At 42.1% G+C, this 288,358-nt stretch overlaps 1 protein-coding gene across 1 annotated transcript; it reads left to right on the top strand.

Annotated features, from left to right (window-relative positions):
- The first annotated feature begins 130,289 nt into the window (after positions 1-130,289).
- Positions 130,290-287,803, top strand: RORB (RAR related orphan receptor B). Its single transcript, XM_083577018.1, has 10 exons — positions 130,290-130,459; positions 228,697-228,782; positions 233,528-233,669; positions 241,745-242,146; positions 261,202-261,323; positions 263,088-263,220; positions 264,308-264,415; positions 266,850-266,960; positions 270,221-270,333; positions 272,496-287,803. Exons 1-10 carry the CDS (start codon positions 130,453-130,455, stop codon positions 272,649-272,651), a joined length of 1,380 nt encoding a protein of 459 aa, XP_083433144.1. The 5' UTR covers positions 130,290-130,452; the 3' UTR covers positions 272,652-287,803.
- Positions 287,804-288,358: the final 555 nt, after the last annotated feature.

Genomic DNA, 288,358 nt, shown 5'->3' with positions numbered 1-288,358 from the left:
AGTAGAATTTCCTTCCTTCTTGTCTTTTTTTCTTCCTGTCTTCTTTCCTTCTTTGCCTTGAAGTTGATTGCTATTCAATTTATTCAAGTACAGTGGTACCTCGGATTACAGACGCTTCAGGTTACAGACTCCTAACCCAGAAATAGTACCTCGGGTTAAGAACTTTGCTTCAGGATGAGAACAGAAATTGTGCTCTGGTGGCGCGGCGGCAGCAGGAGGCCCCATTAGCTAAAGTGGTGCTTCAGGTTAAGAACGGACCTCCAGAATGAACAGTTTCAGGTTAAGAATGGACCTCCAGAATGAATTAAGTTCTTAACCCGAGGTACCACTGTATGTATATAAAGGAATAAACATACATAGCTAGAAGCCCCTGCACATATATGAGCTCCATTCTACTCTAGCTAATATGCAAATACTTTGGAGAATATGGCTGCCCTTCCTTGAATCTCAAACACAAGGAAAGAAAGACAAGTGGGTAGGAAGAAACAGTGCTATTTCTGGGGGGACGCAGGGGGATGCATACCCCTAAACACTTTGTGAATGTAAGTTTGGCATCATTGACTGGCAGCATTTCAGTATGAGCAGGAAAATGAGAGTACCCCTAAACATTTTTTTAGAAACAAAAACACTGGGAAGAAGTAGCAGGCCCTTGTGTGTTCCTGTTAAGAACAATAATAGCAAAAACTTCATGCAGGCAGGTAAAGAAGTTTGGTGTCTCTTCTACTGTAACCATCAAATATCTGGGTTTCTTTCTTTCTCTCTCTCTTTATAATCTGCATCCTGCAAGGTTGTTAAAGCTTGACGTCTGACTACACTTAAAGCTCTGCAATCTTGTTAACCGACTGGTGACAGGCATGAAGCTGCTGCATTCACAAGGTGTACTGCAAGCAGCTATCAACTAGGAAGCCTTGAATTAAATCTCTGCCCCTAGATTCCCACTGATCTCTCAGCCCTCTTGCTCAAGCAGTTTTGCCTACCTTATTCCACACTCGTCCCTTTTGGCACATGTCTTATGAGAGGCGAGGGAGAAATGATTCTCCCCTCCTCCACTCGCTGCCAGGTACTTTATCTCTCTTCAGCTATTGTTTTAATAAGCTCCTTGCCGTTATGTCATAGAGCCTTCATAAATATCAGAATTACAGTCATTTATTTGCAGTCAAATAGCTGACGAGGTGCTTCTCTGTGTTTTGCATGACACCTGGACCATCTTGAATATGATGAATGATAACAAAAGGAAGGTTTGCCTCGGTTTCTGCTGCTCAAAGGCACACCAAAGAATAGTGCCAGGAATACAGGTGGATCACAGTGGTGTGCATTATATTTTCCTTCCTGGGGGTTGCAGCTTTAAAACACTAGTCAAAGGAAATGTTAAATTTACTTACTTTGCAAAGCATTCATTAGATTTTCTATCTGCTTCTTATAATCACATTTTTATTAATTTGTCTTAAATAAAAAATAGCACTGTAAGCAGATTCCTAGCCCTTTTTATTTTATTTATTTTATTTATACCAGGGGTTGTCAACCTGGTCCCTATCACCTGCTAGTGGGCGTTTCAGGATTCTAGGTGGGCGGTAGGGGGTTCTACGGCACAAGCTGAATCCTCCTTCCATCAAGCACTTTACCTTCAAGAAAGAGGCATTAGTGGGTGGTAGGTATAAAAAGATTGACTGCCTCTGATTTAAACAAGCAACACTGAGAATGCCTTTCAGCCTTCAATATATGCTTTTGGGTTCAGCTTAGCATGTCATGTAACATGTTAAGCAACTGTTATGGTTTAATTTGGACAATAGCTGCTAGATAGGTGGCTTTCTCTAATTTGAATGCATTTTTCCCATTTCATGAAATGATATATTCACAGAGATGCACCTTTTCAAGGCTGTTGATTGACACTTTTCTAACACAGACACACACACACACAGAGAGAGAGAGAGAGAGAGAGAGAGAGAGAGAGAGAGCGCACTACAAAATTGTTCTATTTCTAAGAGTTTGCGAACATGCTAAATGACAGCTTGGTCATGCCATTGAACAGATGTGAATCTTGCAAGCCAGGGGTATTGTTGTATTGAGAAAGCAGCCTGAGTGAAGATTTCCCACTTGGGGAGGCTAACGGCTCTTATTGTGTACTTGTTTTATGTGAGGCACATTCATTTTGTTACCAAGGGTCTATGTGGGTCATGACCATGAGTTCAGATTCCACCTTTTCAAGGAATGAAGCCAGGGATTTGGAGTGGGAGAAGGAATTGCATTCAGGGCCAGCCCAAGGTTACAAACTGAAAGGGAGGAACTGGTACAAGAGGAAGATATTGTGTCACTTCCTAAGAACCCAAGAACTCTGGTGAAAGGTGGAATTAGCTACTGAGAGAGAGTTGCAATTCCTATTTAAGGCTCAGTCTGTGGACATATGAAATATCATATGAACTCTGCTCTTCTGGAGACTTGGGCCAGGGCTCAGCATGGAGTTGTCCAGGGTGTTGTGCCCTGCCCTGCCCTGCAGTCCTGCACCTCTGAGGTTGACATTCCAAACAGATCAATGTGATTTAGTAGCTAGCATAATGTGGTGAGGGAAAATACTTGTTGGGAATCCTTGTTCAGTCCTTGATTGATGGATTGATTGATTGCGGCTATAGCCTACCTTCTGCCTGTCTTTCCTCCAAGGAGCTCAGCTTGATACAGGATAGCAACTGATCCAAGAAGTTTTCATTACTGAATGGGGATGTGAACCTGGGTTTCCCCTGCCCTAGTCAGCCACTCACCACAGGACACTCTGACCACACTGTCTTACCAGGGTGGATTGCTATCTTTTAAGAATCACCTTGATTCTTCTTCTTCTTCTTTGGCAGTCAGTCGCAGCTGAGTAAGATTATCTTCCATGAACACTGTCCTAACAGTGAGTCTATAAGTGACAATGGAGGCCAATTCTGGATCCACACGTCCTTCCACAGTGGGGACATAGGTTTCCGGTTGGGAGTCGATCACGGTGAGGGTTTGCCAAACATGTCTTCCTCTTAGCACATTTCTCCCTTTCATCCTGAGTACGAGCATCTTTGAAGTCTATGACACCTTTGGTAAATGCGGTTCTCCAACTGGAGCGCTCACAGGCCAGTGTTTCCCAGTTGTCAATGTTTAGATTTGCCTTGAGAGACTTTTTAAACCTCTTTTGTTGACCACCAGCATTACGCTTTCCATTTTTAAGTTTGGAATAAAGTAGTTGCTTTGGAAGATGGTAATCAGGCATCCGAACAACATGACCAGTTCAATGAAGTTGATGTTGAAGAATCATTGCTTTGACACTGGTGATCTTTGCTTCTTCCAGTATATTGGAATTAGCTCACCTGTCTTCCTAAGTTATGTGTGAACTTTTCGGAGCCTGGCTTCAGCTGGCGAGGGTGGGATATAAATAAAATTTTATTATTATTATTATTATTTCAGCATCAATGTCGGCCCTTGTTGAAAGATGAAGTGATTGACACTTTCCAATGTTACACCATTGAGTTAGATTTGTGGCGCTGTGGAGGGGTTGTTTTGTGCTTGTTGGTGCAGCAATTTGGGTTTCTGGATGTTGAACGACAGGCCAAGCTTTTTGTTAAGCTTCTGCGAAGCTTCTGCAAAGATATTTAGGATGGTTTGGAGGTCATTCTGAGAGGACTTCCACAAATAGGCTTTGACTTTACAAACTCTATTGCCCTCTTTGGTAGCATGCGAGAATATACTGGTAATTTCTTATATTCCTTAGAGCTGGAAGCAGAATGAAGATATACGGTGGGAAAGCATCTTATTCAACCTCCATTTATTATAGGTGGAAGATGTTTAGCTTCTGGGTCCTTAATGAGGCATATTTTGGAAGGAAAGTTGCCAGCTTGACAGCACATCACCTGGCCTCATGAGGAACAGTGGAAACTCTGAAGTCCAGGAGTACATTTTGGCAGAATGCTCAAGACCCTCCTCCCCTAAATGACAGAGGCAGGCATCGTCAGGGGACAACAGCAACTGCACTGCAAGCATTCATAAGATTAAAATCTGTACACAAAATTAGTTAATATGACAGAACACACACACACAATACATTTAAAACAAACATTTTCTGCAATTGTTAGCTGGTGATCTGTTTTAATTTCATGGATATAATTATTGTAAACTGATTTGATTTCTTTATGAAATTGCAATATGCAAGCAGTTTTATAAATAAAAATAAATAAGAATAAAACATACATACCAAAGCAAAGAATGTTACCTATATTGGTTGAAGAACAATAGACCCATATTATCACTTACAGTTCTTTCTTGAAATACACTGTGAGATAGAGTTCTTACATTTCAAAGGACTTATCTTTTATGCTGAAGGATTGTTTATGACCCAGAGATAAGATGTAAGATGAAAATAATATGTTATTTCATGTTAAACACCAGATGGATGTTACTAGTATAGCTGACATGTTAGATTCGAAAGATTTTCTGTCAGATAAACCCAAGAGATGTTCATTAATCTTAAATTGAGCCTTCAAGCTCCTCAAAATTGTACAGAAATTTTGAAGAAGGAAAAAATGAAGGGGGGGACAAGCAAACCTTTTGGGAAGCATATTTTCAGTCACAAGTCTGAAAATAGTCTGAAGTAGTTGGAAGGGAATATCCTGAAATATAAAGCAAAGTCGCCCTCCCACTCTGCCCCTTTCCTCCCAGTATAAACCAAACCACTGAAAAGATGCACTCAGTAGCTGAACACTTTTTTTCATGAAGTGCAATCTGCTGTCAGACATCAATGAATGTGTAGTATGATTCATCACTGTGCTTGAAAGTCTTATTGTGATGCCCTTTCATAACTTTTGGTTTTGATATATCTGGCTTCCATTTTTGATTTATTATTATTATTAATAATAATACCCCGCCCATCTGGCTGGGTTTCCCCAGCCACTCTGGGCGGCTCCCAATCAAATGTTAAAAACACAATATACAACAGAAATACTCATGGACATTGGTAATATGCCTACAAGAAGCTGAATCAGGCCCTTTCAGAAAACAGGCCTCTGCTCAATGGAATCTTCAGGGCATTAAAATTGGATCAACCAATAGTCATAATGGAAGAGAAAGACGTATGAAACAGACCTGTTTGCCTTTTCATTGTACCTGTTTCATTGGCCCTGTGTCATTCTGTATCATTCTATTATAGCCAAGACTTAACTCAAGATCCAGTCCCCCACCCCAGTTCTCCTCCACCACTTCTGTGTATGCCGTTTCCACATGTAGACTTCCCTCTCCCCTGCCAGCCTCTCTCCTCCTCCATGTGAGACTGGACACATGGGACATGAACTGAACCACTGGTGTCTTCCAGTGACTGGGCATTTAAACAAAAAAAAAATCATAGGGCATTTAGTTCCTTGTCACCTAATTTAGACCTGTGCAAGGATCAGTGTAAATGTGTTTAGGCTAGAATCCTGAATGCTTAAATTTAGGTGCTTAAATTTCATAAGTGCTGGGACAGGGCATTGCCAATATGATTGCATTACCTAAAGATGGATGACAAACTACAGTCCTCCAAGCATTTTCACCCACCCCAAATTTTGCAGTGCCAGAAAAAAAATATGAACACAATACAGTATACTAGGGTGGGCAAAGAGGATGGTGCTTAACATCTTTACCCTGTCCTGGTCATCAGATGGATCATTTGATGATCAGGTAGGGGTGATGACGCCTCTCCTCAGCTGATGTGCATGTATGTATTTGTTGTGTGTGTGCATGAGAGGGGGGCACCCCACTTCTGGCACATCTGCTGGCATGGAGCCCCTGAATATGTCTCTTGGTCCAAAGAAGGTTAGTAACCCAATGCCACTGACTGAAATTAATTTTAATAATAAGATAGTAAAACAACAACAACAACAACTTATTATTTATACCCTGCCCATCTGGCTGGGTTTGCCCAGCTACTTTGGGTGGCTACCAACCGAATATTGAAAACACAATACAGCATTAAACATTAAAAACTTCCCAAAACAGGGCTGCCTTCAGATGTCTTTTAAAAGTAAGGCTGATATGCCAACAATTCAAGCTAATAATTGAAAATAAGGTATATTTCCAGTCATCACATATAACTTTCTGCATATACAAGAGATGCAGAGTCAATGTTTGAGCTGGTACCATTAATCTTTTCTCACCCTTATATTTCTTCTATATTCCGCAGAGGTAGCCAAAGGTTGGACTGCAAGGTGGAGATTGGATTCAATGGGGCTTCTCAGAAATCCACATATGACCCACCTGCAACTAGCAACCTCTTCTCATGGAGAACATGTAAAGGGGTCTCCAGGAGGCACCTCAGGGACATCAGAAGCTGCCTTATACCAAGTCAAACTATTGGTCCACCTAGCTCAGTATTGTCCACACTGACTGGGAGCAGCTCTCCAGACAGGGGACATTCCAAGCCCTCCCTGGAGATGCCACGATTGAAGATGGAACCTTCTCCATGCAAGGCATGTGCTCTGCCACAGAGGCCACAATAAGGACACAGTTGGCCAGTTCCCCACACCTGCTCTTCCCATCATCAGAAAAACCCTTCGAGAGGCTTGGTTTTTAAAATTTTGTTTTTCACTGAAGCTCTATATAATTTTTTTAAAATTGACATGTGCAATGGTGCTGGGGGCTGCCCCAGTAGAATGACGCTCCCCCGTCTCCTCTAGCCTGGTGCCCTTTTCATGTGGATAATGAATGAAGGGGGCTCACCTCTCTCTCCCTTTCTTGTATCACTCCTCTCTGGCTGCTTCCGTGAATGTTGATATATTTTATGCTTGTGTGATGAGGTGTCACAGGAGCACTGGGTTCTGCCCAACGTTGGGGCACAGTGGGAGGAGGCCTGACGGGGCCTAGTCACAGCCGCAGGAGGGTCTGACAGGAGACTGCCAACTGTGGAATATTGAGGGGGCCTGGCCCCCTTCGTGAAAATTGAGGGGGGGGGCTTGGCCGCATAGATGGCGCACCTGAGGTGTCACAAGCAGAAGAGCTCTATTTCATTAAGCAGCAATAATGCCATAAAAACTTCCTACATTGAAATATATACACATGGGAAAGGAACTTAAGAATCACAGTGCCATCCTTAAAAACAAAGGTGGGAGGGAGGGAGGGAGGGAGCAAGAGAGAGAGGGAGAGAGAGAGAGAGAGAGAGAGAGAGAGAGAGAGAGAGAGAGAGAGAGCCACTTTATTATATAAGCAATATTTCTGTTTTGTGGAAACAATATTAGCATTAAATTACACATACTCTTAAAAGTTCAAGTTAGTTCAAGTTATGTGTTACTTATCTGTTATACTAGTGATGATATATTACAGAACATTTCAGGAAAATAATTTTGGCAGATGGCAGTTGATGCTAACAGTAGTTCTCTAGCTATAGTCTTGCTCTAAGAGAATCCAGTTCTGTTGCAACCTTTACCTTCTCTTATGCAGAGAAACAAGCAGCAGATGGTGTGTGGCTATTTTTAAAGTTCATACTTGGGTGTTTCCTGCTGACAATTGTGCAAATGTTGCAAGAGGGCTTTGTTGTGCATTGAAACATTTGGGGATGCCTCTGGTGGTTTTGTTTTGTTTTTAAACCCTGAGTTAAATTTTAAAAATTACACAAGCACACACAAGGACATACAGAGAAAAATGGAGAGAGAAACAGAGAGATTCAGTAATGCATCCATTCTCCTTTATTGAAAGTATATGATGCTGAAGTAATATTGCAGAGTTTTGCTATCAGTTTTCTGTGAACAGGACTACCTCCATTGTTTGAGAATATAGTGATCAGTTACCTATCAGTCACTGACAGAAAATAAAAAGTCTCTGAATGACGTGCCTTTATATTCTTCACACAGGGTATCATTTATCTTAAGGAAAGAAATTATTTCCTTTTTTAAAAATATTGGAATAGCAACGTTTTTTGTTTCTTAATGCTTAATCAGATTTTCCCTGTAACATGTAGGTAACTGCCCTCAGTCCTTTTTTTGGATAATTCTCTACTTTTCAAATATGAATTCAGGGATTATATATTCACACGAGAATGGGTGTATGATTGTGATTCGATCCAGATTCCTTTATGCCACATGCATAATTGCATTTTTGTGGAATTTTACCTCTGCATTATGAGCTTTGATAAAGTAGACTGTGAGGAACTGAAAGTTGCAGCAAACTGCACACACACTGATGCTCAATACAAAATGCTTAAGGTAAAGTACAAAAGAGTGCTCACTTTTTAAAAATTCTTCTTAACTTTCTTTTTCATATTCTAAAAAGCAATGTAACAAACAACCCTCATATACCCACAAAAACATTCAAGTGACATTTTCTACATATCAGTTTCATTTGCTGAGACATTAGTGTTACATTAGGAAGAAAAGGGGGAAAGAGCTGGAGGAGGGTTTGGTGAGGGGGGTCGGGGTCGGGTGGCAATGTTTCTATTCTACTTAATGTATGTGTCGGGTTTTGTGTCAGCGTCGCTTGTGCATGAAAGCTGGGGATCCAGGGCTCATCACTGAATTCTTTCCGTCATGCCTGCCTATTGCCTGAATCAGGACCCCAGACAATTTGGATCATGCCTGGACTCTGTAATTGTTGAAACAGGTCTGGCTGGGAACCAGATTGACATCAGCTATTGTCACTTGCAAGGTAATATCAGTTTCCACCTGCTCTCTAAATTTGTATCCTAATTGTAACATGGCCCTTGCAAAGCCTATGTAGCCCCTACAAATTGCAGCCACACCATTAAACACATGGCAACCATTGTTTTCTTTCAAAGGCAGGGTGTTTAAGGAATAATGTACCATTTCTAGAACCTTACATCAAGCTTACATTTCTTCACATTTCCCTTCAGTGCTTCCTGTCAACTGCTTTGAGAGGTCTCTTAGAGTGCTGTCCTGAAGATGTATTCTTTTTTATTAAAAAAAAGAAGAAGAAGACAAATGAAGGCGGGATATACCCAGTACTGAAGGTGAAAGGCTATGGTTTAATTTGGCAAAGAGGCTTTAAATTAGGCCGAAGAATAGGTTGGCTCCCCATTATTTTGTGCCATTAGCTTGGGCGTTGAGAACACTTTCAAACACCTCCACATCTCCCAGAGCCAGCTGATTGTCTCCTTACCAGAGAAATGAGGAACGCAAAATGTCAAGAAGATCAAGTATTATCTTAACCTTGTACTGCTCTGATCAGAACTCTGGGCCAAGTCACCGATTGCAAAACCCATTCAGAATAGCCTGAGACTGACTCAGTCTCCCCAAATACTAATCTTCTGATGAAGCAGTGCAGGGAGAATTGATAGGATTGAAGCCACATACAGTCATTAAAGGCTGACCACAAATCCATTCACATGAGCAACCATGCACGTTTAATTACTTGCTTTATAAATAATTTTAATGTCTAAAATTCAGAAACATTGTTGTCTCCCTTCTTTCCTCTTGCTGTTTAGCTAGGCTGCCCCCCCCCCAAGTTCCATTTACTGTAATGGAACTCACAATGGAACCGTATTTGATAGCAACAGGAGCAGATTGGCTACATAGGTTCGGATTAGTCATCTGATATCTTTCCTTTTTATTTTAACAATAAAATGATAAAATCATCTAAAATCTATCTTATCACTTCCAACATGTGTAAAGAATTACTATTATTTTAATTAAGAAACCACTTTAAAATTATATATATATATATATATATATATATATATATATATATATATATGCAAACCATCCACAGAATCTTATCCATAGAGGTTTCATTTTACATCAGATAGTCCCATGTAAAATTCTGGGGTTTTTTTAAAAATTATTTTCATTTTTGAGTTTTACAATCACACTCTTCCCTGCCCCCATTCTTATACAATAGTTCTGTTGGACTTCCTACCCAGCTTTTCATGACAGTTCTTTTTACATCTTGCTTAGCTGCATATACATTAATTTCTTCACCCAATTTTCCGCACTCATATCTTTCATATTAACAACTGTTGGTCACAAAGTACCCCCTACTTGGAATTTATATTTGAGGTCCAATTTTTGTAGATATTCCCCTAGGTGCTCCCACTCCTTGTCACTTTATCGTCTTGATTTCTTATTTTAGATGTCATACTGGCAAGGTCTGCATATTCAATTAGTTTGCATTGCCATTGTTCTTTCCCTGGGATTCCTCTTTGTTTCCAATATCTTGCATATACTATCCTTGCTGCTGTTGTTATGTATAAAAATAGGTTGTGGGCTTTCTTTGGTAATTCATTCCCAAGTACACCTAGAAGAAATAGTTCCTGTTTCTTGGGGAAGGTGAATTTAAAGATTTTCTTTAACTCACTGTACACCATCTCCCAAAATTCTTTGACCATTTATATTTCCACCATAAATGAATAAAGGAACCCTATGTTTCCAGACATTTCCAACACATTTTTAAAAATTTCTTTTGTACATTTTAGCCAATTCAACCAGTGTCAAATGCCATCTATACTACATTTTATGCATATTTTTCTCTTTAGTCTCCCACTCTAGCAGTAGTTTATATATGAGTTTTTTTATTAGGCCGCAAAATCACTCTTTCAAATTCTGATCCTCCTTGGACAAATCCTCTTTCTTTGTCTTTTTTAAACTTCTCCTTTATTTGGAAGTACTGAAACCAGTCGGGTATTGAATTAGACCGTCCCATGTAAAATTTTGTATCTCTCTCTCCTCAACTGTGAGGTCAGTGTGCTCCATGGGCAAGTGGGCATTTTTACCCTGGTCTCCCAAGTCCTAGTCTGACACTCTCACCACTACACTATGCTGGTTACATAAGCAATTGTTACATTGTAAGTGACCTTTGAGTACATACATTAAATGCATTTAAATAAGCAACATAGCCAAGTTAGGCATGCTTCGATGAGGGGCAGGTGCATCAACTACAGGGGGCCAAAAGATCTTTGGCCCCCTCAATATTTGGGGGCAACGGGCCAGGCCCCCTGAATGTTGAGGGGGCAGAGGAGGGCAAGCTTGTAGCTGGGCTCTGCACTCGGCCTCCTCCCAACACATGCTGCGATCATCATCCGGGTCACGCCAGAGGGCTAGATCCTCGCCAGTCTGGAACAAGACTCTGAGGAGCCCAGCATGCCAGTGCTGCAGTATGGCATCATGTGCGTGTGACGTCATGCATGTGTGATGTAATGTGATGCCTGACGGGCCCCCTCGATGTTGGGGGCGACTTGGTGCCTCTGATGGGGGGGGTGTATACCTAAGACCTGATGCATACAAAGCAGCTGCTCTGCCATTCAGTCACAATTTCTGTAGGATGGTAAATCTCCTTTGGTCACAGAATGTGGGTTTTCAAAATCCCCAAGAAAAAGGAGCTCAGCATCAGCGAAAAGCCAAACAAACAGAGCAAGAGGGTGGGAAAGCACATCCTGCTCCATATTAAGGAAGTTTTAATTTGAGTTCTCAGTTTTGACAACAAAAAGGAAAACTAAAAGAGGATTCTGCTCTTTGGTATGCACCTATTTATCATATATATATATATATATATATATATATATATATATATATGCATGCAATCAAAACAAGCATGTGTTGTACAGAATACACAAAGGGAACAGAGACACTGTGGTGGCATCGAGTACACAGGACACAATCTCTCTCTCTCTCTCTCTCTCTCTATAATTAAGCAACAAGAGCATGAATTATTAATACGCACTAAAGAATAAAGTCTGACACATAAAATTCACAAAGTCCTGAGTGGCTATAGAGTACTCTAGAAACTAAAATCTCAAGCAAGTTTGAATTTCAAAACAAATCACAAAACTTTTCCCAACAAGTTTTCAGGGGAATTCTTCTGTCAGCACAACAGGTTTCCGATTTGGTTTAATAAATTTTCCTGTGAAGGATCCAGCAAACCTGGCACCTCCTCATATGCTTAACTCCTCTCCCCACAGGGACTGATCAAAAGCAGTCGATGGGACACTCTGAGCACACCCTACATTGGCTGTTTATACCCTATAATTTAAAGCACATTCCAATCCCTCCTCAGAGAATCCTGGGAACTGGCTTGTTAAGGGTGTTGCAAACAGCTCCCTTGATTCTTTGGGGGAGGGAAATTTTGCAATAATGAATCCCCCCCCCATATGCATTGTTCACAGAGCTGGAAAGTCATTATAATTGGGCTGCAAAAGAAACCAAATTCTCCTTCCTTTCATAACAGTTATTTCTAAATATTACAAATCAAAACAATGAATTCACATATCTTTGATTTGTATAAACATGTTTGGTTGATGTGTTTCTTTCATCTTTTCTTTTAAACGTGATAATTGATTCTTTGCAGAATGGCTACAGGAAGTGAAAAGATAGGAAAGGATTGGGTCCATGAGGAGCACCATGTGGCTGTTATAGAAGGACGAAAGTACCTGGATGTTTTAATACTCTTTCTCCTATCAGTTTCCTAGAAACTTCTCTGGATTTAAAATGAACACAGAGTTCCTTAGGAATCAAAATTCTGTGCCAAAAATGAAACATGGGTTTTTGTTTTTGTTTTGTTTGGTTTTTTGCTATTCTATGAGAGCACAACAATGAAAGCCCAAGGCATCCCTGTTCATGAATGTGTATGACTTTAGCATACACTACTACAAAGCAGTTGCAATAGATAAGGTAGGGAATATGTTTTTGTTCCTTAGTATAAGAATAAAATATGATTATATACACAACACCTCCAACCACTAGGTTGTAGTGCTCAGTTTCATTAGGGCTCAGCTAAAGTGTTGCATCTTTTCTTGTTTTGGTTTGGTGAAGTTGGAGGTCTCTGCTTTGGATTTTGCAAATCCGTTGTGTTCCTTTTTGTGTGTATCCCATAAATAGAGTTAGGAAATGACAAAAGAACTGGCAGGTGTCATACAGGAAATTTTTAGTATACAATTGACACTTGTTTTAAATCTGTGGTAGTTTCCACAAGTCATTATTCTGAAACCTCTGAATTCTGCCTCTGCAGCTCTGTATGTGTTTGTGTTGGAGTGCTGTATATCAACTTTCCCTTTGACTGAATTATTAGTTAAATGTGTAATTGTAACAGCTACTATTGAAGTAAAGTGTTGGCATTATTACCTTCATCAATTAACATTGTGGTAGGCATCTGGGCAAGCATCCAACAAATCCATGCATGTGTTAATACATTAGCCCTATACATTAGATCTCCGTTTTGTCCTTTAACTGTCTTTGGGAAATGTGCTGTCAGATGAAGACGTGATTGCAAGTTTCGCATCTCTGGCTGTGCATTTATAAATATTTCAGAAGGAGACAGGAACAAGACAGGCACATCCCACTGCCTGATGGTTTGGCAAACTTTGGCATTTCTCCATCTCCAGAAACATTAAATGTGTTGCTTTTATTCTTTTCATAGTCCACACATCGTCCCTTGAGATTCCAATCTGTCATGGGGACGTCATATTTCTTCAGCACTTAAAACCATAATATTTTATTTAAGGATTCTTCCAAATTTCCCTTCCTCCAAATCTGCATTGCATCCTAAATGGGAGAAGAACTTGTGAGGAGGGAAGTGTCATAACTGGAGACCAACATTACAAGTCGCTGAGATCCGGATGCCAAACCAGAAATTGTACAGCTTAACAGCATCAGCTTTCACACATATGTTCATTACTACTACAACAGGTTGAAATCTGGGGAAGTTTGTGGTAAGATGCAAAAGTGAGTGATATTCAAAGGAGAAAAGTCTAAAGGGAAATGAGGCATTGGTGATGCATTTTGGATCCCCACAAGCCTCTGTTCACTAGCCTTGATTGAATATTGCTTATGACATCACTAATGGTGAAAACTCACCGTTTTGAGGCCTTTGATAAAAGTCTCTCTTTCACTTCTGAAGTGGCCGCACCAAGGTCTTAATACAGTGGTACCTCAGGTTAAGTACTTAATTCGTTCCGGAGGTCTGTACTTAACCTGAAACTGTTCTGAACCTGAAGCACCACTTTAGCTAATGGGGCCTCCTGCTGCTGCTGCCGTGCCACCATCATATGATTTCTGTTCTCATCCTGAAGCAAAGTTCTTAACCAGAGGTACTATTTCTGGGATAGCGGAGTCTGTAACCTGAAGCGTATGTAACCTGAGGTACCACTGTGCCTGGCATTAGAAATGAATGTGCAATTTCAGATCAAAGCACTGCATCAGGAACTATAAGAGCAATTGTTGGTCAGTTTATGTTTGTAACTTAGATACCCAAGAAGTACATTAAAAGAATGGATTCTGGATCATAATTCCAAGGCTGAAACTTTAAATGTCCAAACTAATTTCTTACAATAGCAGCAGTCCCAAGGGTTGAACTAATGTATGTTGCATTAATGTGATATATATGAAAAGACAGGAGGTCATACATTTATGATGAATGAAGGGAAATTAAGGCACACCAGGCATGCAACTGGTTACTCTTTCTACAATTTTTGTTGGGGTTGAAGCTCAGAATTCACAAAAGGGTCCCTTCTTTCAGTGTATTAGGAGAAAGATGGTATGATGTTGAGAGAACTAAATGATTTTCAGACAATAACAGTTGTTTAAAGTAGTAGGCATTTTCCACTAGAATTACTGGAGTTGGCATTCTATATCTAAATAGGAAACTCTGTCCTGTGCATATGCTTAGCTTTCCCTACATCTCTAGATGATACATAGATAGATAATCTACCTACCCACCTACCTATCTCCAGTGCTTTTGTGCTTCCCAGAATGGGTGCAAACTGCAAGTCAATGCAGGAGTTAATAAGCACTGAGTCTTTTTACAGTACAATTCATACAACATTTATTTAATGCTCTTTATCCAACAAATATCCCAAAGGATTTGAGATGGCATCAGGAAAGCAGAAGCTAGCTTAGGAAATGCTAAATGAAATTAATGTCTGTTGAGCTTCTAACTCTAAACCATTGTCTCTCACTCCATGGATTCTAACATAAATGCCTTGGGGAAGGAACAGAACAAAAAGCCCCAGAGAAGCAAAATATTAAATTCAGCAATATACCGTAGGATGACAACATCTGGCCTCCTTATTAAAGGCTAGCAAAATACAGAGGGAAAAGGTTAATGAGATCTTTTTTGCAGGCATCAAATTACATCACAGTTAGATGTACTATTCTTTCATGATTATAGTACTACAAACACTTCCCCTTTGGCATACATTTTTAATACAGTGAGCCATAACTGTTTCTTCTGGAAACAGGAGTGGATGTAGGTGTAGTTTTAAGTATCTGTGTGATGTGTACTAAATATATGTAGTATAGAAAATAATACAATACTATTAATACTTTAAGTTTCCTATTTCGCCATTATTCAACACTGCTGCCCTCAGATAGCAGATCTTAGGATCATAGCAAAACAATAGCTGTTTCTCTGTCTCTTGGTGTAGATTGTGAGCCCTTGGGCAATGTCAGTCCTTTTAACAACTATGTTTATCAGTGAGAGCGCATTTATTTTGGAACGGAGGGTTGGGGGCAGAGTGAGGGGGGAGGAAAGGAGGGAAGGTTCTGTATTATTAGCAGAAGTTGTTCTGCTCACAAATGTTGGATACAACCCAATGTGTTGTTGTTGCTGTTAACTAAGAAGTGCTAATATCCACCCATCTCTCTGGAATCACTTGGCACTGCCATGTCAAGGATCCCCCCCCCCTGTCTTTCTGAAGTACATTGTAGCACAGGGCTAAGCTGAATTTACACATGCACAGCCCCAAAAAATATTGCCACAGACAGCATGTCTCATGCCACTACAGTGGTACCTCTGGTTAAGAACTTAATTCGTTCTGGAGGTCCGTTCTTAACCTGAAACTGTTCTTAGCCTGAGGTACCACTTTAGCTAATGGGGCCTCCTGCTGCCCCCGCACTGCCATTGTGTGATTTCTGTTCTAATCCTGAAGCAAAGTTCTTAACCCGAGGTACTATTTCTGGGTTAGCAGAGACTGTAACCTGAAGCGTATGTAACCCGAAGTGTCTGTAACCTGAAGTGTCTGTAACCCGAGGTAACACTGTATCTGCAGGTGGGAATCAATCTCCACACTGCTTGCTAGTGGTGACTTTCCTCCTTTCCCCTTATCTTAACTACGCCAGAAGCATTGCCCTCACTCTGTTCTGACTTCATAAAATCTTAATAAGAACAGCCAGCTGCATCAGGCCCCTGGCCCATCTAGTCCAGCATTCCACTCTCTCACAGTGGCCAGCAAGATGCCCCAATAGGAAGCCCAGAGCACTCCTCCTTCCTGTGAGATCCAGCAGCTGCTATTCAGCATGTTCCCTCTGATCATGACAGGGTCATAGCCATGGTGGCTAGTAGCTCCTGAAGGCCTTTACTTCCACAAATGTGTCTAATCCTCTTTCTAAAGCTACCCTGGTTGGTGGCCATCACTGCCATCTGTGGGAACCAATTCCATAGTGCTGTGGGAAGAAGGGCCTGCTGGATCAGGCCAATAACCCATCTTGTGCATAGGAACACAGAAAGCTCCCTTATACTGAATCAGACCATTGGTCCATCTAGCTCAGCACTTTCTCTATTGACTGATCAACAGCAGCCTTCCAGGGTTTCAGACAAGGATCTCTCCCAGTCCCGCCTGGAGATGCCAGGGACTGAACCTAGGACTTTCTGCATGCAGAGCAGATGCTGTATCACTGAGCTACAGCCCTTCCCCCAAACTGACTTTGTTTAGCTTGCATTTGAATTATTACATCAGAAAAATCCACAACAGGTCAAGAAAGCCTGTCCTTGATACACAGGGAGGGTCATCAGTGTAGAATGTGAGAGCAAATCTATTTAAATGCAAGGAAAGATGCAATTACACATCTGGTAATCAGTGTTTGTGCAGGTGTTGCTGGAATAAGATTCGAGCAGATTAATTATTTACACAGATTATGTTGACGATTTGCAATGGATTTAGGGGAGGTTTCCTGGCAAGGATTGGGAGGTGGGATTGTTTGTGATTAACTTAAAAGCAAGGATAAAGCAATGCCATTATTAAGTAAATACTACCGTCTACAGCAGCTTGGTCAGGTCCTGGGCAGTGACTGGCTTTGTCTGGAAAATGAAAGAGCAGTGCTTGATGCGTGGGCTAGAATGCCACGTTCCTATTTCCACATGTCCTTCTCTCGCTGGCTTAGTGCGCTGGAGAAAGAGTGGAAATGAATTAGAATTTTCTAAATATTGAGATTCAGTTGCCATAATGTGCTTATGGGCATTATAGTGGAAATGAGTATCTGGAGGCCGATTGAGGGACTTGACCTAATGCCCTTATCTCTCAGCCTTCCAACTCCACACTAATGAACATATACTCATAATTATTTCTCAAATAGTTTCTATCTAATTTTAAAGTGGGTAATTTATAGCACTTGTACAAAAATGCCGCAAGTTTCATTAAAATATTCAGCACAAGGAGAACTTTGAGCAGAATATATTTCTTTACTGTTCCACAAAGTCATACATATTTATAATAAACCCTCTTCAGTTGCTTTAATAATAGCATTCTCTTCCACAGATCTGAATGCTAATGTTAATATTTCTGCCTTAGTAGGATGGTTACTAAAGACCATAGACTGAATGACTTACTGTTGGGTGGGTGCATGTAGGCTCCTGCTGTTCATTAATGTTTCCTTTAATTAGGATTTGTTTTGAGACAGGGTGTACATTGTACACAAGGGGGAAATGCTGAGGAAGAGAAATAGTGTCTCATGCTCCTTAAGGTGGCAAATCAGCTTTGTAGGGTGGACATGAGTCTTGCTTAAGATTTGATTCAGTGACCCAGAGGTGGATTTAGGGGAGTGTGACTGAACACTGGCTATCAGGAACTGGCTGGATGAGGAAGAATGGTGGAAGCCACCTGCCCAAGAGCCCCCAGGGATGGCACAGAAGAAGATGACTTGAATCCTGGATCCTGGTAGTGGGACACTGAAGAGCAGTCAGCAAAAGAGCTTGGAGCTGCTAGAAGCATGGAGTTTGAGCAATCAAGGGGGGTCAGGAGAAGGAGGGTCTTGCAGGACAGGGTTAGAGGCTGAGAGTCACAGTGTGAGTGCAGACACTGGCGGAGGAAGAGGAGTGCGGGGGGAGAACACCGCCCCTGGCAGCGCGATCTTGGTGGGGTGCCATCACGCCTACCTCCCCGCTCACGCTGGGTGCCACGCCCCCTCAGGCAATGCGCCACACCCCTGGGATGCATGCCAGCCCTGTCCCCGCCCGCTCTCTGCCCCCCGGTGCCGGAGCATGAAGCTCTGCCACTGAGTGCAGACTCGGATAGAGAGGAACCAGAGGTTGGCCCTGCTACACAGCAGCAGCACAGTCCCAGTTCTGCTGGCTTGCCTCCCCCTCTGACACCGCGAATGCATGTTGCTGAGCAATGGGCCGGACAGGCCCAGAGGAGGAGCTTGTCCCTTGACACAGCCTTCATCTGCTTGGGAGGGAGGATGAATCCCACTAACAGGTGGGAGGATGAATGCCACCTCCGATAAGTGGGGTAAAAACTTTGCCACATTTTCATCCTTCATACTGATGAAAAGGTTGTTCCACATTACAGCCTGGGAATGGGTTGGTGAAACGGCATTTTGACTCAGATCTAGTTTAATTTAGTTACCTACTCACACCATTATTAGCATTATTTTTTTCACCAGCCTTTGTTGTATGAGAATATAATGTAAAGAAAGGTATACTGATGCCTTCAACATAATGTATTTTGTTTTTATAGTTGTTTGGTTCTTTCTTTTCTAAAGAAAATGAATGAGTGAAAAATGTGCGATTTGCTCCCAATAGAAGCCCTGGCACTGACTCCAGTATCAGTTTCCTGAAAGTGGGTGCTCTCCAAGCAGGGGTGGTAATATGTCACCCTCTGCCGGGCCATTTGAAGCTTGCTCTCCGCCCAGCCCTCAGGACACCAGGCTTTGGGAAGGAGGCAGGAGCGCTCGCTCTGGCAGGGTCCTAGAGCCCTCCTATCTCCTTCCCAAAGCCCAGCAGTGCAACTACGGCAGCCCAAATGGTATATGCTCGGAAATGGGAGGAAGGCACAGCTCCCACAAAGGAGGAATGGCAGGCGAAATTGGAGAGTGCAGTTAATTAAAACATTAGCAGGATTAGAGTAAATTCAGCAGTATAAAGTAAACTGAGATGATGATGATGATGATGATGATGATGATGATGATAATAATAATAATAATAATAATAATAATAATAATAATAATAAATGATTTGTACCCTGCCCATCTGACTGGGCTGCCCCAGCCACTTTGGGAGGCTTCCAACATATATATAAACATAGTAAAACATCAAACCTTAAAAAGCTTCCCTATACAGGACTGCCTTCAGTGGTTTCCTAAATTACTCATTTCCTTAACATCTGATAGGAGGGTATTTCACAGGGTGGGGCCACTACCGAGAAAAAGACAGAAAACTGAAAAAGACAGAACATGGAATATTTAGAATATGCAGCAGTAAAGGGTTAATAAATTGAACCATGAAAGGGGGAAAGGGAAACTGATGTTGAATGTATTGTTTGTATTTGGGTGAATGTGAATGTGGAAAATTTGTATAATTGAAAATCATAAATAATAATTTTTTTAAGTGCTTGCCCAGCTTTGGGAAGGAGGGCTCAAGGCCGGGCAAGTGCTTACTGGGCTTTGAGAAGGTGCCCTCCTCAGCTGTGCACCTGGTGCAACTGCACCACTCACACTGCTCCAAGGAGTCAACTCCCTTCTGCCATCTCTTCCACAGACGTGCTCTGTGCTTGGAGAAAAAAGAGACAGAAAGATACCAATGAGCGCTGCAGCCATTCCAGGACTAAATGGAACCTAAATAGGAATGCATGGATTGTTTCATTCATGTAAAGGGTAAAGGGACCCCTGACCATTAGGTCCAGTTGTGACCGACTCTGGGGTTGCGGCGCTCATCTCGCTCTATGGGCCGAGGGAGCCAGCGTTTGTCCGCAGACAGCTTCCAGGTCATGTGGCCAGAGGAGTAAGCCACTTCTGGCGAACCAGAGCAGCGCACAGAAAGGCCGTTTACCTTCCCACCAGAGTGGTACCTATTTATCTACTTGCACTTTGACGGGCTTTCGAACTGCTAGGGTGGCAGGAGGTTTCATTCATGTAGCAGTCACTAAACCTATCTCACTTGTTCAAATAATGTCAGATGTCCAAAGAAGTGATTTATTTAGTTTTATTTGTTTATTTGTGAAAGTTTTAGAATAAATAAACAACAGGTACTAGACACTGCATCTTCCATGCATACAAGTTAGGTAAGTCACACCAGAATGAGATCCGGGAAGACAAAGGTTGCAACACCTCATATTAGCAAATCTTAGAAACAGAAACCATATCTCAGTGAACTTATCCTTTCAGTTTTCTCTTCGCCCTTCTGCACTCCTGTATTCATTTTCAGCTAGAGAGAACTGTCACACTGGTGTATCAGCTACATATGGACAACTTTTATTCACAAACCTAATGTCAGTGAACGGACTTCTGTGTAGCCATATGTAATGATTCAAATGTATCCACAACAACATGAGAAACAATGGGAAAGCAAATCACTATTCTAGCACAGGTCTTCTGAAGATCTGTTTCTGAGGTCAAATCACAATTTGATTTGTCATCCTAGGACTGGGAATGATCTAAACAAGATTAAGCAATATTGTTTAATTGAGTTGAATAGGAAAAAAGTAAACAGGTGTCTTCATTCCCCCATTTGACTCAAGTCAAAATGTCTTAAGTTAATGTATGTTAGCAATTATTAGTTTTACCCAATTTTGTACCTAATTTGACATACAAGAAACCACATTCAGATACCCAAGAACGGTAGGTCTTTCTTTGTTTATAAAGAGATATCCTCTTTCTATATACCGGTACTTATTATCTTGTGATTGTCTACAAATTATCCAAATATATTTTTTCTTCTGAAGAAGTCAAAACTAACTGTGAAATGAATTTGTAAATATTTTGATATGTGTGCAAGATGAGTTTTTAAAGTATCTGAAAATAAGGGACTAATTAAGGATTGCATGACTCTGAAGGCAAAGAAATGCATTGTCACCAAGAAAGTGGCTGAGATAATAATTTACCGAGAGAGAGAGAAAGAAGATAATGGACTGATGAAAATAATGGGATTAGTGTATATCTTGTTCAGATGGAATTTCTTCATGCAAGGGGTTGCTTAATAATGGAACAAATTGTCAAAGGCACTGATAGGAGCAAGTGTGAATTATTCTGACAGATTTCTGGAGGAGAGAATTGGAGGGGATAGTTGCTAGCTAGATTTCCAGGATGATAACTGATGATGTACGAACTGATTTAATTTCAGCCTGTGGAAGTGTTGATAGGAATTGTGGACTAGAGTAGTCGGTGAAATATACAGCATTAAGAATAGTAAGGTTAGTCTGGAAGGTCTTAATGGATCTCTATGTTCTGATGTGAATGAAATTTCAAGTAATTGCAGGACAAACACTATTGCAGGCCATGACTTGTTCACAAATGATTAAAAGTTATCACCATTCAAACATTGTTTTAATTTGATAATTTAAGGCAAAGGAAGGATCCATTTTTCAAAAATAATGAAACCAAACCTCATAAATTCTGTTTCCACAATGCCATACGTCACATATTCAGCACAGCGAATCTTTTATGTTCTTATAGTTGGCTTTACAAGAGAATTTGACAAATTCATTGAAGAGAGGGCTGTTGAAGGCTCTGCTCTGCCTCCACAGTTGGCGGCAGTAGTGCTTCTGAAAACTAGTTGCTAGAAACCACAGGCGGGAGAGTGCTCCTGTGCTCTGGTTGGCCACTATGTGCACAGGATGCTGAGTAGATTGGCCATTGGCCTGCTCTTTATATGTTCTTAATTTTTAATCATTTGTTTCTATGCTATTTTCTGACCAATTTTTTAAAAATTGTTCCAGTTACAGATAGGTAGCCGTGTTGGTCTGCCATAGTCAAAACAAAAAAAAATTTTTTCTTTCCAGTAGCACCTTAAAGACCAACTAAGTTAGTTCTTGGTATGAGCTTTCGTGTGCATGCACACTTCGTCAGATACACTGTATCTGACGAAGTGTGCATGCACTTGTGTATCTGACGAAGTGTGCATGCACACGAAAGCTCATACCAAGAACTAACTTAGTTGGTCTTTAAGGTGCTACTGGAAAGAAAAAAATTTTTTTTGTTTTAAAAATTGTGTTCTTTTGGTAAGGTTTATAGTTGTCACACTGCCTATCAAAATTAGGTAGTTATTGCTCAGGGGACTGAGGGAACTGTCTCTCATTTACATACACTTTCTGGGATCACCGGTTGTCCAAAATGATGTTGCAGATGCTTCACATGGTGATTCAGATTGAGGGGAAACCTCTGCAGAGATGGCTCAGTGGGACTCCAGGTTCCCAGAGATCTCAAGCTGACTTGCCCTGTGGTCCAGTCTATGGGACAGCCAACTCTAGGCTAGCCAGAGGCAGAGGGGTTACTACTTGAGGTTCTTCTGAGGTTTGGAGTTCAGACTTTTTTGAAAAAGTAAAATTAGACCCTACCACTCCATCACATTTCCACTCCCCCAAGACTCCTCACTTCTCTGTAAAATCCCTGAGGCCATTCAGAGGTGTTGGCATACGAGGTTCCAACCCAGGCACTTCCTTTTGGAGTTCTTGCAAACTTAAAACTAGAGGCAGAGCTTGAATCCTGTACTACTACTTTGCTATTTGGGTGTTCAGTTAAGCTAAAATCCATGACACAAAAACTTCCATTGTTCCCAAGGGTTTGCACTGGGAAGTGTCCCAAGTTCATGTCTGGCTAATTTAGCTGCAGGTACTGGAAACCTACTATCTGCTAATCTTCCGGGTTTTTAATCCTGGTAGCATTGTCATCCATTTTATTCTCTCTCTATAGTATTTCTTTGAGCTTGTGCACATCACAGACCCTCCAATTGTTCCTCTTTTCTAGGGACAGTCCCAGGTTTGCAAAAGCCATCCTGGTTTCTGATTTCATCCCAGAATGTCCCGCTTTTCCTTGGGACGTCCCTATTTTCATTGGGTGGGGGGTGGAGTTATGCAACTCCTGAGTTATCTTAAGAAGACATCTGACGGCAGCCCTGTATAGGGAAGTTTTTAAATGCCCCAGAGTGGCTGGGGCAACCCAGTTAGATGGGCAGGATATAAATAATAAAAATTCAGTTCAGTTGGATTAATTGTGTTTAGCAAGCAGTCATTACACAGAAAATAATTGGAGAAATATTGGAGGGTATGACATCATGGTGAACAGAAGCAGACAGTGAGTGGTTCAGTCTGTACCTGAGTGACAATTTCCTTGGACTGAGGAGATAGGCCAGAATCAGCAGATTTATAAGGCCAAATGGGTCCCTATTGGTATCAATTGATGCATAGTGGTCTGATAGCAACAATACCACCCTCTGGCTATCTGCAGAACTTCAGAGATTAAGCCAGCAAGTCCCTTGGACAGGGAATAAGGTGCCTGAGACCCTCTACCAAATTTTAGATGTTAAGATGGACCCACCCACCTGTCAGAGTTGGCCCATGGGTCATGGGAAATTTAAGAATTTGGCCCACCATCTGCATTCAATTCCCACAAACCCAGGCCACTACCATGGTCTTAAAAATTCTACATTGGATTCCTGGAGTCAACCAGTCTTTTGAACAGATCAGTACAAAGGTTCCTTTTAGACATCAATTCCACTTTTCTCACATTTGAGGCATATATATAAATTTATGTGTGTGTTTAGAACAATTTTCTAAATATCTGATTTTGATTTCAACAGCTATAGCCTTTCTTTTCCTTCCTTCCTTCCTTCCACTTAAATTAAATTAAAGGTTCTCCCACCTTTGAGGTTGATTGAGTTGAAAGTGACTGCCCCAAGGTCATCCAGTGAACTGAACAGGGATCTGAACCCTTGTTTCTTAAGTCCTAATCCAGTAGTGACTCTCATTCCAGGGAACATTATGAAGAAATCATACTTATTTCTAGAACTCCAGTTTTCTATAGAATCCGTCATCCATCAATGCATCATTGTTTGCACAAGGAAAAGAAAACTTCAGTAAAACTTGGCACTATTCCCCCCTCCCTCGGCAAAGCCCCCTCATACAGGTCTTCACGTTGTGGAATTTATTTCCATATCCCATTGAAACCCATTATCTAGTCATTATTTATCATATCAAACATCCCTTTTTAATTTCTACTTCAATGGAATTTTTTGTTCTTGCTCCCCACCCTCCTCCTCTCCCCTCTCTGCTTTTATAAAGTTGCACAACCTTTGGGGAAAAGGGAACGTTGTTTACAATGTGTAATTATGATACTAAAAAAGAAATCAAATCACAAATTCATTGTGGAGTGTTTGATCCAGAATATTGTTAGAAACATAATTAATAACTGAAAATATTTGAAACAACACTTTTTAACTGAGGGCATATTTAAAAAGCCAGGGAAAAAACACCTACCTTTTGAAGGAACAACACTTTGAATAAGTTGATGTTTGCTTTCCTTTTCCTAATACGAATAGGTATTTTTGCAAGTATTCATCCATCATTATTCCATTGCTCTGCATGTGTATTTGGAACACATTTGTTTATAACTGTATAATTTATCACAAATAAAAGTGCAAAATGTAACACTCTTAGAGGCACATTACTAATTGGCCTGTATTCTTCAGCTTGACCCTATAATTGGCCTTCCCAAAAAAATTCAAATGGGACTAAGTTCGTATGGCTTCACGTGCCTTGCTATCAAGGCACATTTTATTCATAAAACTTGCACAGTATGAACCACATAATGAATGGTTGTAAGCAAAATGAGAACATCTGCACCAACATTGCTGATTTGATCTTTAAAAAAACCATCTAGCCAATGTCAAGATTGGAATTCCCACCCAATTGTTATGGTTAAAAAAAGGAGCGCAATGTATTTTAATGCTGGACTCTGGCGGGTTCATAGAACACCAGCCCAGTAAGTAACATATGTACAACAATGCAGGAGGGGTTTTTTTTTAAAAAAAAAAATTAGCATCAATAAGAAGACTACCCTTTTATTTTAATTGAGGAAAGATTTCAACCTTCTTTTGCCAACATTTTTTCTCCTAGCATTTTTCTGTAGCCCTCCCAACAGATGATCTCCTCATCAACACGTCCAAAGAGCTGCACTATTAAATTTGATTTAATTAAATGTCACTTCTAATAAAGAGATAATAGGGCAAGTAGGGGTTTATGTGATATTAAAGGGGGGGGACAGAATCTTATCTTTGTGTTTCAGAATAAAAGTTCCTGATAGATATAATTTGATCACTCAGATATCTGGCTCTTTTAAGAATTCTGTTCAAAGCTAAGTCAGAACAGAAGAAAATGCATTCTTGGCTAGTGGTCAAGACTAGAAGGAAAACCTTTTTGCATGCAGTTTGAAATGCTGAAATTTAAGGACCGAGAACAAAGTGCTGCTTTTCTAACTCTGCTGCCATCTTGCCCTTGTGGTAATTGAGACTTATTGAAGTCCAGGCTTCTCCAGTGGATTTTGAAGTAGACGAGAGGACTGGAGAAGGTGCAATCATATCTACTAGTTCAGTCATCTTATCAGTGATTATGGGCCAAATATTTTGAACATGTGAGCTGAAAAAAAATAAAAAAACCCTACCAAATAGGGATGAAATTGCTTCCAGTACTCTGCACCTCGCTTGTACATCTTTTTCAATGTATAAGGTGTTAATCTACCAAATAACGAAACAAGTGCACATTACAGTAAATTGAGGCTGGAGATGTGAAGTCTTCTTTGAACATGAAAACTCAGGCTGCAGCTCATGAATCAATCCCAGGCAGTTCAAGACAGAGAGTACCTCCTAGGCCACATGAGTACAAGAGGAGCGGCGGAACCTAGGATTTCCCTTTGCTTCAACCTGTCAGATCTAGCTCCTGCCAACTCAAGGAAGTAAGGTACCATATGTTTCCATGTATAAGACTAGGTTTCCCCCCTAAAAATAATGTCAAAAATTAGGGGGCGTCTTATACTCTGGGCCATCTCCCCCCATTTTCTTAAATCTGAGTCCCCCAAAATAGGGGGCGTCTTATACATAGATGGAAAATTATAGATGGAAAAATATGGTAGGTCCTGGAAATGAGACAAAGTTGACTGTAGTGAGATGATGGCAACACAGGAACAAATGATACCCAGGCAGGAGTGTAACAAGGCAAAGCCTTGACCTGGAAGTATTTATAACTGAGGGGGTTGATTACATGCCCCAGCCAACAGCTGTACAAGAGGCAGGAAATCAGTGGCCCCTCAGATGTTGTTGGGGACTCCAACACCCAGCAGTTCCAGCCAGCCTGGCCAATGGTCAGGGGTGATAGAAGGCCACAAGTTTTCCATCCCTCGCAGAAGTTAAATCTCTGGTTGGTAAAACGGTATCAAATATATGAGAATTATGTAAGTATGATAACTTTTGTTCACCTGCCAACTGTCCCAATTCAGCTGGGACAGCCATCATTTTTATAACTCTGTCCCAAGGAAAATCCCTCCCTCCAACCATTCAGATAACCAAGAAGAATGCATAGTGTTCTTTCTCACAGTACAGATGCCTCTGGTAGCTAATGCTGATATCAAGGAAGCAGATATGGCAAAGCCTCTAGGTCTCTTAGGGCATTCTTCTTCAGTTTAATACAAGGGGAAGGCATGAGGCTGAGCATGCTAGCTATCCCCCCCCCAGCTCCCTCAGCCACTGTTTCCATTACCCTTCACAAGTTGGAGGGCAAGCATCTGAAGCCAGAAGCCTTCTGAAACACAGGGGGCTCTCTACATACACATTCAGTGACTTCCCTCCTTCCCCTTCCATGGTTCATTCAGTTTATTCACCATTTCTGCATATTTTGCTATAACTATCTAATTCTGTTCCCCTGTCTTACATCACTCCAATAATTATTACACTGTTGAATTTAACTTAATACTGCCAGTGTTTTCTTTTTCTTTTTTCTTTTTTTTAGTACCCTAACTTTCCAGTGTTCTAAAATGTGAGAAACTGAGGGAATCCACTCATTCTGACTCATAACAACTACACAATACCAACTCTGTAAATTGTATACTAAAGAATAATAATTGTAAGGTGTAATAGGAAAAAATAACTTGGCTCCATAAATGGGAAAGAAAGCACAAGGTTTTGGAGCAGACATCACTCAAACTTTTATGAATTCACATGTCCTGCACTTGGTTCACATATTGCATTGGTAATACCTGAAGTTCCATATCTCATAAATTCTCCCTGTGCCAATGAGACTATTGGTGAGATAAATACCATGCAATTTGGGTAACTGTGAAATTCCAGACATCGTCAAAGGGGAGTCCACCATTGAGAGCCTCCACCACATCTCTTTAATGTTTGAAGCAGACCTCAGAGAGGACAATTAATGGGAGCAGAAATGTCTTCCAGATATTAGATGTGTGAAAATTTGCATATATGGCTCTTTGTCTTAGGTTTTTAAACAGATTAATTATTCATTTGCATAGGTGCACACATATTTGTTAACTGCAAGAAGTAGTTGTTTCATATTCCAGCATCACTGAGTGATCAGGCATGAAGTGACAACTGCTATGTTTCCCTGCAAAGAAGAGTATTTTGAGTAAACAACAAAACCTAAAGGTGATACTGGAAGGATATTACAAAACATGAATTTGGGAGCATGTATAATAAGATAAATACACTTACCAAACTCCACTATGGAGTGGCGCTGAATGACAAAGAGGAAGCAGTGCATTCTATGTCTCTCATTTTGATTTCAAAAACCAATTTGACTTTGTAATCAATAACTCAAGGCAAATGCTTAGTACAAGGCTTCGACAACAGACATCACCTTGTTAATTAAAGCCTTTGTGCTTGAAGTATCATCTTATTTAAGCAGCAAGGAATGCAACACCTGATTTAGAAATGGCAATTTCCATCTACAAATGAGGAGCCAAGACACAAGTTCTGCAACAAAAATGGCCCATGGCTTTCATAACAATGGGATATTTGAATGCTCTACTTACAAATATCTAACTCCTATATCACCACTGTGGGTAAAATACCTCTTGGGGTGATTTGATTCATCCTAGCAGGAATCCCAGTCTAGATCTGAGTCTGAAGCCATTTTAAGTAAAATACAGCTCACACAATTGAAATCCCAGGTGCAGGATTCCCACAGCCAGGTGAAGAGCCAACCAGAAACAGGACAAAGGACGTTGGTATTGGGTTGAAATAAGCCATAATTTTATTGATTACAGATGTAAGCAGGTTTTGGCCAAGGCACTGGATATGTATCTGGTATCAAGCAACCTGCCTGATGGTTGATAGTAAGGTGGGGTTTGACTCTAACTGAGAGTCGCCCCCAACAAGCACCAAATGTTACCATCCTGCCAGGCTGCCACTGGGAAGGGTGTTATGGCCCACTGGCCCCCATGTGGACACCCAGAAAGAAACACCCATTCCTGGACCCCTCATTTTTCCAATCATAAGTTTAGTTCTCCACACATTTTTGTAGGCAGTTTTTGCCTAATATACATATTTTTGAAAAGCAATTTCCACTAATATAATGCATTTTTGTACATTGTTTTTCATGAAAGTATGCTTTTTACCTAATATATGCATTTTTGGACACACTACATGACTGGAGAACTGAATTGCAACATTCAATGGAGTGAGGATTTTAAAGTATGACTTAGTTTCAGTTCGCAAAATAGTTTCAGGAAGGGTGAATGTATGTGAATTGAATCAAATTCCTCCCCCATCCCTAAGCAGAACATGCTTTAATCTTTTCTAGCCTATAATGCTCCCTACTGCAGAAGTTATCCCTCTCTCATGGAGCATGATGGGAACAGTGACAAGGAGGCAAAGTTAGTATGCTCATCTTTGCTCTCCTCCTTATGTGTTTAGAAGTAGAACGCTTTTAATAGGGTTTCAGTGGAAATTTGTGGAAATCTGTGCAAGGGCCTCCCCAGATTTGGCTGAGAAAATAATTGTTGTGTCCTGCTTCGTTCATGATGGCAAGAAGCCCCAGAGTAATGGAGTCTGGTGATGTACAAATAATTTCTGTATTCACTTTTCCTTCTGCAAAATTATAGAAGTTTGTGTCTCAGTAATCATTACCACAACAAATTAAGGTACACTAATGCTACAATTCTAACCCACTGAACTGAGAGTAAACTGCATTGAATTCAATAGGGTTTACTTCTGAGTAGACACAATTAGGCTAGTGCTGCAATTTTGTGGTTCCTGAGAGAATGTCCCAGGGCCCATAGGCATCAGAGACAGGGCTGTGACATTGGACCAGGAGAGTCAGTGCCAGAGCCTCAGTTGCTGGAGGTTCTCCCAAAGTACTGGCCTAACTGACATTGGACCCCTGGCATAGGACAAGTCCAAAGAAAGGTTATTCTAGGAGTGTGCCAGGAAGAAGCTGGGACACTAAGGATCCTGAGCCCTCCCATCAATGGGAGGCCCCTCAAATGTGAGAGAATTTAGACATGTTCTGGGGCATGTCTAAACCTTTTCCACCCATTGCTTCTAATGGGAGGCAATATGTGGGGAGAAATTATAAAAATCTATACCTTCAGGTCTACCAAGCTGATGAGAGCCTGGTGGGGAGTGGGATCATGCAGTAGAACACATTCCAGTTTTCCACTGGATTGAAGTGAAATAGTATTATTATCCCATTGAACATGTAGGTACCGGTGCAGTACAGAATAATCTTACCTCAGGGCAACCAATGAGTTTGTGGTGGAGATTCAAACAGAGGAACCTTCAGTCAAAACTTTTAACTGGAGTTGGCTAATGGTAACATCACTTGGTGCAAATGATACAGTCTTCAGGGACCTTTGCCCTCCATCTCAACAGATGAATACTTCTGCCCATTGTGTACCCCTCTAAAATTACTAAAAGTGGGGGCTTTTTATGCTGCCCAAATGCTTGCAATCAGTTCACCCTTTAGGCTCAGTCTTCACTTTTCTTTTCTTTTTTTAAATAATTTTTATTAACTGGCCAATCACATCAAATTAAATCACATCACATAAATTCCAAATTACAAAGCCAAATTTTTAAATTTTGTTGGGGGAACCCATACTTCAAGATCCAAAGGGGGATTCAAATCATCTTCTTATTACTGCGTTAGTGTCCAAATCAGTCCCAATCAGTCCAGACAAAGTTCATAATTCTATCCAGTCTTATCTTGGTGTTTCCACATCATATCTTGTTCATAAAATTTCTCTTTTTCTTTTACGATCTCTTCTGTTAGTCTCCTTAAGCCGATAAGCAAATATAATAATCCTGTGTGAATTTCCCGTTCTTCCAATCTAAGTCCAGATGGTTTCCATATATCTCCTTCGTAGATAACATCACTCTTTCCATCATAAATCAGGCATTTTTTTCGCTCTTAAATCCCACAGAGGAGTTTATCCACGATATGTAAACAGCACTATTTCTCTCTTTCTCCTCCCAGACCCAAGAGCTCCAACAATGCCTCCCAAGATGGCGACGGCATTTTTAACTGCGTCATTCCAAAACTCTTAACTTTCCAGCTTCGTCTTGAAACATTGCTTTGGTTCGAAAGTTTATCTCCACACAGCCTTAAATCATAGCTTAAGTCCTTAAAGTTCTGACTTATTAGGGGAGGGGATTCTTGTTAAGTCACGTAAAAAGGAATGGAAGGTTTTTTCCCCCTCCCCCCTCAGTCATTTGCAATACCGTATCTTGTCGTATCTTCTCATATTTTATTCTTGCCTTGTTATCAGAGATCTCTTCTGTCAGCAGTCTTTACTCCCCCTTTTTCCTTGAAGTATGTGCAATTTATCTCGTCCAAATTGTTTCTTTTGAAGATTCTTGCAAACTAGAGGCGCGGATCAGAGACGGCGTCAAGGAGTGCCGGAATCCCACAGGAGGGCTTTGTGCCTAGTGCCCCCACCCCCACAAATTCGGGGGTGGTATAGGGCACAGCAGGCAAGGGCCGTCCCCCCCATAATCCTGGGGGGGTTAAGGAGGCTAATTACCCCCATCATAGCCTCCAAATTACCTCGTGTGGGTCGGAGAGATGTTATTGTCAGCCATCTTCCGATGCGCCACCTAGTGGCCCCCCAGTCTTCACTTTTCAGTGCAAATGTCTTTTCAACTTTTATCTCAAGCCTAGGAGACATATTAGGCTGAGGGAGTCCACAAGTCTGCAAAGCATCCTTAGGCAACCTGTGAGCTTCTTGGCTGTTAAGAGAGTTAACCCGCCCCCCCCCCCACATCTTCCTCCATATCCAAACAATAGTGTCTGTTGTCCCAGACTAAACCTCTGGCCTTCATATGCTTTTAGAAAACCTTACGGGTGACAGAATCACCAGGAAAACCAAACTTGTCATTACAGCTTGATGGGTTTTGTGTTACATATTCAAATGAATTTATGCCTGGTTGACTTAGAAGTTCACTAGAGCACCATCAAATATCTGGTCTTTTTATTTTATTTATTTTTAGTAAGAAAGAAAACATGTCACTAAAATATATAGTGTATATATTTTTGTTCACAATTTTGGTGAGGATGGAACATTGTTTCAATTACAGCCAGTAAAAAAAAAAAATTCCTCTGTGAAATAGCACAGGAAGCCCTTATTCGACATTTTGCTTTGGCTCTTTCCATTGCTTTGAGTAAATCTGATGCTATAAGCATAACTGACTCTCTGAGGACCTCTTAAATAATTTAAAGATGCTGAGCTTCATATTCTGCAGCCGAAAGATGCTGACATTATTTTAAATTAGGTTTTTAGACTTAAAATGTATTGAAGTGCATTTTGGGGAGATGAAGTTTTGCTACCTGTGCTTTTTTTTCCTCGAGAGTTCCAGTGTACAGTAGTAGTTAGAGAAGCGGCATGAGAATAAAAAAGAAAAGCCACCTTTTTTACTTAAGGACATTATATTTTCTGTCAAAGACTAACCTGAAATATCCATTTCATATCCTAGAAATGTGTCAAACTTTCTCTTTTTGTTAGCCATCATTTTGTGCCTAAAAGTCAGAAGTGTTCACCTTTGTAGTTTTTTTGGTGACTGATTTTTGATGTTTTGACAAAAAAGATGTTCACTGTGTGTCCCCCCCCCCCCCCTCATAAAGTGGAAGCAGAATTCCTGCTCACAAACAGAATTAAAACAGTGCAGATGGTCTCCAGAATTTTTTCTTCTGAGATATAACTTGGCTAGCTGGCTTATCTCCTCTAGAGCGGTTTTATCTGCAGTCAGTGCCCTTTTCGGATCAGTCTACTAGGCTATTGACTTGAGCCGATGGCTGAATTTGAGGCAAGGAGTTTGTTTGCTGCATTTATACATTGCCTTTCTGCCAAGGCAGTTTACAATTTTGACATACTAAGAGAAAGATGTGATATAAAATGCAAAGCTGGGCCTGGGGTGGGGACAGGGAACCATCCACCTGGAGCAGGCTGTGATGCTGTCTTTTCCTGCCTGCCCCAGTCTCTTTTTACTTCCCACAGGGCAGATGGTTGCCCTGGAACATATTGACTAGATAAACTTCATCAAAATTAATGCAAGTGTGATGTTCCTGGGGTTCCCTACAAGGACCTGTCCCTGGCTGGTCACGAGGATCTGCCCCTCAGTCACTCCACTGAATCCAGACACACCTGCTGCCACCACCTACTGACTTATGGGTAGAAGAAGTAAGACGCTCCCTTTGTATTGTTAGCCATGCACATCTGCACCAGACTTCTGAGATGTATTCATTGGTGGCCAGTGAGGCACCATGATACATATTCAACTGTTCATTGCTATAATGGTGGCTCCCAGTGAGTAATGAAGATAGTGAAAATTTCATAGTGGCAGCCATTTTGAATTATCAAAAATTCAAAAAACATCTACAACATTGCTTTCTGGGGAAAACAAAATAATAAGTTTTTCGAAACTATGCAAACTTACCACTCAGTGTTATGGCAAACTGAGGTTGGCAGATAGTGGAGTTTGTCCTCCTGCAGTATAAAGAATACATTTGCTCCTCTAACCTTCATTTTTCCAAGGAGAACCATGAGAACAAAAGCAGGGTGTTTTTTAAAACACACGCACACACTTAAAAATGGTGAAATCCCCTGTTCAAGAGTATGAATTGCTGCTGTAAATGAAATCAGACCTTCTCTTTTTCCTTAAAAAAACATTTTCCTTTAAGCAGCTTCACCATAATCTTGAGCATTTTTGTCATGGTGGTTTCAGATGGCATAATTGCTGCCCTTGTGCCTTTTCAAGCCTTTCATTTTATAAAAGAGAAACTTCAATCGGGAGGTTACATTCCCTTGTTTTGATTTCAGAAGAAAAAGTTTGAAATGCTGCAATCTGAAGCAGAGCTGAGTTTTGAAGGCGCAATGGTGTTGACACTGGATCTTCAGATTCTATCTTTAAAGATTCAAGGAAATGAAATGCATTAAGAAGTGAAATCTTCCTCCTTTTTCCTTTTCTTCTCCATGGTTTTCTTTTTCTTTTTTTCAAGTTTGTGCTTTTGTTTTAAGGATTTAGTTTTCATTAATTGAATGTTTCGTGCACTGATACCCTCTTTATGTTCTCTAACAGGAGAGAATTTAAATGACTGATACACCACAATCATGCAAATTTCCTGCTTTTCATATTCATAAACCCTACACCTAACATAGCCAACTTCACAGCCTCAATAACACACCTCAAGGGTGTACAGCTTAAAAAGAGGCAGAGTCAGCAACTACTTTACATGACTTTTAAAAGAAACAGAAGAAGAAGAATACTTGGAGAAGTTTCAAAAAATGTAAGAGTGCAAATTATTTCTGCTAAGGGCAGAAACAAAGTTTATAGAAATCTTCACCGTCACTGACAGATACAAACTCTGAGTACTTATTTTTCTCTTGCAAAGGGCGGGAAGAATGATTCGGTCTATCCTTTGAAATTGATGTCTGCTCTACAGAAGTAGCAGAATTTACTAACAGAATATACAGGCTTACCTTGGAGATACTGTGGGTTCTGCAATGAAGGGAATATTGCAATTAAGCGAGTCCCACAAACATTTTGGTTTCCCTGTGCTCCAAGCCTACCTGCCCCATCCTCTTCCTTACCACTAGCCCAGGAGGCAGCCCTGGCTGGCTGCTTCCTCCTCCCTAGTCTGATTGGTGGGAGACTCAGGACTAAGAAAAGGAAGGACTTCTTCACACTAACCATAGTTACATTATGGAATTTGCTACCACAAGGGATGTAGGGAATGACAAGCAATCAGGATGGCTTTAAAAGTAATTAGAAGGCATAATGAATGTGGAGCCCTTTCTTTAACTATGTTAATGACCAAAATAAAGACCTTGTTACACCACCCACTGAATATTCTCTTACTTAATGTGGAGATGGTACATTAAGTAATATATCTGAATGTGTAAGTTTGTGTCTAGAGTCAATGGATAAAACAAACTCCATTAGATGTACTGCTGGATAAGTGTTTAATGGTTTTTGTATTTGTATTATATTGTATTGTATTTTGTATTACCTTTTTAAAAAACAATTTTGTATTTGTTTTTAAACAAATACAAAATTGTTTTTTAAAAAGGTAATAAGAAAAAATGGAGGATAAGACTGTCAGTGACCACCAGCTTCTAGTCATGCCACTGTCAAAGCCTCTGAATATAAGTTGCTGGAAACATGAACAGAATAATGTTGTTGCCTCAGGTCCTTCTTGCTGACATGGGTATCTGGGCAGGCACTGTGACAACAGGATGCTGAACTTGATAAGCCTTTGGTTTTAAGAGCATCAGAGCCCTGCTGCAGCAGACCAAAGCCCTTTCTAGTCCAGCATCCTGTTCTTAAATGCCACCTTGTTGTCTGAGATTTGGTGGGTGACAAAACACAGAAACAGAGAGACAGAGTGTGTGCTCTGAATTTTGGTGCCCAGATTGTGGAGCAGCTTGTCTAGGGAGGTGTGCTTGGCCCCGTCAATGTTTTTGCTGCTGCTTTTATTATTTTGTTTCTGGGTTTTATTTATAATTTTGAGTTTATAAACAGTAATAATATTGTGAGCCACCTTGAGTATCCTTCAGTGTAGAAAAAAATGGAAGACATGAAATTGTTATTTAAAGGTAATTTTCTGCTGGTTATATATTTTAATGCGTGGATGATAATCTATAATATTGTATTTAAGTATTTATTTATTTATTTATTTATTTATTTATTTATTTATTTACACACACAGGTATTGTAGTTGTTAAATTCAGCTAAAACAAGCATTCATAGTATATTTATAAGGTATATGGTTGTACATTATCCTATATTTTCTGATTCCAAAACATAAGGAATACCATCCTATACAAACTTTCCTGGAAGTATGCAATTGGACACAGAGGAATTCACCTAAATATAAATAGGAGCAAAAGAGGCAGGAGGAATTTTTCTTTATCAAATATTTGCATTTTTCTTGATTAAAGATTAAAGATAAAGGTAATTTCCACTAAGACTAATTTTGTAACAGAGAATGCCTTTTTCTTGTGCATTTTATGATAAAAAATAAACCGGAACATGAACACTATGAACAATATAATCTGTGAAATATTTCATTTCATTTTTTCTGCCATGATTGTGGTGTTCTCTTTCTCTTGGCATAATACATACTTTGCACAGATATATAACATTAAGTGATGAGACTCTAATTTTTAATAAATCCATTAACTTCACACCAGAGCAGAACAGTGTCTTCAAAGACATCCAGGGTACGTGTGTTTTTAATCAAAGGTATAGAGTGAGAAATTTGTTGGAGATCAAATGCATTCAGCTGCATAAAAAGGATTGTGGTAGGAATGTATTAAGGAATTACATTAAGTTAAGAACTACACATGCACACACACAAATCAGAAAAAATAGACACTGGTGCCGTTTTAACTGTCCAGTGGCAGAAAAAAATGTCATGCAGCATGTGATAACACATTGCCCTAAGAGAGAAAATCAATGTACAGCAATGGTGGGGAACTTGTTGTCATCCTGATACTGGTATACTACAACTCCCAACATCCTTGACCATTGACCAAGTTGGCTACAACTGATGGAATACAACAGCATCTGAGTAAGCATACATAGGATTGCATTGTTGGAGAATTACAGCTATCCATTTGCAATATTGGGACGCAGGTGGTGCTGTGGGTTAAACCACAGAGCCTAGGACTTGCCGATCAGAAGGTCGGTGGTTCGAATCCCCATGACGGGCTGAGCTCCCATTGCTCGGTCCCTGCTCCTGCCAACCTAGCAGTTCGTAAGCACGTCAAAGTGCAAGTAGATAAATAGGTACCACTCCGGCGGGAAGGTAAACGGCGTTTCCGTGTGCTGCTCTGGTTCTCCAGAAGTGGCTTAGTCATGCTGGCCACATGACCCGGAAGCTGTACGCTGGCTCCCTCGGCCAATAAAGCGAGATGAGCGCTGCAACCCCAGAGTCGGTCAGGATTGGACCTAATGGTCAGGGGTCCCTTTACCTTTACCTTATTTGCAATATAGAAATGTTTATAATTCTAGAGGTGGCTATCATTGATAGACTTGAAGTTTTATCTGTGTAAATGCCAGCTGGTGAACGGTGCTTGATTGCAGCTACAAAATGAAATAAGAAGTCAAGTAACAAGGTTGGGTTAACAACAGATCTTCAGTGGGGACAATGGTGCAGGATACTAGAAACATAGGAGGTTGCCTTATACTGAGGCAGATCATTGGTCCATTCTTCTCAGTATTGTCTCCTCTAATTATCAGGGGCTCTCCGGGGTTTCAGGCAGGCATCTCTCCAGCCCTACCTAGAGACACCACAGACTTAACCAGGTCCTTCTGCATGCAAAGCAGATTTTCTACCACTGAGCTACGGCCCTTCTCCATCTGAAGATAACAAACTGTGGGTGAGTCAACCCTGCTAAGGGCGAGGGGTAGCATTTCACCAACCCCTTCCCTTAAACCCCATCTTTTAGGCGAGTCGGGAGGCCTTTCTTAGGGCCCCACTGAGATGTTGCAGGTCGGCCTCAAATGCCCTCCTAATAATTGAAAAAGAAGTGAAAGAGGAGAAAATACTTAAAATAAAGGAATGGATGGAGAAAATGAGAAGCAAAGAACAAATAAGAGAAGCTCTAATAGGAAGTAAAATAACTTGATTTAACTGTATACAACTGGAGCAATGGACAAAGGGAGAACAAGAACTGCAAAGAATATACAAAATTTGAAAAAAAGATTATAAAAACAGAAGATAAAGAAGAAAATATAGTGATAAAGGGGGAAACCTGTGAAATTTATAAAATATTAGTAGAAATGGAGGATCAACAAAATCAATTAAAGAAGTAGGAAAGGGAGACAACAGGGCAGATAAATAGTCAAAGCTGGGGGAAAATGTGGGAGAAACACACTTTGAAAATGTTGTCTATAAGGATAAAAGTAAATTATTATAAGTTAGTTTGGAGAAGGTATTTAACACCAGTCAGATTAAATCAAATAAACAAGGAGTATTCGGTGTTATGTTGGAGGGGATGCCAGGAAACCAGGACTTATGTTCACATGTGGTGGGAGTGTAAATATGTACAATTTTGTGTGTGTGTATATATATATATATATATATGTGTGTGTGTGTGTGTGTGTGAATTTTCAAATACAAAACAAAATTATACACTCCATACATCTTAGTTACATCTTAATTCTCTTTTTTCGACTTCCCTCAACTTGTCTGTAAATCCTTCATACTTTAACTTTAAACACCTTTCTTTTTTGTTGTTTATATTATTACTGTAAAACTTCCTCCCCTTTTAATAAATTTCCCATCACAATGCTTCATTAAAACTTACAAACGTAATCTGATTATCACTTAGTTTTTGCAAATATTCAATAAATTTTTCCCAATCTTCTGTAAATCTTTGATCTTGTCGGTTTCGGACAATTTTGGGGGCAAAGGGTGTTTAAGGAGATAACAGAAATCACTGGGTTAAAGCTGACCGAAATCAATTTACAATGGAGTGGAAGTTTCACAGGCTATGAAAGACTTGCTCACAAATTTATTGATAGCTGCACCAGTTACAGTATTATAGCTAGGAAGTAGAAAGGGCAAGGTGAATATAAAATGGAAGAATAGTGTAAAGAGGTGTGGGATATAGCTATTAATGTTAAGTTAGCATGTGCTACTAGGGTAAGACGGGGAATATGCAGGAGAAATGATTTTGAGGAGATATGGAAGGTGTTTGTAGAATTTGTACTGTTAAAATGGAAAGAAGTCAAATCATTGCAAGAGGTGCTGAAATTTTGGGAGGTTGGATAGTTACAATGGAATGGTCTCGGGGGAGGGGTGCACATTTTTTCTTATTTGTTTATTATTATTACTTTGTCAAAATAACATAAAATAAAATAAAATAATCTTTTTAAAAAAGGCACTACTAATCATGCCTGCAAGTCCCACAGCCCCAAAGGTAAGTCTTAGGACTACACGGTTCATCCTGAAAGATGCAGAAGGCTGCTGCTCACCATTTCTTAACTAAATGATAACTTCCCTGAGCTTCCCCCCATGAGCGCTGACAAGCGTCAAGGAGCTCATGCTGCAGATCTGACAAAAAGAAATTGTTGCCCAACAATCTGAAAGATGCACACCATCAACCTAAAAAGTTCACCCCAAGTGTGATGAATTTGAAGATGGGGAATGAATGCTGCTGGGAAATTGATAGTCCTATCAGGTCCCTGGATGAGCCCAAAGGGGGAGGGGGACCAAAGTCACAATTCAACCAAACAGATAAAAACAAGTGGCTCTTCACAACCTAAACAGCAGAAGTGATGAAGCTTGTTGAAGTTCAGCTGGTAATGTGTTTCAGAGATGTTGAGCCAATGAGGAAAAGTCTTGTAACAGCAGGTTTCCTGCATTGGCAGAGTTTGTAGTAGGAACCTGTGGCTCTCTGTCTTTGGATTCCACTTCAACAGGTCCAGATGGAACGGTCAATGGTCAGGGAGGATAGGAGTTGTAGTCCAGCAATATACCTTCTAATAAACCAATAAACATTCCAACTGCATGACACTTGTTATTGTTGTTCCTTGCCATGTAGGCATTATCAATTAAATACTTGGCTCATGGCCCTTTAAGAGTCACACCTATGACCCAGGAGGCCAGCTTCTGGACAGCTGACTTAGAGGTGTGGCCTGGCGGTAAGAGCTAGTTACCACTCTGCCAACAATCAGGCCTCATCAAGAGCAAAGTTTGATTTCCCTGTACCTCAGCTTCTAGCAGGTTCCTACATAGCAACAGAAGACAAGACACTCCTCTTCTTATTAAATGGTACATTTCTTCATCAATCTCATCAGGTTTCTTCTGTAACCAAATTTTCATCTTTCCGTCATCATGTCTGGCTAGCATTCAGTGCTGCAAAATATAAAAGTATATTTTAAAAAAGTATATTAAAAAAACCCCTCAAATGAAAACAAACCCTCCCACATCAATATTCAGCTATTAACCAATCTGAATAAAAAGGAAGTGACAGAGCATTTTACCTGGAGTAAGCCAACAGGGTCATTATTCAATTGCCATTGCTCAGTAGACAGTTGTCAATAAAATGACTGGTAAATCATGAATCTAAGCCCATGGGGCAGCATAAACATGCAGTGTAATTGAAGTCTGACCATTTACTGACATTTCTATCAAATCAAAGTGCCTCAACTGGATGTGCTTTAGAGATATATGCATTTGCTTTTAGTTTAGAATAGTGCTTTAATGTATGAACTTCCTAGTCACCTGCCTTGGGAGACCCAGATTTTTTTTCTTATTGAAAATTTCTAAAATGGGGATAGCAACAGGAACCAAAGCTGTGGTCCTGCTAATAAAATGGCTAACACTGAGGATATTTCCTCTTCTGAATCTGATATCTAATAAAACTATGCATTGCTGCTAAGCTAAAGTTAATCAGATCTCATCATCTTTATTCCAAAACTCCAGAAGCTTCAGCCACATACAGTGCTGCTTAATTGAGATGTTAAATTGGGTAGTGGTTATCTGTGTTGGCAAATTAATCCATTATGAACTGCACTTCTCTCCCCCACCCCTTTCTTCCATTGTTGTAATGGATTTTATTAACCCAGTCTTTGCTATGCATGAGACTGGGGTGCAGAGGGAAGATTTATTTTTTGTGGGAGGGAGAGGAAAATCAATGGACATTGTAAAACATTAAGCTGCATAGAACCTGATGTGCTCAGAAGAACCTTTGCTTCTCAAAGGAAATGCACTAAACATTTTCAGAGGTCTTTATCTTAGCAAAACTGGCCTCTAGTATTCTGATCGAGGCAGGGGTCTTGCCCTTTGCAATCATCACCAGAACATTAATGAGCAAAGCATTAATCTTCTTAAAGAAATTTAGGGGCACTTTTTGAAGCAACTAATAATGTGATTCCAAAATTGCCTTCTATCATTTCACTTGGGTTATTAAATGACAGTTGAGCAACCAAGTTTTTGGGATAACTGTAACAAAAAAAATTGAATATAGGGGATATAACCAGGTTGGAATCTACATAGGAAACATATCATCAGAGAATGCTATACCATAGCAGAACACCACAATGCAATGGATTCAGCCATGCTTCACCTTTTTAAACTTTCCATTGAGTACAGTCTGCAATTACTGTAATAAGGTAACAGAAGGTGCTTAAAAGCTCAGAAGAAAAAGTTGTACATTCCCCTCCTAGCAGTGGCGTAGCGTGGGTTGTCAGCACCCGGGGCAAGGCAAGTAATTTGCGCCCCCTAACCCGTGGATTTGCGCCCCCTAACCCATGGATTTGCGCCCCCTAGCCCATGGATTTGCCCTAACCCCCGATGTTGCGCCCGGTGCGGCCGGCCCCCCCTGCACCCCCCACGCTACGCCACTGCCTCCTAGAGCCCCTTTTTGAAAGGGATGTAGCGCAGGTTCATTCCGGGTGTCTCCTTTAATCGAGTACAGCAGAGTTTGGCTAGTACTGGCAGTAGGGTTGCCATACATCCGGAATTTCCTGGACATATCCGGAATACTGCAGTTGGAAGAAGAGTCTGGGCAGAAATCGCCAAAATGGCCGGGAAAATCCAGAAGTTTGGTAACCCATGTCAGCAGTGTCATTTTTGCCATTTTTCCTTAAAAACAGCTCAAAAACATCAGTTGCTTAAAGGGCAACAACTTCAGGCAAAACTTCCACAACTGGATTTTCACTGTTTGAAATCCTCTAACTGAAATCCTCTAACTGGTAGCAGCAGGACATGGGGGGGGGGCAGAGCAGAAGCCGGGACTTCTCACTGCTCGCCAAGGCATGGATTGGTCAGGGTGAGGTTACAGGAAGCTAGTGGTTAGCAGAGGCCAATCCACAGCGCCCCTGGCCTAACCACTACCTCACCCTGACCTATCCCACGCCCAGTGAGTGGTGGTACCGCTGTTGAGAGGGCACTGCCCCCATACTACCTATGTACCACAGGAGGCTAGTTGTTGCAAGAAGTGAGTGGTATTCAACTATGCTTTACTTAGTAGCTGCTGCGATGCACACCTTGCAAACCCCCACATCATCTCTACAGTTGTTTTTCTTTAGATTGTGAGTCCGTGGGTTGGAATCTCTGTATTCATGTTGTAGATGTTGAACAAATGATTAAATGTCTTTTGTCAGTTGTTTTTTTCTAAATTTGTGGATGTGAATAGGTTTTGGGGTTTTTTTAATGAAAGGCTCATGCAGCAGTACTGTAAACCTATACAGTAGTACCAAATCTTTAGTAAAACATTGGAAGCCATATCTTACCATAAACATATTTAAGGGGAGTGGATTATTTTTTGAATGTTTACCACTATCCTGTTGTGCATTTCCTTTAACCCAACTGCTGTTATAACAAGATTCTCAGCAGCAGAATGGCACATTGCTTCAGTTTACCAAGGCTGTTCATGTGAGTAGGGATCAAATTCTTAAATAGCATTTATAATAGTGGTTTGGAAACACTTATCTCAGTTTAGCAGGTACAGAAATAACTTTGCTAGCATGTTCTCTACTCTCTTGTACTTCTGTATTTATGCTAAATGAAATATAGCCACTGCGACAAACTGGGAGTCAGATTTTACAACTGGAGTGTATGTTTGCCAAAAATGCTGCACTGTATTGCATAAAAGATGGTGGCAGATGGCAGTTTGCTGAGTCGGGATGGAGGCGTCACATTATAATGTAAGGGGAAGGCTTATTATTCATCATGGCTTTATTTAACATATATATCAATGAGCTAGAAGAAGAGATTAATAGTAGGGGTGTGTAGAGACTCCAAGATTCACCTTGTATCTGTGCATTTCAAAAAGTTCCAATCTGTTTCTGAGTCGCTCTGTACACTCTCCACTTTGATTTGTAATTCAACTCCTGAGTTCTGTATGAATCAAAATTCTTTTTTCCTCCATTCAATATAACAGGGAATCTAAAAACAGCTACAGGCAGCTCCCTGTCTGCATGGAGCCCCCAATGTTCAAAATAATGTTGCATCAGATCTGATGAGCCAGTGCAGCTTTAGGGACCAGCTCCTCCTCCTCCTCCCCTAGAGGGGAACGAGGTGGGAGTCAGCCCCTGGCCAGTGGCAAAGACAGGAGGAGGAGGAGCCGCTGGCCATTGAAGCCACACTGCCGCCACATTCCTGGCTCCTTCAACCTGATGTTATCTCAAGACACCATGCACGTGATGTCACCCCCCCCCCAATCTCCCTCACAAGTTGGTGCCCCTGGCACAGGTATTGTGTTTCAGGTCATTGTATATGTCAGTAATCACATGTAAGTCTGTTCTTCCCCTGCCCTGCCCCACCTGCCCCCTTCAGGGCCAAAAGCCACTTTAAAAGGTAAAGGGAGCCCTGACCATTAGGTCCAGTTGCGGACGACTCTGGGGTTGCGGCACTCATCTTGCTTTACTGGCTGAGGGAGCCGGCGTACAGCTTCCGGGTCATGTGACCAGCATGACTAAGACGCTTCTGGCAAACCAGAGCAGCACACGGAAACGCCGTTTACCTTCCCGCCAGAGTGGTACCTATTTATCTACTTGCACTTTGACATGCTTTCAAACTGTCCAATTGTGACCATTTTAGATGTGTTCAATTGATGCATAGTCACAAACATGCAGGTGATTTTGGACACGGAAGAGGGCAGAACAGTGTGGAACAGGGGCAGGGCAGAACGAGCTTATGCATGCTCCACTGACGCACGTGAGGGCTGGGAATGAAACCCCAGCACAAAATGCTCACTGCCTGTATAGCTTTTCCCCTTCTGGACAAAGTAGATTAAATTTATAGTCACGAGAGCCCCCCCAGAATGGATTAAGCCTGCCAAATCTCAGACAAGTGGGCCATGGCTGGTTTGTTTTTGTGGGGGAAGTAAAATGGATTTGCTTTTCTCAATCCATTTTCAGGGGTGGGAAATAGGGGGCACTGTCTCTTGCTTCCCCCCCCCTTCTGGAAAAAGTGGGTTAAATTTATGGTCATGCGAGCCCCTCCACAGTGGATTAGGCCTGCCAAATTTCAGACAAATAGGCCTAGGAGCTTTCTGTGGGAAAATTAAGAATTAGGTTTTCCCCATAATTCCGTATTGCAGGCCAAGATTTAATTTTTCCTTATCTTAAAATAATTAAGGGTGGTGTGTATTTTAATTTGTACATTAAAAAAATATATTGCAGCTTCACACAAGCCTTTATTTTCGGTGGTCCTTTGAATCCCCCGATAGGCTTCACAGACGTCCTGATGGGGCTTTACAGGTTTCCAATAGGCCTGGTTCTGCTGAAGCTTGATTCCAAGGCAAGGAAAGCAACATGAACCTTTTCACATTTGTGGGCTCAAACTGAAACCCCTGCAAACCTAACTGGATCTTCACAGTGATTTGGAGACCACCAAAAATTAAACTTGTGGAACTCATGGTGCATGTACAGTAATGCTGTTGTGGCAGCAGTCTGAGATGAGCTTGGAACAAGATGCAATGGAATAAACCAGTTAGTCAGAACCAACAAGGAGGCAGCATCAAGGAGCAAGCCAGAACGTAGATTAAGCCCCAAAGACAAACCACAGAGGCAGGAAGGAGATTCAAACCAGAAGTTGGAACAGAAGGGCAACCAAAGGACAGAGGAATGTACCAGAGCTCAAGAAGAATTTGCTGCTTACACAAGGAACAGGAAGCTGGACTTCCTGCTGCGGGAAATGGCTGCTTCCCACATGAACAGACCCCAGCTGTGCCAGTAATTCAGGGTTGATATGGGGGTAATTATCCCTGGCAGACTCCCCAGGGTGGGGGAGGACTGTCTCACAGACCCGCAGATCATCCGTGATCTGTCGGCTTGCATCAAGGTGCGGCAGGGACACTGGGTCTAAGAGCACGGTGTGGCTGGCACTCTCCAGAGCCACTCCTATATGCAGGAGATACCTGTTTTACAAAATAATAAGATCTGGGGGGCGGGGACAACAGGCATGTTCCAGATGGAGGAGATAAAGGGGGGGGGACTGCCAAGCTGTACAGTCGTTGGATGCTGAATTTTGGACTTCAAACGGACTCTCATCTTGAATGTGGATTAAGGAGGTGAGCGACCGCTATCTTTCCGTACTTGTTATATTACATCACGATTTGGCAAAAAAATTAATTTAGAAAGAATTTAATTATTTAAATGAAACACAAGAGGTGAAAAATTTAATTGAATGTATGATGCACAGCCCTTAACGGACTCTAATTGGAATCAGAGCTGGCAAAATAAGACCAGATATGGCAGCTCAGGCTGAAGATGGAAACAAAATGGTGATCATTATTGCGCAGCTACAAAAAAAGGAATTCTTATGGGAAAGAGCTCCTTTGGACTTGGGGTGTACTTCGTTCTAAAATACATCTGCTTGGATGGATTATTTTTATGCATGATTGTGGACAGAAATTGTGGAAATTGTGGACAGAAAGACGGAGAGTCCTGAATCTCTGCCAGCTTTTTCGGGACCTGGAGTAGCTGGGGGGGGGGTTCCTTTTGCTCTTGGGGGAATTTAAATAATTTCCACATAATATACAGCCGGGAAGCAGCATTATATACAGACGTATACGGACATCAGGTCATTAAGAGACATCAGAGAGAACTTGTTGACTTGCCATTTATAAACTCTGTTTTTGGAACAATGACTGGTGCCTTTAATGAGAACTTGACGAACAAAGGAGAGATAAGAGGACTGAGCACAAAAATAACGACAGAGAATCAGATGGGGACAAAAAACGCCTTCTGTGTGTTAACAATATTAAAACTTTGCTACAGAAGATGTGAGCCACAGAAACGACTGATCAGACTGAGAATAAGGATGAATAATATTAGTTTTATATTTGAAAAATAGCCAAAAATGCAAAGAAATGAATGAGGATGATTATCTCTAGACATCTGGAACATGGGAAGTCCCAAAGTTTTTTATTATTTTTATAATTGGAATATATAATTGGTGGTATTATTATTATAATTTGGATTGATTTGATTTCATTTGTCATTAATTGGAAGATTGTTATTGAAAATGAATTTTAAAAAAAACCCCAAAATGGAACAGGAAGTCCTTCTATACTCCTTTCTGTCCAGGAGAAGTCAATGATCAACCTAAGTGGATGGGTTCAGTCCAGGACCTGGGGACACTAAGCAGCCTAGGCAGATGCTACAACACAGCCCAGTGGCTCATCAGCCGCAAACAGATCCAAAAGGTCCTTAGTTTCAGTCATGGCAGCACCTTACAGCTATTGAACTATGTCTTTGTAGAACCAAACTGGTTCTTTCTCCAATACCCATCTAATTTACTGTAGTATTTCAATTGCTGCAACACCACATGCAACACATGCAACACCAACATCTGAGTGAGGGCAAGTGAACTAAGCTCCTCCACCCTCTATTGTCATCTCCATTGCCCTCCATGAGTGGGTGGGTGAACTTCTGAACAGGCTTTGCTGCTTCTGAGGGCTCCCTGCACACTTTACAACTGGAAAGATAACAGTCCCCAAAATGTAGGGTGCCTCCTTCAAGTCCAGCTTTCGGCTTGTGGAGAATGATGGGAATGGTGACCCGGGTGGGGCTTAGCGTGCTCATTCCCACTCTCCTCATTCATGTGTTGCTTTTACAGCAGTGTAATTTCTGAAGACGGCATGATTGAATCTTGCCTGATTTACAATTCAGTTTTATTCGTAGCTGTGTGCATGTATGTATGTTGTTGTTGTTGTTGTTGTGTGTGTTACACACAAAAGTTAAGGAGATTTTAAATATCATTTTTGTTTGCTATTAATACACCCGGCTTTGCTTCTACAATATTTACTGGATCCATATTGATCCTCACTGCGTCAGACTGCAACCCTTACTTATGCTCATATATAGGCTTCAATTTTTGTACCTGCCATTTCATTTGCCTCTCTCTCTGACAAATGCAGGATGCACTAGCTGGCCACTTAATTGCCATAATCAATATGAGACCAGCATAGTGACTGTAATTAAAACTGTGTGGTCAATAAACAATGTGAGTCTGAAACACTACAGCTTGCATAATGGAGAGAAGATATGTAATTAAAATGAGCTATGTAGTCTTCATGGGAAATAGGCTAGCCTAATTATAATGAATGGCTGTTTAACTTTAGAAATAGATAAGAAATCTGTAATGAATATTTCCCCCACCCATTGATAAGATATATATTCTCCTCATAACACCTCTGGGTGAAGGGCAGGAAGGGGAGTTCACACTATTCAAAGGCGGAAGAAGCACGGCAAACAACCCACCAGATGGAAGAGAAGACTATGTCGGTGCTTTTCACAGGGCAATTTCTCTTCCAAGAACACTTATCATCCTCCATATTTTGGGTTAGTCATACTCAGATTAGACCCACTGGAATAAATGAGCCAAAGTTGCTGGTCCATTAATTGCAACAGGTCTGCTCTCAGTAAGACTTAATTAGATCTCACCAGTTAATAGCAATCTGGGCGCCTATCCTTACACAGCCAAAACAGTCCCAGCCCTGTACAAGAGGGAGAAGGGTACAATGCAGTGCTTTAAGAATCAGTCTTATATGATCCCATCTTGTTACCCCAAGTAACAAGCTAGCAGCAGCATTCTGCACCAGATGCAGTTTCTGGACTGTCTTTAAGCACTGAAGTATTCAGTGCAGCACAGTGAGTGCTAGATAACCTGGCTGCTATTTTCTGAACCAGTTTCAGTTTTCAAACACTCTTCAGAGGCAGCCCTAGGCAAAATGCATTGCAGTAATCCAGTCTGGAGCTTACCAAAGAATGAATGACTATGGCAAGATAATCATTTTTCAGGAGGTGACACAGCTGATACAGGAATAAGTGTTATTAGCCGCAGGATTAACTTGGGCTTTCATTTAGTGATCTCACTTCTGAACTACTCAATCAGCCCAGAAACAGTGCTAGCAGAGAACCAACAAACACCATCTCTATGGCCAATACGAATCATATGCTAACATCTGCATTTCCATTTTGCATGGAATAAATTTCAGTTTACCAGCTCTCATTCAGCCCATTGCTGGCTCTAGGAACCTTTCCACAATAATTACTGCTGTAGCTGAATTAAAGAAGGAGAAGAAATAGGACTACCTATCAGCAGCAACCTGATGGTGTTTCTCTAAAGTTATTCTGGAATGTCCACACCTACAGGTTTCAAATATATGCTTAAAAGAATGGAGGACATGGTGTAAATGCTGCGGAGCGCTACAGAAGTTCCCCTGAATTCTATCATATTTTATCTGCAGTTTACTGGTAGAAATGTATCCAGCAGAGTATAGTGCCTCCAGTTCTTCAGGAGATCTAGAAGGTTATCAAAGCTGGAGATAACAGAAAGGTGCAGAGGATTCAGGAAAATAAGCAGGGGCCACCCTCCCCCAGTCTATCATGCAGCGTTACTTATCTACCAAGGCAACCAAGGCAGTTTCTGTCCCCAAATTAAGCAAAAAGCCAGACTGAAATAGGTCCAGATAATTAGTTTCATTTAGGAATGACTGGAGATCAAGCACATGTACAAGGATAGATTTTGCAATGCAGTCAGATCAAGCATCAGCACCTGGCCTACTGAGGCACCTTTTGGGGCCCAGGCATCTCAGCAGCCATGACTGCTTAAAGTTAAATGTATAGCGCAGATGGAGCCTTAATTGTTTTAAGGTAAGAAAGACCAAGAGACAAACCTCTGTTCCTCTCAGAGGAACAGCCTCCCTTCCAACCCTCATAATGGATTGTGAAAAGTGAATCCCTTTTACATAACCCTGCAAAAGGCCCTGGTGGGCATAATCCACTCCAGAAGAGCTCTTGTGCCTGTAAATTCCACCCACTTTAGCCAAAAAACAGGTTTTTAGAATCCCCATTACAATGAATGGGGAAACAGAGCTTTGTTTTATACAGAGCAGTTCAGAACCTGAGATGCAGGTCCAAGAAGAGCAGGCAAAGAGCAGTTGAGGTGCATGGGATCAATATTAACCCCTAGTTCTGAGAGGGCTGTTCAGGGTCATCACGATTAGCCGCCTCATTAGGCCTAAATTGAGTTTCTATCATATGTCAGAGTAGTCTTGACTGAAATAATTCCTGAGTTTATCAGGCCCAAAGGGTGGTAGCTCTGTGGCAGAGTACATGGTTTGCTTCTGGGAGCTCTATGTGTTGTTGTTGTTGTTGTTGTTTAGTCGTGTCCGACTCTTCGTGACCCCCTGGACCAGAGTGCGCCAGGCCCTCCTGTCTTCGGAGCTCTGTGTAGGTCTGGGAATAACTAAAGCCTGGAATCCTAGAGAGCTGCTGCCAGATAGTACTCAGCCAGATGGACCAGTGGTCTGATTCCGTATAAGGCAGCTGCCTATGTTCCTATTAAGCGTTGCCAGAATGCTGAAAAGATTTCTCCATGATGCTTCCTCTTCAGAAATAAAAAACCTCTCAAACAGTATGGATAGCTGTATAAACCTCTCTGTGTGTACATTTTTCTAAGCTTTTTGCTCAGTATTTTCCAGTGTTTCCTAGGAAATGTTGCAAAAGGGAGATAATGTTTGACCAGATTTTTTCACCTGTCTACAACTTCACAATTCTGAATGCATCAAGCAGCATATAAGAGTCAAAATAAGGTTGCATTCCTTGTGCATCCTCCTCAACTTTGTCACTTTTCTTTGACTTCAGGACTTCAGGACTCTGTTTATTAGTAAATGGACGTTTATCAGTTGCAGCTGAGATTCTTCTGCAATTCAGTAGTGTTCTTTTGGGTGCAATGTAACCAAGGAATGGATGCTTTGGACTGGAGGGAAGGAGTATGTAGACTGGTTACAGTTTGTTTGAATTTATCTACTTAATGTCTAATTCTGCTAGTTTGGGCAATAGGTTGCTGGCGCTGAAAAGGCTGTGGTACACAGGATCTACAGAACTTCATTCAAGCTGTGTCTTGATGAGATGAATTCTAATGACTGCCTCCCCAGTTCACTGAAGCTTAATCCCTATTCAAAGAGGATTAGTATTCAAATTTATCATCAAATCAAGAGTGATTAGTGGCCTAACACATACAGTATGTCACTGAAGAGTCTTTGAAATCCCAAATGGTCAACTCTTGTTTATAAGTGTAGGTTGGGCTCTTGTTATTTTTAAATTTCATAATATATTTGATCACTTAGTCATCTGACCTTTTGAGAATTCTTCTTCTTTTCTTCATAAGAAATGATATTACTGCAATTTTTATTTTTTGTGTGTAGAGGGAGACCAAAGTCTGACTGCATGTCGTCTGCACCACATAGCAGCTGTATGCTAATGACCTGGAAAAGTTCTACATATCCTTGAGAGCATGTGAGGCTTCAGTCCCGGATGTCTAAAGAAGTTGCTAATGGGACACTTCATAGAAAGGACTGGTTTTGAGGAAGGCCTGTGATCACATCATTTCACAGAAGGGGATCGGCTAGTAATTTATCTCTAGGATGAATCTGTCTTAAGAGATGCCCCGTATTGAACAGATTGAATGAGCTTTCCTTCAGAGAAGAAAGGAAGCGATGGCAGAACTGTAGAATTTGACATGCTCCTCAGGTTTGAAATGGGGCTAAAAAAATGTCTGACTTCTTTAAATACAGCAATATTTGAAAATTTACATGATATGAGCACTACTCATTTCCAATCTTTCCAAAGGCAAATGCTGAAAATGCCTTGAAAATGTCTTGGACGCCATCAAATTGTGAAAAATAACCTGAACAAAGGATTAGGAAAATATTGAAAGTTACCTCCTAAAGCCATTACTTGGGAGCACAGGAATCTACATATGCTCCTGTATTCTTATGGAGCAAAACCCCCAACACATTTATTTAAAAGTAACCAAACTCAGACATCACACTTCATGTAATTACCATTGTGCACATCCCGGTGTATTATTTTCTAATCATGGATATAGGTCTGAGATGAGGGTGGTGAGGCCATATTAACATCAACAAACAGCACACACCAGCAATGACATGGGGGTGGGTGTCTCAAAATAACATTCAAGGTCCAGGCCAACCCAAAGGGTCTTGAGAGAAGGAGGTGGGAGGGTGGAATTTCAGGTGAGGGATATTACTTGTGAAGCTGTGTTCTGTACAACAAGCATGAATTTGTACATTTTAAAAATAGTTGCAACATGCATCTCAGTGAAAACTAAGGTTCCTTGAAGCACCACCACATAGTTCCTAGGGCCAGCCTATGTTGAATTTTGATGTTTCCTTGAACATGCAACAGTATGTTGGGCAGTGTATCAGTGAGAGTTAATTTGTTCAGTAATAACAACAATGGTGTAATAGAAGTCGGAGGTTAACCGACACTGAGGGATGAATGTTGATGGAGGGAGAGAGCGTGTCATTTCCGAAAAGTCAGGGGTCATCAACCCTGGGTTCCCAGGTCTTGTTGGACTACCACTTCCATGATCATGGGCCATTGGCAAAGCTGCATGGGGCTGATGGATGCTGAGAGTCCAGCAACTTTTGTGCACTGAAAATAGAAGAAAACTGGGTTAGAGTGAGGACAGAGGGACAGTGAGGCAAAGCATGCATTCATGTCATAGACAGCTTCCCTCAAATAATCCTGTAGTTTCCAGTATCAGTAGGTACTGGAAACTGTAACTTTGTGTGGGATACATTATTGGTCCCAATATTCTCAGATGTCATATGCCTTTGTAGGCGGTGGCAGAGAATACCTCCAGGGGAAGTAAACACTCAGTGGAGTAGCTAATGGCAACATGGGGACAAACCCTTCTGGGAAGACTAGAAATAGGTTTACCCATCTAGGTCACACACATAGGAGACCCATTGTAATCAATTGACTTAAGTATATTGATTTCACTGAGCCTACTCTGACTTAGTTGTATACATCCCAAAAGTTTAAGGGAAAAAAGTTCTATATTACATTGGAAGAAAAGAGAGAGTGGGGGAACACAACTCAGACGTACGCCACAAGTCGATCTCTGTCCTCAATCCAGCTTTAAGGTGTCAGTGCAGTAGCTATTTGGAGAGAATAGGTCATTTTCCATAGGAAAGAGAGTACACCCAGTTAGAAATTAGCAAAAGTCAAAATCCCTAATCCTCATCCAATCAATTTGGGAAGCTTTCCCCCCTTCCTTAATACTGTTTTCTAATTACAGCTCTGTCTTATGTTCTCAGCAAGTGTCTGCCTGTTTTAAACAGGATGCCAGCCCCTTGTTTAAGTAGTGCAGGCTTACCTTGCAGATGCCTCACATTTAGTCTGCATACATTACTTAAGCCTTGGTTATATTACCGCACCTTGGCTCCACAGCTGGCTGTGCTATTGCAAGCGGTTGTTATGGATTATACTGCTGCTGTCTCCTGACCAGGTATTAATAGAGTTCTCCTCAGCAGCCCAGTAGTGATTAATGAGATGAGAAGATAAAATACTCCACCTGCTGCAGCAGCCATGAAAACTGAATTAATGAGTGCAAACAAAAAAAAAAACAAAAAAATTGGGGGAGAAAAGAAAGCAATCTCAAGGCCTTAGTGCATAGTACAAGGCATATCAGCTGCTTATTTACCGCAGCGCCTAATGATGCTATTTACGAATGAGTTAGTGCTTTCTAGATTAGTGTGGTAGGAGGCAGCCAATCCAGGGGAAAATTATACATTACTATAATAATTACTGTGTTCCATAAAAATGCTTATCTATCGTCAAGACTGTAATCTTAGGAGAAACACCTTCTTCTCATTACTCCATTATGGATCTTTTGTAAGTGCAGTAATTTGGCTATGGAAATACACACTGGAGTAAAGGCAGTGATGGGAGCTTTGCACACACCGAGCATAACGAGAGCACACAAATTTTCAGCTTTACTTTGCAACACAGAAAGGGAGAAGAATAGCTTTGCCAAGTGGAGGCTGCTTGCAGCAATGGCATAAGTCAAGGGTCTCAGCAAGGATGACCATTCACTATATGAAAGCCGCTTTTAAAAACCAATACCTTTGGGAGGTTTTCTGTGCTGTTTAGACTTGCTTTGCACTGCCCTTTCTTGCTCTCCCTCTCCTGCAGTTGGCTTTGTTTGCCCTCATTGTGGTCCTCACCTGACTGGCTGTTTAGTGAAGCAATGTCTTGTTTACATCATGTTCTCTGATTGGCTATAAACACCCAGGTGACTGAGAACTGGGTGTAAAGAAAGACCTGGTTTCAAGAACAGAACTGATAGATGAGTTGGGAGGCATATCAATACCATTTTAATATTAATATACTACTGCAACTACTATAATAATTTATTTTTCTCATTCTTCTGCTAAAAGTACCCAGAGTGTTATACAACATAATCAGGAAAGGAATTGCAAGAATAACTAAAACAAAATTCTGAAAGCAATAATGAAAAACACTTAAAAACAAATCAAAAGTGTAGAAGCAACAAATGTAAAATATGCTACATTTTAATACAGAGAACAGTCAACTGGGTGTTACACATTAAAAGTCTGTTGAAATAAGAAGTGCCTACAATTTCTGGCAAAAGAGGAAGAAAGGAGGAGTTTGGTGGATCCTGGGGCGGAGAGAGCTTTGAATTCTACCGTCAAAGCACCACCACTGGAAAGGTCCTGCTTTTCGTTCTCATACACTGAACATCCCAAGATGGCGTTGAGAGCAAAGCCTCGGATACTGATCTTCAGTTGCAAATTGCTGCAGCCAATCTTAATTTCAAATCTTAAATTGCTTTTTGGATCTATCATATTAAAAAGGGAGATATGAGTCATTTCATTAATTCTGTAGATGTTTACCAACCAGTAAGGGACTGAACATTTCAGAAAGCATAAGTGCTGACAATATTATAACTACACAAAGTTTATTTCTGCTGCCTTCCTATGCATCCCAGAATCTCAATAGTCTATTGTTTAATAAGCAGTAAAAAAACCCACTTATTCTAAATGTAACCATTATTTAAATGCAGTTTAAAATGCTAAATTCAGCTAATGTAAAGGAAATTCTCAACATGATTTTAGTCCATGATGGATAATAAATTCTATATGCCAAATAGTCAGCTATCTAATTTATTAGTAAATAAAAATCTCAAATAATTTATTCATTAAAAAGGCCAATGCTGAAAGGATAAATTATTCATAATGAACAACCCAGCCATCCAAACTCTGTATAGAAAATGCACTTGCTATTTGGCACTCATTTATAATATTTCTTTAAAACTTCCATCCCAGTGGCTTCAGGCAGTTTTCAGCAGTTCAAGTGCACTAGAATCTGGAATAAAATCTGCAATGGCAATGAACTACCCACTCAAAATAACTTAGACTAATTGTCAATCTAGTTTGCCACAAGGGGCTGCATTGAAGAAGTGTCGTTTGTGTGCTTGGACATTGCATGAGCTAGACCTCCTCCAACTGTCCTCCTGGATGCAGGCAATAGAACCCTAGTTCTGTGAAGGTGAAGCAGATGCATATCATCTAAGAGACAGTGAAAGGAAAGGGCAAGAAACAGCCCTGCTTTGTGTCAAATGAGGTGGCTGTGCTTAGCAACTGAGCAAGCATAAGGAGCTCTGATAGGATGTTGCTACACCTCCAGGCTTGCAGTGCATCTTCACTTCTTCTCCATAAGATGCTCTGTGACTGCTTTCCTGTTAAATGCAGGTGCAATTTCCCTCCCACATAACAGTCCTGCTGGTTTAGACCAAAGGCCGATCTGGTCCAGCATCCTGTTTCCCATAGTGGCCAAGCAGAGGCTCATGGAAAGCCCACAGATAGGACATGAATGCAGTAGCCCTCTCTCTTGCTGTTGTTTCCCAGGGGATGATATTCAGAGGTCTGCTGCCTCCATTCCTGCAATGGAGCCTTCAGAACGAGGATTAGAACAAAAAACTGCCAGGCAGCTTTTGCAAAAAGATCAGACTACCAGTAAGAAATCTAAACTGTGGAATCATAGTTACGGAACCTGGATGGGAGTCATTAGTGGTACTTTTCCTTGATCTGGTGATTAGGAAAGCAAATTATAAGAACTAGAATTCTTTATTTAGTGGCCATCACCAAATTCCTTAGAGTCCCGATAACATTTTCCCCCATATCCTGTCTCATCTTGTAGGTATGAAATAGGTTTTCTGGCTTGTTCTGTACAGTCCCATTAAATGAATAATTCTCTCTCTGGGGAAAAAATAAATAAGCTACAGGTCTTGATCAGACTCTGCCACACTTGACCAGCTTCCAGATTCTTACTCTGAACTGTGATCAGGAATTTAATGTCAAACTCTTCAGTCCAATCAATGCATTAATTGCTCCAAAAATACTGCAGGCATTGGCAAAATTATGTAAAAAGGAAGTAAATATTTTCATGATGTGCAATAGCCCAAATTCATTAGTGGTCTTTCATAAATCTAAACCAGGAGGTTGCTTGGATCTGGATAGAGACACAATGAACACCCTGCCATGATCTATGATGTTGTAAATCAGGGGTGGGAAACCATGGTCCTCCAGATGTTAAACTACTACTCCCATAATCCCTGACAATTGTCCATGCTGGCTGGAATTGATGGGATATGAGGTCCACAAAATCTAGAGGGCCAGTGGTTCACCACCACTGTTGTATATGAACCACAACAAAGAAATACCATCACCTGGTCAAGGATCATGGCATTGCCCACAGCTATTCTTTTGCATAGAAACAGAAGGGGATGGTTCATGACAGGAAGAAAACATCAAACCATTGCTCTCTACACTACTTTAAAGGCTTTTAATCCATTAAGGATCAATTGTGCTGCACAAAGTGAAGCATTTAATTGGGAATAATAGCAAACCATAGTACCTGTCTCACAGTTGAGACTGAAAGGAGATTCAGACCTTGCATAACTCAGCAGAAGAGACTGTACAAGCAGGCATCTGAGGCCCAAACAGGAGGAGGCACCATTCCTGCGTTAGCAAAGGTCTTTTAAAAAGTAAATAGCAGGCATGGGCCTGTGTTCTAGAATGGAACCCTAGTGTGGGGGGCATGGACACTTCAATGCTTTGCCCTTCTGCTGAGATCCTACTCTGAGTCCCTTCTTTGAAGTTAACTCATAGGATGAGGAGAAGGGAAAAATCCATTGCAGTTGATGCTTCCTGTCTGTGGAATACTTTCTCCAATGAGGTTCACCTTGCACCTTCCCGGGCATCTTTTCAGTGCCAGGTAAAAGCTTACCTTCCACCACCAACACCCGGCTTCGGATGTACTATGATAATGATGTTTTGCTGTCAGGATGCTGCCAAAGCTCCCTGGGGCTGCTATGAGGCAGGAGATGGATGGATGGATGGATGATAGATAATGGTATATGTTTTGTATGCATCTATTAATACTATAATATATCTATATTTTAAATAGGTTGCAAGTCACTTTGCATGCCAAGCTGCTATGAACTCTTATTGTTAATAATAGTAATATCTAAGTCTGGATCAGGGCTTTGCACCTGCTATTTCCATTAAAAGAAAAACTTCCCATTTCACAGCAATTACTTCAAATGCAGAATCTTCTACATGCTTACCTGGGAATAAGTTTCATTGATATCAATGGGGCTTACTTCAGAGTAGGCCTGTATGGGATTGCATTGCACTTTTTAATAAGAGAGTGTGGCATCCTCAAGATCCGCTTGCATAAAAAACAGCCTGAGGTTTTACTTCTACATGAAAGCAAAGGCAAGAACAAAAGTGCATAAATACCTCTTTCCCCCTCCCCCCAAACCCATCTATTTTCACTCAATGCCAGTGATCGTTTCTCTAATTAGCAAGATCCCTCGTCTACTTTTTACCTTTATGGAGGCGTTAGCATTTCAATGGTAGCTTTACGGTTTTTATAAAATTTTATCAAGTAAGGAGCCGAACCATTTGCTCCGTTTCCCAGAAAAAGTATGCACAAATGCATAATTCCCCCTGTCAGATTGCCTTTTGATGTAAGTTTGTAAGTTTATTGTGGTAGCATTCAAAGGCTGCGCCTGAGAAGTTCTTTAACATATGCCATATATTTAACATGGCTTGTGAATTAAAAATAACAGCCTGCCATCTGCCTTTGTGAGCAGATTTTATCAAAGTCTAAATGAAAAAAAGGCTCAAAGATGTGAATATTGTCAATTAAAATATGAAATACTACAGTGTAAAAGAGGTCAGACTCACCTCACTTGAACTTGAGTCACTAACTAGCTAGCTAAGGTGTTCTGATTTGAATAGACCTTTTTATGCAGGAATACATTGTCGAGCAGATTAACTTTCAAGAATGTCCTTTGTTTTGTCAAATTTCCAACTTCAGACCTTCGCCTGCGTTTGCCATGAAGAACAGAGGGCTGCAGTGCAGCAAGGTGGTAAAAGGAATTAAGAGGGAAATCCTTCTGACTTCCATGGAAATCAATGTGAACACTTCATCAGGAACAGAATCTAATGCTAATGGCCAATCTTCAAAGTACTCCACCCGTAATGAACCTGGACTTTGCACCCTGCCACTGGCCTTTGGGGGGGCAATGAATGGGCTCAAATGGAGACGACTGTTTATGCTGTGCTGTAAACAGTGGCCCTTGGAGGAGTCAAGGCAAAGACCCTTAACTCCAGCAGCAGTCTGCAGAAACCTGAGGATTTGTTTACCAATACAGTGGTACCTTGGTTTACGAACTTAATCCATTCAGGAAGTCCGTTCTTAAACCAAAGCATTCTTAAACCAAGGCATGCTTTCCCATAGCAGCGGGGGACTCAATTTACAAATGGAACACACTCAACAGGAAGTGAAACATGTTCTTATTCCAAGGACAAACCAAAACACCTACTTCTGGGTTTGCAGTGTTCTTTATCCAAGTTCTTTATCTGAGAGCCAGTGTGGTGTAGTGGTTAAGAGCAGTAGACTCGTAATCTGGTGAACTGGGTTCACGTCTCCGCTCCTCCACATGCAGCTGCTGGGTGACCTTGGGCTAGTCACACTTCTTTGAAGTCTCTTAGCCTCACTTACCTCACACAGTGTTTGTTGTGGGGGGGGGGAAGGGAAAGGAGAATGTGAGCCACTTTGAGACTCCTTCGGGTAGTGATAAAGCGGGATATCAAATCCAAACCCTTCTTCTTCTTCAAGTTGTTCATAAACTAAGCTGTTCTTAAACCTAGGTACCACTGTACTTGGTTCTAAATGTAAGGTGAGCAGCCTCCTCCCTTCTCCAAAGCCAGGTTAAAAAACTATTCTCAGGCATCTTCTGCTTTCACCATGAGGCCAGAAAAAAAAGATTTATTCATATGTATGGGTCAAAAAATCATTGACTGAGAATAAAGGCTCAGTATTTCTCCATATACAGTAATAACCACTTCAGTAGCCACACATAACACATTTTACATGTGTGCGTGAAATGGGGCCATGACAACTGGTCCCACCCCAACATCCATGCACAGACCATTTCTCCTTAGTGCACATGCAGTTTTGACTGATATGCACATTTTTGCAATGCAATGCATTTTTAAATTTTCATAGCTATATGCATTTTTAAGCACACCTTACCTCAGAATATGTGGTTCGAATCCCCGTGGTGGGGTGAGCTCCCGTCTTTCGGTCCCAGCTCCTGCCCACCTAGCAGTTCGAAAGCACCCTTAAGTGCAAGTAGATAAATAGGTACCGCTTTATAGCGGGAAGGTAAACGGCGTTCCGTGTGCTGCGCTGGTGCTGGCTCGCCAGCTGCAGCTTCGTCACGCTGGCCATGTGACCCGGAAGTGTCTGCGGGCTTTACCTTTACCTTTTTACCTCAGAATATGGGACGTGGGTGGCGCTGTGGGTTAAACCACAGAGCCTAGGGCTTGCCGATCAGAAGGTCGGCGGTTCAAATCCCCGCAACGGGGTGAACTCCCATTGCTCAGTCCCGGTATCCATAATCAGGTCAGGGATGAGGAAGATTGGAAGTGAATGAATCTGCCTCTTCCCTCCTTCAGATTAGGATTCTTATGCTATGTTTCAATTTACAGATACACAGATAGAACAGATTGTTGATCTTTATACAATATCCCCATTTAATTGGCCACAGATCCAGGGCTCTTTCAGAATTCCCATCCCATTCATTTGAATGGAATTGAGTTTGGAAGCAAGCAATACTGATGCTCATTTGGCTTGCCCCACCATTTTTAACAGGAAAACCTGCTGTTTACAGCTGAATTACAGTGTATCCATCTACTAAGTGATTTTTATGTTCTAGAATAAATTTATTATTAACTCCTTTCTCTAGTGGAAATAAAAGGCAGGTAAGCAATGGTTCATTCGGAATACAAGGTTGTTACAGAAGGACTCACTGAGTAGGCCAGCGTTGTAACAGCCTGCAGTCATTCTGAAATGAGTAGCTCGTGATGAAGAGGTCAGTTGTTACCAACATTAGCAGATGTTGTTGCCGTTTGTCTGACAAAAGTAAACACTGTCTGCAAAACAAAGTCTCCATTAAAAGAAAAATCCAAGTCTATATTCCCCAGAGGATTAGACCACCATTTAATTTTTATTCTGGCATGTTGCCATTGTATCCTGGGATGCTGTAAGAATGTGCTAGGCAAACAAACAAACAAACAAACCTTCTTGTGCAGCAAATGAAAAATGTTTGAGTTTGTCTCTCATATGGGGGGAGGGCGGATTACCCAGCAAATCTTCTCAACACTGAATGCCTTTGGGTTGGCCAGGTTGTATTGCATTGCTATTTGATGTGTAAATGTCTCACTTGAAAGTTTCTGGTTGCAATATAGAATTGGCACTTGCAAATGGGAACCTTAAAACATCGCTATACAGTGGTACCTCTGGTTATAAACTTAATTTGTTCCAGAGGTCCGTTCTTAAGCTGAAACCGTTCTTTTTTTTTTTTTGAAATAATTTTTATTAATTTATATCAAAAACAATAAATACATTAATTCACATCAGTTGTTTCACATCTTACTCTTTTTCTAGACTTCCTTCAGTTGTTCCGTAAATCATTCGTGGCTATCAAATAAGTACGCATTTCTTAGATTTATATTGACATTCTTTATATCTTTCTATTTGTTCCCTTTAGCCAATATCCCTTAATTTTTCACAGTGCTTCTTTAAATCCCCTTAGCGTTATCTGTCCATTACATATACATTCCAGATATTCCACGAATTTCCCCCAGTCCTCGATGAAGTTTTGGTCTCTTAAGTATCTAATCTTTCCAGTCAATTTATCCAGCTCAGCATAATCTAACAATTTTGTTCTCCATTCTTCTACAGTCGGTAATTCCTGTTGTTTCCACTTCTGAGCCATTAAGACTCTTGCCGCCGTCACCGCATATTGAAAAAACTTATGGTCTTTTCTTTTTATCTCATTTCCTAGTATTCCTAATAAGAAGACTTCTGGTTTCTTTTTAAATGTGTATTTTAAAATCTTCTTAAGTTCGTTATATATTTTTTCCCAGAAGTCTTTCACTTTTTTACATTCCCACCACATGTGGTAGAAAGAACCCTCTTTATCTTTGCACTTCCAACACTTATTGCTTATCTTATACATTTTAGCTAATTTTGTAGGTGTCATATACCATCTAAAAAACATTTTCATTACGTTTTCTTTCAATTGCATACATGCGGTGAAGTTAAGCCCCTCTTTCCATAGCTTTTCCCAATCCTCAAATTGTATATTGTGTCCGATATCTCTTGCCCAGTGTATCATTACCGACTTTACCTCTTCGTCTTTTAAGTTCCACTCTAGTAACAACTTATATATTTTGGATAAGGTTTTTCCGTCATTATCTATGATTTCCCTCTGAAATTTAGAGTCCTTGTCCGCATACCCATATTCTTTACACTCTTTTCTAAACATTTCGTTAATCTGAAAATAATGTAGCCAGTCGTGTACATATTCTTTAACCTGCTCATATGGTTTTACTTTCCATTTTCCTCCTTCTATAGATAATAATTGGCTGTATGTTATCCATCTACCTCTCATATTTAATTTCTTTACCGCCATAGCTTCTAGGGGAGATAACCAGTGTGGGGTTCTAGGTTCTAGTAGATTTTTATACTTCTCCCATATTTGTATTAGGGGGCCTCGAAAGGTGTGGTTCTCAAAACCCTTATGCACTTTCCTTTTTTCATACCATAGATAGGCATGCCATCCGAATCTATTGTCGAATCCCTCCAAGTCAAGAAGTTCTTTATTTTCTAATTTAATCCACTCTTTCACCCAGCTAAGGCATGCTGCCTCGTAATACAATTTCAGATCCGGCAGGGCAAAACCTCCCCTTTCTCTTATATCTGTCAATAGTTTAAATTGAATTCTGGGTTTTTTGCCCTGCCAAATATATCTTGATATAGCTCTTTGCCAATCTTTAAAAGTCTTATTTCCCTTAATTATGGGGATGGTCTGGAATAAAAATAACAATTTCGGTAGCACGCTCATCTTAATTGTAGAGATCCTTCCCCAGAATGACAATCTCATTCTTCCCCACACTTCTAGATCCTTTCTTATTTCTTTCCATACTGGCTCATAGTTATTCTTATACAATTCTATATTTTTAGATGTTAACCATATTCCTAGGTATTTAACCTTTTTAACCACCTCTATTTGTGTCTTTTGCTGTAATAATTCTATTACGCTTTGGTCCATATTTTTCGCAATCATTTTTGTTTTTTTCCTATTTAATTTGAACCCTGCCACATCTCCGAATTGTTCCATTTCTTCCATTACCTCTTCTACTGTATTTATTGGCTCTTCCATCATAATTACCAGATCATCTGCGAATGCTTTAATCTTATATTCTGTTTTGCCGATTGTCACTCCTTTTATTTTCTCACTTTGTCTAATAGAGTTCAGAAGAATTTCTAACACTATTATGAATAATAGTGGGGAAAGCGGGCATCCTTGCCTCGTTCCTTTCTGTATTTTTATCTCTTCCGTCACTACATTATTTATAATCAATTTGGCTTTTTGTTCTGTGTAGATTGCCCTTATTCCGTTAAAAAATTCTTTACCAACTTCCATATGTTCCAGATTTTTCAACATAAAGTCCCATGCTATATTGTCGAACGCCTTCTCCGCATCGACAAACATCAATATGGCTTGCTTATCGATCCTGGCAGACAGATATTCCATGATGTTAATTATATTTCTTATATTGTCTCTCATCTGCCTGCCTGGGAGGAAGCCTGCCTGATCTTTATGGATAATTTCTAATAATATGTTCTTCATCCTCTTTGCCAAAATTCCTGCGAATATTTTATAATCCGTATTTAGCAGTGAGATCGGCCTATAGTTTTTAACTTGGGTTAAGTCTGCATCCTGTTTGGGGATAAATGTAATATATGCCTCCTTCCATGTTTCCGGGATTTCTCCTTCTCTTAATATGTTGTTCATAACTTCTTTTAGTGGTGTCATTAAGGTAAGTTTTAATTCTTTATAATAACACGCGGTGAATCCGTCCGGCCCTGGAGCCTTTCCCCTTTTTAGATCTTTTATTGCTTCTTTTATTTCTTCTATTTCAATTGGGGTATTCAGTTGTTCTCTTTTATCTGTCGGGATCTTCTGCACTTTTTTATCTTTCAGAAATCTTTCTATTTTCCTACAGTTGTTTCTTTCTTTATTTTTATATAGTCTTCTGTAATAGTCTAAGAACCCCTTTCTAATCTCCTTCGGGTTGGTTATCTCTTCTCCATCTAATGTTATTTTGTTTACTGTACTTTGTTCCTTTCTTTTCTTAATTTGCCATGCAAGCCACTTTCCTGATTTGTTTGAAAATTCGAAATTCCTTTGTCTCAGGGTCTTAATATTCCATTCCACTTCTCTGTTTAGTATAACTGCAAATTGTGTTTGTAAAACTTTTATATTTTCTTTTATTCTCAAATTATTTGGTTTTTTAATTAATTTTTGTTCATTGTCCATTATTTGTTTCAGAATTTCTTCTTTTCCTTTTTCTCTATTTTTATTTTTGATCGTATTTTGCTGTATGAAAAACCCCCTCATTACTGCCTTGCTTGCATCCCAAACCACTTTTATCTTTGTACCTTTATTACAATTATCAACAAAATATTCTGTTAGCTTCCTCTGCGCTTTTTCCACTATTTTCTGATCATCCATGAGATAGTCTTTTAGTCTCCATCTAAAAGTTCTTTCCTCAAAACCTTTCAATTGGAATTCTATTGGGTTGTGATCGGAGATTACTTTCGGTTGTATTTCTATTTGTTGGGTTCTTGGGATCAATTCGTTCGAAATCCAGATCTGATCTATCCTAGACATTGACTGATTCGGTTCGGAGTAAAAAGTAAATTGTTTGTCTAACGGGTGTCTAAGTCGCCAAATGTCTATCAGATTACAATTTTTTATCATTGAAAAAAAAGATTTGGGTAGTTTCCCTTCTTTACTTGTTCCTTCTCTAAGTCTATCCATTTCCAATGAGACTACTCCGTTCATATCACCCATTAGTATAATTTTCTGGTCCATGTATTCAAATAATTTTTCTTCTAGAGTTTTGTAAAATTCCGTCTTATTTCCATTTGGCGCATAGATCCCGACTATAATCATATTTTCTCCTTGCCATTTAATTCGAACCGCGATTATCCTTCCCTCTTCGTCTTTAAAAATTTGTTGGGCCTCGATTTTATTTTTGATATATATTATCACTCCTCTTTTTTTCTCTTTATCCGAAGATACAAATTCCTTCCCCAGTCTTTTATTAATTAATACCCTTTTATGTCTTCTTGCCACATGTGTCTCTTGCAAACAAATGATGTCTAAATTTTTCTTTTTTAGGAACTGTTCAATTTTATTCCTTTTCTTTTTTTCATTCATCCCATTAATATTCCAATTCCAAATTTTTAACGCCATAATTTCACAATTTTAAATAAGTTTAGTTTATATTTTTATAATTTAGCTAGTTCTTCTTCTTCCTCTTCCTCCTCCTCTTCTGAGTACCTTCCATTTTCTCCCTCCTCCCCCTCCAATCCCTGTCTTGCTGGTGATCCTCCCTCTGCTCCTCTAATCTCTTCTGCTTTTGGTCTTAATTCTTTATACTTTCTCAAAAATTTCCCAGTTTCCTCTGAGTTTGTCAATCTATGTCTCTTGCTTCTATACATAAATGAGATTCCTTCTGGGAATTCCCATCTAAATTCAATGTTGTTTCTCTTCAATGTCTGTACCAGTGCTTTATAAGAGTCTCTTCGTTTAAGTAATCTAATTGGTATATCTTTAAAGATAATTATGAAATTCCCATCTATATTCAATCTTTTTTCTCTATTCTTCTGTAAAATCATGTTTCTCATTTCTCTATCTTTAAATGTAATCAAGCAATCTCCTGTAAATCTTTTTGCTTTTGTTGTTTTTACTCTCATTCTAAATGCATTTTGAACTGTTTTTGCCATATCTTCTGTTGGTAATTCCAACCATTGCGCTAGTTCTATTATTAATTTCTCCTTAATATTTTCTCCTTGCGACTCTGGTACAGCTCTAAGTCTTAAATTGACTTCCCTCTGTCGAAGTTCATTCATAGCTATTACATCCTTCATCTCCTCTTGCGCTTTATTTAATTCCATCATCTCTACTTTTATCTTTTCCTCATCCCTCCTAATATCTTTCATTTCCAATTTTGTCTTCTTCAGTCCCTCCTCTACCGATTGTGTTCTTCTAAACACTTCTTTAATTTGACCTTTCAGTTCATTAACTGTTTCATCAAATTTTTTATCCATTTTCCCAATTTTATTGTCTACCTGCTCTAGCTTGGACTCTAAATTCTTTTCACTTTGTCTAATTTCTGCAAACATTCTTAATATATCAGCCTTAAAGTCTATTTCTTGTCTAGACCCTTTCCTCTCCGCGGGTGTCCCCCCATCAGCCCCTTTCTTCGATGGATTTGACATTTTGTTCTATTTGGTCCCACCAACCTCTTGCTGACCCTTCAATGTTTATCAATTTAACCCTTTTCCAATTACTCAATTTCAGGTTTACACTTCTAGTTATTTACAATTTGAAGTCCACCACAGCCGTCTTCTTGCCTACACTCAGGCTATTCCACTTTGTGGTAGTATTTTCTCAGTGGGATCCAGTTGCGAGGGGAGAGAAGTGCAGTTCTTCTAATTCGATGAGGAAAAGATAACAAAGCAATTCAAAATCTAATTTCTACCATGGTAGAAGGTATTATAGTTCTTATTCAAAGTACTTTAAATGCCCAGTTTATATCCAGAGCCCCCTATTATAGCCAATCTTCAATTATCAAGTCTTTCAGTAATACACAAAGAAGAGAAAGGATCACAAAAATATTGTCTTCATTCAACCACTAGGGGTCTCACAGCCTCGTTGATATTTCGTTGTTCTAACAGCAAAGGGTGAGGGGGGAGGAAGGAAATCACAATCTACATATATTTCTCCAGCAGTTCAGCCTCTTCTGTTCCAGAAATTAATTAAGAAGAACGGAACAAATCCAAAATAGAAATAAAAGTACTTTACAATAACCAAAAGTTGTTCCCAAGTGTACTTGTTTTTTAATCTTTTTCCTATTTGCTGAGCTTATAAGTTCTTAATGGCGTCGGAACCTTCTCTTCCGTTTCTGTACCTTTTGTTCCTGTAGGCAGAAATGGAGAAGCGTTTCCTCCCTCTGTTTTAACCCTCTTTTCCACCGGGGACTTCAAATTTATACAAGTTCCTCTTCTGCTCTCCCTTATTTTGTTCCAAATATCATATAACCTCTTAAAGAGTTACTTTTTAACCAGTTTTATATGGGAGAGAAGTAGTATCCGCTAGGGCAACTCACTTTCACTTTCCAGCTCTGCCGGTTGCGCTGCGTCGAAGTTGATTTCGGCTTTCGCTGAACTCCGCAGGCTCCTCTTTTTCTCTCCAGGGCTTCCTTGTTGTTAAAGTTCCAAATTTACCCAAATTTATTATTAACTTAGCCTCGGATTCCTTTAATTTGAGAGCGTAGCGCTTCCTCTGCAAGCTCGGGGCTTCGCTATTTGGAGGTAGATAATGGCTTCCCTCGACCCGCAGTCCGCTCCGCCGTTCTCTTCGCTCCTTTCGAAGCTACCTGACGGCCGGGCTTACAGCTTCTGGTCCTGCCGGGAACCTGCCCTTCTGGACACCCACCAGAGGTAATTTTGGGGGCCACCGCGCCCTGTAGCACCCCTAAACCTCGCAAATAGCTTGAGATTTCCCCTCTTGGAAAAATCCCCGCTTGCGACGAGATCGCGCTGCACCGGAAGTCCCTTAAGCTGAAACCGTTCTTATCCTGAGGCAGACTTTTGCTAATGGGGCCTCCTGCTGCGCGTGCCCCTCTAGCGCGCAATTTTCTTTTTTTTCTTTTTTCTTTTAAAAAATATTTATTTATACAACAAGAAAAAAACACACAAAAAAACACAAATACCAAATTACACACAAATTACAAAAATAACCATAGACACATAATTTTCTTGGCAAACAATAAAACATCTATTGGTCTTAACACTAAAGACCCAACTTCCCGTCTATTCCATATTTCAAATTCATATTACTTATTGCCAATACACATTTTTTTTCATAATTAAACTTATTCTCAATAAATCTAATTTCTTCTATCTACCTAGCAACTATTACTGAAGTTCCTCGAATGCTACAACAGAATTTAAACTACTATATTTATTTTTCAGATATTCTTTGAAAACCTCCCATTTAGAAACAAATTCCTGTTTTGATTTATTCCTTTTTTTCTGATAAACCATCTAATTCGGCATATTCTGTCAGCTTTTGGATCCAATCTTGTATAGAGGGGATTTCATTACTCTTCCATTTTGCTGCGATCAAAACTCTTGCTGCCGCCATCGCATATAAAAAGATACCCTTCCTCTTTTGTGGAATATCCAAATCTGTTATTCCCAGGAGGTAGGCCTCTGGTTTTTTATTGAAAGAGATCTTTAGCATTTTTTGCAGTTCTGCATGTATACTCTCCCAGAATACCTGTATTTTCCTACATGTCCACCACATATGGTAGAATGTTCCTGAGTCTCCGCATCTCCAACAATTACTTGACACATTTTTATACATTTTTGAAAGTTTCCATGGTGTTAGATACCATCGATGGTGCATTTTTTGAAAGTTCTCTCTAATCGTGTAACAGTTTGTGAATTTCCAATTGATCTTCCATAAATTTTCCCATTGGGCCATGGTTTTTGAATGTCCAAAATCCTGGGACCACCTCACCATTGCCATTGTTACCTCCTCCTCCTTGACTGTCCAGTCAAGGAGGAGTCGGTAAGTTTTAGAAAGAGTTTTTCTTTTAGAATTTACAAGATCAGATTCGAATCAGGAAATTTCTACTGAGAACCCCTTTTGTTTGTCAGATTTAAATTTTTCAAATAACTGATGGTATTGGAACCAGTCTGAAATGTGTTCTCTTATTTCCTCAATTTTTTTAAAATTTTATTTGGTTATCTTCATTTTTTAGAAGTATTTTATATGTTGGCCAGCTTTCCTGAGTATTTTTCCGTTTTACTGCTATGGCTTCTACTGGAGAAGTCCACCACGGGACTTTAGGCTCCATCAGGTCTTTATATTTTTCCCATACAGCAAAGAGTGACTTTCTTATTATATGGTTGGTAAAATGTTTATGAATTTTCGCTTTTCCGCATATTAGGTAGGCGTGCCATCCCCCACGGTTGTCAAAACCTTCCAGGTCCTGCAACGTGCACCAATCTTTTAGCCAGGTGAAACAGGCTGCCTCGTAGTAAAGTTTTAGGTCGGGTAGGGAAAAGCCTCCTCTCTCTTTTATGTCTGTTAAGATCAGGTGTTTAATCCTAGGTTTCTTCCCTTCCCACAGAAATTTGGAAATTTCTCTTTGCCATATCTTGAGACAACCTGCTTCACCCAGTATCGGAATCATTTGAAATAAAAAGATTAATTTTGGAAGCATATTCATCTTTATAATGGAAATCCTACCCAGAAATGTTAATTTTAGTTTACTCCAGGTGTCAGGGAATCAGGAGCAGGAGCACTGGGGAGAGAGGAATTGGAGAGCGAAGGGGAAGAATCCGAGGGCAGCGTAGGGGAGTATGACAGTGGCCCGAGAGATTCTATGAGCTTCTCCAGCGAATCAGAAGATTCCCAGAAGGGGGCTCCGATGGTCAGGGCAAGGGGGGTCCGAGGGGGGACGCACCAGAAACAAGGAGCCAGAGGGGAACCCCAAAGCAGCAGTGGAGGATCGGGACCAGTTTCCCCACCAGAGCGTAGTGGAGGGGAAGAGTCACATGTGTCAGGGCCAGCGTCTCCTCCGGAGGGGAGGGAGAGTAAGTCAGGGCTGACCACGCCTCCATCGGAGAGTGGGGGAATGGAGGGGAGGTCAGTTGCAGCTAGCCCACCCGAAAGGGGAAGCAGTGACAGCAGCAGTGAAAGGGTTAGGAGGAAAACTGCTGGCTGGGCGCGCGCGCCAAGTTCAAATGTGCAGGCGCGCGGGACAGCAGGAGACCCGGATGGGGAACCAGCTCCTAAAGCCCGCCGGAGGGAGGGAGAAGGCTCAGGGGAATCAGCGTCAGAAGAGGCTAGAAAGGGCGAGACCCCGGCGGGCAGGTGGACCCAGAGGAGGAAGGAGCAGCGGAAAAGGTGGAGCAAGGCGAGGGTCTTAAATTGGTGTACAGGGGGAGGAGATTCAGAAGGGTCATCAGCGGTCTGACAGTTGAGACGTAGAGCTGCGCGCTGCGGCTCTGGAAGTGAAACTGAACTTCAATAAAGACTTTTGTATTTAACAACAAAGCAGCGTTGGTCCTTTGTGAGCTGGGACCTTGGGCAACTCTGACACCAGGTTACCAAGTTTTTTCTAATCTCTAACCAAGTTTTGGTGTAATTATCCTGAAATAAGTTTATGTTCTTGGGGGTGATCCAAATACCCAAGTATTTTGCTTTTGAAGAGATTTTCAGGCCCAATATTTTTTCTAAGTCATCCTTTTCTTCTGTGGTTACATTTTTAATGTAATTTTAAAGCATTTTTGTTTTTGTTATATTCAGCTTAAAGCCTGCCACTTCTCCAAATTCTTTAATCAGTTCCAGCACTCTTTTCAGACTTTCTTTAGGGTTTTCAGTCATAACAAGTAGATCGTCCGCGAAAGCTTTAATTTTATATGTTTTGATTCCCAGAGTGATACCTTTAACAAGCTGATCCCTTCTTATCTGATTGTTAAAGACTTCCATCACCAAGATAAATATCAGTGGAGACAGTGGGCAGCCCTGTCTGGTTCCCTTGTTTATTTTGCACTCCTCAGTAATTCTTCCGTTGATGATCAATTGTGCATATTGTTCCAAATAGATGGCATTTATTCCTTTACAAATATTTTCTCCCAGTCCGATTTCTTCCATTAATTTTTTCATAAACTTCCAGGACACGTTATCAAAAGCTTTTTCAGCATCTACCAACATAATAGCTGCTGGTTTATCAATTTTAATATCCAAATATTCTAATACATTAATCACACATCTAATATTGGATTGCATAAATCGTCCAGGAAGAAATCTGGTTTGATCTTTATGAATTATCTCTTTCAGCACCATTTTTAATCTATTTGCAAGAATGTCTGCGAATATCTTGTAATCGTTATTTAGCAGTGCAATGGGTCTGTAATTGGCCATGTTTGAGGCATCTGTTCCCTGTTTATGGATAAGAGTAATAAAGCTGTCCTTCCAGGTTTTCCATTTGCCAGAATATTATTCATTAGGTCTTTCATGGGAAGAAATAATGCTTGTTCTAACTTTTTATACTAATTAGCTGGAAGACCATCTGGGCCCGGTGTCTTTCCTAATTTTGAACTCTGTATAGCTTGTTGCACCTCCATAGCTGTTATTGGTGAGTTCAAGATTTCAGTTTTTTCTTTAGGTATTATTGGTAGTTTATTTTTGCCCAAATAATCAATTATTTTTTCTAGAGTCTCTGGACCTTCTTTATATAGTTTTCCGAAAAAACTAGTTTTTACTAATTTCCTTCGGTTCTTGAATCCATTTGTCTTCAATTTTAATTTTATTGATAATTCTATCTTCCTTTTTCTTCTTTAATTGCCAGGCCAGAAGTTTACCAGGTTTATTTGCAAACTCAAAATTTCTATGTCTCAACCATTTTATCTTCCATTCTATCTCTTCATTTATTATCATGGAGAATTGCGTCTGTAAAATTTTTATACTTTGCTTAATTAGTTCATCAGCTGGTTTTTGGAAAAGGATCCTTTCTTTTTTTATAATTTCCTCCCAGGTCTCCATTTTCTTTTTCTCCTTTATTTTCCTTTGGAATGCGTTTTGCTGTATAAAGAAGCCTCTTATGACGGCTTTACCTGCGTCCCAAACCGTCTCTAGATCTACTCCTTGATTTAAATTAAACTTAAAATATTCTTCTAAGATTTGCTTGGCCTTCTGTACAATTTTTTCATTGTTTAGCATACTCTCATTAAGTTGCCACCTTTTAACCTTTTCTTCTTTTCTTTTAAAGTTAACCCAGACCGCACTGTGATCAGAAATTGTCCTTGGATGGATTTCTGCTTTGGTAATATTATTTAATAAATCCTTTGTTGTCCAGATCGCGTCAATTTGTCCCACCAATTTATGTGGCTCTGAGTAATGTGTAAATTCTTTCTCTGTTGGATTCTTAAACCTCCAAGCGTCCAACAAATTCAGGAGTTCTATTAATTGGAAAAATGTTGTTGGGAGTTTGTTCTGCCTCTTTTCTTTCTTCTTTATTGTCCTGTCCATGTTTGGATTGACTACTCCATTAAAATCTCCTAATAATATAATTTCACCCCCCCTAAATATTCTATGACTTTTTCTTCCAGGAATTGATAGAATTCGAATTTTCTTTCATTTGGTGCATAAATTCCAATAACTATCACTTTTTCATTATTGATCTTAACCTCTATAATCACTGTTCGACCTTTTTCATCATTGTAAAGCAGTTTTGGCTCCAGCTGAGGTTTTACATAAATTACCACCCCTCTCTTTTTTTCTTTACTTGATGCAATAAACTCAAGCCCCAATCTCTTATTTATTAATACTCTTTTATGTTTTTCCGCTACATGAGTTTCTTGCAGACAGATTAGATCATATTTTTGCTTATCCAGAATATGTTCCACCTTGTTCCTTTTTGATTTTTCATTTAAACCATTTACGTTCCAAGTAATAAATTTATAATCCATACTTTATTTCTTATGATACGTCAACGGGTTAAAAAAAATAAACAATAAAAAATAGCGTGCGATTTTCATTTGCATCCTGGGGCAAAGTTTGCAACCAGGAGCAGCTACTTCCAGGTTAGCGGAGCTCGTAACATGAAGCATTCGTAACCAGAGGTAGCACTGTAGTTGCAGTTCAAGATAAAATATAAGACTGAATTGGTTTATCATTTCTTTTTTTTTTTAAATATTTTTATTTTTCCATATAAACACAATACAACAAACATAAACATACAAAAACAAAAACAAGACAAAAAACATGTATCATTTCATATCCTAATTTCATATCCTATCTTCCCCGACTTCCTCATGCCTCCCCTTTCTGTATTCCAAATTCTTATCGATTGTTCAGCAAATCTTCCCTTATTTTAATTTAAATTTAGACTATTCTTCCTTATTTTCCTTGTCTTAACCATTGCTAATAGTAACCATTTACTTTCCAGTCCAACATCATTCTAACTTTCATTAACTTTGTGATATTTATTTAAATAGTCCTTGAATTTTTTCCATTCTTCTTGCGCTGCTTCTCTTCCCTGGTTTCGGATTCTGCTCGTCATTTCTGCCAAGCCCATATAGTCTATCACCTTCATCTGCCATTCTTCCAGTGTGGGTAGTTCTTGCGTCTTCCAGTACTTCGCAATGAGTATTCTAGCTGCTGTTGTAGCATACATAAAGAAAGTTATATCCGTCTTTAACACCCCTTGGCCGACAATACCCAAGAGAAAGGCCTCTGGTTTCTTGGGGAAAGTATATTTAAATACCTTTTTAAGTTCATTATAGATCATTTCCCAGAATGCCTTAATCTTCGGGCAGGTCCACCAAAGATGAAAAAATGTACCTTCAGTTTCTTTACATTTCCAACATTTGTTGTCAGGCACATGGTAAATCTTTGCAAGCTTGACTGGGGTTATGTACCACCTATATATCATTTTCATAATGTTTTCTCTTAAGGCATTACATGCCGTAAATTTTATCCCGGTGGTCCACAACTTTTCCCAATCAGCAAACAAAATATTATGACCAATGTCCTGAGCCCATTTAATCATGACCGATTTAACCGTTTCATCTTGTGTATTCCATTTCAGCAGCAAATTGTACATTTTGGACAAATTCTTAGTACTGGGTTCTAACAGTTCTGTCTCCAATTTTGATTTTTCCACCTGGAAGCCAATTTTACTGTCCAGTTTAAACGCTTCATTTATTTGATGGTAGTGGAACCAGTCTCTCACCTTCCCTTTTAATTTCTCAAAACTCTGCAATCTCAATTTGTCCCCTTCCTTTTCCAAAATTTCCCAGTATCTTGGCCACTTGGACTCCATATTTAACTTTTTAACTGCCTTAGCTTCCATTGGCGACAGCCACCTTGGAGTTTTATTTTCCAGCAAATCTTTATATCTGTCCCAGACATTTAGTAGTGCTTTTCTGACAATATGATTTTTAAAACTTTTATGTGCTTTAACCTTGTCATACCACAAATATGCATGCCACCCAAAAATGTTATTAAAACCTTCCAAATCCAAAATGTCTGTGTTTTCAAGAAGTAGCCATTCTTTCAGCCAGCAGAAAGCTGCCGCTTCGTAGTAAAGTTTAAAGTCTGGCAGGGCAAACCCCCCTCTTTCCTTTGAATCCGTTAGTATCTTAAATTTAATTCTGGGCTTTTTGCCCTGCCAGACAAATTTAGATATGTCTTTTTGCCACCTCTTGAAACAATCCATTTTATCAATTATTTGCAATGCTTGGAACAAAAACAACATTCTTGGCAATACATTCATCTTTATAGCTGCAATACGGCCTAACAAGGAAAGCTTCAAGTTGGACCAAATCTCCAAATCTTTTTTCACTTCTCTCCAAGTTTTTTCATAATTATCTTTAAACAAATTCACATTTTTAGCTGTCATATTTATACCCAAATATTTCACTTTTTTAATCACAGTCAACCCTGTCTCATTCTGAAACCTTTCCTTTTCTATCTGTGTCAAATTTTTCTCCAAAACCTTTGTCTTAGACTTATTCAATTTAAATCCTGCCATTTGACCAAACTCTTGAATTATTTCCAAAACTCTTTTCGTGCTAGCTTCTGGCTCTTGCAATGTAAGTACTAAGTCATCTGCAAATGCTCTCAGTTTATATTGTTTAGCTCCGACCTGAATCCCTTTAACCAACTGGTCCCTCCTAATCATATTAAGCAAAACCTCCAGGACCGATATAAAAAGTAATGGGGAGATAGGGCACCCCTGGCGTGTCCCTTTTTCAATCTTGAACTCTTCTGTAACCACATTATTTACAATTAGTTTGGCTTTCTGTTCAGAGTATATTGCACCTATACCATTTTCAAACCCTTGGCCTACCCCCATCCCCCGGAGGTTCTTCAACATAAAACTCCAAGAAATGTTATCAAAGGCTTTCTCGGCATCCACAAATATCAAAACAGCTTTAGTGTTTATGTTCACTTCCAGCTTTTCCAAAATGTCAATTATATTCCTTACATTGTTCGACAAGTTCATTTCTCAGTCTAAAGAAAGAGTTACAGTGCAGCCCCGGGGGGGGGGAGGTTGGGGGCTTTGAAGTGGCAGATTGACCATCACATTCAAAAGCCTGCTGGCTCATGCTGGCTAGAGTGGAAGGGGGGTGTTGTCCCCTCCCCCACCCTGCAATGATCTTCTTTTTCTTTAATTATTTTCCATTGGTCTCAATTGGAAGGGGATTAGACATGCAAGCACAGGTTGGCACAAATGGACACCTGATTTTGGGGATTGGTGGATATGTGGAAGGAACTTGGTTCCAGGAGCAGGAAGGAAGCATAAATATCCAGGAAAGAAAGTGGAAATGTTGCCCCTCAGCAAAGTCCCTTTTAGTCCAAAGGTTGTTGATAAGTGTGGATTTCTGAATAGCACCCCATTACTATGGGAAATAATAAAAAAAAATGTTTACAGACAATTCAAAAACAGTACAAATAAATAATCAATGCAGAGACCCAGTTTTTATTTCATTTGTTCATTCGTTCATCCAATTGGAAAAGCATGTCAAAAGAAAAACGTTTTCAATTATTTCAGGAAAGTACAACTAGTGAGCACCTGTCATATCTCAATGAGGATGCAGTTCCACAAAACAGGGGCAGCCACCCTGAAAGCCCTAAGTTACTGTGGAGAAGGCTTTGATATTTTAGGAACTTCAGCCAGAGATTCTCCTACAGAACACAGTGATCTACTGGGTACATAAGGTGGTCTCTTGGGTAATTTGGTCCTTGTTAATCTGACTAGAACCATCCCTGAATCATCCCATTTCACTCTGTAATTTGAGGTACACACTCCTAGTAAAGATGCCTTATGAACAGGTTCAGATCGCTTGTATTTGTATTTGTATTTGTATTTGTATCATGATGCATTAGTGTAGGCATTTTAATATATTTATATCTATACTTTTGAGCTGATATTTAGTATTATTACTAGTAGTAGTAGTAGTAGATCATCTGAAGATCTCAGGGTGGTTCACAGCATAAAATACATAATAAAGCAACAAAGTACATAATAAAAACAAGAACAAACCAAACCAATACCCTCCCCCAAAAAAGTATTCTAGCTGCCTCTAGTAGGAATGCTATGCCATAGAACAGGGGCAGCCACACTAAAAGCCCTGCTCCAAGTAACTGTGATGACGAAGATCAAAATATTCCTGTACCACTTTTGTGGCAAGTTCTATGTTTGCAATAACAAAAATACAATTAAAACCAGTGCTATGATAATATAGAAACAGGCAAAGAAAACAATAAGGAAAGCAAAAAGGAAAAAAAAATGGCCTTACTCCAGAATTTAACTGTACAACATCAGCTGATATTAATAGTTTGAGTTTTTTGGTCTGCTCTGATAAGTTATTGTATTATTTCATTTGTATTGAACATTACCCAAATGACTTAGGTAATAGGAAACAAATTTAAATAATCAACAAACAAACAAATGCAGTGTGCATGAGAGTTGGAATTTGCCTTTGTGTGTGTGTGTGTTTTGGTATGTATGAAAGAGAGATCAATACACTAATTCATTTTTACAAGTATTGGTGTGACTCGTTGCTTTTGTCTATTTAAATCTACAAATCATATATGTCTTTTAGGGGCAGTTCTCCTCTAACTTGGGTTTCCAAACAAAAATATTTGTTGTTGTTAAGATTGGGAGTGGAATATGGAAAATACAAGAAATCCTTTTAAAATAGCCTTTGTTTTCCCTCTTTTTTCTTTTTCTTTTTGCCTTTACAATCCTATACATGTCTACTCAAAAGTAAGGCCCATTGAATTCAATAGGTCTTATTCCCCAAGAAGCCAGGTGTAAGATTGGCATCTTCGTTTTCTCTATATCCAAGAGCAGGTCTTTGAAATGTGCTGTGAATGTGAATCTCCCAGCCCTCTCTTGAATTCCAGAACTAGACTGATTCCACACAATACGCCAACAAGACAGCTCTCACTGATAGCCGTTTGACTTGGGGAAGATGATTCTGCTCCCCATTTCACGCCTGCTCCCATCTCCTTATGGCTAAGTGTTTCAATTCACCCTTCTCGTGCAACCTGATTATGCCAAGGCATCCAAATAGATTATAACCAATTTATATGGTGTGAGAGGAAATGGGATAGACTCATTAAGATCCCCATACTTTGGCAAGGATTTCGAGTACATTTATTATCTCAATATTAAAGGAACATCATGAAACAGATTCAGCATGAAATGGAAAATTGCTTGCTGGAGCTAAATATTTTCTCTAAGTTGAGAAAAGACTTTCTATCCAAACCCAATTCCTCAGGGCCATACTCAGGATCCCCCCCTCTGTGGCAGGCGTGATCATGAGATTGGAAACCGGTTGTCAAGCCTTTAGGTATGTGGCCCTGAAAGCGAAGTTATGGCTATGGCTCAAGCTCTGTTTCAGACCGGTGGGTTTGGCCCCCTTGATTCTGAGGGATAACTTTAAATCTCCATGGGAAGGGGAGATAGTGGAGGAAGTGCAGAAGTGTGGGTTGTCCTCCCTTTATATAGAGGCCATGACGTATAGCCACGCAAAGGCGGTGATCGCTCAAAGATTAAGGGATATTGCCAGACAGGAGGACATAGCCCGTGTGAAACCTGGGTTGTTTCTGGGGGAGCAGTTGTATCGGGCTGCTCCAGCTCGCTACCTGGCGGATATCCACTACGTGGAATACCGCAGACTGTTTACTGCGGCTAGGCTGAATGTTCTTGACTCAGCGGCTCTGAAGGGAAGATATGGAGGAGTCCCATATGACCAGAGATTATGCCACTGTGCATTGGGTGAGGTAGAATCCACAGAGCACATCTTACTGAGCTGTCCCTTCTACAATGATTTAAGACAGTACCTTATAACTCCATACTTACCCCAGCTCAGTTCCCGACAAAGAGGAAAGCAGACAGCATATCTGCTAAATAAGTCTTCAGGGAAAATAATTTTGTCAGTGGCTAAATTCCTTTTCCTGGCACTCAAGTGTCGGAAACGTATAACTGAATGCTTTGATGTGGGTTATCTGTGAGAGGTCTAGTACCCTAACCCTACCTTATTTATGTACCCCTATGATGTTATAGTATATAATTATTGTGTAATGTTTTATTTCTGTCTATCGGTCGAATAAAGGAAATTGATTGATTGATAGACTCATTAAGATCCCCATACTTTGGCAAGGATTTCGAGTACATTTATTATCTCAATATTAAAGGAACATCATGAAACAGATTCAGCATGAAATGGAAAATTGCTTGCTGGAGCTAAATATTTTCTCTAAGTTGAGAAAAGATTTTCTACTCAAACTAATGAGAACTATTCCCATTGTGAGAAATCTAAGGCCAAATGTTAGGACACTCACAGTGAAGTTCTATACACACATGGGATATAAGAAGTAATAATAAGAATTATTTATTTATCTATTTATTTATTTATTTATTTATCTATCTATTTATTTATTTATCTATTTATTTATATTTCTTTTCTTTCTTTCTTTTGTCCAGACTGAAATGTTTTTTATTAGGTAATTCAACAAAACATATTATCTTAAAACATATAATCCTTAATATTTTTCCTCATTTCCGCCCCCCCCCCGACTTCCCTCAGTTCCAATCTCTGGTTTCTCTATAAATGCTATTCTCTGCATGTTACATGTATAAGTCCTTAATTTATCTAACTAATTATTATCAATAAAAGATTTGTGAGTGTTTATTCAAAGCCTGCCAAGGATTCCAATTCACTTTGTTGCGTCTTTAGGTCCTTTGTAAAAGGTTCCCATTCCTCTTTAAAGTCACAGTTATCCTTGTCCCGTAGTTTATGTGTCAATTTTTCCAGTTCTGCATAGTCCATCAGTTTCTCTTGCCATAATTCTTTAGTTGGGATTTCCTCAGTCTTCCATCCTTGTGCTGTTAAGACTCTCGCCGCTGTTGTCACATACATGAAGATGTTTTTCAGCTTCTTTGGCAGGTCTTTTCCTACAATTCCTAACAAAAATGCTTCAGGTTTTTTAACAAATGTTAGATGGAACATTTTCTTCAATTCATTGTATATCATTTCCCAAAATTTCTTAATTTCATTACAATCCCACCACATATGGTAAAATGTCCCCTCCTTTTTCTTACACTTCCAACATAAATTTGAACTGGTTTTGTACATTTTTCCTAACTGCACTGGTGTCATATACCATCTATACATCATCTTCATATAATTTTCTTTCAACAAAGAACAATCTGTAAATTTTAAATCAACTTTCCATAACCTTTCCCAATCTTCCATCATAATGTTATGACCTATATCTTGTGCCCATTTGATCATGACTGATTTTACCTCTTCATCTTTCATCTCCCATTCTAGCAGTATGCTGTATGCGGCCTTGAATAGTTTCACTTTCCCTTCGATCACTTCTGTTTGAAACCTAGATCTTGTATAGCCGAACCCTTTCTTGCTGTCTTCCTTATATGTTTCATATAGTTGTCGATAGTGCAACAAACTCTGAAAGTGATCTTTGATCTCATCATAATCTCTTAATTTCCATTTTCCATCATGGTCCTTTAATAAATCAATATATGTAAGCCATTTTCTTTCTTTCCAAGTGGTTTGAGCAGTAATGCTTCATGTGGTGAAAGCCACCAAGGAGACTTTTGTTCCAATAGATCTTTATATTTCTCCCATACTCTCATTAAAGATTTCCTAATTATATGGTTATAAAATCTTCTGTGAACCTTTCCTTTCCCATACCATAGATATTTATTTATTTATATTTCTATACCACCCATCTGACTGGGTTGCCCTAGCCACTCTGGGTGCCTTCCAGCAAATAAAACAATCAAACTGTGCTGGTCCAGGGGGGAGGTTACCATGGGGCGAGATCCAGGACCTGAGTCGAGGGTCGGCAGACAGTCCTCCATGGGCGAAGCGGGGTCCACAGCGAGGAGTCGGGCAAAGACAGGAACTCTGGGGGAACCAGACTGGGTGCTGGCCGAAACAGCTCTTCAACGACGTTGCTCCCGTCTGCTCTCCTAACTGGCCTTTATCTTTTCTGAGGCCAGGGGCGGTCCCGGCCCCCAGGAGACCTGCCTCTCCTGGCCTTAAGGCGAGCATTCCTCCTGGGAGAAACCAGCTCCCTCCGCCTCTCTGCCCTGAGCCTCTGCAGCTCAGGAGAGGCTGGAGGGTTACTGGACCCAGGGGGAGACTCACCTGTAGGCACTGAGTCCTCAACCACCTCCGGAGCCAGAGTGGATTCACCTGGTGTCTGCTCCTGAGGATCCGGCACAGGTGCAGGCGCTTCAGAATCAAGGCCCTGCCCCAGTTCAGCTGGCCCTGGAGGCGGGGACTCCTGTGCAGGCTGGGATTCCTCCAGTTCAGCCTCTGAATTGGATTCCCAGGCCATCACACCATCCCCCCTCCCAGGCCCCTCCTCAATCGAGGGTCTGGACCCAACTTGCTGGGGTACGCCGCATGGAAATCTCGGACGCAGGCAGGCGCATGGACATTGGCTGCTGGTTCCCAGGAACGGTCCTCAGGTCCATACCCCTTCCAGTCTATGAGATACTGCAGCTTTCCCCTGCGGTATCAGGAGTCCAGAATGCATTCCACCTTGTACTCAGGCTCCCCCTGAACCAAAACTGGCTGCGGTCGTGAACGGTTCGGGTGGAACTTGTCGGGCGGGGCCACCGGACTCAGAAGGGACCTGTGGAATACCGGGTGAACCTTCAGGGTTGCGGGCAACCGGAGACAGAATGCCACAGGCGAGACCTGGTCCACGATGGGAAACGGGCCAGTGAAACAGGCGTCCAGCTTCCGCGAAGGTCGAGAGGGGTGGAGGTGGCGAGTGGAGAGCCATACCAGGTCACCGACGTGGAGTTCCGGCCCCACCTGGCGGTGGCGGTCGACCTGGGCCTTGTACGCCTCCTTGGCCTGGCGCAGTTGCTCCATCAATAGCTGTTGCTGGGACTGGAGCTCTTGAGGCCACCCCGTCACCGCAGGGACCGCGGATGCCGGTAGCACATCCGGGAACAGCCGCGGATGATAACCGTAACTGGCCTGGAATGGGGTCTGCTGGGTGGATGCGTTCACCGCGTTGTTGTAGGCGAACTCCGCCAATGATAGGTGGTCGACCCAGTCATCCTGCTGGTAACTGCAGTAACACTGGAGGTACTGCTCCAGCACCGCGTTCGCCCGTTCCGTCCGGCCATCAGTCTGTGGGTGGTAGGCGGATGATAGACAGACCTCTGTCCCGAGGGTCTGGTGCAATGCTTGCCAGAAACGGGATGTGAACTGGACGCCCCGGTCGGACACCACACGCTCAGGTAGGCCATGCAGGCGGAAAACATGCTGAAGGTATAGGTGAGCGGTTTCCTTAGCTGAGGGTACGGATGGGCAGGGGGCACAGTGCACCATCTTAGTGAAATGGTCGGAGAAAAATAGGAGGCAGGTACAGCCACGAGACGGGGGTAAGTCCACTACAAAGTCCAGCGAAACCGTGTGCCAAGGACGTGGTGGGACTGGCAACGGCTGAAATAGGCCGGGGGGTTGCCCGTAGGGCCCTTGGCCCGCCAGCAGACATCACAACCAGCGACGTAGCGAGCCACGTCAGCCTTCAGGCGGGGCCACCAAAACTCGCGGCTTACCAAATGGGTGGTCCGATACCACCCAAAGTGTCCCGCTGCTGGGGCATCATGGGTCATCCGGAGAATCTCAGCCCGCAGTGGCCCTGGCGGAATGTACAGGTGACCGTGGTGCAGCAGAAGGCCCTGATGCAAGACCAGCCCCGGATACTCGCGGGCATGACTCTTTGGCCAGTTCCTGAAGTCGTTCCTGGGCCCAAGCGTCGACCCGCTGCTGTTCCCGCACCCGAGCCTGCAGTGGCTCAGCCTCCTGAGTGGCCAGGAACACAGCCAGTGGTAGGATCGTGGTTGGTGCTGCTTGCTGTACCGTGTCTGCGCTGTCTTCAGGTTTCTGGGACAGGGCATCCGCCTTCTGGTTTTGGGAGCTAGGGATGTAGCGGATCTGGAACTGGAACCGGGAAAAGAACAATGCCCACCGGATCTGCCTTTGGTTCAGCTTGCGGGTGGTCTGGAGGTATTCCAGGTTCCGGTGGTCGGTTCTCACCTCCACCGGGTGTCGTGCCCCCTCAAGATGGTGGCGCCAGACCTCAAAGGCCACTTGGAGGGCCAGTAGTTCCCGCTCCCACACGGTATAGTTACACTCCGCCGGAAGGAGCTGGTGGGAATAGAAGGCGCAGGGTAACAGTGGCGCATCAGGTCCGCGCTGCTGGGACAAGACGGCACCAAGAGCCGTCCTGGAGGTGTCAGTCTCTACCACAAAAGGTTGAGAGGGATCAGGATGTTGCAAGATCGGCGCTCTCTGGAAACAGGCTTTCAACCCCTGAAACGCCTCCTCTGCCTCCTTGTCCCAGGAAAATGGCGTCTTGGGGCGCAGTAGCCGGGTCAACGGGGTGGTACGATGAGCATAATCTGCAATGAAGGTCCGGTAATAGTTGGTGACCCCCAGGAATCGCTGTAGGTCCTTGCGGTTCCGAGGTGCCGCCCACTCCCGAACCGCTGCCACCTTCCCAGGATCCATCTGCACCCCATCTGGAGAGAGTTGGTGACCCAGGAAGTCCACTGACCGCTGATGGAACTCACACTTGCTGAGCTTCGCATACAGGTGGTGCTCCCGCAAACGCTGCAGCACGGTCCGGACATGACCCTTGTGGCAAGCCGGGTCATGAGAGAAAACCAGAATGTCATCCAAGTACACCACCACGTACTTGTCTAGCAAGTCCTGGAACACATGGTTGATGTACCGTTGGAACACCGCGGGCGCTTTGCACAATCCGAAGGGCATAACCAGGTATTCGAACTGCCCATACCGGGTCCCGAATGCAGTCTTCCACTCATCCCCGGCTTGGATCCAAATTAAATTGTAGGCCCCCCGGAGGTCTAGCTTGGTGAACACCTGCGCCCCTTGCAGCCGCTCCAGCAACTCCGAAATAAGGGGCAAGGGTATGGGATGGTTATTTTGTTCAGGGCCCGGTAATCATGGCAAAGGCGAAGCTCCCCACATTTCTTCTTAACGAAGAGCACTGGCGCAGCGGTAGGCGAGGTAGAAGGCCGAATGAACCCACGCTCCAGGTTCTTGCGCAGGAAGTCCTGCAACGCTTCGTGCTCTGGCTCCGTAAGAGAGTATAAGCGACTCACCAGCAGGGGCGCTCCGGGCTGGAGGTCTATTCCGCAGTCAAAAGACCGATGTGGCGGCCGCTGGTCTGCCCCCTGTTCCTCGAACACGTCTTGGTAGTCCCGGTACTCAGTGGGGAGCGTTGATGCAGCCTCCTCAGTGGGCGCGGCTGCTAGCATCTCGGACCGAGCACGGGGACATGGGTCTGGGAAATGCACAGTCCGATTGACCCAGTCAGTCTGAACATTGTGAGCCTCCAGCCAGTCCATCCCGAGCACCAGGGGGAACCGGGGCATGGAGGCAATGTCCAAAGTTCGCTGCTGGAGACACAAGACCAAGGGCTGGGTCTCCCAAGTGACGGCACCCGAACGCAAGAGCCGTCCATCAATTGCCTCCACCTGTACCGGTTCTAGCTTGTTCTGAAGTGGCACCTGATGATGAGCAGCAAAGGCAGCGTCCATATAGGAGCAGGTTGCCCCCGAATCTACCAGAGCGTGGGTAAGAATCCAGGGCCCACCTGGAGGGTAAAGACGCATTGGAACCATGAGATGTCGCAATTCCACTGGTGTGGGCCCCTCTTGCATGGTTTGGGACCCCAGGTTGCCAGGCCTTTCGGCTACCGAGGTTGGCGGCTTCCCTGCGGCCGGCATCTTCTCGGGACAGGACCGGGCGTAATGTCCACTCCCACCGCAGTACAGACACAGGTTCCCCTCCCGATGCCGCGTCTTCTCCGAGGGGGAGAGGCGAGGTCGCACAGCCCCAAGCTGCGTTAGCTCGTTCGGCAACTTGGCTGTGGCCATGGCCCTGCTGGGAATGACTGGAGCCAGGAGCCGGGAGTGCTGGCGGTCCCGGGCCTGGCGACTGTCCTCCAACCGATCGTCTATCTGCAGGCTCCGCTGAATGAGGGCGTCCAGCATGGTGGGATGATCCATTGTGGCCAACTGATCCAGTATCTCATCCGACAGTCCCTCAAGATACTGGTCCCGAAGTGCAGCGTCATTCCAAGACAAGTCCTGCGCCAACAGCCGAAATTCTGTGGTGTAGGTGGTGGCTGTGGACTTGTCCTGTCTCAACTGACGAATCGCCCGATTGGCATGGCTCTCCTTCAGAGGGTTGCCGAATGCAGTCTCTAAGTGGTTACAAAACCCCACATAGTCTGTTAGCAAAGGAGAGTCTTGCCGAAGCAGTGGCAAAGCCCACTTGGCCGCCTGGTCCTTTAACAAACTGATCAAGAAGTGCACCTTGGTGCGGTCGTCAGGGAAGTTCCAGGCTCACCCCTGAATATACAACTTGGCCTGGGCGAGGAACATGGGAAAGCTGGCCAGGTCCCCATCGAATTTCTCTGGCAAGGCCACTGGGTACTTGCCTGGAGCTGGGGCGTCGGCCCCAGGAGCTGGTAGGGCGTCCAACCGCTGCTGAAGCACCGTAACCACATCGCTTAGCTGCTGAACGGTGTGGGTCAAGGCCTGGTTCTCCTGGGCTAATGCCACCAGCGCAGCTGCCTGGTCAGCCATGGCCTCTGGCTCTTCCCGCACACACCCCAACGAAGGGGGAGTGCGGGTGAGGCGGGAGCAAACTGTGCTGGTCCAGGGGGGAGGTTACCATGGGGCGAGATCCAGGACCTGAGTCGAGGGTCGGCAGACAGTCCTCCATGGGCGAAGCGGGGTCCACAGCGAGGAGCCGGGCAAGGACAGGAACTCTAGGGGAACCAGACTGGGTGCTGGCCGAAACAGCTCTTCAATGACGTTGCTCCCACAACCTGGGACCGGGCTCACTGGCCTTTATCTTCTCTGAGGCCAGGGGCGGTCCCGGCCCCCAGGAGACCCGCCTCTCCTGGCCTTAAGGCGAGCACTCCTCCTGGGAGAAACCAGCTCCCTCCGCCTCTCTGCCCTGAGCCTCTGCAGTTCAGGAGAGGCTGAAGGGTTACTGGACCCAGGGGGAGACTCACCTGTAGGCACTGAGTCCTCAACCACCTCCGGAGCCAGAGTGGATTCATCTGGTGCCTGCTCCTGAGGATCCGGCACAGGTGCAGGCGCTTCAGAATCAAGGCCCTGCCCCAGTTCAGCCAGCCCTGGAGGCGGGGACTCCTGTGCAGGCTGGGATTCCTCCGGTTCAGCCTCTGAATCAGATTCCCAGGCCATCACACAAACATAGTAAAATATCAAGCAATCAAAAACTCGCCTATACAGGGCTGCCTTCAGATAGTTATTTATTTCCTTGACATCTGATGGGAAAGTGTACCACAGGGTGCCACTACCAAGAAAGCCATCTGCCATCAGAGCTGGATCTCAGTGTCCAGGCTGAATGATGGGGGTGGAGATGCTCCTTCAGTTATACAGGGAAGAAGGCATCATTTTATGTTTTGTCCTGCGTTTGTCACATGCAGCACTGTTTCTATTCTGCTGCAATTCATCTGCTAAAAATTATGTTACTCATCTCCCTATTCATGGTGGGAATATTATGTAACTTAGCAATTTAGGTAATTAATTTCATATAATATGTAAGTTCCATTGTCATTACATTATTCCACCCCATTAATTTCAATGCAAAGGAAATGTATTTGTATATACAGTGGTACCTCGGGTTACATACGCTTCAGGTTACAAACACTTCAGGTTACAGACTCCGCTAACCCAGAAATAGTACCGCAGGTTAAGTACTTTGCTTCTGTCAGGTTAAGAATGGACCTCCAGAATGAATTAAGTTCTTAACCCGAGGTGCCACTGTATTTTACAATTTTATATATGGATGTTTTATTAGGGATTTGTCATCCCTAATAAAGTTTTGGTGAAGTAAGTAAAAAGTAAGTAAGCAAAGGAAATGCAATGCAAATGGGAAATTTGTGTATCATTTCTGGACTGAAAGCAACAACAACAGCAAATACAAATCATATTCACTGGACTGACTTCCATTCTTGACAAATGAGCCAACATGGGTAATGTTGACTCCCATTTCTGCCTTTGGCAGAATTCTCCAACATCCCTTCTCAGAAGTACCATATTTTTCTGTCTATAAGACAGGGGGCTTCTATTTTGGGGGCTTCAAAATTTAGAAAATAGGGGGGATTGAGCTTTTGGAGAGGATTATTTGGGGGGAATGCTGAAAATTGCTCACCCGCCGTAACGCAGCACACAACCGCTTGCGTCGCGGCTGCCTGATCACTGCCATTAGCTCTTGTGTTTGCCGCTGCGGGAGCCAATAGACAGCTGCCCTTGTTGCAGCAAGTGGGAGCATGTTGGTGGCCGCTGGCAGTGATCAGGGAGCTGATAGGTGGTTTCTGAACGTGGTGCAAGCCCAAGTTTTTAAGTGTCAGTTGGCCGCTTGATTGTTGGAGGGGGGGAGAGAGAAGCCGAAAATTGTTCACCCATTGGAACAAAGTGCGAGCCCGAGATTGTAAGCAGCAATTGTAAGTGACGCAAGCAGTTGTGGACTGCGTTCTGGCAGGTGAGCGATTTTTGGCATCCCTCCCCCCAACAATCAAGCAGCCAATCACCGCTTACCATCTTGGGCTCGGGCCAAAAAAACCATTTGTGAGTCCTCCCTCAGCACCACACATGTATAAGACGAGCCTAAATTTTGAACCTCATTTTTAGGTCAAAAAAGCTCGTCTTATACACAGAAAAATATGGTAAGTTGCACGGTGTTCAGTGAGCTTACTGTGAAGTCAGTGTGTACAGAATAAGCGCTCACCTCCCCTTTTGCGAAGGTGAGCGCCATTTGCAGCCCCGGCATCAGCACCTCCCATCCTCTGCAAGACTTTTTGGATGTGCCAATGGCACCACCTTAATGATAGCACCTTCGTCACAAGATGGTCCTTGTCCTGTCCAGGACACACACAGGCTTCTGTAGGTCCAACCTGGAAAGCACAGCCCACTCCTAATCCATGCATATGGTCGCACTTTATCTCAGCGCCAGTTCACAACGGTGTTACGTAAAGGCATTGCGGGGGGCCAACCCGGCACAATTCTCTGGACACTCCTTTCACATCGGCATGGCAACGACTGCCACAGCTTGGGGTCTTGTCCCTGAGCACATCAAGGCAATGGGCTGATGGCCAGGCATCCACTAGTCCCTTGGTGAACATCTTGGACTCCACCCAAAGGCCCACATTGTGTGGAAAGACCAGCGTGGAATGCATTGGGATGCACTATTGCCAAGCTTGCACCGGGAATCAGCATTGCATGGCCCTCTGGACGCAATATTGATCCATCTGAAAGAGAATGACCTGGTCACAAATAAGAGCATCACGCTGGTCAAATCCATGATAGCAGACATGAATCAACTCAATGCAATGCACCCTGATGTCACCATCCTGTGGTCTGAACTCCTTCTGCGTTTTCAATGGCATGGTGCCATTAAACCTTCCAGACCAAATTACATGGTGGTAAAGATCAATCAGGCCATCCGCTCCGCAATTACACATTTTGGCAGCCAAGTGATACAACATATGGACATTAAGCCCATCAGGGCTGAGCTATTTAGACCTGACAGGGTGCACCTGACTACATTAGGGAATGAACACTGGTTGGACGACGTCAGGCTTGGCCTGCAGGACCACTTGTCAGATTGCTAACTGTGTTTTTTCAGTTGTAGGTAGTCTTGGCGGCAATACCGCAACTTCGCGGTCTCGGGTGGCGGTTTTAGGCCCTGGGTGGAATCCTTTAGTCTATCATTCTTACAGGGGGGCGTGAAGTGGTAACCCACCCACCCCTCCTTGCAGCGGCGTTTTCAGGGTTCCCTGTTTGTGAAAGGAGTCACTGGCCATATGCTGAAAGGTTGTCAGTGAACGTCCCAAAGCTGCGCGGGGGGGAGGGGCTTGCTATGTTTTGCAGTGCCACCTCTGTTCCAATTAAGCCTGTTGTGCCTCAGTCCCCCAGCTGGGGGGCTGAGAGGGATACACGCCCAATGCCTAAGCCAAGGTTTCCTACATCTGAAATTGTTAATAAAAGGTGTGGCCATTTTTAAATCCCAGTACACGTTGTCAGTGTGACTCATTGGTCTCATTCAGTCACCAGGAGGGATGGGGTCTCCACCTGGGCCTGCAACTGCAACCTTAGCTCAGTTGGAATGAAAGGTAGATCAGCCTTTCCTAACTTTGGGTACCCAGATGATGTTGGACTACAACTCCCACCATCCCTACCCAGCAAGGCCAATGATAAGGGGCGATGGGAGTTGTATTCCAACAGCAACTGGAGACCCAACATTGGGAAAGCCTGTGGAAGAGGATTGTGGGAGTACAGGGCAAAGCAGATTCTGTATTCCTGTGGCTTTTAGTCCTCACAAATCTTCATGTTGTATGAAATAATAAACTGCTGGAATAGAATGAGATTGGAAAGGGGCCTGGTATGAAAGGGACGCGGGTGGCGCTGTGGGTAAAACCTCAGCGCCTAGGACTTGCCGATCGTATGGTCGGCGGTTCAAATCCCCACGGCGGGGTGAGCTCCCGTTGTTCGGTCCCAGCTCCTGCCCACCTAGCAGTTCGAAAGCACTCTTAAGTGCAAGTAGATAAATAGGTACTGCTTTATAGCGGGAAGGTAAACGGCGTTTCTGTGTGCTGCGCTGGTGCAGGCTCGCCAGAGCAGCTTCGTCACGCTGGCCACGTGACCCGGAAGTGTCTCCGGACAGCGCTGGCCCCCGGCCTCTTAAGCGAGATGGGCGTCAACCCTAGAGTCGGACACAACTGGCCCGTACGGGCAGGGGTACCTTTACCTTTTTATGCTCCTATACTGATTGTGTGCATATCCGAATTTGGATTGCCCGCATCTCAATAAACATAATTCTTTTGGCTTTCTGCTCTTACCATTCCAAGATCATATCCCTTCTGTGCTCCTCTCTTATGGAAGAAAAGAAGCAGCTGTGCATAGGTCTGTCTAGTGACAGCACCTCTTGAGAAGCTCCCAGGTTGATTTCCTTTGATCCCCCCTTCACCTGACGGAAAGAGCTAAAGGACATGGCAGAGATTAAAATAGCCCCTCCCTGAAAACTTGGAGAGCCACTGCATGCTAGATTAATCAGTTTCATTCTAGAATGAATCAGTGGTCTGATTTAAGATGAGGAAAGTCCTTATATACTAAAATGAGATAACTTCAGCCTGCTTGGAACTCATGTCCTGAATTCTTATTATATATATCAATGTGCCCTTCAAGGACTTCCTTTGAAAATAGTCTGGAAAGTGCAGCTAGTGCAGAATGCAAGTGTCAGAGCACTGTCTGGTGCTTCTGTGCAATTTCATATAATTCCTATTTTGCAGCATCTATTCTGGCCACCTATATGTTACCAGGCCAGTTTAAGGGGTTGTAAAAACTTGGAACCTCAAAATTGTGGTGCTTAACCCCATACCCACCTTAGGTTGCAGGAGTCAGGGTCTCATCGTCCCACCAGTAGAGGTAGCTTTTTGTGTGGTGATATAGCATAGGGCCTTCTCTCTAATGGCACTCCAACTGTGGAATTCCCTCCTGGAGGAAAAGATGGCCACAACATTGCCAGAATACTGTTGCTTGGTTGAGACACATTTGTCACCACGCTCCAGGCTACAGCAGGTTTTTATTAGGTTGCCCTGGTTTTTAGGCTTCTTTTGTTTTGTGGAGTCGCTTGTTCATATTACAATTTGAAGCAGGGTGTGGGTGATTGCTTTTCTGAATGTTATGCACTCCACTGCCCACTATGCTTCTCTGCTGTGTGGATGCAGGATCAAGGCTTGCTGGTGGAGAATGGCTAGGAGACAAGCCTGGAGTCAGAGAATACATGTCCTTTCTCCTCCTTGCAGTGGAGCCTAATAAAACAGATAAGGAGACCTGGGGAGAGGCAAAGCTGTTGACAGTAAGACCACAACATGTTCTTCGTAACTGAGGGGGAAGGGAAGGGGTGGTGCAGTGAGTGCTTGACTGAGGTTCTAGTTAGACTGAAGCTCAGGGTGAAGGTGCTAGATGGAACTTACGGAGCTGGCAGGTTACAGAGTGGTGGATGAGGCCTCAAACTATACCCAACTGGTGCCCTACTGGGGAACTGCTAGAATGTATTGGGGGGGTGATAGCATGTGATATAACTCCAAACAATCCAGTGCTTGGGGCTATTTGTGCACCAAACCTTTTGTTGTACGCATGTCTGTGTAAGCCCTGTACAAATAAATAAATGAAATATCACTTACACCCCACCTTTCCATGCTAGAAGATGATTAACAACAATAAGCCCACAAAATTACCAATAAAACAAAAAAGTGAATATAAAAGCAGCAGCCAGCTCACACTAATAAGACCAGACTGCAACAGGGGAAAGCAACAATTGTCTCAATAGTCCAAAGTCCATTTGAAACAGGAATGTCTTCACATAGCAGTGAAACGTCATCAAAAAAAGAGGCCAGGAATTGGGTCTGAATGGTGTACCGTGACTTTTAAATATTTTGCCTCTAGTGGAGTGCAGTCAGACTACACTTCAGACAACAACATGTCTTGGTCCAGCATGGCCACCCCCTGTAATGTTTCTGCATGATTCAGTTTTCCTGTCTTGTTGGGAACAGTCACAAAGTTCTGACTCACACAGAGATGCAACTAGCAGTGTAGTTCTGTGTGCATCGGGAGCAACTGAATGACCCTCTCATACCCAGCCAAGAAATGTGCCAAAATCACCTCACCGAAAGGGTTGCAGGCAATAGATCATGCAGAAATACAACCAGAAGCCTTCTCCATGGGGGAAGGTACTTTGTGCTCATTGGAGGCTTTCATGATTTAATCTGTTCATTTCCCACGTGGCACAGTTTGAGCATTTCTCACTTTAGTGCAAGCCAGGCAGAGATGTGGGTGCAGGTCTCTTGTTGCATTGCCAACCAAATGGAACAGTCCTCTCCCAGAGTGGGGGATGCTGGTTAGGAAGGCAGCAGAGTTATTCAAACAATCATATGGCTGCCCAAAATGTGAAAGTCTGAGAAACAGCAAGCATCTCTTTAGCATTCAGCATCAGCTACTCTTGTGCTTCATCTGTGCTGAAAGCTCTAGATCAATGGAGTGTTGTTAGGGAAAACAAATGTCAGGGGTTTTGTTGATGCAGGTTCAAAGCAGCAGTTGCATAACCCCCTGCACTCTCCCCGATGCTTGACTTCAAGTGCCAAAAGAGATGCATAATTGACAAGACAGTTAAATGTAGCAGATTTTAGTCAAATCACAATGAAGAGCTTGATTATCTGAAGAGCAGGGAAGCAATTCCAACAGTACAATGAAACCTGCTCGGCACTTTTATGTATGCTGTTAACATCTGGCAAATAAATGGTCTTGCTGGCATGATGACAGCAGCACTCAAGCGCCTCGCATGGCTGTGGAAGACTCTGGCCTGAAAACAGTGACTTTTGCATTCATGGGCTGCTTGAGGATAGGCAAGAAATGGGAATGGCATCTTTGATAAGTGGGCACATTGATCCAGCTGTGGCGCTTTCTGCATATCTCATTGCCAACCACTTTACAGAAGCCATTTAGAAGCTGCAAGACCTATCGTCTTCTAATCTTCTATTAAATGCTGGGAAATACAGACCTGGAGCAGTTCCACATGATACTGCTAAGAATCTGTCTATGTTATTTCTGGCAATAATTCTTTGGGATTTGGAAGGAGGGGCAAGGCGTCCGTGTGGCTCTTAGATCATTTGAGCAGGGCTCTGGGCATGTTCCCCCTGGCCATCTGCTATTGCTATGACAGGCAAGAGTGAGCCCATGGATAGTCCTGTTCTGTGGAGATATTATGGGCAGCTCCCAACAAAAAATAGGAAAAACAACAACACAATATCATACACTAAAAACTTCCCTGAACAGGGCTGCCTTCAGATGATTGCTTGGTTTTTTCAATTTTTTGTTGGGAGCTGCCCAGAATGGGTGACATATAAACAATAAATTATTCCGACTACTACTACTACGACTACTACTACTTCTACTACTACTACTGTTGTTGATTTTAAAAGGCATGGCTCCTAAATATTAGGGTTGTTCCCCATTGTTCACGTAATTCACAAGGATAGTATTCTCCAAAAACAAATAACTATACTGTTGTCTAGCCAAAGTACTTGCCTGCATCCTCTTGAGTAGACAGGTGAAAACTCTTGTGGTTTTTTTAATTTCTAAAACAGAAAGTGACAGCCAGTAAACTAGTACCTGCATATAATTGGCTATGTCTTTGTTTAGAATCCTCCAAACTCATTAATCCTTGTCTCACTTTCTAAAGTCTAGCAATCTTTAACTGCTGCTGTGGAATATGAAATGCATCCTTTAATTACAGGAAGCCACACATAATGGAAATGTAGACTTGCAAAATGTAGACTTGCTACACTTACCAGTTATAGTGGTGGAGTGGCAGTTTTTAAGGATTTTGTGGCATGCTACTATACAATGTTGTCAATATTCAACTAGTATTCTGGAATACAGTACCTCCCCCCCCCCCCCCCGCTGTTCTTATACTGCAAAAAAATGCAACTTTTGTGAAAGATCCAGAATGCATCCTCTGTATTTTCATTTGTGTGGCATGTGCACACATATCAACCCAGTGGGCATGATTTGGGAGATATCTGTTTCGTGCCTCTTCCCACTGATTGGTGGGAGCAGTCAGCTTGCGAGCTCAGTTCAGAGGAGATGGCAGATAGTGAGGTTGGTACTGAGTCAAAGTCCTGCCCATGAGAGCAGTCATTCACTGCGGGTGACAATAGCCATCACAATAGCCAGGTTCACCAAATCAGGCAGCCATGTAATTTCTCTTCCAGTCTCCTATACATCCACAATATTAGAATGCCAAATTCCTAAACTTTAAATACATCCTCAAAATCCACAAAGACTATATCCACAGGCAAGCTCCTAACGCTGACATTTCCTAATGGTGGAGCTTGAGGGTGTATCTGTGTCTACAGCCACAGAACTTTTCCCAATTCAGGCACAACCAGTGGCGTAGCGTGGGGGGTGCCAGGGGTGCCGGCCGCACCGGGCGCAACATCTGGGGGGGGCGCGAGTCCAGAGGGAAGGGACAAGTTCCTTCCTCCGCCGGGCTCCCCGCCGCCGCCGCCAGCCTTGCGCCCTTGCGCGCGCCCCCCCCCCGCCGCCGCCGCTGCGGCTGCGCTCCACTCACTGCTCGCAGGAGGAGCAGCCGCTGCAGCAGCGCCGACGCCGCCACCGACGCCTGGCCGGGCACCGGCAGCCTCCGCACCCCGATGCCGACGCCGGCGCCATCCCCTCGGCCCAGCCACAGGCGGCGGCTGCTTCTGCCGACTGGGAGGGAGGAGAGCTCCGAGGGGCCTCGACGCGCCCTGCCCTCCCCAAAACCCTCCGAGAGGAAGCCGGCGGGCGGGCGAGGGTCTCCCGTCGGAAGGGGGCGCCGCTGGTTCCGGCTCTCAGCGCAAGTCTCAGCCGCGGGGGAGGGGGGGCGAGGACGGAGCTCGGCTGGAAGCCCCCGGACCCGGCCGGGAGGAGGAGAGGCGCTCGCCAAGCCCGGATCTGGAGCGCCTCGGAGCGCGGGCTCCACCTACAGCCCAAGGAGAGGAGGGGGCGGGGAGGCGCCCGAGGGGAGGGGGCTTCGGCTGCCTCGGCCCGCGGGGGCTCCGCAAATAATAAATTTAATAAATTCCTGCTGAGCCTTTGGGGGGGTCTTTGGCTCCTTCGCTCGCCCCCAGCCCCAGTGGCGTAGCGTGGGGGGTGCAGGGGGGCCGGCCGCACCGGCGGCAACATCTGGGGGGGCGCGCTCGCACTCGAGTGCTAAAATCCACGGGTTAAGGGGCGCAAATTACTTGCCTTGCCCCGGGTGCTGACAACCCACGCTACGCCACTGGGCACAACCCACCATTTGTGACTAAAGGGTCAGTCAGCTCCACCCTCTCAGCCAAGCCAGAGACCACCAGACCTACTTCATATCCATTCCCAAATTAGTTTGGTGAGAATGTTTAATTAGGGTTAGAAAACCCTAATGAAACACAAAGCCGAGCGGGGGAGGGGATTCATTTATGCAGGGTGCTCCTTCACAAGCAGCAGCTTTGCAGGGCAGCCACTTGCAAGCAAATTCTGTGCCTCATGTAGGATTGATACCTTAGTTTGACGGCTGTTGTGCAATCATGATCCTTGCAGGGTGCAAGTGGTGTTCTTGCAAAAAAGCCACTTGCAAAGCAGCACCCTTCAGGACCAATGCCTCTGCTCAACAGAAAGGTCCTAAAAATGTTCCTGCTCAATAATGGAATTTCATGGTGGGTAATAACCAGAAGTAATAACAAATTAAAGAGGAGATATAGGTTTCAGGGGCTAAAACTGAGATCCCTGAAAGTTCAGCTGCATGCACCGTGGTTAAGATTTTGTCTAGAGCTAGGCATACTTATCTGGAGGTAAATCACATTGAACATTGTGGGGCTTCACGCATAAGATATTACTATAGGTTGTATAAATGAGGAATGGACAGAGGGAGATCAGGCTGAGTTGCAGTAAATCAGTAAGGATTTCTGACTCCTAAATTGCTTAACAATTACAAGAACTAAAAAAGTTCCAAACCACTACATTAAGCTGCTGAAATCTAAATGCTTGAGGGAAATTAGGAGAGGGATATTGCATGAAAGGACTCTAAGTTCAGTTCTGGTACTGAAGACAAATTCTTGGGCTAAATGTTCCTTAATTCTGAATGCATATCTGCCTTCCCTCCAATCAACTATTTTGCTCGTGGCTGTAATTAGTGAACTTCAGGATTATAGTAGAAAACATTGTAGATCCCACCAGCCTGAAGTTTTCCCACCCTGGCCTAAATTTTCCCAAAGGACTTAAAAAATAGAGTGTTCTAATTAGTCTCAGTCAAAATATTAAAACAAGAATACATGAAAAAAAGAAACTTTAATTGCACATGGATAAATCCAAACAACAATGACAAGTGAGTGGCAGATTCTGCATGTTGAGAGAGGAACAACAACAACAACAACCCTTTTCTGGAATACTTTCAGCACAATCATACAATTGCACCATGTATTCTTCAGTTCTTCTGGGGCTGCTTTTATGGACTTTTCAACTTATAGTTTCCTGTAAATGCTGTAAAGTATAAGAACATCCCCAGAAGAACTGAGGATCATAAACAGAAGCGACCAACCTCTTTTGACAACCTAAGTCAAAACTTGTCAAATAAAACCTGAGAAGAAATGGTCCAGGAACATAAGATGATGGGCTGATTCAGCAAAACACTTGGTGATACCAGAGAATATCCACACTAAATGTGCATCCACTGGCATCTTTTGGTTTTTCAATTTGCAAGGTGGCAAAGTGGTTCTTGGAGCTGCAGCCCTCAAAAATCAAAGCAGCAGTCTACGATTAATGTCTTTTAAGCAGGATGCATTTAAAATCAAGTCCATGCCTGAGCACTTTGAAGAACACAAAGCAAAAAACTAACTTCCTGTATCTACATAAATATCCTTGTAGATGGCAAAGAAAGAGGTTAACACTGTTCTGGATTGGAACCAGGCTATCACTTTTATTAAACATTCAGAATAAGCCAGATTAACATCTTGAGTTGAGAATATGGGGTGGAGGCACTGGAGAATGATCCATCAGGCTGAATGGGGCACTGCCCACCCAACCTCAGTCACTCCTCAACCATCCCCCATCAGGCTGCCTTGTTATTTACATCGACTGACAGTGTCACCTTCCTTAGTCTCTATGTTGCCCTTGTGCAACTCACCAGGGAGGGGGAGGAAGGCAAGTACTGCTGTGATCATGACTTGGCCAAAATGGCCTTGCAGGCCAAATGGTGATGCCCACGGGTTGCAGATTCCCCACCACTGATCTAAACAATGTCTGTTTTTTTGAGGTTGTCAGCTAGTTTGGAGATTTATGCAAGGGAATTGTTATATTGAGAATTGTTTCGTTAGTCTCAAAATAATGACCAGTGAGCTGGAAAATCCAAGCCTGGAGATTTCAAATGGTAAATGGTTTTGTTCCACCTAACCTCTTCTGTCTTTCGCCACAGAGTTCAGTGTCAGCTTGCTTTATTTTATTCATATCCAGGAGGAGTCCTGAACTGCTTCCCACCGTAGTGTAATGTTGTTCTGGGAGTCCGTTATAAGAGAGCTCTGCTGGATCAGGCCACAAGCCCATATTGTCCAGCACCCTCTTCTCACAGTGGCCAAGTCGCTGCCTCTGGGAAGCTCTTGTGTACTTTCACTTAGTATGCATGCTAATTGTATGTATGGCCTACTTATGTATGCATGTGCAGATTTTATGGATGAACCACTTTTGAAAATGCAATCGGCTATAAGTGACAGCATGACTGTGTACCAGAATTATGCAAGCCAAAAACAGTCATGAAAAGCATAGCCCACTTATGGTTGGGTTGTTGTTTTCTAAAGGAAACGAATGGTCAAGTGTAGTTCCTGACTTAAGGATTGATATATGAGATAACATGGGCATAATTTACATTTGCACTAGGTTCAAGGCTGGTGGGGCCCTAAGGACTAGAAAATAATGAATAAAATATCATCAACATTGATGAGTTATTCATGATGCTGTTTCTTGCCACAAACCTAAAGCGTGCATTTTGCTTTAAAGATCTGAGATGCTGGAAGTGGATACTTAGTTCCCTTTCTTTTTTCTGCAGCTTTTATTTAAAAATCTATGCAGTTAACTTCCTATCATCCTAAAATATTCATTAAAATAAAAAATGTATCTTACACAACTTCAGGGGAAGGTGCAGAGTTCATCTAGGACACAACATGTGTGGCAGGAAAAAGTCGCTAGCTATAGGATGCTATGATGCTGTAAAATTGTCACTAAACAAACTGGGTAGGCCAGTAAGTTGTCTGTATATATTCATTCATTCATTCATTCATTTAAATTATGTCCCACCTTTTCTCCAAGAAGATCAAGGTGGCATGCATAGTTCTCCCAACCCCATATAATCCCCACAACAACCCTGTGAGGTAGATTAGGCTGAGAGGCAGTCACTGGCCCAAGGTCACCCAGTGAGCATGGTCAAGGAGGTAGTTAAACTCTGGTCTCCCAGGTCCTGGTCCAGTGCTCTAACCACTACACCACACTAGCTCTCATATTCTCAGTGCTTCAAATTTTCTTTTACAGCACTACATTCATTTCTCCAGGTCCCCCCCCCCCCACACATATTCAAACAGTTCTTTAAAGAACAGAGTGTTCAGAACAGGATGAATGCTCACCTAAATTGTCTGTTCTGTGAATGGAGGCAACTGTAACAGAAATGATATGCCTTCCACCATAAGCAGACACCCTCGATCTCTTCCTCCTCTCTCCTTCAGTAACATCGGACAAAACAAGATTTTGTTGGCTGCGGTACAAATGGCAGCCAATGAAATGGCACAAGGGATGAAAAAAGTCACAGTGAGATGACGCCGCATCAGATGTCTTGCATTACTAATTGTTACAGGGGAGATGCAGAAGGGCCTCTCATTTGGAGACACAGCTAGTCATGACACATAGCTACAGCCTCTATTTTTTTAAAAAAAGCATGCTTGCTCTACATTGATAAAGATAATCTTACACGGGTTGTTAGAAAATTGGCAGTTGTAAATGTTTCTCACAACTATTTGTTTACTCCTGCAGGGCACAGGGCAGTAGTACTTCAGCCATTTCAGGTTTCTTGTATAACACTGTGATTTGAATATAAGAAGAGCCCTACCAGATAAGACCAAAAATCCATCTAGGCCGGCGTCCTTTTTAAAAAACACACACAAACCAATGATAGCTGATTAGTTAAATCTGGGAAGCCCACACGAGAGCAGTTGTCCTCACCAGCCACTTGGTCCCCAGTAACTGGTATTCAGCGCTTTCCTTCCTTTGAAAATTCCATTCAGCAAACATGAGAAGTAGCCATGAATTCAATGCCTGAAAGTCAGTAATCCCCACCACATCTTACAGAAGAATGCCATAAGTTAATTATGTATTATATGAACTACTTTCTTTTGTCTGTGCAGTTATAAGAAGGCAATGAGTGCAACATGTGATGGAGGACAAGCACACAAACTCTACCTTCCGTCTCCATCTCTGTTGCTGCTCTGTGAGCTGAAGGCTGCCTGTCTGAAGGGTGAAACGTGCTTTAACTTAAGGAGGCTGGTTTATCCAGGACTTTGCATTGCCTGGAGAGCCTCCATGAAGACTGGAAGCAGTGCATGAGGTGGGGAACTGCTGCTGCCCCCACTCTTCTCTCTGCGGTGGGTGTGTAAGGATTGGGCTGGGCAAATAAGGACTGGAATGAGACAAATACACAAACAAGGAGCTTCCAACTAAGATCACCAGAGACAAAACTAGCCAAACGTTCAGAGGCACTAAAGAGTAAAGTCTTGGTGGCCCATTTCATCTCAAGGTGAGGAGTGAGGACATAGGCTAAACCTGACAGGGCAGCTTACTCCATGGTTTAAGCCCTTCATGCATTAATTAGGTTCAAACATCCCAGAGCTTTGATGCTGGAACCCTACATGCTTTCCATGCAAAAAGTCCCAGATTCAATCCAGGAAAAACTCTTGCCTGAAACCTTGCCAGTGAGTGCTGACAGTACTAAGTTAGATAGACCAACAGGCTGACTGTATCAGGCAGATTCCTATGTTCCTATGCTTTTAGCAGATATGTATCTTCAGTGGGATTTTCTTTCTTTAATGCATGTATCAACAGAGCACCATAAAGTTCTCCACTTCAGCTAAGAGGACTTCAGACACATCCTGTTGCTTTTTCTTCTATTTGCTGCTTCAAGTTATTGGTTTGGGGAAAGTGGTATATAAATGTTGTTCATAAATAAATGTGTTTGATAATGTCCCATCATAATAATGATAGTAACGGACTGTTTCATTGGCACTGAGGGGGGGCTGAGGGGCCGGCGCCCCCAATATTTCCATTGAAAGGACCAGGCACCCCCAAAGTTCCACGGCAGCTACACACACACACCACAGGGCATGCTTGTGTCATGTGTGCAAGTCATGGGATGTCCACGCGAAACATCAGCATGTCCCAGGGCATGTGTGAGTGACATAAGCACACTGTGAGCAAGCCATGAGGTGCGCTAACATTGCACAACTCCAGAGCCCCTCAATCGTGGGGACAAGGCAGCAGCCCTGGACTGTTTGGGTTTTATTTCTATTCCACATTTCCCAAGCTGCCAATTCCTTGCCCCAGAAGCCTTTTAAAGAGCTTAAATTTCAGTCACAATTTTCTCTTCATTGAATAGGTTTTGTGCTTTCCTATTCTGACCACTACATTCTCTCTGTAACACATGTATCCTCACAAGTAGGGATAAAGTGCATTATTTTATTTTATTTTAAGTTACCCACATGAACAATGTAAGAGAGCATCTCAGTCTTAATTGACTTAGGTGTGATATCATTAACCAAGCAGCTGAAAAAGAGTTCAGCAAAAAAAGGGAAATTATTATTTAAAAAGAAATGGAGATAATAGTAACCTCTCACTTAAACAGAAGATCTGTGCTGCTGTTGTACGGGCATATTATTTTTTTCTCAATTTCTCCCCATAATAGTGAATCCTGGCATTAATTTATATAAGGGTAACTTCTAAGTTGTTGTTCATTTCGGTCTATAGAAGCAAATACAACTACAGGATAACTCTCTCTCCCTCCCTCCCTCTCTCTCTCTCTCTCTCTCTCTCTCTCTCTGTGTGTGTGTGTGTGTGTAGGCAATTGCCCATCTAGTCCAGAATGCTGTTCTCACAGTGGTGAACCAGATGCCTGTGAGCAGGACCCAAGCACATGAGCACTCTGTGGTTTCCAGCATGTGGGATGCAGAAGCACTACTGCCTTGGACCACAGAGGCCGAGCACAGCTCTCAAGACAACACTGGATGTAAAACAGTGCAGGCGATTCACCCACACAGGGCACCAAGCCAAGGGGATGCCAAATAATCATCCCCATTATCATCATCATCCTATGTTAATATGGGTAAATACATTTTTAAACTGTACCAAAATGAATTATTGTGAAAATAAGAAGAGGGCAAACCCCGGCAGCGTGATCCCCAGGATGCCATCGCGGATGGCCCCCCCCCGCCCCTCTGGGCACCCTCCCCCTGTAAGCGGCATGCCCTGCCCCCAGGACGGCACACCCTGCCCCCGCCTGCTCTCCGCCCCCGGTGCCGTGGCATGAAGCTCCGCCCCTGCTCCCCTGCTCATGACTTATATCTGGCCATCTAGGCTGCTGGGCCTCCCTGCCTCCAGTGGAAGTAAGTTCCATTGTTCAACCAAGTGCTGCATGAAGAACTGCTTCCTTTTATCTGTCCTCAATCATCCAACATTTAGCTTCATTCAATACCCATTTCTTCTGGTGTTATGAGAGAGGAGAAAACTTTTCTCGGCCCAGTTTCTCAGAAGACCTTTTACAGGGGAAGGGGGCTTAAATTCTTCTTTTTCACATCCCCCTAAAAAGGAAGGCCACTCTGAAAATGTTCTACAAATAGTCTCTGTGCTAGGGCTGAAGCATTGTGAAGGACGCAAAATGGTGACCAGGCCACCAACTCAGCAGCAGAAGAAGAATAAAAGCTTTTTAAAAAGAGCAAGAAGCTGTCCTATGGCAATCCCCAATGCCCCTCCATGAGAAACTGCTGAAGAATTTCACCTCCCCTAGAGGCATCTAATGAAATAATTTTCTCCCCACCTTCCAACTTCTCTTACCACCAATATGGTGAAGAATTTTGAGTGCCCACATGCACACAACTCTAGTGTTGGTACATTTCATATTGCAGGGCAGAAAAGAAAACAAATATTGGAAGAGCACAACAGCAGCCTCACGTTCTTGCAGGGCTGCCAGACTGACCTGTGGAAACTACATCTGTAACTTTATGCATGCCATAGCAAGGGGAAAGTCTCAGCTTCAGAAACAATGATAGTAGCCCACAGGCCCCACATCACCAATCACACAAGCAAGTCAAGGACCCAATCCTAATCTAAAAATTAAATGTGAACGATAAACACAAAATTAAACATACCCACAATGTATTATTATTTGGCAGGGGTGCGTTTGCTGCATTGTTTTTGGCACCTGCTTAAAAAAATAATTGTTTCATCAAGCCTACTAAGGTATGTGAAATTTTAACATGTAATTTGATTGTGTATCCTTTTTTTATAAATTGCTGGTTTCATTTATATTTTAATGTTTGGTTTTTTGTAATGAATATTTTCAATTGTTCTTTGTAAACTATTAGAGATCTTTTGTCAAGTAAGTGGTCTGTAAATTTTGTTAAATATATACATGAATAAGAATGTATTACTCATGTATAGAGGATAAACATGTGGAAAGTGGGCTTGGGGCTTCATCTTTGGCCCCACACACGTCCGAGTCCCACTCTGCCTCCTGTCTCCATCATGGTTGTTGTCATTTCCAGGCTAATGTCTGTCTGGAGGAGACTTCTCCATGTACAGAGGCTTCCTTCACAGTTTAGATCCCTGGGTGATCAGGTTTCTAAATGCGAGACAAAAGGAAAGGGAGAGTGTACAAATTATAAATTAGCACAGCCTATGATCTAAGAAAAATTATCACAGTAGTTGCTGAAGGAATCGGTTTGTGTCCATGATGCTAAAAAACTCTGCTCCACCAAGTTAATAAAATCCCTCCTGTACTCACACTGTTGTCCTAGTATTGCAACTCAGAAATTTGCTTGCAGAGAAAAAAATCTCATCTTCAATAAAGCAAATACTATATTTGCCTTTCCCTTTTTGTCTCCCATTTCCACCTGCCCCCTTTTGCAGAGGTCAGGCCAGAGTGTCATGAGATTACAATAAACTCAGAAAGAGCAGAATTAACTCCTCCTCTCTGCCACAAATTGCTGTAATCATTGCTGCCGTAACTTATAGATGCCCTTCTTTAGCTTACAACAAGCACTTAGCTTAACCTTGGTTGCCCTTACATTCATAGGAGTTAAGAGGTGGCTCTTCAGATGCTGATACTAATATACAATCAGAAAAGCATGAGTATGGGCAATCTTATCATAAAAGGCTGCGTGCATTAAAAATTCCTGTTGCTTTCTTTCCAGGCTACTCCAATTGTGACCTGCTGAAATATGGAAGCAGCAAGTATTTGTTCCATGAGATACTATGCTTGCCAGAGCATAATTTTTGTAATTGACACCCAAGATCTATTTTATAAACTTCAGTGGACCTATGGTGTGTTTATAATAAAGGAGGTGTGAAAGTAAACAGTGATCTTCCAGAATGAAATAATTTATACGGTATTTAACAGGCTATAGAGGATTGGTACTGAAAAATCTGATATCTGATATCCAATGGGGAAAATTGTTACTTGCTGAGTGAAAACAAAACTAGAAAAAAAGGGTCATATATTGAGATTCTCTTGTTTAGATCTGTTTTATCTCAATATTTCTCCAGTTCTGAATTCACATTTTCTTCCTGAAAATATATTTCTGATCTGGTATATGGATCCTGAAACAAAAGACTTGGGACTCATTTTGAAGAATTTAGGAGTCCTGATATAAACTGGGGGAAAGAGAAGAGGTTATATTTACAAATATGGTTAACCTCAGACCCATAAATAAAAATGACATTACAAATGAATTTTGGTTTTATATCAGGTGTTTGTTTGTTTGTTTTTTGTTTGTTTTTACATCAGTTTAACTTTCATGACTTTGTTGACATCAGCACACAGTCCCCTCAAGCAGAGCCCACTGCTATTCCAATGCCTGCCTCAGGACGCCTGCATTGGTCAAATGGGTTGAGGAATCCACCATTCTAATACCCCCTTTGGAGTATTGTGGGAAATTCAGATGGTGTCTGCAAGTTGCGCCACACGGATCACAGCACTGCACTTGGGGCCCACCATTGCCACTAGGGATGGGGGCGCAATGGATTTGAATTTGGTTTGCATTTTAAAACTACTCAATCCACACTTCTCAAAACAACATGTGAACCAAAACATAACTATCCTTTGAACTTTGCTCTGAATCTTACAATATTTTTCCAACCACAAAAATGTGATTATTAGAGGAATGAGTACATTAAAATGCATTTATTAATTTTTACAACAGCCCATAAAAATGAATTATAGGCAATGGAAACTGCTTGCAAAAATGTGTATATTCAGCAAAACTGTGTTTCTCCTGATGTACAAAAATGTGTGTATCAAGAGAAATGCACTCAAGAATGCTGACAAATTTTCATGAGAATTTATTTTGAAAAATTCATAAACTGATGCAGAAATTTAGAGTACTGAACTCAAAAAACTGGGATGAAGCAAAATTGCCAGATTTGTCCATTTGTAAATGCCACCAGCACAAAGTACCAAAGTATTAAGGGGACACACGAGAAAGTATTTTGCCAAGGCCTTTACTCAGTGCTGCCTCAAGGAATCCTGGTAAATGCAGTTTGGGAAAGGAGTGGTAGTACTTTCAGAGAGCCCTGCAGTACCCAGGATTCCCTGGGAAGATGTTAAACCTGTTTAATGTGCAAGGTAGATGTGCCCTGAGAGAGAATTAAATATCTCAATAGCTGCTACAGACTCTCGATTGTCTCCTCAGATTTCATGTGTGCTGTTCAGCAAGAGGGGCAAATTTAGTTTGACAATCTCATCTGAAATGCTTCAGTTCTCACCTCTTTTTATATACCCAGAGCCTTATAACCCCCCCACCAAAAAAAGTCTTTTCATCTCCTACGTTATGAAGTTTGAAAAATGTAAATAGCTGGCCATATGCTTGCATGGTTTTCATGCCCCAAAGTATATACCAATATACTTCAAACCCTGACAACCTTTTTTTTTCCTTTTTCTTTTTTTGCATAATCACAACCCTCCTACTTTCCATGGTTGATATATTTTCACACCAAAAAATCAGCCAGCATACAAGCTTTACAAAAGAACAGAATCTTTTAAAAGGATTCTGTTCTTTAAAGACAGAAAGGAGGAGCCCAACCAAACCAAATTTCTGCATATAATACCCTGGGAGAAATACAGTAATAATAACCAAACACCTCAAAATTAAAGTGGAGAAAGAAACGCTTATGTGGACAAGACAAGAGTGTAGCCAAAGGACCTGCTGCTATTATAAATGATCTGCAACTTTGCAAAAGAAATTTGTGCTGAAGCATCAATAGCAAGTATATCTAGAAACTCTCAAACTTTTGACAGGCAAGCCTCTCCACAAAAGGAAGTGCAACCGGTTTCATGATCCTCACTATCATTACCTAAGGACCTCATATATAGCAGAGAGAGAGATGCAAAGCAGAACTATTGAGTGGGCTCTGCTAAGAGATCGGCTTCTCCTTCCCTCAACAGTCACTGGGCCTGGAGCGGAAAAGTGTTTAGGGGGGCCATGACCCCTTTGTGGTGATGACACGGAAGAAGAGCTGTTTATCATCAGGATACACAAACATAAGATTGGGAGGGGGCACCTGGCTTGCCAGTAGTGCATGTGAGACGGATCTAGGGGTCTTAGTAGACCACAAGCTTAACATGAGTCACCAGTGTGATGCAGCAGCAAAAATAAATAAAGACTAATGCCATTCTAGGCTGCCTAAATAGAAGTCTAGTGTCCAGATCAAAGTAATAGTACCACTCTACAGTGGTACCTTGGGTTACATACGCTTCAGGTTACATACGCTTCAGGTTACAGACTCTGCTAACCCAGAAATAGTGCTTCGGGTTAAGAACTTTGCTTCAGGATGAGAACAGAAATCATGCTCCGGTGGCACGGCAGCAGCAGGAGGCCCCATTAGCTAAAGTGGTGCTTCAGGTTAAGAACAGTTTCAGGTTAAGAACGGACCTTCGGAACGAATTAAGTACTTAACCTGAGGTACTACTGTATTCTACTTTGGTCAGACCACAACTGGAATACTGTGTCCAATTCTGGGCACTACAATTTAAGGATGTTGACAAGCTGGAAGGTGTGCAGAGAAGGGCAACTAGGATGATCCATGGGTGACACCTGGCTTGAGAGCAGTACATGTGAAAAGGATCTAGGAGTCTTGGTTGACCACAAACTTGACATGAGCCAACAGTGTGACGCGGCAGCTAAAAAAGCCAATGCAATTCTGGGCTGCATCAATAGGAGTATAGCATCTAGATCAAGGGAAGTAATAGTGCCACTGTATTCTGCTCTGGTCAGACCTCACCTGGAGTACTGTGTCCAGTTCTGGGCACCACAGTTCAAGAAGGACACTGACAAACTGGAACGTGTCCAGAGGAGGGCAACCAAAATGGTCAAAGGCCTGGAAACGATGCCTTATGAGGAACGGCTAAGGGAGCTGGGCATGTTTAGCCTGGAGAAGAGGAGGTTAAGGGGTGATATGATAGCCATGTTCAAATATATAAAAGGATGTCACATAGAGGAGGGAGAAAGGTTGTTTTCTGCTGCTCCAGAGAAGCGGACACGGAGCAATGGTTCCAAACTACAAGAAAGAAGATTCCACCTAAACATTAGGAAGAACTTCCTGACAGTAAGAGCTGTTTGACAGTGGAATTTGCTGCCAAGGAGTGTGGTGGAGTCTCCTTCTTTGGAGGTCTTTAAGCAGAGGCTTGACAACCATATGTCAGGAGTGCTCTGATGGTGTTTCCTGCTTGGCAGGGGGTTGGACTCGATGGCCCTTGTGGTCTCTTCCAACTCTATGATTCTATGATTCTATGTTTGGAAACCAAGCCTTGCGAGGAACAACTGAGGGAGCTGGGTATGCTTAGCCTGCAAAAGAGGAGACTGAGAGGAGATATCTATCTTCAAATTTCTCAAGGGCTGTCACTATAAGATGGAGCAAACTTGTTTTCTCCAGCCCTAGAGGCTAGGACCCAAACCAATAGCTTCAAGTTACAAGAAAGGAGGCTCTGGCTAAAAATCAAGAAGAACTTTCTGACAGTAAGAGCCGTTTGAGAGTGGAACAGTCTTGCTTGGGAGTTGGTGGACTCTCCTTCCTTGGAGGTTTTTAGGCAGAGGTTGGATAGCCGTCTGTTATCTATGATCTAGTTGAGTTTCTTGCACTGCAGGGGGTTGGACTAGATGACCCTTAGGGTCCCTTCCAACTCTACAATTCTATGATGCTATGATTCTACACTCACCCTGTATGGTTCTATGAAAAAGCCCTCGCGGGACTATGAGGTGTTTGACAACCCCTGCCCGGGTGGCCTAGTGCTTTGCTCTTGTCTGCTTGTCACCACTCACTACTCCTGACATGCAGACACAGAGAGAATAATTTGATAATTAATAAGGCACACTGGGGCAAAGAAATTAAGAACATAATTTTTAAAATCACAGAGACAGAATATAGACTTGCACTACTAAAACAAGCAGAGGGAAAGAGAGAGAGAGATGAAATTAATAAAATATAATCACTTGAGACAGCCTAAAGAAGGCTACACACGGAACAGCCCCGTATCTATTGGGGGGGGGCTATTTATATCAAAATATCACAAACTGGAGCACTGTGGCTCAGTGATGTTTTATCACAGAAATTATTATTATTTATTGAATTTATATACCGCCGTATACCTGGAGGTCTCAGGGCGGTTCACAGAACAAAATCAAAATATAAAACTACAAAATATATAATCAAAATAAAAACAACAACCCAGTAACACCCCCCCCCAAAGCCCCACATTTTAAAAGGGCATAGGATGTCAATCAAATCAACCAAAGGCCTGGTTAAAAGGAATATTTTTGCCTGACGCCTAAAGATGTGTAATGATGCCAGGCGAACTTTCCTGGGAAGAGCAATTTCACAGACAGGGAGCCACTGCTGAGAAAGCCCATTCTCGTGTTGCCCCCCTCCAGACCTCTCAAGGAAGAGGCACATGAAAAAGGGCCTCAGAAGATGACCTCAGAGTCCAGGAAGGTTCATATGAAAAGAGGTGGTCCTAACAAACTTTTACAAAACCCAAAGGTGTTTCAACTGTGGTCTTCCTCCATGGTCTCTGTGCTTGGCAGAAATGTAATGATAGCTCAATATGCAATAAGCCAAATGGAAATGTAGCACCACCTGCAAATGCAAAATACAATAATTAAAAGTGGTATTATTCATTTGAAAAATAAGGTTGACATTTTTGTGCTTCTTGATGTTTCATGAGCTACGTTTGTTCAGTTGGGGTTTTTGTCAATATATACTGTTTGTATTCCTTTGCTTTAGGTAGAAATAAATATTTATTTCTACCTAAAGCAAATAAATAATTGAATTCATTACATTATGTTTTATATATCATATGCATTTATATTAGTTTGTAACTGTTTTGGCTCCAGTCTTTTTATTATGCTTTCAGTTTGTTGGTGTTTAATTGTTTCTTTCTTTTACCACTCAAACAACAATGTAACCATAGCAAGATTAAATCCAAAGGGATTTTTTTTTAAAGGATTGTAATGATTTGGAAGGAAATGGGTTGATTATACATAGGAACCAGGTGGTTAGCAAAAGCTTTCAGCAGAACTCTTATATGTTGCTGGTCCTTTGGCTTGTGATTTGTCCAAAGTCACCTCACAGCCTCCTAGTCACAACCTACCACTTGATGATCAATAGTATACAATATGAGATGTGCAGCCATAGAAGAACACACAGCATCTTGTACTTGGCTTGCATCTGTCTAGGAATTGTAAAGCCCTTCAACACACTGATAATAAAGAGAAGCCGCCTTTTGTTCAAAAGAAATCAACATCACATATGAACTGTACTTGAGTCAACTTAGCGTGTTAAACATTTTATTCCCAAGTACAAAATATGGGTACAAAATTCATGTACATAGTGTAGTTCATAAATGGGTGTGCGAGTTTCAAATTTGTCTAAAATATTTGAGAATAGCAAGCAGAAAGATGTGGCTTCTTCTCTGTAGTGATTTTTCTAAACAAAGACTGCATCAATAAATTGCATTTTACGCATGGGTTTTGTGCTTGGATGTCACTTATCAAGTGCAAAATATTTCATCAAACAACACTTAATTTTCCATGTGTGTTTAGCTTTCTCTTCTCTCTTTTTATCTGTGTGTGCGTGTATAGGAGAAATGACTGTGGTGCTTCTTGAAAGTCTCCCACTTGCCTGCGCACAACAGTGCTGTCAGTTAAAATATCTTCTACTCTCCCTCCCTCCCCACCCTGCAGTTGGCCCCCCGAGAATTCACACAGAGATGGTTTTCTCCTGAAAGCAAGTACTTGCCTTCTTTAGTGGAAAAACTGGACGTTAGTTGCTGAGCTGTTTTTCTCTAAAAAAGACCAAATCTCCAACAGCATAACTCGCTGGTTGCTTATAACATTTTACTCACTGAGATGAGAGCTACTCATCTCTTCTATGAGCTGAATTAAGCTTTTCATGGGTAAACAAACAGTTCATGAAAATCGTCTAGCTAGGGACAAGCAGACAGATCCAAACTGAGCTGTCACCTTATATTAGTTATACCCATGAACCCTTCTGTATAGCAGTGCCTTGATCCCAGGATCGCAGAAAACTTGAGGGTTTCTTTTCTTTTTGTAGAATAATTTGTTTTGAGATTAATTGTTTGTATATGCACATATGACCAATTGATTGCATAAGTACAAAAATATCCAAGATTAAACTTGCCACAATTTTATCATAGTCATTTGGATAGGAATTCATTGTTATACAATTGAATCTACAGACTAAACAGTTACATTGTTTACCTATTTGCTTCTTTGCCCAGATGTAGCATCTCCCAGACATTCACACATACAGTCCTATATTTCCTATTTCATTCTTGAAATGAGAAAGCAAGAACATTTCAGTTTGCCATTTTGCCTTGCTTTTGTCTAAAATGCAGCTTTCATTCTCTTCGGTTCCTCTCAGAGCATTTTGCGAAATCATTAGGCAGCCATGCTCCTCCAGATACGAGAAGAGACCTTCCCCATGTCCCACCCCCATTCATCTATTCCATTTTGTTTCATCACAAACAATGGGGCAAGAAATAATACAGGTATACAGAGGATTGTGTTTTCATAACACCCTACACTCTCTAGCATATTGAGTAACAAATATGAGGGATAGTTGTTTCTGAGGTCACAAGTTGTGTTTTTCCTCCCCATCGGCTCACAGCCATGTGTGCACACAGACACACACACACATCCTTTACTAGCCAAACCAGTGAGTTTAGATTTCACATTTGCTTTGACAGCCTGACAACTGATATTACATGACCATAGCTAGGAGTGCTGCATTACTTTTTAGTGGGAGCTATTTCATTCTGTCTCGGAGCCCTAAGGGTGGGGTGAAGATTTAACTGAAAATTAAATTCCAGCAGGGAATCTTTTAATATAAGGTGGAGGGGGGGTGGTCAGAAAGAGAGGGGAGAAATGAGAGGGTTTAGGGGGCGGGGAGAGAAAAGGCCACTAGGGAAGTTCCATTTAAAATGAACATGATTATTTTAAAATGCATTGGTCGTGCTTGACAAGAAATATATGGGCAGAGTTAAAAGGCAAGAGGAAATCAGAAAAGTACAAACCACAGCAGAGCAGAGGTGGCAATTTGAATGAATTATACAGCCCGAGACTTTAACAGGAGTGCTATTCAAGTCAAGACAAAAAGAAAGTTTTACTAATACCCAAACTTCTGATATTTTTATTTTATTTTAAGCAGAAAAAAAATCACATTAGTTTGAAGATTTTAAAACCGTATTTTTACTTTATAGATTTAATTCATGAACACCTAACAGTTTTGTAAATTGTAATGGGGAAAAATTAGGAAATTACAATATAGATATAGTTTTTAGATAGACAGACAAACAAACAAAAGGGGGCTATAGAGTATAATGATTTATAAGACCCATACACCCGGAAGGTAAACTGAACTAAGTGTTGACTTCTACTTATATTTCATTTATGAGAACTGTGTCCATACTTATACTATGTTTTTTATATTTAATCTGTTTTATCATTGAACTAGAAGCCAGAAAAATGCCTCCTTAGCTATTGCAGGGGGGGGGGTGTTCACGCACATATAGCATTATGCAGGCATTGATATAACATGCAATTATAATTCTCATTTCTATAATATTTTAAACCCCCACCGTTACTCCAGATGTAACTGCAAAGGCGCTCCTTTGCTTTGTATGATCTGTGCCTTGCTACATTATAGATTTAAGGATTTCTTCATAGGAACTTATCTTGCTCAAGATTTGTTACTTTATTGCTAAGTCAGAAATTAAGAAGAATCTCCATCCCCCTCTTCACTCAAAAAGAGAAGGTACAATGTGTCGCAGGAAAATCCTTCTTTGGCAAAGCAGCCTGAATAGTGGGAAAAGCGAATAATATATGAAATCTCGAAGAAGATATTATATATATATATATATATATATATATATATATATATATATATATGTCTCTTTTGCTGGCCCAAAACACTGGAGTCTGAAAAAATATTCCACTTTTTTTACGGGGGAGGAGGAGAAAATTTCTATCATAAGTTAAAATATCTACGGCCATTTAGATCAAAGAGTTCCTTCTTATGGTGATACACTGAATAAAAATCACAACTATATCTGGTCACTTGCATCCATAACTATTGGACAATAATATGAGTTCATTGAAAATGAGGTGGGGTGTTCTGATCTTCACTGGGTGCAAATCAACTTAGCTCACATAATCTCCATAGAATTATGATGACTTCTACTAGCTGAACTGCTAACATCAGCATCCTTCTATGTAATGAAAAATGTGCACTTTCTATTGTAGGAAAATGTTGCTATTGTTGTTTAATTGCAATGGTTTTACAAAAATGGTGTAACTAATGTAAAATTAGTAGCCTCCTGTGCATACAAACAGAATAAAACATTGCCCTAAGTGCCTACTAAATACCTAGCTCTACATTTTGCAATTTTGCAAGGGGGAGTTGAGGGAGAATTTGATTTCATCTGTCAAACAAGTTAACAGACATTTTACTAAATTTTGCAAAATGAATATCTTCCTTGTTGCTAGTCTCTGAAAATGCATGTTTTGAATGGAAATATTAGCTGAAACTTTATGAATGCACAACTATAAATTTCATATGGGTCATTTTAAAGTGGGGAGGATACATTTTCTATCATGTTAAAATATCTCTTAAGGCCATTTAGATAAAAACCTTTCTTCGCATGGTTGGAATGCTCAGCTGGTATTAACCACAATTGCACCCTACACTTTCCACAAAAAAATTAGCAGTGGTGCATGTTCACATTACATTGTATTGTCATTTCAACAATCCAGTGTAGGGTAAACTCATGGACAACAGAACATGGTCATTCTTTCTGATCCCATTGCTGACATCATGCACCAGCCCCACTCTCTGACATCCATGAGTTGAGCAAGGGTGTTTGCAAAGAAGAGTTTTATGCACCTGCTGCCTAACTGGAACCCTGTGTAGTTGAGGTTCCTGGTTGTGTGAAGGTGGTGTGTGTACAACTCTATGCATTTTGCATGGAATCTAACCCACCGACCACAGACCGCATCCAACTTTGCAATACGTTGGGGGGGGGCAATAAAAACTTTGTACTTTGAACAGAACTGAGTGGGAAAGGAGTTTTCTTAACAGGGAACTCTGGAAAAGGCTGACCACTGGAAATCAAGAAAACTCTGGTGCTCTGCTGGAAGATTCTGCTGCAGCTGTGCATACTCTGCTGGTCACACTGGTTGATGGATGGTGTCATGCCAGCAACAGATGGTGGACCCAAGTTGAACAGGCTATGTACCAGCTGACTTCTACAAGTCTAATGGTCTATGTGAGTACTGATGAACAAGCCAGGATCTTTAGCATGGAGGAGCTAAGTACATCATTACATTAATTCAGTAGAACCTCAGAAGGTACTTCATATCTAGGTGTGGACAAAAACAAGGTTTTAGAACATTTGAATTTGCCTTTTTTATTGTTCCTTGGCAGGTCATTTTTATCAGTATATATACTGTGGTTAAAAGCAGGATAATGCTTAATTAATGCTGTAAAGGTACATGCTGGTTAGGAACATTCCCTGGAGTTCTGGAGACTATTATCAGAATCTCATTGTAATATATTACTGGTCTTCTTTTATTTTTGGTAAAATTATTCTATCGGTTGCTCGCCAAATTGCACAGAAGATTGGAGACCAATAAATTCAATAATCACCTCATCAACTAGTAATCAGGTATCTCTTTTGGGTGAGACTGCTTTAAAAAATATCTCATAGCAAGTTCCTTCACTGAGGAAACAGCAAACCTAGATACACATGTACATTGGATATAATTCAAGTATTTAATTGAAATGCAACAGTGGGTAGATTGTTTCATCAATTCCCAACTGGCACTGCAAATGTGTAAAAAGCATGGGCAAAGAACAACCAAGTTTTCAGGGTAAATGGGGACTTTTCCCCACAAGATTGGTGATTTTCTGCAGTATATTATAATATATGCACCACTGAGCAGAATGTGTCTGGAAAGGGGGTTTGTATATTGCAAGGACCAGTGCAGTGAATATATCTCTGCAGTTGCAGGCCTCTGTCCATAAGGGCCAGTGTAGGATGCAGTGGGCTGGGTTTAGGATTTGCCCCTTGGCTTGTCCACAGTTCCATTTGCCCTGCTGCTTTCCCAGGAAAATCTACTTTTTAGCGCTAAACGAATCCGAGCGAACATCAATCCATGAAAACCCGATTGACATTTGACTCAGCAATAAAGATCAGGCTTTCCCAGGGGAAAGTGTCAGGGCAGTTGGGAGTCTGGATGAGCCCATCTACAGAAACATATTTGGCCCCCTGGCCTGAGCTTTCCACCTCTCCTTCCTCTCCCAATCCATTGTCCTGTGCCGCAGCTTTTCTCAGCCAGGTGCCCTCCAGATGCTTTGGTCTTCCATCAGCCTGAGCTGGCATGGCTGGGGATGATGGGACTTCTAGTCCCAAACTTCTGGAGGGCACCTGGTTGGGGAAGACTGCCTATGCTGGCTTGAAAGGCTCTTCATTCTCCAGATGCTTCCCCTCCCGCCCAGTGCCATAAATTCCCAGGATTGCCGTTTACACCATATGAAGAAAAATCAATTGCTCAACTATGTATTTTTAATGACACACTCCACAAAGCATGATGAACGTTTGAAGCTATAGCGAGGCTATAAATGTGAGGCTCTCCTCATAATGTATCACATTATGCCTATAAAATGTTATTTAAACAGATTGCTTTGGAAGGAAACCACCTTCATTATGACACTAGTTCACTGTAGATTTGCAAAGTGTGGTGACTAACCATGACAGAGGAAAATACTACTTTACTGAAAATAATGTAAAGCTAAACAAGCAGAAATAATAAACATTTTCTTTTTTAAAAAAAGAACACCACCACACTGCAACAAAAATGTTTGTTTTTAATGTATTAATTGTCCGTGGCTTAACCTATATGGTGGCAATGCTTATATCATCTATGTCTACATTCAAATCTGATGTAAATATCTCCAGTCTAAATCAATGTACTTGTAAAACACAACTATAGACAACACTACTGTACATATTTAATAATGATAATGATAAACCTGAGGCATTTCCAGATGATAAAAAGCCTTAGAATTTGCTTTTAGGGCCATGACACTGGGGGTGTGGATCTTACAACAGCACAGCCATATTCATGTGTACCACTTCTTTTAAAACAACAACAATAAGGCAATATTTATTCCTTTATATGGTATTTGTTTAACACATTTGAATGCAATCCTTTTCCCAAGAAGCTCAGGACAGCCTGTGTTGGTCCTTTTATCCTGATAACCATGAGAAGCAGATTAGGCTGTGAGATAGTGATGTTGAAGGCCCAGAAAAGCACAGAAGAAGCTACACAGACTTCATAAAAAATGATTCTGAGGAAGACATACCCTTTCTGGTATTCACCATTTTTTTTGTTGTTAAATGGTTTAGATAGGCAGTCTTTTGGGGGGGGGGGGTTGTAAAAGGAAATATTCAGCTATTAAACACCATCCTCCTCATTATCAGCTTAAGGGACAAGAGGAGGACTCATGCCTATCTCCACCAGTGATATCACTGGAACTGCCAGATATGTGTTCATCACATTTCACAAAATCACGTTCCACACAATGCTCAGCACTGCAATTGGTAGAAATCATTGAGATGTGGGGTATAGCCCTGTTTCCAGTGACAAAATGCTATGTTTAAAAAGCTGGAGAATATCGCAACTCACAACAGAAGCACATGTAGATATCCAATGGGATCCAATTCCAAGGAAATAAGGCTAAGCATTTAAAGGATGTTTAAGTGTGGAGCCAGCTGCTTGCTCTTTGCCTTTCTGCACATTACATTTGCCAGTCCTTTGAGCTGAGCCACTGACAGATAATATCCAAGTGAGGTTACTCCTCAAGTTATATCTGGACAAAAGAGTGAGTCACAGACCCATTTGTTGAGAATATTTATATATACCTTTTGCATAGTACAAGTTGGCTTGTGACCATGTTTTGTAAAAGGCCTCTACATGTAGGTCTTTCACCCAAAGCCCAAAGGACAGACTTCCCCTCCCCTTGTGCTGATTTGGGCTCAGGTTCCGTCTGTCTCAATCTCGGCAATAGACAAAGAGTAAGTGCTTCTGAGAAGCAATCTCTGGGAGCATAGGAGCCAACACCTAGCGGCTGAGGTCTCTTCGGGGCCCCATATAATATTTGAGGGGGCCCCAAAGTTGACGGGCATTGATATTCAGGTGGTGTGGGTGTGCTCTGTCCTGTGATTGATTACATGGTGCAGGGCTTACTGCTCCCCCCCCTTTTTATTCAAGTTGGCACCCCTGTCTGGGAGCAAAATCTGGGAGGGAGCAGGTGGCAAAATCCAGGTCTGGAGGTTGTGCCTGCTCCTGCCCAACAGCTCTTCCATAAGATTTGGTGGCATTTAAAATCCTCAAAGGCTGGGGCTTCGTGGAGTTGCCCTCCTCCCTCTCCGGGTCCGTTGCGCAGTGACTAACCATTTGTGTGACAAAAACCATCCCACATCAAGCACCACATACGGAGCTTTCATCTCAGCTCAAGCACAATATGTTTAAATAGAAATTGCTCTCACGGATTGCTGCAAGTTATCAAGTGCTGAAACTCCATGAGAAGCGACAAGACGTGGAGTAATGAGCATGCATATGTAAATTAAACTTTAGGAAGAATTATACTTGGAAATAGTCAAAAATGAATCCACTGTGGTTTGTATCCAATACTATCCTTCTGCTGATGGAAAGGTCACTGATGCAGCAGATCCTCCATTCAGCAGAAGGAGGCATTTTTCACCTGTTTCACCTATTCACAGGCAGCACCTGAGCTTTGTAATTCCCTGCCTATAATGCTTTAGACACCTGGCAGCTTCTTTCTACAATACCTTTATTTGTTTTAGAAGTTGTATTGATTTTATCAATGTTTTTCATTGGTTTGTGGATTTTTGCTGTGTTCTACTTTTTATCCGTACACTTTTTGATCAAGAGGTTTATAAGTTTTCTAAATCACTAAATATTATGGTCTGCACCCACCTACCCACGTAGGAGCTCCCTGGGCTACCACGTAGGAGCTCCATCATATGGAGCTGATTTACTGCCAGAAGCCTACACAGAATCAAAGAAGGGTGTTCTGTCATTGGAGGCACAGGCGTTGGAGGCAGCTCTATAGTTCTCTTTGCCAGGGGCGTCTTGTCCATAGAGGCAAGTGGCGCAGGGCGCCAGGGCGCCAAGTTCTGGAGGGTGCCAGGGAAGAGGCGGGGGCTGGGCGCAGCACCTCCTGGCATCAGCTCACTGCCCCCGCCTTGCTGAAGCAGCTCCGCCTCTTCCCTGCTAGAGGAACCGCCCTCCAGCTGCTGCCCGCCTCCTCCAGCCCCGCAAAGCTGCAGACAATGCCGTAAAAAGTTCAGCAACTCTGGGAAACTGGGAGGGGGGCAGAGGGATCTTTGCACCACGGCACCAGATATACTTAAGAAGGCTCTGCTCTTTGCCCTACCTTGTTATGTTATTGGAAATACTACACAGTTTCTGTCTAAAAGTGAGGAGAAAGGGAATAGTTGGGTCTCCCTGCCCATTCTCCCACATTCTTTCTTTTCAAAAATTAATCCCACTTTTCCACATTCTACAACATTTCAGAATGAAAAATCATATTGCTTTCTGTATTAAGCCACCAATTCTTACACTAAGGAAATACATTTTCCCTCAGTAATATATTATTACGCATACCAGGCATTATAGGTACATATTAAACACTAATGGTTTCTCGGGTGTTTATGTTAAGGCCCTCAAAATAAAGTGAAAAGTTTCCTGATGTTTGTGCAGGATTGCTAAAAATATCCTAGCAACATAGAAGCAAAGCTGTCAAGAGAGCAAAATTAAGAATCACTGGTTTAAAAAAAAGTCTGAGTAGGTTTGCTAAGAAACATTGACATTCATCGTGAATCTCATTTAGGAAAAAAGAAAAAAGAGAGCGGGAAAGAGGAGTGCTGAGATGACATGGCTTATGTATTTCAAATGAAAAGGGTGAATGAATGTTGCCATTTATGGGTCAGTCCTCCTTTGCCATGCATTCACTGAATGCATTTATGCAGTTGGGATAAATGTTTAACCCATTCAACATTCATCTGAAAATAAGTGCAAGATTGTAGACAGTCAGATTCATACAGGACACATAGAAGGATGAGCAGACTTACTGACATCATTATGTTCCTTTAATTTATTTTCTTTCATAAGATTAATATACCATTTTATTGGAAAAAGCCACTTATTGCTGATTTGCATAAAATGATATGAAATATTTATTTTAAAATACCAATAAAATCAAATGTTAAAAACAAGTTGTCCTAAAAGAAATAAAATGTAAGTAAAATCAGCCTTTTAACGATTAGGTCTCAAAGCAGTTTCCGTAATAAGTACTATATAGATCTTTTTATATAGATTATATATATTACATTAAAGGTAAAGGGTAAAGGGACCCCTGACCATTAGGTCCAGTTGTGGCCGGGGTTGCGGCGCTCATCTCGCTTTACTAGCCGAGGGAGCCAGCGTACAGCTTCCGGGTCATGTGGCCAGGATGACTAAGCTGGTGAACCAGAGCAGCACACAGAAACACTGTTTACCTTCGCGCCGGAGCGGTACCTATTTATCTACTTGCACTTTGACGTACTTTCGAACTGCTAGGAGGGCAGGAGCAGGGACCAAGCAACGGGAGCTCACTCCGTCGTGGGGATTCGAACCACCGACCTTCTGATCGGCAAGTCCTAGGCTCTGTGGTTTAACCCACAGCGCCACCCGCGTCCCGTATTACATTAAGAAACATCTCAAATTATTTATGTAATAACAAATGTGTAAAGAATATCCATTATCAGTGTAATAAAATAAGAGAGTACGACAAGACATTGTGTAAAATTCAAACAAGCACTCACACAACCACTGCAATCATCCACTCCCTCAAACAGTCTCTCTGATACTTAAACCACCCACGATGAACAATATTACAAACCACATACAAAGGAGCACTGCCAAGCAGGCACATATAAGATACTCTCCCCATCTCTGGGTATGATTTAATGCCAATTTCTTAAATTGGGCCCAGAAGTGTAATAGGTATCTAGTTCCTACAAGTGTTTTAGCAGCTGTATTCTGCACAAAGTGCAGTTTCTAGACTATCTTTAAGGGCAGCTCCACCTATAGCACATTAGCATAATTTCTCCTGGATGTGACCAAAGCACAATATCACTGAAGCAAAGTGTTGTTTCTCTAAACCAGCTGTAAAAAGCTGTAAAAAAAACCTCTCTGATGCTACCTGCACCTCCATATATAATGCCTAGCCCTAGACCAAGAGTACTCCCAAACTACATTCCTGACTCTTTAGAGAGTGCAACTCTATCCAGAATCGTTTGCACACCTCAGCCCAATTTCCAACCCACAATACCTCCATCTTGGCTCTATGCACAACATACACAGAAAGTGCATTGCTTCCCCAAAGAATAATGGGCACTGTAGTTCATCCCTCAGAGAGCAACAGTTCCCAGCACCCTGAACAGACTGCTGTTCCCAGGATTCTTTGGTGGAAGCCATGTTCTTTAAATGTATTGTCTGTACACAGCCCCTCTCTGGTTTCAGATTGCCTTCATCCAGCCCCAAACCACCTCCATACACCTGTTCAGGATTTCAACTGCCTTCTTGGAACAGGGAATGGAAAACAGAGGTAAAACTGTGGGTCATCCACATATTGACAATGTCTTAGCCTAAACCTCTGGATGACTAAGCCCAAGAGCTTCATGCGGATCACAAAAAGTCGGGGGGGGATTAAACCTGGAGATGGATGGAGTAACTTAATTCTGCTTTGCTGTTGTTCAATCATAGATTGTTGCTGCCTCTTTTTGTGCAGGTATTTGAAATAATATGCAAAAAGACCACATTTAAATTGTACACATTTTGTATGCCCCCCTTTTTTACATAAAATAAACATATTTGGTGCACATCATAAAATATGGAGAAGTGCATTATCCAACCAGGAGTTTTATTCTGATTCCAAGACCATTTAGAAATTGCAGGGTTGGGTCAATCCACTATGAAAAGTGGACCCAACTAATTCTTCCTCCATCACTAGTGGAAACTTGAAGCCCCACAAAGCCATTGGCCTAGAGGTGGAACAGAAGTCACCCAGCTCTCCCTGCTGCAGGCAACCTGCCAAACAGAACCAGAGCACTACAATGCCTTGTAGTGTTTTTCCAAACTGTACATTTTAGAAAATAGAAAGCACCCCGCAAAAATGTTAAGTGAAAAACATGAATATTTCTTTTATCATACAGGATTTTTTTATTTTTAAAAATGTCTGCAGTAATGAACTGCTAGATTGTACCAAAAGTGGGGGGAAATGAAAGGTGGAAAATATCTTCAATGAAGAGTACTTTCCACTGGGGACTCCACTGGCATTCAGCTGTCTCATTTAATTATCAGTTTCCTAATTCAACCATTATTCATGAACTTTGCCTTGTTCATAAAGAGCTCTGAGCTTTGCTTGCCAATGTTATGGCATATTATGAAGTGTAGCTGTGTGGTGGGGGAGGTGAATGGGGTTGGGGAGAATAATGCATCACTTTCCATTGCTGCCAAGCATTTTCTTTGAACTCACTGCCCTCTTGAAGGTAGCAGAGGGGGAAAACCTTTTTTGACAAGCCAGATAACCCAAACTCTGTGTGGGTGTCAAATTCAGCATTGTGCAGCACTAGGTTGGCATCAAACCCTCTTCCATTATTTAAGTCAAATACAAGCAGACAAATTTGTGCAGCAAATCAGCAGTAAAAATAATTTGCATGGGGATCTACAGTGGTTTCCATTTGACTGCATTCCTCTCTGAAACCAGGTTGAAATAATTGTGCAAAAAATAAAAATGAAGTTCCTATCAGATGTGGGCAAGAAATGTTGGCGTAGATTCTGCTTAATTTTAATTGGCAATTGGTAATCCATACATAAGGCAGAAACATGTATATCACTTCTCCAGTTTCTCTCTCTCTTTAAATAAAGGGCCAGGAGTTTGAACTGAAACATTCCAAGGACCAATTGACTCCAGATCTTTTTGTTGTTGCTTAATTACTGACAATGAAATTCACTTGTTGACTACTCATGAGCAAAAAACTACTTTTGTTAGCCATAATCAGATGTCATCTAGTCCCATAAATGACTTTAGTGGTGTGGTTCAAAAGCGGAGATGTGAAAAAACGGTACCTCAAAAGAGGGGGTCACTCATTCGCTGTTTTGCCCTGTATATATGTGTGTGTGTGTGTGTGTGTGTGTGTGTGTGTGAGAGAGAGAGAGAGAGAGAGAGAGAGAGAAATCTCACAACACATACCTCTCTCTCTCTCTCTCTCTCTCTCTCTCTCTCTCTCTCTCTCTCTCTCTTTGTGTGTGTGTGCCCTACTGATTACCCACCCTGAACCACTAAGCTCTACTTGCTTGCCAAACACTGCTAGTCTCTGTTGCTGGCTTTCCCCATTTCTAAAAAAATAAAAATAACAGACTGGCAATCTTCAACTGATCCTGTTTGGTTCTCATGCTGACCCATCTGACTGGGTTGCTGCTTGCACACGGGGGCTCCACATTTGCAGGACACCAACACAAGTGGGTGTCCTGGTCATGTGGTACAAGCTGTTGCTTCTGAGCTGTTGCTTGTGCAAAGGGTTCTTTTTCAGACATCCATCCTGAATGTGCAAACATCAGGAGAAGGCTAGCCTGAAGACCTGGCATCTGGGGTCAGACTGGTAGTTCAGCTGCCGTCCACCTTCAGCTCATGCAAACAATTTACTGCAAACTTACTGCAAACAAATTACTGGAGAACAAGGCCATGATCAGTCTTTGAATTGTGTTTAACCACACTCAGAATGGTAGAGCCCAGCAGAGTCTATCAAAAGTAGCTAGCAGAGATCAGAAGAGTGAGCCTGCAACCCCTGTATCAGGGCCTATGAGGACGCAGGAAGTTGTCAGGAACAGGGGGCATGTTCTACCTTGCAACAAGCTATGCAGAACTGGGGCTATGTTCACATTAGGTGTCATGAGAGTTAGAAATGACATATAAAACTCAATCCCCCCCCCATAGTGTCTGCAACACACTGACCTATCTGTTTGGCACAATGGGCTATGTCTGGTCACTCTGTATGGCATATGAAAATGTTGTTTAGCTTTCAGGTTTGTTTGTTTGTTTGTTTGTTTGTTTGTTTGTTTGCTTGCTTGCTTGTTTGTTTTGCTAGCTCTGATCAGAGATAGTCAGAGACAAGTAATGCTTCTGAATACCTCTTGCTAGAAGCCGTAGGAGGGAGAATGCTCTGGTGCTCAGATCCTTCTTGTGGGTTTCCACTGTGAGAACAGTGCTAGACTAGATGGGTCATTTGCCTAAGCCAGCAGGCTCATCTTATGTTTCTAATTCATAATCATTTGTTTCTGTGCTCTTTTCTGTCCAATGGTGTTTTCATTGTGTTCTTTTGGTAGAGTGAGATTTACTTTGTATATAATTGTCACAGTACCAAACTCATTTAGGAAGTTGTTGCTCAGGGGGGCCATGATATGTTGTTCTTTCAAATGGGGGTGAGCCAGCCTTGCTGTATTTAGGGGTGTCTTTCTCATTCTGCTGAGTGGGACTCTGGATGTCTGCCCCAAAGTCCCATCTTGATGGCATTGCTGCTGGCTATAAACATCTTACATGGAGAGCCAACTTCATATCTGTCCTTCTCATACATTAAACAAGCTACAAAACACTTACCGGTAGTCTCCCTGCTGTTCTCACTATACATCTCAGTGAAGAAATTGGGACTCCACACTGTTCTTAGCTATTGTGGTATGCCAGCATTGGAAACCACCTGCCCATGGGCCTAATTAGGTTCAGCAGAGGTCCTGATTTGGCCATTGCCCCCTAAGATACAAAGGTACAAAGATACAATTGGGACCCTTCAAATGTGGCCTTGTATTTGACACCTTTTCAGTTTGGTGCCAAATGTTAACCCCATTGGGATTAGTTCCACTCAGGAGGTACTGATCAAATCCCAGATGTATGCAGGACCTGACATCAGTGCTAATCAACAGTGGCTCCTAGGATTGGCTGCTCTCTGACATTCCCCAAAAACATTCCTTTGCAGTGAGGTATATGTTCAATCCAGACTGCAAAGAAAAAATGTGTCACCCAACAGTGTGGTGACATCAGGTGATTTGGAAATGGGCAATCCCAACCACCTGTCAAAGTGACCCACAGGAGGGAGGCTGTGGGTGCAGACCACTGGCTGAATTCTGTACCTCACCTTGTTGTATGCCATGGTTCTACCAGAAAGCGACGAATAGTTTAATTTCATGTGTTGGTGTCTGCCTCTTTCTTCTGTCCCTCAGCTAGAATCAGCATTGTCTCCACATTCTTCATGGGTATCAAGCATACTGATTCAGTGCAAAACAAAACAAACAAAATCTTCATCTGGAAGTACCCCTAGAGAAAACTCCAAGCATGTCACAGCTAATTTTCCTTTAAAAAAATGCAAATTATCTTCAAGTCATTGAATTTCATGTATTAACAGCAATAATCCTGAAGAAATTGGCCATTAATGAAGTTAACAACCAGTTTGCTAGAGTGCAAGTTGCTATTGGCATCACCCCAGGTCATTAAGTCAAAAACCATCACTTGTTAATAATGACTGGTTTTTTTAAAAAAAATCATTGCTTAAACACTAAATTGGCATTTGATAGGCATTTAAATAAGCTGGAGAACACATTTAAGATTAAATTTCTTCTTTTATCAGTGCAGGCATCTTACAAAAGCTTGTTAGACATTTCCCATAAAAAAATACATGTAGGAATTTACTCAGTGCTTTGACATATATTCTCTTCCTATCATCTGTTTTATATTATTATATTAATTAAACTGAGCAGCCCTGTGTTTGTACTACTCTGTGCCCTCCTCAGCCCAAAGCTTTCTGATAAAACTGCCTACCTATTATAATAAATCTTAGTAGCTTGCAAAAATAATAGGGCCTATGAAAGTAAATTCAGCCATTTTAAAGCCTAATGTGATTGTGTTGAACAAGACCATACTGAACAACCCTGCCCAGGAGAGATTGAAATTGTAATTCAGTGAAATTATTTGGCATCTTTATATGACTCTTACACAACACATTCTGGTACTCTGTGCTTACAAAGCATTGAATTATTAAGGTGCATCCAGATGTGGGGAGATTGCATTGGTTTTCCTGATTATAATGCTATCACTTCTGTCTTGCTTTCTAACATTGCTTCTCCTCCAGTCCTTCTACACATGCTTCCCCATGATTCTCCCATGAAAACAGCAGGAAAAAACAGTATGGAGGTGTGCCGCCACAAATTTCATCACTTTACTCCTGCGGTTTTCCAGATTAAGGGGCAGTTATTCTGGAATCGAATAACTTGGAAATGAACTCAAACATAATGTGGAAATTAGCAGTTGGGAAATGCAGAAGGAATAAAAAACCTGCCATGTGAATGCAGCCTTAATGTTTTGAACATTTATGCAAAGAGTAGCCTCTCTTTGAAACAGAAGAGCAGGAGAAAGTGGGGGAAGGAGAGACCTGCTAAAATACAGGCTAGCAACTACAGCATGCAGAAAAGTTGCTAAGGCTTCCTTCATTACTTGAGTTGGCCCACTACAACGTACCGTATTTTTTGCACCATAACACTCACTTTTTTCCTCCTAGAAAGTAAGGGGAAATGTCTGTGCATATTATGGAGCGAATGCCTGCGGGTGGCGGGGGGGGATCTGCTGCAGTCGTGAGCAGAGGATCCATGGTTCCCCTTCCTTCCCTCCTCCATGGTTACAAAGCATGGATCCACATGGATCCTCAGGATTTTTGCATTGGGCTACTCCAAACTCACTGTCAGATCACATGTCTGTGGCCACAGCATGAACCACAAAAATAATATATCCACTATTTCATTTAGAATATTTTTTTTTCTTGTTTTCCTCCTCTAAAAACTACGTGCGTGTTATGGTCTGGTGCGTGTTATAGAGCGAAAAATACGGTACCTCCCTCTTTCTGAACAAATGTTTGCAGTTCTTCATACCCTGTGCCAGCCTGGAAAATTAACAGCACAAGCATTTACCAGGAATCTTGAGCAAGGATGTGGAACCTCAGAGGCTGGATATGTTTGATGCATCATAGAAAATGTGATATTCAAACCTATGTTTGTTTGTTTTAATGAAATTCCAAAGAAAATTTTAACAGTACAATATGCAGGTTCACAAAAAGCTGAACATTGTCTTAGAACTTAAAACTCAAATCTAAAATTCAGATTCTGACCTTTCTTTTAATATCTGCATGCACATAATCTCCTTTAAGAAGGGAAAATAAAGGAAAATAGAAAGTGTGATGTTTGGTTCTCCATTTTTCATTGTCTGTTAAAACCAGGGTTTGTTTGTTTTTTCAGCAGAAAGTCACCGGAACTCAGTTCTGGCACCTCTCAGGTGGGCACCATTGCCATTCTAAGAGGATGAGGGAGGTGTTCATGGTGAGTTCCGGCACCTCTTTTTCTAGAAAAATAGCATATGTTAAAACAAGCAGATATAGACACATTCCCCATTCACACATTCTCTAAAGGGTGTGTTCTGGTAGTGAAAATGAAACAGGTGTGGGAAGAGATGTGTATTCTGCAATACTGATGCTGAATTTAGACCAAATGTCAGACCATGGTTCAGAAGTTCAAACTGTGGTTTAGAGCTGCGTGACTTCTTTCCATTCCATAAAATATTCCCATCTGTAAGAGAAGTAGCCTCCAGAGGTTGTAACTGGTTGTAACTATAGTTTTTTACCTATAGTTTTTCAATTCTGGCAGGGACGCGGGTGGCACTGTGGGTAAAACCTCAGCGCCTAGGCCTTGCCGATCGTATGGTCGGCGAATTCCCATGGCGGGGTGAGCTCCCGTCGTTCGGTCCCAGCTCCTGCCCACCTAGCAGTTTGAAAGCACCCCTAAGTGCAAGTAGATAAATAGGTACCGCTTTATAGCGGGAAGGTAAACGGCGTTTCCGTGTGCTGCGCTGGTGCTGGCTCACCAGAGCAGCTTCGTCACGCTGGCCACGTGACCCGTCATGCTGGCCACGTGTCTCCGGACAGCGCTGGCCCCCGGCCTCTTAAGCGAGATGGACGCGCAACCCCAGAGTCGGTCACGACTGGCCCGTACGGGCAGGGGTACCTTTACCTTTACCTATCGTTTTTCAATTCTGACTTCAAGACACTTCAGAGCATGAAACTTAGAAACCCACTTCAGAGCATGGATTTTGAATCTGTCTTCCTGCCTACTCACACACAATAACTTTTTCAATTTGGACACAATACCATGGCATAAGCCATAACCATGATTCAGGATGAAACCAGAATTCATTCTGAAATATCATTAATATTTTCTGCCTCTGGGCCAAAACTAACAAAATGATTTTCAATAAGGACAAATTCAAGGTTCTACACTTAGGCAGGAAGAACCAGGTGTACATGGGAGATATCTAGATTGCCAGTAGTACATGTGGAAAGGATCTGGGGGATCTTAGTAGACCACAAGCTTAACATGTGATGCAGCAGAAAGAAAGAAAGAAAGAAAGAAAGAAAGAAAGAAAGAAAGAAAAGCTAATGCTATTCTAGGTTGCATCAACAGAACCATAGTGTTCTAATCAAGGGGGCAATACTGCCACTCTATTCTGCCTTAGTCAAACCACACCTGGAATACTGTGTCTAGTTATGGGCACTACAACTTAAGGAGGATATTGACAAGTTGGAACATGTGCAGAGAGCAACTGATCAAGGAGAAACCAAGAGCAGATTGAGAGGTGATACGATAGCCATCTTCAAATATCTCAAGGGCTGTCATGTGAAAGATTGAGCAAGCTTGTTTCCTTCTGATCTGGAGGCTAGGACCCAAACCAATGGCTTCAAGTTACAAAAAAAGGAGGTTCTAACTAAAATCAGGAACTTTATGACAGGAAAGAGCTATGTGAAAGTGGAACGGTCACCCTCAGGAGGTGGTAGACTCTCCTTCCTTGGAAGATTTTAAGCAGAGGTTGGATGGCCATCTGTTATGTATGATCCAGTTGAGATTCTTGCATTGCAGGGGGTTAGACTAGATGACCCTTAGGGTCTCTTCCAAATCTACAGTTCTGTGATTCTAAGCTTTATTTTGTTCTGGTTTTTAAAAAATCAAACCATAGTTCATGAAAATTGTAGTATATAGATCATCATTCATAAATTACAATTTATAGCTAACTTTGAACATAACTGTACATTTGAAAAAAATTATAAATATATTTTAATCAATAAATAGTATTTTAAAGTACATTTCTTCATGTGCAGGAAAAATTAAGGTTAGAAGTTGCATCTCAGTATTGTAAAATATTGTGAACATTCTAGAGGTACAGTATGATCTTTAGAAAAATTAACACTCTTCATGTTGATTCAATTAGAAGCATAGATAGAATATTAGGACTGGGTTTTTTACTGTGCTGAGTGAACTATTGAATCTAATAATGCATAAAGACATAACGTTAATAATATTCTTGTGAAATATTTTAAATTATGTAACTGATTATGTAAAGTATTGCTAATTTAACAAGTTTTTCTTGGTGTTTTTAAAACACACCTTGGTCAAGGTTTTGAAAATGGTATAGGTGCAATATATTCAGAACAAAAGGCTAAACTAATTGTTAACAATGTGGTGACAGAGGAATTTAAGATAGAGAAAGGGACACGACAAGGTTGCCCAATTTTCCCATTGCTTTTTATTTCGGTCCTGGAGGTTTTGCTAAATATGATCAGAAGGGACCAACAGGTTAAAGGTATACAAGTCGGAGCCAAACAGTACAAATTGAAAGCTTTTGCAGATGACTTAGTACTGACATTACAGGAGCCAGAATCTAGTACTAAAAGAGTATTGGAACTGATTCAAGAATTTGGTCAAGTGGCAGGATTTAAGTTGAAGAAGTTAAAAACTAAGGTTCTCGAGAAAAATCTAACACCGATTGAGAAAGAGAGGTTTCAGAAGGAGACAGGCTTAACATTGGTTAAGAAAGTAAAATACCTGACCACTAAGAACTTAAATTTATTTAAAGATAATTATGAAAAATGTTGGTCAGAAGTGAAAAAGGATCTAGAAATATGGTCAAATTTGAAGCTTTCCTTGCTAGGCCATATTGCTGCTATAAAGATGAATGTATTGCCAAGAATGTTGTTTTTGTTTCAATCATTGAAAATTTTGGACAAAATGGACTGCTTCAAGAAGTGGCAGAGAGATATTTCTAGATTTGTCTGGCAGGGCAAGAAGCCCAGAATAAAATTTAAAATATTAACCGATGCAAAGGAAAGAGGTGGATTTGCCCTGCCAGACTTTAAACTTTATTATGAATCATTAGCATTTTGCTGGCTGAAAGAATGGCTGCTTTTTGAGAACACAGACATTTTGGATTTAGAAGGTTTCAATAACGTTTTTGGGTGGCATGCATATCTGTGGTATGACAAGGTTAAAGCACATAAAGCATTTAAAAACCATATTGTCAGGAAAGCATTGTTTAATGTCTGGATAAGATATAAAGACTTACTTGAAAATAAAACCCCAAGGTGGTTATCACCGATGGAAGCGAAGGCTCAGAAAAAGCTCAATATGGAGGCCAAATGGCCGAAATATTGGGAGATTTTGGAACAAGAAGGAGACAAATTGAAATTGCAGAGTTTTGAGAAACTAAAAGATAAAGTGCGAGATTGGCTTCATTATTATCAAATAAGGGAGGCTTACAATCTGGACAAGAAAATTGGCTTCCAGGTGGAAAAATCAAAATTGGAAACAGAACTGTTAGATCCCAAAACTAAGATACTATCAAGAATGTATAACTTGCTGTTGAAATGGAATACTCAGGATGAAACGGTAAAATCTGCTATGATAAAATGGGCACAAGATGTCGGACATAACATTATGTTTGCTGACTGGGAACAGTTGTGGACCACAGTTATGAAATTTACAGCATGTAATGCCTTAAGAGAGAATATTATGAAAATGATATACAGGTGGTACATGACACCAGTCAAGCTTGCAAAAATCTATCATTTGCCCGATAACAAATGCTGGAAATGTAAAGAAAATGAAGGTACATTCTTTCACCTTTGGTGGACGTGCCCAAGGATTAAGGCTTTCTGGGAGATGATTTATAATGAAATGAAAAAGGTATTTAAATATACCTTCCTGAAGAAACCAGAGGCCTTTCTCCTGGGCATGGTCAGCCAATTGGTGTTAAAGAAGGATAGAACTTTCTTTATGTATGCAACAACGGCAGCAAGAATACTCATTGCAAAGTATTGGAAGACACAAGATCTACCCACCCTGGAAGAATGGCAGATGAAGGTGATAGACTATATGGAATTGGCGGAAATGACTGGCAGAATCCGAGACCAGGGAGAAGAGTCGTTGGAAGAAGATTGGAAGAAATTTAAAGACTATTTACAGAAACACTGTAAAATTAATGAATGTTAAAATGATGTCGGAATGAAATTAAGTGGTTTTAGCAGCAATGTTATAAAGGAGTATGTAAAAATGGATTGTTAACAGGTGAAAATGTAAAGCTATAATATATTAAGATAAAGAATTAAGATAAAAACAAAGAGGGAAAGGATTTGCTGAATTAACCATTTGAACTGGAATACAAAAAAGGAAGGTGTGAGGAGGTCAAGGAAATAAGTAAATGAAAGGCAAGACATGGAAAGATGGATTTATTTTTAATTGCTTCTATTTTTTCTGTATTTTGTATTTTCTGCTTCTTTTTTCTATTTCTTCTTTTTTCTATTTCTTTTTTACTTTTGTAACTCTTTCTGAAATTCTAATAAATATCATTTTTTAAAAAAAATTAAAAGAAAAATAAAACACACCTTGCTATACAAATCAGAAGAAAATGACATGCCCTTCAAGAAAAGGGAAGTATATTAATGCAACCTGACATAAAATGAATGATAAGCTATGCAGGAGTTTGACTAGACATAATGTTTCTCTGTGCATGCCTTATGTATCATTTTAAAGCAGAGAGTAGCAACAAAGAAGCAGGGAAGAGTTACATAATGCAGAAAGTGAGCTCTAGCGATAGTTTCTCAGAGAGAGATGCCTGTGTTCTTGAAGCAGCAGAGACAATTTTCTGCTTCCATGTTTGTAATGCAAATGCTTAAAAGAAAGTTTCCAAGTACTGTATTCAGTGACTTCTGAAAGGTAAGGAATGCCTGGCATTCAAGTTATATTTGCTTCGGGCAGATGCAATTCAAATATTGCACAGTGCCCTATCCTGCTTTTTAATGAAGCACAGAAACAAATAGTGATTCTGGGTCACATAATTCTTTCTTTCCCTAAAACAGAAAGAGGGGTTATTTGAAGGGGGTGCAGAAGCCATTCAGTAGGTGCAGAAGGCTTAATGACTATGTTTTCTCTCCAGTAATTTTTAATGAAGTAAGTAAATTAGGCATAATGTGGTACGATGTTAATGCAGCTCTGATTGTCGTCGCTTAGTTGTTTAAGAGTAATGAAGTGCTGCGCCCTTTAAGCATAGCCTTAAAATATGTCGCACACACAGCTGCAGAAAGGTGCTACTGCTGCTGACTATTCCGAATGCAACTTTTCTTTGTTCTACCTGAAATCCACACATATGAATGATGTACTAGTGCCCTTTGATAATTCTTTATTTGTTTTCAGCTTGTTAACTAACATATTTGAAACTAAGCGGAGGAATTAGACTCAGTTTTTTACCAAATAAAATCCAACCCCTGATCCAGCAATTTACATTGGCATCTGATAGCAACCTAGTGCAAGGAATGGATATTTTAAGTGTACAGATTTGTAAAGAATCCCGTTCTGTGGTGAGAAAAAGAGATGATCCAGAAGTCTCCCTTCTACATGTGCAAGTAAGCACACCACTTGATGTCAGGAAGCTAGATGAAATATGCAGATCCAAGGTTGTAAATGTGCCTGCAGATGCACATCATCCTTGGGAATCCCCACAGAGCCAGCACAAGGGAGGCAAAAATGCAATGCACATGGGAATGTGACTCTTCTTATGTGTTCTTGTGGTCCCCTCCCCTCCACTCATTACTAGGCATGCATTACTACTTAGCTAACTCTTATTCAGAGTCATTCAGCATAATAAGGAAAAAAAATTAGCATGCCTAAGTTGCAATGAATTAGCTCAACAAGAATGGTCGTGTGAATATTTCTAAACTGTAGCGCATACTATTGCTGATACTGCATAGATTAGCACTAAACAGGAAGTGCAGGAAACGCTTCTCACCACATTTGAGGAAGAGGAGGAAGAGCAGATTGAATATGGTTGTTCCATTCATTTTGCATCTTGCTTCAAAAATTCTGATGGTCATTCTGAATTCTATGAGACTGAAAGCAATATTCACAAAACTTCAAAAACATTGTTCATTGTCTCAGACCAAAATCCTAGTTTGCAACTTGAATGTGAAATTACCTGAATTTTGCAACTGAGATCTCAACCCAAAAATGCATGCAAAAAGGTGCCTCTTAGGAGGAAGTGTGCACAAGATGCATTTATATGTGCAAAATGCTTTGTATTAGGGGAATTTATTGTAAACATGTGTATATCAGTCAAACCACCATACAAAAATGAGTATATGAGAAATGTGCATGCGATGAATAACAATTTTTGGTGCTGATTTATTTATTTTTAAGTTTGCAAACTGACATGGCAATGGGACAAACTGAATTTAAACCTAAAAAAGATGAGGAACTGGTAGAAATAAGTATTAACAGACTCGTCTATCCCTCTCTGATGAGCTCAGACATTCTTCCCTACATTCAGTGAACATGGGGAGGAAAGGACTAGAATCCAATCTGATGCATCCACCTCTGAAATCTGCTAACCAGCTAGCCCCAACCTTGACCTCTACACACACATATGCAGTACAAGGTGCTTCTATATACACTATGATTGAGAACTCTGATCATGCAACGTTCCTCACACAAGCCTCCTCACACAAAATTGCCTTTCCTGCCTCATGTGCAGGTAGAGTCAACATGCTCAATCCTGCATGGAGGGAACCTATGAAGAGGCCTATTATTGAAGCAGTATCACTGTACAAATGGAAGACTTCAGCAGCTGAACTGGCAGCTGGATTTTCAGTGTATACATTTGGGCAACAGAACTACACAAAGGAATTGCTCCAACATGATTTGCATGTCCTCTTCGGTACCTACCAGACAAGGAGGTAGAACAATCAAAGCAGGGGCTTTGAAATCCTAGGTTTGGGCAGTCCTGTCTATGCTGAGCCTGCCAGTTATTTTGGAGATCAGTATGGGATTCATCATTGCCTTCACAAATTTTGCAGGTGCCTCTTACACTGAATTAGTATGTCTGACATCCAAACAAAAGAAACCCTGGCATCTCCAATCACCCTGAATCCTTAGTAGGAGAGAACATTGTGACACTTTAAAGTAGGGTTGCAGAAACTATGGCCCTCCAGACGTTGTTGGACTCCAACTCCTTTGAGCTCCAGCCAGCATGTGCAATGGCCAGGTATCCTGCAACATCTGGAGGCCACAGGTTCTCTGCTTTGAAGTCTCCCTGGCTTTCTCTGGCATGCACTTAATAAGCAACAGCCTCCTGAATCAGAAGCATGGTGTGAGCAACTATTTGAAAGAAACAATGCCGAATAAATTCTATGTGTTCGTTCGGCGGTTTGCCTCCTCTTGAAGACGGGACCCTGCTCGTAGGAGGCCAGAAACAAGCAACCTCTCGACCATCTTCTGGGCCAGGAAGAGCAGAGAGAGGAGCTTCAGTCGAGGGGGAGTCCCCGACGGGACGACTAGCAGGGCTTTTCGAAGGGCGCCCCCTCAGCCGCGCTCTCCCGTCCTGGAGCGGAGCTGGCCCGGCGGGGGGGGGGGGTTGGGCGCTTGGGCTGCTCAGCCCCACGATCTGCGCGCGTCTCGTTTTGTAATCTCTTCGAGTTATTTGCGGGTGAGGGACTGGCAGAGATGGGGGGGTTGTGGGGGGGCACATTTCCAGAGGGCGAAGTCCTTCCCGGGGCCTCCTCGGCTTGTAGAGAGAGCGCAGCTTTTACCACACGGCGCCTCGTCCCCCAGCCAGAGGCGCGCGAGCCCAGTCCTGCTTCGGGTCTCCGTGCGCCGGCGCGCCTTCTCCTTGGCCCCGCCCCCGCCCCCCCTCGCCCCCCGCGTCCGAGCCGGAGCTTCTCCCTCAGCCGGGCGCCCACCTCGGGCGCCTTCCGATTGGCCGAGGCGCTGACAGTGGGCGGGGCCTGAAGTCGCCGGCTCCCGCCCGCCCTCCGCTATAAGCCTCTTGCCAGCTTTCCCTCAGCACCTCTCGCCCTCCGTCTCCCGCGCTCGGCGCGTCCCTGTCAAAAGCGAAGCCGGGGACCAAGTCGCGCCGGGGAGAGAAAGCTGCTCCGACAGGCGCGGGTGTCATGTGAGAAACGCACAGGCTCTGCCCTCCCCACGGCCCTGGTCTTTCGGCGGCTCTCCCTGCCGGTGTCTTCTTTTTCGAGAAAGAAACTCCCGTCCCCTCGCGCCCTCCTCCCGCCGTCATTTCTCCCTCCTGCTCCGAAACTGACGAGGCGACCACGACCCCTCCCTCGCCCGGCTCCCCCTCCCGCCGCCGCCGCGGCCGGCGCTCCTCACTTCGAGGGATCACAAAAGAAATCTCGGAGTCGCTCGGGGGGCGCCTCGGACGCGGAGAGCGAGCGCGGAGGAGGGCGGCCCGGACGCCCCAGCGCCACAACCCGGAAAGACCCTGGGCTGAGGGCGGAGGCGGCTTCTCCGGCCGCCGTCAGAATTGGCGCCTGCGAGAAAGCCAAGTGTGCGCGAGGAAGCCCCGGCGAGCGCAGCCTGGGAGGAATGCTCTTCGCCGCCGAGCAGCCCCGCTCTCGCCGCCGCAGCCTGCGCTCTCGCTGAGAAGGGGATTTTAAAGCTGGGAGCTACATGACTGCGCGGAGCAGGGAAGCGCCAGCATCATGCGAGGTAAGGGCTGCTGCATCGGGATCCGCGGGGAGAGCGGGGCGTCGGGCGGCCCAAGGGGGGCTTGGCGGAACCCCCTCTCCGGGCGCGGGGGGGGGCTCTTAACAAATCTGCTTCGGGGCGTCTAGAAGGGATCAAAGATGGAGAGGAAATGGATACTGACGTTGTCAGAAAGTTCTCACGTTCGTGTCTCTCTTTTTCGGAAGCATGGCTTCTATTATGATTATGATTATTAATTATTATTATTCTGAAAGGTGTCTCAGCAGGGCCTGAGCGCTTTCTCCGCCTGCTTCTCCTGGTACTCCAGCAGAAGTTCCATGAGCGGCATCCGGCGTGACAACTTCTCCTGGAGCGTCTTCTAAGTTTGTGGGAGGCTTCCTTGGGTGCGAGAGGCTGACTTGGCGCTTCGGAGGCTCGCTCTTGGGGGAGGCGGGCACAGAGTTTGGAGCGAGTTTCGAAACAGAGCCCCCCAACTCGGTCTTCTCCGCGTGGGCGCCCACATCCACTAAGCAGGTGGCAGGTGCTCCGGGATGGAGAAAGGGAGCATCGCCCTTCTTTTCAGAATAAGGGGGGGGCATGTATTTGCGTGGGGAGCCGGGATATCTTGGTCGGCGCACTGAGGGCAACGTAGCCCAAGGGGTGCAGGTAAAGACCGGAGGCAGAGCATCCCAAACTTGAGACGCGCCCATTTTTAGGAGGGGCCGCGATCCCTCTGCATACTCGGGGGGCAGCAAGTCCCGAGGGAAGGAGCGGCAGCTGGAGGCTCCCCTTGGCACAGATGGCTCCTTTTCCTGGGCCCCCTTGGTGGGGCACCTTCGTCCACCTATGCAGGTGGTCCCCACAGGCAGGCATCTCTCTCGTGCTTACCCTGCTGGCATCCCATTCTTGCTGACTGTCTTTCTTTGGAACTCACCACTCGTGGCACCACCGGTCCTTTGGCATCACTGTTCGAGTCCAAGGCTGGCGGTAGGGGTGGGCAGGCGGGGTTTGAAGGGGGGTGAGCTGAGATGTTTGAAGGACCGGGGACTGAGCTGCCTGCGGCCGTGGATCCTGCCCCTTCGAAGGACTGCCGGGGTGTCCCTCGGCCAGGAGAGTCCCCCGAGGTGCGGTTAGGTAATTCTAGGCTCCGGACTCCATGGCCTTAGGTGCGGGAGGAGCGGCTCTCTCTTTAGATGGTAACGTGGATTCCTTCAACTACTTCAAAATGTGACGAGCTCCCCTCCCCCCCCCCCCAGCTTATTCTGCTGAGTGGACTTTTCTGAAGTCTCTCTGAAGCCCCACCCCCACCCCGCATGTTGACTCGACTCGTTTTTAATTTCCGAGGAGTTCCTTGAACCAACACCTGCTTTTACCTCTCTCTCTCCTCCCCCAAAGAGACCCACGCCATCATTCCCAACCTCCATTTCCCAAGCACATCCCACCACTCCACGAGGAGTCCACTCTCAACTGTTATTGCGGCCACACGCGGATCCTAGTATTCCAAGTTATCAGCCTCGTATTCCCTAAGCCAGTGAAACTCGAGCTTGCTGCCGTGGGCCCTCTCCGGCCTGATCCTTATATTGATGTATTTATTCCAAGTGCTTTTATTCCGCGCTTTCCGTCAGAAAAGATCGCAAAGCTGTTTAGAAAGGTCCCCAAAGCATTGGATGGAGAGGGTGGGGGGGCGCAGGGAGTGGAGTCCAAAAAAAAAAAAGCCGGCCAGCGTTGATTATTATTATTATTATTATTATTATTATTATTATTATTATTTAAATGTGTATACTGCCCTTCACCCAATTCATGTCCTTCTTACATCACTCCTTCCGTGCAAAAGTGTTTTTCAAATGATAGACTTACAGCTCAATCCTAATCATGTCTGTTCCATTGAAGTCAATTGTGCTTACTCCTAGGTAAGCGGGGTTAGGATTGCCACCTAAAACCAAAAAAAGGGGGAGAGGAATGCATATTACTCTCCCATTCAGCGCGTTTTCCGCTGGACCTTCGGCCGCGCCGGTGGCACTGCTCCATCTTTCTGCCTTGCGCGCCTAACGGAACTTGCGGTCAGCTTTCTCGTTGGTCTTCTGACCAGCGCTCTTGGCCCTGTTCTCATGTTCAATAAGGCCGGCCCAACGGGCTACCCGCCCCTTCACTCAGTAGTGGATTGGCCGGTGCCTTTGCAAAGGATAAGGCTACTGCTCTCTAGCAGGTAGCTTAGAAGAGGCACCCTTGCTTCTTCGCTACCCAAGCACGCAGACTTTAGGATTGCGCTGTCCGCTCAGAAGTCTGATGTGACGGGCGCTTGCGCGTTTCCTCGCTCCCAATATCTAACTCACCCCCTACTTAACCCGGGTCCCTTTTAAGGAGACTTCGGTAAAGCTGGGAAAGGGGCGGGAGAGTCTCACAAACTCAACTCACGCTGGTTGCTGGATATGTGTTTGCTGAGTGAACTTTTCTGTCTCTGCTGTCTCTCTCCCGCAAACGAGTAGGAGGCGGGGAAGGCAAAAGCGGAGATAAAAACTGACAGCGCCCTCCAATGCAGAAGGGAGGGGGGCGTATGTTAACTTGGTATGATGGGGAAGCAAAAAAAAACCCTCTCTGTGTGCGCGCCCTCGGTAACAGTCTCACTCCTCTCTAGATCCCTGGAAACAGGCCGTGCGCAAAGGAAAATTATTTGGGGTTGGGTTTTTGAGGGTGGTTGGGTGGGGGTGTCGAGGGGTTCAGTTTTAACTTGCTGATCTAAGGAGAGCAGAGACTCAGGGCTCATCCAGACTTCCTTTTGTGCAATGTTTCTAGGCAAAGGTACGAGTTCGGTGTCGGAGCGAAATTCCCGATTCCTACTAAATAATACTAATACCAATACCAATAATACCAGAAGGGGGGGTGAGATCCCTGGGTGTTGATGTGAAGGGGCAGTTTCCTTCATACCTGTAAGGACTGTGGCTGTGGGGAAGAGGTGCTGTGCGTTGCAGGACGACTTTGAGCCTAGGGACAAAAAGGCGGGTGATGATTCCCCGGGAGCGGAGGTCAGTCAGGGGTGCTTTGGAGCTGAAAGCAGGCCGGCCCGTAGAGGGGCGCGCGCAGTCGGAACGACCCGGATGGAGCGGCGGCCTGTGTTCTGTGGAGGGCCGGAGAAGGCCTGACAGCAGGAAGTGCCGTGGGCGCTTCCTTGCCATTGCTGGGCCTCGGAGAGTGGAGGAAGAGGGAGCAGCACTTTGGGCGGGGGGGGGGGGGTAAAGAAAAGCTGGGAAGAAGCCGGGCGTTTCATATCTACTCCATTGACGCAAATGTATATCTTTTTGAATGGAGAGGATCCTGGGGTGAGACTGGCCTGTTGGCTTTCTGACCTCGCAGCTCAGTATCTAGGGAAATGCACTCTGCACGCGCTCAAAGCCATTCTCAACTTCGATTCTCACTTTAGATGAACTGGGTTTCAGAGGCTCGGCTGCGGAAATCTGGGGTTGTTTCCTTCCGGCCTTCTCTTGAGTCCTGTTTTTCTGATGGACTGGGACGGAATTGGAGGATGCAGCTACAGTGGCTAGAATGGACCACGAGGGTGGGAAGTTCGAAGTAACATCGAGGACACTCCACACATGCCGGAAAAAAGCCCAGACGGATGACCCGGCTTATGTAGGAAGTGGGGCTACTGTAGCATTGTAGAGCTGCTATATTTTGAAGAGCATTCAATGACGGCCATTCAAAGCAAATAAATGCAATTTGTCTCAAATTTTACCCCTGAGAAAGAGGACGTGTCCTGGAAAAAGAGGACACATGACAACCCCATTAGAGACTAACAGTCTTTTATGCCGTGCATGTTTCCTAGGAAGTAATCCTTGCTGTGTTCAATGGGGCTTACTCTCAGGTAGGTGTGCACAGCGAGTGCTAAGCACACTTATTAGGGAGTAAGCCGCTTTGAGATGAGTGGAATTTCTTTCGTGGGTGGGGGAGGGCATGCTCCGGCTTGAGTTGCGTGGTCGGACTGAGTTCCATGGGACTCCAAGCAGACATCGCTGAATCGACATTTTTTGTGTTGGGATATTTGGAGGACATGATCCTGTTAGGTCATATGCATGAAGAGGTGGCAAGCATGAGCAGCGGAAAACCAAGCGAACCACTAGATATGCGGAAATGCGCTGCCAAAATAGAAGGCGCCGCTCTTGGTTTTGGGGAAAGCGCCTTCTGGACTCGGATAAGGCACTTCTCTGATTCGGAAGCCTCACATAGTTCTGCGGCCTCCCATTTCCCTTGGCTAGGGAAGGCTCTCCTTCACCCGCGTAATGTAAACCTTCGAAGAGCATTGTTGGCGAGCTATGCGATTTGAATGGTCCTGCACCTCGGGCATTTCTACCTGGGGAAGCAAACCCTATAGCGACCAACTGTGCTTACTTTCGAGTAAGCAAGCAATAGGATGGGGACCATGCACGTCCAGTAACTGGGTTGCTGAGCACAAAAAGGGGCAGGCAGGGATCTAGAAGGTGTAGCTGACTTGAGGCTCAATAAAGGGCCTGTGTCAGTCCGACCAGCCACTGTCTGGTCTGAAACCCAACCGTTTTGCTTTTACCTAAGCTATGAATCCGGCAGCATCTGCTGTCTTTTCTCCGTCTGTCTGTCTCTTTTGTATGTTTCTGTGTTGGAGCCGGGGCTTGTCATGTGCTCCACTGACCCACTTCTTTCGGCTGAGAAAACAAGTCCAGAGACCAGGGCAGGATCCCCTCCGCCCAGTCTCCAGCGCCTGACAGGCAGAGATTACTCAGCGAAAGCTATCCAGGTTTTCCAAGCGCTTTTCTTTCATAAATATTTTTATAGGTTCTATATATCACAGGACACCACACACACACACACACACACACACACACACACACATCTTGCCTACGTCTTCCTTAACACCATGCGTGAACGGCAGTTCCATTTGGACTGTAGGTTCCTTGCACGTAGAATCGGCCTGAAAATAAATTTGCAGGACTGACACATGGTTTTCAAATTACTCCACAGACAGATGCAAACGAAGCTTCGATGGGAAAATATAGAAAGGCTGAGTTATAGTCCCTTCCCACCGAAAAATTGCGGGGTTCGTTTGTGTATGTCTGCTTTCCTCTCCATCCGCAATGTGCTGCTTTTACAATATCTGCTCTTCCCCCCACACCAGTCTGTTTCTGTTCACCCTTACGCAGAATGAAGTCCCATTAAACTCAGTGCGACTTATTTCCAAGAACGCTTGGGGTGCAAGTTTGCTCTCATCTAGTTTTAAAAAGGGCCTTTGCACCATGTCATCAAATCTGCCTGAATAAAACGCGAAGGAAGAGGTTGCCCCCGCGGTTCCCCGAAGGATGCGAAATTCACATCCGCTCCAAAACTCCGACGGAGCTTCCTGGATTCGTGGACTTTACCCCTTCCTACATAAACTGGGTTTGGCAGCCCTAACCTTTACCGGAAGGAGCTAAGGCCCAAGAAGTCAGCGGCATTTACTTCCAAGTAAGTGCCTTCCCACCGCGCTCCGCGGCTGCACGAGTGCACATAGAACTGCTGGCTTTGAAATCAACGCCACGGATGAGGCCCCGAAGGGGAGCGCCGCGGCTGCTTCCGTTTCTGCTGGCCCCAGCAATCTCTCTGCCTCTGCATCCTCTCGCTCGTGTCCCGCACGACCGAAGGCACCTCCTTGCCCCCTTCGCCTCCCCCCCCCGCCCCGTGAGCGACCTGCAGGTGACGGGGCCCCGCCACCAAGACCACTTTCTCCTGGCAAGGTCCGCCCCCGCGTCCCCAGAAGCCGAAAGCTCGGCCGAGGGCGGGGAGGGCGGCAAGAGAGCCAATCAGAAGGGCCTTCTCGTGACCAGGACATGGCAGGAATCCCTCCCGCTCGCCGTTTTAAACGTTTTGTTGTGACGGGGGTGAAATCGGGGCCGACTCGAGGGCCTCGACGTCGGGAAACAGTCCAGGGAAACTCTCCCCCCCCCTTCGCCCCTTTTCCTGGCGTACCGCGTCCCCTCCCCGCCACCCGCCACCAGCTTTGCAAGCTCGGGGGGAGGGGGCTGACGGCAGGATCTTGAAGGCTGCGGCCCCCGCGGCAAAGAGCCCATCCAAATCATATTTGCGCGGATGCAGAACCTGTGGATCTCTGGGCCTTCTTCCCAGGCGGTGGCTGCATTTCAGGCGGGCAGCCGAGGTGGGGAGCTGGCCTTTGGATCCCGCCCCAAGGAGTTGCGCCTCGCGCTCGCTCCCGGCCCCTTCCACCACAAAGCGAGCTGTAGGACCGAATGGCGGCAATCAGCCTGGAAATCTACGGGGCGGGAGAAGAGTCAACTCCGAGCCATGCTACAGCTCCTGTGTTGGTTGCCGGCATAGGCCCCTCTTGCAATAGGGGTGCAAGCTTGACTGGGGGCGCATAGGTTGGGTATAGCGATACGTGAAACATCGAGGCGTCTTGTAACACCTTAAAACCCAACAAATATATCATGGCCCACGCGCATTCCTGGATTAGAGAGTTCATTTCGTCAGATGTACCCGATTCCGACCAAGTGGAGTCCAGTCTTAAAAAGCGTTCCTAAGTTAAACCTAGTAGGCTTCAAGGTGCAACAAGACTCCCCTCTTGTCTCCCGCGCTGACCAGCTCTGCCGTCACCCACCGCTGTAGGCGGAGGCTTCGTCCCATGTTAGGGGTCCACAATGGGGGATGCAACTTTGTCTGGATCTGACCACAAATCCTAAATAAATCTGGGTATGCTGAGCAATTTGCTTGCATTTATGAGTAACGGGCCTTTGTTACCACGGAAGAGCAATGAAATGAAACGTTGGCACGAAGCGCAGACAGAATAAATCGACCGAGTAAGTCAACATGACAGACTTCTAATAGTGTAAAGCTGCGCTCCAAGCCCGCATCGCGCAGCCCGATCCTATGCACGCTTACTCGGAAGCAAGTCCCACCGTCCTCTGTACGGCTTAAGCCCAAGCCAGTATGGTTAGGCTTACACCCTCAGGCCCAGTGCACTTGGTGGGGCTTCATGGCGAGGAAAGATGGTTCGCACCGGTGCTCAGATTGAAGTTGGACTCAAAACGCCTCTCCCTTTGACATCTCATTCTGCTGGGACAATGGTGCCAAATGAACCCCGATATGTCTTTTGTTTCATTTAAAACAACAACAACAGCGACTATCCCAAACGCCGCCGGGTTCATCTAGGATCCTCCAGCCCACAATCCTAGAGAAGGTCTAGTACAATACTGTTCGTTCGATTTAGGACCGGAGTTGTTTGTTAATGGAATATTAATCACACCGCATTTTCAGTTCTGTCCCTGAAGGGGAAGAGGACACGGGAATCAATAGATTTATTGGCATCCAGCAAAATCAAAGCACGTTAACCTTGCGAGGCTGAACACGCGGTTATAGCAGAGGAGGCGATAAAGGTCTTATTTAGCGGCGATGTATATACATCTCACCATCTCCACTTTCGAAAGATCCCGCATTTTTTCGCTCCTCTCCTCCTCTCCATCTCCGCCCCTCCTGGTTGGTTGAACTTCAAACTTCAAGTCAAAGTAGGCGAAAGGGCGGCAGAAATGAATTGTTGATCTGTAGACGAGGAGGGGGTCGGTCTGATTTTAAAATCCTGTATCCCTGCCCTGGAAAGTCCTGTATCCCTGCCCTGACCAGAATTCGATGAGTTGCAGTGTTTTTTCAGATCCCAGAATGAGGCTCTCTGTATTAAGGCGATTCTCTCGTGTCTTGTGCAACAAAATTTCACAGGAGCCTGGGAAGAGCCAAGTTAATGTTTTCCTGTAATTCAAAAATTCTCTGCTATTGCCAGTGTATAACGGAACCACAGAAGTGTATCTAGCATCTGGTTTGATGCAAGCTTCTTTGTGCGTTTCACACATTGGCCTTGCCCTCTTCAACTAATCGCTGTAGTTTGCGATTAAAAGATCTCTGACTCGCAGAATTGTTCGTGGTTGTGGGGACGGAGGAGCTGACAGAAAAAAATAACCAAAAAAATTAATTTGCAATTGTTAAAATGCCCATTTGAGCTGGAAATTTAAAAGGCACTGCCTGATTCTTCCAAAAAGAAAAGAAATGCAACATCTCTTGAACACCTTTTCCACATTAAAATACATACTTATAGAATCAGTGGGTAGTCCAGATTTAAAAGAACAAACACATCTAAATAGTGGCTTTCCCATGCAAAAAACCCATGGATTTTGATGCTCTGTGGGATACTTAAAATGTCGAGGGTTTTGATACTTCTTAGTGTTGCTGGGTCTGTAACCAAAATGGTAGAGAAGTTACAAGGTTAACTGAAGCAGATGATATCCTAAGCATGCCTTATCACTAATAATTATCCACAACCCATCATTTATTGTAAAGATGTGTTGAGCCAATACCTCGCAAATTGTTTTCAAATCTGTACTTTTAAAACTTTACAGTGGCAACAATGCATCCAATCTCAGCTTCACAAATGTGGCATTCAAGTGTGTGCGTGTGTATTCTTTTTAGTCTCAGAATAGGCCCCTAGGAAGTAGAATGGTTCCCCCAACAATTTGGAGGTTTTTGGGATTATCAAAAAATGCATAAAACTCAATCTTCATGACTCAAAATATATAATTTGTCTGACAGTGAATGTAGGTAATTTCGCAAGATTATTAACATAAATAAAATTTTCCTTTAATTATCAATAATTGTGTGTTACTGAAACATGATGATTAATTCTGAATGCCATCCTAAGGAATGATTTTTTTATTCTTAATTGATTTGGTGCAATATCTGTGAAACAGTCAACAGCTATCCATAATACATTAGCCAGAATTGATACTTTTATTTGAGTTGGTCACCACTGGGGTTCAGTTTTTATTGATGTGAGCAATGAAAAAGATTCAGGGAACCATTGACCATTAAATATACTATTTATATGTGGCATAAATAGATACGACCAGGCTTATTAAAGGAACTGTGAGTAGAAAGGCCTTCAATGACCATAAAACACAAGCCAACTTTGCAGCAATACTTAACAAATCTAGGGGACATACAATGCTGTATGATACTGCTTAGTACCTTGGATACATTGGTTTCATTTTACATGGACTGATACCTTTCTAGTCATATTACATAAATCTAGCCTGAAATTGAAAATGCCGTGATCTTTTTGAAACTCTTTCCATAGATTAGTATTTTTTCTGATAATGATGCTTTTCTCACTGTTTTTTTAATTAAGTAACATACTGAAAGGTTTTACTTTAGTAAAGTGCTTACAAATAAATATAAGAACAATTTTAAAAATATATTTAGCCACATTTGAAGCACTTTTTGTAATAACAATTCTGCCTTGGCCATATGTTCAACCCCTTTTAGATTTTTAAACATTATATTCTGTTAGACACAGCCCTTTCGAGGGTGATCAATCTAGAATATTATAAGAAACAAATCAATTGAAATGAAATTATCAGGGGGGAAATTCAACAATGAAACCAAAATAATTCTAGTAACAAGCATATGGTCCAAACATACAGAACTTACTTTTGAATTGTCCATGTTAATCTAAACAGTATTGGGATTTTTTTCCATTTAAAATTAGATATTAGTATTGAAACATATTCCTATTTTCAAAGGAAATGAAGAATTAATTTATAGTTAATTTACAGAAATATCTCACATTATAAAGCACATACCCCTTTTAATCCAAATGTATTTGGAATCAAATGAAATATTCTGTGACTTCCTAGGTAAAGCAAGGGTACAATTAATGCTATGAATATATTGTACCAGTAACAGCCACTTGCAATATTTTTGTAATGGTTATGTAGGGCAAGAAGGCAATATCAGAAGGGAAAACCCCCAATAAGCCATCAAGCTGCGTTTTTGCTTTACGCAATGGAGTCAGAGGAAAATGCCTTGGCGTCTGTGAAACTGAAGGATGTCTGCTTTTGTAACTGAAGACAAAGGAAGCACACAGGAATTAATATTGATTGAAGTAATCATCAGATGAATGGAAATTAGATTTACCAGTGTACCAATACAATATACGTGAGTCAGCCCTTTCATAGTCCATGTTGTGTCTTCAGTGCATGACCCTGCCCATTCATACCTTTACAAGACAACCCACGGGTATTTTAATGACAATCATACTAATTACTAGAAGTGTAAGTAACTACCAGTAATTACACAGAACTCATAGTGAGCTAGATAGAGAGTGCAAAGAAATTCATAAAACATTAAATAAGAGCATCCTGAAGAATACAGAGACCTCAGTGACTCATGGAGTCATATACTGTTTGGATATTAATAACTCATTGTTGTGTAACAATACCATTTGAATCATTCTTCTATGGTTTCTATGAAAACTGATTGTACAAGATCCTGGTAAGGTTACCGTGAACAGGGACAGTCTATTTTATATGTCTTTTTGAATGACTAAAATGTGTTGTTTGCCTTTTCCAGTTCAAATATAATGCAGTCTACCTTAGTTGGAATGTAAGTTTCATTTTGGAATTAAACTAAAATTAAGTAATGCCCTGCAGTAATAACATTTACGCCTGTACACCCAATACAATAAGGGCTATAAATTGCCATCTGTGCTATGTCTGAAAATGCCCTTTGATTCAAAGGGTTTCTTAGTGTTTGCTTGGTTACCAAATTTATTACCAATATCCAATGTTGGTTCCTTCAAATTCATATACCGTGCTTCTCTCATTTTTCATCAGAATTACCTTTTTTAGGTCTAAACTACAATTACACACCTTGTGCATGATCAAGCCAAGTCAGTCAGTGGATCCCTACTGATTTCAAAGGAACATCTAAGCAAATGCTTAATTTCCCACTGAAAGGAAAGGAAAATCCACATGCTTAATGTTTGTTTGGATCATGTCCATTGTGTTGGACCTTTCCAAACACATAGTGCTGAGAATTTACTTTGAGAAGTGTTTGCAATTTATCTCAACATGCAAAGTACACTGAGTGTACTTTTTATGGTGTTATTATCAAACTATTCTGATGGACTGTAATTGTTTCAAGAACTAGCATGAGGCTGTATAATAAAATACCTAAGGTTTTTTTTAAAGACAATGCCAGATTATCTCTGGATTAAAAGCTCCGTAAACGAAGTATTCTTTCAAGAGAAAAAAAAGGTCAAGCATTGGTGGTGGATACTCATGAGATGAACTCATTATTTGAGAGATTATTTCATAGTCTACAGGGAAATTTTGCTATCCTGAGGCTATTCACATGAACAAGAAAAATCAGATTAGAATCTGTGTACTGTATGCCCATGTGAAATCTGGTGGCTTGAAGTTTTATGAAATGCAAAAGATTAAACATTGCCTGAGATAATCAAAGCTATAAAATCATTTAGCATTTTAGAAAGGGTGCGATCCTGGTCCCACTGAAGTCAGTAGTAAAACTCCAGTTGATTTTAATGGATTGCTGCCAAGCTTTGTTGCCACAGAACTGTACAGTCTCCAAACTCCTGTTGAAGGTATGAGTAAATTTTAAAACGCCCCATTGAATAGATGTTGTCAAGGTAGGATTCAGAGGAACTTCTTCCTCTGGATGAAGAAGGTGCTCCTTCTAATGAAAGAAGGTTTACTCTGCTGCAGGAAGTTCCTCTGGATTTAGCCAATAGTAAGGAAGCGGGGAAATATCAAATTTACAAAGTACTCGGAAGTAAGCTCAGTGGGACTTAGAGTTCAGTTGAGTTTATTCTCCAGTTAGTATGGTTCAGATTGTAGCCTTGCTGCCTTGATTCTACATACCCAGTTGACTAACAACACAACCCTACGTTTATTCAGAAATAAGTTCCATAGTGTCTAATGTGTCTTGCTAGCAAGTGTCCTTAGGACTGCAGCCTTAATAAGTAACACAGTTGGCTACCCAAAACTCAATAAACCCCTAGTTCCCAGAGTGTTGGATAATTCTCAGTTTGTCTTGCAGGAATAACTAAAGTGGCTTTATATTGTCTTATTAGACATTTTGTTAATGTTGTTTGGTTTGTGTTTAGAGAAAACTGGGAAACTTGATCAAAAGGAAATTGACAAATATATAATTGGACCATTTTAACATGTAGCACTTCAGCCGGGTTTTGCAATTCCTTAATCTGAAATTTGAATGTAAAATATATACAGTACAAGGCTTTAAAATTCATTTTTGTTTTCTATCCTGCTCATTCATACATGCAGTCAAATAGCACGATAGAGGCTGTCCAAAAAGACAATACTAGCATTGTATGTAGAGAAAAACCCATAGCTGTGTTTATTTCTTCCTGTTCTATTGTATGGCTGTTTGCATTATTTTATATTAAAGAAAGGACTTTGGCTGGATCTTTTACAATCTAAAAAGTATTAGTCTTTAATTCTATGCACAATTTTCCTTGGGTGTATAGGCTTCATGTCATTCTACCTATGCAATGTCACTGAGAAAAGTAAAAGAAAATATGTGTTCAGCTGATCAATGCACAATCATTGTTTTATAATTCCTTTATTAATTCCCATTTTGTAATTAACAAGTTGCATGACCATATTATGACATACTGTGCTATATTCCAGAAGGTGTTGGGATTTAATATTTTGTTGCATCTGCACAGTAATTGCCTGCAGAGAGATTTGTGAGTGATCATAGACTTCTGTGGGTGATATCCAAAGCTGTTGTTCCACTTGCACAGCAAACTTCTGCATGCACAATGGAACTACCTCCTTCCCCTGTAACCTCTCCAGTCCCCTCAGAATATGCTCCAGAGTCCCAAAGGATCCTCCAGAGCAAATTATGGGGAGGCACAAGAACAAGGGGAGGTTGAGTTGCGTGAACAGAAGTCTGTGTGCACAGCGTTGGATACTCCCATATTTGTGTTGATGCAAGAAAACAGGGAAAGAGTTGTGATAAGAATTGAGTTGTTTCAGTGAGAAGGCTTCTAGGTGCCTGCAGACAGTAACAGATTCTGTTTCAAACAAATCTATAAGAAAAGATGGTGCTTGTATAATGGGGTAAACTATTTTACCAATAATATTCACTGCTGAACTGTTGTTGTGACAACTTTATTGTTCAAATGATGTGTTACTTTGCATGATCATTTGCTAGCTGCCCTGGAAGGGGAGAATATAATAATCTTGAATGAATGAGTGAAGTAATCCAGTACACACTAAAGAGTAATACAATTTTGCAAAAGTATTGAGGGATCATATTGGTAGGCTAAGTAGGTTCTTGGAACGGCATAATTCAAAGAATGCCATCTGTGCTGGAAGAAACACATGAATTTATGCTGCTCTGCTGTTTCTGGGGTGACTAGTTCCCTGTGTAAACTGAGAATGCATTTCAAATGATTTGTGATATCATGGGGAGTATTCTTCAATGCATTCCAAGGGCTACTTTCTATGCTGTGTTTCTTTTGTAAATTTTTAGACCTGAGTTGTTTTTTTAAAGAGACCATTCAAAAACGTAGGGTGTGAATGTGACAAACAGGAATCTGGGAATGCACATACTTATGGGTGCACTTGGGGTGAGAGTGACTGTGCTCCCTTGTCAAGTGTACCTTTCATGATTGTGTAATGCTTTCTTCACTTTGTGAAGTTCTTGGACATATTCTTACCATGTACTACTCTCTGCAGGTAAGCAAAACCCACTGATCTGGTTCTGGGATGGGCAAAGAACCTGTATTAAAAATTACAGACATCAGAAAATTGTGCCTAGGCCACTTCAGCAGTTATGTGGCTTGAGGTGGATTTTTACTGTGAAATGCTTACTGTTTACAAAAAGCTAAATGACAAAAATAGCAGCCATATCTTTGGTGCTGAATATATGCACATATCCTGCCCCCAAATACACCATCACATATTCAAAAGCAAAATAATAATAATAATACATTTTATTTATACCCCCGCCCCGCCCCTGCCAGAGCCGGGCTCAGGGTGGCTAACACCAGTAAAATTACAGTAAAAACATAATTGGGGGGGGCAATTTAAAATACAGGTTAACATGCAATTTAAAATGCAGCATTTGTGCATTTTATGTGACTAGATTTTAATTGATTGATTTTTATTCTCATTTATTTATTACATTTACACTTCATATTTCTTCCATGATGCAACTGAAAGCAGCATACAAAGCATTTTCAGGCAGTCTCCCATCCAATCACAGTTCAGACCCAGACCTGTTTTGCTCCACCAAGGTGGTTGCTCCTGCCTTCAGAGTACCAGAGAAGAGCTTTGCTTAAAGGCACAGGCTGCAGCTAACTGAAAAGCACAGGGAATCAGAATGTTTTATTACAAATGGTCTTTCCAGACAGGCCAATTTGAGTTGAAGTGCAAATAAGTAAAGGCAAATTTAGCGCCAATTGTGATTTCAGAGGATTTAGGATTGGCTTAACTAGTATAAAGATGTTAAATATTAAATGGAAGCAAGTTTGGCACCTGTGACTGATGAAGAAAATGATATAGTCTACAGATATCAGTTTGATCCTAGTAGGAGTTTTTCCTCACACCAGTTCTATGTATCTGCACCTGAATAATCCAAAAGAACTACATTTTTAAGATTTACCTTTTGTATTGACATTCCCAACTTATCTTTCAAAATTGCTTCTTCACTGACAAATATCTAATTTTAAACAATGCACTGTGCTAAGTCTGAAGCAGAAATATAATGGAGTGGCAATATTAAACTCTAAATGAAATCATCTGCTCCTTGCTTAAACCAATTTTATGAATTGCACCTTAAAGTTTACATTTTCAAGAAACAAAATACTGTTACTTCTGGATAGAAGCTCCCCACTTCAAAAGCCAGTCCTTGTGATCCCTTAAATAATTGTTAGTGTGCAATACTATGCATGTTTACTCAGAAGCAAGCCCCACTAAGTTCAACGGGGCTTAGACCTAGATATGTGTACAGGATTGCAGCCTTAATAAACATTCCAGATAGATGCAAAATAAATTCTGCAAACTACAAAATATTCATTTGTACAGATCTAAAGTGATACACTGCTCTCATCCAGGGAATCCTGTGCATGGTGGAAGTCTGTGTGTAATTGCTTCAGTGCTTGTGACTCCTTAAATCTGTTGCACAGAAATCAGAATGGGGAGAAACATATGGTTCCATGTGCATTATTGCCAACCATAGCTTTGAAACAGTTGTCGTCTTGCTTGACTGCCTCAGCCTTTTGTGTGCTTGCTACAGCTGGCATGCCCAGGAGAAACTGTGTGGATCACTCGACTGGATTAGGATGTCTATCTGATTTTTAAATTATTCACAATCAGTGGCATGCTTGCTTACTCAGAAATAAAGACCCATTGAATTTAAACACCCTAATCCAGGATTACAGCTTTATTGATTTTGATGGTCCATAGGATTACATCATATTGATTTTGATGGGGGGATCCTGCTTAAAATCAAGCTGTGATTTTACTGATCTGCATTTCCGTTATGCAAATATACATGTTTTCTAATAACTTCTGAAGGGCAAAAGGATGGGGTCAGATCATGCTGTGAAAATAATCTAATGATAGACTATGATGGGCTTCCTCTCTGCCATTGCTTCTTAGTGGCATATTATTTATATCTATAGCTGTCTTCCTAATTTATTCAATAATTGCCATTGGCAAAGAAAAGGGAAGCACCACAATTTGCAGGTAGCTGTCTTCATTTCTGCATGTGGCTTTGCATCCAATACAGGAAATAGGCATTCATCTCCCCCCCCCCGCCACCGCTCTCCCTTTCCTTTTTTCATCTCCTTCCATCCTTGTTTACCTATTGTTGTGTTTACAGGGCAAATGGTACAATTACGCTGTTCACTTCAACATTTGTATAAATGTCAGGCCTTATCCCCTGGCTAACTTTTCAGCTCTGCAATATTGGAACATGCAAAGCATGCAAACGGCATGAAAAATGTTCCTCATTTCAATTGCTAAAATTAAGAATGATCAATATCAAATCATGCAAATCACATGTTTGGTTCAGTTAAAGGGTTAACGGGTTTTGTCTCAGTGACAGAAGCAGAACCTGTAAAACAGAAATTCACCAGTCCAGCAGGAGAGTGGCTGTTTTTGAATCTCCAATTTTTACTCAATATATGGATAAACAAAGCCATTGTTTCTGTTCAGTTACAACTTTGAAAATGTTCACTTATTAAGGAAGCATTTATTTAATTTGCCTTCGTTGTGGTCAAAACTGGTTGCGTAGTATATTTACACCATCTTATTTACAAAATGATCCCAACCAAGCAGGCTGGGTCTGGGATGATTGGTGTGGCTTATTGAGTAAATATTGCCTCTCTCTGAACTGGCTTAGTTTAGCCTCAGTGATGTCATCACATAGCCAGATCCAATTTGGTACATAGTGCTGAGATATCACCCTGGTTACTCTGTAATTAGTGATTAGTTGGGCTCAACTATGTGATAAATTCTGAAAGAAGGGACAGTAATTTGATGGGAGACGGAGTGCAAGGTAGCAGCATATAGGGAGAAAATGATAGTGAACAATATCAAAGTTAATATAATATTCTATGACATCAGAATTTGGGGGGGGGGGGTTTCTAAGAAAAAACTACTTTTGCCTCATAAATTGAAATGGAAATATGTTCAGTCCATTCCTAGTATTTAGAATCATTCTTTGCATGTTTATTCTGAAGTAAGTTCCAATGAGTTACTTGCCAGTAAATGTCCATACAGAATTGCAGCCATTAGACCTTGAACCAGAGCTCAGTGAGTTCATGTGTGTACGGATTTCCCTATTCATTTTTCAAAAGTCTCATTCATGCCTTTGTGTGCCTCTCATTGAGTGTCTGGAGTCGCATCTTCCTTCACAGTGAATCGGGAAATATTGGTGAGCTTTGTGTGTATAAGGATGCCATCCACAACTACCAGGTAGCGCTGGCAGGGCCAGTCCAGCCATCTGGCAGAGTGAAGCAGCCGTCTTGGGTGGTGGAATCCCACAGGGTGGCACACTAGTGGTCTCCTCACCCACCCCTGCCGCCACCACCAGGGTCAGGTGGCGGCATCCAGCCAAGGCTAGCTGGAAGCCTCCACAGCCATCTCAGCTGCATGACCCTGGTGAGTGAGGCTTCGTGGGGAGGAGTAGCAGGGGCAATACCTTCCTGTTTGCCTGTTTGGCGTAAATAGATGGGCTGCCCCTGATCACTGGATTAATTAGACACAAATGTGGGTGAGTGTATTAAATGCTTCCTACTATACTTAAAATCATGAATGAAGAGCAGATGTTTTTGATAATACTTCAGCTGAACAACATTCACATTTTGGTAACACTGCAGTTTGTTTCCAAAGTCACCAGTTCTTAAAATGGACCAAGCAGCATGCAATGTGATGTCATGACATGACAACGTGTGCACGTGATGGTGCAAGTGATGTTGTGATGTCACACGTGCGCACAGCTGGGCACCCACAATCTGGGGCCCAAGTTGGCGCCACTGTGTGCTGATTTGTTTGGTGTCTCAGAAAATGCTAAGACTGCCTTGTTATATACTTCTTTGTCACCTGAAAGCCAGCTAAGGGTCTAAGGGTTTGGGAATTGTTAATAGCTCACTTCTCTCTGTTAGGACAAAAAAAAATTTTGCATAATTTTCACATTGAATAGTCTCAAAATTACGACTGGCTATGCCTCAGAAAATCTCAACAGAGGGATCATATTTAATATGGGTAGGAAAAAGGAAGAAGAGGGAAATAAAAATAAATAACTTGTATATTCCTCTGCATCTTTTGGGCTATAATATCTTAATTGTGTTGCATAGGGCATTGAGATCAGAACCACAAATAAAACACTGTGTGTGGACTGTAGAATCTCATACCACCGGTGCCAGAAAAATTAGCATAAATTAAATGACTGATTGGTTTATGGAATCAGAATTATCATTTATCATGATCATTTTCATAGCACTTTGCATTTATGAGCTGTTTTACAATTGTTATCTCATTTCACTAAGTAAACTAAAGCTGTGTGGTAGGTTATTCACAGAGGAAGAAAGCGGAGTGCCATGCCATAGTTATTTATTTATTTATTTACTATCTAAACCATGTCACTCTTACCTTTCTTCAAGGGAGCTCAAAATGGTTAACAGCAATTGATTAAAACTATGGATTATGAACTGGGATTTATTTATTTGTTTGTTTAATGGGTATATGGATTTCAACCTGAATGTCCCACGTATAAATCCAACACATTTAGACTCATGTACTGTAGTTCTGTAAGATTTTCCCTGCTGTTTGGAAGTGACCAGTCATTGCGCTAATAACATGATGTCTATTTGGAAGGGCTTTGTTAAATAAGTTGGTGGTCTCCATCTAGTTCTTAATGAACTTTCTCCACAAGACCCAAAAACAAAGCAAAGGGTGGGGGAATGCGAAATCCTGCACTGCAGTTAGCACTAATTGAAATTCCTGGTAGCAATCTCAGCAGTTAAGGCCAGGGCTTGAATGGACTGGCAAGGGGGTGGCTTCTCTCCCCCCCCTTCTTCTTCCTCCTTTCTTTCCTGGCTTTGGCGGACACAATAGTGGAATGGCATGAGAGACACTTGTGCTGCAGCTCCTTAGAGTCCCTCCATCCCCCCCCCCCCGCCAAAGATTTCATTATATTAATTTGACATGGCATCAAGTTTTCTGGTATTAGAGTGCATGTCAGAAAAAATGTAAACATGCTAAGATGTATCACAAAGTGTTATACAAAAACAGAGGCAGCTACACTGGCTGCAGTCCTGCATTTCAACAAGTTAGAGGCTTAACTCTGTGTATATTTGCTCATTTCCTCCCGCTCTACACACAACATGTCCTTTTCACAGCCCTTCACATCCTTTCCCCCCAAATATATTTATGAGATGTCTCACTATTTTTTAGCTATACCATCCATGATTGTACTTGATCTATCTCTTAGGATCTTCCTCCTAAATAAATTTATTCAAAAGTGAGAGCCATTGCTGCTGCTGCTTTTAAAATGGAGCTTGTATAGTTTGAAAAGGTTCAGAGAAGGGCAACCAAAATTCAGGACAGACAAAAGACAGCACTTCTTCACACAGCACTTATGGAATTCACTCCCACAGGAGACAATGATAGACAGCAACTTGGTTGGCTTTAAAAGAGGATCAGACAAATACATGGAGGAGGATATGGCTATCACTGGCTATTACCCAGGATGGCTCTGCTCTGCCTCCATGGTCAGAATGGCTTCTGAATGCCAGTTGCTGGAAATGGCAGGAGGGTAGATTGCCCTTGCGCTCAACTCCTGCTTGCAGGCTACCACAGGCACCTGGCTGGCATTACAGGAACAGGATTACTTTGGCCTGATATAGCAGACTGTTATGTTCTAATGAGGCGGTCGTCCTGCTTCTGTTGCACTGTAGCGCATTAATGCCCTTCATGATGGCAATAACATAGTAACACTGGGAAAGCATCCCAAACCAACTCTAGGGGCTCTGGGTGCCCGAGCACCCACAAAAAATCCTGACACAACATCCGGAGCCTTGTGAAGCACTGGAAGTCACATCCGAGGCCTCACAAGACCTTGGAGATGCTTCCCTGTCCCAAAGCAACTGATAAAGCAGAATTTGTTTGGACAGTCCACCACCAATGCACTATTATTGCATAAATGACATTTTGCCCAACACACCTGCAAAAAAAGAAAAAGAAAAATACCAGTCTGGAGGAGTCTGCACCCTCAGTCCAATTTCATAATGTAGAATGAGAGATGTGTCTTTATTCTTCTTGGTTTATTTTCTGCAATTACTTTGGCCTTCAGAATTTGAGTTGTCAGAGTTATGAATGCTAATCAGTAAGATAAAGCCCACATGAATATTGTCTTTTCTGATGATAAAGTAAATTGATTTTATCAAAGGGACTGCAATAGAAAATAGTTTTTAAAAGAAATGTATTTGGAGAGAAATAGAGAAAACAGCAAAAGCAGTTGTATTTGAGAGATAAAACAAAATCCTTGGCTTGGAGAGGAGGATAGAAGTTGATCACAGTGTCTGATTATTCATTTCCTTCTTATCTCATTGTTACTTTCAAAGGAAAAGTTTCAGCAACATAACAATTAGCATAATGATTTTTTGCTATATATCTATCATCTATCTATCAACAGTATAACTTTGCCATCTTGGAAAGTGATGTAAATAACAGGCCAAACTAATACCTGTAAGACTGATTTGGAATATTAATCAAATACTGTTCCCAGCCAGCCTCTTTTCACTTCATTGAGATGTTCATGGTGTAACAATACCTGTCTCAACATTCCATGTACCTGAAGCTAAAAAAAGGCAAACATTCCCCTCTTGAGAGCGTGCAAAATGCTAATGAGGGAGAAGCTCCACTATGAAGGCTTCAAGAGCCTACACAGCATTAATGTTAAAAGATCACTGGCTGAAGAAAGGCCACCGCTTAGTGGTGGAGCACCTGCTTTTTGCATGCAGAAGGTCCCATGTTCAATCTCTGGGTTATTCGGAGGGGGCTGGGAACATACTCTGCCTGAAACCCTGGAAAACGGCTGCCGATCAGTGTGAACAATACTGAGATAGATGGATTTAGGGTCTGGCATGCTGTAAGGAAGCTTCCCGTATTCTTCAGGGCTGCAACTAGCAAATGGTGCTGTGTATCAAATATGAAGCTTCCAGTACTCTTAGCTGCCAAATATAAAACAGCGTAAAATATCTGTGATAGGCTGACATTTATAACCAGGGGCTTGGAATGCTAGGCTGAGGAGTTCCTTGCAGTTTGTAACAGGCTTGACTTCATGCCTTCCAAACCTACCCTTGCAGTGGACTGAGACATCATAAGGAATTGAAAGCTACACTTCACAGGTTTCTCAGTATTTTTCCTAATATAATACACAGTATTTGTGTGCATTTTTGCCTGATATACACATTTCAGCAAGCAATTTTCCTAAATATAATTTCTGCATTTTATACACATTATAGTAAACATTATTTGATGGAAAACTGCACCACCAAATTATGAGTGGTGCAAATGTGTTTTGGTTTGCATATTTTTCCAGAAAGTGCAAATTAGTCATATATTAGTAGTCATATATTAAGGTAATCAAATACTCTCAGATGCCTACTGATAATATACTATGAAATATTGAATATGTTATGGATGGTTCACTAGAGAATTCCTAGTAAATATATTTGTGGAGCCTGAAGGGCAGTGGTGGGGAACTTTTGCATCAGCTTTGTTTTTACCCCAAATTTTGAAGCAAGTCCTTACATTTCTAAATCAGATAGAGCCATTAACAGTATATTTCAATTTGGATCAGGGATTCCCTAAGCATCCAAATTGTTCTGCGCTGTTTGCTGCCCATGAACCAGATGGCCATTCCCCCACCCCCTAAGAAATGAAGTGAAGCTGACCAGGGAAATGCTCAGAGTGGGAGGGGGGAGGGGGTGGGCAGGATCTTTTGTTTTGACAGACAGGTCTAGCTTTTAGGCGCAGTGTATTATTTCCCAGGGCATTCCAATTATGGTGATTTGAGGGAGGCATTAAAAACTGCACTTGTTATAGACTTTTTAAAAATTATTTTAAAAAAACAAACTATAAAGGTGCCATGGTTTAAAAAACAAAACCCCAGATGGGTCTGCCTACAATTTGACTGGCTCAATTCACATTGAAGGGGCTGCTGTTCCTGTAAATTTCATCCACTTCTGTGAAAAGGGGGGAAGTTACCACTGAGCTTATATTTCCCATTGTAATGAAGAGGGAAGCAGAGCCCCAGTAATGAGTTGAATTGGAAAGACACTGGTTGCCTCCAAAACCCATTGGGCTGCTACCCAAAAATATAAAAAAAAATATACAAGGTGGCTCTTGTGTCTGATGTGCACATCCTTACTTGTGACCCTCCAGTTTTTTCTGGATTCCATCTCCCATCAGCCTCTGCCCAACATCTTAGCATTGGCCTAAGGGACCTGTGGAACATTTTTCAACTCAAAAGCTGTATTCCTGCATGGAATCTCCCAGGGACCACATCCCAATGGTGGTTGGGGCCACCCACATAAGCTGACCAAGCAAGCTATGTGACTTAGCTTTTGACAGCAAGTGTCATTCACCTTTGTACAGCAGACTGTGAGTCAAAGACAGAACTTCCTACACCCAGACCTGTCCATCTAGGCCAGGAAGCCTTATCACAGTTCAGGGGCACATTCCAGCCAGGCAAAAGCACTTGAGGAGGGTGCAGAGCAGGACCAAGAAGGGGTGTAGCCTGGAGAGAGTCCCAAAGGTTGAACATAGAGATCTAGAAGGCTGTATTTGCCCTCCAGGCACGAGGGCCTCCACTCCTGCATTGTACTGACCATCTGTAGCACCACTGAGAATACAGTGGTACCTCGGCTTAAGAACTTAATTCGTTCTGGAGGTCCGTTCTTAACCTGAAACTGTTCTTAATCTGAAGCACCACTTTAGCTAATGGGGCTGCCGCTGTGCAATTTCTGTTCTCATCCTGAAGCAAAGTTCTTAACCTGAGGTACTATTTCTGGGTTAACGGAGTCTGTAACCTGAAGCGTCTGTAAGCCGAGGTACCACTGTACTACACAAGAATACTAAACAAGTTCCTAAAACAATGAACATGTGAAAACACTCACATCCCATCCTCTGCTTTAGCCTGCCTCTTTATTGCTACTCTCCTAGTGCAACATGGTAGTTATACCTCTCTTCACTCTTTAGGACTCAGAGGCTGAAAAATCAAATTGAAGAAAGTGGAAAAATTATGATCATGATGCTTGATCATTGATAGTTGATAGTTATTGATAGTTTTTAATTTATTTGCTTGGGGAAATTTCCAGTCTGGTACTGTAAATTATCACAATGCAATGTTGCAGCTGTGCAGAAGAGAGTTTCCTTTTCCCAACCCTGTTTTGCAGGGAGGGTGAAGCAAGTGGGTTTAAATATTGGAAAACTAGGGGAGACACTTTAGCCTCTCCTTCAAGTACATCTCCCTCCAGAGTACATTTACTTCCATCACAATGGACTAGAAGAGATCCTTGTTTAGTGTGGCAATGCCCCTGAGACCTAATTTAGCTTTTATAGGAAATTCAAAGAGACAGAGTGAGCAAGACAGAGCAGAACAAAGATGTGAGTTTGCACAGGGAATATTGATACTTGCCGTTTGCTTCTCTAAATCCTTAAAAAGATTCTGCCGGGGCGGGGGGAGTGCTGACTTGGACTTTTTCTGAAAATGGACAGCTGAGCTTAAGTGCTGCGTGTTAACATTCCATTATGTATGTTCTGTAGTCAAGAGGTCCTATCACCTTGATACAACTATTTTGTCACTTTCTAAAATATATCATATCATACTGTTTAGAAACAAACAAGTCTTTTTTAAAAAACAAAACACTGCTCGTGAATGTTAGTGTGAATAAAATCAAGGCATCCCCATTCCTGCCTCTTTTTAAAAAACAAATACCTCCAAACTAGATGAGAACCGTGCTTTTAATAAAACACACTTTCAAATGAACAAGCCTATGTTTTCCCCACTGCCAAGCCCTACAAATGGATCCCGACAGGCCTTTTTCATGTGTAACCCACATGAATCGTATCCAGCAGAGTTTGCTCAGTTTTTGTCCTGATTACCCATCCCCTGTTGTACCCATTACATAAGCTCCCCTCGGATCCTGAGTAGCGCTACTCTAAAAACACAACATGAAGCTATTGTGTGCATTTGGAGAATTTTTAGTGGGAATCAGTCAATTAAATTGCTGTGAAAGGAAGTAGCTGCGGTGCATTGTGTCATTCTGATCTCAGTCACAGCACATGAGTGATTCTTTAATGTGCTGCTGGCACTATTATGAAATACGTTTTTCATTAGTTAAAAAAAACAGGTAAACTATCCTTCAGATGATGATATTTGTAAGCAATTGTGTGTATGAATTTGTGTTTGATTGTTTTTCCCTTTTTACACTGTTCCTCATATTAAACACACATGCTAAGGGTTTCAGCCATTAGATTTCCCAATTTCCTCGTTTAAATGTTCCTATTTCATGAGGATCAGCTACCTGGATCTGATTTTTCCTGATATTACAAACATTTGAATATTTAAAACATTTTTTCCATATTCTTATATAGTGTGTGTGTATATAAAAATATATATATTCTGTTCATCCAGATGTGGCTTTCATTTTTTTTTAAAGACCTGTATAAACTCTGATCTTCTGCCACCATATGGAAAATTAAAGAGAACCAAATGGTTTCTAATAATATAAATATCTATGTTTATTTAATCAGCTTATTCAAGCTGAGTCCCTTTGCCATTTCCTTCTGTTCAATAATACAAAGTATCTGATAGACTTCCTGCAGAAACCCACACCAAGAGAACTAGTTTGTTCCATAGTTTGTATCATATTGCTCAGCTGAAAACTATTGTTGCTGTTGTTGCTAAGCAGCTAGATTTATAGACACTGATAGAATTATGCAGTTTATCCAGCCAAGTTCAAATAAAAGGTCAGCCATCTACATCAACACAGCAGTAGAGCCAAATGAAGTAAAATAAAAAGCCATATTCTTAAATATTATTACTTTTTGTAATACAGATAGCACAGGTGTATTGCAACATGATTATGTAACTGAACTACACATCTTTGGTTCTGCCTTCAGCTAATTTGATTACCAGTAATAGGTCCATCTGAATCTATTTTGTTCAGTTTCTTTTATTATATGCTCTGAAAGCACATACGATGGTCGGGGGGGGGGGGGGGAGAGAAGATGATCACTGGAAAAAATAAAAAGTTTTAAATTTTACAACATAGTATCTAATTTTTTTAGGGGTTTTGGTTTCATTGTAGACCTTAGAAGCAGCTGCAAGATGCCTCTCTGCACAGTAAAGTCTATTAATGACACACCTGAAGATAAGCAGTGATACAGTGGATTCCGTGGTTTGTCCCCCAATCACAGGAAGCTGCCTTATACAGAGTCAGACTATTGAACCATCGAGCTCAGTATTGTCTACGCAGAATGGCAGGTGCTCCCCAGGTTTCAGGCAGGGGCCATTAAGATTATTGCAATCTGATTTGCAACCTTAATGAGGTTCAGGGAGAGCCCTCGCCCTTTCCCAGGCAAACTTCATAATGTGAAGAGAGGGAACCAGCAGTGTGGCAGAGACCCTGCTGACTCCACCCTTAAGGCCTTACTGCCCCTGTGGATACTTCTGGACATCTATTTTCATTGGAATGCATGGGAATGGTAGCACTTTCCAGAGAAGCTGGGAGGCATTGGAAACAACATCTCCTAAGCATCCCAGTGACAACAGGTGCTTCTGAGTAAGTCTGAGCACATCCAATACGTCTGCCTTGGCAATCTTCTCTTCTGATCCTGCAAGGCCATGTTTGCTTGGGAAAGAGGAGGAATGTGGAGGACTGTCCAGAAGCTCACTTGAGCCTCAGCTTTCTAAACTTTCTTGGATTACTGTAATAAAGCCATTATGTTTGAGAAAGACTGGAAAAACCAAGCAAATTGCAAGGTGAGCCAGGGGGAACTCACCCATCCTTAAAGCAAGACTAGCTTGTCTGGTAGGTCTCATACTGTAGAGCAAAATCAGGATTTGCCTCCCTTTTCATTTTGTTTTGTTTCGTGTGACTCAGTGAGCTTAGTACAGTGCTGCCATTCTATCAGAGGGAAATGGAAAATTGTTTTACCTTGAAAATTATGTTTGTAATCTTCAGATAAGAAAATAATAATTCTCCCTTTTAACAAAAACTTCAGTACAGAGATGCCAGCTTGTGAATGAGATGGGGGGGGCACCACCATACCTGTCACATCATGTCCAGATGTTGTGCCTGGTTGAGGATCCAGGAACGTGGCAGCAGCAGGGCATTAATGGCCAGTGGCTCCTCCTGCTGCTGTTGCTGCCGCGGGCCAGGGACTGTTTTCCCTCTCCTTCTCCAGACACAGATAGGAGTATTTCCCCCCTCCCTCCTTCTTTCAGGCAAGGTGGGGCAGCATAGCTGAGAAGAAATGAAGTGGGTCAAGAATTCCCTCAGCTCCAAGGAACGCCATATGAGAGTGGAAGCAGGTCAACTACTGGGCCTCAAGGAGCCCCTCCCATCACACTTCACCCCATGGTCCATGCAGGGCTCCACAAAGCCAAGGGAAGATGCAGAGCGGGTAGGTTGGGCAAGGGCAGGATGCAGCTGCTGGCAAGAGGAGAAGTTCCCGAGCCACAAGGGCTCAAAAGATGCACCGGTGCTCTGCTTCTTGGGGATGCTGCTGTGTTCCTAGCACTTCTGACCTGACATGGCGAACATTGAGTCACCCCCCCCCCCCCGGTAAACAAATGGGGGGGATGCTTTGTCCCCAAGGATTCGGCATCCCTGCTTCAGTACATCAAAATCAGAGGAAAGCACGTAATTCAGTGTTTGTGTGTTTAAAGTAAAAAGACTGAAGGACATAAACAAGATGTGCTTAGTCTGTCCTTAATACCTACTGTGCATTATTAAACTCTTGGCAATGTAAAATGAAGACATTATAACGAGTTGGGAGAGTATATTGATTTTTTTTCATTATTAGCTAAAGGTTTGCAAGCAGGAGAAACCCTATTCAAACACCATGGCAGCAAGCAGTCATATTTCCAAGATTCTTTTGTAGAATACAGCAGGAGACCAGAGCATTTTGCTTTAGTTAAGTCAGTTGTGTGGTTTGATTTCTTTTTAAAGAACTAGGAGGCTAAGGTTCTTTTTCTTCTTAGTGATGACAGTTGTGTGTCAATAAAGTAAAAGTCTCTGCAGCATGGGTTTGCCTCTTCCTCTACTGCTGCAGCAGATAAAATCAGGGACATGATCCACCTGCTGCTCAGTTGCATGAAGGGAGTGGAGTAAGTAATGGCTCCCTCTTTTCTCCATCCAGTACCCATGACTAGTCCTTGCACTCAATTAGTTTGATGACCATGGCTCTGGGAAGGAGACTTTGAGCAAAGTCAGTAGAATCTAGGGATGTATAAATGTGCCTCAATCAATTCTAAAAATTCATTCACACTTTCATCTTGTATTTGTCATTCAGCTGCAATTGGTTTATTTTGCCCAAGTCTTTCTTCCATTTCATTGGCCACTGATGTGGAAATGTAAGAATTTTTACTTTTATGTATATCATAGAGCACAATATCTCAACCACCAGTAGATATTTACAGATAAAGTACCTTTCCTTGGCACTACTTTTCAAAAGTAATGAATTTCCAGGGAGGTAGCCCTGTTAGACTTCTGCTGCAAAAACAACTAACCGTCTTGTAGCATCTTAAAGACAGGGTTAATAAGGCGACTAATGGTCCATCACAAAGCTATCTATGCCTGCAATTCAGCCATTGAATATACCCATTGAATCCAGTAAAAGGTAAAGGTAAACTACCCCTGGATGGTTAAGTCCAGTCAAAGGAGACTATGGGGTGTGGTGCTCTTCTTGCTTTCAGGCCAAGGGAGCCGGCATTTGTCCACAGACAGCTTTCTGGGTCATGTGGCCAGCTTGACTAAACCGCTTCTGGCACAACGGAACACCGTGACAGAAGCCAGAGTGCAGCAAACACCATTTACCTTTCCGTTTACCTATTTATCTACTTGCACTGGTATGCTTTCAAACTGCTGGGTTGGCAGGAGCTGGGACAGAGCAAGGGGAGCTCACCCTGTTGTGGGGATTTGAACCACCGATCTTCCGATCGGCAAGCCCAAGAGGCTTGGTGGTTTAGACCACAGCACCATCCGTGTCCCTATTGAATCCAGTGTACCCATTGAATCCAGTGACCCATAGACCAATAGAAACATGGTGTTCTATCTTTTCCCTATCACTCAGGCATCACAGGGGAAAGGTTTAACATCCTGTTGATATTTTGCTCTTTCTGTGTCTAGATTGTATGAATTACTCCTCACTCAGCTTAATGCCAACTTTCTTTTTAATTGCAACATTTTATTTCATAAATACATATTTTAGTCAGAAAATGGTTGTTCATGTGTGCCTGTTGAAACATAATGCTCAAGCTAATTTGTTTGAAATGTTTGTTTTATGTTTGAGCACTTTAAGTTCTTTCTCCTACCATGTAAAAAAGAACTTTAATAAAGAATGGAAATGGGACAAGGACACTTTTAAAACAAATGGGATAGATGGATGGGATGGCTTTTCTCACCTTGGCAAAGAGGCTCAAACTTTAACTCACTGAGTAATGCAGACGAAATCTACAGTAGCAAAACAGTTCACATCTTTCCATGTGAAAAGAACAATAAATAGTGCATTCCACTGGTTTTAAAAATTCCCAATAGGAAGCAGATTATCACTGCAATCTAACCCCATTGGTCCCATTGAATGCAGTGGGTCTTACTTTAGAGTGGAAATGGTTAAGATCCTAGCCTTAGTGCATGTTGGCTGCCTCCAGCAGTGAAAAACAACGCTTAAAAAAAGCAATAAGGCAACAACTGAGACAGCACCAGTTATACAAAAATGAATATGTAAGTAATGTACACTGTAGAGCAACTTACGTATCTATCTTCATATAACGTGTGGATGTTTTGTTATACAGATCTAAGATAAAAATCACTCACAGCAAGGGCCCATGGCATGATGGGAGATGAACAGGTGGGCAGAAGGAAATCTGCTTGATGGTCTCTTTCCTCCAACACCCCTAGCAAAACCTAGTTTTTCTCTTTCCAATGAACATTTCTACAGAACTCTGTCCGCACCCTGCACCCCTGGTTCCTTTTGTTTCCTGAGCTGAAAAAGGCTCATGGGAGGAATTGCTTCCTGGTGTCTTTTCCTGAACATTAACTGAAGCACTGGAAGGCTAGCTGATTTTGTTGTTATCTTTTTTCATTTAAACTGGTTTTTCTTAAATGTAACAAAAATTAACAACGGAAAGATGTCAGGGACATGGTAGGTAGGCTCCCTGGCTTACTGTGTTACAAGGAAGCCTGGGTAAGGCCATCACGTGGTTTTCAAAAAGCCCAGACACTTTGGAAGACTGCAGAATGCAGAGCCCCAGAGGAAGGATTTGTATCATGAAAGAAAGGACACCCTCAAAACCTTCCAGTCATCTTGAAAGTAAGGTAAGTGTAAGGAAACCTGCACATCCCACACAGCAACAATTTCCTTGATCCCCCCCCCCCCGCTTTCCTCTTTGATAGTTTTTGAATGAAATTACTTTTTCTTGTTAATTGATGCAGATGGGTCAAAAAATGCAGGAGACATTTTCAGCCCAGTACCAGATTACAACCAGTGGTTTTGTTGGCAGCAATGAGCCAGTCATATAATCTTACCTGGCTTCTAGGTTCACTGAGACATGTTATAAATTTTTAAAAAATATATTAAGCATTAATTTTGTGATGATAATTTTGACAGTTATGCTCCATGATGTACTTTCTAGAAAGCAAAACACATAAAGTTATGGTGCTGAAATAAAAAAATGGTAGTTTACCAGCATTTTGAAAGTATTGGTAAAACACCATGAACAAGTTTCTTTCAGCAGAGGAACTGTGACAATATTTTCACTTAATCAGCTTTTTCTCTTCATTCCCGACAGTGTTCCCCTTACTTGTTACTCAGACCTGTTTGTTCCCGCTGAATGGAGCAAATCCTTCTTAGCGCTACATATGCATGAACAGTTTGTACTATAAAGAAAACAGCTTTCTGTTTGACCACACTGAACAACAGCAGGACACTTAAGCCATCTGGGAAATAAGATTTGATCAGAATTGTATAAAAACAAGTACAACAAATTTAGGAGAAGGATTGTGGCTGAGGGGCAGAGCACCTGCTTGGCATGCAGAAAGCTCCAGGTGTGGCTGGAAATGCCTCCTGCCTGAAACCAGGGAGAGCTGCTGCCAATAAGTGTTGACAGTACTGAGCGAGATGGACCAGTGGTCTGACTTCGTACAAGGCAGCTTCTTGTGTTCTGGAAATGATAACAGAGAGGGGAATAGCTTACATCGCTGCCCCTGTGAATCACTGAGTACTTGCAGCCCACTCAACTCTTCTGAAGAGATTGCCAAAAGAAGAAGTATATGCTTGGTGGCAGCTCCACAAGGGCATCCTTGTGGAGTATCATATTAGCAGTGACAATGTGGAGGTTGTGCATACGGTCAAGCCAATCCATGCGCTAGACAGTTTGCATGGAGACACTGTCAATGAAACGAACAACGGTTTTTGTATGTGCCTTTCACAACACAAATTGAACTTACTTATTTTTCTGCTGTGTTGTGCCACCATGAAATATTCAGGTACATATATGCAGCTGATTTTGACTCCGCTGTTACAGCGAATGAATCTCAAGGGGTGTCCAGAACACTGTCTAGTCCTGTTCTGTTGAATGAGTTTCAGTTAGTAAGGCTCAAGAAGATTGTATCAATCAGGGCAACCATGTGTGTTTTGGACCCTTGCCCCTCTTGGATGATAAAAAACTATCGGGGGGGGGGCATCAGGCTGGGCCAGGGAGATGATTAATGCCTTCTTGTGAGATGGGGTGGTCCCTGCCTGCTTGAAGGAGGCATTGGTAATACCACTCCTCGGGAAACCCTCCCTGGATTCAGAAAATCTAACTACAGGCCTGTTGCCAAACTCCCCTTCTTGGGCAAGGTTCTTGAGAAGGTGGTACTGGCCCAGATCCAGGAGTTCTTGGAGGAAACTGATTTTCTAGATCCATTTCAGTTGGGGTTTAGGCCTAGTTTTGGCACAGAAACTGCTTAGGTCACCCTGTATGTTGACAAACCACATTAACCTGATCAGTTGGAAAGAGACCCATCTCAAGTTGGCATTAAATGCTGACCTGTAATGTTCTGTTGTGTGTGTTCTTACTGTTTGAATCCTCTTAGGAACATAAGTAACTGCTTTCCTTCAAGTCAGACCGTTAGCCTGTCTAGATAAGTATTGTCTACACTCATACCCTCCAATGTTTCTCAGATGAAAATAGGGACATTTTCATCTGAGGAATGTTGGAGGATATGCTGCCCCTTCAGTGTCAGTGTTTCTGCCACTGCTCCCACCCCAGGAGTTCTCATCCCCCCACAACTGACCCTCATTGGTTTCCCCATTTTCAGTCCCCTTGAAATTCCGGAACTGTCCCTGGAAAATTGGGACACTTGGGGGATATGTATGCTGACCAGCAGTGACTCTCTAGGTTCTCAGACAGACATACAGGTGATTGAACCTGGGCCTTTGCCTGCAATGCAGATATTCCACCACCGTTCCCCTTACATCTTACAGATATAAGGTCTGTGTATCCAAGCAGAGATTGCCTTGTACGTTATATATACAATGCTTTCAGATTACAATACTGTTACTCACACATATTAAGCCCAAGGGTGGAGGGGCTGGATTCAGTAGATCCTACAGAACACCACAGAGCCTGAGAATGAGAAGGTTATTTCTGCCTGAAGCAGACACTTTCATGCTAAATAGATTAAAAGAAGAGTGTGTGTCTATTTGTGTCCTGGTGTTTTGCTCTGAAATGCTCTTTTTATACATGCACTGCCATGAAATGGGAAAGATGATGGAATGGCACTGGGCCCCTCATGGCTGACTTGGAAGACGATGGCTGCTCAGAGTATTTTGACACAATAATAAGACATTACTTCTATGGTTATTGCATCATAAAGTTGTTGCATCAGGATAGCATTGCTTCCTTCCCCTCCCCCATCCATTTTCTTAACTACAAAACCAAGTTCAGAATTCGATTTGGCAGCTGCTGAGGCTCCTTAATATAGCAGCAGATGAACCCAGGCAAGGAACAGATCTATCACTGTATCTGACTGATCTTTCTGCTTATGCACAGTGACAAATTCTCACCTCTCCATATAGATCAGCAGACACTGTAACCAGCCAGTCACGCATAAGTTATGACAGCACATCACATGCTTGGCAATTTGGAGCCCTGGGGAACAAGGTGAAACATGTATTTATTTTATATGGAAACAGCAGCCTTTTCCACAATGATTGGTTGGGTTCCCGTGCATCCTAATGCAAAAAGGCATAGATGCTCCCCTCACTAATTCCAAAATAGGTACAAAAATGTATCAATAAGGGAGAGAGGAAAAATGCTTTAAACCTTCCTTCCTTCCTTCTTTCCTTTCTTCATGGAGTCAGTAGTTATGAATGGAATTAAATTAATGAGTCAATAGTTATGAATCTAATTAATGAATTTAAATTAAATTAGCAAAAGAATAACAATATGCGAGTGTTCTATTTTACACACATCCCCTTCATATACATGCATTCATAAACATACACACCTGTTCTGGATGCCAGCTTTCCAAATTTGCAAAATAATAGTAAATGAGGGGTGGGGAATCATCAGCTATATCTTTCTATATCCACTTACATACCCGCTCTATGGCTTTGCACCTACCAGTGGGCTAAGGCTTTTTCCACCTGGCTATCTAAAAACCTGGTACAAAACTGGGACTCTTTGAAAGCAAGTTGCTACCTATTAGATTCATTTTTTAGGATAAAAGCACTGAAACAGCTTTAGGTTTTCATACATTTTATCCATTTTCATATCCAGGTATCATGTTTGAGAGGGAACAAGGGGGGTGGGAGGCAGTCCTTTGAGGTGCAGGAAAGAACAGCGACTCTTAGATTACACAGAACCCCCTAAGGTTTTATTATCTACTTACAATACCTTAAAACTCTAAAAAACCTCCCATCCCATAATATGGATAAATTCCATTAGACAGTCCTTTATAGATGACAGAGTCTTTTTACACATGGAGAGATAGCCAAGGACAAAGCAGGTTTAAAACTCTGGACTAGTCCATCATTCTAATCTGAAAGGAATTTCATAATCATCTAGTATCACTTTAAAGCACAGTCGCAGTCCCCAAACTTTTTGATGAAAGAATATCTTCTGAAGCACTAGAAAAGTAACTTGCTACAAATTCTCCCTGTCACTCTTTGGAATTTGCCTGATAAGAAACAAAGTTGTTTGATATTATAGATGGATGAACTCACTCAAAATAATTCCATGGAAAAAGTCTACTCCACTCACTCCATGGAATTTGGAAGATCTTGCACAGCGGAGACTTGTCAAAGTCCATCACCCAAGCCCATTGCTTGTCCAAATTAATCTCTGCATTTGAAATTAGATTTAAAATGGGGGTCCAATACTTTGACCATTGACATATTTGATTACTAGTAAGAGGAGAAAATGCTGGTGGATCTTCTGAAAAGTATGTTATTAAGCAGAGACATTGTCCCATTAAAAGACTCCTAGAGTCAAGATACATATTATGTCCAAGCAGGGATGGGGAAGGAATTATTTTCAGTTAGCATTAAAAGGCATCTCTACCTAATTTGCACCTTCCAAAGCAATGCATGAACTGAAACACTGCCATCCTTTGAAATTCACATGTTTCTGAACTTTGCAATGTTGTTCTCTAGACAAGTAATGTGTACAAAAATGCATATACTAGAGTAAAGTGTACATAAAAATGGAAATATTAGTAAAACTAACATAGAAAAAATGTGTTATATTCAGGAACGTAATCTGTACATTAGGCAAAATTGCATACAAACATTAGGAGAAACTTGCACCCAAGACCAGATGAAATTCATAAGGACTTAAAAAACAGAAGTGGCAATTTGGAGAACTGAACTTAAGATAAAGACACTGAGACAAATTGAAATGGACAGATTCTCTCATCCCTATATTTAAGCTAGGATGCACCTTTTTTCTTACTCAAAAGTAATTGCGGGGAGCCAATCCAGATAAGGCACCACAAGGACAGGAGGTTTACATATTCCCTCCGGAGCTGCAATCTACAGTCTCCCAAGACCCCTTCACACACAGTTCAGTGTGACAGCCAGTTTAAAGCAGCTGCAGCTAACTTGTGGCAGATGTTGTTGGACCTCAGAGGCCGTCATCCCTGATGACTGGTGATGCTGGCTGGTTCTGATGGGAGGTGGACTCCACCAACATCTGGAGAGTCACAGGTTCCCCATGACATTTTAAAGAAGAAATAATCTGACATTTGTGCACAGCTGCCTTCCTAAAACTGGTCACATGAATTACAGTTAAGAAGTGAAATTTCTCCTCAGGCATTCCCTTCTGAGTGAGCAAATGATAATGCTTCTCTTCATCAAATAGATTTTTGTGTGCTGCTGCTTGGATCTAAGAGTACACAGCATAGGTGAGTGGATCATGCTATGAATTTTGAATTTTCTTCTTTAATTTCTGTAGCTTTCATAGAAAGTTTTGGTAATTCATTCTGGCTACCTTTAGAAACGGCGTTTCCATGCGCTGCTCTGGTTTCGCCAGAAGCGGCTTAGTCATGCTGGCCACATGACCCGGAAAAACTGTCTGCGGAAGCAGACAAACACTGGCTCCCTCGGCCAGTAAAGAAAGATGAGCGCCGCAACCCCAGAGTCATTCATAACTGGACCTAATTGTGAGGGGTACCTTTACCTTTACCTTTAGAATATATCTGTGAACCTCCTTCTTGTCACAGTTGTTTCCTGTGGTTCCAGAGAGGGAAATCCAGATCAAGCAAATTGGAGAAGTTCCCTCTGAACTTTTGTTGTTTCTTCTCTAAGGCATTTGGGACTTAAAAACTCAGCCCTATATGTGTTGATGTTAAAATCAGTCTGATTGTGTTCAATGGAAGGTAATTCTAGAGAAGGGGGCATATATACCAGTGTTATGTGTATGTACACACACACACACACACACATTTATAGCCACCCTCTCCTCCAGAAGGCTACATGGTATGCACTGTACACCCCCCCTTACACATTTAATTTCACAATAATAATTCTGGAATACCATTGTTCCATCTAGTTCAATATTGCATATATTGACTGGTCGTGGTTCTCTTGGATTCCACATAGAAATCTCACGCAGCCTCACAGGAGGATGCCAGGAATAGAACCTGGGTCCTTTATTTTTTTATTTAGCCCATTCAATCTCAATTACCTCTCATCATCCTGCCACACTCAAGGTGGTGTACATGGTTCTCCCCTTCCCTCATTTTACCCTCAAAACAACCCTGTGAGGTAGGTTAGGCTACAGTGGTCTTCATAGCTGAGTGGTGATTTGAACCTTGGCCTCCCAGGTCCTAGTCTGACCTTCTAGCCACTGCCCCACCCTCAGTCTCCAAAGGGCTTCCACTCTCCAGAGAGACCGGTAATTTAGGAAGCTGCCTTACACTGATACTAACACCTTATACTATGCTGCCTTATCCCACCCACATCATACATTTAAAGCACTCCTATATCACTTACACCACTCTTATACAGGGTGAGTCTTTTAAAAGAGGCTACGTGGAACATGTGTACTCTGTATCCACAGGGCCTCTTTTAAAGGACTCACCCTGCACCATCTAGCTCAGTATTGTCAACACTGACTGGACCAGGGTTTCTGACAAACATCTTACCCCAGCCCCACCTAGAGACTGAACCGGGGAGATTTTGCATGCAATGTAAATGCTCGACCACTGAGCTATGGCCTTCCCCAAAGGGAGGTTCAGTGGAATGATGGGTGCCAAATTACCCAGTGTGTTTCATAGCTGAGTGGGGATCTGAATCTGCATGTGCTTGCAGCTTAAATCTTGTTGCAAGTTCCAGCTTCTGTAAGGAAATTATTATTATTATTATTATTAGTAGTAGTAGTAGTAGTAGTAGTAGTAGTAGGTGCTTATTTCAGTCTCTCTTTTTTTAAAAGTGTCGTTTTCATTCCTAGCTGTTTTTTCTTTTGGCATGTTATTAATGCTGGTGCTTTGTTTTGGCTGAATAATTAAAAAGTGGCAATCTCCAGTGTATCATGAAGTAAACCTGAGAAGACAAGTCAAGGGCTACCTGGGGTTTCAGTTTCTGCAGAAGTCCAGTTTGAATATTTCTCTCCTCTCTCTCTCTGTTTTTTGTTTTTTTTTTAAAGAGTGAAAGGCTGGTGTCTTATTTCATTCATCACTTATCTGATTGCTGCTTTGAGACAAGCCAGTTTTTGTTGCAGAACGAGTTAATACAAAGGGGGCCGATGGAGAATGGGGGTGGGGGTGGGGAGGATTGGAAACAGTAGCCTCAAAAATTCTGACGACCACAAGGAATATTTGGGAGGCACCCGCCACTTTCACTGACTCTCCTCTGCTCACCTCTTTCCTCTCTTTTCGTTTCCTTTCCTTTCCGTCAAAATTGCATATCTAACCACAGGCAGCCCCAGGGTGCCTAAAATGGAAATGGTGTCATGTTGTCATTCTAGTGTTGTATATAGCATCTCGTTTTCGAGAGGGAAAGAGAGCACAAACAGGCTCAAGCCAAAACTTGGCAATGCAGCGTATCATAAACCACTAATTAAAGCAAGTGGTACCCTGCCTCCTAGATTGCTTCTCCATCTCCCTTTGCTTTCCTGACAGCTTCTATGAGGCCTAAGTTCAAAGATGTCTGCAGTTTGCTCCACTCTGTTGCAGAGTTGCTGTATTTTGCTCCACTCATGAAAGCTTTTCGGCGCTCTCTGTATAGCATATGACTCTAAATCTTATTTTTCTGTAAACTACAGTAGAGACCTTTGTCCCTACTGTGATTTAGCTTCTTTTATTAGACCGTGACGGGGCTCGTATCCAAGAAATGAGCGGATTTACTAATCTTGGGACAAGTGAAAAGCAGGAACTTTTAAAAAAGCTATTATATTTTGTGAAAACCGCAAATCAGATCCAGCTTATACTTTTGATTTGATTATGTTCTATAATTGCAAAAGCAAACTTTTTGAGGGAGGGGGAATTACTGTTTATTGTCATGGCAAGATTCCAGTTTGGCATTAAAACTGAAAAAGAGTAAGTTACTTGACTGGAAGAAGGAAACCAATTCCAGTGTCCACGCTTTAGGGAGGGCTGCTGTTCCAACTAGATCTATTTGGAGCCCAAATAGATCATTAACAGGTTAATCTTGCATTTGTCTACTCAGAAGCAAGCCCCATTGATGGCAGTAAGATTAGGACTGTGTACATGCTACAGTGTTACAGCATGGTGAACTCATCAAAGCCTTCAGCTGATTTGCAGGCAGGGGGTACCATGGTCACCATGGCTAAAAGGAAAGATGATCACCTTGCAAGATCTTGAGGGAGGGGGTTACATGCCATGTAGTCCAATCAGATCTCATAGATGGTCAGAGTAGAGGCTCCCTTTAAAACAGGCATCGGCAAGGTTTACCAGCCATGGGCCGGATCACTCCCATGGAGATCGTCCGTGGGCTGGACTGGCGCAGCACAACGCCAGAAATCGTGGCTGCGCATGTCAGAGGTGCCGTAAATTGCTTCTGCACATGCCCAGATGCCGAAAATCGTGCCTGCACAGAAGTGATTTTTGGTTTCTGGACATGCGCAGACACGATTTTTGGTATCTGCGCATGTGCAGACGTGATTTCCAGCACCGCTCGACAAGTCCCCGCACTGCACTGCAGCGGTTTAGCGCAGTGTGCGGGGGACTCGCCGAGCGGGTGGCTCAGTTCAGGGGCAGCTCGTGGGCCGGTAAAATGGCCTTTGTAGGCTGCATCCAGCCCATGGGCCACACGTTGCCATCCCCTGCTTTAAAAGGACTGACTGCCATCTCACCCAGCTCCTTCATCCTTTTCCTCATGTAGAGGAAACTTTTGATGTGATCTGGCACTGGGACAGTGACCAAGGCTGTTGTGGCAAGAAGGCCTGTACTGGATGGCACAACTGGGATGGTTTACATGTTGATGGCCCCCTACCAATTTGCAGGCTGAATGGGGTGCAAAGAAGAGTGTCAATGTACATGTGGGTCACACAGACTTGATAATCCCATGTGCGTTTTTGTGCATGTTTGTCCAAACATGATCATTTTCAACTGAACTCTGTCTCAACATTTCCCGTCCACACTAACAAGCAGTGCTTGATGAGACATATTTGCACTGCATTGCTGTCCCCTCACCTCAATTAGCATCTCCCCACCCCCCTCCCTGCACATCAGAAACCCAAAGTCCATTGTGAGCATGCATGCAGGGATTTGTCTACCTGAGCATGGGACCATTTTAAAATTATTTTTGAGACACAAGTTTTCTGATATAAAAAACAGCAGGGGGTTTTTAAACAACAACAACAACACATGTGTTTCACTACTGGCCCACCAGCAGTTTAGCAATGAGCATGTTTCCAATAGAAGTCAGGGCACAGTGATAGATGGGCACCCATGTGTAGGAAAAACAACCTGCCCACACAATGTGCTTCAATATGCCCAGTTTATTAGCATGCAATTTTGTGCTGGATTTTATTTTCCTTACTGTATTATCTGCAGATGAGGAAAATTCAAATGAAAGGAGGGGGAGGTCAGGCTGTCACTTAAATGCAGGGCTGGCCCACTCATGAGGCCGGGTGAGGCAGCTGCCTTGGGTGGTGCAAGCCCAAGAGGCAGTGCTGTGTGGGTGCCACTGGCAGAGGAGTCGTGCTGGCAGCAGCACCAGTTTCTGGCGAGATCTCACAAGATTTGGCTGGAACGTGCCATTGTTTCTACGGCTTTGTGGGTACCGCTCTGCAACCCAGGTAAGGGAGGCTTTGGCAGTGGGGTAGGGCAGCATGTTCCCATTTTACCTCAGGCAGCAAAACAAGGCACACTTCCTCTGCCTGAATGAAGACAATGTCACATGGATGATGCAGAAAACAGGCACATGTGGCATGTATTGAGTCCACTTTAAACTGCTATGTGTACACAGCCTAAATACCAAACAAGAGGGTTTAGGATTGCAGCCTGTACACACCTCAGTAAATCTCACAAAACTCAGTGGAGCTTACTTCTGCGTGTAAAAGTATAGGACTGTCATATTAAACAGTCAAAATGTAAAAATGTTTGGGGCCTTCACAGAATTGGCAGGAGGTTACCTAGGCTTGAAAACAGTCCTTTGCCTGGTCACCTGTGTTGATTAAGAAATATTTGTAGAGGACTCGACAGAAGTGCTTTATAAAAGTTAGACTGACAGAAGTATGTTTGCACAATTTATGTGGAAATAAGCCACTGAGCCTAGGACTTGCCGATCAGAAGGTCCGCGGTTTGAATCCCCGCAACAGGGTGAGCTCCCGTTGCTCGGTCCCTGCTCCTGCCCACCTAGCAGTTCGAAAGCAGGTCAAAGTGCAAGTAGATAAATAGGTACTGCTCCGGCGGGAAGGTAAACAGCGTTTCTGTGCACTGCTCTGGTTAGTCAAGCTGGCCACATGACCCGGAAGCTGTACGCTGGCTCCCTTGGCCAGTAAAGCGAGATGAGTGCCACAACCCCAGAGTTGTCCGCGACCGGACCTAATGGTCAGAAGTCTCTTTACCTTTACCTTTACTTGACAACATGGGTTTCAATAATGCTTCTGCTGTCAGAACGCTGTATGGATTATGCAGTACATTGCCAACAGCAGCATAACCTTGCATGGGACTGTTTCACATGACACCTCCCATCATTCCTAGCCATTGGCTGGGTCTGAAATTTGAGAGCCCAAAGAGTGATTAAAGTTTCAGGTAGTGCTAACATTACTGCTTTCTGCTGCTTCCAAATGTAGGAGTTGACAGGGCAGTTTGTGTACAAAATCAGTATGGAAGAACGGAGGAGGAATAACCAGGAATAAGCCTAGCAGAGGATAAATGACATGCATCAAGCTCCTACTGTTGAATGCACTATTTTGACACTTTAAGAGTACTTATCTTTAAGCTCTTAAAAATCCCATCACTTGTAGATGACTTGCCAAGCTTCTATTCAGCTTCTTTAAAAGTCATACAGTGTATAACATTATCTGTTCTCTTCTGCATATATTTCTTCTCAGATTTCACAGCAGAGCATGCATATTTCTTTAGAGATCAGAGCAGCAGCAGCATTAACACATCCAATGTTAGGGTTGCCATATTTCAAACAGTGAAAATCTGGACAGAAAAGTTGTTGAGCTGACATGGATTGCCATACATCCGGATTTTCCCAGACATTTTTAGCGATTTCCACCCGGACACTGCTTCCGACTGCAGGATCATCTGCTATCATCTGCAGGATCACCCTCTGCTATTCCTCCTTGCCCTTACCTTAGCAGTTCCCCAGGGATCCCTGAAATAATGTTTTACAGCAACCCACACTCCATGTCCTGAACTGGCCCAAGTTGCTGAACTTTATAGATGGACCTCTAAGTTATTATTGTTCAAGCAACCTCTTCATGGATTCATGACAGCTCCTGGCTTGGATGCTGATGATCACACTTTAATAATTTCTGTTGTAATGGCTTCAGCACCAGTGTAGTCCACACATCCCCTTCATTTTCAGACTTCACCCTCCATTCACACTTGTTTTGATTAGGGCTTTTAACTTGGATTCAACAGCTCTGCATCCACACAGGTCCTGTATGAAGGCTGACATCCCTTATTAGCTATGGATTCTGCAAGCACTGCTTCAGAAATCAACGAAAATGAAGTCCAGGTATTGGCAGGATGACACTGTTTGCCATTGTTACATTTTAAATTTAAAATATAAGCACACACAGGCAGGAATGCCATCACCAGCTCTTGCATGTGCACACAGAGTTAATTCTCCACAACAATTGGCAATGCAAAAGACACACCAGTGTATTCAGGGCTAACTTATGCAGCTATTATCATTATGTAGTGGGGAATGTCCACTGCTTTTTAAGAGAACTCACTTTATGTCTTAAGCTTAGGATTCCAGTATTTTTGTAACTCAGGCCGTGCAATCCTTATACATGTTTACTTAGATGTGAACTCCGCTGAGTTCAGTAGGACTTACTCCTGGTCTGTGTTCATCGGACTGCTGTCTAAATGATATTAATAATGCTTTTCAAAAGGTTTTGATATCATTGAAGTTCACTTCTGGGCTACCACCTGTTTCCTTGCCCATATTACCTATAATGAAGCCTTTGGTAATTTTGTAACGTGTACTACTCAATTAAACATCATTTTGAAGCATTCTAATTGCCACTGCTAATTATGTGATGAAATTATAATCAGCTAGTCATCATGAAATTGTGACCTAACTATTTAATCCCAGAATGCTTAGAGAAAGGTATAATATTTTTGAATTAGATTAAGATAGTAGAGGTGTGTGTGGAGGCGGGGGAGGGGGGTAATTTTAAACGGAGACCAAAGGCAAGGTAATGGGTTTGTGCATTTTTGAAATTCAATTTTATTTAATTGAAAAGCTATTACAGGTTTAAGCACAGGAAAAGTGGCAAGTAAAAGAGAGAAGGAAGGTAAAACTAAAGCCTAGGATTTATTTATTTTAAGATGCAGAAGTTTGAGCAGCTGTAAATTCTACACGATAGATTGGCTACAGTTAAAAGAAAGATTAATGCTTCCTGCTTCCTAACATATTTAACAGAGGAAGGACCACAGCTCAGTGGCAGAACATCTGCTTTGAGCGCAGAGGATGCCAGGTTCAGTCGCCAGCACCTTTGGATATGGCTGGGAAATTGACTGGCAGCCAGTGTAGACAATACTATGCCAGATGGACACCTGGTTCTGCCATTGCCCTGACCCCCTTCCCTCCCCATAGCTTCCCATCCTACCCAAGGGGGGGAAATGGTTTGCCAGTGGAGAGGGGTGCCCTTTGGGGCAGGAGGGCAGTGCAAAAGAAATGCTTGTAAATATGAAAGAGTATCAGTTCCCTCTGGGCTGGAAGAAAGGAAGCAGCAGGGCAGGGGATCCAGTGTTGCTCAGGCATCCTTCTAGAACTGGATCAAGCCTTTGGTAATGTCCTCACTCCGCAGGAGACCCTTACAAGGCATAACCATGCTGCGCAGGGCAGGGCTCGGTGGGCCATAAGAAGAGCCCAGCTGAATGAGGCCAAAGGCCCATCTGGTCCAGCACTATGTTCTCACAGTGGCCGACTGGACACTTGTGGGAAGCCTGAAAGCAGGACGTGAGCACCAAAACACTCTCCCCTCTGGTGTTCTCCAGAAACTGGCCCTCAGGGGTGCACCACCTCTGATTCTAGAAACAGAACATAGCCACTGATAGCCTTTCCCCCCACAATTTTGTCTAAGTCTCTTTTAAAGTCATCCAAGTTGGTAGCTGCCTTTCAGGACATCTTCGGGAGAAGAGAAGACTAAGGAACAAACCCTATGCAAATCCAGAGTGGAGTCCCTAAAACAACAGAATTGGAATTACTATTGTGCTTCAATAATCCAAAAGATCTAACATGCTAAGATAGTGACAAATGGAAGTGTAGGATTTGCTACTGATCTATAGTTTGATTTGCTCTTTTTGGGGTTTGTTTTATTTATTCCTTTAAACAATTTACAAAGGGGAAAATGGAATAAAAACGAAGTAGAAAAATGAATATGGCTGACTATGCCTATGACATTCTAACTATATACGGTAAGCTTTCGCCATGGGAATAATTTATCTATTTTTTGTTTCTCAGGGTTTTTTATTTGTAAAAGATGACATTTTCTCTTCTGTGTGCATGTGTGTATTCGGTATTGTTAATGTTTTCTTCAGATGGTGAATTGCTAAGATGTAAATAAACTACATTCCTCTTCACGAATCTCTAGGGGAACAAGAGAGAAATAATAGACCCTTTTCCTTGCTCATCATAAAGTTTTACAACTTGATCCATAAACTAGTTACTCCAGAGTGCTTGATGCTAAAGCAGCAAAGCATTATATTCCACTTGTATTTCCCCAGTACTCTTATTTTTTGTTCTTTTAAATGCTTTATTAAAGGTGAGGTTTAATAACTGTTAACATATCTTCTCTTAAATTAATAAAATTTCAATTAGGCAAGACAATTTTTCTGTGTGACCCTGAATGCAACAAGGCGTTGTACTACCATTCTTCTCCTCCCTCTTAAGTCTAAGGCTGTTCAGCTCAGTGGCAGAGCAGCTGCTTTGCATCCTGACCATCCCAGATTCAATCTCCAGCTTTTCCAGGTAGGACTAGACCTTCACCTGAAGCCCCAGACAGCTGCTATCAGTCAGTGCACAGAAACACCCAATGAGCTCTATGGGACAATGATCCTTGTCTGTATAATGCACCTTCTGATTACTATATTCTCTTTCTAAGGGTCTGAGATTCCCCACCACAAGTACAAAAGGAAGAAATACAGAAATAAAGACCATGATCTAGAAATGCATACAGTGCACCAAAGTTATTCAATAAGATTTCCTATGACCATCTCTCTGCACCAGCACTCTACTTTTTAAACTGTCCCATTCGCAGGAGAACTCTAGGGGTGGGGTGGGGTGGTACTCAGATCAACAGTGTGTGATAACTAGGGACTGTTTCCCACTTCAGTGGATGTTTGGAATTTGGAGGTTGATAGAGAAAAATGAAATAATAGATTCTAGAGGCGTAGTCATGTTAATTCTGTTTCAGCTGGTGCTGGGGGAGAAATTAGATTCAGTTTGTATTTAAAGGCAAACTACCTAGGAGCATCAGAGGTTGCCAAATGCTGAGTCAAGCCATTGGGCCCATCTCGCTCAGTAGTGTCTGCACCAACTGGCAGCAGCTCTCCAGGATTACCAGTCAGGGAGCATCTCCCAGCGCTACTTTACGATGCTGGGGATTGAACCTAGGACTTTCTGCATGCAAAGCAAATGCTTCACCACAGAGCTGCTATGTCCTGTTCCCAAAGTACCTCACTTGCATTTTCAAAATAGTACAAGAATAAAAATGCAGCCCATCTTTGGAACTTAATCTTCTCTGAATTTTGCAATGCAGTTCTCCAGCTGAGTGACACATACAAAAATGCATAAACTGGAGTGTGCATAAAAATGTATTGTTTTAGGTGAAAATAACATACAAAAATGCATTATTTTAAGGGAAATTGCTTTGCAAAAATATGTTTATTGCTCAGAATTGCATACAAATATGCAATTAGTATAAATTTGCACCAACATGCTAATGAATCTTCGTGAGGACTTTAAAAGGAAAAGTGTAAACTGATGTGGAACTGTGGAGAACTGGAATGAACATATGCTTTCCCAGAGAGAGAGAGTTCTACCATTGGGAAATCATCACATAGAAAGCCCAGTCCTATGTCATGGCTCCTTTGGCCAGTAGGCAGTGGATGTTAGTTTATGCAGTTGCCAGAGCACTTGAAGGTTCTAGAATTGAATTGCCCAATTAATTGCAATTCAAAGATTTCATGCTACAGTTTCCCTGAAAACTGTCTTTGTCCAAGGATGGACTTGCCTGTAGTTTGGCTATGAGGATAAATGTATGGAGTGTTACGCAAAGCTATCTCACGCTTCTGATGGGATATGCAGGGCTTTTTCTGCATCTCATGCAATGAACATTTTCAGTGAGTGGGTGAGGACCCAAGGAAGAAACATTGAAGGAAGGAACAGTTCTGTCCTGTAGAGTCTGAATGGTGCTTGTGTACAAAGAAGACAACCTGCTTTCTATGCAGCAACCAATTTGTCAGTCACAAGAGAAAGCAGCTAGCTGTGACAGCTGTGCTATGTCTCTGAATACCCAATTCTGGGAATCCCAAGTGGGGAGACTGGGTTTTGTTTTTGTGGGGTTTTTTGCTCAGGTCCTGCTTGTGGGCTTCCTGTGGGCAGATATCTGGGTGGCCCCTGTGAGAACAGGATGCAGGGCTAGATGGGCACTGGCCTGATCCAGAAGGGTTCCCTGTATGTTCTTATGGAAATACCTTGCCACAGAGAAAATGCTAAGAGAAGCTGTTGCCACTTACATATTTTGTGTGCAAATGTTGCTTCTTTGCCTCCTGGCAAAAAGTCTTTTTGTTAGCATGGTGTACCTTCCTTTACTTTTACTATACCAGATGCCTTTACCAAGTGTAACAGAATTTAAGGAGGCAAATAATTTGAATGAGCATCTGTAGTGAGCATGGTGTAATAAGCCAGCATGGTGTAATGCTTTGGAGTGTCTCAGGTACCAGGATTGAGGTGATCCAGCTTCAAATAGCTACTCAGCTGCGAAAGCCCCTGGATGACTGGTGCTAACTGCCCCTTCTCAGTCTGATGTGCCTCACTGGACTGTTATGGCAAAGGAAGAGCATTGCATATCACCCTGAGCTTAAGAATGACTCGAGTTCTTCTATGACAGCCCAACCATGGAGAGCGCTGTTCGTTCTCCCCTAATTGGCCTCTGCTAGAAGTTGGGCATTGGGTGTCACTGGTCCCATTATTGTACCTACTGTTGTACACTGCCATGTTATATTGTATGAGCTGGTGGCACTTAAAGAAAATTAAGAGCGTAAGAAGAGTCAGCTGAAGCAGGTCAGGGCTCATGTAGTCCAGCATCTTGTTCTCACAGAGTGGTCAACCAGATGCCAATGGGAAGCCTGCAAGTGGGACATGAACATAACAACATTCTGCTCACCTAGTGTTAAAATAATAATGAATAAATATAAATATCTCCTACACCAATCACTGGGAAACAACAGCAGGGAAAGGCTATTGTGCCCAGGTTCTGCTTCTGGGCTTCCCAGAGGCTTCCCAAAAGTCTGGCTGCCTCCAATGGAAAACAGGATATTACTAAATAGGAGTGGACCCAATAGGACTGAACTAGGTGAGACTGATAGGAATGGGCTAGACAGGCTTGATCCAGCAGGGCTCTTCTTAGGTTCTTAGCTCTGACTTTCAGCCTTGTAAGGGTGCCCAAGATATTTCACAATATCCAAGGTGGTTAAAAATAAATGATAGCATTCGCTGAATTTGAAACAGCTTAATTTTAAACAACAAAAGGGAAAAAAGCACTGGACAGCACTTTCTGACACCCAAGTAATTCATTTTTGTATTTGCCTGCTGTGTGCATTTACATTAATTTTTCAGAATTGAAAGTCAATGTAATTATGATTCATATTATTCAAGTTCCTGTTTTGTCTAGTGAGAGGGCAAAATGACAGAAGTATACTGGCATGAGAACAGACTTGCCAGTTCCTTCTGCACACCAGAACTCCCCACCCCCGCCCAGAATAAATATTCTGTAGGTTTTCAGCCCATATCAGAGGACAACAGAAATGCCAGACCCAGTTAAAGCCACATTTAAAGGAACAGGACCTTAATAAGTACAGGACCACTGCTGCTTACTGATCAAAATAAAGCTACCCACGTCTGTATTAAAGAGATTCAAATATTTTCAGTGCATGCTGTACATTTACAACCATGAAAGTAGGCAGTCACAACCTTGCACATTCAGTGCTGAAGTGTTCAGGAAAAACCCCTTACATTACAGGATTACCCGTTGCTTGTATGTCACAGTAATCTACAGTGCCCTGCAAAAATGGTGTGTGTTTTTTTAAAGGAATGTGCAAATAGCAAGGTTATTACACAGCAGTCAGAGCCAGTTAGGGAATCAGCCCAAAATAGCTGATATGCAGTGCATATTTGACTGTATCAGAATCACAATAGGATTAGACAAATAGTTGTGATTCAACCACTTTGAAGGGAAAGTAGCAAATCACGCGTATTTGACTTCTGCTTACCTAAGATTCTTTTAATCTGAAAGCAATGGAAGGTGGAAAAAAGACTGTGGACACAATATACATTGCATTAGAGCTGCACAGAAGACGTGCCAGTCTTGAATCAGCTGTTTTGCATTATTTTTTTCTATTCTCTCTCACATGTGAGCTTACCTTTTTTTAAGGCCACCAAAGAGCTGATTCTCAAAGTATTTCAGCGGCCCCAAGAGAAATGTCTTTGAACCCTTTCCTCCCCTGTCACTTAATAGCTGTTTTGATATTCAGTGATCTGGATTTCAGGATAGCGCAAATCTCCTCCTCCCATTCTCTTTCTGCTGTCAGCAGCTTAGTTTCGAAGCCATTCAAGAAATCGTCAGTCATGCACTGCCAAGTTTTACTAGAAGACTCACATCTTAGCAAGAGAGAACTCTATATTCTGTCAGCCAGCATTGTGTGCACATGAGGAGCAAGTGGAAGGAAAGTTTCTTCTATCACCCTCTTCAGAGAGATGCAGTTAGTGAAAGAGGAAACCTACACTTCCCGTTCCAGTTCCAGCACAATCATGGCAACTGAAGCTTCCTTGCTTGACTATGCATCTGACAAGGTGGGTTCTGGCCCATGTAAGCATATGCCACAATATGTTTGCTAATATTTAAGGTGCCATGAACTTCTTTGTTGATATTATCATTAATATCATTGCAATGCTTATCTCACCCTTCATCACCAAGGAGCCCAGGACAGCAAACAGCAAAACTATAAAATAATACTTTAAAAAGATTAATATAATATAATATAATATAATATAATAATATTAATTATTTGCCTCAGCAGGCTAAAATGACTATACACCTGACTTTCTATACAGATGTGCATACATGGAAAGATGCCTCAAATTTTATTTATTTATTTAGTGAGTTCAAGGTGTTGTACATAATTCTCCCTCTTCTCATTTAATCCCCACAGCAACCCTGTGAGGTAGGGTAGGCTGAGAGGAAGTGGGTGGCCCAAGATCACCCAGTGAACTTCATGGCTGAGTGTAGATTTGAACCCTGGTCTCCTAGGCCTAGTCCAAAACTCTAACTGCTACACCACATTGGCTCAATATGGGTTGAGTGATTCTTCTATGTATACACAACTGTATGGAAAAGTCATTGAGCTTGAGACAGCCTTGGAAGGTAAGGTTGTTTATCCATCTAAACTTGCGCTGGAAAGCACAACTTCTGTTTTCCAATAACTTTACAAAGTGAGAGTTAGATTTCTCTACAGCCTGTGAATGAATTTCCATTTCTTTAAGGAAATACAGTATGCTTTAATGCAGGGATGGGGAACCTCTGGCCCTGCAGATGTGGTTGGGTTCCAACTCCTATTGTCATCCCTTGGTCATGCTGCCTGGGGCTCCTAGCAACATCTGGAGAGTCACAGATTCCCCCCCCCCACTTTAATATTGCACAGAGTGGCTGCAAGTGCACAAAGAAAGAGAAGAGGCATCCCCCCCATGTGACTGACACACACACACACTTACAAAAAAGAGAAAAAGATACAAAAACAAAACCCTAACTCATTCCCCCCTCCCCACTTCAGGATGGATCAATCTAGTTAAGGTTGCCCAAGTCCAATCTGTCATATCGGTAGTTGCCATTCTTCAGGGTTAGAATTTAAAAAAAGGATGCCATAGTTCAACAAAATCATCTTCATCATTTGTATTATTTAATGTATGTAATCTGTTTGTTAATTTTTCTAATAAAGCAATACACCACACATTCTGCTTCCATGGGAGATACACAGATGTTCCAATCCTTTCCTATTCTGTGCCACTAGTAGACATGCCGCTACTAAAAGAAAAGTAATTAGTTTTTTATAATAAAGGTTAGATTGAGAAGAAGCATTTCTGCAATAACTTTGACGCCTTGTTAATTTTAGCAGCTGGGCGGAGCTGGGCTTGTCTTCAGTCTCAGAATGAGCCCAAGGAAAGAGGGTTGGTATCTGGGCGGGCAAGGTGCCAGGGCTCCCACGGTGAGTCCTCACAATTTAAAGGAAAACCCTCAGGACACGAGGAAGTTGGTTGGCCTACGGATATAAATGATCCCTGCCCCCTCGGTCTAAACACCAAAGTGCTAATTAGAATGTCAATATAATATATTCAATGTTAATGTAAAGGAAGAAGTTATCTGAAGAAGTGTGCATGCACACGAAAGCTCATACCAAGAACTAACTTAGTTGGTCTTTAAGGTGCTACTGGAAGGAATTTTTTTTTTTGTTTTGACTATGGCAGACCAACACAGCTACCTATCTGTAAATGTAAAGGATGTTCTGGTGTGTTTTGCATCTCAGTTTCTCAAGAAATCTTTTTGTGAAAGCAAAAGCTTTACATAAGCCCAGTGCTTCATGTGGAGATGTGCTTCTCCATCGGGAAATGCATGCAACAGTTCTAAGTATCTTCATGCCTATTGAATCTGTCACAGCATCTTTCATTAGGTGGTAATAACTTATACAATTAAGAAGCTTGCACCATTTAACTCAGAAAAATAACACCCATGGGACAAACCATTCATGACATTGCTGTGCCTTCAGGAACATAACACAGAGTAAAGAACAAGAAGCACCACACAATTTTTTTGCAAAGAAATATCAGACATACATGCGTGCTATGAAATGAAAATGCACAAAGAATGGACCAAGAGTCACAATTTTGTTAAATTAACATAGGTGACTTGCAACGTAATTAACTGATGAAATGCCATACTTCTCTATTATGCAATGCAGAAACAGAGAGCAAGGAAAGAACAGATATTATCAACTGAGCTTATCAGATGATGCCCACCTTCACTCAAAGCATCAGATTAGTAAAACAACAACAACAGTTAACTTCTCTTTGCTGCTCATGCACATAGGCATCAACTGTTCCCCTGGGACTCATCCCATACTAGTGAGACTTGTGGCCATGAGGCCAGCAGAGGTGCTCTCTGTCTAGGGATGGGGGAGAAATTCAATTCAGTTTGCATGTAAAGGCAAACCTACCTAATTTGCACCTTTCCAAATAGCTTGTGAACTGAAATGTAGACATCCTTCCAAAGTCACAGTTTCCAAAGTCTGATTTTGCAGTGCAGTTCTCCAGCCAAATAATGTGTACATAAAACACAATAAAGTGTGTCTAAAATGCATGTGTTAGAGATAATAACACAGAGAAATGCATTAGGGAAAATGTGAATATATGGGGTTTTACAAAAATGGGTATACTGGGCAAAATTTCATAAAATGTGTATATTATGAGAAATCCACACTAAAATACTAATGGACTTGGGAGGGGGATGAAAACTGATGTGGAAATTGGAAAAATAAACTTAAAATGGGGGGGGGGATCCCTATCCCTGTCCCATGTTCTATTGAACAGGTAATGTGCCTTATCTTGCTATTTCCAGTGCCTCATAGTCTGCATCCTTCCCCTTTCTTTTATTTTACCCTGTGTGTCTATTTTTAGTTTGTACAGTCATGCCTTGGTTCTCGAACAGAATGTGTTCCGGGAGTCCGTTCAACTCTTGGAACTGTTCGTCCTGCAGCCAATCAGAAGCTGCGCCGGATGTTCGGCTTCCGAAAATCGTTTGGAAACCAGAACACTCACTTCCGGGTTTCGATCATTCGGAAGCCGATTTGTTTGGGAGTCAAGGTCTTTGAGATCCAAGGTGTATGCACCTCAGGGCTGATACCTGTTCTCTTATAGTGTCATGTAAAGTGCCATGTATATGGATGGTGCCCTATAAATTGACTTCTCAGCCTGTCAGCTGGCCCTGCAACATTAAGTGGCCGGGTGGGCTGATGAAGATTAAGCTACTGAGTTGGGGGGGGGCCTAGTCCTGTTCCTACTGGCCTCCTGTTAGATGTACTGGACAACCCTGGATAACCAATCTGCTCCTTTGCCCTAAACCTTTAATTCTACTCTTTCCCAGGAATAAAGGCAAAGGCTAGAACAGTAAAAGCAAAGGCTAAACCCCACATTCCATGGGCTCATAGGCTTCAGAGTATTGTTCCACTGCGAAAGTAGTTCTGGGGTTGGGGATACATATATTCCAAAAAGTCCTTGCTGGGTTTTTGGGGACATGGGCAGCTGTTTACACCCCTGTTCAGCTTTTGCACCATTTTTTAAAAATCCTTCTTACTGAATATTGAGTCCAGCAATTTCAGATCATATCCCATGATGATTATATGGCAATGCTGTGTAGCCTCTCAGATATGTCTGCATGGCATCCAAAAGCCAAGTCAGGCTAAGTGAGGGTGGGAATCATAGTCCTCACTTACCCATGGAAAAGGACCTGGGGTGGCAGCAATGTTTTTTTACAGCTTATGAAAAAGTGCACCTGCTCAAAGAGCAACTTCCCCAAACAGCATGACATGTTGCTTTTAAACTCTTTGGTAATTTCAGCCTTAAATTGCAACAGGATAGAGGATGCTGATGAGTAGATTAAAAAAATAAAAAATAAATCCCATTGTGAATGCAGGTCTTGTGCTTAGGCTTCTTTGGGACTCTGGTGATAACCACAATAATTGAGCCTTATGAAAAAATCAATAGATTGAAGAGTGTTGAGATATCTTCATGCTGTTTTTAAATAGAAGCATTTTGCTATAGCTAGGGTACCTAGTCATTTAAATTTGTGCCTATGCTTTATTTTCAAAAGATCAGATACCCAAGAATAGTCAAGAGCAGTGTTTTGTGCATGCCATATTTGCTGCCTTCAGTTTAGAATGGAGATGGGCATTGTAATGCAGAGTTCCTGTGAGCTTGATCTGACAACCTTCAGCACAAAGGCAAGGCTCCTGTTGTTCGACAACCAGACTTAATGATCACAGCAAGTAGGATTGAAATTTTATTGGTGCTCTTCAGTGTGACTGTGATAGTGTTGACACTAAATCAAATTCAATTAGCAAGGGCTTGCTAATGAGTTACACAACTTTGTGAAGGAGAAAGGACAAAGCAGTTTGCCATCACCAGAATGGAGACTAGTTACTAAATTGGGGTTAACGGAGCAATAGCACAATAGAGCTGTGAGATTTTCTCCGGAGGCCACTGTGAAGAGAGAGAGAGAAAAGCTTTTCTAATTAATATTTTAACAAACATGTTGTCTTGGAGAATATGGCAGTGGGAAGGAACACGCAAGAAGCTTTGTAGTAATCAAGAGCATTTCCAATTATTTTTAAACAGTGATGCCATTAAACAACTCTTAGGTCTGGGAGAACTGGAAATATAGAGGCTCAATATCCTAATGGGGAAGTCTACCCATGAACCTTTTTTATCAGCTGCTTGAGCCCAGTTCACACTTAGCAACTGAACCTGGGTTTAGTGATTGGGAGTAGGGTGCGACCTTCACCACCTCTTTGTGCAATGATGCACACACATACACCCTTTATCTGTTTAGGAGTTGCCCATGACCATTCCCAATTCAGTGTAAATGGAAATCATTCATTGTCCTAGGTCACAGAGTATGGTCTGAAGGGGCCCCACTGAAAACTGAGCAGGTCTTGGTGTGAAGGGAGGAAGGGATACGAGGAAGGGAGGCTGCCTAGGAAGCTTATGTAGATTGTCTTGAGCCCCTTGATGGAAGAAAGCTGGGATATACATGAAATGTATAAATGGGAAATAAACTCACCATGGAACACTGATTAATTTCAATTTTCAAAGTGAGTTTAAGAGATAGCCAAAACTGAGCACAGGAGCCAGGGGGAATTCACACCTGAGAGGGGCCAGGCACGAAGGGGGCATATGCAGTCCCACAGCCACTCTCATCCCCAAGTTCTTGACCGATGCAGATCTCCTTCTCCCTTGTGACACTGGTTGGGAAGAAGTGGGAATCAGTCGAATGAAGCTTCAGTGTGTAGGCTGGAAGGCTTCATGAAGAAGTATTTTTGAAGTGCTTGGTTAGGTCAGACATTTTAAATCTCAGTCCTAGAAATGAATAAATGTTAGGCTTCAGTCTCTCTTCCTTTAATAAATCCAAACAAACACCATTCAATCCTATTGAATTAAAATCCACCACAGAAGTTTTAAAATAAATATGTACATTTTTAATAAAGATAATAAAAAAACCTACTTCCCGCATGACGACCAACCAAGTTAAGCCCATTTGAGCACTGTAGGAGGGCTGAGTAATGACAATTTTGACACTGATGTTTCCATTGTCCACTGTTATATAAAGCTTTTGTAATGCTTGTGAATCTGAGCTTTTATTTATACAGGAACTTTCCCATCCCCTCCACCTTGCAGTACAAAAGTGTGTTTTTTCCACTGAGAGAATTTCAAGGATATAATGTTACATTAAATAGGCTCTCTACTGTTAAGAAGATTCTTCTAGGTGACTAAATGGCAGCAGTGTAACGGGAGCAGTTTGATCTTTAATCGTAGTGTTCTATCGCCTTTTTCATATTGTTTCTGCAGTTGATAATGAAGTTGACATTTTATATTTATATTGAGAGTGGGTATTTTTTAAAAGACTTTGCACACCATTCTGTAAAAGAGTTTTTGTAGTGGTTAGAAAAATTGTTGCTCATCCATTTCTATAGATTTTCATGCCTTTTATCTAAGGACTTCACTTTGTTTTACAGCTTTTAGGAAAGTATCACAATTCTTCCAAAGGGCAGATAAGCATTTCCTTTAGAATTGTTGAATTGGGAATGTGGGGAATGGAACTCAAATGGTTCTGTATTGCAACCCACAACATACATGTGACTGATTTTCCTGTACTCATGCATTCCTAATAAATCAGACCACAGATCAAAATGCAAACTAGATCATGTGAGATCTAGTGCAACACATGCAGAAAGCTGAAATGAGAAAAAGGAGTCCATCTGACAATGAAAAAAATTAGCAGAACACTCTGACTTGGCTCATAAATGTCCAAAGTGGACTGTCAACCATCCCAAGGTAGACTGATAATCTTGCAAGCACCAAACAGAATGTCTGGAATGATGGAATTATACCCACGTGAATATTGACAAGGATTGTGAATTCATTTTCCTTTTTTAAAAAAATTGTCATATTTGAATATATGTTTTGCAAGAAAATGGGTTTATGCTCACTGGTCTGTCTCAGTATTTGGGGACCTCAACATATGTAATGGATTATTGACATCTGCTTGTGTCTTCCAACATTCACTGCAATCTGAATATTCACTGTAGCAGTCATTCACACACACTTATACTTCCCTGGTGAAAAGGTTGGAACAGGTAATGACAGAGTCATGACAAAAACTATAGAAAAGTAGTCTCAACCTGGTCACCTGCTAAACATACCCTGTCAGTCTCCCTAGGTTTGTATTTATAGTCAGAAGCAGGAATGGGACATTTAAAGAGAAATAATTCTATAGAACCCTCCAAAGTTTGAACTGCTGAAGCAGCAATGTCAGAAACTAAAACTGTACTTCAGGGTCCCTGTTTTAGGAACTAGAAGGAATTAGGCATGGAGAGTTGTGATGGGCGAAACCAGATTTAAGTGTAATGAAGGAACTATATTAGCAATGCATATTTCATGTGAGTTGGTTTAAATTATTGTATTATGTGTGCCTTAGTTTATTTTGTTGTACACTGTCCTGTGACTGTAATGGTGAAGGGCAATACAGAAATACTTAGATAAATAAAACCTGCCTCTATACCAGGGGTCAGCAAACTTTTTCAGCAGGGGGCCTGTCCACTGTTCCTCAGACCTTGTGGGGGGCTGGACTATATTTTGGAAAAAAAATGAACGAATTCCTATGCCCCACAAATAACCCAGAGATGCATTTTAAATAAAAACACACATTCTACTCATGTAAAAACACCCGGCAGGCCCCACAAATAACCCAGAGATGTATTTTAAATAAAAGGGCACATTCTACTCATGTAAAAACACGCTGATTCCCAGACCGTCTGCAGGCCAGATTGAGAAGGTGATTGGGCTGGATCCTGGACCTTAGTTTGCCTACCCATGCTCTATACAGTCATACCTCATGTTGCGTCCGCTTCAGGTTACATCTTTTCAAGTTGCGTCCCACAGCAACCCAGAAGTACCAGAACGGTTACTTCCGGGTCTCACCGCTCGCACATGTGCAGAAGCACTAAATTGCTTTGTGTGAGTGCACAGGCGTGGCACTTCTGGATGAGAACGCTTCGAGTTGTGGACATGCCTCCGGGACAGATTACGTCTGCAACTCGAGGTTCCACTGTACTAGTTTATTGATTTATGTTGTCCTCCTGTATGTTGTTTTGCTTAATTTTCATTTCTTTAAATTCTTTTGTAGAGGACATGCCTTCCAAACGCATTTGCCTTTTGTCAGTGAAATCATGGTGGGCCTATTATACACTGTTTCTTTCATGAGTTAGCATGCCCAGGTGAGGAAAGAGATACTTAAGTATTTCTTGTACCATCCCAGAACCACCTTGAGCCATCCAAGCCTTCCTCTAGGCCCCTTCTGCACAAACACCTTTGCCCGTGGACTAGGATCACTTTCCCAAAGGCATAAAGACTCTTGCAATGCTGATGCAGCCTTGGCACTGCGTTCCCAGAGATGCCAGGCTTCCCGGCCCAGGGGAGCTCAGTGCTATGCACCTAGAGAGGCAGTGCTGGGCCAGGAGCCAGGAGCTGAGGGGACCGAGGCAGGCAGGCGGTGGTTGTGTTCACATTCCCCACCTCTCTCTAAGTGCTCCACTGCACACACCCACATCCTGCCACCCCCCACCCTGCACACTTGGCTAGCGACGGCCTCGCTATTGGCAGGAAAGGAAGCAACCGCTGGCTTCTGACCACTTGCTTCCGCTTCCACAGTTCAGCTTTTTGTGCTCCCAGAGCTCTGGGCATTTTGGCATTTTTTAAAAATCCCCCCTGGACATATGGCAACCCTAGATGCACATTGCAGCATGTTAAAGCCAGACATTTTGGCCTTAGGGCTCACCCACACTGCCACTTGTCCCATGCCTAGAAAACATGGGTCTGAAGAAGTTTCTGCTTGTCCTGTGCTTTCTATGCATGGGTCCAAGCAATTATGCTTTGCCCTACCTGGAAAAACCGTTCTTTAGTGCTGAATCTGAACAAAGGGCAATGCATGGAAAATTCAGCGCTAAAGATTGCGTTTCCCCATGGAAAAGCAGCCGGGCAAGTGGTGGTCTGGATAAGCCCTTAAACAAACACATGGCTTTGTTCTGAAGTTGGATTGCCTTAGATTGGCTTTTAATTGAGTGACATTTCATACTTGTCATGTAAATAGTTAGTGGACTAAATAATTGGTGGACTAGCAAGTTAATACAATTATGTAATTGTGACCAAGCAGCAGAAAACCAGGAGAAGCGTTCCGTGTAAAAGCTGTTTCACCATAGGTTTGGCCTGTGCTCTAGAATAAGATTTTAAATAGCCAGTTTGGCTGCTAAAGTTTCCAGATTCTTATTCTATTCATTTTTTTTAAAAAAAGATTTTTATTAGGGTTTTCCATTTTATACAAACAAAGAAAAAAAGAAAAAATATTAAAAAGAAAAAAATTAAAAACACATAAATTTCATAACTTGTTTTTCAATAACGTATTTCCTTGACCTCCTCATGCCTCCCCTTCTTGTATTCCAGTTCAAATTGTTCATCCAGCAAATCCTTATCTCATAGCATTACAGCTAAAAACCTTATTTTCTATCCATCTTCTTAAATTATTGTAACTTATACTTTTACTTATATACAAAGAAAAAGAACTATTTTTTCATATTCTTTTGTACCATTACAGCTAATAACCCCTTAATTTCAATCCAACATCACTCAATATTCCTTAATATTACAGTATTTTTGCAAATAGTCTTTGAATTTCTTCCATTCTTCTTCTGCCGACTCTTCTCCCTGGTCACGGATTCTGCCAGTCAATTCTGCCAATCCCATAAAGTCAATCAACTTCATCTGCCATTCTTCCAGAGTGGGTAAATCTTGCGTCTTCCAATACTTTGCGATGAGTATTCTTGCTGCTGTTGTAGCATACATAAAGAAAGTTCTATCCTTTTTTAACACCAATTGGCCGACCATGCCCAAGAGAAAGGCCTCTGGTTTCTTCACAAAGGTATATTTAAATACCTTTTTCAATTCATTATAAATAATTTCCCAGAAAGCCTTAATCCTAGGGCACGTCCACCAAAGGTGAAAAAATGTACCTTCATTTTCTTTACATTTCCAACATTTATTATCGGGCAAATGGTAAATTTTTGCAAGCTTGACTGGGGTCATGTACCACCTATATATCATTTTCATAATATTTTCTCTTAAGGCATAATATTTTCTCTTAAGGCATATTGGGAGATTTTGGAACAAGAAGGTGACAAATTGAAATTGCAGAGTTTTGAGAAACTAAAAGATAAAGTGCGAGACTGGCTTCATTATTTTCAGATAATGGAGGCTTATAATTTGGACAAGAAAATTGGCTTCCAGGTGGAAAAATCCAAACTTATTCTATTCATTTTACCTCTCTGCACTGCAAGCTGAATTTTAGTCAGGATCAATAACACTTTTGAAGAAATAGTACTACAGATTTTGGAAATCTGGCAGCATTAAAATTTATCAGGCAGAAGGGTTGCCTTTTTCTTTCCCTGTTCCTCAGGGCCAACACGTAAAATGTACAGCTAATGATTACACCCTCCCCACTTAGGAATCTCACAGATTAATACGCATCTTTGGTTTCTCTTCGTAGACTTGAAGATCAACACTGGCCACTTGAAACAGACACCAAGTTGTTCCTCTGACTTTTACAATAGTTTTCATAATAGTGGTGCTGGTAGTAGTAGCAATAGTAATTGAATTATTATTATTATTATTATTATTATTATTATTATTATTTATACCCCATCCATCTGGCTGGGTAGAATACTGTAGAATTGTAAATAATACTAATACTAATACTAATACTAATACTAATACTAATACTAATAAATGGAGCAATCAGGTCCATCTTCTACACATGTCATTACATTAGACATACAGGAGTGTTGCCACTGAGGAGAGAAGGTATTGGAAAGGAATTTCCAAGTGCAGAGAACTAGGAGACAGTATAATGTGCCTGGTACATCCACCATTTCCCCCCCGATAGCTCAAACTGTTAAGCAGAGATCAAGTGTGTTTGTTTATAAAGTTATGTGAGCAGGTCTCTATGTGTTTGTCCTACCTAGATCTGATTCCCATTTCTGCTTACACTTTCTTTCTGTGTTATCTTACATTTGTAATTAGAGCTATAAATTGCCCTTAAAACTCTTTTAGAATATATAGTATGTATCTTATAAATGTTTAATTGTAGTGAAGGCCTTCTCCCATGATTCTGGAGGGATATATACAGGATATGGGAAAACCTAAAGGCTAGTTCAGGTATTTAAAATGTTTTTCCAACAGTGAAACCTGACCTTCCTTGGAGACACTTCCACAGCATGACACACTGAGAATCAGAGTATGCAGCAGTTTCTGCCACCACAGCATCACATTTGGAATTGCTGCCAGAGAATGGAAGATGCATTTACAGTTGGCTCAAGTTGCGTTCTTGCGTGGCTGGTCCCCTTGTGGGCCTTTGCATGCAAAGTGAACTGTAGACTCCTGATTTTTATGACTAAAAGATGACCTCAAACCTACTCAGTGATGCTTTCAACTGTGGATGATGAAGTATTCATTTGACCTCAGGGATGTGCTAGGGAAATACCTGAGGGTTACCAATACACTTTCTAGGCAGCCATTGGCAGAATGTGGAAGTGGTGAACTGAAAAAAGAAGTTTTGGCCCACACTCGATCCATTGTTGTGGGTCTTGTAGCATCAGGCGCAAAAGCTGCAAGAAAACACTGTGTAAGGCTGTAGTGAAGAAGGGTAGCTTGGGAATATTCCTCAGGTAGAGAGTGCCAGATGTTTGGGCGAGTGCAACATGAGAGCTGCTCAAGGCAGATCATTAGTGAGGGAGAAGGGACAGATCATTCCAACCAATATGCAGTGGGATACTCTTTCCTACATCCATGCTGGATACCAGGAATATCACAAAGCGCTGGTCAAAAGAACAATAATCCGCATGGCAGCCTTGGATCTCAGCTGAAACAGAAGAAATACCCTCTCCCAGGTGCCTCTGCCCAGGAAGAGGTTGAGTTTAAGTAAGAAAAAATATGGAATGTCTGAAGTGGCCTAGAATTGTGTGTGGTTTTTTTTTTTTTAAAAAAATTAAGTTTACCAGCTAAAGAACATTAGCTGTAAAGCATTTGCTTTGTATGTACTTCTATCTTTTCATTTGCTAGGGTTTATCCCCTGCCTTTTACTGTCTAGAGTTAGGCACAGGCGAGGAAATGGTCCCTTTTTGTCCTCCTTAGTTTAACTAGCCAGGTTGCCAGAATTGTGCTCAACACATTTCTATTGTGGGAGAGAGAGAGAGACATCTGGACTTTTCATTGGCGGCCTACATAATAAACCTCACATGAAAGAGAGCTCCATGACCCAGTGGTTTTTCCCCTTTTTTAAAAAATGATCTGTGTAGGTGTGAATCTTTTCTGTCCAAGTGATAGAGGAGACATTGAGTTTTAAAGGGATACGGCTTATGTACTTTCCTAGGTTTTTAATTGGATTTTATGACCTGCAAAAGACAACCCTGGTTTTTGTCTCTGTGTGTATTTTGTTCCTCTTCTTAGACCACTGCTATTCTGTTTCTAGAAGCGTAAGCTGACCTGGCTTTTAAGTTGCTTGGATCCTTTTTTTAAAAAAAATATTCTTGCATAATTTTCTGCTGAGGCTAGATGTGGCATCAATCACATTACATGTCTGTAGCTTCATCCACAGCTATAGTCTACTCTAGCAAGTAGTGGGATCCTAAGAAACATGGTGGGTTTTCCTATCTGGGCACTAATATTATGGTGGTGGTTGCTGCTGCTGCTGTTCACAACAGCATTTATATCTATTAAAGAACGGGGGGGGGGGGGTTCCTGAGTTTTGGTTCTGAGCCTTGTAGAGGAAGCAGGAACAACCTAAATTAAAGTTTCTTTTAACTAATCAATGTAGGTGTAAACGTCTCATTTTCTTGAAGTCTAAATAGAGTCAATTGGGATAAAGACCCTTGTGGGAGAGGCTTTTCTTTGCTCTTTCCCGCAGTCCTGGTCTGGACCTTAGCCTCTGTGCCTGCTATTTGCACTGAAAGGAAAGGGCTAATTTATGCCAAATAGTGCAAGTAGCAGTTGTTGGTGGTGGGATTAAAACTGCTTCCCTGCCTCACCAGTATCTCGATCTTGATCCCACTGCTGTGCCTGCTATTTGCACTCAAAATTCCATTGACGCAACTGACAACTGAATGAGAATGAGGTCACATTTCATTTGTCCCTTATGCTATTAAGTTATGCAATGTGCTAGCAGGTGGTTTGAGATGTTCCTTAGTAGTATTGACATAGAGAGGTTACCAGGTGAAGTCTACACCCACTGATGTCTTTGTCCTGCATGCTTGCACAACTGCCTGCATCCTTGGAAGGACCTTTAATGTTTAGTCCTATCCCTGCTTATGGACGGAAGAAAGTTTTGAATCCTAGAGATAGATGTGGCCTTTTGAATCCTAGACATGATGATTCTGCCTATTCAAGCTGGCAGGGGTGGGTGGGAAAGAAATTTGAATCAGTATACATTTTTAAAAAGCTAATATACCTAATTTGCACTTTCCAAAACAATATGCAAACCAAAACTCCTTAAAATGTGCACTTCTCCAGCTAAATAGTAGTTACAGAAATGCATATACTATGGTAAAGTGTGCATAAAGTGCATGTAATTAGTGAAAATAACATGCAAAAATGCATTATATTAAGGGGTTTGTTTTTTTTTTGCAAAAAAGTGTGAATTAGGTAAAATTGCATACAAGACTTGCAAGGCTTGTGAGAGTGGACTTCCTCCTCCTCACTATCTATGGGTGTGTGGGGTCCTGAGATGCCTTCCCAGGGACCACATGATGCACCTCTTCTCCATTATTTTGCTATAATTAGAGGTGTTTGGAAACTGTTGTGCATCTGCGCAAGAGAGGCAACTTTACCTTCTGGCCTTGAAAAAAAAAACCAAGTTGACCCCTGATGAGCTGATGGAAGAATCCATTGCAACTTTCCCACAGCAGTGTCTTCAAGGAAGGACTTGGGGGCAGAAGTCCAGGGCCCTGCAGCAGGTCAACTCATTTTGTGACCTGAAGACAATGAGTGACCTGAAGAAATGCACATTGCCATCTACAGAAGTGGAGGTGTAAAACCTGCAGTCCTTAGTGTGCTGTGTAATCCTACGCCTGCTAACTCAGCAGTAAGTCCTATTGCGTTAAATGGAACTTATTCCCAAATTAATGGGTATAGGATTGCATCTTAAAATTACCTAACCGCACCACTCCTTTGTTGTATTAAGTTCTTATGGGACAGGGCAAAAAAGATTGCCAGAAATAGGAGGTGAACTATTTTAAGTGAGAACTATTTTTATATTTTCCATCTAAAATGTAAGGAGCCCAAACTGACACTTTGTCTACAAGCTGCAGTTGCTGAAACTGGCCATGAGGAAAACAAAATCCCATCTCTCTTGTAAAGTAGACTCAACACAGCTGATACGATTTGACAGAGAGGCCAGAAATACGAAATCCTGCAGTGCTATTTTTAAAGATTCCACTTCTAGAAAGTACAATTCCTTGTTGGTAAAGTTTTATATATTGATGGTGGAAGCAGCACCCAATCCCCCCCCCCCTTATTTATTTGCTCTATGTAGAATATTTGTAAAGTAGAAAAGCTGAGATTTATTCACATTTAGACTACTATAGGAAAAAAATGACCCACAAGTATTTAGAAATCACTACCTTTCGTGGGTGGCGCTGTGGGTTAAACCACAGAGCCTAGGACTTGCCGATCAGAAGGTCAACAGTTCGAATCCCCACAATGGGGTGAGCTCCCGTTGCTCGGTCCCAGCTTCTGCCCTCCTAGCAGTTTGAAAGCACATCAAAGTGCAAGTAGATAAATAGGTATCGCTCTGGCGGGAAGGTAAACAGCGTTTCCGTGTGCTGCTTTGGTTCGCCAGAACCAATGCTGGCCACATGACCCGGAAGCTGTCTGCAGACAAACGCCGGCTCCCTCAGCCTATAGAGCGAGATAAGGGCACAACCCCAGAGTCGTCCACGACTGGACCTAATGGTCAGGGGTACCTTTACCTTTACCTTTCAAAGCTAACATCTCTTTGACAAACTAAAGTGCTAATTGGAAAGTTTCATGTTATTTGTTTCTGCATTCATTTAATCAATCTATTTCTCAAATTTGTATTCACTGCTTCCATAGAGAACAAACAGGAGAACAACTTTTCAAAATCTTTAACAAGGACAAATAGGACAAATTAAAATAGTATTGTAGATGGCTGTTATATCCTAAAAAAACCCCACAAAAAACCAACACAGCAGCCAGTTTAATCAAAGTGATCTGTTTTCTAAAAGAGAAGTGAGAGGAAAACTAACAGACAATCCCCCCCACACCCCTTAAGAAGTTTCATAATTTGGGTGCCTCTACCCAGACAGCTCCAGGATTTATACCCATCAGATAGCAAGGCAGCATCAGTAAAACAGTCTCCAAATTTATCAGTGTGCAAGTTTGGTCCAGGAGAGGGGATATATGGGTAAATCAAAAAATGGCAATAATATGGGTGGGAGGAGGAATTCCTTGTGACGGAACTGGATGAAGTTTAGAGGCACAGCAGCTCCTCCAGAATGTATTAATCCTGCCAAGTTCCAGCTGAGTAGGTCCATGGAGGTTGTGCTGAATACATTGGTGGTGAGGAATTAAGGAACCTTCAATGCTTTTTTTATTTTAAAAGTGGTAGAAATTTATGAAATTTGCAGGTTGTTAGCCTGTTCTGAGTGGGTGAATCCTGTCAAATCTCAGAAGGATAGCTGAAGTGGTTTTTCTGCAAGAACAGCCTTTATAGTTTGGGTGGGGCTAAAAAATATCCACTTAATCTCCCCTATTGTTTTGTGGTTAATTTATGTAATGATGGCTTACATAAATGAGGTTACTCTAGGCTTTAAAAAAAAACCCTGACAAATTATGGAAAATTAGCTTGGGGGTGTGTGGCTTGTGCGTGTTAGGCATTTTCCAAGCAAGCACCACTTGCAGAACTATCAAAAGCACAGAACATATGCTCCCCAAAGCACTGTGATGGCAGAGCTGCCCTTGTCAATCACAAAAAGAGTTCTCCATCCTCTGTCATTTTTCTTATTTGGCAATATTAGAGAGAAATTTTGCAGGCATGTTGTCTGCACAGTTGTTTTTCAACATCAAAATCTCTGAATTACCCCAAATCATTTTAGAGATCCCCTCTTCTGTTCTAGGTGTTTGGAGAAGTCCTCTTTCAGCTTTGCAGAACTGTCTGAAATGACCCACTTCAATTCTTGATTTGGCATTAATTAACCTCAACATAGACCCATTTAAATTAATAAGCATAACACAATTAATTTCAATGGGTCTACTCTGAGTAGAATGTAGTTGACTGCAACCAATATAAATTAAAGGAAGATTATGAAGGGAAATAGAGGAATTATTGCCAGAAACGAGGCCCAAAGAAACATGGTTATTTACAGCAGTAAGAGGCAATTGTGGGTTTGATTTCTCTCACGTCTTCTTTTTCTGATCTTTTCTCTCTGAGAAGGAGAGACTTTTCTATTATTAAGCAACATTTCACAGACACTATTGCAGAATAGCCTCTGTGTTATTTCCTTCAAATTCACACCTCAAACTAAAAGTGCAATATTTCCACCTGCCTGGGAAGGAGTGATGGCTTATACTGAGTGAAAATGTGTGAAGTGAAAATAATTCAGACGACAAACAGAGCAGGTGTTGCGCATCTTTTTCCGGGTCTTTGGTAGAGGCGTGTCCCTTGGTGCAGAGCCTTGGCAGGAGATTTGGCTTGCCTTAGCTATTCAATAGTCTTATGCTTGATTCAGTGAGTGAAAAATTACCACTCATTTGTACCTGATCTCAGTAAGTGTCCGGCCCTATCATATGCCTGTTTACCCAGAAGTAAATCACATGGAGCTCAAGGGGGCTTTCTACCAAGTGAGTGAACACAGGAGTGCCACCTGTGATTCTCTTATGAGCATTCTGTTCCACCAGTTTTTCAGTACGTGAGAGCTTTTAAGATGGAGAGAAGTGTATTCTTCAACATATTTATTTGCAGCACAACTTCTGTAGTTTGAGAGTGGTTTTCTCCCCCCGCCCCAATAATGTTCAGGTGCAGTGGCATCATTTAGATATTTTGAACTATTTCTTTTTGCTTCATGTATATATACATGGATACATGGATATATATACAGATAAAAGAATGCAAATTCAGTGGTACCTCAGGTTACATACGCTTCAGGTTACATGTGCCTCAAGTTACAGACTCTGCTAACCCAGAAATAGTACCTCGGGTTAAGAACTTTACTTCAGGATGAGAACAGAAATCATGTTCCGGCGGCGCGGCAGCAGCAGGAGGCCCCATTAGCTAAAGTGGTGCTTCAGGTTAAGAACAGTTTCAGGTTAGGAACAGACCTCCGGAACGAATTAAGTACTTAACCCGAGGTACCACTGTAATGTGGTATCCTAAATTCAATCTGAAGACTTTAACACAGACTATCGAACTAAGATAAATGGCAGAGCAACTCTTTGGCTGACATTTTTCAGGTAGTAGAGCTGCTTAATTAATATTTTTCAGAGATCAAGCACACAACACAAATTATGCCTCTAATTCTTACTCGTGTCTACACCTGCAGATTCCTTTTGCCCAACCCAGAGGTGCCAGGTTGTCCCCAAGATTGAGGGAGTCCAGCACGTGCAATGTGCATGTGGTATAGTGGTTAAGAGCAGTAAACTCGTAATCTGGTGCACCTGGTTTGCGTCTCCGCTCCTCCACATGCAGCTGCTGGGTGACCTTGGGCTAGTCACACTTCTTTGAAGTCTCTCAGCCTCACTTACCTCAAAGAGTGTTTGTTGTGGGGGAGGAAGGGAAAGGAGAATGTTAGCTGCTTTGAGACTCCTTCGGGTAGTGATAAAGTGGGATATCAAATCCAAACTCTTCTTTTCTTCTTCATCTGGAGGAGGCTCAATGCTCTGGAGGGACAGGCTGCTGAAGCAGCAGTGACCTCGCACGTGTGGGGCACTCAACTGGCCCCCTCAACATTCAAGGACCCACGGTCCCTTTCCAACAAATATGGAGAAATGAATGGTGTGCCTTAAATATAAGGTGTGAACAAGACATTACATGAATTGATAGTATGTGATAATATATGAATGGTATATAATCACATATATATTGTCACACTATTGTGATGCTATTGGCGTGCTAGGCATATACTTTGTTCTGGCCATCAGTCAGGGCCAGCAGAAGCAGAAGCAGTTGAGTGAGAAGTAACTGCACATGTAGGATTTGCTAACCCTCTCTCTGTGTTGCCGTGCATCAGTCTGGCCCCTGAAGTCCCGTGGCTTCATCCAGTTCCTCACAACTTCACCAAGTGGGGAGCCTTTTCTATTCATGTAGTCTCCACATGCAGTTTAGAATCCTTTTGTTCCTGCACTATATTTCAGAAATGAGGAGAAACATGTGACCTCAGGGGTGTACCTAAATGCAGGGCCTGGCAGATCCTTTGTATCTGCATTCCCCCTTCTTGTGAGTATGCATGGCTTGCGCTGAATATCTGCACACCTATACAAATGCTCAGTTTCATCTGTTTGCAGGGGCATGCTAAACTTTGTTCTTCCTCACACTCCACTTTTCATCAAGAAAAGCAAGCAGCTCTCATGCCTCGGGTGCAGCAGTGACGTCTATGGTCACCCTTTGAACACTGGCATGTCTGCGGCTTACCTGAAGGGAGCAGGGGCAGAGCAGGGCAGGGTGTGCCTGGGCCACTAGATTGACTCCACTAATACACCTGCACAGCCCTAGCCTCCCAGCCATCCTGTCCCAATGCAGCCTTGTCTGGCTGCACCAATGCTGGTGTTGGGAGGGCAGATCTGCCCGCTATTTGGGCTTTTTCTGCTAGGCTAGTCTTTTACAAGGCTACATAAATCTGCTTTTGTTCCTTTGTAACCACCATTGATTGTGGATTTTGTATAAGCATTGCCAGGTAGATTTTCCCGGTGCTAGCACCTTATATCAGAAACCTGTATGGTACATGTGAAGCATCCTACATATTTCTTTAATATTTACAAGCTACATGCTTCCAACAGTGCAGGAAGTTCTAGCCAGCATCCACTGCATTAGAATTTAGAACTGCAGCATGAACTTAAAAGGCCTCTGATTGCTAATGCGATCAGAACGTGACTTTCCCCAAATGCCGTGAAACCTGAGCTCTAGCAAATCTTGTACAGAGACTCGCAGGAGATTCTAAATACTGCCATTCTGCTCCCTCATATTTTATATAAGCAATGCTCATTCAGGGTGATGGCCTGTATTCAGGGTTCCAAATGAATTTTTCAAATGCTGGGCTAAAAGTTAATTTCAGTCTTTCTGGCATTATATTTGCATAGTTATCACATAAAGACTGTTATCCATTTTATATCTGTCAGTGATGATGAACTACATATGGATGAGTATAAGCCATTGATTCGTTTGTGGAGCCTAAGTTGCTTAGAAGAGAGTGTCAGACATCTACATGGCATTTTAGAGCAATGTATTCTTATATCTGGATATCAGGTGAGCTGAAAAATATGTACAATTCTGTGCCAACTGGCAGGTCCCTATTAAGAATGCATTTTAGAGAGTAAGTACAGAGGCAATACAGTGATACCTCGGTTTAAGAACAGTCTGGTTTAAGAATGATTTGGTTTACAAACTCCGCAAAACCGGAAATAGAGTCTTGGTTTGAGATCTTTACCTCGGTCTAAGAAGGGAATCTGAACGGTGGAAGGGCACCTGCGGCGGGAGCAGGGCCGTCTTAAGCATATCTGATGCCGTGGTACAAAGATCCCTCCCGCGCCCCCTCCCTTTCCCAGAATTTAGAACCTGGGGCCCAACTCGCGGAGCACCCCAGGAGCCTCCGCCCACAGAAGACGCCACCGAGGTGGTGGATGCGGTGTGGCTTGCCAGACTGCTGGAACCCCACTCACTTGCGAGGCTCCAGGGCGCCTCTTCCTTCTCTGCTGCCTGACAACGACAGCCCACTGCCGGCGCTCTTGCTGCTGCCCAGCGGCCTGAGGGCCCGAAGAGCAGGAGGCAGTGGTGGTGGGGCGGTAGGCATCGGTGGGGCGGAGGAGGCCCCTTGGGCAGTGGCGTAGCGTGGGTTGTCAGCACCCGGGGCAAGGCAAGTAATTTACGCCCCCTAACCCGTGGATTTGCGCCCCCTAACCCGTGGATTTGCGCCCCCTAACCCATTGATTTGCCCTAACCCCAGATGTTGCGCCCGGTGCGGTCCGCCCCCCCTGCACCCCCCACGCTACGCCACTGCCCTTGGGAGCCACTCCCACCACCGCCACTCCCACTGCTTCCTCGGACAATGATGACAGTGGCTCGGCGGGTGGGGCGGCTGAGGGGATTCCTGCAGCCGAGGGAGAGGCGGCAGCGGCAGAGGTGGCGGCCCTCCTCAGCCGCTGCCTCAGAGTCAAGGAGCTGCTCCTCGTCTGCTGCAGCCTGCGCTGCCTTCACGGAGCGCTTGTGGGAGCAGCACAAGCAGCAGCAGCATCGCCCAAGTGCCCTCCAGAAGAAGGGGGTGGGCCGAGGAGGGTAGGAAGGAAAGGTGGTTGGTGGAGCGCAGCTGGTGGCATGCAGGGAAAGGAGAGGCTGCCGGCAAATCTGCGCAGCTCCCCCACTTGCTGGGGGGCCCCGAGAGGCCGGTGCCCTGGCACAACGAGCCACTAAGCCCTATGGGAAAGATGGCTCTGGGCAGGAGGCCTCATTAGGGAAAGTGCGCCTCGGTTTAAGAACGGTTTTCGTTTAAGAACGGGCTTCTGGAACGAATTGAGTTCGTAAACCGAGGTACACTTCAAAATCTGCTAGTGACTGACACACTAATTTATAAAGACAGTATAGATGTTGTTTGCTTGATTATAGGCACTGCTAACATATCTGTTACAATTTGCATGTAATAGTGTATATGGAGAATGGATCTGTAGTGAGATAGCTATAAATATAGCAATAAATTATAGATCAGATTAGATATATTCTCATGCATGGGGATATTAGATGCAGAGTGCTAAAAACAGCAAAATGTAATGAAAACCTATTTGGCAGACAGTGTCTATCCAATCATTGTAATGTATTTGTGTTAAGATCATTTGGTATTCCATTTCAATAATGAGGAGGATAAAATGAACAAAACAACTGTAGGACTGTTGGGCAAGTTAATAAGAAGTTTCATGTGTGCATATTTATTATTTATTTATCATTTGTAAATATTTCTTTCCTGTAATAATAATTTGTTCTGAGATTACACCATCAATGTACTGTGAATTTGTATAAGAGATGAAGTATAAGAAAACTGGTAATATTTTACTGGCTTGACTTCTCTCAGCGTAGGATTGTGCAACCTTGTACAATATATAGAGTTTACCATTAGATAGGACAATTGTTTAAAATTGAGGGGGGTGATATGGCCCCTTCCCTGTGTTCCATCCATTGGCTGCAGGTTCTAGCAAATCTTATAATCGGGTTGTTCATTAGTTAAGAAAATATGAAGTAAACAATTAAAATTGAATACTCCAGAAAATCCAGATTGAACTGTGTCTTACCAGATGGACTGAGATGGCAGGGAGCCCTGGGGTGGAGGACAAATTCTTACACGAAGGTATCCTGCTTCACAGAATGTGGGTCAAAACCATCCTAATCCATAATCCATGCTTCTGGTGGGATTAGGACTCGGCAGAGTTGTCCCTTCCCCAGACTCCACTTATGGGAAGCTCTGGTACTGCAGAGGCCCCCACAGTGTCTCCCCAAAGACCAACATAGCACACACCACCCCAGAGTTTGATGTAAAAACCCCAGACAGGGTGTTGTGGGGTCAGAGCAGGGTCAGTGATGAATCCACTGGATCAAAAGACAATTCAATTCCTGGGAAGGGGTAAGATTTGGGCCTCTGTGCTGCAGCTGCCTGGAGTTGGCAAAGCAGAATAGTTGGGAAATGCTCCCCTGCACATCTTCGCCTTCCACACTTGCCAGCATGAGCCACTTCCCCTCTCCCTTGCCCCCCCCCCCCCGCCGCCGCACCATCAGCTACCATAGAGATATATATGGCTTCATGTGAAAAATATTGCTTTAAGATTGAGGCCTATGCCCATTTACCTGGGCGTAAGCCTCATTGAAACCAGTGGGACTTACTTCAAAGTAAACTATCCTAGGATTGTACTGTTAGGCTGCAATCCTAGACATACCGTATTTTTCCATTTATAAGACTATGCTTTTTCCTAAATTTTTGAAGTTTAAAATAAGGGGTCGTCTTATACACGGATAGTGCATAGTGCATTTTCTTAATTTTGGGTTTAAAAAAACTGGGGTCGTCTTATACATGGGGGCGTCTCATAAACGGAAAAATATGGAACTTCCCTAGGAGTAGTTCCCATTGAATTATAGGGGACTTATTTCTGAGTGGACAAGTAACTAAAAAGACAGTAAGTCCAGTGATGTAGCTTATACCTTAAATAATCTAAATGCCCAATTAGGGAATTGAAGCACTGCAAGAGCAAAACATTACTAAACTCTCTCTGGGATATAGAAGGTGAAAAACTCAAATGTAATGAGAATTTATGTTGTGAACAGTCACTGACACTGAACTCGAACTATACTTTTATATCTTAATTTCAGCTCTATTTACTTTGTGTTAGGGTCATTTCTCTTAAACTAAAATGGCCAGTAAAATTTGGTCAAGCGCTCATTTTGTAGTAATGCCATTGCTGCCATGCTTGGAAGTCAATGAGTCTGAAAAAGAGTATCTGAAGGTCTAATTTGTCACGTAGAATAAATACGATAGTGACTTTATTCTTCCCAAAGCTTTCTGAATATAATCAAGAGCTTAAAAGTATCCATTCTGGCATGCGCTTGGGGGGGAATTGTCATCGCGCCACTCCTTGGTGTGTGGAGTGCCTCAGGGTGCGATTCTCTCCCCGATGCTTTTTAACATCTTTATGCGCACCCTCGCCCAGCTTGTTCGGAGTTTTGGGCTGGGTTGCCATCAGTATGCCGATGACACCCAACTCTATCTGTTGATGGATGGCCATCCTGACTCGGCCCCAGACACACTGACCAGATGTCTGGAAGCTGTGGCTGGATGGTTACGTGGGAGCCGGTTGAAGTTAAATCCTTCGAAGACAGAGGTCCTCTGGCTGGGACGGGACGATATGGGATTGAGGGGGCAACTCCCATCTCTCGCGGGGGTGCAATTAGTGCCAGCACCGTCCGTTAAGAGTTTGGGTGTAATCTTCGATACCTCCCTCTCTATGGAGACGCAGATTACAGCTATAACAAAGGCGGCATTTTTTCATCTCCGCCAAGCTAAGCAGTTGGCCCCTTATCTCTCTCGCCCTGACCTAGCCACTGTGATCCATGCGACGGTCACCTCCAGACTGGATTATTGTAACTCGCTCTACGTGGGGCTGCCCTTGAGACTGACCCAGAAACTCCAGCGGGTGCAGAATGCCGTGGCGAGACTCCTTATGGGGTCTTCGCTGCGAGATCACATTCATCCGGTACTATACCAGCTGCACTGGCTCCCGGTGGAGTACAGGATCAGGTTTAAGGTGCTGGTTTTAACCTTTAAAGCCCTATACGGCTTAGGACCCTCGTACCTACGGGACCGCCTCTCCTGGTATGCCCCACAAAGAAACCTACGGTCTGCAAATAAAAACATCCTGAAGGTCCCAGGCCTCAGAGAGGTTAGGCTGGCCTCAACTAGAGCCAGGGCCTTCTCGGCTGTGGCTCCAATCTGGTGGAACGCTCTGTCACAAGAGACTAGGGCCCTGTGGGACCTGACATCTTTCCGCAGGGCCTGCAAGACAGAGTTGTTCCACCAGGCCTTTGGTCAGGGCGCAGCCTGACTCCCTCCTCTGGCAACCTGCACAGAGTTTTGCTTAATGGTTGCCTTCAACTTGATTTTAATTAATTTTTATAATGAAATATTTTTAGAATCTTGGTTTATTTGATTGTTTGATTACTTGATTGTTGTTAGCCGCCCTGAGCCCAGCTTCGGCTGGGGAGGGCGGGATATAAATAAAATTTATTATTATTATTATTATTATTATTATTATTATGCTTCCACTTCCAGATTCCATGCAATCTAGACCTGTAGGATGAAATGATGATGTTTCACTTTTTATTTCCCACCATATGTTAGATCTGAAGTTGCTGACATTATGTTGTTAATATTCTCACCGTACTTTCCTTCCCAGCATCCCTTGTTTTGGAAGGAACTATGGGATCTGGGATCAAACAAGTGTGGGAAGGCTTGTTTATTTATCTTTAGATTTATATCCCATATTTCCTTCAAAGAGCTCAAGTTGGCATGCATGGTTCTCCTTCTCTCCATTTTCACAACAATCCTGTGAGGCAGCTTAGGCTGAGTGACTGGCCCAAGGTCACCCAGTGAGCTTCATGGCTGAGTGGGGGTTGATACTCTAACCACTACACTACACCAGCTCCTGTTTTAAACTTTAAAATTTACAAGAATTATTTGAGAATAAGAAGGGGTTCATTACCTGATTCATTCTGAGGAGGGAAAGAAGAAAAGCTTATTATTATTATTATTATTATTAATTATCATTATCATATTTATGCCCCACCTTTTTCACACACCAGGACTCAAGGTGGATTAGGAAAAGGCTTTATGGACAAGGCCAAATGCAATTGGTTTCTCATGCAAGCGCATCCCAGGAGTCCATGGAATGGAGATACAAAGAGAGAGAACAAAAACAATCCAATAGTATAGGAGTATGAGCCAAAAGGTGTGACCTTCTCTCTGACAGTCATTCCCAGATCCCTGAGACTAGGAGCCATTCCACCGAGGTGATCTTTGCTTTGCCGCTGAGGATCCACTCAGCAGGGAGCTGTGGTCAGTCACCAGTTCCTGGCAGGTGTAATTAACAAATGTTGTTGTTTAGTCGTTTAGTCGTGTCCGACTCTTCGTGACCCCATGGACCAGAGCACGCCAGGCACCTCTGTCCTCCACTACCTCCCGCAGTTTAGTCAAACTCATGCTGGTAACCTCGAAAACACTATCCAACCATCTCATCCTCTGTCGCCCCCTTCTCCTTGTGCCCTCCATCTTTCCCAGCATCAGTGTCTTCTCCAGGGAGTCTTCTCTTCTCATGAGGTGGCCAAAGTACTGGAGCCTCAGCTTCACAATCTGTCCTTCCAGTGAGCACTCAGGGCTGATTTCATTAAGAATGGATGCATTTGATCTTCTTGCAGTCCATGGGACTCTCAAGAGTCTTCTCCAGCACCATAATTCAAAAGCATCAATTCTTCGGCGATCAGCCTTCTTTATGGTCCAGCTCTCACTTCCATACATCACTACTGGGAAAACCATGGCTTTAACTATACGGACCTTTGTTGGCAAGGTGACGTCTCTACTTCTCAAGATGCTGTCTAGGCCTGTCATTGCCCTTCTCCCAAGAAGCAGGCGTCTTTTAATTTCGTGGCTGCTGTCACCATCTGCAGTGATCATGGAGCCCAAGAAAGTAAAATCTCTCACTGCCTCCATTTCTTCCCCTTCTATTTGCCAGGAGGTGATGGGACCAGTGGCCATGATCTTCGTTTTTTTGATGTTGAGCTTCAGACCATATTTTGCACTCTCCTCTTTCACCCTCATTAAAAGGTTCTTTAATTCCTCCTCACTTTCTGCCATCAAGGTTGTGTCATCTGCATATCTGAGGTTGTTGATATTTCTTCCGGCAATCTTAATTCCAGCTTGGGATTCATCCAGCCCAGCCTTTCGCATGATGTATTCTGCGTATAAATTAAATAAGCAGGGAGACAAAATACAGCCTTGTCGTACGCCTTTCCCAATTTTGAACCAATCAGTTGTTCCATATCCAGTTCTAACTGTAGCTTCTTGTCCCACATAGAGATTTCTCAGGAGACAGATGAGGTGATCAGGCACTCCCATTTCTTTAAGAACTTGCCATAGTTTGCTGTGGTCGACACAGTCAAAGGCTTTTGCATAGTCAATGAAGCAGAAGTAGATGTCTTTCTGGAACTCTCTAGCTTTCTCCATAATCCAGCGCATGTTTGCAATTTGGTCTCTGGTTCCTCTGCCTCTTCTAAATCCAGCTTGCACTTCTGGGAGTTCTCGATCCACATACTGTTTGAGCCTTCCTTGTAGAATTTTAAGCATAACCTTGCTAGCGTGTGAAATGAGTGCAATTGTGCGGTAGTTGGAGCATTCTTTGGCACTGCCCTTCTTTGGGATTGGGATGTAGACTGATCTTCTCCAATCTTCTGGCCACTGCTGAGTTTTCCAAATTTGCTGGCATATTGAGTGTAGCACCTTAACAGCATCATCTTTTAAAATTTTAAATAGTTCAGCTGGAATACCATCACTTCCACTGGCCTTGTTATTTGCAGTGCTTTCTAAGGCCCATTTGACTTCAATTTAACAAATAATGACATGTAATTAAGCAAATAATGCATGTTCTGTGTCATAGTAGTGCAGAAAATCTAGTGACCCAAGACATGAGCTAAAAGTGTGCAAAACATTCCCTTTATTTCTGCAGAGATTTCCATTAAGAGTTTGATCACCACCCCCAATCAAAATTAAATCTGGTATAATCAGACATCAGGGCTGTGCAGGATTGCACCAGGAAAATGCTAATATCCATATCAGAGATTGCATGTAGTAGATTACCAGGATATCCCTATCCTGAGCCAGTAAAAGCTTTTTCTTTATCTTCTGAAGGGTCTCCAGAGAAATCATGTGCCAGCTTACAAAATTGCCACAAAATGCCCATTTCAATGTATCTTTCTCATTTTACTTCTTTTGTTTTCATTTTTCATACTCATACTTCTGTTTTCTCATAGTTACAGGAGCTGAAATTCTTATTTCAAACACAAACCATTTCCCAATCCAATCAGTGAGGACCATCTTAGCACCTCTGGTTGTTGACACTTCAAAGTGATGGGAGGACGGGAAATCTTTAAATATACACAAACTAATGGCGTTAGCAGCTGCATTTGAGACACATTTCAGCTAAAAGCCTGCTGTTACGTGTAATAATCCCCTTTCCTTACTGAGGAAAAAGCATCTGAGTCACCTGAAGAAATGGGATTCATATTTTCTCCCAGACATGTCCTTTTTTGTGCATGCTGTTTAAAGACTAAACTGTATAAAACAGAATTGACATGATGTAATTACTTGCCTCTTACACTGTGCTAACTTAATTTGCTTTTCATTCCCAGGTATTTAAAAGACCATTATTTTCGCATCAGACATTACTGACTGCCAATTAAAGCATTAGATCGATGAAGTAGAGAGAGAAGAAGGGAGAATTTTGTTATAAAGATTTCCAGGTAGATCTACTGGTAGAGGAAAGAAAGGGAAAGAGTGTTTTACACACATACACACACACAAATACTTAACTATATATTAATGAAGCTCCCTGCCCTTCAGCATCGCCAAAGAAAAATATATCAGTTGGGAAGGGAAGGAGAACTCTTTGTTGTCCAGCAGATACTAATGGAAAAGTAATAGGAACTGAACCAGGCGGTTGCTGGGGTGTATGGGCATGTATGTGGGGGTTTCAAGTTCCCTTTCTTCTCTTGGAGATATCAACTAAAGTTGTACCCAATGAGAGTGCCTTATCAGAGACTGTCAAAGTGCCATAGTTTGGCACCTGTTTGCTGGTATTATTATGTTTCTGCTGTCTGGATGCTTCTTACTAAGCCTAGTATTACAGCTTCCCTTGGATCTTTTCAACTGAATGATAAGAAATCATTATGTCCAGTGAAATGTGAAGCTAGGAATGGGTAATAAGGAAGGTATAACCACCCAAAATGAAAATGCAAGTGCAGTCTCTTGTTACTCACTATCATTTTAAGCAATAAGAGATATAGTACTAAGATCTGTCTGTCATGTACAGTACTTTGACTTCAGGATGTTTTTCTCCCCTCTGCAGTTATAGAAAATGTTAGTACTTTGGAGGTGCAGAAAGTCATTGTAATTGCATTATGCATAAGAATGGTGCAGAAAGAGAATCTGGTTTAAAGGACTATATTTTCCCTCCTCTAAATGAGCATTAAAATATGGCATGAAAGGTCATTATAAGCACACCATTAAGACATTTTAATAAAGATGCTATTTCTCACAACGGTAATGTGATTATAATTTAAGGATTTAAGAATATTATAGAAAGTAGCTTAGTGTTTTACCATGGTCATACACAATCTACTGGTTTGAGAAAAGAAAAGAGGAAAAATATTTTGATTGTTCCAAAGTTCTTTTTTAAAAAAATATTGTCTAGGAAATTAAGTTTTTCCTCACTAGGAAGCAGGAATGATTTGTACATTGTCTGTCAGAGAATCACACACTTGTTAGAATTAGATACCTAGAGGATGTTATTATGATTCTCGTTATACTTTCCTCACTGGATTATTTGATTAACTACCAACTTGTGAGAACCTGTAGTTTATTATCTAGAATCATCAGACTGAATACAATACTATTCCTACTCAGAGTAGACCCATTGAAATTAATAGGCATGACTAACAGAGGTGCATTTCATTTCAGGTGATTCGGAGAGTTGATACATGTATGAGAAGCTCTGTGTTTACATATGTGTGTGTAGTGGACAGAGAGAGAGAGAGTCCCCGAGAGTCATGAAAACGCTTTAGCCTGTCTTCAAAGAACTGCACAACTAGTTCCCAATTTCCAAGGGAGCTCTTTTCAAAGAGCATCTCCTTGTGCCCATTAACTTCTTTTAAAAGTTTGGATACATGGATGGACGAGGGTGTGGGTTCTGCCCTCTAAAGGGGGGAAACAGCTCTTTGGATCCTGGCCTTCAGATACTGCCTGACCTGAGACATTGAAGACTTTCAGTTATCTTCAGTGACTCATCTTATTTTCTCCCCCGCCCCTCTTTTCTTTTGTATTGCACTTCTGTTTCATTCCGCTAATCAAATCAACTATAATTATAACCTGTGGTAATAATTATTACAATCCCTATTGTTTTAGGGGTGCTTGGAGCATTGACTCTCATTTATCACACACATAAATGCATCAAGTCCTTTGCAAAGTTTAGGGCTACTTGAAAGCATTCTATAAATGAAAAGTATTGCCATTACTGCTAATGTACAATTTAGAGCTTTTCTTTGATTTTTCACAATGCCGCAAGTCACCCTTGGCAACTGATTAGTTCCTTAAGATTTTGATGGGATAAACCATTCTCAGACTTACTCCTGGAGAGCTCCCAGTGTGATTTCTGTGTGATTATCATGAACATCTGGCAGAATCTGGTATCTGAAGAAGTGTGCATGCACACGAAAGCTCATACCAAGAACTAACTTAGTTGGTCTTTAAGGTGCTACTGGAAGGAAAAAAAAAATTTTGTTTTGATCAGGCAGAATGTATGTTTGGCTTTGGTGAGCCTCCACTAAGAGGTCTCACTTTCTACAATGTACCCATCCAACAAGATAAATCCAGATTTTTCTACAATGTTTAGGAGACCGATCAGCCTCTTCCTCTCATTTCACAAGACTCCTTATGTTCCCTCAGGTTGGGAACTACAAGTGAGCCATCTCCACATAAGATTTTGCAGGGAAGTCAAGCCTCCGCAGTGAAGGAAAAAAATACCCCTAGGAGACAGATAGATACTATAGACAAAGTACCAGGATCCACCTTGACATTGCATTTTCCAAACCTCTACTCATGATTGCTGGCTGGGTGACTTTCAGGAGAAGAATCCCAGCCCAGTTTAATTAATCTGATTTCTAAGGTTTTACAACCGTATTTAATTAACCTCATTTCTAAAAATGTTGCAGTGAAGAGTGGCTCCCTTCACTGTCCTGTGTAGTCCTCTCCCTCACCACACTCTGAATTTAGTCCTTGAGTTAACATGAGTATCATGAGCCAAATCATCCCTTCTATATCCTGTGTTAGGACTTGTGTGCTACTCCTTATACAGCTGGAACAGCATCACTCAAAAACAATAGAAGGATATCAGCAGATTTCAGGTAACTCCGAAGTTTGTAGAAGTATGAATAATGTTTTGGGGAGGGGGATAAGAGGGAGGGGGAAAACCAATAGCCAAATAACGGCAGTGTGCATTTAGCGGCTACAGAATATTGACTTGCTGTTGTGGGAGGGTGAATGAAGTGGAATGGAGTACTGTACCATTGGGGAGGGCATGGCTGTCTGGCCGACTGAAACAGTGAACAAAAATACTCCATTACATGTTCCTTATGTACATGGGGATATTTACTCCCCCTCCACTTATAACAACCTGGGAGCATGTTTAAGAGAACTGACTCAAGGTCACCCAAGAGGTGATGTCTGTCCATGTGGGGACATGATCCCAGTCCTCCTTAGCAGTCTGTTTTTCCCCCAAATTGTTTATTGCTTCCCATAAAACATACCAAAGTGATTTAGCAATAATTAAAAAAATCAACAATAAATGTGTGTGTTTTGCTACTGCACTGTGCATAATGATGGCTTTGAAAAGCAGAGAAAATAGAAAGTTGTCCTCTTGATTCATTTATTTTGATAGCTCAGTGATTCCCAGACTGAGTGTCAACAGGACACACTGAGGTGTCTTGAGTCATGAGTAGAGGTGGAAGGAGGCACTGGTTTCCATCTCATTCTGTGTTCATCACAATCTGCGCTGTTTCCATTCCATCACATTTCGGTTTCCACTAAAACCTTTCTTATTCATAGCTATCTCCTATAGTTGAAACATAATTAATTACTTAATTTCAATGCATTTCAATGGTAGGAAAATGTATAAAAAAATGCAGAAAATAACACAATTATTTACATAACATTTGCAGACAAAAACAAACAAACAAACAAATACCATTCATATTTGCTTGCCTAATTTCCATTCTGACTTCAGAACATGCAAATTCTATCAGTTTCCACTTCCATTTCTGGTTCTAACAGAATTTTCGGATACCCTACTGGTGAGTAGGGCAGAAGTGTGCCTTGGAAGATTACTGTGATGTTGGGTCCATCCACCACTCAAATGATGCTTAGAGTAGGGAATCATTGCAGCATTGACCCTAAACACAGGATGACAGTATCTTCCTGAGAGGAGTAAGAAGGATATCCAAAGATTTATTGATGAAGTGGATGTTACATATGGGAGAAACCCTAAAGCCCTGTCTGATCCCTGGGACATGACTAACATTGGAAAGTAGCAGCATAAAAATAGCAACAAATAAAACCACCTGACTTGGGCTGATAAAATCATTAAAATGAACAGAATGATTCCATACTAGGTCTTTTTGGAAACTGCTTAAATATTTTATTGCAATTAAGCAGTGTAGAAAGGTTGTGTAATAAATTAAGAGCAGTGAAATATACTTCTAAAGAAAAAAACACAATTTGGAACATTTAGGTCTCTAGCACCCCTCTGAAGGCTTGCAGTTATGAAGCCATACAAACTCAGCTGGAGTAGAGTTACATAAACATAGGGCCACTCCTATAAAGGCCATCTCCTCACCCCTGTTAGCCTAATTCACGGGTGTCAAACACAAGGCCCGCGGGCCGAATTCGGCCCGCCAGACCTCGTCATGTGGCCCGTGTAGCCGCCGCCGGCCGCCAGCCTTCACCTTTTATTCCTGCTTTTTTTTTTTTACACAAGAAAGCCGCCTCTTCAGCGCATGCGCGGCGGCCTACAAGCCAGAGAACGACTGCCCTCTAGTGGCGCCGGCCGTTCTACACAGGAAACCTCCACTTTACATGCATTCAGGAAACCTCCACTTGTTTTTATATTGAGCGCATGCCATCCTGTGATGTGACAGATCCAACGGCTGCCTGAACCCTTCTCTCCTGTACTGTAAGTCCTACAGATACAACCGGCCCTTTGAGGGTGACCATACTGCTGATGTGGCCCCTGATGAATTTGAGTTTGACACCCCTGGCCTAATTGCTTGCACCTGCAGGTACATAACTTGGGCCTCCCTCCAAAGGCTTTATTGAAGCTGAATCTGCTTTTACTCCAGGAGTGATTTTAAAGGGACAATATACATTTAGACTTGTAGGAATCTTAAAAAATGCACAAGCAATAATACACATCACTCATCTACCTCTTAATTACCTTAAAGTAAGAAAGAGACAGTTCCCCCACTCCTCCCATCATAAGGGAGTATAGGGAAAAGGAAATTCCCTTTTACTCCCTGTCCCCCAGCTCCTAAACCCATTTGCCTGCAATTTGGTAGACTTAATTCACTCTGAAAAGGCCCATTTGCCAGTAAGTTTCATCCACTTTGTCCAAAAAGGGAAAGTTATAGCTCTTTTTGATTCTTCTCTATAGTGACTGAGAGAACACAGAGCTTTGTTTTATATGGAGTGACTTTGAACCTGAAACAAAGACAGCAGTGGCAAGTGTACAGAGTAATTTGGACACTCCAAACTTTTTAAAATGCGCAGATACAAGTTAAACCGTGGGTCCCATGCATTTTCCTACCATATACTGCAAAAAAAAACAACCCACAACTTCACCATTTAATGAAACCGGGGTGTGTGTGTGTGTGTGTGTGTGCGCGCGCGCGCGCGCGCTCCTCTGTGCACTCTGAGAGATCATAGCTTGAGAAAGCTGCAAAATACAATTACCTTTATTGTTACATCTCCCCAATTAAGTTTATTTCCCAGACCACAGCAGTGACCTTTCAGTCAGCTAAAATCTCTTCCTTCCCTCCTTACATTAACAAAAGTTGGCCTTCGCATGCATTATTCACTGGCTGCACTTCGAAACAGAAGCCTTTGGTGTGTTTAGAAGAATGACTTAAAAAATGGATGCACTCTTTTTGTCGCCGAGCGCAGTCTTGGTCTCTGGGAGCGCAAACAAGAAGTGCTGACAGAGTGATTAAAGTGAAGTTCTTGGCTTCTTGTTTTAGAAAGGTTTGATGTTGTATTTTGTATTATTAATGAGCACAAGACTCAAGATTAGAAACCCAGCAGTGATGCTTTCTTTTGCAGCTGACCTTGCAATCTGGCAGCCAGGGTGCCTTTCTTTTTCCTCCAAAGCTCACTTCAGTCAGAAAGTATCCCCCAAATCAGCTGTAATCATGTGGCTTCCACATCACTGTAAATGACAACTCAGATAAGGAAATACACAGGTAATTGGTGGGGACAATTTCCTCTGGTTCTGTTGCTTATTTGGATTGCATGTCCACACAGCACATACATTACTTCAGGTGTATCTGCTAGAGGCTTGCCAGGATAGCCATCTTCAGATATCTAAAGGGCTATCACATGGAGCAAGCTTGTTTTCTCCTGCCCCGGTGGGGGGCAAGGAGGGGTAGGACCCAAACCAATGGCTTTAAGTTACAAGAAAGGAGATTCTGACTAACCATCAGGAAGGAATTTTCTGACATTAAGAACAGTGGAAGAGACTCCCATGAGAGATGGGCGACTCTCCTTCCTTGGAGTTTTTCAGCAGAGGTTAGCTGCCCATCTGTTATGGGCTCTTTAGTGGAGATTCCTGCACTGCAGGGGGTTGGACTAGATGACTGTACAGTTCTATGATTCTGTGCCATCACAAAGAGCTTCCAGTGTGGCAGTAGTCATGCATCTAATCTGTGCTTCCCACAGTTTCAGTTTCTGAAATACATTGATGTGATGGGTACGGCAGCATCAGTTCTCTGGTTGGCTCAAGTTTCAATAGGGGAAGAAGTCTGGGCCGAGATCAATTGTCTTTTTTCTACTTAAAGGACCGCAAGCCCAGTATTCTCTTTCCAACACTGAGGTTCCAGATTCTTCTGGAACCTCAAAAGTGGTTCATGATCGCCACCCTGTCATAGTCTGCCTCCAACATCTTGTTCTGGAAGGCATGCTATCAGTGAACACTGGGATATGCAAATCTGCCTATTTCCAGTGCATGCCACTTTTTCACATTTCTACCCATAACTCCATTCCATTCTGACTCTACATTAATCTGTGAAGTTTCAAGTATACCCACCCACAAAAAATGCATATTTACATTTGTATCTTCTAAAAAAAATGCATATTTAAAGATGGAGCAGTTCCATGCCAGTTCTGCATTAATTTGTGAATTTAATATTCTCTCTCTCAAAATACATATTTACACATGTACTGCCCCTCAAAATACATAGAATCACATTTAAATGTGTATTTCCCCCTCAAAATACATATTTCAATGCATGATTTGATCCACTTAAGCTGCTGAGAACTGCATTGCAACATTCAGAGGGGTGTGAAATCCAGTGGATAGCTGAGTTCCAATCTGCACATTAGTCATTTGTTCAGGAATTCATAAAGATTGACTTCTTCAAGCATCCCTAACGGAACACTATATTGCCAATTAGCTATCTTCACTAATAGCCACCAGGAGAGCTAGCCTCCATGTCCCCATGTGAAAATCTGAATGGATGATATGTATTAAATTAGCATAATCACTTACCTTGCTGGATTTACTACTCTCATTGAGATTGCAGGAGTGTGGATGATGACATTTGGTTTTAGACTTAGTCAAATCTTCCACAGACACACTCAGAATTCTTTGGGGAAACTCCTGTTTGTATTGCATGTTTGTGTGTCTGTCTTTGACTCTACACCCATGTGAATGATTAAGAATTGCCCAAGTACCAGTCAATTCATTAACGTACAGTTTGCCTATACAACAAGCTTGTGTTGTGTGGTTGATTCTGTTCTACAGTAGTAGACCAGAGATCGGGGAAACTGTGTCTGAAAGGAGTGACTATAGTAGAAAGGTATGAGTTTGTCACACTGACTCTGTTCTTTGCTCTAGCAAATGTTTCCATGGAGGCTGGCCATTCCTGAGTGCCTCTGCAAGTGTCAGACCTACTGACTCAGAGTAGAAGGCATGCCAAGACAAAATATGGCAGTCAATAGGACACTTGTGGAACCAGATGCTATCATGCAGCCTAGTAACAGGAGACAAGCAATGCTGTAGCCAGATTTTATGGATTTGTGAAGAAAATAATTTTTAGAAGTCTAAGGGAGTCCATGTATTTAATTGCTACCTTTATATGCCACCTGCCCTCCAGGGAGTCCGCAGCAACATGGTGGTTCTCCACAACCATCCATTTATCCCTACCTTTTAAAAAAGCAGGGAAGGCATTTGAATCTCCCTTTAATGATCAGTAGTGCAGCTAGAGTGCAACTTTAACCAGTAGTGCAACTTTGGGGCACAGCCCAGGAAGCTCCTAAATGGCCCCCAGGAGTGGAACACAGCAGCATCATGGCTTCAGTGGCCAGAGGCTCCTCTTCCACGGGCTCCTGCTGCTGCCACTGGCAGGGGCCAACCCTCCTTCCCCTCCACAACAGCAGGAGGAGCCGGCCACTGAAGCCATGCTGCACTTGGCTCTGCACTCGGCCTCCTCTGTCCCCTGATTTTTTGGACATGGCGGCAGCCCCCTCCCCAAAATATTGGAGGGCCCTAAAAGAGCTCAGTCCCCAGGAATTGACACCCTGGCAGCAGGGAAGTCCGTGTGGCCCCACAGGTTGGGGCACCAGATTGGATTTGCTGATGTACCTGCACAGCCCTGACCTTCAACCAAGACCTTAAGGATCAGGTGGTTATGTATCAACAAAATGCCTTCCCTCTTCCCACAACAGTATGGATAATTTTAGAAGGCCATTTTTGCTCAGCTGCACCATTCATAGGATTCAGGAAAGACATGTTGCCTTGCTTGTTCCTTGGCTGCCAGATGTAATTCCTCAGCATTGACAGAGATCATGCCATAGGCATATTGGTATAGAATTTCATCTAAGCCAGGAGGTAGTGTCTCATTTGCTACAACTTAACCTCCTACAAAGACTGAACCTGACTCGCTTTGCTCAAATGTCCCAAGAGCTGCAGCAACTTAGATGTCACAATTACAAGACTTGCAACCGAAACTATTCTTTGCACTTATACTTACAAGGAAGACAGTAAAAAAAGGACACTTAGAAGGTTTGTTGGAGTTTGCATGGCTGAAGTAATACAAAACAGCAAGAGATACAGAGAGAGCAAGCCCACAAGTTCATCTGATGACATTCCCTAAGGATAATGCTTGCTTCCCACAATGAAAGCACTTATCTTTTAAAATTGCACAAGGTTTCTAGACATTGCTACTGAATTTCCTTTGGCATACTAAAGTCAGTCAAGGAATGTGCACCCTTCAAGAAAAGTTCTGTAGGTATTTTTTGAAAGAAAGAAAGGAAGGAAGGAAGGAAGGAAGGAAGGAAGGAAGGAAGGAAGGAAGGAAGGAAGAAAGAAAGAAAGAAAGAAAGAGAAAGAAAGAAAGAAAGAAAGAAAGAGACGAAGAAGCAAAGGCCAGTTTCGGGTGAAAATTAGCACCATTTTCTCATCTTAAGTAGAGCTATGTTAAATTTTACATAGAATTCACTCTGGCCTATGCGGTCCCCTTTAAAGCTTTACTCCGACAGAGATGGGTGCATTGCCTTTAAAACAGAAGCCTGTAAAAGTCACTCAACTACAGGGATAACAGACTGGATGTACAGAATTCAGCTAGATCCATGTGCTGCATTGTCTATATAGAAATGGCTGCAAGGTGCCCTTTTATCTGGTGGGTTATTTTTTACAAACTATGATTATCAATATATGTGTATTTGAAATGATTTTTATTCTATGACAACAAAAATGTCTGCTGCCCTTTTATTAAAGATGGGCAATGACCCACTGGTTCATGTCAGGACTGAGGCAGAAATAGGCAAAGCCTTTTTCCTCACAAAAGAGAAATTGCTCATTTTATTTCTGAGTCAATATAAATTCACTCCGATCTTGTTAGACCAGCAGTGGTGCTCTAGCCATGGAGAAAGGGAAAGAGGGAGATCTTTTCTCCCCCCCCCCCCCGCCCCCCGTGTGGCACACTAGTAGTGCACCAGAACAAAACTACATTTCCCAAGGGCCTCTGGGCCTAGCATCCTGGAGCACCACCAGCATGCTAAAGAAGGAAAGCCTTATATGGCTCTCCGAGCCATATAAGGACTGCTTAAAGAAACTGGGGATTTGGAGAATGGGGTATAAGTGGTGAGTTCATCTCCAGTGTAGATTTTTAACATTATAGCACCCAAGTCTGAGCTTTGCTAGAATTTCTGGTGTATTCTATGGCATTCTAGCTGGCATCTTATGATTTTATTCATCAAGTTTGATGGTTTTGTTCCCCTTGGTTTATGTTCTTTTTGAACTTTGATGGAATAGATTCCATTATCAGATTTCTCTCTCTTTCTGCCTTGTCCAGAAAAGATGCTTATGCTGAGAGCCACAGCAATTCAGATTGCTAAAGTCTTCCTTGAGGATATCACATTCATATATTTATATTTATTCATTCAATTTATATCCTGCTCTTCCTCCCAAAGGACACCATGACGTGAGTTGTGTTTATTTTGACTCATACACAGAGCAAAGAGATATGTGTGTCAGGAGTGCCAACTTGGATAAAATATTGGGGGGCCCAGGTAAGCCCTGTCCCGCATAATCAATCACATGACGCAGCACACACACACACCATTTGAATGGAAATGCACATCAACTTGGGGAGAGGGACAGTGCCATCAGATATTTTATTGGACCTCAGCCCCTAAGAGTTGGTTTCTATGATGTATGTGCTTGTCACACATGCTAATTTTCACACAAGGTAAAAGATTTGCAGGAAATTGCCATGGATATTGTCCACCCATGGTTGTGAAGCCATTTTGCCTCATTCATGGGTGTTGTCTACTCAGCTGGTGAATGTAAGAGGTGAATGAGAGATAGGTGAACTCTTTTTGGATCAATTTGGAATTTTGCTTGGCTCATTGAGGTACAGACTAAAATGGCTCAGGTTATTTATTTTCTCAGATTCCAACATTTGGGGCCCACATGGTCAAATTCCAAATACTGTAACATCATCTGGATTATTTTATTATATTTATCCTCTTACTCTGGCAGATCCACATTTTAAAGCTGCATACCAGAATGGCAAGGCAATTCACTAGGTTTCGAATTTATTTTGGCTATTACTTTGATCAGAGTTTTTGTTTTCTGCTCAGTGTAAAAGTACAAGATGAGACCGTGAACATTAAGGATTTTTTCCCCTCCTGTGATCAGAATGAAATGTTGCAACAGAGGGAAATTAAACACCAATTATTTTTCAAGTCAGGGAAAATTATGGCCCACAACATCAAAGACTTGTGTTTTGTGAAATAAAAGGGCCATGGCTAGCTCTATTCTTTGGCATGTAACTCTTCATAGGGAGCTTTTCTTATTAATCAGAAATATAGGATGCCTAGGACTGTAGAATAGGAAATGGAGTTTATGATTCTTTAGAAGTTACTCATCTTGAGTTGGAAACATTACTCTGTAGTCTAAACTTAGGCAACAAAGCTACCTGCAAGATTTCCCCCCAAAAATCTGCTTTTATGATTAATTTTAATTAATCTTATCCGCTATATGTTTTATGTACACCACTTAAAATCATCATCAATTAAGTGATATAAAAACAGCTTAAATAAATAAATAAGATTTACAAGTCAATCTTATATATGTTTACTCTGGAGTAAGGCCCATTGAAGTCCTTTTCAGGCATTATAAAAGCAGAAATGTCAACATGTGAGAGGGCAGTGGAAGTGAGTGCGCTGCTGCCAGGCTCCACCGTTTCAGTCACCTGACAGTGTGCAGAAAGTGATGGCCTGGAGCAGGGGGCCTTTTGTATCTGTAAGGACTCCGCATGTGTTTCAAACCCCATACAGTCACCTTCCAACAGTTGAAACAGGCTGAAATGGCAATGAAGAGATGGAAGAGGCTCATTTCCGCTATCCCTCAGGGGTTTACATTTCCCTCTTCATAACCTGCAGTGGGTGATTGTTCTTAGTGTGTCATTGTCTATGGGACTGCAGCTTCAGTGCATAGCCCTACAACCATGGACCTCAGCCTTCCAAGGTCAGATCCCACCCTGCAAGGTCGGACCTCTTTTTCCACCTTTGGAACGGAAGATCTGAAATATCTTGCAGCCCCCAGAATTTTCATGTTTAGGATTTTTCAAATAAAGCAGAAAACTCTGGCCGAACTGCTAATATATATTTTAATACGAAATACTTGACATCTGGTTGTCTGCAAACATAGCTGGTTTGCCAAAGAAAGTATTATGGCCTGCATTTTTTTATAAAGAGAAAATAGTAGGGCTTAACAGACAGACTGTGTATGCCAGCTGGGGCCACAGACAAATCACTGCACCAGCCTGGAACTTGCACAGCCACTGGGCCACCTGGAGCCCAGTGTCATCATATGACTCATGATGCAGCAGATCCCAGGCAGACTCAAGCCCTCCTCACCCTGGAACACCACGGAGCATTCTGCAGGATTCTACCACCAAGCATTTCTGCTTCTCCACACACCGAAGGGATAGAAAAGGGAACCTTGTGTTGGCACAGTGACACGGACATCACCATGTGGGCAGAGGGCATCAAGGCTGCCCCTCTGCCCAATCCACTCCAGCCCACTGCAAAAGGGGTTTGGATTCCAGCCCCAAACATCTAATTTCTTTGTGTATTAGAAAGCAATCCTGCTCACTTCACAACTCTCGGGGGAAAAGAAGAGTTGCTAGTAAAATCCACCCGAACATTAGAAAACCCCATTCACCAAGTCATCTCAAATACAAATAACAATCCACAAACTTCAGCTCTTCCACAATTATTATTACCCCACTGAACTAAATGCTATCACAGTTATGTGGACCATAAATAACGCGAGGTAAGAGCCTAAAGAAGAACCTTTTATCTATGGTTTCCTCAGGCAGCTTCTTGTCTTGTTTAATGAAATGGCGCAATCTATGCCACTAAGACCCTGCTCATTTAATCCTTTTAATGCAACCTAATAAGACTCCCAATAAGAGTCTTTGAATCAGTACAGGTGCTGTCACCAACCCACAGAGCAACAACATCCTCTAAAGCCAGGGTTCACTTTTTAGGGAGAAAAATTCTCTCTTGGATTTGTCAAAATGTGTGAAAATCAACCTGGCATAAAAACAGATTCAGCTGGTGAGTCTTATTATTTTTATTTTATTTTGCATTTTTTCATACTGTAGGATTGTCACATGAGGGAATGTGACACTCCTATTTATTATGGTAATTCTCCTATCTCAACCATGAACTGGGGAAACAATTGAGTATGACTGGTTCTTTCAATCATCTTTTACAGAACATTTTGTATTATCTTTATTATAAAAGTTTGTTTTTGGTGAAAGCTGTGAATAGATAAATAAAGTAAAGGCAATATTGGGATTTTACTGTGGATTAAATATTATCAAGAAAGATGACAAATCAAATTGACCAGACAAAAACTTTCTTCAGATTTTAAGGCATTTTTGATGCAGGAATGGGGAACATGTGAGCTCTTAGACCTTGCTGGACTACAACTTCCATCATGGCTGACCATGGCTATGCTGACTGGGGCTGATGAGATTCAGAGTCCAGCAACATCTGTAGGGTCACAAGCTCCCCAGCCCTGATCTGTGGGGTCTAAAGTGAACCTTAGAAATTTGAATGGAACAAGAGATCTCTGGCTTCTCCTAAAGCCACACACAAGCAACTTCATTAGAGCAAAGCAGCAGAAGTGCACACGCATCATATGTGTGATCTAGACCCTGTAAACATGAACATGGACCCAGCTCTGAAGAGTTTATGCATGGACAGCTCATATGCATGTGAGTTCTGTGAAGATGTTATGCTGAATGTGTGTAGTCTCTGGTCAATGGGCAGAATACTAATTCTTCTATGTTAATTAATGCTGCGTGATCACATCACCTGCACAGTTCTCCAGTGTGTGTGTAAAGACGCTCAGGCTCCCACACCTGTCTGACTCTGCAAAGGTGGTAGATAGTGAAGTCCAAGAGAATCCAGTTAGCTCAGAAGGACAAGAGTCAAACTTGATTTCTGAGTATTAATTTCCCTCTGACAGCCAGGCTTAAAGTTTTGCTATTGCCAGGACTCCTGTTCTTTGGTTGGAATAATTAAGTTGAGGACAGGAAGGGGGAGACTGTTCCAAGCCAGGATAGCCAAGGAGAATAGTGATGTTAAAATAATCCAAGGAGAAGCATTTCCCAATAGTTAAACCATATCATTCTATTGCACTTTTGTAAAATAGTGTTACATTCAATCCTTCAGTGCAGAAGGATTTGGTTTTATATATTAACAACTGTATTTAAAAGGTAGTGGGGGGAAGTTAAATTTAGAATTATGCTCAGATCTTAAGCCGTACTCAGGAATGCTCATTCTTCCATCCCTCCTACTGTCAAAGGATTATAGATGGTGATTTTAGTTAGGGCCTAAAGTTGTTAAAAGCCAGTATGAAATTTTGCAATTGTAAGATTCCAGATCTGTAGTGCTCTTGGCCTGCTTAAATGGTGGCAAATCATTGCCCATTTTAGTTCAAAACTTGCACTCATTTTTAAACATGCTGTTTCATGGCATTTGTTGATGTTGTGACCTTTGGCTGTTTCACACACTGAAGGATTTTACCACTTTGTGTAGGAAATAGTTAGCCAATGCTCTGTGCCCCCATTTTTTATAATGAAAAATCCCTGCCATCTATCCCCTCAACCATGCAGGTAACATCACTTGTGAAGTGGGTATTCTATATCACTGCTCAACTGTGCAGACTTCCAATTTGTATCACCTTTCTCCTCCATTCTGACTGACCATTTGTCTGAAATGTCCAGCAAGTGACATTATCTGTGTGGTATAGGGGATTATCTGGACACCCACATTTGTTCCTGCACATTAAGCCTTCCTGTGGCCCTGGGCAACAATAACTGACTCTTTGTACACCCTCATTGCTGCCATGGTGTGCCCTGCAGAGGCAGAAAGCTGGGGCCAAGTGCAGATTCCTGAAGCATGCACACAGTGAAAAGAGTGTTCAAGGATTATGGGAGTTGTAGCCAACAACATCTGAAGGTCCACAGATCCCCCATCCCTGACTTAGAGGACACACCAGTAGGGAAGTTGAACAAGAACTTCATTGTTTATTTCTAACAAGAATGGAGCAGTAGCAGGAAAGTCCTGGCTCAGCCAGTTAAAACTAGTCACCTACTAACTAAACTTTACGATGAAGATTTCAACATATCTCCCTGCTTTTGTTTACCGCAGGGGTGCAGGATCTTTTACAACCTGAGAGTCACATTCCCTCTTGGTCAATTTACTCTTCAACTTCTGGATCTGATTGAATACAGTGTACCTCGGGTTACAGACACTTCAGGTTACAGACTCCACTAACCCAGAAATAGTACCTCAGGTTAAGAACTTTGCTTCAGGATGAGAACAGAAATCATGCTCTGGCGGCACGGCAGCAGCAGGAGGCCCCATTATCTAAAGTGGTCATCAGGTTAAGAACAGTTTCAGGTTAAGAACGGACCTCCAGAATGAATTAAGTTCTTAACCCGAGGTACCACTGTAGCTTTTTTTCATCTTATTATGCTGATTTTCAAATGCTGGTAGAGAAACAATGCCGTATTAGGTTAAGGGCTGGTTAACTACCGAAATATTTTTTCTCTTTTTTGTAATGTATATCATTTGCTTTTTTGTTGTTCTGTTTTGTTTTCTACATGGGTATTCTTATTATTGTTGTTTTTTGTGTCTTATCTTACTCTGTGCACTCGTAATTATGTACTTTTTATTTTTCAATAAAGAATAAAAAATAAAAAGAGTAACATCACACAGTATAAATAGAAGCCTTGACATCCTACTCTAACTAGTAACCATCAATTGCATTGTGGGACTTAGGACAAGGTATCTGCCATGACCAATTTTTTTCATAGAACATACTTGACTACTGGAGTGAATCTCATTATTAGATGTTCACATTGTAATGGTACTTAACTCAAATCTTTTCTTCTGCTTAAGGTCACTGAAGATTTATGGTCTGTGAGGAAATAAGTTAGACCACATTGGTATCTGTAAAAGCTGTAGTAACACTCAGACTAGTCCATAGCTGCTTGCATCAGCACTAACCATTGCAGGCTTGTTGACATCACAGAACTTTATTGGAGATCAAGTCCATTTTTCATGAAGGTAGCCTCATGTTCTAATCCTCAAACCCAGGACATGTTGGGTTTCAGTAGCAGGCTTATTGCCTCTATTGAGCTGTCTTGCAAATATCAACCTATATAGATCACCATTCTGAGAGAGAGCACCTCATTTCTGTAATGTTAGATTAATTGATATTTTTGGGTCCCTTATGACTTGGAGCTCTTCTGAGAGTGGCTTTATTGCATGTTGTGTGATCACTCTATTTCACCATGGTAAGAAATTAAGTTCTCCTTGTTTCACTTGTGTCCAGATTCATAGAGCATATTCAAAATGACAGATAGTGTTTTGTCATGGTATTTCATTGATGTGCCATGAAAACAGTGGCTCCTTTTATGCCTCCAAGGAGTTCTGCCATTTTTCTGTGAAAAATCTCAAGAGTGTTGTGATTCCAAATGGCAAACAATGATAACAAGAGGTCCCAAAGAGTGTGAGAAAGATAGTCAGTTTAGTGCTTTGCTTTGCCAAAGGTGTTCACTACAAACTACTTGAGGCATCGACTTTGGAAAGTTCTTCAGCTCCTGTTGCTTTTGGGAGAAGGTCCTTCAGTATGGAAAGTGCATATTTTTCTCTGACTTCTGCTTTGATAACCTATAAAAATCAGATGCTGATGACTGGGACAACTGGTGCAAACCACGAGGTAGGTTAGGCGAGTTCCTTAATTATCTTTTCTAGTTCCATTTCCACATGGTGGAGTAACAGAATGGGGCGTTTCTAGCAATATTCTGCATAGTTTGGTACTAAGTCTTGAAACAATGTACACCTTTAGGTCACTGTCTCCAAATTTAACATCTCCTATTTTTCAAAAGTCCCATTCTGAGAGCTACTCTTCAACGGAGATTATATTGCAAACATGATGAACACTAACTGCTCCTCTTTATAGATTGTTTCTGTGTTATAGCATCAAAAAGCAGTGTAGGGCATCCCCTGGGCTGTGTAAAATGGTTTGTTCCTTGTTAATATCTGGAATGCTGTGAAATAACTGCGACAACACCTCCTCAATTCATCTTGAAATTAATTACAGTCCCACAAATAGTTAGGTTTGTTCTTCATGGAGAGTAAATTACAAAATAATAACATCTAAGAAGAAATTGGCATTAATTGCTGTGGTCACACACTGTACCGTTTGGACATGATAGCAAAAAAAAATTGCGAACCGCCCTGAGACCTCCAGGTATAGGGCAGTATAATAATAATAAAATGCCCTGTTTTGAACATTTCCTGCACATTGTGAACATATTCCGCTTGCAAAGGATGAGTCTTTCCCCATCATACTACTTTTAAAATAGTCAGATTGTTTTCTGGGCTTTCTTTTGTGCAGCATTTGCAGATATTTGAGCAAAGAATTTGCCCTTTACAAGATATGTTCTCCTTCCAGTGTTATCTCTGTCATGTCATTCCCAAGTTCTATTTGCTCCCTGAGCTGTCTGGTAATCAACCCTGATTGCCTTCCCACCTCGATGGCTTTGTGAAGGGTTGATTCTTGGGGAAAAGGTATTGGGTTGGCCCTGTGGGTTGGGGATAGATGTATCTTGACTGTAAAGCACATTAATATAAATATGTTTACAAGCACAAAAGCAGGGCACAACTTGCTATATCACTCCAGATACTCTGGTGTATTTTGAATGGTAGAAACATATTGTCAGACAATTTTCCAATATACATTTAACCAAAAGAACAAACAGTGTGTTGGCTTTTATGTAGATGAAGAAGCAAGCTGTTGCAGAATAAATGACTACAACATATAGCAAACACATAGCAAAGTCTCCAGGTGTGTGTGTGTGTGTTGCTGGGAGTTGTGGGTGTTATCCCTATTTTGAAACTTGGAGGGAAATGTGTCACTAGAAAATTTTAGTACGCCAAGAGATTATTGTATTAAACAAATTTGGGAAGAAAATTTATATATAGAAGACAGCAAATAATTTGGTTTGTAAATAGAAATGTCATATTGCATACTTTTCATTAAGATTGCAGGTACCTAGAAATATATGGAACACTTTTTGGAGGGGAGGAGGGACAAGGAGTAAAATGTAATGTCTACACAACCCCCTCCTCCTTATGTCCTGAAAAGTGTGGCCCTTACTACTTTACTGTGTGGTCATCATTACTACTTAGAGACAGCCATTCCCTGGGCAGCTTTATATAACACCAGCTAAAGCTGCTGGAGATTATGTGCAGAACATTGAATCTGATGAGCTCAAATATGAGATGGCCTGCACTAGCATAATATTTGGGATTACAGTCGTAATCTCTTTAGGGAAAGTGTGCTGTATCAGGGAAATGGTATCTTGAATCTCTGAGGCCTAGTGGGTTTGAAGAACAAATAATCTTATGTTTATTTTGCAGCAATGTCTTCTGTCACCGTAGCCATTCTAAACTCGCATTTCTTACTCCCCATTCTCTTTTGTTAAGGGTTCAGAACATCGCTCCCATCATTTCATTCAGTAAACATGTTTAGCCCAGAAACTCAAAAGTAAATGCAGTTTTAGGGATGCAGCCATTTATTACTTAATATATAAAGTAAAAACTAATGGCCAAAATTTTAAAAAAAGGAAAGCTGTGAAGCTAGGTCATGAACCCAGCAGGCATTCAGTTTTTTCCCTGGACAGCAACCTTCCAAGGCCACATGGCAAATTGCTTTTAAAAGGGATTTCCCAAGCTGATTTATGATAGGGGTTTGGCATCAAAAAAACTCCACTGGGCAATGGTTAGGGGTGTAAGAAGGCATAGGTTTTCATTCCTGACCAATGTTTGTCAGGACATTTGTTATTGCAAAGAACAATAGCAAATACTGATTTATTTGTTGGAACTAGCAAGTTCTAGCCCCATTTCCATTCCCGTCCACTGTGGCTGCTTCCTGTGTGAGACTATGCATAATGGTACATTTTTTAAAAAGCTGGCTGTCATCTGTAGTGTTCCAGTGAGGCTTTCTTCTCTTACACCCATTGTTGGCTGAGCTGCTGTGACATCCTGAAAATGCTTGCAATAATTGGCTAGAATTATGCTGAACATACCAAGTGGCTTTGGGTTTGTTAAAAAATCACCTTGTTGCACAGTTCTCTTTACAATTTCATGAATCACTTTTTATAGAAACAATCTTCACCATGCCTAGCTGCAAGAGGCACCAGCAGTGGCTGGATGTCCAACACGTTCAAAGCCTCCATACAGGGGTGCCAACTTGAATAAAATATTGGGGGAGCCCAGGTAAGCCCCACCCCACATAATCAATCACACAACAGGGCACACACACACAACCCATTTGAATGGCAATGCCCATCAACTGGGGGGGCAGCCCCCTTAAATATATTATTGGGATGTGTGTGCAAAGGGACCTTGACCTCTAACACTTGGCACCTTATGCCTCCATAGGTACCAAACACTAATTACCTGGTTTTGTGGATTCTGGCAGTGGTAACTGATAAAAGGGAAATAATTGGTCCTGACCAAAATAGGTTCCAGCCAGTCCTTACCAAGACAGGCTGTTGACCACATGTTCCTAACAGGTCTCTTTTTTTCATTTTTGTGAACATCTTAGCTCAAGGAGTGGCAAGTTCCAAAGGGACTTGAATAGAGGCTGCATGAATGAAAGAGCTATAGAAAGGGCAACAATAAGCTTGTCCAGATTCTGAGCTTACAACTTTAGATCCCCCCTCATGTGGGGAGAGTCTTTGCACACAAACAAGCTGTAGGTATGTAGCCCCTCTCTATACAGTATCTGTGACTTGTATCTCCCCTCGCCCTGACTCTTTAGGGCAGTCTGCTGCAACATGGTGTCCTCCAGGTGTTTCGGAGTACAGCTCCCATCCTGGCCTGGCTGGGGCTCATGGGAGGGGGAGTCCAAAACATCTGAGAGGCAGCAGGGGTGGGGAAGGCTTGTGTAGAGAGATACCATGTGAGGTTTGTAGGCTGTGTGCAGAAATGTGGCTGAATATATGAAGGAGGTAAAGGGTGAGGCCAGTGGGCCAACACTGCCAGCCTCACCCACACGTTGCTTGTCTCTGCTCATGTCATCTGTGCAGGGCTTGAGCATTTTATTAATGATCAATAGGGATATGTCCTCAGAACAGGGCTTAATTATTGAAGAAAAGAGCAGTCAGATATATTTATATATGTTATATTTGCAAGTATTTTTCTAAGAACATTGTCACAACAGATGACAGAGGTGGAAATATATCTTCCACACAGACAAGTCCACAGAATCAAGATCACAAGCAGAAGTTAAGAAGGCAGCCCACACCAATATTTATGGCAAATTTTAATATTTCAATGTGGCATTAGAATGGCATAGACCTGCAAAACATGATTAAAACTTTAAATGTGGCAAACCTGGTAAGGGAAACTCATTTTTTTACCACCCTGGAAAGAAAGATCCACAGGCTGTATTATGTTGTCAGTTATTTGACTGCCTGCATGAGGAAGTGTCTCAAGCTTTGAAAAAAGAGAGGGAAACCTAGTTCTAGATTGTCGAACAAAGCTGCAATGTGAACAAGGTGTAGGAGCTGCTGACAATCATTAAATCTGCAAAGGAAACCTGGTACACTGGGTGTTAATTACAGTAATTCAAGATGTTTCTGAGAATACACAAGCTTCTTTTTCTTCAGGCCTGTACAATTAATTGATTTGAGTTTTCTGTTACAAGTCCTTAAACTGTCCTGCTGTCTGTTAGACAAAAGAGGAGTGCCCATGAGAACGCCATCAAGTCTGCATTTCCCAACATCTTTAAATCTCTTTTCTCTAGGCTAGTAAGGATGCCTGTTCCGTGAGCTATCACAGTCATCAAGTATGTTTCCCCCTCTTTTTTATTAGTTATGGAAAGAATCCGGAGCCATTTGTCCTGCACAGCATTAGGTACGTCCAAGTGGCTTTAACTGGAAGGATGAGAAATGCAACTGTTCCAGCATTTCCAGTTAACTGCTGTCAGCGCTGTGTAGGAGGGAGCATCGGCCAAACCTTGTCCCTCAGTTCACGCGGTTGGTGTGGCGTTTGGCACATAGCCACTAGATGGCAGTGGGTAGGGAGGCTTGACTGTTCAAACAAGAGAAGGAACTCCAGCTGTTGTTACAGCTCCTCACAAAACCCAAGTGGCTCAACCTTAGAACTGAGAGAATGGGGGCAATGGCAGCTGGAAGCATATAAACTCCATTGGCAGCTTTCCTGCAGCGATGTGCATTCTGCTAGAGCACTTGGCTGTGCACCATAATACTTGACAAGCACTGTAAGATGTTGACATCTAGAAAGGCTGCTTCTCTTACACTTTCACCTGATATACCCTTCCTTAAAAATGGTCACAGGTGGCGTTACCATCAATTTCCTTCTCTTCTGTTTGCTGTCTTTGAGTTCACTCAGGGTGTATTTAGACATTAGGAAAACTTCATTATTTTTCCTGATTATAATGCTAGTGCACCTGTCACATTTTCTATTGTTCCTTCCACACTGCAGTACCTTTTGTGTTATGGAACTGTGCCTTTTTGACCAATATGACCGTGTCATGCTAAATTTCATTCACACGAGGGGCATGGTGTGAAGCAACTAACATAGTGGGCAATGTCACTACTCTCCCATGCTTTCGGCACATGCTTCTGTCCCCCCAGGATTCCCCAATGAAAACAGCAGGAAAGAACTGGATTCCAGTCTATTGCCCAAAATTTTGTCACTCACTCCCGCAATTTTCAAGGTCAAGGGAGCTGTAAACCAATATTTTATTGGAATCAAAAAACATGAAGATGAGTGCAAACATACACTATATGTAATTCATTTTCTGATAGTGGCTTTTGCGTCACGTGAAAGCTTAAATATCATGCAGACATTAAGGAAACTCTAAGGAAAGAAATGGAATAAACTGCCATGTGAATGCAGCCTCAGTCCCACAGTCATGTGGAGATAGTATTTGAGCTGGAGGCATGAATGCACACAGCAAACATAGTGCAGTGAGTCCTGCAATCCTAACAAGCACTTGTCAAAAAGAAAAACTGAGCTCAAGGACAAGCACATGGAAGGAACTTAGCAGTTCTGTCCAGTATGCAAACCAGTCCTGAGGAGCTTTTAAAAATACAGTGGTACCTCTGGTTACGAACTTAATTTGTTCCGGAGGTCCATCCATAAACTGAAACTATTCTTAACCTGAGGTACCACTTTAGCTTATGGGGCCTCCGGCTGCCGCCACGCGATTTCTGTTCCCATCCTGAGGTAAAGTTTTTAACCCGGGGTACTACTTCCAGGTTAGCGGAGTCTGTAACCTGAAGTGTTTGTAACCTGAGGTGTTTGTAACCCGAGGTACCACTGTATGTGCATGTTTCATATTGCACGGTCAGTTTCTGTTTCCTTTCACAGAATTAGTCAAAGTGATAAACCTATCTCACAGACTGGGGAGGAGAGTGGTGCGACTTCAGTATAGCCATGATACTGTGTTATTCATTCTTTTTTTAAAATGAAAAACTGCAGAAGAATTGTGGCTAGATGTGTGCTCCAGAGCAGGAATGTAGGAGTGCCCATTCAGTGTCTGGCTTATTTTTTAAAAAGATAAACATAGAAAATCTTCACAAAATGGCGATGGATTGTGATTGGGGTAGGTAGCTTTTCTGGCATTTGTCATTCATTCTTTTTTAAAAAACAAACAAACCCATGCATTGGTACTCCTATGTTAGTGCTGTGTAGTGGAGATAATCTGGACAGCTTAAAACAATACAGAATAAATTACTGCAATCCAAAATCTTGATAATTTATTTAAGTATACCCAAGGGTTTGGCCACACCCAGAGGTACGTTTGATTCTCTCTCCTCTGGTCATCAGCCTTCACCTTCCTATTTCCCAAAAGCCAGATCACAATCTGCTTTTGAAAGTTCTGCCATTGCCAAAGCTGCTTGTGATATCACAAGTGAGGCTGCTACGTAAGAAACACAAGCCTAACACTCCCTTGCACGCATTAACCTAGTTGTACTGTTCTTTGCATCTCAACATACTACTCTCAGCAGGCATATGAACAAATGTTCTGGGTTTGTGTGCTTAAAAAATAAATAAATTGTAAGCGTATTACAAAAATTACATGTTTTTCAGAAATTCTTAGCTCAGCTCCCCAATGTAGCAGTTCTTGAAACATATCATATATCATGTTATCAGGCATTTTTGGTGTCTCAATCCATGCATGGTGCAGTTTGAAGAGCATGTTCCAAGAGCTCTTGCAGAAGCTGCTGGACCACAGATATTACCAGGGCTCCATTCTGTATCCACACACTTCCCTCTCTTGCTTCTCTGGAGGAAGCAGACTTTCTGCTCCTAGATGCAATGTGCTAGAGCTTGTTCTACCCATTTGCACAATACTCTACAAATGCTGCATCCCAAGAGTATTTCTGATGCCTGGAACATGTGTTGCACGAAGAAGTGAAAAAGCTGCTTGTTTCCCAAGGAATCTGTGAATAGCTGTCTTCTGGAAACCAGCTTGTAATTCATTTGTTTGTAGTGAAATTGTTCATTTCTATACAACATCTTCATATAAATCATTTGTGGCTGTGGCATATTGAATAGCCCCAAAGTAATCACTGCTAAATAATTTTACTTAGTCATAAACTCTCATCATACATCATGCTTAAATTGTGATGTATTTTGTAAAACATAATTAGCTTTTTTATGTGCACTTTTTGTAGAACAGCCAGTTTGCTTGACTGTAAAGCAGGGCATCTTGAGATTCCTTTCATATATATATATATATATATATATATATATATATATATATATACAGAAGGGTTCTTGATCCATATCTCTGAATGTGTTCAACTGACAGTCCTTGGAGCTGACATGTATATAACTTATTGGCATGGTGAAATCTGTACGTGGTGAGCCTTTTCACCTCACTGCATATTTTTCCCCACCCAAAAATCTGGAGACAGTTCCATACATTGACAACTTTCCTTCAAATCTGTGGCCCACTGGAAGTTGCAGGAGCAACTTCCATCACCCTCAGCTAGTATGACCAGTGGTTTGGGGGGTGAGGCTGTAGTTCAGTTTCTCCACCCATGGTTTAAATTGTCCCTTACTTTATAGAGTTACTTCCTGTTTTACTCTCTTAGTAAAAACTATGTTCACCATAAATGCTGGTAATTGGCTGAAATAAAGGAATAAGTTCACCATAGCTGTGTGGTTCACATGAATTACTTTATGGCCAGATATATAACATTGACTATGTGATTACGTGGTAAAATGAGGTGTTTACCACATTGAAAACCAATATGTGATCTGCTACTTATTGTGAGATAAAGGATGGGGGGAATGGGATCTCCCTATCTTTCAAAATGCAGACAGTCTTGCTGTTTGGATGCACCAATCTGAATATGCTTATGGAAACAATGAATGCCTTGTTGCCTCTATCAGTCATATGGAGTTTCATGAAAATTTTAGATAACTACTGTTTGCATTTGTGATCATATGATATGAACTGCACCGTGTCAAGAGCAATTGAGGACTTGTTATTACACAGTACATTATCCAAGGGTGTGGGAGAGGTCAAGATCACTGCCTGCAAAATTATTAGAAGGCTGATGAGAAGCGAAAGACTAATTTGTAGAGGAGAAGAATGGATTTTCATGAGGTATAATTAACAAAAGGAGAAGTCTGACTTAATGTCATGATAAGTAAATTCAGGGTGAAATCTGTGGAGCACCCTCTCAAGGGGAATGGGAGTAGCTTGATAATGTGAGCTCATTAAAACCAAACTATATGAAAGGTTTGAGAACTTACATCAGTGTAGGATACAATTTCACAGTCACTTGTTATGGCTAGGCAGGAAAAGGGCTTGTCCATCTGTCTCTTCCATGATGCAAAATTAAGGAAGAAAGAGAGAAAATTGTATTGTCAAGCATGCACTAATTCTTTGTTTCTTTTCTAGCACAAATTGAAGTGATACCATGCAAAATTTGTGGTGACAAGTCTTCTGGAATACACTATGGAGTCATCACATGTGAAGGCTGCAAGGTATGAGACGTGTGTGTGTGTGTGTGTGTGTGTGAGAGAGAGAGAGAGAGAGAGAGAGAGAGAGAAAGAGAGATCTGTATTCTGTGCTAGTTTTCGTCATTTCTATAATTATAAGCTGTCATATATGCTTTCAATAAGGACCAATATTTTGTACAAAAAATCGCCTTCTTGACGTTGCCTTCGTGACTTAGCAATGAAATTATACTCTAAATGCTGCTGTGTTTGAATTTTGGAATTATCTGTACTAGCAACTATTTGAACTAAACACTGATAGTTCAGTATAGAAGTTTCCTAATTAAAAATGTTTTAAATTTACATGGATCTTCCACTTTCTCCTAGTTAACATGAAATAAATTCCGTCAGGGAACTTTCAGGTTGCATGTTGTTATTCATGAGGAGAGAGCTTAATCACAAAACCAAATCTGGAGACATGCTCAGCTCATACCCTCCAACATTTCTCCGATGAAAATAGGGACATCCTAAGGAAAAGTAGGACATTCTGGGATCAAATAAGAAACTGGGACAACTTCTCCAAATCAGAGACGTCCCTGGAAAATAGGGACACAGAGGGTCTGTCAGCTCAGTGGCTTAGCTCAGCACAGTATTGGAGCAAAAGGAACCGGGGAAGATTTTGTGAGCTCTTCTCTGGGAGTCCACACAATCAAAGTCTGGTTTACCACGTCATGTGAACCAGGCCTTTATGTGAATAAGTGGAGGAAGCAGCAGGTTCCACATTAAGAGCCCCTGTACAGCTAGCTATATGCACTTCCTCACAATTAGCCCAAAGAGGTATGTGAAATACACTTTTAAAATATGTAAGGCTTTATTAATGATCATTAGTGATGTCAAAAAATTCTGACGAAAACAGAAAAGACATCGGAAACTGTCAATGTTTGCTTATTCATCCAATGTCCAGAATGGGAATCAATCCAGCAGATATGATTGGTATTTTCTGCAACTGTTTGTGTCTGCAAATGCTACCTGAGGACATTTTTTCCAATTTGCATTGTGGAATATCCAATTTTCATTCACTGAAACGAATGTTGTGGAGTCATATAATAATAAACTGATTAATTGTGCAATTAATTATGTAAATGTCACCATAGCAAATAGTGAGACAAATAATGTGTTTTCTGTCAGACACCCAGCAGAATAGAAGCTGTGCAGCCTGTGACGGACACAGGGCAGGCGGAGCCTCCTCACCTCCCTAGTGATCATATGGACAAAGAAAATATGTTTAGGTGCATCAAAAAGGATTTCAGTACCATCCAGCTCTAGCTTAGAACAGAGACTTAGGCTGCCGTCTTAGACACCCTCCAGGAATTCTGGACTGCAGCTCCTACCTATGGACCATTGCCCAAGCTCGCTGGGGTTCATGGCAGTCGTAGCCCAAAACATCCAGAGATCACCAGGTTGTGGGAGGCTGCTGTCTGCACTTGCCTGAGACTTCCTTTTGCCTAGGATTGCATTGCTAAGCAAGAGTTTCAAGTCCATCCAACTATTATGATAAATATATGGATTCACTCTCTTTGAAAACGATAACATTATTTTCTAGCCAAACCCCCAAAACGCATTGAATAAAGGTGTCTTATATTGACCAGTGATCCATGGAAGTTGCCTGGCAGCCATTCTCTCTCTTTTTTAAAAAATTAATATTTATTACTTTTAAAGATTACAGAAAAGGAAAAGAAAAGGAAAAAAATTTCCATGCTCTTTCATTCCCTTGTTTCCTCGACCTCCTCTCACCTCCCTTTTTGTATTCCACTTCTATTAATTGTTTCAGCAAATCCTTTCCATCTTTCTCTATTTTCTATCATAATATAAATATCTTAACATATTTTTAACCTTATTTTCCATTAAAGATAAAATACTTATATATGCTTGACTCCTTATAACATTTCTGCTAAGGCCATAAAATTCCATTCCACCATTTTTCTATCACTCATTAATTTTACAGTATTTCTATATATAAACTTTAAATTTTCCAATCTTCTTCCACCATCTCCTTTCCCTGGTTTCGGGTTCTGCCAGTCCTTTCCGTCAATTCCATATAGTCCATCAACCTGGCGATCTTATATCCGAGGCTCTTAACTCTTTTCCAGGTCCCTTCTGCAGGTCTTCTTCATATTCTTTAATGCTAAAGAGCAGATCTCGGGAAGACTCCGACCTAACAATACTTTTATTCCTTCTGGACAGGTCAGCCAAATTTCCATAGTTGAAGCTAAGATCCATAAAGTGTTTCAGGACATGTTTCAAGATTCCTCCAAATCCAAAGGCCCCAGAACTTCAGTCTCCTCCAAACCCAAGTCCATGTCCCAGAAGTCAGTTAATCCCTGCATAGAGGGATCTTTCCAACTTTCCTTCTTCAGTCCAAGCCGGGATCCGATCCTCAAATTCTGACTTTTTCTAGATTCAATCATAAAAGACCTCAACTTATAGTCCTCAATTTGCTTCTGTAAAACTAAGGATCCCTCTTGTATTACTTTAGGTTCAACAACAACAGCTTTCTCCTTCTCCTCCACAATTTGTCCTGCCAAAGTAGGTTCCTGTACCAAGTCCTGAATTATTTCTGTGTTAGTGCTCACTTTTTGTCTCAGATTAGTCACTTTTTGTCCCAAGTTAACAATTTTAATAGTCATATCATCCGTCTTGTTGTGAAGCTGTTCCAGCGAATAGCTTATCTTACATAATACAGTCACTATGGCTTCTGTCAACATTCTTAAATGATCCAAGGTCAATTCCTGGTTCTCACAATTTCTTATCTTGCAGCTGGAGATTCCCCAGTTCCACTCCTGTAGCAGTTTCAAAAGCTCCCTCTAGAGGGAAACAGTCTCCACTTGTATCAATCCTTTCAAACACAAGCAATAAAGATAGTTCCAATTTTCAGTTACTTTTCCTCCTTTTTAAACGCAGAAGAGGACAATGGAAACAGTATACTTCTCTTATTTAGTTAGCTGTCAAATACGTTCTGTTCACAGTCAATGAACTCTCCCAAAATGTCACTTTTTCTAGCAGCCCGTTTCCAGGTTCAGAGCGGTGGTAATTTGATTTTTCACTCTCTCCTGCAGGCTCGCTAGGTTCAAAATTTCCCCCCTCTTCTCCTGCTTCCAAGGGGGGGTTTGGTGATTTTATCCGATGGAAATTTAATCCTTTACCAAAGATTTTCCATGACTTTAGCTTGTAACGTCTTTGCTTCAATCTATTTACAAAAGAGGAAGGCGGACTTCCTGTTTAAAACCTTCCCGTTTCGATGCCAAATTAAGATATTTAAAGATCCAATTTTCCGTTCTACTCACGGGTAGTTGTTTAGAGTCCAATTGTCAACAGGAAAAAGTCAGCGCTCTCCGGCAACAGCAATGCGGCTTCACTCCGTGAAAAAAGCAGTCGATTCGAAGCACTGCGCCACTCACCCCACGTCACTCCGGATCCCCAAAACAGGGTTTCCCCGCGAGTAGGGGAGGCGCAAAAGGTGCCAGCCGAATCCCAAGTTCACAAGCTTCTCCCGCCTGTGATTTCAGTGGGTCTCTGCCGCCTGGCAGCCATTCTCAAGGATCCTCATTGGAGATGCTGAGGAGGACAGACCATGCATGAAACATGCCCTTCCTTTAAAATTTACATTTTGCCATCTGCCAGCACCATCAGAATTGAAACAATTCCCATCCTGATGCTGCTGTGATTTGTGATGGTCATAGCGCTGGATTAGCCTGATTGATACAATCATTTAAAACCCAGCATAAATACGATCAGGAGCAAATCTGGCTTTGAGCAGAAAAGGAGTTCCTGGCCTTCAGAGGCAGTTGAACCAGCCAGTGCTGCTCCAAGGCTCAGTCCTGTTTAGATGTGATTAGCATTAATGGCTACCTTTGTGTGTGCCTTGTGGGCAGATGATCCCCCTCAGCCCTGCTGCATGGAGACAGCTCATGGAGATAAGGAGAAGCTCTCCCACTTCAAGCAGGTTTAACCCTATTGTTTTTGAACTGGTTTTAAAAGTATCAGATCAATTAGCCTAATCTCTTCTGCTGCAACCCTGATGGGGTGGGGAGGGGAGGGGGCAAAGTACCAGCTTTCATTTCAATTGTAATTATTGATATGTTTTAAACAGATTTTATATATGTATATATATTTAAATCTATTGATGTTTAATTGTATTTTAATTATTAATTTTTTCTGTTTTTAGTGTTCTTGTTTTTATCTGCAAGCTGCCTTGAGTCTAGTCAGGGGAAAAGGCAGGGTATGTTGGTTGTACTGTGGTGCTGATAATGCCAAGGTTGCAGGTTCGATCCCTGAATGGAACAGCTGCATCTTCATGCATTGCAGGGGGTTGGACTAGATGATCCTCAGGACCCCTTCCAACTCTACAATTCTATGAAATTGATGGTGGTGGTGGTGATATTACAGAGGGAACTATTTCAGGGTTCCTCCCTAACTTTTACTTTGATTGGGTATGGAGTTCCCTCTATGGCACATGACCTTCCTGACCCACTATTAGTCTCTTCCGCTCAATCCGCTGGAACCTTTCTTTGCATGCAGGGGAAGTCTCTAACTCACTGAGGGTTTGAGAAATTAATATAAAATAAATAGATACTACACTGGCTCTAGAGGTTGGTATGCAAAGAGAATCTCATGATGATTTTCATTATCTTTATGACTTTTCTTGCACATCGCAAAAGCAGCATTTAGAAAGTACGTTACACAATGTCATTGAATCAAGCTCTCTCTCTCTCTCTCTCTCCCCCCCCCCCCAGGGATTCTTTAGGAGGAGTCAACAGAACAATGCCTCATACTCCTGCCCAAGGCAAAGAAACTGCTTAATTGACAGAACCAACAGAAACCGTTGCCAACACTGCCGACTGCAGAAGTGTCTTGCCCTAGGAATGTCTCGAGATGGTAAAGAGCTTGCTTCCTGCTTCCACAGATCAATCCTTTGAAACTCATTGCACTCTGCTTTTCACTCCCAACAGAGAGGCCTCTTGCTGCTCTGTAACAGAGACCATGGCTGTTCCCAAAACCTAAGGCATTTTGATGTTTGATGAGGTGTTTATTGGAGAAAAGACTAACATGAGGGGTCATAAAATGTTTTGATATTGCTAGTGGACAATTTGCAAAAGAATAAATAATAAGTATTGGGCCACAATGCTGTAAAGAGTCGGTGGGTGGAGGAGAGTCTGCATAGCTTGAGGCATCTCTCCCTCAGCCACCCTACAGCTGAGGGGGAGGCAGTGGCCAGGCTTGATGTAGCACGCCCTGCTCTGGCTTGCCCCACCCGAAGGGTGGCTTGCCCCACCCTGGGGGGGTGCCCCACCCTGGGCTCATGCGACACTCCAGGCTCCTGAGTGGCTAGCTACACCTCTGGCCAAGAGCAGCCGTATAACTGACTGCCTCAGTTTGGACATATCAAGGGCTGAAATAGCATCACATATCTGTGATGTCACACATGCATATGAAGCCAGGAGGAGGCTAAGACCCTAGCCCAGCCCACCAAGCTTGGTGGAAGACCAGGTGAGCTTCTGCCAGCCAGGCTGTGGCTGGACTGGGAGCTGCCAATACATCTGCCACAGCAGCTGCAGTTGGTGGTAGTGGAAGGGGAAAACAGTGGCAGCAATGGAGCACTGCAGCAGAGCACCCTGGCTGTAGGAAGGCTGACCGCTTGCAGATCCACCTGAACTGTGATCGCCACAGTCACTTCTCCCAAGAGCCCCACAGTTGTGGTGGGAGGAGAAGGCAGCAGCAGCAGCGGGGTGGCGCAAGGCAGCACTCCACTCGGCGCTCGGCCTCCTCTCAATATTTCAGAGTAGGGTGAACCCCCTGTTAAACAACATAGAGAGGGCTGATGACACCTCAGCCCACAGGAGCTGGAACCTATGTGTGGCAGGATGGAGGATAATGAGGGCACATTTGTAGCAGTGGCGTAGCGTGGGGGGTGCAGGGGGGGCCGGCCGCACCGGGCGCAACATTTGGGGGTTAGGGGGCGCAAATCCATGGGTTAGGGGGCGCAAATCCATGGGTTAGGGGTGCAAATTACTTGCCTTGCCCCGGGTTCTGACAACCCATGCTACGCCACTGATTTGTAGGTCCCACTGAGCGCCTGACAAGCCACCACAATTTGGGGCTGTGTGTCTGTAGCATCCTTGAGTACGCTCAGCTCCTGGCTGCAGACATCCATCCCCTCAACATGCAGCTGCAAGGATGTTGGTGGGCACAGGTCTCTGGGCGGCAAGGATGTTGGTGGGCACAGGTCTCTGGCCAGCAAAATATAGAAACACCATAAAGCATCAAACATTAAAAACTTCCCTATACAGGGCTGCCTTCAGATGTCTTCTAAAAGTCATAGACATCTGTTGGACATCTAATGGGAGGGCATTCCACAGGGTGGGTGCAACTACCGAGAAGGCTCTCTGCCTATACAGCGCCATGGAGAAACAGTGCTTGTTACTGCTCTTAAAATATTACATGTAAGCTTTTAGATTACAGGTGTAGGTGTTGAAAGCAATAGTGATAAAATGGAAATTGTGTTATTACATGTTCAGATTGGGTATTCCTTAGATGAATCTGATGCAATTAAAAAAAGAGAGAAAACCAAATAGGGTAGTAAAGAATCCTAGCTCAGAGGCCTTGCATTTCACAGGCCCAGTAGAGATATGGGAGGGAGGGCAGGATATGCTATAGGCTGAAACAGTGCTTTCTTCTTGGGAGACACAGGGGTAAGCATACTAAACATTTTGTGAATAAGTGTACTTTTGTCCATTTACTGTATTTATTTTTCCCGATTTGAACTATAAAATGGTGATTTTCTTGAGTCAAAATGAGAGTACCCGTAAACATTTTTTTAAGAAGAAAAAAAGAGCACTGGGTTGAAATATAATAAAAAGGGCACATTCCCCTCGCTGGTGCCTTTCATTCTTCTTGCAAGGCAGATCTGGCACAGTGAACACATTGAATGTTCATGATTTTGTTTCTGACTTGTTGAGCTGCACAACTCCACCAGGGCTGTAGGATTCAAGCACCAGTAGCAAGTAAGGCAGAATTATTTGGCTCTTGCCTCATTTCCCATTCTCGGATGCAACATCCCTTTAGAATCTTTCAGCCATGCTTTTATCACATCACTTTCCCTCACCTCTAGACAACAAAAGTTTTTTTTTAGTTAGTGTAAAATAAAATGATCCTTTGAATAGCTTAGAATGAGATAAGTGGTTTATGTTTACTTTAAAGTTAGATTTTTAAAATATGTTTAGCACATGGTATTTTACTGGCCAAGTGGTTTTGCTATGGTTATGGTAATTCATTGTGAATTCATGAAAATTCGTGGCAAAACAAGCACAGGAAGGTTAATGAAGTTTGTCTTCTAAAATCAGTGCAACTTCTTGGATGTTAAAGTTCAGCGATCTTCTTTCATACGCCCTCATTTTTGCTGAAAGGTTCTTGAAATTGTGTTAAAAGTATTGGCATTAAAGGAGTATCTCCTCTCTGCCCTTCAGGGTTTTGATGTCGGCTCATACAGGTCTTCGAATACAGCTGCTAGGACTGTGTCCTTGACCTGTCCAAAAGCTTCCAAAAGTTTGAAAGCCTTTTCTATTATTTAGTCAGGAAGGCAGAATTGCTCACCCCACGATACTTGTCAATCTTTGTAGCCTTTATAGTTTGGCCATTCATATGGAGACAATGAAATGGAAGGTTCCAGAGAATTTAAAATAGTCTTCTCCTGAGATTTTGTGTTTTGCCAAAAGGAAATGTGTAACAGTTTTACCTCAGTAGTTTATCATACTTGATGCTGATAGTCGTCCTGTTCAGAGGTGCCAGCAGGGCAGAACTTCAGAGATGCAGTCCAGGGCTCACTCAGCAGAATAACAGGAGAAGGGCCAAAGCTCAGGGGTAGAGCAAATGCCTGGATCAATGCCTGCCCCCTGCAGGCAGCGGCGGAGCTAGCTGCTCAGGTGCCTGGTGTGGGGGCATGTCCTGCAGCCGGGGGCGGGCAATCCGTGCCCATGGGGGCAGGGCGAGCCTCTCCGCCACCTCCCTCTCAGCTGTAGGACGGCTGAAGGAGAGGCAGTCGGCAGACGCAAGTCCCACGCTGCAGTTTTAGGCAGCACGGAACCTGCAGGCGCCTAAGCCACCACATCACTCCTAAAAAGTGAGCCCAGTTTTTTTAAGCTCATTTTGTCACCCCCCTCAGTGATGACACCTGGGGCAAACCGCACCCCCCACACACCCCCTTCCTCCGCCACTGTCGGCAGGTAGGGCTACCTGAAATCCTGGGAAGCTGCTGCCAGTCCGTGTAGACAGTAGTGAGCAAGATGGAGCAATGGTCTCTGACATAAGTCCGTTTCCCACGTTCCTAGGAGGGGCCCCAAATGCAGCAGGGCTGCCTTGCCCCATTTCAAAGTGAATTAATACACATTTTCATCCAAAAGGGATCGAGACCTCCAGAAGTCCATGAAGTCCAAAGTTAAAGATCACCTAATTTCACCACTTGTCCTATTAATAAATGTACAAAGAGAAAAAGTTAAAAAATAAAATAAAAGCCATCCATAGTTTTATCTGTCTACATTCTTTATAGGTGATGAGTCCCACCCAACACTAATCCAGGGAGGTTTCACCACATACCTGGCTATGTAAACTGAATGTCCTTCTGTAGTGTGAGTCTCCTGCAACTTGTGGGAGAAATGGTTGATATTTTATGTTTGTGTTAACAGTGGGCCAGGAGCACAGCTGGGGCACCAGGCTACAAATGCTCTTAAAATTAAAATTCAATAAATTTTAATACTACTCCTCTAATTTTAATTACCATTAGAATCCTGTAAAATGGTTATCATCACTAATTATAATCCATATCCAGTTAACTTTGATAAACTATATATAACACAACGGGCAACAGTCAACTAAGTTTTACTCAAAGTAGTCCTATTGAAATTAATGCTCCTAACTTCTTTGATTTCAATGGATCTGCTTTGAGTAAAATTTGACTGACTGCCACCCATATTAGCTAAGTGCCCTATTGTATGGTCGGTCCAGAATACCATAGGTAGCACCTTTTCCATTTGGTACCACTATGGGTGTTTTGATTAACTGCTCAGCACTTGCTTCAATATGTGTTCCATGAATTATATCAATTGTCTGTGCACATCTGGAGCTGAGCCTTTGCTGTTGTTAATCACAGATTCTGGAACCTCTTCCAAAGATAGGTCTACTATACCACATTACAGAGCACATGCCTTTGCTGCATTTTTAGGAGTAATTTCGGAAGCAGCAGTTGTTACGGCGATTTGTGACAATTCTTTTGCTTGATGAAGTGGGTGGTTTTATATGGCATTTTTTGTTATTTTAAGCTGCTTTGAGACTTGGGAGCAGAGACGAAACATATAAATATATTTGAGCTCACTGCTTGACAGTCACATGCAGTATTTAAATTGTTAGAGTACTTTCTGATGAGCTACAAACCATGTAGCCCACAATGCTTATATTACAAGACACTTACCATATTTTTCGCTCTATAGGACGCACTTTTTCCCCTTCAAAAATTAAGGGGAAATGTGTGTGCGTCCTATGGAGTGAATGCAGGCTCCTTGGCTTCAGCGATAGCAACGCAAAGCCTCCGAAGCGCAAAGGGAGCGCTCCCTCTGCACTCCGGAGGCTTCGCGTTTCTTTCGCTGAAGCCTGGAGAGCGAGAGGGGTCGGTGCGCACCAACCCCTCTCGCTCTCCAGGCTTCAGGGATAGCCGCCTGAAGCCTCCGGAGCACAACGGGAACTCGTGCTGCGCTCCGAAGGCTTCGGGTTCCTTTTGCTGAAGCCAGGAGAACAAGACTCTCCTGGCTTCAGCAGAGAGGGAGAGCTGCGCAGCGCCCCTTCAGCGAAGTGGGAGGAGAAATGGAAGGGGCTCCGTTTCTCCTGCTGCTTTGCTGAAGGGGCGCTGAGCAGAGAGGGGGAGAAATTTTTTTCTTGTTCTCCCCCTCTAAAACAAGGTGCGTCCTATGGTCCGGTGCCTCCTATAGAGCGAAAAATACGGTATATTGCTAGTAGAAAAAAGCCTGAAATATGATACTTGTACACCTCTTCCTTAAAATGGGGGGTCAATATGCACTTCAGAATAGTTAAGGTACATCAGGGCCACCCAGCAGGCTTTAATAGAGGATGCATGTTGCCCAAAATATGGTAATTGCTATAAAAGTATGAAAGGAAGACATTTGTAAGCTCAGAATCCATAGAATTATGAAGGAAGTTTGTCACATTACTTCTTGATCACCAGAAAACTGAATTTGGTGCACAAGAAGCCCAAGAATACAGCCCAAGAAGCAGTCATTATTAAACAGTTTTACATTTATCCATAAAGACATGGCAGATAATGTTCACTTCAAATCAAGCAACATTTGAAGCAGAAGGACTCTCATGTCATTTTCAATGGGAGCAGCAGTTGCGGCTCAGGGCTGCTAGCCACCAGGCAGAGGTGGCTTCTGATTCCCACATGGCCGGTGGGGGGCGTCATGTCCCCCCTCACCAGCTGTGGGGGCTGACAGGGCCTACCTGTGACTGGTCCAACCTGATGGGTGGGACCTAGGTAGTGAGCCTAAAGGGAGACTTCCCCATTGGACTTCAACCAGGTCTGTTCCCCAGGTTTAAAATGGGGCCACAGTTGTCCGCAGTGGCTCAGTCAGAGTTGGATCTCCCACCTTCCCACCCCTTACAGCATGTTTTCCCCTGCACAAAGTTGAGAGGGCAGGTCACGCTTAGGGCCTTGCTATGAAAACATTCCTCCGGGCAAATTGGCCCTTTCTGGGGGGTTTTCTTCCTCATAGCAATTGTCACAACTTGCTAGTACATAAGGGTTGGATCCTTAGTCAGGAGGGAGAGAGCCACACCCCTCCAAAATATGGGGTTCCCCATTAATGGGGTCCAGGGGTGGTTCATTTGTCTGGATGCCCAGACTGGGGGCCGATGGGCCATAGCACCTGCCTGAGGTGGTGAACTTGGAGGGGTCACCTTGATTTGATGTATGTCATAGGGCAACACCTAACTCAGGATCGACCCTGCCAAGTAATCAACCAGCAGTGGCTTGGAAGATTCAGGATACACGCCTAATGCCTACACCAAAACCTGCTGCCATCTGAAATCAATAAAGCTGTGGCCTGTTTTGATCTCAATATGCTTGTCTTGTGTTTGTTACATCCTTCAAGCCCAGCCCTGCCGGCACCAGGTTTCTTTGTCCACTCAGAGTTCATTTTAGGCGTTGGGAACTTTCAGTTGCAGTAAAGAATGCAGCGCTCTTCAGGTGCAGCGCTCATCTGTCCTGCCAATGCAGAGGGTTCCAGACTATGTAGGGTGCCCATGTGCCCTACTCTACAGAGCACAGCTGTCAAGAGTGCATCAAACTAGAAAAAAGGGTCATGAAAACCTTACTTTTGCTTTGCCTTTTGCAAAAAAAAAAAAATCACTTAGCAATAATTGGATTAACTTCATTGGCCACTGTACAATGGTCTCTTTGCCTTTTGCAAATGATGGAGACATGCCTTTGAATTATGACATTGACTTATTCCGATGGAAACACAATTTCTTCTTCTTTCATCTCAGGAGGAATGAACACATTTAGCACTTTAAGATTATATGTTGCAAATGTATATCTGGAAAGTAATCCATGAATATGTTGCTTCTTTGGAAGAAATGCCATTCCTATAGAGTGTTTACCTTCAAGTCTGTTATTTCCCCCTAGGCCTTAACTGTAACCTGTAACATTCTCTCTCTTTTTCCCTTCAAAATAAGTGTGTGAAGATAACAGCCACGTTGACAGGTTGTGATAATAGGGCTTTAGGGCTTGTTATCTTCAGAAGGTACTAATCCTGTTAGTGCACAGATTAAAGGTTTGGGGAAAATTGATAAATCACACAGGATACAAATCTGAAGGCTGTACATTTTTATAGAGCACTGGTTTGCTCTTTGGTGAACATGGAGAGATGAAAAAGAAATAGCAGGCCTGCTCATTATTCACAGCAGGATGTTGACTGCTTGGCACATTTACTTGGAAACAGGTCCTATTGGTTTCAGCGGGACTTACTTTGGTGTAAGTGACTGGGGTAAGGATCACAGGCTACACCCTAAGGCTTTTGTCTGTCAAAAATGTAGCAGCAGGTGCACATGTAAGAGAACAACGGGTTGCCATTTTGTGATGACGGTATCATATAGTTCAACTGCCCCCATGAGATCAAAGCAGATCTTACCATATCGAGTCTCCTCCATCATTTCAGAAATGAAAATAGAGATAGACAAATGTGTGTGTTTTTTAAAATTATATTCTACCTTTCGTCACCAGAGCTAACAAAAATATATTTAAATGAAAGAGCACAATTCTGTCTTTTAAATCAGAAGATAACCTGCTGCAGTGTAAACAGAAACATAAATATTTTGAAAGATTTCCAGTAGCAGTTCAAAACACATATGATTTAGTAAAAGGAGCATCTTCAGATACTCTGAACACAGAGCCTTTAGGATTTTGAAACAAACTGGGAAGCTCTTTAAGGACCAGCCTGTGAAAGCCTCACTCCCCCCACCCCACCCCCAGCTAGGAGGCTGGACGCTGCATTCTGGCCCAATTGTAGGTTCTGGTTGCTCTTCAAAGGAGGCTCCACAGAGAGTAAATTATAGTAAAGCGATCTTAATACTGGATAGTAGTTATGTAATGTAATCAGCCAAACTAGAGTCTTCTGAAAGTCATATAGTTGTTTATCTCTTTGACATCTGCGGGGGGCATTCCACAGGGCTGGCGTGACTACCGAGAAGGGCCTCTGCCAGGTTCTCTGTAATCTCACTTCTCACAGCAAGGGAACTGCCAGAAGGCCCTTGGAGTTGGACTTCAGTGTCTGGGCAGAACAATGGGGGTGGAGACGCTCCTTCGGGTATACTGGCTGAGGCCGTTTAGGGCTTTAAAGGTCAGCACCACCACCAATAATGCCTGGGTTTTTTTGGTTGATTTGTTTCAGCTGTAAAGTTTGGAAGAATGTCCAAAAAGCAGAGGGACAGCTTGTATGCAGAGGTACAGAAGCATCAACAGCGACTGCAGGAGCAACGGCAGCAGCAAAGTGGCGAGGCTGAAGCCTTGGCCCGAGTCTACAGCAACAGCATCACCAATGGCTTGAGCAACCTAAACAATGAAACTGGTGGCACTTATTCAAATGGGCACGTCATTGACCTGCCAAAGTCCGAAGGCTATTACAATGTGGATTCTGCCCAGCCCTCCCCAGACCAGTCTGGCTTAGACATGACTGGAATCAAACAGATCAAGCAGGAACCTATCTATGACCTCACTTCAGTACCAAACTTGTTTACCTATAGCTCTTGCAACAATGGGCAATTAGCTCCTGGGATAACCGTGGCAGAAATAGGTAAGAAAAGTCTACCTTTAACCTCTCATAATGACTCTGTGTGCATGTATTTCTAACCGTGCAGTTTCCTTTGGAATGGATTGGTCCTGAGGCATATGTATGACTGGGTTTGTTGTGGATTCAGTTAACAGAATTCTAAAATGTTTACATTGCGTAAATGGAGCAATTCATGATCTGTTTATGAAGCTGAAACACCAGAGCCACTGATGAATCAATCAAGTGATAATTACTAAATAGGGAGCTTGTATCAAACGAGCTCATTATCAGGAGGGCTTTAATGATCTTTTTGACAACTATACACATTCTTGTCAACAAAGAGCTCTGAAGGTGGATCATTAATAGAACTCACTCTTAAATTAATTACAATGCACAACATCATTGTTTGATCTTGCACTGAACACTCTGGATTTATACCAGTAAAACTGCATTCCAGATCTCGAATAGATGGGTTCATACTGTCTTTGTAAACTCTTTGAAAGATGTGGTTTCATGTGTTAGGGTATCATTTATCCAACTTTGATGGTGATGATTGATAACCTTGTTGTTAGGTGTCTTGCATAGCAAGAAAAGTGATGTTTTCCTGGTGAGCAATGTTTGGTTCATACCCATAAGAAGTGTTTTAATTGCAGAAACCAACCAGTTGTTTACCTTGCTTTCAGGTGATGCATATTGTACTGATATCTATGGCAGAGTCTCTCTTGTATTTTTTAAACTTATCCTCCCTTAAAGTCCCTTTAATTTAAGGGCAATGCATACAAACCAGTGGCCACAGAAGAGCTGCTTGAACTTGCTGTTCATTGAAATGTCCAAGACACCAAGGCAACAGCTGAAATATTTAGTTCTTCAGCACCTTTCCTTAAAAGGCTGAAAGCAGTGTACATATAATTAAATATATATATTAAAAGTGTACATATATTAAAACGCCAAAAGAACCTAAATCCGCTCCCAAAAGTGCTAAGAAACTGAAGGAATGAGAAGTCTTGACCTGGCCATAAAAGTTGTATAAGGGTGCTGTCAGGGAAGAAAGGCTGTTCAACTAGTATGGACTGCCACAGACAAAACCATGCAGTGCGCAACCATGGAAAAGGGGATTTAATTAGTTTGAACTTTACGTTTACAATACGTTGAGGGAAGAGGCAGACCATGTTTTATGGGCTGTGGCATTGGTGATGCAGTCCATGAACCAGCTTCTTCCCTTTAGAGGGAGATAAAAGGTGTAGAAAGCACTGGAAATGAATTCAGGTTTGGTTTAGCCAGTCCTTCTGTGGATCTCGTGTCTTTCCTGTTCCCTAGAAGTTGGCAATGCAGTCCAGTTTCTGAGCTCTTTCCTACAGAGATAAGGGTCAGTAAGGTACTAAGAAGGGACATGGGTGGAGCTATGGGTTAAACCACAGAGCCTAGGACTTGCCAGTCAGAAGGTCAGCGGTTCAAATCCCCACGACGGGGTGAGCTCCCGTTGCTCGGTCCCTGCTCCTGCCCACCTAGCAGTTTGAAAGCACGTCAAAGTGCAAGTAGATAAATAGGTAAACGGCGTTTCCATGTGGCTGCTCTGGTTCACCAGAAGCGGCTTAGTCATGCTGGCCACATGTCCCGGAAGCTGTATGCCAGCTCCCTTGGCCAATAAAGTAAGATGAGCGCCGCAACCCCAGAGTCGGCCACAACTGGACCTAATGGTCAGGGGTCCCTTTACCTTTAAGGTACTAAGAAGACAGCAATTTCCATGTTGACTGTGTTTGTTGCAATCAGTGCTGTTTCTGTCATGCTGCAGTTCACTTTCTGCCAAATACTAAGCTATTAATCTCCCTGTCCATTATTTAATGTAACAACTATTTATGTAACTTGTGTAACTCACATTCATTTCAACAGGAAACTGAAACAATGTAAAAAGTAATTGCCTATTTCATTCACTTGACTAATTTGCATTCCTGACCACAGACAAACATTTAAACTGAAGCAATGTCTGCTTCCTTTTCCACTTTCATCCATATTCTCCAACACCCCTAGGAGGAGGTGCAGAAGCTAAAGATTAATTATTCACTCATATGTATCCCTTCTTCTCCTTTGCATCTGGTAAGACTTCCAGGTGATCCAGCATGTCTTCTAAACAACCTCCTCTGTACCTCTCTTCCTAGAAATTGACCATGAACAGGAGAGGTTGCCACCATTTTTCTGTCTTTGCTTTTGTGCCTTTAACAGCAGCCTGGTATGCAGAAATTTAAGCAAGACATTGCCTGGCATGAAGAAAAATAAAACTGTACAAGTAAAAATATGGTATCAATTGGAGGGAGCCCCCCTGGAAATGGCAGACTTGGTCCTAATCCAACCAAAACATGTAATAATTGCAACATTTAAAAAATGGAAATGTGATATTAAAATCCGTTTGATCTAGTTGCATTAGTGATAAACAAAGTATGTGTCAGTGATTGGGAGGGGGTGGAGAATACAATAGCTACCCTGTTATGTCCCAGGCCATCCCATGAGAAAGCATGATTGAGGGTTGAAAAGGTTCTAACCACATTTTCCAGATTGGGATCATAGCGCTTAGCTTCTTGCAAAACTGAACAATGCTTCCTTTTGCTTTAAAGCTGCATAAAAGCCTTGAATGCTTAGCACTCTATGCAGATTACTTGTGCTGCCTTTAAAGCAAGTCTGCCAACCCAAGCTTGTTCTAGTATTGCCAGGTCCTGAGCAAATGGGGAATCCTGTGCCTTGGCTTGACAAAGAAAAAGTTAGCAGGTGTGCTGCTAAAAAGCTGCACCCCATAGATGCCAAGCTACTCCTTGCTCTGTTGTCCTTAAAAACTCACAGGGACTCTTTTAGAACAGGAGTTGGAAATCCTAGTGTGAGTTTTACACAACACAATTTGTTTTCCAAAGACACCACACATTCATCTAAGTGGAAAAGTTCCCCAGATGTATTAAACAGGGCTCAGGGTGGCATATACTTCTATACTGAAACATGTTTATACATACCTTGTCTTTGTTCTCATTGAAACCCCCCAATTTCTTATGCTGATTTGAAATGGTATGGGAACTTTTTTCCTACAAGGAAGCTTGAGAATTTTTGCTAAAAGGCTATATTAGAGATCCCTAGCCTGTTCCCAGGGCTGAATGCCCTGTGGGGGTTTAAGCCAGTTTATGCCTGCAGCTTAGAGGTGCTTGTTGGGTGCTATGCAAATGTCACTGCTTCGGACTCTGCTGAATTTACCCAAGGCAGTAGCTCGTCCCGTGTTTGAATGTGTTTACTAGACATTGATCAATTAGCTACAGAATACACCCCCTTTTATGCAATTTCTTTCAACCCAGATTTCTTCATTGCACACAAACTGATTCATCTAGGGACTCCTTGTGCTACTGTTCCTTTTATCTTTCTTCCCCACAACTACTTTTTAAGATCCCACATAGAAAATCATTTTTAATTACTCTACTCTTCCTTTAAAGATCCTGTGTATGCCTCTCAACTATATTTATATGGATCAATATTGCCATCTAGTGAGTAATTTAACTACTACTATAGCAGGAGCCTAGGCAGATGCAATTGAGATGCAATCAAATAACAGGGTATCTATTTAAAAGTTCTAATCATATTCAATAATTATTTTGACACCATGCCTAGACAAATTCAAAGGGTGCCATCCCTCCCCCTGTAAACTATATTACTGCCTATGCTAAACTGTGCTTAGACCATTTATTCAGAAGTGGTTCTCACTTAGTACCAAAGGAATTATTCCCAAGTAAAGCATGTATATGATTACAGTCCTAAGTGCTCTCAACAATCCTTGGAATGAAGCCTTGTAAATTACAATACAAAAAATTACTTGATTCCCTCTGCATTTCTAAAACAAAATTTAAAGTCAAATAAAGCAATGTTAAATGAAGTTCTCCCACAGTATCTACCATCTACTAATTTCTACCATCTCAGAAATTACTGTTAAACATTATTAAATGTTCACTCCTGAAAATGGCACATATTTCCCCCTCTTCTAAACTCCCCTAAGTTTAAATGGTTACGGTTTGGGGGTTTTGTCTGAAAAGTCCTACAAAAGGCACTCACTTCAAAAAGTGCGTATGCCATACTATTCTCTCTCAACAGCCTCTCTTGTACTGCCCCGTCGGCAGGATGCACAAATCAAACCCTAAATCTAGCCCTTTCTCTGTTTATGCTTTTTTCACAGTATTACATTCACTTCACCACATTTCCATGTTGATTTGTGATTTCTTTAAAAAGTCCTCATGAAAATTCATCAGCATTTTATTGCAGGTTTCTCTTTAATGTACACATTTTTGTATGCAGCTTTGTGTAATAGTCAAATGTTTGCAATGAATTTCCCTAATGCCATTTTGTATGTTATTTTCATTAATATAGGCGTTGCTATGCACAGTTTCCCCAATATATTCATTTTTATAAACAGTTTCGGGTCAGGGAACCTCTTCACAAAATTCAGAAAACTCCAAATTTTGAAGGTTAGATGAGTTTCAGTTCATATATTGTTTGGGGAAGTGTTGATTAGGCGGGTTTTGCATTTTAAAAGTTAGCATTGTGGCTTCACTACTTCTGGTTGCTTGTATTAAAAGGGTTTTAAACCTGGGGAAATAGGGGAAAGACTCCATCCCATCCCCTGTGTTGCTCCTACTCTGAATTTGGGGGTGAACAGTGGAGATCACCATGCTGTGGCCAGCTGTGCTGCACAGCCTAGTCATGTCCAACATTATTTCTCTGGTGTGTATTGAAGGTTGTTTATGCTGGGAGGGTGAAAGTCATTTATGTTCGGATGCTGAAGGCTGTTTATGCTATTGCCACCAAAGTCAGCATGCTGAAAAATTGTGGGATGGAGAAAGAGTAAAGGTGGCTGGTGCTCACTGGACTGATAAGGAGAAAGGCAGAGATGTCAACAAGAGGTGGAGCAGAGCTAACAACAGGCAGAGCCAACTAATTCTATATTTGCCCCGTCCTCTCCGTGACAAGTTCTACAGAGGAGCAAGAAGCTGTCAGGCAGCACCACCCCCTAGGCTGGGTGTGAGTAAGTAAGAAGGCAGACTGGGGCTGGCTGAGAGCAGGCAGAAATTGGTAGGGCAGTGCCCCATTTGCTCTAGCAGACAAGCCTCCACTGGCAGTGAGGTGCAGAGAGAAAAATAGAGACATGTGTGCTTTCTCAGGAATAGCTGAGAGTAATGAGGCTGCAAAGAAATCCATGGGAGAAGGAAAGGAAAAAGAGGAATAATAGAAGTGGAGCTGCAGCTTTCTGGGGTGGTAGAAGGAAAGGAGAATGTGATGAGCTACAAAAGGGAAAATGAGGCTGTAGAGAGACCTGGAGGTAAAGGGAAAGCGAAAGAGAGAGAAGCTCAGAGAGGGTTACAGACATGTATGGTGGTGCAGAGAGAAGGCGAGAAGCGAGTGGACTGGGCTGGGCTGTGATACAACAGAGCACAGGATGAAGTAGAGGGGGGAAAGGAAGGAAGGAAGATGAACAGAATTTTTTTTTTTAAATGTGTGTTTTGGAGTGAAGAGAGAAAAAGAAAAGGGTACCAGTATAGAATGGATTAAAAAGAGCACAGTGATAAAATTGAAAAAAGAAAAAGAAAAAAACTTTTGTAGTTAACATAGCCATGCTATTCTTGGGTGAGAAAAAGGTTCCTAGTAAACAGTAGAGTGATTTACGCTGTGCATCCCTGCTATAAATTAATCCAGTTCATCATATGTTCTGGGCCATCTAATAAGGTCACTATAAAATTGACAAATGATGGCCCTTGGCAGTGTTCCTAATTGAGGTTTAATCAATTTACACTAGTGCCAAAGCCTTTCAAATATCCTCCTTTTTGTTTAGAACGGCAGTGAGTGTTCCAAGTGGGAGTGGAAGACACCATCTGCCTGCAGTGAGCTGGAGCCCCCCCCCCCACCCCACTTCATGTTTTGTTTGTGCCACATCATTTTGAGGGCAAAAGATTGGGAAGGAGAGGGGGCAATTTTCTCATAAAAATGTTTCTGCGAAGCAGCCAGGATAATTAGTCCTGCTCCACTGCTACTATAATAAAACACACACACACAGATTAAAAATGTCAAAATGTTTAGCTCAACATATTCAGCAGTATTTTATTATGTTGTGAACTACCCTGTGATCTTTGGATGAAGGGCGGTACAGTGGTACCTCGGGTTAAGTACTTAATTCGTTCTAGAGGTCCATACTTAACCTGAAACTGTTCTTAACCTGAAGCACCGCTTTAGCTAATAGGGCCTCCTGCTGCCGCTGCACCACCAGAGCACGATTTCTGTTCTCATCTTGAAGCAAAGTTCTTAACCTGAAGCACTATTTCTGGGTTAGCGGAGTCTGTAACCTGAAGCGTATGTAACCTGAAACATATGTAACCTGAGGTACCACTGTATACAAATATCATCATCATCATCATCATTACAAAGGAGTGTATATGCAAGCACACTCAACTTGTTTTTAGAGGTGTTTAAAAAGAAAGACAAAAAACTGCCCCACAGAACTCCCCAGCTGTTCTATCAGCTCTGAGGAATCTCCTAGGATTGGCACAAGAGATCACTGGGACATGGGTACATTTACCTTTCAGCAATGGCTTGGAGCCAAAGGTATTTTAAAATTGGCCGACTACATGATTTGATTTTTGACCCTTAGAGCTTTACATAAGACGGTTTGATATTTACTTACTTGCATATTTTATAAAATGTATTATATGTTGATATTGAGTTACTGATATCAAATGAATGGACCTTGGTTTATAGAAGGATAAAAAATGGTTATAGAAGTGAAAGATTATAGAAGGGAAGAAGGGAGGGTTGGAGAGAGAGAGAGAGAGAGAGAGAGAGAGAGAGAGAGAGAGAGAAGTGAATCCCATATTGAAGGTTGGTGATAGCAGTGGGCCCCAGGTCTGAAGAAGTTGGGCTGCTTGTCCCATCAGCTCCTAAAATGAAGTTGTAATTCACCATGGAGGGCACCATTTTGATTAGGGCCATTTCAGAAGTGATATTGTCCTGCTCATTTTTGAAAGTGGTTAGAAAATAGGCATATTTTATGTAAATCACAGGTACAGAATTTTCCAAAACACATGTCCAATATCTGCATTTGACTCTCCCATTATTGCTGAGAAATATTTCTTTGCTTTGCTAAAGTATGGGAAACATGTCGCACAGGTTTCTTGTTCCATATGCTCACTAGAAAATCTGTGTATATTTTACAAGTCATTATTTTCCACCACTGAAAGTTGCATCTATTTTTGTTTCATGTTGGTATGACCACATCAGCCTGACTTTAGTCAGCTCTGCCTGCTTACAATCTGTCCAGGGAAGGGCACAGCCTGTCACCTTCGTCTTCCTCACTCAGAGGCCACAACCGGACCATGAAGCCCTATCATGTCACTTGAAGCAGTTACATCTTCCGTCAAAGAACTCTGGGAACTGTAGTTTGCTAAGGGTGCTGAAAGTTGTTAGAAGACCCCCTTTTCCCTCACAGAGCTACAACCCCCAGGTTTGCCTGGGAAGAGGGACTAATTGTTGAACCACTTGGGGAATGGCAGCTCTGCGAGGGGAATAGGGGGTCTCCTAACAACTCTCGGCACCCAAAACAAACTACAACTTGCAGGGTCCTTTGGGGGAGCCATGACTATTACAGTCATAGAATAGTGCTTTAAATGTATGGTGTGAATGTGGCCTCAGTTATTCCCTTGTGCAGCTCAGAAGGAGGATGGGGAGAAAACTAGAAAAAGCTGGCTCTGCCAATCATTGCCCACTGAGAAACTACCTAATTTGCACCTCTCAAACCAATATGTGAACTGAAATCCAGGTATCCTTCAAAATTTGTACTTTTCTGCATTTTGCAATGTGGTTCTTCAAGCATATCATGTGTACAGAAATGCACCTATGAGAAAAGTCTGCATTGAAATGCATAATATTAGAGGAAATTAGTCAAAACTTCCTACAACAAAGAAAAGCCATTTCTGCCCCAAAATGTGTCTGTGATGGCTCTGCAAGCTTCTGTGTGATCCCTTTTGGGTGCCTCTACGCAGGCAATTCCTTCTTGTAAGTAGTGGCTGGTGCCCAATGGGGCTGGCTGGGAAGAAGGCAGGAAGACCAACAGTAGGTGGAGCAAGAGCCCCTGACAAGCAAAACAGACTCCTCCTAGTTTTGTATCCATCCTCCTCCCTGGAGTTCTGCAAGAGCTAGAGGCAACTAACAAGCAGTACCACCTACTGGCTTGGCTGTAAGAAGGCAGGCAAGGGAGAGCCGGGTGAAGGCAGGCCGCAGGCGGTGGCCATGTGCCCCTCTCCTCTTAAGAGACCAGCCTCCACAGCTGTCCACTCGGGCTAAGCAACTCCCTCTATGCCAAAGTTCAACCATTCTGATCTGTGTCAGTTTCACATCTGCTATCTATCTATTTATTTGTTTGTTTGTTTGTTTGTTTATACATACCCCACCCATCTGGCTGGGTTTCCCCTGCCACTCTGGGCAGCTCCCAACAGAATTAAAAGCACAATAGAACATCAAATATTAAAAACATTAAAAACACTATCCATAAGTCTTTTCTGTCATGTTTCAAGCTTAATCTTCATTTTTTAAAATAAAAGTTGTGTTTAAGTACATGTTTAAATGCTATTTAAAAACAACAACACCATATTTAAATATGCATTTTGTATAATTTTGGAGCCTCACTCTTGCATCACAATATTCAGAGGAGTATGAAATCCAAGTGATGATAAAACGTTCTGATATGCACAATAGTCCAGGAGGTGCAGATCAGATGTATTTTAATTGCAATTGGCAGAATCAAATTAAGCATCCTTTACTACCCAAGGAGCAGCAAAAAGGTGATACAGTCAGTTTTTAGGTCCTCAAAACCAGCTTTGCCCTGTAGTTAACCTTGACTGCAGCCGTGGTAAAGGCATCCCTGTCACTGAAAAACATTACAAAATGCATCTGTAGCTTTGCTATAATGTTTGAACAGAGCAGGAGAGGAACACTTTGCTTGCCAGTAAAATCATCTTATTGTGAACTGCACTGGCTCAAGAGTTGCTGCTTGCCTTGCAGTACTTTTCGTGTCTTTTCACAAATTGTTGTGATTCTACCTTTAAGCTTTGCTTTGTTTCTTTTTAAATGAAAGGCAGTACAGTATAGGAATATTTTAAATAAATCAATAAGTCATGAGAAATGAAAAGCAAACCATCATGAGACTAGGGCTAGCCCCTTCCATTTGTCCACAGGTGGGGATCTTCTGGCCTGCCAGGCTTCAGAGCCTGTTTTGGGCAAAACCAGGCCTGATGTGAGATATAAGTCAGCAAGCAAAGGGTGGGTGAGTCAAAAGCGCCAGGGAAACAACTGCAATGATTGCCCACAACAAGAAATGTTTATCCTGTTGTATTTACAGCCTGTGAGTGTTTTCCTTAAAACTACTGATATGTTCACATGAGAATAAGTGTTAATGGATGACCCAAAATGAAGATCCCTAATGTCCCTGTTTAGAAACCTGAATTTGAGCTCATCAAATCCTGTTGTTGGTGTCTCTTAAACATCAGCAGAGAATCCTGTAGCAAAGCTCATCTGTAGCTTAATCTCTGTTGCTGTAAATTCCATTTATAAAACTAATGCAACTAATTGCCTCTGGTTCACTGACTTTTCTCCTGGTGCAATCCCACTCTTAGCTCCTCCAGAAAAAGATATACCAGTCTTTTGGACTGGGGTTCAGAAGCATGCCATTTATCACAAATGACCTAGCAGTTGGGGCCAGTAATATTAGTTCTAGTTAAGAAAGAGAATGTGTGATAAAATGATACAAATAAATACTTCCAAGCACCAGAGTAAAGCCATGGAGCCAATACAGCATTAATTCAAAATGGATCCCTAAGAGAACTCAAGTCAGTGTATAAGCTGAAATGAGCTCTTAGCTACTCAACTGTATCCTAAGGGTAAGTAGCAAATTAAAATTCATTATTCATTTTAATTGAGGATGATTATCAGTATTTTAGGAGACATACTTCAAAGTTCTGTTATTCCCTGTGCATAAGAAGTGGATGCTAAAAAAGCAGCGCTCTCTCAAGAGAAAAGAGGAACAAATGAAAGAAAGAAGGTGCTTCGGAGACACACTGAGCAGGCTGTGCTCTGAACAGTTTATTCTTGGGCCAGGCAGGAAAGACCTAAATAAAAAGACACGAGGGCCGTACGCTGAATCACATTATGGGGCCAGAGACGTGCCTGACTTTTATGCCACATTAAGGATCTCTCTCCAATACTGTTAGTAGCGTAGTGGACGGGGGGGGGCACAGGGGGCTGTAGGGCATCACGGGGGTTGCTGGGCGGCTCAACAACTTTGGGAAATCTCTTTTAAAAAGCTCCGCCCCAGACACCAGCAGGGGGTGCTGTTAGTCTTCCACCAACATTCCTATTGGTCAGTTGACTGACTGACACCAACATGTGATAAAGAAGTCAAGGATGTGCTGCAGTTTTAAGCAGATTCCATTCTTTCTGCTGAGTAGTGAAGCTTCAAAGGAAACTGGCTTTTTGTGGGGAGAGCCACAAATTGTGAAATTTTCAGACTTTCAGAAATCTCAAACCTAGGAAAGGTTTGAACTTTTTCTTTCATTCATTTTTAAGCATCTTTTTTGTTTCCTGGGTACTTTTATTCTGATCGTCTATTTATAAAAATGATCCCACCAAGATTGCAGGATATCAAAGTGAAAGGTTGTGAAGGGTCAGCACTGCAGGGGAAAGAGGGGGAGCCTCGAAAGCATGCCAGTGCAAGTAGATAAATAGGCACCCCTGCGGCAGGAACGTAAACGGCATTTCCGTGTGCTCTGGCACTCATCACAGTGTCCTGTTGTGCCAGATACAGTTTAGTCCTGCTGGCCACATGACCCAGAAAACAGTCTGTGGACAAACGCCGGCTCCTTTGGCCCGAAAAATGAGATGAGCGCCGCACCCCATAGTCACCTTCGAGTGGACTTAACCATCCAGGGGTCCTTTACCTTTTTACCTAATCAGTGCTCACTGCCACCCATTTTCTGCCCTTTCTTAATAGATTTCACTGCAAGATATTAGGAGCTCTAACTTCAATTCCCTTCTTGGTTCAGATTTTTGCACATTCAAATTTTAAACAGAAAATGCCATCTCCTAAAACAGACTGAATTAAATTGTCCTAAGTAAATAATTAATAAGAATCAGGAAATGAAGCAAAAAGGTCAAAGTCAAAAAAGGATCTTAGGTATTCATTTCCAAGTGTATTTATTTACTTTATCCAGGAAAGCGCTTTACTGCTTTTGAGCTTGTGCTCCTAAATTTAGTGTACAGCTTCCTATAAAACAAGGAAATGTTAAGCCCTCATTTAAAAATACCACAAAACTATGCAACAAAATACACTCCTTGCTTGCTAAAGGAACATAGGGAAGAAATGACATAGACTTCCTTTGAAATAACAAATCCCATCTATAGGCCTCATTTGTTTGGCATCCTTCTTCTGGCACAAGGCATCTCTGAGAAGAAGGGGCTGTTCCTATGAACAGTCTGAGCAGCACAGGACCCCAGGTCAGTCTAGGCAGGCTGCTAGTGGGGGCAGAGAGAGGGAAGATGGAGAGAGGCAGCTTAATCCTTTCCCCTCTGGTCATTTTCAGATGGAGAGAATTTTTAAGGCAATAATCAGTCTGGAGTCTAATAAGCCAGAAGTTGCTTAACCCTTTTCTCTCTGGTCCTTTTCCAACTCATAAACTCTCCCCCACAATGTTTCTTCATCTTGATCCCCACTTTTTCACCTCCCAGTACGTAAAAACACAGTTTGGAATGATTATGAGCTGAAAAATAACCAGCAGAGAGAAAAGGGTTTTGTAGCCTCTGTCCATTCACTCTTCTTCTGACCAATCTTAAAACCTGGGTGATTTTTTACTCTGAGGTAAAATAATGATCTCAATGTAAAATGTTGTTTGAGCCTGTATCTGTGTGATTATGCCCATTCCCCAACTCTGAATTGGGCTCCAAATTCCATGGTTTTAGGCAAATGACATTTAACACTCACAGAGAAAAGCAAATCAGTTTATTTCTTGGGCTTGTAGGAGGCAACCTATCTTTGGCAAAAAGCCTTCACACTTTCCAAGAGAGTTATAGAGATGAAGTTGAGAAGTATGAGCAGCTGGTACTTCACAAAGCCAATAAGATTTAAGAAACAGAAATAAAATATGGGCTGTAGCATGAAGTGTAAATCCAGTATATAATAAATTGTTGCTTTCTTACTAAAGTAAATAACTATCATTTTTAACAGCATCTTAAGATCTAACTGATAATGCTTCTTTTCTGTACATGTCCATGTTGTTGATATTTTATTTAAGCCTTCAGTGAAACTCACATCTTAGCTATAAGTAACCTTTGAAGATACTCTTCTGCGGAAAAGTCTGCTGTAGTCTAAAAATAAGGGACTATGGTGTCAGGAAGAGAATCTACTGAAATCAGAAATAGAAAAGGTCAGTTGCTATTTTGAAAGCTGTGTACTATATAACTCCAGTTTTGACATGAGCACTCTGCGCCACACACTGTCATTTTCCTGCATCATTGCATTATACAATCCCTATGGAACTCAAAGCGGGTGGAGGGTCACTTTTCAATCATCTAGGAGTCACTTCCATGGCACAGATTGTAACACTGGAAGAATGTATACCACATCTTCCTGCAATTCAAATAGCAAGCCAGCAACCTAAGTCTGAAGCATGTTGAGCTGAGAACAATTGAAATAGCGTCCATTTATACCTGGTGTGGTCATGATATGGAGAACTGTCAATATGTACATCATGTGTGAACTGACCATGATGTCACTGACTTAGGACATTTCCACACAATGCAGAAGCACTTGTTGACTCTGGACATTAGTGCAGCGACTAAAGTAAGGTATCACTCTAGCCCATTTTAAGCATTGCCTGTATAGCATATAGAGAGTCCAGACTTATGAGTAGATAAAGTAAAGGGTAAAGGGACCTCTGACCATTAGGTCCAGTCACAAACGACTCTGGGGTTGCGGCACTCATCTTGCTTTATTGGCCAAGGGAGCCGGCGTACAGCTTCTGGGTCATGTGGCCAGCATGACTAAGCCGCTTCTGGTGAACTAGAGCAGCGCACAGAAACGCCGTTTACCTTCCCGCCGGAGCGGTACCTATTTATCTACTTGCACTTTGACGTGCTTTTGAACTGCTAGGTGGGCAGGAGCAGGGACCGAGCAACGGGAGCTCACCTTCTGATCGGCAAGCCCTAGGCTCTGTGGGTTAGACCACAGCGCCACCCACGCCCCTTATGAGTAGATACAGGTATACTATAAATCCTTGGCACTTTATATTTCACGGGTATGATTTTGGATAAAAATTGAAATGGAAGAATTGGTCCTGGGCTAAGCTATGAAAAATGTGAACCCAGGTCACTTTTTACTGAATGCCACAAAGGAGAGTCATAGATTGTTTCTCTGCTGAATATAATGTAAAATCCCTTTCTTCCCCCAATGGCAACATAGGCTGGATCTACACTGACCTATTTAATGTTATTTGAACCATATTAGATACATTGTTCTAAAATGTCACTTGTAAAATAAAGCATTTATTACCTTTGTTTTTTTCACCAAAATGCCGTCTCCCTACTCCTGGTTGCACTGCACCACCCTCTAGTGTCACATTTTAGTAACACATTCTGAATGTTAAAAGTAAGGCGTTATGTGTCCCTATATGTTATCCAAACCATTCCTTAACCCTTCCTGAACATTAAAAACCTTAAGTGTAGATTCATCCGTAATTTCTGATATTAGCACTGTGACCCATGAGATGAAATTAATGCAAAATGAAACAACTAGTGTACGAGAGCAATAGAATAAAATTTGAGAGGATTGTGGTGGGAGGGGGAGAGAAATAAGGACAGAGACATACTGGTTAAGTTTGAAAAATGCAGGAAACTGGAGATGCCTGACGTTTCTTTGATGAAGAGATAGGTGTTCCCGTACTTAACCGGGATGAGCTTGCCCCACCAAACCCCATATTTTGGGCTCACTGGGGCAGGGAGTGACCCATCAAGAGGCAGCGGACTGGATGATCTTTAAGATCCCTCCCCACACTCCTTGTCCACTTTGCCTCTGCAGCACAGGAGGCGACCTTTTTCCTTTCTCAGCATTTCCATTTCTCCTCACTAGCTCTGTTTGGGAAAGGGTTACTCTTCTCCAAGAAAGAAAGGGAAAATAATAATCTGATAGTGAAGACTCATCCAGATGATCTGGAGAAAATAATTTGAGTGTTACCTGCTGTAGTTCTACATAAAGAAAGTAATTCTAACCAGTGAACAAGAAGTTTTGTGGTGAGTATGCTCCATGGCCAACATAACGTGGGGATTCTGAATAGCAGGAAATGTGGATCATGGAGACTTTATTGGTTGAGGCACCAGGCCTCTTGATGGGATAGAAAGTTGCATTCATTCTGAAGTGTCTGGGTAAAAACAGATCTCTGCTCCTCTTACCCGCCCACCCACTTTAACTGGCATGTGTTCTGTTGTTGGCTAGTCTATGAAAAAGCTCACATTAACTTGGACTCTTCATCTCTAGCTTTTTTGTGGCTTTTTCAAAAGACCTTTCAGCCCACTGTCTTCCATTCGAAGACTAATCCCTTTCTCTCTTTCATCAATGCCAGCTAAGCAAGCAAGCAGCCTCCAATGCTTATGTAACTCTAATCAGCCCACAGAATGAGCTGTCAGACTCGGGTCCCCTGAGTCCAGGCACAGCCTTTCTTTGATACATTCCAGCTCCGCTGGCCTGCGGCGGCACAAGAATCTCAAGGCTGCCTTTGCACCTGGCTTGTTTTCAGATGCCAGCACACACAGCCTTGCTGGCAGCGGCTGCTTCTGCTGCCCACCCTAAGGCTTTGCACACCTAGAGGGAGGTTTGCCATCATCCTGAGGAACAAGGGGCACATGCACAGAAAGCTATGATGTGGAGCGGCAGAGGGCTTTAACTTCAAAAGCTGCTGAACCAACTTATTTCAAGATAACTAACATTTATGAGACAAAATAGTTTAAGAGGAGCAGTGCTTCAAAGGTTTAAATATTAGCTATGCCGATCAATAATAGTGCAAGGTGGTTGTTAAGTGGTTTTGGCTACTTTGTGGAGGTTGCTTGGAATTCTCCGCATGATTTCTGTTATTGCTTGGAAAGCTGTTTGTATGCAGTGGCTCAATGGCCAGGATTTTGGAGGTTTGATTGGAATTTCAACATCTTGCCCCGTTACCAAAAATTGAGATTTTTTTTAATTTAAAAAATACTGTCAATGCAGATCCATTTGAGATTGGCTGCATTTGTAGCAAGGAGTGCATATGCGCACTGTGAATGTGAACCTGGGCCTACATTGCTGCCATAGGGAAATCTGTCCTTTTACCAGAAGCTTGTGAAGTGACTGGGATCACTTTGCAGGGTTCATTGGGTGAAACTAGAATGGTACTTGGTCTCACAGTGACCACAGATCCTAAAATATGTATCTATATCTTACAGTCTTTATGGGACACAAACCTGCCTATACAGGGGGCTGGGCCTTGGCAGCCCAGGTGTCCTCAGTGGCACTGAGTGCCTCTTGCCTGCCATCTACATGGGTTGCCTGGGACAGTGATCCCTGCTCTGGGGACCTCCCAGCTGGATTTCTGTACTGTCTTGTATGGCGTGTTCTCATTAAAAGAGAGCCCGTGTTGCGGTGGGGGCCAGCCAAGCCACCCCTCTATTGCCAGGCGGGTTGGGATGGCTGGTCTCTGGCAGGGATTGGTAGTTTGAGTTGCTGGGGTAATTTTGATGTTGCTAATTTGGGGGAGGGAACAGAGGTTTTTTAAGCAGTGCACACAGCGTTCAGCTTTCTCTTTCGCTGCGTGCACCGGATCACCCGCCCTCCCTCCCTTATTTTAGAATCATAGAATCATAGAATCATAGAGTTGGAAGAGACCACAAGGGCCATCGAGTCCAACCCCCTGCCAAGCAGGAAACACCATCAGAGCACTCCTGACATATGGTTGTCAAGCCTCTGCTTAAAGACCTCCAAAGAAGGAGACTCCACCACACTCCTTGGCAGCAAATTCCACTGTCGAACAGCTCTTACTGTCAGGAAGTTCTTCCTAATGTTTAGGTGGAATCTTCTTTCTTGTAGTTTGGATCCATTGCTCCATGTCCGCTTCTCTGGAGCAGCAGAAAACAACCTTTCTCCCTCCTCTATGTGACATCCTTTTATATATTTGAACATGGCTATCATATCACCCCTTAACCTCCTCTTCTCCAGGCTAAACATGCCCAGCTCCCTTAGCCGTTCCTCATAAGGCATCGTTTCCAGGCCTTTGACCATTTTGGTTGCCCTCCTCTGGACACGTTCCAGTTTGTCAGTGTCCTTCTTGAACTGTGGTGCCCAGAACTGGACACAGTACTCCAGGTGAGGTCTGACCAGAGCAGAATACAGTGGCACTATTACTTCCCTTGATCTAGATGCTATACTCCTATTGATGCAGCCCAGAATTGCATTGGCTTTTTTAGCTGCCGCGTCACACTGTTGGCTCATGTCAAGTTTGTGGTCAACCAAGACTCCTAGATCCTTTTCACATGTAGTGCTCTCAAGCCAGGTGTCACCCATCTTGTATTTGTGCCTCTCATTTTTTTTGCCCAAGTGCAATACTTTACATTTCTCCCTGTTAAAGTTCATCTTGTTTGTTTTGGCCCAGTTCTCTAATCTGTCAAGGTCGTTTTGAAGTGTGATCCTGTCCTCTGGGGTGTTAGCCACCCCTCCCAGTTTGGTGTCATCTGCAAATTTGATCAGGATGCCCTTGAGTCCATCATCCAAGTCGTTGATAAAGATGTTGAATAAGACCGGGCCCAAGACAGAACCCTGTGGCACCCCACTAGTCTTGTGTGTTGACCTTGCTATGCCTGTCATGGGGTCGTCTGCCGTTGGGTCAGGGGCCTGGTAGGAATTTTGTCCATTTGGCTGATTGGCCGGTGCCATTTGGTCTTTGCCTACTGCATAACAAATTGTCACAACTTGTAAGGTTGCGGTTAGGCATTGGTTAAAAATTGGTTGGAGGAGGGGTAAGGATTGGCTGTGCCTGCCCCACCAATGCTGCTGCTGCAAGGGAATTCCGTTAAAGGAATTCAGGGGCTAGCTTTCGTCCAAATCACTGGAATCGAATTTGGCCCCCATAAACCCCTGGGAGCATGCGGGGAGAAGGTGAGGGCCTATGGCGCAGCTCCAGTTTCTCCCCAATATTGTTTCCTCTTACTGACTTTCGCTGGAATCCAGAAGTCAGTTCTGTCCCCAACCAGGGGGACACATAGTCCTAACCACTGTCTAAGCAACCACTCACATCCATGTATGTTAATAAAGTTGTGGCCAAAATTATGCCAAAAACCTTAAACAAAAATTCTATGTGATGTGTGTGTTATTTTTTTTGGGGGGGGGGAGAGTATCTTGGGGACCTTGACACGCAAGTGGTGTTGTCCCTGAAGATGACTTGAAGTAGAACTTGGCTTACAAAATTCTGGCTGGTTTAGCCAAGTAGATTTGAATTACACAATTTATTGGACAAACTGCATTGTCTGCCTGTTCACCTCAAAGCCAAATCCAGGAGCTGGCACCTACCACTGAATTCATAAATGGCTTGGGACCCAAATGCCTAATGGAACAACTCTTCCCAAAACAGTCTGCCCATGTCTTAAAAGTCTTCATTTGAGGTTCTTCTCTGAGTGCCTCCTTTAGTGGAAGTATGCTATACAAGCTGATCTTTGGTGCCATAATTAAAATCTTTTCAGTGCTAAGCCAAGTCACCCTTTATTTGTCATGGAATTTTTAATGTTTATTCTGCTTCATTGTGCCTTATAGTTTTTGCTGCTTCTCCATACACATGTTGTACTTGGTATTAATAATTTTTATTTATTTCTCTTTTATACTGCAATGCATATTTGAATCATTAATATTTTAAATAAATGGATTAATTAAATAATGCATACTTCCAGATCCATGAGCTGAGCTGAGCTGCTTCTCTGCTCAAAATGGCAAAACGAGTGCCATTTTGAGCAGAGAAGCAGCTCAGCTCAGCTCATATTGAGTGTCCTTGTTGTGTCTTATTGGCTTTTTCAGCAGTTGTGCAATATGGTAGAATATACCAGTAGCTATTGTACTATATTGCAGAATGTCTCATTCCCTGTTTTCCAGGGCTCCTGCAGACAACCTATATATTGAGCATTCATCCTGTTTTGCTTGTAGAAGTTAGATTATATTCATTTTTTATTGAGCATTCATTCTTATTGACTTGCAAGGAGCAAGCTTCCTGAATTTATCCTGATTTCCTTTTGGGGTGTTTATAAGCCATTCATTCATTCCACCCTTTTCAAAAATGCATTTCCCCATTACTTTCCTGACCACAAAAGAGTCTGTTACTTTTTTAAAGTGGATTTGTTGCATGGTGGGGGATAAAGCAGCTTCGTCCACTTTAATTGCACAAGTCTACATTCCCCAATATGGGCTTGAATCTCTTCCACTTCAATTTTTCAGCACTTGCATTCCACATGTACTTACTGTTAGTTGCTGTTTTGCCATCACCTTATGGCCACAGGAGTGATGTTCAAGCAAGATGTACAACCAAAGATTTGTGTTTGTTGTTGGCTGATTATCAGGTTATGTTATTTGACCCTTGCAAAGACAAATTAATAGAAAGTGCAAGTAATAAATTGCTGCTTCTACATTACTCTGAATTGTTTATTCAGTATTCCCCAAAATGTGCTCCTGGCAGTGGAGTACAGTACCACTAAAAAAAAGTGCCCAGTGTGTTGTAGCAATGGAGAAAGTGTTCTTGAGACTATTGTTCAGCTGCCAGCTCATCGTATGGTCACTGCAGTAAAGGATTGGCTGTCGTTATCCTCATCTTTACTATTATCCTAGTATTACTAGATAACATTATTATTTAATTCTGTCCTGCCTTCTTAGCAAAAGAAAACATGATTAGAGCAATGTAAAACAAAGTATATTTAAAATAATAATGATTGTGAAGCAGAGTTTCTTCCTTTTTGTTCCTCTTTCTTAGACCGAATTGCACAGAATATCATTAAGTCCCATTTGGAGACATGTCAGTACACAATAGAGGAACTACACCAGCTGGCCTGGCAAACCCACACATATGAAGAAGTCAAAGAATACCAGAGCAAGGTACCAAAAACACAACTCACTGTATTAGGCTTCTATATTCTTGTCAGATGGGCAGAATATAAATTATTATTATTATTGTTATTACTCATTCCTAATCACTGTTGTTCTGTGCATTATTTCTGCCAATTAATTTCTGGATAACACACGTGAGGACAGCACTTTTGAAAAATGACATTTTAAAACAGGAGCAATGTCTTAGGGAGGAATTCAGTGGAGCACTATGGCAAACACCAACACACACATCCAATAAACAAATAAAATAACAGACCCTCCAAGTGTCCATATTTTCCAGGGACAGCCCCAGGTTTACAGAAGTCTTCCCGGTTTCTGATTTGATACTGGAATGTCCCACTTTTCCTTAGGAGAAATGTTTCACTAGAGAAATGTTGGAGGGTATGGCGTTTATGTGACACCCCCTTCCCCAAGCCAATGAGATGCAACCTTTAGAAGACATCAGAAGGCAGCCCTGGATAGGGAAGTTTTTTAATGATAATGTTTTATTATGTTTGTAATGTTTTATTAAGTTGGAGGCTGCCCAGAGTGGTTGGGGCAACCCAGTATGATGGGTGGGGTATAAATAATAAATTATTGTTGTTGTTGAATAGGACATCCCTTACCCAGTAGCAGCAGGGTCCCTTTTCCTTTTAGAATAAAGTTTTAGCAGCCAGCTGGAAGGCTGGCTCAATGGATGCCAAGGGGCGAATCTGAGGACTCCAGAGCACCCACAAGCACTGCACAAGGAACCCAGTCATAAACAGGCACTGGAGCAAAAAGATGCTCTGTTTGTTAGAGCAAGCCTTGCTCAAGCAGCCACTCTTGGGGCTTTGCTCCTTGTCCTCTTCAGCTCTGTGAGGGAACATGGTCTAAAAGACATGGGAACTGAGTCCCATTGGTGGATTCGTGTTGTTCCCTAAAATTAGCAGTTCCCACATGTGTCAGGGCCTTTTTATGAGATGTTGGTGTGGATCCTCCTCCACTCAGATAATAAAACATACAGGAGTTTGATGGACTCAGATGTCCCTCGATCTGCCGGTGGAAGCTCAGGGGCTCACTGGACAGAAAAGTCTGAATAAACCTAATGGGAAGGAAAAAGCACATTCTCCAGAAACCAGGTGAGACATGCACATCTCTACCTTAGAGCAGGGGTGGGAAACTGTATCCAACATATAGACAGCTTTGACAGGTGTGTGCGGCCGTTTACATTGGGCGTTTTCATTTGCTCCCAGTTGTTCCTTGGCAAGTGATGCTGTCAGTGCCAATGAGCAGAACAGCACTGACATCACGCTGCTTTGGGCAGGGAGTGGTTGCACTATGGAGTTCCTCAGAGGAGGTCAATTCAGCAGTGAGTACACCCTGAAATTTGCACCCTGGACTTACATGAATGTTTTTGTGTTTAACACCACAAAACAGTCCTATTAAATAGTCTTATTTTTTCTTGCTATTTTAATTTATGCACTTAGTAATTATCATAGTAGGTTAAAGCATCTGCACAATGGGTGGTATTCAACTAAGTTTTTCTGAGAAGACCTATTAAAATACTTAAGTCATGTCACACATTTCAGTGGGTCTACTTGAAGTAAAGCTTAGTTGAATACCACCTATTGCTTCAGTAACCGTAGGATCTGCACCTATCACATGATTAATTGTCATCAATATATTATTGATCATGTGGCTGAACAGCATACATTCATTTCATGTCTAAAGGATCAACTTGCTTTATGATTACTATCTGCTCTCCTTTTGCACGCACATTTCTTCTGGAAGTCAAGAGAAGCATTATGGCAGCAGTGTGCAATCCAGATCACACATGCCATTCAGTACGTGGTGGAATTTGCAAAGCGGATAACAGGCTTCATGGAACTCTGTCAAAATGATCAAATTCTACTTCTCAAATCAGGTGAGTAAACAGGGATGGTGTCAGTGTTTCCATTAGCCTTCATGACCAAGGGCCCTCCAGGTGTTTTAAACAACAACAGCTGGCTGGGGCTCATGGGAGTTGTAGCTCAACTTCTGGAGGGGATCAGGTTGGGGAAGTTAATTTACTAACAGCAGTATTTGAGGAACAGAATTACCAAAGCTTACAGAAACATTGATAAATCAGCTTCAGAATTCAAACAGGGTATCAGATGGGACATCACGCTATGTCACTGAAAAAGCTGGAGTGTTAAACAATGCCTAAAATTTGACTATGACCCAAATGTACAGAGGATATCCCGTTGTACCCCCTTACACCTGAGTAGAAGTGAGAGTTTTAAAATGCTTGTACCCTTTGAACTCAGTGGCACTTACTTCTGAAAATACATGGATAGGGTTGCCCTGCAAATAATGCTGAGCTGGAAAAAGGACAAAAAAGACTGATAAAATCAACTTCACTACAGAACTGCATTATCATCACTTCAGCCAAGCAGCTATCTTCTAATGCTGTTTTTTTTCTTCCAATGCCTATCATAAATAAATAAATAAATGCAACAAAAGTGTTTAGAGAACACAATATTTTACATATATTTTGTTGGTTTAAAATTATATTCGGTTGTTCTTTTTTCTCTTACTGAGATGGGGGAGATTTTTCGAGCAAAGCATGCTGGACAGTTTTTTACTTTTGCAGGACAACCTCAGCTCCAAAATAAGCAAAGCAAGGGCTTGGTGGTCCACAATACATTCTCACAATTGAGTCGTCCAATACTGTTTCCATGCATATTCAGCCAGCACTGTTATGATTAAATTAGAGTAATTCTGTGACTTCTCCCTTCTCTGACAGGGGAGAAGCAGCTCATCCGCTCATTCACTGCCTTTTTCACAGAATATTACCGAAATCCCACAATTGCAAAAGAAGAGCTGCAGGCTGGCTTGCACTAGCCATTGCATCTAGCTGTGGAGATCAGGAATAAGAATTTGTTTGTGAATACCTTCTGCTTCCAGAAAATGGCTGAATGCAAATATCTCATCATGATATATCTGAACAGTAACTTTTGCTGTCTTTCCAGGCTGCTTGGAAGTGGTTTTAGTCAGAATGTGCCGTGCCTTCAATCCACTCAACAACACTGTTCTGTTTGAAGGAAAATATGGAGGGATGCAAATGTTCAAGGCTTTGGGTAGGGTGGTTTCTTCATTGTTTACTCAAGCCATAAAATTGTGGTGTGATCTGGGTATATAGCGGTGGCACCTGCAGCCATATATTATCAAATGAGTATCAACTCAGCACCATTGAAGATATTTGAAATAAAAAGAATCTGTTAGATTCCACTGTCATTCCCCAGGCACTGCTTGTTTCCATATAAGTGAGGTCATAGGTTAATAACACTCTCGTTAATCTGAACCTCTGATTGTGTAATCATCATTTTAGATGCTTCTTCTCCAGCCCTTTGGGTAAACAGAGCTGGGAGAAACATTAACGCCATATTAAGATTTGGGGAAAGGGCAAAGGAGAAAGAATGTAAATCAGGGCTTGGATCCACTTAAGTTTTTTATTTACTGTATAAGGTATAAAAATGATGCTAATGTACACTGAAGGTGGAAAACCTGAACTGATGTTTACTCTGATTGAGCACTAAAGAGCAAGTATTCACAGGGAAAGCTCAGGGCAAGAAAAAAATGCACGGACACAGAGCTTTAAAGCACAGGCCTGTGCCTGGAAAGAGCGAGGCAAAGGTAAGTGTGGATAAGCCCTTAATTGCACCACCCTTGACTAATAATAATAATAATAATAATAATAATAATAATAATAATAATAACTGTTCCTCACCCATCTGGCTGGGTTTTCCCCAGCCACTCTGGGTGGCTTACAGCACATATAAAACATAAGAAAATGTCAAACATTAAAAACTTCCTGATAAATGGCTGCATTCAGCTGTCTTCTAAAAGTTGTGTAGTTCTTTATCTCCTTGACATCTGAAGGAATGGTATTCATCTGAAAGGAGGGTGTCACTGCTGAGAAGGCCCTCTGCCTGCTTCCCTGTAACTTCATTTCTTGCAGTGAGGGAACCACCAGAAGGCCCTCAGAGGTGTCTGGGCTGAACAATGGGGGTGGTGATTCTCCTTCAGGTATACTGGGCCAATATGCTGCTGTCCCATTTGTACTGTTGTATTTCACTGCTTTATATCTTTTTGTGAGCCTCCTTTATATTACTATTGTATGGTAGAAACAAAATTAATGCTCAAATATAAACTGTGAGAGTAATCAGAGTAAAATTATAATAATCGTGAAGTGATCAAGAACAAAAGGTAAAGCTGATTCATGAAAAGGGATTCTATTAGTATCCACTTATAAGTGTACCTTCATAAGTGTGCCAAATAAATTTAAGCCACAATACAAGGCACAGGTTAAACTCCGGTGGAAATGAGTTGGAATTATTTCTTATCTTCTTATTTCTTATCTCTGAACTTTGTCAGCCACTCTGGAGAGTCTTGTCTTCTTCTTTTAAAGACTGGAGTAAAAGTGCTTTAAATGAGTAAATAAGCACATACAACTATATATTTGACTGGAACCTCATATCACACTTATGTTGTTATGTTTCAATCGAGCTTGTGGGAGGAGTTCTTTTCTGACTATTGAATTGGCAACAACTGATAATCTGCTGTAAAACTATAACTCATTACACAGAAAGATTAGAAAAGTAACTGAAAACATACCTAGCCTTCTTTGTAGCATTCGGCACAATAGTTGGTTCTTTCTCTTTTTGAGTTTTCCACGAGGTTGGATCCAGTGCTTTTTTCTGGCATACTCAAGGGTACTGGTTGGATCCAGAGTTACCTCTATAGATGGAAGAACTTGTGAAAGAGCATGAGATTCAGCTAAGGTTCCCACTCAATAAAGATGATTTTTACCAGTTCCCCCTTAAACCTCCCCTCCAACCTACCATGTTCATCAGAGTATGATGCTCTTTAGCAGTTATTTCAGAGGTTGCAGATGGAAAGGAGGAATCAACAAAATACAACCAACTTCTTCCAGTAGGAACTTCCCCTGACTGGAGTTTCACTCACAGGAACTCTGGATTCAAAATGTTGTATCTTTAGGATATATATGAGGCAAGTTGTATAAGGCCTCAAATAAATCGCCCAAAGGCAATAGTTTAGTTAGCTTCTCATTTGCACAAGAAATGGGCCTTCTCTGTCTTTAGTAGCTATAAGAAAAATGACAAGTGGTCTGTTGTCCTGTCACTGAAGTACGATAGCAGTGAAAGCCATGCTTGCTGAACATCCCTTACAGACCCCAGAGAAAATATCCTCAGTTCTCATGTACTCATGCTAATGTTCTGATCTCAATCAGCAGCTCTTCAGGGAAGATTGAAACTACTTTTCCTCATAACTGTCTCTAAGCACCAAGAATGTATGTGTTGTTAGTGTAGGAAACTGACTGGTTCTTCTGCATGATATATTTGTTTCACTGCCTGGATGTAAGGGAAATGGAAGAGAACTGATGCCCATTCATTATGGACACATGCATGCATTTGATCACAATAATATTCCTGGGAAAACATTACATGTGAAACAATATGATTTTATGTTGACTCTGTCTTCTGCACACAGGTTCTGATGACCTCGTGAACGAAGCATTTGACTTTGCAAAGAATTTATGTTCCTTGCAGCTGACTGAGGAGGAAATTGCCTTGTTTTCATCTGCTGTTCTGATATCACCAGGTAGTTATCTTCAACAAATTATACTTTCCCACCTGCATCCCATAAAAACTTCACTATTTCCAGTTCTTTTCAGCCTATGCTGGTTACTGTTGTTCTTCACATAAGTACGTACGTTAAATTACTGAATAGGTTTGATCTGTCTTGTATTTTGTCTGTAATTCAATAAAAATTACAACTGAAGAGGTTAAGCATTGAAGCTGGGCTACATGATCCCTGAAGTTTACAGGAACAAACTTGGGTAAATATGTGCTAGAGCAGGAATGAGCAATGGTTGGCCAGATGGTGATGGATGGTGCTATCACGCCAAACCGTTGCCATACTAGCTGGGGACTGACCACACTGTTCTACTGCATGGCTTGGACTTTACCATAGTGTATTATATTGCAGTGCTTCTGCATAGTGGGTAAGTTTATCCTGATTCATGTGGCAGGTTTTTTAAAGTGCTTCACAGCAGCACATAACCTGGTGACACTTCCTTTTTCACATGGAAGAGAGCAGCGGCTGAACAACCAGTGTAGGTGGTTGTTGTTGTTGTTGTTGTTGTTGTTGTTGTTGTTAGGTTACAACAATTAAAACACAATGTTGAAAACAACCTGAAATCACAGAAATGATGTGTTTCCTAAAAGATATACATCTCAGGTGCCAACAGCCAGCATAAAGAGCTACATCTGTTGGAGAAAGAGGCTTGGAAGAGATTTTTTAGTCTCTCATAGCTACCAGGCACATTAAAACTTGGTTAGATTTAAATCTCACCTCATCAATCTTTAAACAAACAATCTGCATGAAAATACTAGAATAAATCAGACATTTAGTTTTCCAAATAATTGAAGAGGTTACTCAGAGTTTCAGGAGTTACAGCAAAAAAAGTCTCCACCCACAGGCAGAAAAGCAAAGAAGAAAAAAGGATCCAAATGACTTAAAAGAAAAGAACTTGGTTTCATCACAAAAGGATCGTGCAAGCTTTAGGAAAGCTGCAGGGTGTAAAATCTATTTTAGAGAGATTCATTCACTTGATTTTTCTTTGTCAGGGAGCCATTCCACATGACTCCTTTCATCCAGGAAGACAGCAGAGAGAGGAAAGGGGGGGGATCAAAAGTTGCTGGGAGCCCACTAAACTCCACCCATTGGCAGCTTGAGCTCAGGGCCCAAGTTAACCCTTCCATGCATGCAAGTGTGAGTCAGTAACTGTATACTGTATTGCAACAGCATCTTCAGTATTTGCCAAAAGCTGCATAAAGAAGATGCCAGATGTATCTCTGTGGGGAGGGAGTTACACAACTGCCAGAGAGAATGCCAACCACTTTTAAGATGCTGAGGACAATGGAACTACCAAGAGAAACCTCTCTGCAGGGAAGGAGGTGGGCTTTCAGGCAGTGGCAATTTGCACAGCTAAACCTGAAGGGTGGAATGGCCAGGCATGCCAAACTGTAAAATAGGATTAGTGGAGAAGGAGAAGAATTGATGTTACAAGTTACAACTGCTGCTGTGTGCATGTTTGAATACAGAACAGGTATGGCATACGGACTATATAGCCATATAACTCTGGATATTGTACAGCAAAGTTTCCATTGCACTTTAATTCAATTCCATTACTAAACTTGTGGACGTTTTCCTGGCAGTTATTTGATATTTCAAGGATAGAACCGAAGTATTATTTTGTTGCCCCCGTTACATGCAGCATTATCTTGATGGAATTCATCAACAGGATAATAAAAAGAAAAAATGAAAATTGCAGAAAAGCAGCTAAACCAGGACTGCTCTGGCCACTGCCAAATATCTCCACATATGAGAAAATAAGAGGCTCAGAACTACAGCAGAAAAGATGCCATTTCTAGTCCAAGAACCAGAAAGCACCAATCTTCAGTCAGAGCAGGAACTGGGAGAGGACATTCAGCATATTGGTTCAAACCACATTGCTTGCAATGGAAACAAACATTCTTGTTTTCAGTGGAACGTCCTTTAAAGTTTTGTGGTTTCAAGTTTCACAAATTAGTGTCCCAATCATAGACTTACACAGTGGTCTGTTAGATTGTGTGGTAAGATTCCAAAACATCTATTTTCCCCAGAACCTGCCTAGTACAGCTGTGATATGTGAGCATCTTCCAGGGGCTGGGAAAGCCATAGGGCAAGGGTAGAGAGGAATGCAGTGCTACCTGCACCTAAACTGAAAGCTAGTATCAGATAAACCCAAGTACTAAAAACTTAGCTCTTTTGAGATGGGGAGCTAAAATATTGCACTTCCTCCTGATGGTGGGGTTACAATGGCCACCTACCCTATTCGGGTGGAAGGCAGTTGTGGCCTGTCGTGGCAGCCAGGACTCGTGGGCATGGCCGGACACATTGCAGGGTGGGATTGCCCACCAAATCCTGGGCGCCTGAGGGAGCAGAGCCTCATGGACTGGGAAGCAGATGCTTCTTCTCCAGTCCACCAGGGATGCTTTAAAGCCAACTGAGCCTGGCACCTTCATCACAGCTGGCAGAAGAGCAAACCCTCCCTCCCTCCTTGTCATGCTTTTGTAATGTGTCTTGTTTAACCTTATTTTGCATTCCAAGTCACTTGTTTGTTAGTTTTTTTACTATTCCTTGTTTTACCATATTTTCATTGTAGTTGCTTGTTTTAATCATGTTTACCTCCTTGTAATACCTGACCTTGCTCTGGTTACTAATGGTTGCCATATTTGGAGCCAGGAAGAAATTTGCCTGCAAACAGGCGAGGTTTTGCCTTTCCCACAGCAAAATGAGCAACTTTCCCCATAGCAACTTTGGGCAGGTAAGGCACTGGGTGGAATCCTAGTTATCAAGGTCCCAGTTGAATTGGTGCATCACCCTGACCAAAGATCAGGTGTGTACTCAGAATACCCTGTTAGAGGGGCCTTAGTGGAAGTCTCTGTCCAGAAGCCAAGTGTGGGGCAGGTGGGAATGGCCACCTTGGTAGTTTGGCTTCTTGGGGACACCATAAACCTTGGCACCATGCTGTCAGAGTTTCAGCCCTCTAGCAGGAGGCTGGATGGATATGCACCCAATGCCTGAGCAAAAGTCCACCTGCATCTGGAATCAATAAAGTTGTGTCCATTTCTAATCCAGATTGTAGTCTGGTTGAGTTTGTTCCTTTATGCCTTAGCTATAGCTTCTGCGCAAGGAGGGGTGGCTCTGCAACTGGGACCACAACACTATTAACACCTATTGCTACAAGTCATCTTTCCATCTTTCTGGCTTTAGTTTATGCCTTCATTTGAATTTATTTTATTTCTTTTGGCCAGATCGGGCTTGGCTGTTGGAACCAAGGAAAGTCCAGAAGCTTCAGGAAAAGATTTATTTTGCACTTCAACATGTGATCCAGAAGAATCATCTTGACGATGAGACTTTGGCAAAGGTAGCTCTTCAGTACACAAACTGACACTCCTACGTAAAAAGTGTACAGTTAATTAATATTGATTTTAATTCCCCCTCTTTTTTTGATTGGCTATTAGTGATTCCGCAGGGACGCGGGTGGCGCTGTGGGTAAAACCTCAGCGCCTAGGACTTGCCGATCGCATGGTCGGCGGTTCGAATCCCCACAACGGGGTGAGCTCCTGTTGTTCGGTCCCAGCTCCTGCCCACCTAGCAGTTCGAAAGCACCCTTAAGTGCAAGTAGATAAATAGGTACCGCTTTATAGCGGGAAGGTAAATGGCGTTTTCGTGTGCTGCACTGGTGCTGGCTCGCCAGAGCAGCTTTGTCACACTGGCCACGTGACCCGGAAGTGTCTTCGGACAGCGCTGGCCCCCGGCCTCTTAAGCGAGATGGGCGCGCAACCCCAGAGTCGGTCACGACTGGCCCGTACGGGCAGGGGTACCTTTACCTTTACCTTATTAGTGATTCCAGTGTTCCTGCCCCCAAAGGCTTTCTTGTTTGAATCAAATAGTTCTTCACACTCCTACCCAGGAATTTTCCTTGTATATCAGAACTCACCATGTGATCTTCAAACATTGCTATGGCTTCTATTCCACACACATGCTAGAATCTACCCCAGAATTTAAAATCTGCTGCATCCCTTGTGTGAAGGGATTTGCATGTAGAGCAATAGATTGTGCACTTGGAGCTGTGTTGATGGAGCTAGAATACATGCCCTTTCGCTCCAGCTGATCTGCTGATCACAGGCTAATAGGCACAATACAACTGCATGTCAAGCTTGCTGATGTTAGCCACCAATTTAAAGCATCAGTCAAGATAAAAACTCAAAGAAAAATAATTCAGTTTCAATCCCCATGCTCTGATAATTTGTATTACAATTAATTTATTTTATTTTTTAAAAAAACTTATTAGGCTCTAATTAAATTTTACAGCAGAGACCTGTCCCACCGCCTTCATGATGAATTGTTGTATTCTGCTCTTAGTTTTATTGTGTGAATTTGAATGCATTATCTGAACTGTTTTCACTGTAATTGGAACTGTTTTATGGTGTTTCATGCTTATTATTATTAATATTATTATTATTATTATTATTATTAGCTGCTTTGGGTTTATTTTATAAAGAAAAATAACCAAATAAAGCAGCTGGGCTGATTTGGATAAGGTCTTTGGTACGGCGAAGGGAATTCCAACGCTTCCCCTCCATCAGGAGCAGCCAGCATGACGAGGCCGCAGTCCCCCAGAGCTGCTCTCCCAACATGGGGAAGCCAAGCCGGTGCTTCCATCACTGAGTGTGTGCAGTGTTCCTGACCTTGCCACCTCCCTGCCGCACCCCATATCATTTGATGAGCACCAGCAACACTAGTGTCAGTAAGGCAGCTGCCAGCCACCCCAGCCATACACACACACACACCAGGGGCTTCTGCTTCCTGTATGTTATGGTCCAATTCTTTCCCATGGAGCTGCTATTAGCCACGGAAAGGAAAATATACAGGCATAGAATGTGTGCCTCCATATATTTGCCTCCATTGCTCATAGTCTGCTCCTGTGTCCCAAGGGTACTCATAGGAATGTCACAACACAAGAAAGAGGAAATCAGAAAGCAAAATCCACACATTAAAAACACCAGTATAAATAAAACTAAAAAGCAGTCATATAAAGCTACTGGAGAGAAACATCAATAGTAAAGTTTTAAACATGACAAATCTGTCAAATGAAAAGTGTTCTCTGTAGAAACTGGCCAGAGATGGAGCCTATTGGCTCCACACAGAGGATATTCCAGAGCTGTAGTGCCACCACTGAAAAGGCATTAGCTCTTGTCCTTAGATACCTAGTGGCCTAACACATAAAACAAGCCCTCTGAAGTTGATCTTAAGACCCAGGTAATCTATACGGCAGGTGGTGCTCCTTCAGGTAGCCAGAAAATAGCAGCTTCAGCAATGTGAGGATGTAGAACCCCACTTCCCACTCAGAAGCCCCAACCCAAATCGCATGCACACACCTCTCTGTGTCATTTTCATGCACAGCGGCTGCTTTTAGAAGAAAATTGCAGCGGGAAAGCCAATCAGTTTAGAAATCAGGATTTCATGAGACAATTTCTTTAAGAATAAACTTTCTCTCCATTTGCTTCTTTGTCTGTCTTATAGTTAGTAGCCAAGATACCAACTATCACTGCACTTTGCAACTTGCACGGAGAAAAACTGCAGGTATTTAAACAATCTCATCCCGATATAGTGAATACACTGTTTCCTCCGTTATACAAGGAACTGTTCAATCCAGACTCTGCCACTGGCTGCAAGTGAAGGCAAAGCTAGAATATTTCATGGAATGCATCACTCTTCAGACAAAAGAATTGTTTTCATGGAGACTTTCTTAAATATGTCACTACTGCAACACTAGGAATGTCCTGCACTTAATAGAATTATTTTTCACCGCTACAGTTTGAAGAATGTAAATATGCACCTCTGAGTGGGGTCTGTTTTTGTTTCTCTTCTTTTTCCCTTTATGTTAATTTTCCCCTTCTTTTTTGTTTTGTCTTGTTTATTTTTAACTTACCAGAAATTTGCAAATATAGAACACTGGGTGTTACCTTTATTTTTGATTTTATTTTATTGGGGGCTTTGTTTTTGGGAGACAAACTGTTTATAGAAGTTTATTGTAGATATAAATGAAAACAGAGGAGTACTTTGCGGTATTACTCTTGCTGTTTATTGTTCAAATATAATTTAAGAAATTTCCACTAAACTAGGCTTACCTATTTCTATGTTTTTAGCTAGTTAAATGCATGTGGCAATATGTGGCTGTCTTGGAAACAGGTGTGTGTGTGTGTGTAGGTGTATATATATATATATGGGCATGAGCCTTTCCTGCCTGGATGCCGTGTGGGTGCATGGAGGATAACTCAGGGGGCTTAAAAGAGCTCTGTTTCAACCCTCTCCTCAGCCAGTGTTCCTGGCCATGTGCATGCAGCATTCTAGAGGAATCTGGGCAATGGGTGGCCTCTATGTGCCTCCCATACCCCCGTCTGAGCTTACATGAACAAGCTTTAGGGACTTCCCATTCTCTGTAAATTTCCATTATGCTCTGCACAAACTGAGAGGAATAAGTGAAAACAGGGCTCCCTTATGCCCTTTGGGGATCTTTTAACACATGGGCAAGGATCATGTCCTGTGTGTATACATACATGGATAGTATATACCAGGGATGGATGGTTTTGACATTCTCTATCCTTAAAACAGCAGTCAGGTGCCAGAAGTCTATTTTGCTGCACATCTCTACTTCACCATGCTGGGCGGCTAAGCTCCAATATGCCCAAGAGAGATGAAGTGTTTAAAAAGCATTAACACACATAAAATCAACATTTCTTTTCCTCCAAATAAAACTACAGGCAAGGTTTAACCACAACTTGATTCAAATTTGGTAGCAACCCCAGACTCAGGATGAAATTGGTTAATGAATCACCAGATAGCCATCCCTGCTATATACCAATATAGTACATATATACACACACATATATGGAATACGCAAACACTTGCTGTAGCTTAAAAGATGCCTATTTTCTAGGGACGCTCTTCTGCATTTTTAACTCTTCATGTAATGTGCTAGTTTTATGTTGGGCAATTAGGATTTTGCTCTGCCATCCACCCATGTATAATGACAAGATGGTACCTTTTCTGATCAGTTTGTATATAATGTGAATGCAGTACGCAGTCAGTGAATGAAAAGTCAGGTTAGTATTATGGTGCCAAAGCCTTGTCTGGATAATTCAAATGGACAGAGAAAAAGTTATTGGGAGATTCCCCCCCCCCCCCCCGTGATAAAACATATATTAAACCTAATATTATAGGACACAATGCCAATAGAGTATTTAAACCACAGAGTAAAATGTAGACTTGTCCAAAACAGTTTTTTGTGAATCAGAAAGAGTTTATTTTATTAACACTTCGTCAAACAAAAAACATCACTATTGCTCTGATATTCCCCAAGGGTGATGGAGCAGCCCAGTGATGTAACTCTGAAGGAGTAAAGTAAAAGTTACAAGAGCAAACAACCTGTTATCATCCACTAAGGTATTATTGTGAGGCTGTGAGGTGAAAGTGGAGGCTTTCCATCTGCATACCCATTGTTGAATGCAATTTTAATATCCCAGTGTCTGGATCAACAGCTGTTTTCACTAGTTCATTTCAAATTCAGGGCTTTCATTGCTCAACTGGTATGTCTAAACAATACAGGAGTGCTAGTTCAACCCATTGAAGCACCTAACATTAATGCCCCTGATCTCTGAACCATGAATCCTCAAGCCACAGAGCTTCTACATAACATTCCACCAGCATCTAAGAGATTTCATATGAAACCTATCCCCTACTCCCCAACCCCTACGGTTGTAGATGTGTTAAGAATTGCAAGGGCAGAGCCATTCCAAGAGCAGATTTCTCCCAACTGTAGACTGGGTCCAATCTCTCTTAGCAGTCTTCTTCAAAGGTGCATCTTAGATGCCTTGGGCATGTGTTGTCCTTCAACAGCTATCCAAGGATGGTTATAGAAGATGCTAGTCAGGACACAAGAATCCATGTATAAACCTTGCCATCTCTGCAACATATTTGTGGTCTTCTAAAACTGCCCTGGCCCACCTTCCAAACCTCCTGGAAGCCTGCTAGATACTATAGGATGTATCCTCTCTTGCCTTTCTTCTGCAACCCATTATGTTCCACCTTCTACTGCCTCTTTTCTATGACACAAATATATTCTTTATACCCTCTGACAACAATGGCCCATAGCAATCACATCAGACTTGGGATAAGCTTTTTTAAAGTCCATACTGTACTATATGCAGCTCCTAATTTTATTGAAATCTGTTCTCTGCATTCCAGACTTTAGTTTGGAAAAGCACAGCTGTAAAAAAAAAAAAGTAGAATGAGTTTTTTGGTGGTGGTGGTGATTTAAGCCAGTACCCCATTTTCCAAAATAGCAACACATTAACTGACATACGCAAATTCACTTTCATTTCCTAAATTAATTTGCTGTGCCACCTAGAGATTCCAACGTAATTTACAAATGTTTGTCCTTTGTTGTAAATGAGAACAAAATCATTAAATGCCTGACCTACATTAGAACTAGTGAAGATCTTGCACTCTATTTCATGGAATCATAGAACTGTAGAGTTGGAAGGGACCCTAAGGGTCATCTAGTCCAACCCCCTGCAATGCAGGAATCTCAGCTAAAGCATGCATGACAGATGGCCATCCAACCTCTGCTTCAAAACCTCCAGGGAAGGAGAGTCCACAACACTCCAATGGAGACTGTTCCACTGCCGAACAGCTCATACTGTCAGAAAGTTCTTCCTAATGTTTAGTCGGAATCTCCTTTTTTGTAACTTGAATCCATTGGTTAAGGGCCTAGGCTCCAGAGCAGGAGAAAACAAGCTTGCTCCATCCTCCATGTGACAGCCCTTGAGATATTTGAAGATGATGTTTCCACTCAGTCTCCTCTTTATCAGACTAAACATACCCAACTCCCTCAATCATTCCTCATAAGAATTGGTTTCCAGACCCTTAAAGCATCTTGGTCGCCCTTCTCTGCACACTTCCCAGCTTCCCAGTGTCCTTATTAAATTGTGTTCTGACATTACTTCCCTTGATCTGGACACTATACTTCTGTTGATGCAGCCTAGAATAGCATTGGCTATTTTTGCAGCTGCATCACACTATTGACTCATGTTCAACTAAGACCCCTAAATCCTTTTCACATGTACTACTAGCACACCACGTCCCGCCCCCCGCCCCCCGCCCCCCAGTGTAACTGTAGAACCTTTCATTTGTCCCTATTGAAATTTATTTTGTTAGTTTGGGCCCAGTTCTCCAATCTGTTAATGTCATCTTGAATTCTGATTCTGTCTTCTGTGGCATTGCCACCCCTCCCAGTTTGGATGAATACCTTCACCCAAGTTGTTTATAAAGATGTTGAACAACAATGGTCTCAGGGCAGAGCCCTGCAGCACCCCACTTGTCAGGTTTTTTCCAGGATGATGAGGAACTGTTAGTAAGTACTCTAGGTCTGATCAGTCAACCAGCTACAAATTCACCTAACAATTAACTCCCACATTTTACCAGTTTCACCACAAGAATATCAAGGGGGACTTTGTCAAAACCTTATGGAAATCAAGATACACTACATCCACCGCATTCCTCTGATCCACCAAGCTTGTAACTCTATGAGAGAGAGAGATTTGTCTGGCACGGGGGGAACCCATGCTGGATGATAGTAATCACAGCATCCTTTTCTAAGTGCTTATAGACTGACCGCTTAATTATCTGTTCCAGGACCTTTTCTGGTATTGACATAAAGCTGGGACAGTAGTTAGCTGGGTCTTCTCTTCCCCACCACACCACTTTTTGAAGATGGAGATGAAGATGGAAACAACATTTTCCCACCTCTAGTCCATAGGCACTTCACTTGTTTTCCAGGAATTATAGACAGAGGCTCTGAGATTACATCCGCAAGCTCCTTTAGTAGCCTTGGGTGCAGCTTTTCAGGTCCTGGAGAATTGAATTTGTTTAAAGTAGTTAAGTGTTCCCTTACCTCCTCTTTTCCTGTCTTGGGCTGCAACTCCCTCCTTGCATTGTTTATTCTGCTTTTACCAGGTTGGGCATCACTTTGCTTTTGGGTGAAGACAGAGGTGAAGTAAGTGTTGAGCAGTTCTGCCTTCTCTCTGTCACACAATAGCATTTCTTCATCTTCTGCACGCAAGGGACATACTATTACTTGTTCTTCCTCTTGCTTCAAACATAGCTGAAGAAACCTTTTCTTTTCTTATTAACCTCTCTTGCAAGCCTGAGATCACTCTGAGCTTTGGCCTGCCTGACCTTCTCCCTGCAGCTGTTGGCAACTCATGTTTACAGTGGTGTAGCATTGGGGGGGGGCACAGGGGCTGTAGCCCTGGGTGCAAAATTGTTGGGGGCACAGAATTTCAACATCCGGTGCTGCCTCAATGCAGCTGCATGCTTCTGGTACTGGGCTTCTCCATGCGAACCAGGAAGCGACCTCTCCAGATAGCGGAATGAATTTCATTTTCTTATCTCTGCAGCTGCAATCTCCTGGTGAGACGGATGCCATTAGGCAATTGAATGTGCATGCGCACTCTGTCCTTTTCCCTCCCACTCATCTGCTCCTCCGCACTGGCAACCCACATTGTGTGTGTACCCTTCCTTCATGATTTCCCCTTCCTTCCATTTCTTTATACATGCCTTTCTTACATCACATCTCAATAGCTGCAGTCTCCTGTCTCAGTAGATGCAGTCTCCTGAAAGTGGAATTATTTTGAAGTATATATAAAAAAATTAATCCAATGATGTTTAGAATCATTAACCAAACCGGGATCAGATCTTCCGCTTCCCACCCCATCACCACAGGCTATGTCCCTCCAAGTGGCTCTGGGTATCACATCACCATATTTCCTTCTGCCCCTTATAAAGCTCCTGTGCTTTTAACAACAGAGAGACAGGCAGAAGTTACACTATAAATGGCACTGGTTTTTCAGCGACTGATAAAGAATTGTTTTACAAAATAAGAGTCTGAGCTCCATGCCAACTGAATAGGAAAAACCTCCTTTGAATACTCTTGGACTGCCTCCTGCTTCTTCTTTCTTCTTCTGCTTTCCCTCTTCAAAATAACAGGATATGGCGAGACAACAGAAGCTGTCCTTGTAACGGATACCCCTTCTTCCTTTACTTGATTTGTCTCTCCTCCTCTGGAACCAACACAGCAATAACACTTTATATTGTATTCTGATAATGTAAAAGCACTGAGCCACTTTATTCTCAGTGTCTGAGCAGACAGATGTAGACTGCTTGTTACACTTCTACAGGGACTTAATTTTGTATAAATGTCACTCCTGCTGGCTCTCTGTATAAAGAATTAATTCCAAGAGTCATATTTCCTTCTAATGGAAAGATTACTTTACTGATTGCTAGGAAAACAGGGTAATAGAAGACACTCAATTAAACCAAGCTGTTTCCAAATGCAATATATATTTGATGATTGGTTTGTGTTAGGGACCTTGCAGGATTTGAGGCAGGGAGGTCTTGAGCTCTTTCAACTCTCATCTAACATAATCTTCTTGTTTTCCTTCTTGATGCTCTATGTGGGTTCTACATTGTGGGGATGTCGGGATGCTCCCAAGCTGTAGGATTTGGGTTGAATCTGTTTTTGTTGAATCTGAGGATATATTTACATGGGCTGAAGATCAGTACTCACTTTAACTCCACACTATCAACGTGGTAAAAATGACAGACAAATAGGGAGGTGGGATGCCAACAGCAGGCAGGTTTTCATTTTCAAATAAGCACACATAGTGAGGTTTGCACCAGTAAAACGAGAATTCTAATGGTCCAGTCCAAAAATAAGGTCACCAAACTATTGCCCTGTGCCAGGAATTCACTATGTGAAGTAGAGACTATGATGCCCAGACAGATTCATATTACCATTCCTTTATATAACCACAACTTCTCTCCCTGTTGGAAATAGCACCGCAGGCCACCCATCCAAGAGCTTTGCATCAGGGTGCAATTGTGTTTTCCAAAATGGTAATATGGGATCAATGGCGAAATGCATATGGAATTGAAACTTTGAAACTTGAGACAAACAGCTATTTTTTTCTGGACACTAAAAAGGTGTGTGTGTGTGTGTGTGTGTGTGTGTGTACACATGACTCAGCCATTCTGCCTCCTCTTTATAAACTAACCAGTGTCTCTGATATGCTGTAAGAACTGTATATCGAACACTAGGGCCATCTTATTCTTTCCTTTTAAATCTTCACTTTGTAAATGACAATCACTGCTTGATGCAGATGTTGCACTGTATGCCACTCAGGGATATTACCTTATTAAAAATAATAAGATATATAAAATGACAGTAATAATAAGGAAACCATTATTAGAAATGTGTTGAAAGGCACAATTTGAGATGCCAAAATGTGGAAGACCCAGACAAGGCTTTCAAGCCAGCTATTAGAGATGATGAGGTTACAAACTGAATTCACTGTTACTATTTCCTCAGCAAAATGCACCACTGATTTCACACTTCGATTGTGAGCACGAGATCCATATTGTGAATTTCCATCCTTCAGAATCAAATTCTGACCATATAAATAGAATTTCAAAGTACAGTACTGGCATATTTAACATTTGGTCTGCAAAGCATTTTCTGTGGTCAAAAAAAAAAAGGATGGATTACTTGCACTACCATTACAAACACACCTGCTTGGATATAAGTCCCTGTTAAGGCAGCAGGACTTGGGATTTAATCTATGTAAGTGTGTTTTGATCAAGATCTTTGACAGACAATTGTAACACATTTGCATAATTGCTACAGTTTTGCTGATTTACCACATGGAAAAATATATGGGATAGCAGTAAAATAACAACCAAGTTGTTCCTATTGCAAAAGAATCATCCAGCTGAGCCCCTCTATTTGTTGACAGACCAAAGCACTTCACAGGGTATCTCACCCTTAAAAGAATTAGAGCCAGCTCACACTCTCATTTCTGCTACCAAATATTCTCCACACAATTGAGCAGTATGTGCCTATAATCGTGCAAAGGAAGTACTGTGTGGATTGGTGGGTATCTCTGAAGCGGTTCCATGATTTGTACCTGTACTTTTTAAAACTTATGCCATTGCAAGAACGCCGGCAAAGTGTGTAAGCTCTGTCCTACCATTTCTTGCAGTACATTTCTTAGAGCTCATTTGGCCAAAAAGAAATCAAAAAATGCCCCTCAGATTGGCTTAGGAACTGCCCCTTCAAATGAGGTCATTAGAGATCCTGGAAACAGTATTTCCCAGTTCAAACGATGTCCAATGAAGGGGCCACAGTTCAGCGGTAAAGCACTTGTTGCATATGTAGGAGGCAACTGGTATCTCTATGGTTTTGGTTTGTTTGTTTTTTTTAAATGGATCTTGTAGCAGGTGTAAAAAGAACTCTCCATAGGATTTTGGAGATTGCTTCAAGTCAGAGCTGGACCAGATAGGCAAATAGTCTGACCTGAGATCAGGCAGCTTCCTGTGGAACCAAAGGTACAGCATAGGCTCCACATAAAGCTATTGATGCATTTGCCCACTTAAATTCTCTGCTTTAAGCCTTTCTCTTTCATGTCGCATTCTAGAAACAATTGGAGAAACAAGATGGGTAAATGTGCTCAGAACTCATGTGCCATCCTGCACCATCCTTCCCCAACTTGCTGCTCTCCAGATGTTTTGGACTACAACTCTTATCAGTCCCAGCCAGCGTGCCCAGGGATGATGGGAGTTATAGTCCAAAACATCTGGAAAGCTCGATGTATTGGAAGGCTGTTCTATGCTGTTCACCCACAAGCTTGGAAAGGTCACTTAGATATCAGTGATGATAAATAACTTTCAGAAGAGAGGAGATGGTTGTGGGGTTTAGGGGAAGAATTAGACATTAGGGCAGACAGGATATGGGTTATAAAATCTCAAAAGTTTTATGAAAAGTTTGTAAATCTAAAGGCATCCATTTCTGTGAACATGGTCTTTACTTTAACACTTCACCATTGCACCATTGCAGGAAAGACCGCTTACCATCTCGGTGGCAGCAGCAGTTGCAGCCTGGTGAAATCAAATTTGAACTGGCCAATCATGGCCAAGCTAGGGGCGGTACTTTTGAGGTCCATCTCCACTGCATTTAAACTGGCTTCTTGCCAGGTAAATGGGCCATGCATATGTATGGCCTTGCAGTGGGGTCACTCAGGTCACAGTATTGAGGGCCAGGGAGGAATTTGCCTGCAGACAAATTGAGCCATTTTGGAGATTTTGTCTACCTCCCTCACAGCAACTGTCACAACTTGCTGGGAGAAAAAGGCATTGGGTTCAGAGGCACCGCCTTGGGCCCAGCATTGGAGTGGCTCAGCGCCATGTAGTGCCCCTGTGGCATCACTGCGTGGCACATGGTATGTGCCTGTGACATCACGTGTGCACACACGGAGCCAGGAGGAGGCCCAGTGCCTAACCCAGCCCACTGAGCCCCCTGCCAGCTGGGCTGCAGCATGGCTGAGGCTGGCAGGGCCTGAGTGGCAGCCGCCGCTGCATCCACCACAGCAGCCACAGTCAGCAGCAGTAGGGGGAGAAGTGGCGACAACAGCAATGGAGCGCTGCAGCAAGGTTCCTGGCCACAGGGGGGCTGGCCACTTGTGGACCCACCTGAGCCACAGACACTTCTGTCGAGAACCCCACGGCAGCGATGGCGGGAGAAGGAGGCAGTGGCAGCACAGATGCTTGGCCTCAATACTGGGAGTGGGGGAAAGGAGGTGGCAGAGGCAGCGGAGGCATGGGCGGGGAGTGCTCTGCTTGGTGCTTGGCCTCCTTCACCCACCTCAATATCGGGGGAGCTGAGCCCCCTGAGACACCTCAGCCCATAGGAGCTGGCACCTATGACTGGGTTGAACCCTTAGTCTAAATGGGGGGGGTGGTAGGAAGGAACCCACTTGTTGCTTTTTGATCAAAGTATCAAGGTACCCCAGTAAAGGTGTTTGGGGGAAAGGATTCTGTCTGAAAACCCAGATGGGCCCAACAGGCCATATAACTCATCAAATGGTTTCCTGGAGGGATTGTCCTATGTGATGTGTGTCATACGGGGATCCCAAGAATGACCATGAATCAGGCAACAATTAGGTTGGTTGTTTTGAGACACATGCCAAAGCCAACTGACATCTGGAATCAATAAAACCGTAGCCATTGCTATTCCAAGATGTTGTCAGGTCATTTGTATGGCTTCCTGTGTTGCTGTCCTGGCAGCTGGAGGCACCTGGACCAGCAAATAAAAGAGGTGATCAGTTGAGCGTACCCTTCTTGCCTAGCAAGATCTTGGCTTGAATCCTTTGCAAAATTAAAATGCTACATAAATAATGGATGAGGGAACAGGAACAGAAGAGAAAGTTAAACAACAACAACAAGGGGGGAAATGCTGCTGCTTCCTATTCAAATTAATTCATCCAGTTTGATTTTTTGAGACAGCCATAAACTGTATAGAGATTATCTCCAAGTCTGAGGGTCAGGTCCTGTTAGTTATTGTAACAATGGAAGACCTCTGATCTGACTTTTCGCAGAAATAAATCTTCAATACTAAATGCGTTTTGAAACCTTTACTTGCAGAACAAAGTTTCAAACGTTACAAAATAACAGAGGTACATTGTTTCCAGTTTTACACACTTTCTCGCACTGGTCCCAGCATGAGCCTTTAAGCATCTGACACTATTACCAAGGAGCTTTCCAAAATCTATGTCTCCCTCCTCCTCCTCCTCCTGCATGCAGACTGACCAGCACCCAAAGACCTACAGCCCCCTGCTGCTGTGTCTTTGGGATGCAAGCAGCTTCATTTGCATATATGGGCAACCATGAGCCAAACATAAAACTCAGTCACCCGTGGGTGGAAATACAGAAGCTCTATAGGAAAATACTGGCTACATGCCTAAAGTGTTCTGTAGAGCAACTGGAATACAATGCAGCTAAAACACAGCATTTTATGTAACATGAAATCGAATTTCAACAGGTCCTTCCCTTAACTATAGATGCTAGGACTGAACCTGGAACCTTCAGCCACAGGAAGCATGTGCTCTACAACTTGCTCTAGTTCCTCCCCTTGACAGTCCAGACAAAGTTGACTGTCTAGTATAAGACACACACCAAAGACACAGGGGCAATCTCTGAAGCCACAGAACTTTAAATATTACTTTTATGCATACTCTGTAAAAGCTTCATAGTACAAAGATTTGCAGAATTTAGGCCTGTTATTAAGCACATTTAGTTTGAAGCAAGTTCTGTTTATTACAATAAAATAAATACATTTTAAGATTGCAGACTTTGGACTGTAATCCAAGTGCATTTATTAAGCAGTAAATTCAATGGAAATCATTAAACTTATTTTCCCCCAAATTATATTTAGAATGGAGGGAAGAGTATTTTCAGAAGCAAGGCTAAGGGTGGTATTTGAATGTTCTGTTTAAAATTCACTGGTCTTGACATGTATTTGATTTTATAATGCCTTCTACTTTCTATATCACATTATTAATATTCACACTGGTCATTTTGCCACTTGTGAAACCTTAAATATGGGAAAAAATTTAAGTAATCTTTTACTCTGATAAGCCTCCTATCTAAAATTTATGGCTAGGTAATTCTTCCTCAAACCAGCTATGTTTATACTTTTCCCCTCAATGACATTGAGAAACGGTAGCTCTTTCTTGTTGAGAAGGTACCTGATATTTCTCCAGTGGTAACTAATGCAACAGTTCTTCCTAAAACAGCAATCTGAATGTATAGTGACATGGATTGATTGTGCTCATATACTAGTGTTTTATAATTAAAAAAAAATTCATCTGCTCAGTTTACATGAAAAAGAATAAAGAAACGCACAAACATTTGTGAGGAGAGGCACCTGTGGTGTGGGGCTCAAATGGTCCTCTGCATTACTGCAGATTATGAGGATTAAACTGCGTACAGTGAGTTTAGTAACTTGATGTATAATACTTGCCTATTTTTCTCATCCCAGTGGTTCAACCACAGAACAATGGATGAGTGAAAGTCAACAGCATTGGATATAGCAGCAATAAAATCTGAGTGTTATTATTTTTTATGAACATTTGCAGAAAATGTTTGCTTTGCACGCTGTCTTCTGTAAGCTAACATAAAGAAAAAGCTTCATCTACTATAGATACCAGTGTTGATTTTATTTTATGGCATAATTGTTGGTTTTTTGTTTTATTCTTTTTGGAGGATGGAGCTGCTAACTTGTGACTGAAAATACTGCTGTTGTGTGAGAGGGGAATGTATGCTTGTTTCTAGAAAAGGCAGATACCCTTTAGCATAGATGGGAATTGGCAACAGTCAAGTATGTTCAACAGCAAATGGAGTTCAGAAATATTTTTTTTAAAAAAAACACACATTACCTTGTTGTTGTTGTTTTATTACATTGCCACATTCATCCTTTATTATTCAGGCAGCATATATTATTCAAGCCAGTTGGGCTGCTGCAGAGAACAGCCTCTACCTTGAAGAGTATTCTACTTAAAACAGCTTATTTAAAGAAAGAGAAAAGCACTTATATTTGTCTTTGATTAGATTCCCAGCTTAAAGAATTGAAGCAAAATAGATTAGTCTGTCAGCTTCTTCTAGGGATCAAATGCACTATGATTGTGTTCTTTTCAATGTGTCACTTCAATGTCTGAATCAGGCAAAAAAATGTGTTATTTAATAAGATGCTCTACAATGACATGACCTTTAGAAGTTCTTTCATGCAAAGCAAGCATTCCTCTCTGGGTGGTGAGGATTTGCTCCTGCACTTATTTTGGAAAGCCATCAAATGGCGTTAGCAAATATGGTTCTCTTTGCCTGCAACCCGGCCTACAGCTTACAAGACACAGAGGCACAGTGATTGTATCCATGGCCATAAATAAAGCACAAATGAAATATATGAGGCTTTCCAATTTCTTTTTGAATCCATGTAGGTAGGAATGCTGCAATGCCTTTTGTCTAACTTTCCCCCACTCTAGGGCTGCTTCTTCCATTGATATTTCAAGCACTCACATTAGTCCATGGCCAGATCTTTTGTCACATGGGAGGACCAGAAACACTTAGCAGCTGAACATGGCAGTTGTAGTAGCTCTGCTTTCTCCTGGGGAAGCAACAACACTAAGGTGAATAAAGGGGCAGAGAAGGATGTCATCAATGGCATAGTTGCCAGGGGAGAAAACACAGGAGGGTACAAAAGCCACAATAGGCATCAGAAAGGACATCTGAACAGAGTGCCCTAAGAGATTTGCATGAGGCAGTTCTGAGGATATAGCTGAGGATATATTTATCTCTCGCAGAAGCTCCATGAACCTTTTCAGAGTAGATCCAGGTGGACACGTAAGATGATAACTAGCACAGCCATTACAGGTTGTGTTTTGTTTTTGTTGACTGTGAGAATAAAGGGTTCAGCCCAACAACCCTTAGGCACCACCTCTTTCCTTGTGCTGGATTATGATCTCAACAGTCCACTAAGGACATCCTCTTTAAGAATGCCATCATGTCCGATTTGTAAGTGCCCTGCAAGTGTTGAATTTTCTACCAATTAGATTGCCAAACTCCAAGCCATGGCATCTTTCAGCTGTATTGCTGGGCTGGCCTTTGATACTCACTTGAATCAGGAAGTAGAAAATATCAGAGAATTTGATGAATATTTCACAACTGGTCACAATACCAAAAATCACTCTATAATGTCCCCCCCCCAAAAAAAAACCTCTAAAAAGCTCACCAACTTTAGGGGGTGATCTCCTAAGAAAAGCTCAACAAAAAAAAGCTCAACAGCTTTGGCTGCCCCCCCAGCCCCCCCCCCCGAAATCCTGGCTACGGCCATGATTGGAAGGGTGCAATTTAAAAAGCAGTCTTCAGACGACTATCGTGTCAAAGTAACTTGCTCTGGTTGTAAAAATGAGGTGCGACTTACATGAATTAGGACTTGGAATAGCTACACAATCTCTTTTGCTTACTCAACTCTCTACCATCTGCCTCATTTGATCAACAACACTGAAGAAAAGCAAAGTAAAACCTGAATATGTATTGTAGAAATGTAGAAGACAAATACAATATTTTTTCAAATGGAATTACTTTTAATAATATATACTCACAGAAGGTCTAATACTATGTATGCTGTCTCTGTATTTTTTCCTGTAAATATCTTTGGGACAGTTTAAAAACACTGATTTTTTTCCTATGTCTCTGTTTAAGCATAAGACTTTGTAATGCTTTTATAAAGAGAAAAAAAACATCAAAGAGCAAATTATGTACTTGCTTCCTATGAGTGTAATGTACTCTTCAGTTTTTTATGGAAACTGATTGTAATAGATAAAGCCTTTTGAACAGCCTTGGTGTTAGTGTCACACTCCTGCTTTATAACAGGGAGGAGGAGGAGAGTTGTCAATGAAATGTTCCAAATGGGACTGTGCACTGAAAATTGTGCATTAGAAAAATTCTGTTTCCAGAACAATTGCTCAAAGAGCATATGAGCAAATCCACTGGTATATTTTTCTGTGCACATCCCATAGAAATAAATGAGAGGTGTGTAAGTCCAGGCGAGTACTGCATTAAACTGTTGGTACAAAGTTGTGCTGCTCTCATTTGCTTCAATGGGATTTGCACAGGAAAAATATTGTGAATTGAGCTTTATGCCTTTTGACAAACCTTTCCAGTGTGGATCAGCAGAATCTAATATTTCTCTCCAATGAACAAAATATTTTTATACACTTTTCATTTCTTATTTGAATCTGAGGTCAGATCACTCAGTAGCTACAAGATGAAGCCATAACTGACCTTCACCAAATAAATGTTTTAAGGACCATAGTAGGGGGGGAAACCTTCACTGTATTACAGCTATGAGAAAGGCAGACAGGAGCACAAATACAAGTGCAAATGATTTGGGTTGCCTTTGCAGGTTACCTAAGTTTGATTTTCATGGGTAATATTTTATGATGACCAATTTATTTTAAAAAAAGTAATAAGATTTAAATAAAACTTTCTAATATTTTTTGAAGAAACAAAATCCCTGGAAATGCTTCCTTGCTTTTAGAATTATGAGAGAAACTGATTTTCATATACTTCCAAGTTTCAAAGGTTAACTATTTTTATCCTATTTCCAGTAACTTTTGTTAACGTGAAGTGAGATGTTACATCTCTGTGCTGTTGGAACCACAAGTTATTTGGTGCTTGGCTGTAGCTGTTATTGTTGTAAGTTTATTTTATCTTCCTTTTAGGAGTAGTTTGCAACTTTAATCAAGCATGTTCACCACTCTTAGAAAAACAACAACAAAGAATCAGAGTTGTGTTCTGGCCTGAAAACAAGGATAGACGAAAAAATACCCAGTCAAAAAAGTCACTTGAAACCATTAATTATTATTATTCCCTAGAAGTAAACATCTCATAGAATCAATATTAATTTCCCCCCATGAAGCTTAATTGTATGATAAAATTAATAACGATGTATTTTATTGGCCTTTAGATACAGAAAGCAAACACACAAACAGATGACAAAACATTTGTTTGACATCTGCAGTTTCCTTCTGACATCGTTCTCTCTCTCTGCTCTTTCTCCCATGTTTAATATTTATGTGAACGTGAGTAAAAACTACAGCCTGATTCATTTAGAAAGTGACCATTATTATTATTTTCTTATAAATGTTTTAGGACCAGCATCCCCTCAACCCATCAAAAAAATTTAAAAGGTTTTCTATTTCTTTAGAATGTAATAGCTTTTTGTCTTATTTTATGTCCTGTAAGTTATTAGTTCAATACTGTTAGCATTCCATAATAATGCACACATGATTTTTGAATGTTTTCTGTAAATGACAATCAATGTTGATGAAGTTCCTTTCTTTAATGCTGAAGAAAATTAAAAAAAAATGTATAAGAAATCAATTGTTTGACATGATTTTTTTCCCTCACAAAATTTACTCTTGTCCTTTGGCTAAAAGCAGGAAAATGTACCGTTTAATAGATAGTTCCTGCATTCTGTGACATCGTTGCATGGCCAAAAGATGGGATGTTGAGTGGGGTTAGGCAAATGAAGAGGCCAGGCTATGCAGATAGGAGCAGGCTCAATTATTAGTTGCACTGATCAAATACTATAAAATAAATGGACTGCAATCTAGGAAAGAGTCCCTTGTAGGCAATGAGATCAACACTAACCTGGAGTTAGATAGAAAATGATTATTCACTTCAGGTGATCAATAATTTCAGGTTTGAACAACCAGGTCCTACTTGCACTGCCCCAGGTGTCTGCTGTTAAAGTCATTCAGCAGGGAAAAGGTAATGCCAGAATTTGAAGACTTTTCATCTGGGACTGAGCTCTGCCAAATGCACCTTCTCCCTAGGAACCGCACATGAACTTCCAAACAAGAGTCTGCTGTGGTCACATCAAGAAAGATAAGAAAGGGAAAGATGGGGCAATCCCAACTGGAGGGCCAGTT

Source organism: Podarcis filfolensis (genome assembly GCF_964270895.1).
Source record: "Podarcis filfolensis genome assembly, chromosome: 11".
Classification (NCBI taxonomy): Eukaryota; Metazoa; Chordata; class Lepidosauria; order Squamata; family Lacertidae; genus Podarcis; species Podarcis filfolensis.
Note: the sequence above shows the minus strand (reverse complement) of the source record. Positions and strands in the feature narration are given on the sequence as shown.

Coding starts and splice junctions, on each gene's coding strand:
- RORB (XM_083577018.1), top strand. Junction 242,147..261,201: donor GATAACCGTGGCAGAAATAG/GTAAGAAAAGTC, acceptor CCTCTTTCTTAG/ACCGAATTGCACAGAATATC. Junction 266,961..270,220: donor TGCTGTTCTGATATCACCAG/GTAGTTATCTTC, acceptor TCTTTTGGCCAG/ATCGGGCTTGGCTGTTGGAA.